This window comes from Natator depressus, chromosome 11, assembly GCF_965152275.1.
Source record: "Natator depressus isolate rNatDep1 chromosome 11, rNatDep2.hap1, whole genome shotgun sequence".
NCBI lineage: Eukaryota > Metazoa > Chordata > Testudines > Cheloniidae > Natator > Natator depressus.
This window is the reverse complement of record NC_134244.1, coordinates 12934926-13145061: the sequence shown is the minus strand read 5'-3', so window position 1 is coordinate 13145061 and position 210136 is coordinate 12934926. Positions and strand designations below refer to the sequence as shown.

General features: G+C 42.6%; 2 protein-coding genes across 3 annotated transcripts; both read left to right on the top strand.

Annotated features, from left to right (window-relative positions):
* Window positions 1-43832: 43832 nt before the first annotated feature.
* Window positions 43833-91132, top strand: ZNF148 (zinc finger protein 148). Of its 2 annotated transcripts, XM_074967181.1 has the most exons (7): window positions 43833-44021; window positions 67987-68332; window positions 69779-69904; window positions 75053-75176; window positions 75917-76000; window positions 82506-82624; window positions 82903-91132. In XM_074967181.1, the coding sequence occupies exons 2-7, from the start codon at window positions 68003-68005 to the stop codon at window positions 84496-84498; spliced, it is 2379 nt and encodes a 792-aa protein (XP_074823282.1). In that variant the 5' UTR covers window positions 43833-44021; window positions 67987-68002; the 3' UTR covers window positions 84499-91132. The 2 variants fall into 2 exon arrangements, with proteins under 2 accessions (XP_074823282.1, XP_074823281.1); XM_074967180.1 differs by lacking the exon at window positions 75917-76000 and having other exon boundaries at window positions 43892-44021.
* A 19961-nt stretch (window positions 91133-111093) lies between these two features.
* Window positions 111094-196228, top strand: SLC12A8 (solute carrier family 12 member 8). Its single transcript, XM_074967182.1, has 13 exons — window positions 111094-111210; window positions 115749-115895; window positions 120379-120570; window positions 125312-125543; window positions 151908-152021; window positions 166146-166233; window positions 168147-168234; window positions 178210-178356; window positions 183393-184080; window positions 185292-185389; window positions 191002-191119; window positions 192711-192771; window positions 196055-196228. The coding sequence occupies exons 1-13, from the start codon at window positions 111094-111096 to the stop codon at window positions 196218-196220; spliced, it is 2256 nt and encodes a 751-aa protein (XP_074823283.1). The 3' UTR covers window positions 196221-196228.
* The last annotated feature ends 13908 nt before the right edge of the window (window positions 196229-210136 follow it).

The window sequence follows — 210136 nt, the reverse complement described above, 5'->3', positions numbered from 1 at the left end:
TTGATAAGTTCCAGAGACGTGAACCCAAGTTTCCTACTTTACCTCTTCCAGCTAATCCCTCCTACCTCTTTTTTAGCGGTCTCTCTCTTGCTTTCTCTCTTATTTGAGTGTCCAGCTGATCTGGCCAAGACAGACTTAACCTTGCAATTCTTTGCTAGGACCAGTTTGGCAAGCAACAAGCAAATTTTGGCACCCTAGTCGGTGATGAAAAATTTGCCTCCATCAGACTAGCCAAAGGAAAATAAGACAATTTAGCCAAATGTTTCCAAGAGCCAACGTAGTCCCAGAATTGGTAACTGGGTTGTGCACTCTGCCTAAGGTCTTCCAGCAACTGAAATGCAACCCAGAAACAAGATGCATTCTATCTTTGGCTGTGCTATTTTCTTCTCCTTTTCCATGTGTTTGGTTTTGTTATTACAGATTTTGATTTTTTATTTCATTCAAAGAGCTCAGACCTACAGTCATGTTTTGGGCTGCAGTCTAGACCAAGGAGAGGTTCTCACCACGTGCTCTAGTCCTGGGTGCCTTAAATGCTCTGCTGCTTTGGCTCATAGCATGATACCAACAGCCAGAAGACAAGAATGCTGTTCCCTGCATGTCTGTGTAGTGTTCAGCAAGCAAATAAAATAGAAATACGCTTTCTAATGACTGACTTAATAAGCTACTGCCTTGGTTCAACGTAGATTTCGTACCAATCTTTTTTTCTTCCCAGCCATGGCTGTTGTTCTCTGTCAGCACCTTCCATAGAATTACGAAGTGCTGGTTTCCCTTGTCTTCCTAGGGAAGATCTTTGCCTAAACTGGGAACTGAATATAGGTGAGAAACTTGAGACTTCAACCCCCCTGGCTGAAGGACTCATCTTTCTCAGCTTGCAAGATTTCTGGCCTGCTGTGTCTATCCAGTGATGGATGCCAATAGGCTTCTTTCTCCTTCGATCTTACCAAACTCACTGTTTAGTCCCCAAATCCAGGATGACCTCATGCTGTTCTTCCCTTTCTGTGGGTTTCCCGACCCCTGCTGATTCGTATGTAAATAGGGCTTCCATTCATTGTTTTGATTCCCCAGTGCTACCTTCTCTCCTGCCTGGGAGAAAACCTGCTTCTTCCTTTGTTTAGTCACAGACTTGAAATCATAATATCTCCTTTAGCTCAAGTAGCAAAAGCTAGTGTATTTGTAGATGACCCACCAAGTTTCTAGTCTCCGCTCCACAAGGGCACATCTGTAATGTAGTATTGGGTCCGTTGTCTACGTTGCAGCTGTCTGACCAAACTGCTCCATCATCAACATCTTCCGGTGCTGTCAGGTGCATGACATCTATCACGGAAATGGGTTACAATGTTTCCTTCTACTTATAAGTTCTCTGATCAGCTCTGTTTTAAAAAATATATATATATATTTTCAATTTGCATCCTTTCTCAATACTTGGGGGAGGTAATTGGGGGTGCATTTCTCCACGGACTCTTTACCATCACTCGGTTTTATTGCTAACTTCAGAGGAAATAGAGCCCTTGACTGTCTCCATATTTGACCATTTTTAAATTGCACAATATGCCCAAACAGCCTGGCCTTGATGAAGTCTCCCTACCATTGTGATGTATTTCTTCTGTTAGGAGTCCTTTTTCATGGCTGGGCATGAAAAATATCAACTCTATTGCCATTGTGTTTCAATGTCTTGCCTTCCATTTGATAGTGTGTGTGTGTGTGTGTGTGTGTGTGTGTGTGTGTGTGTGTGTGGGTCAGAAAAGAGAGAGAGAATTATAAAAGCTTAATTACTACATGATCAGAAAAATCCCTTGGTTTTCCTCTTCACAGTGGTGGTGCAGTGGTCTGAATCTCATCAACCCTGCATTGGTGATGTCCTGAGATAAGAGAAGTCTTCTTAGAAGTGCTATTTGATACCAGACCAGAAGGAAGGAAATATTCATTTTATTGGCGGTGCCCAGGGACCTCGGTCACGGGTCAGGGCCCCATTGTGCTAGGTCCTGCACAAACATAACAAAAACACAATACTACCCCCCAAGCACCCATGAGGTATCGAGCTTCATTTTGACATCTTCTCAGGCTGTTGCATCTTTGCCTCTTTCCAGTCCATCTTAATCAAAGCCATATATTGTATGTTAGATGGTGACCCTTGTCCTTTAGAGCCAAAGAATACTATCTGGGAAGTCTACCATTATCAAGTGCTTTCATGGCTTTTTCTCTACTCCTTCCAGGTCTGAGGTGTTTTTCTTGGACAGGCAGACTAAATTAGCAGTGATATCACTTATGCGGTTGTATTATATGTTTGCATTCCGGTAGTACCCAAAGGTCCCAGTCAAACTGTAAGCACCGTGCAAACACATAGTAAGAAACAGGTGCTGCTTTACAGAGCTTACAAGCTAAATACACCAGACCAACAAAAGGGGACGAGAGGCAGAGAGGTAACAAGATGTGCTCACAGTCACAGAGTAGAGGCAGAGCCAGGAATAGAATCTATGACTTCTAAAATATAGCACATTAACTCCTAATTTAGTGGCTTATTCCTTAGACCACCCTGCCTCGTGATAGTGGAAGGAGTGATTGTCATAAATACTTTAGACACAAGTTGGTTTAAACGTTCATCATAATTAAGGAGAAAAAGGGTCTGGCCTTGGGCTTATGGCACAGGATTGGGAGCAGGGGTTCCAGTTCTAGCTCTGCCACTGACTCCCTGCATGTCTCACCTTCATTAGAAACAACAGGAGATGCCTGCCAGGTGCTGAAGTGACTGATCCCTAGAAAGCTACCCTTAGAATTTTCCAAAACTGAGCATACATGGTGAGCGCTGTGGGCCAGGGCCTGTGTGTCAGTGAGGGGGAGGACAGTGCCTAACATACCAGAATGCAAACAGCAATAGTAGCTGGTTCCAGCTTCATTTACAATTACAGCTGTGTTTGAAGCTGGTGTGGAGATGAGCACAATCTCTTTAAAAGAATTTTGCTCAACGCTGGTAAGATTTGGGGGTGGCAAACTCTAGCAACTGATTAAATGAGAAGCAGAACTGTCAGTCTCAATACTGCATTTTTTTTAAACAGAACCTGCTTGAACCTGGGGTGGGGGGAGAAGCTGCATCTATCTTGATGGGCTTCAGAACTCAGAATAAAGCCCAGAGCCTGAGCATGCAAACGCCCCTATGACTAGTCCCATGGATCCAGCAGGACAACTTGTATGAGTAATTTTATTAAGATAATGTTGAAGTAAAAAGAAAACGGTACAGAGTTTAAGCATACAAGTTTCTGGTTATCAGGGAATAAGGTACAGATTATCAAGGGGTGCGAAATTCGGTTTAGGAACGGGTGGCGTAAGGAATACATAATCTGCAATCTCCCCGATTGAAGGTAAAAGTTTAACGGGTCAAAGTACAGACATTGAGATATGGGGCTATGTTGTCCATATAATGGCTATGTTCAGGTGTGGAGTATAATGAGTGGATACGACGATGGGGATGGATCTACCCTCATTTGGTGGGATTTAATGTTCAGTGAGTTTATGGTTCCAGTTCATATGGTCCAATGGAAAAAATCTCTCAGTCCCTTTCCCATAGTTGATGCACGATGTTGTACCGGCTCACCCCTCCTGGTACTGTCGGTGGCCGGTGATGTGTTCGATGTACTAGCTCACAGACCAGTTACAGGATTCGCCCCATTAATTCAGTGAGCTGCGATGATCATCTTGTTTACTTACAGTAAACGTTTTGACAGACAAATGGGTTTCTTTACATATCCTGGCACATGGTGAAAACAATCACACTCGCTTTAGAAAATAGCTGCATATAAATGAATGTCAATAATCTACTTCTATTTAGCATTCTGGTAAAGTTCACTGTGCACATATGGAATTAATGTAGCAAAAAGAAAAATACAATTTAGCTCGCCCTCTTGTGTCTCTAAGAAGTAATTCAGATTGGGCTAATGTAAACTATACACACCATGGAGACAAATACTGCAGCCATTCACCACTGTCTATAGCAGTCATACAAATATTCAGTTTCCATTCTGATGATGTTCTCTAGAGAGCATTTTAAATATAAAGAAGTACTGTATGTGACTGTAGTAATGAACTCAAAATATCACTGATTAACTCCATTGACTTCAATGTAGTTTTCTGCAAATTAATTGGATGCAGTGTGTTTTAGAATGATTGTATGTAACCCACCAATCTTGGCTCTCTGATGTGTGTGCAGTTTCCACTGACACAGTGGGAGCCCCGCGTATAGCTCTGAGGACAGAATTTATCCCATAGTTTTCATCTAATGCTAATTTCCTTTGGCGAGATTAACAATTGCCTGTGAGATTCATATGTTCTAAAGTCAGAAGGGACCATCATGACCATCTAGTCTGCCCTTCTGCATAACACAGGCCATAGGATATATACAAATTAATTCCTGTTTGAACTACAACATATCTTTTAGAAAGCCATCCAATCTGGATTTAAAAGTTTCTAGTGCTGGAAAATCCACCATACTCCTTGGTAAACTGATCCAATGACTGTTCAAAATGTGCACCTCATTTCAAGTCTGAATTTCTCTAGCTTCAACTTCCAGCCATTTTGTCTGCTAGATTGCAGAGCTTTCTTATCAAATTGCTATGCCACATGTAGATACTTACAGACTGTGATCAGGTCGCCCCTTGCTCTTTCATAAGCTAAACAGGATTGAGCTCCTTCAGTCTCTCATAAGTAAGATTGATCAAAACAGTGGGAAACATTCTCATGTCATTTTTCTGACCCTCTTCAGTTTTTCGACATCCTTCGTCAAGTGTGGACACCAAAACTGAACATAGTATTTCAGTAGAGGTTTCACCAGTGCCAAATACAGGGGTAATCTAACTTCTCTATTCCTGCTTGCTATTCCCCTATTTATGCATCCAAGGATTTATTAGCCTTTTTGGCCAGAGCATCACACAAGGAACTAACATTCAGCATTTTAGCCAGCATGACACCCTAAAGTCTTTTTCAGAGTCACTATTTCCCAGGATAGCGACTCCCATCCTTTTAGTATGGCCTATGTTCATTGCTTCTAGAAGTATGACATTGTTGGTCATATTGCAATGCATATTGTTTGTTTGCTCACACTTTACCATGCAATCCAGAGTACTCTATATCAGTGACCTGTCCTCTTCATCGTTTACTATTCCCCAAATCTTTGTGTCATCTGCAAACTTTCAGTGATGATTTTGTTTTCTTCCAGGTCATCGATAAAATATTAAATAGCGTAGGGCCAAGAGCCAATCCCTGAGGGACCTCATTAGAAACACACCTGCTTGATGATGATTCCCCATTTACAATTACATTTTGAGACCTATCAGTTAACCAGTTTTTAATCCATTGAATGAATGCCAGTGCTGATTTTTGTCTCATTCCAGTTTCTTAATCAAAATGCTGTGTGGTACCTAGTCAAATGCCTTAGAGAAGTCCAAGTATATTACATCAACACTATTAGCTTTTATCAACCAAACTTGTAATCTCAGCAAAAAATATCAAGTTACTTTGAGATCTATTTTCCATAAACCCGTGTCGATTGGCATTAATTATATTGCCCCCTCACCCTTAATTCTTTATTAATCAAGTCCTGTGTCATCCATCCCATTATTTTCCTTAGCATCAATGTCAGGCTGACAGGCCTATAACTATCTGGATCATCCCATTTAACCTTTTAAAATTTTGGCATAACATTAGGTTTCTTCCAGTCCTCTGGATTTTTCCCACTGTTCCAAGATGTATTGAAAATCAACATTAACAATCCAGAGAGCTCATCAGTCAGCTCTTAACTTGCATTCAGGAGGAGTTGTTTTTTAATCTGGAGCTGCTGGTTTAAAAATGTCTGTCTTTATTAGCTACTGTTTAATATCCTCCTGTGTTATTGTTGGGATGGAAAGTATTTCATCCTCATCCTCATGATATGAATACATCATCTACCTTTTACCCAAACACAGAACAGAAATATTTACTAAATGCTTCTGCCTTTTCTGCATTATTGACAATGCTACCATTTCCATCTAGTAATGGACCAATTCCATTGTTAGAATTCCTTTTGTTCTTCGTCTACTTTAAACTCCTTTTTTATTGTCCCTAAATCAGCAGGTCATTGATTTCTCTTTGTGGCCTTTTGCTTCCCTGATCAATTTTCTACAATTCCTAGTTTCTCATTTATATTCATGCTATAAACTTCTCCGTTTTTCCATTTATTATATTTTTAAAGCTGGTTTTACTTTCCCTCGAAGCCAGGTTGTTTTGTGTTTTTGTTTCAACCTATATAACCTTTCTCAATTGTGGATTTTGGGTGCATTTTAATCAAATAATCTTTAAAAGTTCTCAGTTACCATTCACATTTTTCTATTCAGTTTCTCTCATGTGATTTTGGCTCATGATCACTTTCAGCTTCATGAAATTAGCCCTTTTAAAGCACTGTGTAAAAATATCACTGGTTTGGACTCGATTCTGATTACACACAAAAAATGATCATTTGCCACCTAAGCATCCACAAAAATTTTTTTACTTCTGTAATCAATTCCCCTTTCTCTGTGAAGACAAAGTCTAATATAGAATTCTCCTGTGTTGGATGAATCTTCCCACCAGGTTTCAGTTGACTTTGCACTTATAAATTAACAATTCCAATTCCCTTTGTTACCCAGGCTCCTAGCTTTGTTACATAAGAAATTAGAGAATTTTTTTTCACATCCCTTGGTGCCTTAATTCCTTCCGTTCTCAACATCATGATTTAGTTTTAAATAAGTGCTTATTTGTTCCCCTTTTTTCACCCACCCCCTTGTTGTTTGTTTAATGCCTTTCTGACTACACTGGACAGCCAGTCCCCTAGAAGATTGGTTCCCCTTCTTCCGAGAAGGAGGGCATCCTAGCTCTGTCCCCCTCTCCCCACAAGAGGTGGACCAATGTTCCACAAAACCCAAACCCTCTACTTTACACTACTTACTCACCCAACTGTTCATTTCCAGAATCTTCTGCCTTCTGTCTTCCTACACTCATGGGATAGGAAAGCTCTGTTAGAAGATCACTTGGACATTCTTTTTCTTCGGCAACCTTCAGAGTTCCCTGAAGTCATCTCTGTTCTCTGAGGTATCCTGCAAAGCATTGTCATTAGTGCTGACACGCATCCATCACCAGTGGTGCCTGGCCTATTGACTTCAGAACCCTAACCAATCTTGGAATGACATCCTGTATCTTGTCTCCAGGAAGACAGCACACCATCCTATTGTCTCTTGCAGAATGTTCTTTCCATTCTTCTTAGTACAGAATCTGCCAACAAGGATCATCAGTCTTCCTTGGACAGTTGGAGCTCTCTTTGTGTACACACTTCATTTTCTTTTAGGTTGGTTTGAGAAGCCATTAGCAGGTATGTCCCATACAACTCTCCATTCCATTCATCCAGCTTGATCATCAGAGATGTTTTCTGAAGTTTCCAGCCTGAGAACATAACGAATGGCTACATCTAGCTTTGTGCTGTTCTTCCTAGTCCTCTTCTCTCTAGTAGTCACAGCCTGCCCTTCCACTTTTGCTTCCAGCTATGTAGAATGCCACCTGGTCCTCTTGCCTCTGGTGACTATGAACAGCCAAGCTTCCTCTAGTTTCCACTTTTCTGGTTCCTTGGAGACCGGTTCCTTTCTGGACTTTGAAATTGTGATGCTTCCTGGATCTGATTCTCCAAAAACACCTCAGTCTTCCTGGTGCTCCACAGTGTCTGTAATTGTCCTTCCAGACCACAAATCTTTTCTTACAGCACAGCCACCAGTTTGCATGTCATACAGAGAAAGTCCCTTCTGGCTTTGGGCAGGAAAGAAAACATGGTGTGTCCACTGCATTCACAACCACTATTTCATTGCTGGCCATAAAAAAGTATGTAATATTCAGTTTAAGGCACAGAGACTGTAACTGACCAACAGTTACCGAATCATTTTGGTTCATGTAAGAGAAAATTGTCACATGGTTGCATTTTAATTCTTAGTCCACTTATCATAGTGTGAACACAGGGAAAAAAATCAGCAAAAAATAGCAGAAGCCAGGAAACTGCATTCAACAACATCTATTCACTTCTGCCTGCTCTGTTGCTGTTAGTCCCTCCGTTCCACGCACACCAAAGACACGTTGACTCTAACAAAAAAGTTTGTGGCAAAGATGTACATTCTCCCTTCTGAATGAGTGGGAGTCTCTGAAATTTCTGCTTTTAGAAAGCACAAGTCTTACTGCACCTTCCATGGAGCCCAAGTGGTTCCTCGTACTGCAGAAGCAGTCACGAGTAAAGTGAACTCTCATTATATATCACAGGAGATCACTACTTCCTTTTAATTTGCCTGAGTTGCTAAAATTTACCGTAGTAGCGCAGAGCAGTCCAGGAAAACGTCACCTTTTATTTGTTTCCTTTCACCCTACGTGCCTGGCCCTGAAAATCCTAAACCTTCCAGAGCCAAGTGGACAAGTATTGCTGCAGCTTACACATCTGTGACAAACTTGTCCAAGAAGGAATCAGAGCCCATTCAACATGCGCCACAATGACATCCTGGGCAGAAATAGAATCTGCTGCTACAGAGGGAATTTCTAATCCACTTGCTCATCCATTAACTCATTGAGAAAACACTCCAGGCTTAGCCTTCATTCCTCTGTAGAAGCACCCTTCATCAGGAACATTCTCCATAAAGTCCCTTAAAAGTCTCACTATATTAATTATTAGGGAAATCCTTTCCATCTTACATATCTCCTAGTCCCTACTATTTCCTTACTGTTCCCTATGTCCTAAATGTCCCCAGTTCAGGTAAAGATCATGGTCCAGGATGGAACATTTGTTACCTGATTATTTTCTTTCTGGTAGTCCTATTTTACCACCCTGATTCCCCTCGCGCCACCCCAAACAATTCTCTGCATGTATAAAGTCCATCTTTGATCATCTCCACAGGGTCCATATGGGTAGTGAATATGATTTAACAGGCGTTATGGTAACATCCTAATAAGAATTTAGTCTTTCAAAACAGTGCTGGAACTATTCATCCAGAATGAGGGCAGCAGGGGTGTGTGTGACCAAACTTCAGAGCCTCCTGAATGCATCTGAGATGCTTTCAGTATTTACAGGAAGAGAGGTGCAATCCAAATATCCTGGACTGAGCAAGAGGGCAATCCTAAAAGGTAATCCTTAGGTAACACATTTTTTTCACTGACCTGAAAACAAAATGGAAGTCAATGCAGATCACAGAGTACAATGAATCCATACCCAAATCCTCTGGGCATTCTAGTTATAGCAATCGTACCTCTGTGTTGTCTGAGTCTAGAGAGTCTTTATGAGTGCCTTCTCTGCAGATGTTGATCCTGCCCTGTTCTATCTTCTCTACCAATATACTTGTACTGTAAGTGAGGAGCAAAAGCTACATTAATCTGCACTTTTTTGGGAAAAACATTATGATCATATTCTGCCTTTGGATGTTGCACATGGAGCTTCCTTTAAAGTCTTGGGAACTGCTTCTGCATATTACTCCTGAGGGAATTCTGTGCCAAAAAATTAAAAATTCTGCACCCAAAAAAAATTCTGCACACAATATTTTAAAATTCTGCAAATTTTATTTGTCAATAAATAAATGTGGAGGCTCCAGCATGGCAGTGGGGAGCACAAGCCATTGGCTGCACAGAGGTGGGAGATCACCCTGCAGCCCCTGCAGGACACAGATGTGGCAGTGAAGCAGCACCTGGCCCTGACATAGCACAAGAGCCAGGTCTGCCCCAGACCTGCCCCTCCACAGCAGGCGCACCAGGTGTGGGGCAGGTAGGTTCATCCCAGTAGGATCCAAGTGTAGAGGGGCTTGGTGTGGGGTGAGACAGTTCTGTGTGGGGCAATCTGTGTGCAGGCAGTTTGGTGCAGGGGGATCTGGATGCACAGGGGCTCATTGGAGGTTCTGGGTGCAGGGGTAATGGGACTCTGCAGAGGGGTCCAGGTGAAGATGGTTGGGGCTCAGGAGGGGGGGTCTGGGTATGAGGGGATGGTGCTCAGTCGGGGGTCAGGTGTGTGGGGTTCAGCAGGGGTGTCTGGGTGCTGGCGGAGTGGGGCTTGGTGGGATGGGAGTTTGTGTGGAGGGCCCAGTGAGGGGATGCAGGGGGTGAGGCTCAGTGGAGTGGGGGTTTGGGTGTGGGGAGGCTCATTGGGGAGGTTCTGGGTGTGGGCAGGTGAGGCTCAACAGTGGAGTCTGGGTATGGGGGGGTCCAGATGTATGGGTGGCGGATGGGGAGCAGCTCCCCATATAGTGATCCCTCTCCCAGCAGCTGAGGAGCAATGGGGCAGGAAGTGGGTGATGGGGGCAGAGCTTCCTACAGTCAGGGAAGGTTTCTGGTGGTGTGTCTGACCTGGCCACGGCTGCGCCTTGCAGGGGAAGAGGAAGTCCCTTCCTTCCCCATCCCCAGTCCAGCCAGGACTAGCAGCTGGGACCGGTGCAGGGTAAGAGCCACCAGCCAGGGCATCCCCAGCCCCTGCTGTGATTTACCTCTCTGTCAACTGCTCTGGATGCCTGAAACAATGCATCTGCTCTGCTGGGGAGGGGTGCGTGACCACTCTTGCGGCTTCCCTGTCAGAAAGTCATTTTTCTGCAGGGAAGCAAAGAAACCTTCGGGGGATGTGAATTCTGCACACGTGCAGTGGTGCAGAATTCCCCCAGGAGCAGCATATGCAAGGTCAGAACTTGCTTTTAAATGCCTTGTTGAATAATGCACAGAAATAGGTTAATGAAATTGTAAGGGACTGCGGAAGACTCTGTGACGGCCTAGTTAGGTAAGAACGCTTTCTTGTGCAGACGGTTACTATCGGTCAGTGTCGGACATGAGGAACTGGTCGAAACCGGTCGTCAACCGGCCTTGACTGCCTCGTGTGGACCCTTGCCAGTAAAGGAGCACAACCCCTTACATGAGCTGATAATGTTAAGTGTATATTAATGCTTGCTATCCGCCCCTTCGTTGGACTCCGTCCCAGGCATTGCTCCGGTGCGCTGGGCTCTCTGCCTCAGTGACAGCAACGCTTGCAGTCCCCCGTTGCGGGTGTGTCACTTGCCTTCAATAAAGCCGATTATTCGCTGCTTTGCCGCGTTTAAGCCTCGCTTTTTTGGAGCACCCCTGCCAGGCCTCCCAGGCCTAGAACAGAACAGAAATATTTTGGGCTTCCCTGTGTTTTAATTTAACATCTGTGCAGGAAAGGAAAAGGAAAGCAACATATGTGATGTGCTTTTGCACTTTGTATGTTGCTACACCAACCAGTTAATGGTTAGTTTGTAAGGCGAGTTCTTCCCTGGCAGTTCAGAATGGACTGCACTTTGTGCCAATACACTGACTTTCAATTTGGTGGGATGACTTGCGTCTATAATAAACCTCTGACTTCTCAATTGGAAATGGGTCGGCATGTGGGGGAGTGCCCCATGAACATCCACAGCCGGATGCAACATGAGGCCTTGATCCTTCAAATCCTTATTTACCCTAATAATCTGATTGACTTCTAGGGTAGTACAAGTTTGCTGAATCAGGCCTGTAGGGTAATTTCCCTGAAACAATCAAAGGGAAGAGTGGGCCAGGCCTCCCCTTCCCTCCAGGAACATGATAGAGAGCTGCACTTCAGTCAGTTTTGGTTTCTGAACTAAAGGAAAACAGAAATATTAGCAACGCACCAACCTGTGGGGTCACATGCCCTCCCACCAGACTTCTGTGTGTGCTGAGCTTCCCTTGCAGGGCTTGCTCTGCTCAGCCTGCCAGGAGGAAGGGGGGCTTTGTCCTTCTCCCTCTGTTTTCCCCTCGGCCAGTTTCAGCTCACTGACAGCCGGGCCAGATGGAGCCGCCACTCCTGCTGGGTGACTGTGGCTGCTCTGGGTGGCTACCTCTGTGCAACGTGGTGGCTGTTTGCGAGAGCCTGGCTGGGGAGGTGGAGGTAGCCTGCCCCCTCTACTCCCAACCCAGGCCCAGCTGCTGGGGAGAGGGGACGAATGAACTGGAGCCTCCACCCCCGGTACGTTTCCGACTCGCTTGGCCCCTGTCTCTGGCAGCCAGGCCCAGGTGGGGAGTGGGCCACCACTCCCTCCCCAGCCAGGCTCTTTCGCAGGCAGCTGCCACACTGCACAGAGGCAGCCACCTGGGGAGTAGGGTTGCCAGCGCTCCAGGATTGTCCTGGAGTCTCCAGGAATTAAAGATTAACCTTTAATTAAAGATTGTCATGTGATGAAATCTCCAAGAATACGTCCAACTAAAATTGGCAGCCCTGCCAGGGCAGCCACTCTCACCTGGTGTGAGAAACAGCTCTGTCCTGCCCCCTCCACTCCCCGCCTGGAAATATGGTTGGGAGAGGGAGATGCAGCAGGAGAAGGGCAGAACCTCTCCTTGCAGGAAACTTCGGTGGGGAGAGCGCAGCGGACCAAGGCAGGGCGCGGAGTCACGGGGGAAGGCGCTGGGAGCAGATTCCCTCTGCTCAGCCCAAGTTAAGGACATTGCCTGCACCCATCCCGCTGCTGAGGTGTCCACGAGGACACAGGCACTCCGGAGTCCAGGGAGAAACTGTGCTGTTGTGAGCCCTCCGCTCCGCCCCCCCGGCCGGTGGAATTGGCTGCCTTGGCCTAGGGAGGTGGGGCTAGAAGGTTCCTCCCAGAGATGACGTGGAATAAATAGGTCCCCCCCTTACATTTTGCCTCCCCCCCACCCCCCAAATATCAGCAGGTACAAGTCATCTCTGCAGAGGGGCCCTGCAGAAAAAAGTAACAGACTGGTGCTGTTTTACCTTTCACTAATAATCTAGGTAGGGTTAATTGGGTGATGATGTGTGCCCTACCAACCTCCAATACCCCCTCCCCCATACCAGGCTGCTATTAACAGATAGCAGTGGAGCCCTTTGAAAGCCAGCAGCCTGGTCACTTAGAACACCCAGGGCCTGGAAGTAGTTGGACCAGGAGGGACTTTGGTCGTTTGGGTTAGGAAAGGTAGAAGGGATCACTTGCACCTGTAGAGCCTGATGAGCTAATGCCCCCACCAGCTGGATACCTGTGAGAAGAAAGCAAACACTATAAAAAGCTGAGCTAGAAAGAAGGAAAGTGGGTTTCACATGACTGAGGCTATGTTGTGACTTACCTGGAGCACAAAAAGAAATATAGGCACTCAGGGGAGGACCCTGCTGGACTGTGTGTATTGCTTAATTCACAAAGAGGGCTTACCAGCCAGGACTTCTAGGAGATGAAGGAAGAGCTTGTTCCTAAGTGGGGGCTTGTCTGGGATCTACTTGTCAGCCAGAACCAGGAAGGGTTGGTAGGTGGCCTGTGAGAGGCCAAGCTGAACCTGGACGAGATGGAGAAGCTGATGTGGTGGCTGGTAGACCAACAGAAGGAGATGCCGAGGATGTTGCAGGCATTCCAGCAGACTGAGCGACAAGCTCTGCTGGGATGGCAGGTGGAGCAACAGTGGGTGTTTCAGGAATTCATGAAGGAGCAGACCAAGGTACGACAGCAATTACAAAACACGATGAGGCCTGTTGGGGGAATGGAAGTTGAGGAGGGCTAGGACTCTCTAAAAGAGGCCCCGGGGTGATCCCAATGTGTTCCAACTGATTTTTGAAAGAATTGCTACTAGTGAGTGCTGGGATAAAGGGTTATGGGCCCTACAATTAGCCCCTTATTTGGTGGAAGACACCCATGCCACTTACATGACTTTGAGCGAGGAACAGGCCAAGAACTACGATGTGTTAAAAGCTGCTATATTGGACCCTGTTGGCTTGTCAGCTGAAATGTACCTACAGAAGTTTAGGGCAGCTAGGTGGACTTGAAGGGTACGGTCCAGGAGTTTAATGATTGGGCCAACCAATGGTTGAGGCCCAGGGGGCAAGATATCAAAGTGGTCATGAATGCTGTGATATTAGAGTGGCTTATGCAAAGCCTCCCAGATACCACTAAGGTCTAGTGAGGCGACACAAACCAGAGATGATGGAGACAGTAGTAAAATTTGCCGAGGACTGTATGGAAGCAGAATTTCCAAGGAAAGTGGCTTGTCCTACACAAGCAGGGGAAGGGGTGAGATCCCTCAAACAGTAAGGCCTATGACTCAGAGAGACAAGAAGGGGAAAAAAGGCCATTTTGTCCAGTTGGGCTATAACCTGCTACCAGTGCTAGGGAAAAGGCCACATTAAGCTGGACTATGTGTGTATGGAACGAGGACTGGGGGAATATTGTGTCTGGACTGGGAGAGAGTAAAAACAATGACTGTTAAGGTGGGCAGAAGGCCAGAGATGGGAGTTATTGATTCAGTGGCCAATTGCTCATTTTTGCAGAGCAGGCTGGTTAAACTGCAGTGGTTTTGGGAGGGGAACACTCTAGGCATAGAGTGAATACATGGGGAAAAAAACACTTATCCGGTGGCAGTAGTCCTATTAGGGGAACATGGAAGGTTCTTGATGGAACAGGGTTGGGTAGTGGGAACGTGGTCCCATCTTGTCGTCATGGGACTGATTGGAACCCATGAAGGGAAGCCCAGTGGAAGAAACATCAATGGAGGGCAGAAAACAGAGTGAGTATGGTGGAGCATGGTATCCAAAGCCCACAAGGAGGGAGAGAACACTAGACAGAAACTAACAAGCCAAGAAAGTGAAGGCCAGGCAGGAAATACTGGGGCAGAAGAGAAGCTGGAGAAGGGGGTGAAGATGCAGTGGTCACCCATAAAAGAACAACCCAAAAAGAATGGGAGGTGAACCCAACTGCTAGTGGGCCCAGAGGAAGGGAAAGTCCCCAGGGGCTTAAGACCGAAGGGGAGCAGAGGCCATCAGATGGTGTGTTGCTGGCAAGGGAGGATGTCATGGCTTACTCTACAAAGGATAGGATAGATCCATGGCAAAAGGCTGTGGGTTGTCCCTGATGTGATGGCCTGTGGGAGGAAATGGAATTGTGGGGTAGACTCCCCCCCCCCAACTAAAGAGTGCTTATTCTGTGGATGGAGAATAGGAAACCATCAGCGTCCATGGAAAGGAAGACTAAAGGAACTCAGAGGTGATGAGAGATCGCTGCCCCCATAAGGAAAGTAGAGCATGATCAGGGAGAAAACTGATCCCCCAGTGGAAAAGAGGGGGCTGTAGCCAAGCTGGGAAACCTAAAGTGGGGAGGTATGTAACAGGGTGCTATTAGTAGCTATAAACTGAGCCCTTTGGAAACCAGCACCCTGGTCACTTACAGCACCCAGGGCACTATGTGATCTGAGTAGAAGGGACTTAGGTAGTTTGAGTTTGGAAGAGTAGAAGGGATCATTTGCACTTGTACAGAGCCTCATGAGCTAACGAGGTAAATAGCCCACCAGCTGGATAGCTGTGAGAAAAAGCAAACTCAAAAAGGCTGAGCCAGGGAGTAGGAAAGGGGGCATCACATAACTGCTGCTATGTTCTGATGTATCTGGAGCATAAAGAGCAATCAAAGCCATGTGGTGGAGGAGCCCTGCTGGACTGTGTGTGCTGCTTAATTCTTAGAGAGAGCTTACCAGCCAGGGTTTCCCAACTCGGGCCGGCCCATTCCCTGCCTTTGGTGTTCCAGCTCCACCTTCCACTCCACACAAGAGCCACAAACATGGTCATATCACGATGGTGCAGTCTGGCTTTGTGACACCACCTGCCTTTGGTAAGCAGTTTGCTGACACAGACACTGTACCACTTCAGCAACAATAGTATTCCATGTTCTTCCTGGGCTATGGCAATGCATGTTCCAAAAACTGCACAGGGAAAAGCAATTCTAAGTAGCACAAAATAACATCCCTTTTTACATGCTTGTAAAAATAATGGGGCATCCATCCTTCCCGTACTATAACTGACCCTCAACTACTGCTTGAGGATTATAAGCAGGCCACCCTTTCCTATTAGCTTTGTTACGAAAGCCTGTAGTAGGAGCTATGGTGGACAGCACTCATTTTCCCATTTAGCTAATGAGCTGAGGAGGGCCATGATGGAGTTCAAACCAAAGTTCTATGTCTCGGTTGCTTCTTCTGCCAGGACTCTTACTGCTGGTGCCAAAGATTCTTCATAAGGTCTATAGCAGGGGTGGGCAACCTATGGCACACGTGCCAAAGACGGCCCGCGAGCCGATTTTTAATGGCACGCTGCTGCCTGCCAGGTCCCAGCCACTGGCCCCGCTCAGCATGCTGCCGAACCCAGGCCAGGACCCCGGCAGGCAGCAGCGTGCCATTAAAAACCCTGGCCTGCTCTTCTCCACCCCCTCCCGGGCAGGATGAAGAAGCTTGGTTCTGGCAGCTGCTGCTGCAGGGCAGGCAAGCTCCCCGACTCCCCTGCCTCTTCTTCCAACGTGCTGGGTTCCTGCCCCTCCTCCTCTCCCTCCCTGCCACCGATCAGCTGATGGCCCTTGTGAGGAGAGGGAGAAGTGGAGCAGCATGTTCCTGCTCCAGGGAGGAGGCAGAGAAGAGGTGGGGATGGGGCCTTGGGGAAGGGGGGTGAAATCAGGGCATATCCCCTCCAGCTCCCTGCTGTGAGCTGCTCTGAGCAGGGGGATGGGAGCACCCCGACCACCCCAGCCCACACCCCCAGCCCTCTGCCCTGACCCTTATATTCCCCTCACACACACCCAGCCCTCTGCCCTGATCCCTGCACCCTCCTCACACACACCCAGCCTCCTGCCCTGACCCCTGCACCCCCCCACCCATACCCAGCCCCCTCACACCCCATGTCCTGACTCTTGCACCCCCCACATTCCCACCCCCGCCCCCGAGCACCAAACAGGAGCTCCTGCACCCTCCCACATTTCCACCTGCACCCCTCACACCAAATGGGAGCTGCCCAGGTAAGCACTCCATGCCCAAACCTCTTGCCCCAACCCTGAGCCCCCTCCCTCATTCTAGCTCCTGGCCAGACCCTGCACCCCAACCCCCAGCCTGCTTCTTCACCCTCAGCCCTGTGCTCAGTGCACTCTCACCCTCAGCTCAGTGCAGAGAGAGAGGAAGAGAATGGACTAGAACCAGGGAGAAGGTAGGTACCCACTCTATGTGGGCAGGGCCGGGATCCCGGGCCGGGATCCCAGACCGGCAGCGGGCTGAGTGGGGCTGGTAGCTGGAACCCTGGCTGGCAGGAGCTGGCAGACTGAACCTCAGACTGGCAGCGGGCTGAGCCGCTTAGCCCACTGCCAGTCTGGGGTCCCGGCCACCAGCCCCGCTCAGCCTGTTGCCGGTCTGGGGTTCTGGCTGCCAGTCCCTTGCCAGCCAGGGTCCTGGGTGCAGGCCCCCACTCAACCCGCTGCCGGCCCAGGTGAACGGAACCCCAGGCTGCCGGCCTAGGTGAATGAACCCCAGGCTGAATGGGCCAGTGGTGTAAGATCAGCATTTTAATTTAATTTTAAATGAAGCTTCTTAAACATTTTGAAAACCTTGTTTACTTTACATATGACAATAGTTTAGTTATATAATATATAGACTTATAGAGAGAGAGACCTTCTAAAAAACGTTACAATGTATCACTGGCACGTGAAACCTTAAATTAAAGTGAATAAATGAAGACCTGGCACACCACTTCTGAAAGGTTGCCGACCCCTGGTCTATAGAGAAATGGCAGCATGCTGCTCTTTTGCACCCCAAATAGACCATTCCAGTTTAAACACACATTCTCCCACATGAAAGAGAAATGCAAATTAATACTTTAATAGTTGGGTACCTGGATTCCTCCTTTCAAAACACTGGACATTGGCCGTGTCCAAAGTAGGATATTAGACAAGATGGATGATGGTCTCATTTGATATTTCCCGTGCCTTACATAATGCTATCTGATATTTGGTTGCAGCCTTGCAAAATACAGTGGAAAAGATCAGGCCGGAGACTCCTATCCAACCCGCCAGAATACACTAAGTAGTGAATCATACATATTACACAAAGCAACTGCCAATGCGCAAATTCATTTTTTTTCTTATAGGAAAAAATAATCCTGCCACTATCTGTGTAAATTGGCACCTACTTTTAGGTCAGTTATGATGCTGTCGTTTGAACACCACTCTCTATAAACACTGACATACCTAATTCACTGAGCACTGGTTGGGTCTGTTAGCTCTGAACCAATAAATGCACTGTGTTAATAAGATCTCTTGTAAATGATCTCAGGATTTCAAGAAATTTCTATTTAAATAGTTAATGTGTCTTTAAAATAGGTCAGATGATGTACAGTGGCAGTACAGATCAAGTATAGTAATAGAATCTCTTTCCATGCATGATTTTGTCAAAAGGCTGCTGCTAATAGATCTATCTAATCTGGTAGTCAAAAAACAAAACAAACCCCTTATTTGCAAATATTTTAGCTAATATGAGTGCTGGGTGCAGTTCTCTGTGATTCATGGAGTATTATTTGTTGATCTTGAGTATTCAAACAACAGCTAGGCATTTGTGAAAATGTTTGTGGATTTCCCAAAAATTTCACAGTGTTAGCATGAATGATTATTCATGCCATGAACTGCATTGCTCCTTATGTGCTGTTCTCTTGTCTAAAACATTGGTCAAAGAGTCAGGAAGCAGAAACGGTACATTAGGAGTTTGAGGTCACTGAGCACACAACACAGAGAACAGTTGAAGCAAACAGTCTTCAGACAGCTGACTCATGCTCTGAACATCATTCATCCACATAGATTTGTCATTCAAAAATTTTCTCTGAAGAAAATCGGGATTAGCTCATGAATGATTCACTCACGAGAGAGAGAGAGAAACAAAAGGAAAGGGCGTAGGGCTAAGATTTTTTTTTTTTTAAAACTGACCAGTGATTTTGGGTGTCTCAATTTTTGTGGGCCCCAGTTGAGACACTTTTAAAGGGGCCTGACTTTCGAAAAAGTGCTCAACACCCAACTTCAGAAAGTCAGGTGCCTTTTTAGCGGTATCAGTTGGGCCCCAAAATCACTCGCAATGATTATTATTCATAATCACCAGTTCCACCAGCTCTTACCATGCATAAACAATCATGAACATTGTCTGGCTTTGCCATAGTTACTACAGAGTCACCCCTTATATTTCCTGTCCTTGGTATAGGAAGCATTTGCAGTATCTAATCTCTGATTCTGTGATAACTATTGGCAAAAGCTGACTCTTTAATTCAATTTGCTATCATTCAATTATATGCAATGGGGGAGGGTGGGAAGCATGTTAATGTGCTTAAACTTTCTTTTCTCTTTTGGCATTTGACAAATTTCATAGTAAAATGACAACTCTTAGGGATGTACTAAACATTTTCTGAATGGAATATGAGCTAGTAGAAAAGAACTTTCAAAAAGTGGATTTGTTACTATACCATTGTTATCCATACCTGGTGTGACAATATATTTATCCATAACCATCAACATGTAAAAATCACCTGCCTTGCTTGCTGCTTGGGCCACGTACTGTCCTTCTGCAAATCCATTCCCTAGTTTCCCCTCGGCCGCCTCTTTGCTCCCACTCATGCCCATTGGGGCAATCTGCATCCCCAGCGTGGAACAGTATGAACTGCTTTGAACTGAAGGCAGTTTTGTAGTGCACTGTGCCTTTAAGAGATCTAGAAGCAGTGGCTTCCAGGAAATGCAGTTTTGGTTCAGTAGAATTTAAAATAATGCTAATTACTTTTCTGAGTAAGGTTAACTAATGGAGTAGATAGGAGGGGTCCAGACCAGTGTTTAATTTGCAATGAAAAAGAGGTCCTGAGGCTCAAGCAATTTTTTTTACATTCATAACTGATGCAGCAATCCCAGAGGTGCTGGGGCTATGAACTGCCAAGCTTAGAGGTGCTGGGGCTCAGCGTCTACAAGCCCTGGCACACATTAAGCCCTGTCCCGGCCACCAAGTTTAGAAACCTATCCAGACTTCCCCAAAGTTCCGAGTGGACAGATCTGGAATCTTCATTCAGCCTAGCATGGAGCTAGATGTGAAATTGGCTGCAGCTGGTTTGGGGGGATTTGGATCTGTGGTCTTCTTGGGCCCTATCTCAGATAGAAATATGACAAATGTGGTTTGAGCATACATCTTATGAGAAACTGGATCAGCATATTTACAGCTGAGATACTTTTTTCTTTATGCAGCACACTTTTCAGTACCTAATTTCCTAGGCTGTTATGACAAGCTACCATCCCCCAGGTTGTTCTTCTCATTTAATACCAGATAAAACCTAGTCCTGATTTCCTCTCTCAGAGGCCCCTTCCACGGTATTTGCTGAACTCTATCTCTCTTTGATCGCTGTGAAACTCTCCGTACCTTATTCTGATTATTTCTGACAGTCTTGTAGCACAATTAAATAAGCGATGCTGCACCTGAGCATTCCTCATGGCCTGTTGCTTACAGCAGTGACACTGATGTTCTAAATGAGCTACATTAAAACCTGAAATTCAGATGCAATTAGTATAACAATGACAGCCGACACGCTATTGGAGCTGGCTGACGCAAATAATAATTTAAATGCTGAATCAAGCGAGTGTTCCTGGGATGCAGGTTAAGGACAGATGAATTAGACGCCACTGTAGAAAGAGGCTGGAATGCTGTTTACCCACATCTGTTGTTCACTCTGGGCATTTATAGTGTAAAAGGGAAAGGCTAGAGAGATGGTTTCAATTGGTAGCCAATTAGCAATGTGCAAAAGTAAAGTGCTGCAGAGACAAGAGCACTGAATAGTGTTGTGTCCCTGGTTACTGGGAGTCTTGAGATTCAGTAATGAGGTACATAACAATGGGTTGTACAGATCATGTCTATACTGTACAGGGACCCATGCAGCACTGGTTAAACTCCCCAGGTCCTGTCCTAAGATACTCTGTGCTGGGTGTAAAACCTCGGATGGATTGTCCTGGGGCAGACTCTGGCTATTTCAAATCCCAGTCAGGAATCCGGAGGGAATGTCCACAGAGGGTTTCCACTGGCTTGTTAAGAAGGGCCTGTGTCCTTCATGCAAAATGTAACTTGTGGTCTCTGCACCATAAGAAGGAGCAAATATCTGATTGATTTCTGCCACTTTATCAGAACATTGCTTTAAAAAGAGAGACTCAGGTGGGCTCTCCTTTTTACACTCCCTTATGGCATGTGAAGTGATGTGAGTTTCTCATTTCCCCCACTAGCTTCAGAGCATCAAGAGCTTCTGGTGCAAAAACTGCAGAGAGAGATGGAAGGAGTTTAAAGAAAAAGGGAGGATATTTGAGGTTCCCAGCCGGTGGGGGAATGGGAAGGTGTCACAGAGTGGCTAGCCCCTTTAAAAGGGAGAGGGGTCCAGTGTACCTGGACTGATTTCCTGCTGCCCCATGGGCCTGCAGAGAAGGCACTTGGCATTTATAAAGGGGGAGACAGCGACAGGTTGTTAGCAAATACCTGCATAGCTGCATGGAGTAATAAGACTCCTACAGGGCCATGAGTCATCAGGGGGAAGATTGCTCCCTGTGCGCACCTGTCAGCCCAGAGAGGTGAGGGAAAGAACTACGTAGGGAGCTGCAGGCAGGGCTCCTGAGGAGGTGACCATATGTCCGGTTTTGGCTGGGACAGTCCCTTTTTTAGGCTCCGTCCTGGCCGTCCTGACTTTTTTGACAAAACTGGGCATTTGTCAAAAAAGTGGGGTTGGGTGGGACCCCTAGCATGGAGGAACGTGGGGTGGGGCAACACCAGACCAAGTGGCAACGCCATCTCTGCACTGGAGGGCTAGAGAGAGGCTTGGGCTGGCCGGCCAGCCCCACATGAAGCGGTGAGAGGGGCCTTGGGCAGCCCAGTGTGCAAGCTTGTGGCGGGGGGACTTGGACCACCAGCCCCATGGGTGAGTGAGACAGGCTCAGAGGACCAGTCCTGCACATGGGGTGGTGGTGGTGGGGGGGCTAGAGTGGCCCTGCGTATGGGGGCAGCGGTGGGGGGGGGCACTGGCGCCAGCCCCAGAGGGGACCTCAACCTGGCTCCATGCCGGTGGGAGGCAGGGAAGGCTTGTGGCTCAGGCTGGCCCAGGGGTGTCCTGTTTTCCTTTGGGGAAAATATGATCACCCTACTCCTGAGAGCCCAGAAACTCAGACCTTAGAGGCTGGCTGTGCAACCCCTGAACCCAAGGTGAGACTGCAGGTCAAGGAGACTGGGTTTAAGGAATACAGGCCACCCAACGGCTGACAATAAGCTCACTGGTCTGACAAGACACTGAACTGTTTAAATTCTTTAGGTGAGGGACAATCTACAAAGCCCGGACATGGAGAAGCCAAGGTGCACTGGGAAACCAGGAGAATGAAGTAGCTTTTGTTTGAATGCCTCTTTCTCGGATACCAATCTTAAAACACTGAGAATGCACTTAAATCCTGATTGCTGCTTCACAGTGTTTGTGTTTCAGTTTGTTCCTGTATTGAAATGGGTGACTTTTGATGTGCATTGCATGTTTTGGGTATTTTGTGGGCTATTAAGCAGCAATGTCCTTCATAGTGGGGTGACACCTACTGACAATTAAACAGCTTAGTGTTTAATGACCAATATCAATTTTTCTAGATTATGATGTTTCACAAACAGGATGGAATTATTAATCTTTTAGTCACAATATTTATTGAAGGAAAAGGATAAAGAAACCCAGGGGAAAGGATAAATGATTCATCCCAGAAAAAGCTGAAGAGCCGCTCATTCACTCAAATGCACAAACTTTCAGTTGTTGCCATCAGTTGTTTATTTGTTTCAGCGCTACCATTAACTTTGACCATGGTAAAAAAACTTTTTTCTGAGACGTTACTTTCACCATAACCTTGTAACAAAAACAATACTATGAAAACTGCTAAATGAGCGTCTAATCCTACCAGTAGGTCCCACTGAGAATTCAGGATGATCAACTTCTACAGAATTAGCCCGTAACAGCCTATTTTGCTCTCTTCTGCCAGCATTTTCTGGGTACAGCAGGCAATTTAAGGTCAACATTCCTTTTTATTATATTTTTTAAAACTTGATAAACTTAGTTGCAGCTACAATACTAAATCTCATAACTTGTGAAAGTATGTTCTACATCGGGTTCTCAACGTTTTTCTTTCTGAGGCCCCCCCAACATGCTATAAAAACGCCACAGCCCACCTGTGTCACAATAATGGGTTTTCTGCATATAAAAGTCAGGGCCGGTGTTAGGGGGTAGCAAGCAGGGCAATTGCCTGGGGCCTAATGCCATAGGAGCCCCCGCAAAGGTACATTGCTCAGGCTTCGGCTCAGGTGGCAGGGCTCAGGGCCCCAGGCTTCAACCCCATGCGGCAGGGCTTTGGCTTTCTGCCCTGGGCCCCAGTGAGTCTAATGCTGGCCATGCTCGTGGCCCCCTGGGGGTCTTGGACCCCTTGCTTGAGAACCACTGTACATGACTCCATTTCAGTAAGAAACTGGATACACTCACAAATAGGAAGGAAAAAATGTTGTATCCCCCTTCCTTAATTTTTGTCTCTTTAGATTGTAAACCATTTAGGGCAAGGATTGTGCCTCTTTGTTCTTTGTCCCGCACCCAGCACAAGAGGTCCCCCAATCATAGATGGGCCCTTTGGGTGCTACTATAATATAAATATTTACTAGTAATAATAAGAGAAGTGACTAATTAGACTGTAACCACTTTCAATGGTAAATAACATTTTAAATACTCTAGTACACAGAACTATTTGTCTTTAAAAATTACCTTGCTTTTAATGGGTAAGTATTGTTTCAACATTGTATAATTGGGAATAGTTGCTATAATGCAGTGCTTTTAGAATACATTTCTTTGCAATGACAAGAAAAATATTATACCTTTGCATGTCTCATTATTTTTTCTTATCCCATTTTACCCCAACATACATACTCATATTTCTTGAGCTATAAGGATATGAAAAATATATTCTTCAAAGAACAAACTTTGATCCTGTAATATTGATTTTTTTTTTCTTTTTGGCACTGACCATAAGGTACAAAACTGAGTGTCGTGATACCTTTTTAGATAAATGTCTGGCATAATATTACTTTCAAAGATATATTAATATAATTTATATAAGATAAACAATTGTTTTTCTAAGATTAGCACATGCCTTAAATGTGAAAATGGTTTTTTACATATGGAAGAGGAGCTGTTTTACCATCTGTCAGGGTTCCTTCCCCACTCTGAACTCTAGGGTACAGACGTGGGGACCCGCATGAAAGACCCCCTAAGCTTATTCTTACCAACTTAGGTTAAAAACTTCCTCAAGGTACAAACTTCGCCTTGTCCTTGAACCCTATGCTGCCACCACCAAGCGTTTTAAACAAAGAACAGGGAAAGAGACCAGTTGGAGATGTCTTCCCCCCCCAAATATCCACCCAAGCCCTGCACACCCCCTTTCCTGGGGAGGCTTGAGAATAATATCCTAACCAATCTGTTACAACGCCATCAAAGACTCAAACCCCTGGATCTTGGAACAATGGAAAAATCAATCAGGATCTTAAAAGAAGGATTTTATTTAAAAAAAAAAGAAAGGTAAAAATCATCTCTGTAAAATCAGTATGAAAAATACTTTACAGGGTATTCAGATTCAAAACGCAGAGGATCCACCTCTGGGCAAAACCTTAAAGTTACAGAAAACAGGAATAAACCTACCTCTTAACACAGGGAAAATTCATATAAAACAAAAGGTAAACTAATCCGCCTTGCTTGGTTTACCTATACTGGTTGCAATATTGGAGACTTGGATTAGGATGGGCTGGAGAAGATGGCTTTCTGTCTGGCCTCTCTCAGTCCCAAGAGAGAACAACCACGTAAACAAACAGCACAAAACAAACGCCTTCCCTCCCCAAGATTTGAAAGTATCTTGTCCCCTTATTGGTCCTTTGGGTCAGGTGCCAGCCAGGTTAGCTGAGCTTCTTAACCCTTTACAGGTAACAGGATGTTGCCTCTGGCCAGGAGGGATTTTATAGCACTGTATACAGAAAGATGGTTACCCTTCCCTTTATATTTGACACCTTCCTTTCACTTTTGATCCAGTCTATCAACTATTTTTGTATTGTTGTTTTCAGTATTTTTTTGCAGGCTGGGAGAGAACTTTCTCTGAACCTTTTGCTACTTTTTCTAATTGGGGTTCAGGTACCTTTTAGGATTACAAAAGAATTAGTTCAATAAAATACTTTGCCTGCAAAATGGAATGATGGTTCATATTGCTGGCTTTATTAATGTATTCCGCAAAGAAGCAATGCTACATGTTTTAAGGACATCATGGCAGTCAGTCCTTTTTCTGTCTATTTTTTGTCTAGCAATTACTTCCTATAGGAAAATTAGGGTTATTGACAAGTGTGCATAGCTACAGTGCAGAAACCCTTTTTGACAGCTCCCCAATATTGTCAAATATTTTTTGTTTAATGAGGAGTGGGGAGTACATAAGTGGATTGTATTTCAAAACAATACGTTTTTTAAATGGGACTGATCTACATAATATTGCTCAATTTGTGTCCAAGTACAATTATGGTCTCCTATTATCCATTTTAATTAAATACACCAATGAGCTGATCTGCAGTAGTTATGATGGCAAAATTAAAGCTGCCTTAATCTTGATCTAAATATACAATTTTAAAGGGAAGCCAAAGATTTTTTTTTATTGTCTTCCAAACTGCATTATGGTTAGCGAACAGTATTGATTTCAGTCTGTCATGAAGCATTTGATAAGGAATCCAGGATAGTATGGTGTCTTTTTTTGTTTTGTTTTTAAATAAAGCTATTTTTTCCCCATAAAGGCTACAGGAAGTTTGGCCCATCTCCCGAAGCCTGCCTTTCTCTGTTGAATCAGTGGTTCCATATTTTTTTGCATGTAATGTGGAATTTAAACTTCTAGATATTTTATCAGTCTTTGAAATCTGAAAAGGAAACTCTGAGGCTACTTTATATTCCATTCCTTTACAGCTGTCAAGGCCTCAGGCTTGTGAAAATTAAGATAAACTTTTTGTAGCAGTTGGAGGCAACGGGTTTTAGCCAGCACCACATCCCAGGAGCTGTAACACCAATGGATGGAACCTCTGGAGAAGGTGACAGTGGACAAATCCCTTCCTCAGCATCATATTAAAGAAATCATGTCTCAGGCTTGGGCAAGTTCAGGATCAAGTCAGGTCCTTTACTTCAGGGCCTCATGGCAACTTCTATCTCCAGATTACATGGAGGGAAAAAAATCCACTTTTTCATCCCAATCCTGCTTTTCTATCTGCTCCTTCTTTGGTCTCAGATGGAGTCCTCCCCCTACATCCACTGCAGCTCAGGCAGCTTCTCTTAGGCTTGGGCAGGTTCCTCCCCCCATTTACCCTGGTGAAGGATTTTTAGTCCCTTTCTTGTCTTGTTGGGTATGCGCCATATGCTGTCAGCACTCAAACCAAGATCACTTTTCAAGGAAATGCCCTTTTAATCAATAACAAGACACTTTTTAATCACAGCTCACTTTAAATGATCTTAAGCAAAGAACCTTCCTCTGCTTTCTAGCTGGAAGGCATAACTTAGTAAACGATATTTATTGAAAGCTTTTGTTGTTATTGGGCTGGGATCTCCCCAACTCCTCACAGAACTTTTAAAATACTGTTCTAGCCATGTTAATGTGCATGCCCATAGGGTTCAATCGGGTTTTCTAGGCATGCTTAGCATTTGGTAACAGGTTCCCTGGAAGTACCCTGAGCAAGCTTTGTGAACTTGAGCCATCTGACCTAGCTTTAGAAAGGACTTTCAAGGCTGTGTGAACTGGAGATACAAATCATCATAGGCCGAGCTACAAACGAGAAGGCAGGATGTGCCGCCATACCGGATCTCACGTTGGAGAGTAAAGTGATTCATTTTTCTCATGAAGGAGCATAATAGTGTTAGGCCATGGTGATTAGGACTTTACAAGTGTCTCTCTGGATACTCCAGAGCATTTAATCTGAAGTTTGTAGGTGCATTAATCTCAATAGCTCTCACTGGTTAAGAATAGAAGGGAGCCACTAATCAGAGTCAGGGTAGATGAAAGGCAGGCTTTTGATTCATGTGTCATTTTGAAAACCATGGAGAAATAATGAATGCCTCCATACTGTTGCCTGAAAATCATCAATTTTAGCTGGGTCTTCCTTGGAGAAATTAATGGGGTCATCCACAGGAAGAACACACACAGTATATTGTGCCCCTATTTACCAAACTTAAGTCAAGGGAAAAGTTTCTAGCGTGGACACCATTCCAGTTATAAAATAAAGATTTTGACACATTAGCATAAAAAGGTCACATTTTTAATGCTCAGTTGTGTTGCTTCATATGGGGCCAGATTCCTTCCCTGAAATCTTCAATCTGTTGGCAGCTGTTTTGTATTATTGCTCTCTTACAGTTGAAGGCTTCTTAACCCAATTTCTGACAAGCTCTGGCATCTTTCCAATGTATATCTACATAATTGTTTGCTCTTGTTTTAGGATTCCCTTTAAGCACAGGTCTTAAATTTCACAGTCGATATACTGATATGAAATTTATACATAAATACAAGACCTGTGGCAGTGGTTATTCAGTAATAGCTTCTGTAATGGTTTGTTTAACTTGGGATAAGACTTTGTAATGAAGACCTTTGTCCCTATGTTTACAGAGACTCTTTGTGAATGTTTTAGTACAGGCTGGGGATTGTTAGACATTGTTTATTCCTAGATAAACTGCATATTTCCCAAAACAACTGGATATATACACTTGAAAGAATATTAGCACATGTAATTTACTTATGTGATTAGGAAAATATTAACTAGAAGCCTTTTAGAGGGCTTCACAGTAACTTTTCGGGTAAGCATCAATCTTGTTGGATCAGATCACAAAACTTGAGTTAAAAATAGTGACTGAGCCAGTTCTGACCTCCATTCCATTGGGATTGCACAGGTGTAACTGAGGATGAAATTTGGCTTCATGGGTTTACATTTTAAAGTATTTATTTCTCTAAGAAACATTCCTCCTCCCTGTTTCAAAATCTTTTCAATTCTACTTTCCTATTCTTATTTAGGAACACAACTAATTAAAAATTTGCCTTTGAATTGTCTAGTCCTAACATGTTGTTTGGCTTATCAACATATTTGGCAGGTTGTTTTTGAAATATTTGGAATGTGAGTAGCCTGGCAGACAAGAAGTAGCAAAGGAGGGGCAAGAGTTTGAATGTCAGATGTTGACTCTTGCTCGTTGCACTGGCATTAGCATGGAGGCTTGGGCTTTCAATATAACAGGATGCAGTGCATCTCATTCTAGCAACCTGGATAGCTAAAGAATAGCACTGATGGGATGGAATGTCAGCTCAACAGAGGGACCGTGAGGGAGAGGAGTAAAATAGAGGGAAATCATGCAAAACCACGTGGAAAGGTCATAGATTAATGTTAAGGCCTAAAGGGACCATTATGAGCATCTAGTCTGACCTCCTGTATAGCACAGTCCAAAGCACCTCACCTGGTAATCTCTGCATCAAGCTCATAATTTTTATTTGGGCTATCATGTATATTTTTAGAAAGACATTCAATCTTGATTTAAAGACTTGGAGTAATGGAGAATCAACCATGTTCCTAGATAAATTTTTCCAGCAGTTTATTCCCCTTACTGTTAAAAATGTGTGCCTTATTTCTAATCTGAATTTATCTAGTTTCATCTTTCAAACATTAAATTTTATTTTTCTGCTAGATTAGAGAGCCATCTGCTCTCAGAAATCTCTTCCCCACACAGGTACTTTTAGGCCATATTCATGTCACCTCGTAAACCTTCTTTTGGATAAATTTATAGATTGAGTTCCTTAAAATGCTCACTATAAGGTGTGTTTTCCAGAGCTCAAACCAATCTTTTAATTCTTTTCTGAATCTTTTCTGATTTTTCAACACCTTTTGTGAAGTGGACAAACTATTCCAGTAATGGTGTTACTGAAGCCATATATAGAGGTAATACCTTCTTACTCCTAGTTGCCACTCCCCTACTAAAACATCTGAGAATCATGTTCACACTTAGCTACAACATCGTACTAGGAGCTCATGTTCAGGTGCTTATCTATTATTACTCCAAAGATCTTATAAGTATGACCCATAAATGGAACCCCTGTCACTGGAGGTTTTGAAGGACAGGCTAGACAAACACCTGTCAGGGATGGTCTAGGTTTGCTTGGTCCTGTCTCTTGAACTCCCTTCCAGCCTTACATTACTATGATTCTTTGTCTCCAAATGTATGGCCTTGTATCTGGCTGTACTAAAATGCATGTATGACCCTCAGAGTGCCCCAATGCCAGATGGCACACTGTTGTCATGATATATTACGTCACCTTTCGGTTCACTATCATTGGAAAACTAATAACCCACTGATCGTTAATATTCTTGTGTGATGTATGTACAGTTAACCTACAGAGAACTTGCCAGACTCACTGGAAATATGTGACTAAAATGCGTTTAAACAAAGATTAGCAGGGGGACTTGATAAACAGGTTTTCTCCAGACAAAGGAAAGAAGCCAACACTTCAGACCAGGTCTGGCCACATTAAGTGGGCTATTCAGTTGTATTGGAGATTGAAAGAAGAGATCATTTGCATTGTAAAAATCACCAGCTTGGAAGAAACCAGCTTGGAGTCTACCCTTCAGGGCATGGCATCTGCACCCAGAAGGGGAAAGGAACTTTATCTGGGGATCCATTTCAAAGGTTTACTGGACTATAAAGAGAGGGGGAGTGAACTCCTGAGTTAGCCTTCACCCAAGGAGTCAGAGAAACCAAGTGGTTTGAGCTCCGTGTGTTAGGTCCTGGCTAAAACTCTAGCCAGCCAGGCTGGGAGAAAGACTGTGGGGAGAAAAACTTCTTTGAACAAAATACTTTAGTTTGAATTTTAGTCTTAGAAATATGTGTGGTTTTTTTTTTTTTTTACTTTTGTTCATTTGTAACCATGTCTATCCTTATGCCTTAAACCTATGTTCTTTTTGTTAGTAAACTTCTTGTAGTTTTACCATTAGTCAGCTCAGTGCTTTGATTGAAATAGTGTTTGTTAACCGCAGTTAAGATAATAAGCTGCTGTGTGCTTGTCTCATTAAAGGAACAGTGAACTTGGTAAGATTATGTGGGTGATACAGTAAGAGGAGCTGAGCACTGCAGAGAAAGATGTCACTGAGGGACTCAGGAATTAGGGTTCATTAATTGTTACCCGCTAGGCATGGTTTGGACTGGCAGAGTCCAGGAGAGTTTGCTGAGAAGGCAGACAAGATGCCATGTCGGGGAGCTGTCACACAGCTTAGCAGCAGCATAACTCTCACTTGCTGAGGCTGAGGAGTAACACAGTGGCTCACAATAGGGGGAACTACAGCAAATTGTCACAGCATGTCATTCAAATGAGCCCACCTGACCAAGCAATTCATGTTAGCCTGTATGATTGTCTTGTTTCCGTCATTATTTTCTACTTCCCAGATGTTTGTGTCATCTACAGATTTTAATGGTAACGATTATATCTTCTTCCAGATTACTGATAAAGTTATTGAATAGCAATGGGGCAAGAACAAATCCATAAACTAGAAGCACTCCCATTTATGATTTATTGTGATCTATCAATTAACCAGTTTTTAAGTTATTTAATATGGGCTACACTGCTTTTACACTAGAATATAGGAACGTAGGAATTGCCATACTGGATTAGAGCTGAGGTCCATCTAGTTCAGAATCCTGACAGTGACATAACCAGATGTTTCAGAGGAAAGAAGCCTAGAGTAGCCAGATGTGGGATAATTTGTTCCCTGAACACTAATTGTAAGGGACTGGCTTGAATCCTGAAGCACAAAGTTTAGTATCCCTTCCACAATTCGTGGTGTTAATAACTCTGAATATTCTTGATAGTGATATAATTATCCAATCCCTCTTTTACGCTTAAATTACTGGTCTCAATTAGGGCTGTCAAACGATTAAAAAAAATTAATTGTGATTAATCGTGCAATTAAAAAAATAATTGCAGTTAATTGCACGATTAACTGCACTGTTAAAGAATAATAAATACCATTTATTTAAATATTTTTGGATGTTTTCTACATTTTCAAATATATTGATTTCAAATATTTGCATAGTAAAAAACAAAAGAAATAGTATTTTTCAATTCACCTAATACAAATAATATAGCGCAATCGCTTTATCATGTAAGTTGAACTTACAAATGTAGAATTAGGTACAAAAAATAACTGCACTCAAAAATAAAACAATATAAAACTTTAGAGCCTACAAGTCCACTCAGTCCTACTTCTTGTTCAGCCAATTGCTCAAACAAGTTTGTTTACATTTGCAGGAGATAATACTGCCCACTTCTTGTTTACAATGTCACCTGAAAGTGAGAACAGGTATTTGCATGGCACTACTGTAGCTGGCGTTGCAAGATATTTATGTGCCAGATGTGCTAAAGATTCATATGTCCCTTCATGATTTAACCACCCTTCCAGAGTACGTGTCCATGCTGATGACAGGTTCTGGTTGATAATGATCCGAAACAGTGCAGACTGAGGCGCATTCATTTTCATCATCTGAGTCAGATGCCATCAGCAGAAGGTTGATTTTCTTTTTTGGTAATTCGGGTTTTGTAGTTTCTGTATTGGAGTGTTGCTCTTTTAAGACTTCTGAAAGCATGCTCTACACCTCGTCCCTCTCAGATTTTGGAAGGCACTTCAGATTCTTAAACCTTGGGTCAAGTGCTGTAGATATCTTTAGAAATCTTCTTAAAACAAACAAGTGCTGGGTCATCATTTGAGATTGCTATAACATGAAATATATGGCAGAATGTGGGTAAAACAGAGCAGAAGGCATACAATTCTCCCCCAAGGAGATCAGTCACAAATTTAATGAACACTTTTTATTTTTTTTAAAAGAGCATCATCAGCATGGAATAACGTCCTCTGCAATGGTGGCTAAAGCATGAAGTGGCATGTGAATATTTAGCATATCTGGCACGTAAATACCTTGCAACGCTGGCTACAAAAGTGCCATGCAAACACCTGTTCTCACTTTCAGGTGACATTGTGAATAAGAAGCGGGCGGCATTATCTCCTGCAAATGTAAACAAACTTGTTTGTCTTAGCAATTGACTGAACAAGAAGTAGGATTGAGTGGACTTGTAGGCGCTAAACAACTGCATTGTTTTGAGTGCAGTTATTTTTTTGTACATAATTCTATATTTGTAAGTTCAACTTTCATGATAAAGAGATTGCACTACAGTACTTGTATTAGGTGAACTGAAAACAATTTCTTTAACATTTTTACAGTGCAAATATTTGTAATAAAAAAAGTGAAGTGAGTACTGTACACTTTATATTCTGCGTTGTAATTGAAATCAATATATTTGAAAATGTAGAAACATCCAAAAATACTTAATAAATTTCAGTTGGTAATCTATTGTTTAACAGTGCGATTGTGATTGATTTTTTTTTGAGTTAATCTTGTGTTAACTGTGATTAATCAACAGCCCTAATCTCAATGATTCCTGTGGCAATGAGTTCCACTTTTTCACACATTTGAGAATGTGATTAAAATGTTGATTTTTTTTTTAAATCAGTTTTGAATTTCCCACCTTTAATTTCATTGAATGTCCCCTTGTTCTTATTTTATGAGACAGAAAGAACAAATGTACCTGAACTACCTTCGCTGTGCCACTCATCCTATATACTGTTATCCTAACCCCTTTTATTCATCTCCTTTCTTAGATAAACTGTTGTCATCTTTTTAATTTCTCCATCAGTTTTCCATGCCCTTGATCATTCTCATACCACTTCTTTGAACTCACTCTTCTCCCACCCCACCCCGCTGAATAATCTTTTTGAGATGGGGTAACCAGTACTGCCCACAATATTCATTGATTTATATTAAGACATGTAACATTTTTTGTATTATTCCCCAACCTATTCCTTACACACCTTAAACTAATTGTTTGCTTTTTTGACAGCAGCTGCACATTGAGCAAAGGTCTTCATTGAATGGTCTACAGTGATGCCCAGGTCCCTTTCTTCAGATGAGTTAACTTACAACCCTGTATGGTCTAGGAGTAATTTATATTTTTCCTCCAGTGTGCATTATTACTTTATGGACACTGAATTTCATTTGCCATCACATTGCCTCTTCACCTGGTTTGTTTAGGATGTCTCTGACGTTGCTCATAGTCAGAACCAGAGAGGACTAATCTAGGTAACCTTCTCATCTGCATATCTTCCTACCTTATTGTTTAACCCCCTTTTCAAGCTAATTAATAAATATATTAAACTTGGAACCATGTGACTTTCCCTTAACCTTTTGCCATGATGAAAATTGACCATTTAATCTACTTTGCTTTCTGACTCAGTCTTTTAGCTTGTTGACAATGACACACCTTGCCTCTCACCCCAGGACTATTTTAGCTTCTTTACTAGCCTCTTCTGTAGGACCCTGTCAAAGGCCCTTTGGAAGTCCAAATAAATTGAGTCAGTCCTCCTTTATTCACTATGTTGACACAGTCAAAGAATTCTATGAATGAGACACTAGTTTTCCTTGCAGAAACTGCTGAGGAGATCCATCCTGATCTTCCATGTGGTGTTCTGCTTTGAATTATTATTTCAACCAATTTGCCAGAACAGATGTAAAGTTTGCCGGTTTATAATTCCCTGGATCACTCTAGAGCCTTTTTAAATATAGGTACAGCATTTGATACCCCTCCAATCCTCCTGAACAGTGTTTACTAGATTGCCTATTCTTGTTAGCAGCTCAGCGACTTCATACCTAAATTCCTTCAGAACCGTGGGATGTACCATTTAGGGTTGGTGACTTACTGCTTTTTAAATTATCACCCTGCTCCAGTGCCTCCTAACACTTCAATCTTTGAGAGCACCCATCTTTATTACCAGAAAACAGCAGATCTGGGGAAGAAATCTTCCAACATTCTAGATGGTGGAGACTTGATGCAAATCATATAACTCCTCAGCTGCGTCCCCCTCTCTCAGTTGTTCCCTTTAAACCCTAGTGATCCAGCAGACTCACCCATTCTTTTTCAAGTGTCTGTTTCTGAAGAAACTTGAATTTCTTGGCTTGCTTGCTTATTTATTTAACACCTTTATTTGCTCTTTGAAATCTATTTGGGACCTTCTAATTTTCCTCTTACTGCACGTTGCAACATGCTCCCATTTTAATTGGCTTCGCCACAGTCAAATTTCCAAATACCAAAGGTTTGAATAGATTCTCAAAACTTTCCATTTAGCCATATGGGTTCACGCCTTGCCTTCCTGGTTGAGTGGTAGGGAGCTGTGTTCTTATTGAGACGTGTGTTTGGTTGTTTCTTTTTTTTCCCCCTGCCTTGCCGCCTCTAAGGATTTTACTTCAGTAACTTTTAATTTTAGAGCCTTTTTGACTAATTAAAAACCCAATGTAAAAATTAAACCACAAATTCAATTAGGGATGGTGAAATGACAATAAACACTTCAATGGTTTCTCATTTGCTTTTCCTCATTGGGTATTTGTACTGATATTCATTAAACTCTCTCTTATCCTATGTGAAGTATTTGAACTGAAGAGTGGATGGAAGGAGACTTTCCTACTTTTGGTAGCTATCATTTTCTAACTACTGATAATTATCTCTGCAAGGTTTGGCATTCATCCCTCATTCCCATAGGCACTGCTGTAGAGTCATTTCTTTTATTCCTTAAATGCACCCAGCTGTGTCATAAACCCTAGATACAGTTATGATCATCAATGGGGCTCAAAACTGGACCTTTGAAACCAAGACCCCAATTCAGCAAGGCACTTGAGCACGTCTAACTTTGAGCATGTAAACTGCAACTGAACTACTTGGTTGTTTAAAATTAGTCATGTACTTCAGTACTTTGCTGAACTGGGGCCCAAATGCACAAACCTATACCATGTGAGCCAACAACTAACTCCATTATTAGCTGTGTCAAGGATTATCTTTGCCAGGGCCAGTCATATGTCCTAAGCCAATGTATTACATACTCCCCGGAATAAACCCAGAACTAGCTTGTCTAATGAGAGCCATGCTGTCTGTGGTTCATTCAGTTTCAAAGCATTTCCATGTAGAGGTGTAGGTTTGTTAGATACAAACACTTGATGCCAAAACCAACATTTGTAAAAACAATCCATAAGGCAAAAAACCCAATATAATTAAAAATCAGATCAATCTAGTACCACAAATACTATAATCCTTTAATCATAATTTTTTCGCCTTCCTCTGCAGCGTGGGGCATGAGTCATTTGCTGGAGGCTTCTCTGCACCTTGAAGTCTTTAAACCACGATTTGAGGACTTCAATAGCTCAGACATAAGTTAGGGGTTTGCTACAGGAGTTAGTGGGTGAGATTCCGTGGCCTGCATTATGCAGGAGGTCAGACTAGATGATCATAATGGTCCTTTCTGACCTTTAAGTCTAGGATTCTATAATTGTTTGGTTTCTGCATAGACTCACTACAAGATAATAATAGTGTTGTTTGCGTGGTTACCTGTGCATTTCCATACTTTAACATCCAGGTAAAGTGTTTTACCTTTAAATTACTGAGATATACTCAACTTTAATGACACCTTAAATCAGGGGTAATCAATTATCTTTTGTCAAGGTCCAAATTTCTTGTTCAAGGGATAATCAAGGTCCAGACACCAGAGGAAATAAAAAGTAAATAAAAAGACTTCACAGTCTGTTCAAAAGCATCTGACTGTCTGGATTTGCCCCTTGGTCCACCAATTGACTTCCCCCTCCTTAAGTTGGTTTTTGTGTGAGGTTTAGTATGGGTTTAAAATGCTCAGAAAAAATACAATTGTTTATGTAGCATTTCACAGTGTCAAAGATCTATACAAACATTGGCTCTGATCCTGCACATACTTGGTCACACTGAGTTCCGTGGGATTTCTCGTGTGTGTGAAATTAAGTCTGTGTTTGGAAGACTGAGGCTACTAAGCAGGACTTCAGAGGCCACAACAAGCTCATGGAAAAGAGAGGGAGAGAGAAGTTGTATCCCCATTTTATTGACGGGGAAGCACAGAAACAAAAAGGCGAAATAACCTGGTCTTGACACAGAGTGAGTCAGTGGAATGACTCAGAATAGTAGAAATGATGTTGCAGCTAAGAGAGCTACAGCAATCCTTGATATAAGCAGGGCCCGCATGGGAGTATCAAGTAGAAGCAAGGAGGTGGCATTATCTCTGTATCCAGCTTTAGTGAGACCATTCCTAGAATCCTGGGTCCAGTGCTAGCGTCAACACTTCAAAAAAATGTTGAAAAATTGGTAAGAGTTGTGAAAAGAACAAGATTTGCAGTCTGACAAACAGGCCTTACAGCAAGAGATTTAAGAAGTTCAGTTGATTTCAGTTTATCCAGGAGAAGGCTAAGAAGTGACTTGATCATGGCCTATAATTACTTACATGGGGAAGAGATTTTGAGTAGTAGATAACTTTTTTTTTTTTTTCCTCTAGCAGAAAGGGGCATAACAGGCTCCAATGATTGGATGCTGAATCCAGACAATTTTAAACAAGAAATAAGGTACACATTTTTAACAGTGAAGGTAATGAGCCACTCTGACAACTGAACTAGAGAGATGGTGGATTCTTTCTCTAAGTCAAGACTATCTTTCTACAAAATATGCAATAGTTCAAAAAGTTATGGGCTTGATACAGAAATTACCAGGTGAAGTCTTTTCTTGTTATGTAGCTCAGTCTAGACCAGTAGTCTCTAACCTTTTTATGCCCAAGATCACTTTTTGAATTTTAAGGACAACCCAGGATCTATCCCACCCCTTCCCCGAGGCCCTGCCCCACTCACTCCAATCCCCGCCCCCCCCAGTCATTTGCTCTCTCCCACCCTTACTTACTTTTCACCGGGCTGGGGAAGGAGGTTGGGGTTTGGGAGGGGGTAGGGGCTCTGGGCTGAGCCTGGGGCAGGGGTGGAAGAGAGGGTGAGGGGTACAAGCTCTGGGCGGGTGTTTGGGTGCAGGAGGGGGTGTGAGGTGCTGGCTCTGGGAAGGGGCTCAGGGCTGGAGCAGGAATTTGGGGTGCAGGAGGGGGCTCCAGGCTGGGGCAGAGTGTTGGGGTGCAGGGTGTTGGCTCTGGGAGGGGGCTCAGGGCTGGGGTTTGAGGTGCAGGAGGGGATATGGGGTGCTGGCTCCAGGAGGGGTCTCAGGGTTGGGGTGTGGCCTCCCACCAGGTGGCGTTTAGCCTCGCTGCACCACCTATTGAGGTAAGGCAGGCTCCTTGCCTGCCATGGCCCCACACCGCTCCCGGAAGGGGCCAACGTGTCCCTGCGCATTGCTCCTCTCTGCAGGCACCGCACCTAAAGCTTCCATTAGCCACAGTTCCCCGCCCAATGGGAGCTGCTGGGGCGTGCTGGCCGCTTCTGAGAGCGGCATGGGGCCACAGCAGGCAGGGAGTCTGCCTTAGTGATAGGCAGCCCCGCTGCAACCGGAGATCGCGATCGACTGAGAGAGTCCCCAGGATTGACCAGTCAATTGTGATCGATGGGTTGGTGTCCACTGGTCTAGACGATCAGAATGGTTCATGGATTTAAAAAAATTTATGAAGACATGGTTTTTAGCTGGTCTTAAACAATCAATATCCTCCAAAGATCCCAGTTACAATTTTTACGATCGTTCCTGCTTCCTATCCTTGTCATTCACTCTGAGCTTAAAAGGAAAAAGAATAGGCAATTTTAATCACTTTAAAAATAATAGTTACTTACTGTGGTTCATTATAAGCCCCTTGGAAACTTGAAACTGAAATCTGTTTCCTCCCAGAGCGTATGCACGTTAGTTTGCTACTGTTTTAGGGTTGCCCACAGCTGGAGAGCTTCTGATGGTATTCATTTTATTTTTTGGTGTTTTAGATTAAATAGTATTGAATTTTTTACCTAATGAAAACATATAAATATTTCTATGGCCGTAACAAAATATTAGACACATGCAAAACCAACAGTCCAATGCAGTATTTTGGAAAAGGTTTAAAAGGACACATTTGTCCTACTCTGTTTCTTATGCTGGTTTGCAATGTTTAACTCCTTCCATCCAAGTATTTCAAAGTATATAAACATTAACAATTAAGCCTCATAACAGCCCTATGAGTTGTGTAATTAACACCTCTGTGTTAGTTTCCTCATCTTAAAGATGAGGATAAGGCCTAAATTTTCAAGTGTTCACTAGTTACAAGTGCCTCAATTTTGGGGTGCTTAACTTTGTATGCCTCTAGCCCAGGATTCTCAAACTTCATTGCACAGTGACCCCCTTCTGACAAAAAAATTACTACAGGACCCCAGGAGGGGGGACTGAAGCCTGAGCCCATCCAAGCCCTGCAATCCTGGGGGCTTCAGCCCCAGGCAGGGGGGCTGTAACATGAGCCCTGCCACCCAGGGCTGAAGCCTTCGGGCTTGGGCTTTGGCCCCAGCAAGTCTAAGCCAACCCTGGTGGACCCCATTAAAACAGGGCCGTGACCCACTTTGGAGTCCCGACCCACAGTTTGAGAACCGCTGTTCTAGCCTCACTTTCAGAAGAACTGCACCACCTGCAGATCTCACTTCTATATTTTCAGGTGCTGAGCACCTCTGAAAAAGTGCCCCCAAAATGGAGGTACCTGTAGTCAGACGACATTTGAAAATCTGGCCCTAAGTATCTTGTCAAGGTCATAGAGGAAATGTTAGGCAAGAGCCAAGAACAGAACCTGCTGACTCTCAATCCAGTGCTTTAACTACAAGATAATCCTTCCTCAAATTACACTATTAATTGCCAAACACACTTTTGAAAAGCAAGTTCCCACTGATGCATCCTAGGAAAAAGTGTTATGCAGACTCTGCTAGAGGCCTGTAATCCTGAAATGTATTTTAAAGTCAAGTTAAGTGAGGTTCTTTACTCCCTCCTTTAATGAGATTCAAAATTTTTGATAGGTAAAAATGAATAGTTATGAAGTTAATTGCCTTTGAAGGAAAAAAATCAATTTCATAGGTGCAGTTTTTCTTGGTTTCTATAACCCTATTTTTAGAATATCTGGTCTTTCATTTTGTTCAGCAAGCAAGTCAACCACAACTGTTTCTTGTTGTATTTGAACAAAATGCAAAATGACTGCTTGCAAAGTAGTCATACTTTATTAACTCCATCCTTTGTTCTTACAGATCTATTACACAATACAATTTCCAAAAGGTTTGAATAAACCTGTGTGCAAAGAGCCAGCATAATACAATCCTCAAACTATAGCTTAACTTCAGTGATATTTCGTCCTTAGCAATGCATCACAATATAACCACATAGCAAGATCTATGTCCTTCCAAAGAGAAGAGGTCATCTATTGAGGCACCCTATTAACAGGAGTTAAAAATTGCACAAAGCTGATAACACCTGCTGACTTCATTGTGCAGATGCAGCTTGTTAAACTACCAGAATATGGAAGAAAGGCATAAGCCTTGCGGCAGACAGTGAGATCCTGTAGGACACCCTAAGCTTTGGAAGAAAACACCTTCTGCAGTTGTTTGAATTATCCACTTCACAGGATTTGGCTTTATGGGTAAGTATGACCTTGCACAGCATGTGCAGATGTTAGCCCCATCCACAAAAACACTTTAGTGCATTCTTCCCTTTACGCGTGTGCTTAAGTGTTTTGCTAGACAGGGACATTTATTTGGAGCAGAACAGGAACATCACCTGCTCGTGGTCTCTAGATGTTTGACTGCCAGAGGGGGGCAGACAGACAAATCCACACACTGCTCAGGTGTACAAATATCCATATTTGGGGTATGTACATGCTAAAATTCCTCCAACTTGCACATTTTTGAAGATATGGCCCACAGTGCAACCCAAAGTACTGTACAGCAGTAGTCACAAAATTATTAAAAATATACTGAAGAAATTATTCCATAGATTTTTAAAGCCAGAAGAGACCATTATGATTGCCTAGTCTGACTTCCTGCATAACCTAGGCATGGGGTTCTCAACCTTTTTCTTTCCAAGGCCCTCCTCTGGAGGAGGGTACTCAGGGCTCCGGGCCAGGGGGAGGGACCCTTGGGCATAGGCATAGTTTTATTTCTATTGGGGGGTGGGGGTGGGGTAAGGGCTGGCATGGTTCAAGCCAGGAGTCCAGGAAGGGAGCACCACCTTCACGCCCTAACTCACTCAGGCCATCCCACCTGTCTGGGCTGTGGTGGACGCACCAAAAAAATATAACTTGGGGGGGGAACTCAGTTCAAAAAGTTTGAAAACCACTCAAGGTAAAGGGACGGGATAGCTAAGGGCTGTATGCAGGCAGGGGAGTAGCTCAGGGTGCAGGGAGTGGGTAGTTAGGGGCTATGTACAGGCAGCGGGGGGGGGGGGGGGCTCCTAGCTTCAGCTGGGGGTAGGGGCTGGGGCTCCCGGCTTCAGTCCCCTGCTGCATTTATTTTAATGTTAGTAAATATTCATTACAATAGCACTTAAAGTGCCTGTGCCACAGCTGAGCTCCCATGGTGTTCATAAAGACTTGGGCACTAAGGAGTTTACAATGTAAATACACAAAAGATGAAGGATTGGGGAAGGTGGAGCAAAAAATACACAATGGGATCAAAGTGATGCAGAAGTTAGTTTTAATTTTCCCACCAATCTGCATATTCCTCATACAAACTATGATTACCCATGTCCTCCATACTCCGTTTTTCTTAATCATTGCCCCCCAAACCCATTCCCTTGGATGGCACAGAGATAGAAGTCCCAGTCATTAAATAAAAAAAGTAAATCCTCAAACTAGTGAAAAGTTACAGAAAAAACAGCCATCAAAATATTCTCCTGTGTTGGGTGAGATATCCCAACTTTCGCAGCCACTGGAGAAATGCCATATGACATTTCTACTAAAGTCTAGACAGCTTTTGTAATTGGTATTAACTTTCCTTGCTGTGTTCCTTTGTTGTTCAGGATTTGCCTTAAGGAGCAAAGGTGGAAAACACCCTTCTCCCAACAGCAACCTTTAAAGAAAAGTAAAAGCTTAAAATAAGTGTACTTTTAATGACTGTGCATAGTTGAAAGTATGGATGTGGTGGGTTCATATGACTTCAGGTTTGTCCTACTGTGTGATCTCTTCTTTCTCTCTTTTCTCTATTGTATTTTAAATTAATTTTAATAGTTAGACTTGACACCATCTAACAGTGCAGGTAGCTGGCGTACTTGCTGCTGCTGCTACTTCTACAAATCTGCATTTTGGTGCTGCTCTTTACCTGCACCTGGCTTTATTTTGCTCCCCATGCCTTGAACTTCTCCAGGATTCTAGACAGCTGCTCTTGCAATTTTGTAGCACAGAGGCTGCTTGGTACTTCTGCCCTTACACATTTTTGACACCTGGCCCCTGGGCTGTTGCTAATGCAGGCTTCTAGAGGGTCCGTATTTTTTGTCCCTGCAGGATTCCTAAACCAAGAGCTCAGCTGCCCCCAGCGTGTCCAACACCAAGGATCTCATTGCTAATACTCCTACCAATTTCCTGAATTCAAACATTCATTCCTACCAGACTTGTAATGTGCCTCATCTACTTGGTACAGGTTTTTCTATCCTTGAAGGCATCATACACCTAGACTGTGGGAACGTCTGCCTCCTCAGATTTCCTGTATGCAGGATACTCTTTGCTACCTTCCTACCACTGCAGCCTTCCTGGAGACGTGGTGCTCAGAGCTGTGCCTATTCCAACAGGTTTTGTGCACCCCTAATGCTGGGCGGGGTGCTGCTGCTTTTGCGGGTCTACACCATTCAGTTCTTCTGTTCCTGCAACTTCCTCCACATCCAACACCCTCTTATCTGCTCCAGCAGATATCTGACAAGAGATACTCAGTGCTGCCACTCCTGCAGATTTTCAGTACCTCTTGCCCTTGGTGCTGCTGTTCCTGAAGTCAGTACTTCCCATGTATATTTCCTCTGCTTGGAGCCCTGAATACTGCTCCTGAATACTTACCCACACAGCTCCCTTGCACCCAGGACACATACTGATGCTCTTCCTGCAGTTCCGTATCTCATTGTTACTCCTATTGCTTTTATTCACTTAGTGCTTGTGCACCCGTTTACTGCTACTTCTCCAGGTTTCCCAACACACTCACTACACTGTACGCTCCCAACACATTTAACACTGCCACTGCTGTAAATTTCCCTGTACACATAGCAATAGGCACTACTGACCTGGGAGTAGCTCCTGCAGGTTTCCAAAGGGCTAGGCCACACCATTCCTGAAAGCTCCTTGAACATCGTGGCTCTCAGTGCTTTGGGTTATGCCACACCATAGAGCACATGATGCTGTGGCCCCTCACCACATTTTTCCACAACTTGGGGCATCTAGTACTGCAAAGTCCCCTTCATCTCCCTGGAGCCTGGGGTGCCCTGCCCCAATCCCTGATCCTATGCACTCTTGAAGGGCCCCCTTTTGCCCCTCCATACAAGGCCCAATTCCCAACACCCCACACCCACCCTATGCCCCAGTGTGACCAGTTCTCCAGACACCCCCCACCCCAGCCCCTATATGACCAGCTTCCCCACCCCCCTGCTCTGCTCCCTATCCCGCAATGTGACCAGTTCTCCAGACACCCCCCACCCCCTAGTATGACCAGCTCCCCACACTCCCCGCTCTGCTCCCTATCCCGCAATGTGACCAGTTCTCCAGACACCCCCCCAGCCCCTAATATAACCAGCTCCCCACCCCCGCCGCTCTGCTCCCTATCCCGCAATGTGACCAGTTCTCCAGACTCCCCCCCCCAGTTCCTAGTATGACCATCTCCCCACACACCCTGCTCTGCTCCCTATCCCGCAGTGTGACCAGTTCTCCAGACACCCCCCCAGCCCCTAGTACGACCAGCTCCCCACCCCTCTGCTCTGCTCCCTATCCCGCAGTGTGACCAGTTCTCCAGACACCCCCCAGCCCCTAGTATGACCAGCTCCCCACCCCCCCGCTCTGCTCCCTATCCCGCAATGTGACCAGTTCTCCAGCCCCCCCAGCCCCTAGTATGACCAGCTCCCCACCCCCCCGCTCTGCTCCCTATCCCGCAATGTGACCAGTTCTCCAGCCCCCCCAGACCCTAGTATGACCAGCTCCCCACACCCCCCACTCTGCTCCCTATCCCGCAGTGTGACCAGTTCTCCAGACACCCTCCCAGCCCCTAGTATGACCAACTCCCCACCACCCCCTGCTCTGCTCCCTATCCCGCAATGTGACCAGTTCTCCAGCCCCCCCAGCCCCGAGTATGACCAGCTCCCCACCCCCCCGCTCTGCTCCCTATCCCGCAATGTGACCAGTTCTCCAGACACCCCCCCAGCCCCTAGTATGACCAGCTCCCCACCCCCCCGCTCTGCTCCCTATCCCGCAATGTGACCAGTTCTCCAGACTCCCCCCCCAGCCCCTAGTATGACCAGCTCCCCACACCCCCCGCTCTGCTCCCTATCCCGCAATGTGACCAGTTCTCCAGACTCCCCCCCCAGCCCCTAGTATGACCAGCTCCCCACACCCCCCGCTCTGCTCCCTATCCCGCAATGTGACCAGTTCTCCAGACACCCCCCCAGCCCCTAGTATGACCAGCTCCCCACACACCCCGCTCTGCTCCCTATCCCGCAATGTGACCAGTTCTCCAGACACCCCCCCCAGCCCCTAGTATGACCAGCTCCCCACACCCCCCGCTCTGCTCCCTATCCCTCAGTGTGACCAGTTCTCCAGCCCCCCCAGCCCCTAGAGTGACCGGTTCTCCAGGTACCTTCCGCCCTCAGCCCCCAGCGTGACCGGCTCCTCGGCCTCCACGCCCCTACCCGCGGGACTGCCCCAGGCGGCCGGTTCCTCAGGCCCCAGCTCCCTCCATTCCGCCGGCTGCCCGGACTCCGGCCCCGCGCAGTGCCGAGGCTCCCGCGCGCTGCCGCCACTCGCCCCAGCAGGCCGCCGAGGCTCCGCCGCCGGGTACCCCGGGCGGCTCCCAGGGCTCCGGCGCCTGGGCGGCCGCGGGTCCTCCCGGCGGTTTCCCAGCCTGCACCGCGGCGCGGCGGCGCTCTGGCCGGCCTGTCGCTGTCACCGCCAGGAGGAGGCCGACGCTGCTGCGCTCCTCGAGCCGCCGAGCAGGAAGGACCCTTCGCCGCCGCCGAACTTTCCCTCAGGACCCACCATGCCCGGGGCCGCGGCCCGGGGACTCTGAGCGCCGCGCCCGCCTTCCCCTCGCAGCGCCGCGGCCGGTAAGCCCCGGAGCGCGGGGGAGCTGGGTCGGCCCGGCCGTCACGCACAGGGAGGAGGGAGGGAGAGAAGCTGGGCCTCGCCGCTCCCTGTGCGCGGCGCTGCGGGCCAAGCGGCCCGGAGGCTCTGCGGAACCGCGAGCGGGGCGGAGGAGGCCGGAGCCCCCGCGGGGCTGGCGAGGCCGGAGCCTGAGGAGGCGGGGGGAGGAGGAGGAAGCGGGGGGGGGGGGCGAGGAAGCTTCCACCCCCCCCTTTGTTGCTGTGGAGGGTGAATGTGAGGGGAGCTTCCTTCCGCTCCCCCCCTTGATGCGGGCTGCGCTCGGGGCTTTCCCTGCCGGAGTCTGAGTTCGGGGCAGGAGGCGGAGTGAGAGCCGCTGCTCCGCCGCGAGCGGGGCTCGCACTTGGGGGACTGACAGACAAAGACGGAGGCGTGAGATTCGGGGATAGGGAAACAGACAGACCTAGAGACACCCCCACCCCCCACTTTCTGTTGTTCTCGGGAAGGGGAGCTGCTGATTTGGGGATTTAATCCTCAGAAATGCCCCCCCTTTCCCTATAGGCAGCTTTGCGAGTGGTCTCTCTAGTGTCAGGAGCTGCTAATAAGTGCCTGCTTCGAAGTCCTCAGACAAGAGAGAGAAAAAAGGGGTGGGGGAGTTGTGACGGGTATTTAATTGCGATTTAAACTCGCCCCCCAATACCCTTGTCAAACCTTAGTCTGCATTAGCACAATAGTGAGTCTTTTTCTTTTATGGTGCATAGACATGGGCTAGACATCAATGTTGCAAATATAATGCATCTTTAGCTAATATAATGCATGTTTAGCGAACCTTTCCCATTTTCATAAACCTTTTTGAATTCTGTGATTGAGAGGTGCTGTGTAATGATGTAAAGTATTATTGTACATAGAATCCAGTGAGCAAACTTTTAACTTTGTTTCTCAACCCCACCTGGAATATGGCCATGGATCATAAAATAGATGTATGTGGTTCAGAAAAGCTAGAAGTTTAAGATGAGACAGAGAGATGGTGGTTTCACCTCAACACGTTGAAAAAAAGATTATTGGAAAGGCAAACTGCATAAAATGAAAACTTTATTAAAATGAAGGGAATCTTTATTGTTTTGTTTTTAATATGCTAGATTAAGGACGAGCCAAAGTACAAACTTTAACATTACTTTTCAGTCACCAGGAGTATGTACCTGGAACTTAAGCTCTCTGAACACAGTGGATCATCCATGTTCAGATCTACTCCTTTGCTTGTGGGGAACACTGTCCCTACACTTTCCCTCCCTAGGTTTGGAGATCCTTGCCTGAGGAGGTAAAAGAGGTTGAGGAATGGTATCATCCTATCCCACTTCCTGAAGGGAGTCATGTTATACAAGAGGTCAGACTAGAAGATATAATGGTCCCTTCTAGCCTTAAAATGCTTGAATTTACAAAAAAAAAAGTTTATGCCCCTACAGGCTGCATTAACTTTTCTATATTCTCTATCCTGTGGTACTCGTGCATGCTTCCAGGGACAGCTGTCATTGAGGGAAGCCTGGACAGTGCTGGGGGGGGGGCCCACAGCCTATCAGACATAGTCTTTCTGTGTATCTAGTGGAATTTGACTGCTCTGGTTTGGAATCCTGTTGGTTTCACAGCAGGGACAAATGCTGATCTCCCAGGAATGGTTAGAGGAAAACTCTGCAAAATCAGCTTTACTAAGTCAGTCCTCCCTATCATAAAAATCCCTATCATGGGTTTTTATCAAGAAGGATTGCAGAATATTTATGTATTAAAACAAACAAGAAACAGGGACTGTTTAATTATAATAATTGTGTTTTTTTTACTGATTTTCTAAAAGTGTTTTCTTCATAGTTGTATCTTAGCATAGGTGGAAATTCTAAAAAAAAAAGTTATTTTGCCAATATAACTTAAAAACAAAATAGACTAGCCTCCTGTATTTGGCTATACAGTGTAGCATTTACATTTTCTGCCCTCACCCCCTCAGGCAAAAGCCTGGGATAACTAGTGTATAGGTAATATATATTTCTGGCATGGTTCTTGATTGCTTTATTGTCTTGTATTTAATTTTTACCCTATTTCATATTTAAGTCCAGATCCTGCAAACATTTATAAATAAATTAATTTTAATGGAAAGTCTCTAATATAACAGATAATGATGTTGTCAATTTATAAGTATCTAAATATTAGCACTTTATTCTGGGGGAAAATGGCATTCTAAATCTATTGAAGTTGAAAACTGCTGCTTCTAATTTGTGAACTTCTGTGACAACAACATTAGTGGTGTTTTAAGACACCATTATGGACATGCTTTATCCCAGTGAAATATTATGAACTCAAATATAAAAGAACTGAGCTTATATTCCTGACAGCTCATGGACAGGAGTGTGCACCGCAAATTTGGTGATGTAAATTTGGAAATGGTGGAACTAAAGTTTTCAGTTGTGAGTTCAGTCAGTTTAGACTAAGTTTCAGAACCCTAAAAGGAGAGTTTGGGGGATGAAAATGTGATCAGTCACCATATTTTAGTGTTTTTGGAAAATCCTGGACAGGACTGACATTTTGTCTTCTACTGGAGATTAAGTATGTCTATGGTGGCAAGGATCTTTATCGTTTTAGTCCCCTGTGAAGAAGAATATTAAGTGTGCTATTGTTCCATTGTAAATATCTCCAGTGGAAACATTTATATACTTAGGGCACTCAGGAAAGTTAAGATGAATCGGGGTTAAAATGCTTTAACTTAGAGGTATGTCTACACTTCAAGTGCTACAGTAGCACAACTGCAGTGCTGCAGCTATGCTGCTGTAATGTAGACACTTATTATAGTGAGGGAATTGGTTTTTCCATCTCTATAGTAAATGCCCCCCATTCTGAGGCTTTAGCTACATTCATGGAAGAATTCTTCCATTGACCTAGCTGCATTTACAGTCGGGAGTAGGTCGACCTAACTAGGTCACACAGGGTGTGATATTTTTCACAGCCCTTAGTGATGTAGCTAGGTCAACCTAAGTTTTAGGTGTAGACCAGGACTTATGTACATGAACATCACACCTTTAGTTGATTCACCTTAACTTTCCTGGGGGTTTGTCTATATGGTGTGGCAGTGCTCACCAAAAGGGTGTAAATTGTAGAGTGCTCTAATGTGTTGCATGCCAACTGTCCTGTGTAGACCCTGCTGACACATTGTAAAAGGTTCCTAGTGTGTGTTAATGTAGTGCTGTTTCAAATGAGACTGTCAGTGCACGCTAGGTACCTTTTAGAGGTAGAGGTAGAGGTGTCAGCAAGGTGTACGAGGCAGTTAGAATGTAATACGTTAAAGCATTCTACAGTTTGCACCCTTGTAATGCGCACTGCTGCAGTGTGTCGACCAGTTTGAGTGTCCCTTTGTAGAAAAGCACTTAAGCTGTGCATGCTTGGAGTAGCTTGCAGGAATGGGCTCCTAATTCCAGTTTGTTAGAAATACTGTCAGATAGATTAGGCTTAATTTAGTTTTGGTTTTAAAAAATGAAACCTTCCCCCTTAATATTAAGAGAAATGTTTTTTGTGAAATTAAAAAGACATAAATAAATTACAAGTTTTCTCTTTGGGTTTAAACATTATCCTGCAATGTTTGCTGGTTAGCATTGTTCACGAGAACCTGAAAGTGAAACTGACTTGTCTATTTGTATTGTTCAAACTGAGTGAAGGGCTAAAATTAAATCAGCAAATTAAATTATTTCAGTTGAAATCATCTAAATTGTTACGTTTTTCATTTGACTAGGCTTTTTAATGAAAGCTGCCTTCTCAAATCGCCACATAGTGATTGGAGAATAGACTAAGGCCCTTAGCATGCAGTCTGACCTGTGTAGGTGGACGCTTATGCTCAAATGAAGTCCCACCGAAGCTACTGAATCTCCGCATGGATACACTGAAATACAGATAAAGACCCTTGAACAAATAGCAACTCCTCACATACAAATTGCTTGATGTCCCTAAAGAGCAAAAATTTAACTGTTGACAGGACATGGACTGTTAGCAAGGCACAAATCGTTGGATCCAGCTATTAATTCTGGAGTGGGCACTCTTATTAGAGAGTTTTTCACAACATTTATCTTCAGTTACACAGATTCCGTCAGTCACTTTATTTTAGTACTTTTCAGTGAAGTTAAAAACACAATCCCATCTGTTTAGCTCATTAGTACTATATATACATTCTAAACATTAAATTATTTTTAAGGTTTTTTAATCTTCATATCTATATAGCAGTGTTCTTTTATATATTATCAACAATGCTTTAAGCTACAAATGTAATAATTAACATACAGATTGAACATATCTTACTTACTTATAGTACACATTAATATCAAATAACATATACAAAGACTATTACAATAGGATTTGTGATTAAAAATGTTTTCTTGAACAGATTGCATAATGAGATTTTTTTTCATCTGTAGTTAGCAGTTCAAATAATATATCAGAAAAACTTAAAATTATTTTCTCATATTGCTTGGTAAGTGTCTTGATTTTTTTTTTTTTTACTATTTTTTTAAATGTGCAGAAAGAAGATTTACCTTCCTTTGGAAATGCAGTGAGAGGTATATCATGCAGAGTGATAGATCTACATACACATATATTCCTAATGAAATTTTTAATGTGTTGAAACGATTCTAGTAACCCAGTCTACACAATGTCTGGAATTATCTATTAAAAAAAAATCAGATAGTACTTTTGCTCCAAAATTCCTATTTTTTCCAGCATTTATGCTTAGGACATTGTGAGATTTTTCTTATGTTCAGGAATACAGTATAATTAAGTAGCATTTTTTTACTAGTGATGAAATATATTTAGGTTTAAATATGCCTTCAGGTTTGGAAAAATAATGTGGCAAATAGTTGTTTAACTGTATATCCTGTATGTATTGGTCTGATTTTGGAGCTAGTGTTCTGTACTGCTTTTATTGACAGTTTAGTATTACAGTATCTGCGTCTTGTCACAATTTGTACAAAAAACTTTTAAGACAGTGCTGTCTGATTCTTCTTTTATGGCTAGGATGACATTTTTATAAATGCAGAATTAAATAGTCTGATGATAAAATGAAATCTGTGTGGGCAGAAGATCCAACCTGCAAATAGCAGAAGGATATAATTTGTGAGCTGCCTATCAAGTATAAAGTGTCTATATCTCTAGCACTGAAAAATCAAGAAGCATGTAAAATGACTGTAAAACAAAATAATTCCTTGCAATAGCAAGTTATTTTAATAATGCATAAAGTTGTTGTGGTGACTGTATGGATAAACTCTTTAAAGTGGGAGGCTATATCTAATTTTACAACAAAGGACTCCAAGTGAAAGCTGCGTATACATAGGGTAAAAATATACCCATTCTTAAAAATTGCAAAGATTATCTTTGCTCTTGTAATATTCCACAATGGCTGTATTAACTTTTTACTACCGATGTTTCCCAAAATAGAATATAAAAAAATCTGTCAAATGGAACAGTTTACAGCAAAAGTAACATCGTGATTGGATAATGTTACATTACTGAAGGAGGTGGAGTGAAGAAGATTGTTAGCTGGCAGATGTGATATAGTTGTACATTCACTAAATATTTAAGAAAGGGAAGACAAACATTTTTACACTATCTGAATTGCTTCTAAATGGCTGTTTTTCAGAAATGTCAAATACATTTATATTTTTGCAAGCATTGAAGTTGCGGGCGAGAGAGTTCTGGTGTGCTCCAAACAAGTATAACTTGTACCTAGCAATCCTCAATTCCCTTGCTGTCTCTGATCTGTTTCTGCCACCAGAATCATAAGTGGGTTACACGTTGGGTGTTCATTTGCCAGTGCACTGTATGATTGTCCGGTCCGACTCTGACCCATCAGTGTTCTGCTTTTGCCAGTGTCCCTAGACTGCCTCCTCCTCCTTTTCTTTATCCCAAACTCATGGAGATAACTGGCCTAGGGTTTTGTTCATTGAGTACTGCAAATATTCAAAAGTCATAGGGAAAGAGGTGCTGTTACTAAGCTGCTTGGAGAAAGATTGAGATCTGTAGGTTATGTGGGAGAGGCTAGAGCAGCTTTGTGTGCCATTGTGCAGTCTTATGCAAGTTTCACAATGACAGGATGTTAAAATGTATGGATTTTGCTTACAACATACTCATCCTAGGAAAAACTAATATGGAGTGTCATTGAGGCCAAGAATTTAACAAGTTTCAAAGAGGGATTGAATGTTTATATGAGTAACAAGCTACCCAGGTTTCTGATACTCTTTTCGTAAGAGAGAGAGAGAACCTCATGTTTCAGGATTTAAAACAATGTCTAACCATTAGGGATTAGAATGAAACCTTTACAGGGCACATTATGCACAACTATCTACTGCATCTTTCTGAGAAGTGCCTGGTGCTGGCCACTGTTGGGTCTAGGATATTGGACTAGATGGAGCATTGGTCTGATCCTGCATGGCAGTTCCTTTGGAACAATATGTGCTTGTGGTTGCTGTTAAGAAGGATTGGTTTCATAGATCCTACCAAGGACACTAGTGGACTCAAATAGATTTCAGAGTTCTCCAAGAGAAAGTATCCTACAGCCAGTGGCCCTGTCTGTTGGTGGCCTACTATGATATTCTGATTGTCATCTGCTCTTGATCATTGTTATGATGGTTCTTAACACAGGTCACCTTGCTATCTTGAGAGCCTGTGACAAGTGAGATGGATGGCAAAAGTCAAGCTCTTAGGTTGCGTCATTTTTAGCATCGAGCATTTCTAAAGTCACGTGGTAGGTATAGTGAATGTGAAAAAAAGCAATTTTCTTGTCTACCATTATGTCCATAAAATTCCCTGTAAAAGAATTGTTCAAGGTGGTTGGCAGTTTGGTATAGCCTAGCTGACTCATTTTGCAAAGAGAAATCTAATGTTTTTTCTTGTTGTGAAGCGATTATTTATTTCATGGACATGATTTATTAGATTCAGAAGTGATGATTAGTCCCCATTGTAATCAAATGCAGCAAAATCTCTGAATGAATTTGGGCCATTACCACTTGCTTGTATTCTAGAAGTGTGTGAGGAGTTTTGGCCTTCAACATGCATGTGATCTCATTCCACTTTGGTAGAATCCACAGTGTGTGTATTGAGTCAACTTTTGTTTGAGACTGTTAATATCTTAACAATAGAAAGGTAGATTGTCACCTTTCATCTAGGAGAAGATGGTGGTTAGGCCTTGCATAAGAAGCCAAGCCTGCCAGTTTTAGTCCTGTGTGAATCTTCACTGGGGCAGCAGATAGGTTGCAGGGGTGCGTGTGTGGTAGTGATGTTGTTGGTGTGTAGAGGCCATGAAGAAGCTAGGTAATTGTTTTATGGACCTTATGAAAACCACATGGTTTCTCCTTCTTCCATGCAAACTTCATAATCTCCTGTAATGCCTTTAAAATGGGTTGTCTAAATGACCTTTAATTTTTTTTTTAAATTATGTTAATGCTACAGACCACCTATACCAAAATTGAAGTTGAAAGAACTTTTATGGTTGTTTTGGGGGTAAAGTAAGGCTTATGATGGAAAACAAGTCTGAACCTTACTTACGGTGCAGATGCCACCAACCCATAATCAGTATTGTGGTCAAAAGGTCTTATTTTTAGAATTAAAATTTGGTGTAACAGAGTCCCCTGTGGTTCCCACAGATGGTAGGAGAACCTGACCGCACACAGTTATTTTCACTGGGTGGTTCCAGCAGATGCCCTGGTTCCTTACTACTTGCAAGGAAGGGTGGAAGGGCTGTCCTTTGTGAGCCTTCTTAAATCTCTCCAGATGGGGGATCGAAAGAAAAGTCACAAGCCTCAACACATATGAGCGTACCCCCATTCCCAGGGCCCGTCAAAAAGTGAGGTGGGGAAAAGTCCACAGTGCTGCCAACAGTGCAGCACCTGCATAGTGAGTTTTGAGAAATCTCCCTGGCTGGGCTTCTGAGTCAGGCTTAGTCTGTCTGGCTTACCATGGGAGTTTGCTGCACTCTCAGTAAGGTCAGGGTGAAGGTCTCTTGGTTGGGAGTTCCCTCTGTGACTTTAGGAGTCACTCGTGCAGTCTGCTGCTTAGGGCAATTCCCTCCTCATCCCCATAATAGCTGGCTGCCGTTTCCTCCCTTTTAAATGCCTCCTCCCTGTCATACAAGATTGACAGGTCCTTGGGGGGGGGTGGGAGGGGGCTAGCCCGGGCTGCCCCCAGGGCCTATCTGGGACCTTCCTCATCTGTGTGGGGCCTACGTACACCCCAGCAGACTTGGTATTTATATGCAAGTTGATGATTTCTCCAAAGAACTAAATAAATTAAAATGTATTTCTAGCTCAAATCAGTTGACTGACATGAATCTTCAGTGCATTTTATGCAATGTGGTATCATTCAAGGTCTACACTAATTAAACAGCGTTTGCATTCATCATGGGAGAAGCATGCAGGGGGCAGCACTAGGAGCTCAAGTCACCTTATGCAGTGGGAATGATGCACTATGGTGCCTGGAAGGTCTTTTATATTCAGTCTGGCTGAAGCCAGCATTGAAAATTGGAACCTCTGGCCTTCTGATCAGTTGAGTTTCGAACAGCATCACCAAACAGCTCAGGGAAGATTGTATTTAGCAGTTTTACAACTTGAAGAGTTTGAGTTTAACCTAAAAGCAAATTATTTAATCTTAAGAGTGTGGTGAGAGTGTTTTTTGTCTGCATTGTTGGTCTTAGGGAGGATGGCATTCTTTTGGCCAAGTAGCAAATTTTTTGAATTTAGCTCTTGAATTTAGAATTTAAATATAGTTGTTTAACTGTATGTCCTGTATGTATTCGTCTGATTTTGGAGCTAGTGTTCTGTGACTATAGGTGGAAAGATGTCCCAAAATGCCTTTTTTGCAAGACAATCATAACTATTTCTTTCAGACTCTTTGGATAAATGCCTTTTTTGTGACTCCTAGACAGCCTTATTATTTTGTTACTTCTTATTTGTAATCTGGTAGTACAGTGTGCTGGACAATGTCCCCATGCTTACTTATACCCAGCAGCACATCATGCACAGGGAAATAGTCTGTGTCCTGAGAGCTTGGAGTCTGAGAAGACAAGCAGCATACAAAGGTAAGGGAAAGGCATATACAGTTTTTATGAATATTATACACGTTACACTACATATTTTTAAATTAAAGAAATGTATATCAGCTATATCTAACTGCCCAGCAACCTAACCCTTATTAGATGGTCAGCTGTTATATGCGTTGTGGAATTAATATCTGGAATTACTGCATTGCATTCTAGGTAGGCCTTGTACACCATATAGAAGCTATAGCATGTGCCGAATGTGACTGTGGGATATTAGTCAGAGTGCATATATTACACCAGAACATAGGGCTGGTCTACACTATGGGGGGTGGGAGGAAATTGATCTAAGTTATGCAACTTCAGCTACATGAATAACGTAGCTGAAGTCGATGTACTTAGATCTACTTACCGCGGTGTCTTCACTGCAGTGTGTCGACAGGAGATGCTCTCCCGTCGATTCCCCTTGCTCTCCTGTCGATTCCCCTCCCTGTCTCATTGAGGTGGAGTACCGGAGTTAACGCCAGAGTGATCGGCGGTAGATTTATCTCATCTATACTAGACATGATAAATCAACCCCCACTGGATTGATCACTGCCCGTCAATCCGGCCAGTAGTGTAGACAAGCCCGTAGTTTCCTGCCTTTTTTGTGATGTTGGTTGCAGTCACCATCTTACATGCATTCTGGCTTGGTGGTGGAGTCCCCTTGGCTGTTAGTTTTAGGAGGTTTCCAAGTCAGTGCAGATGACAGTTCTGTGAGTTCATGGAACCAGTGTCTTTCATCAGTTTGTCCCTGATAAGTACAGGGAGTACACACACAGATGGAAACATTCTTTGCTTTGTTTTTGGATCAGTCCAAATGTCTGTTCTACTGTATTCTGACACTTAATTAGTGCATACAGGGATCAGGGTACCAGTGCCACTGAGGTCAAGGCTCAGTTTCAGTGGTCCTTCCCCAGAAAAGTGCCTCTTCCAGAGAACTGTTAGAGAGCTCTCCCCTGAATTGCTATTGAGGCATTTCTTCAGTGGGTTAATGGATTAGTATAACTGTGTTTCCCATTGCCATTCATGAAATGGCTCCAAGACACCCTCTCTTTTTGTATCATCCCTTTGGCTTGATTTAATAAAAGGCTTGAGTAATTAAAAAATCAGGGAGAAGACTGAAGTCCTGGTGAAGGCCAACCCACGTGGAGTCTGTGGTGGAGGCCAGTAGGTTTTTCTTTTTCTTAAAGTTCTCTTAGTCTAGACTAGATTGAGGAATTATCTGGCAGAACTAGTTTGCGTTGTTGGTAGTCTGGTGAATACAGTATGCCAGTGACCCATAATGGATTCAGCAGTTGTTTGCTCTAACACTTTTTCCTCATTCTTTAGACAGTAGTTCAATCAGGATAGAAAAGATTGGTTTATGACTGTGGTATCAATATCTAAACTGAACAAGATGTCTATACCCAGTCTGTCTTGGCTGAGTTTCAGACTCCAAGATCGGAATGGTTCTCAGTGGGTTATTCCAGGGGTGGGCAAACTTTTTTTGGCCTGAGGGCCACATCTGGGTGGGGAAATTGCATGCAGGGCCATGAATGTAGGACTGAGGCAGGGGGTTGGGGTGCGGGAGGGAGTGTGGTGTGTGAGAGGGGGTGCGGTGTGCCGGAAGGGGCTCAGGGCAAAGGGTTGGAGCAGAGGAGGGGTGTGGTGCGTACGATGGGGCTCAGGGAAGGGGGTTGGGATGCAAGAGGGGGTGGGGAGTGCGGGAGGGGCTCAGGGCAGGGGTGCAGGGAGGAGTGCAGGAGGAGGCTCAGGGCAGGGATTTGGGGTGCGGGGTGTGCCAGGGGGCTCAGGCAGGGGGTTGGGGTGCAGGAGCGGTACGGGGTGCGGCAGGGGATTCAGGGCAGGGGATTGGGGTGCAGGAGGGTTGCAGGGTGCGGGTTGGGGTGCAGGCAGGGTGGGGCGGGGGCTCAGGGCAGGAGGTTGAGGTGTAGGAAGGGTGCGGCGGGGGTTGGGGTGTGGGGTGCAGGAGCAGTTCGGGGTGTGGGCTCCAGCCTGGCACCGCTTACCTGCTTCCCCGTTCCTTGCCAATGGGAGCTGCCGGGGGCACAGGCAAGGGCAGCGCACGAAACCCTCTGTCCCCTGCAGGAATGTGGTGCCAGCTGCTTCTGGGAGCGGCGCGGAGCCCGCGGCGCCACAGAGGTGGCAATCCTGCTGGCAGATCCGGCCCACGGGCTGTAGTTTGCCAATCCTGGTTTATTCTGACCACAAGTGTCATGTACCTCTCTGGCTGCCAGTGGTTTAGTGATGGGCTTGCGGCTAATAAATGTCAGTGACTCTCTTTAAGTTAACAAGGTCTTGACTGTGCTTAAATGTGTGAAGGTGTGGGCCTTCAGTTTAAAAAAATTCTGTATTCTGGCAGTTTTGCCTGGTTTCTAATTTTTCATGTTTGGGAAAGATTTTTGAGAAAGGCATGACCTGGGCGCTCTGTTCCCACCAGTCTGCGGTTGATTAGCTATTTTATTTCTTTCGGTTTGTGTTCAAACTGTCTTGTAATACAGACATGTTCTGATCAACTTGCTGAATGCTCTAATGATCCTTGCTGATAATGTTAGATACTGATAGCAGCCTTTGATACAGGTGATAGCATGGTGTTGGTGGCCAGGCAGCTAATCCTGATTGTGATGAGCTGAATTGTTCTTCAGTCATTGAGTTCCATAACTGGAAGAGAGATTTCAAAATTTGGTGATAGACATTTTCTCATCATTACTCAACACTCTTCTTTATGGACTGTCGAAAGGTTCTCCGCCCCCTGTTGTTAATTATGCATAAAAAGTCAGAAGGGGTTATCATAATGGAATATTGCCTGAGATACCCATAGTGCTGATACTCATTTCAATGTCACCTTTACTATTCTCTCCTCTTGAGGTTCTTATACATGAGGATCATCACAGTGTCTTAGCACCTTCCAGAAGTGCATTAAACATCATCATTAGTAACTGTCACTTGTGTTTCTCTCTCCAGGGGAGTGTTGTACAGGAATTATTTAATTTCAATATATGTACACTGTACTCTGTGTTTACATTGATACAAGCAAAGTCAAATAACATTTTTTCTTGTGCTTTCAGTGGTAATAGTGAGGTTTATGGTCTCTCTTAGTTACTATGGGAGTTTATTCCACAGTCTTGGATGGGCCCCTGAGATAGCTCTTTCTCCTGTCCATGCAAGCTGCACCTCTGCTGTAGACAACTGCAATTCTGTTGTGCCTGAGGAGTGGAGCTGTCAGCTGTGATCCTCACTCCAGAGATTTAGAGGGGCTCTTCTAGGTATCCTGGGCCCAGGCTGTTGATGGCCTTGAGGATCAGGATTGAGACCATGAATTTTGTATTCTGAGGAAACCAGTGTAAAGATTAGAGGCCAGGGTCCTCACCTGATCTCAGTCTTACCCCCACTTGCTGTTTCTGTCCTCACCTCCCAATCCCAGTGTCCTTGCTCAAACAGTCCCGGTGCAGACAGAAGTCTGTTGAACATGTGCCAACTGAAATTTTTCAGAGGATGATAATTTGGCTAGATTTGGGTAGATTTTCATGGAGTATAAAAACATGCAGGACTAGAACTTGGGACCATGAGGTTCTGGGTTGCTGGCACTTCCTCATTGCAATGGGAAGCTTGGGCTGGATTTCTGCTGGAGGACACTGTAAAGCTAGACACTGCAGGAAGTACCACCCAACAGGGCCTGTGTGGCTGCCCCCCTCAGTCCATTGATTGCTGGTATATAAACTAGGAAGCCATCATGGGGAGCAGCCTGAGTAATAATGCAGACCGCCTCCTTGCTTCTGCTCCAGACCTTGCCTTGCTGTGTACCCTAGTCTCCAGCTTCTGACCCTGGTTCATCTTCAACTCTGCTTTTTTCCTGCCGCCCATAACCTGGTGCCTGACCCTGACTCCCTAGTATCTTGACCTGGCCCGACCCCAACCTGTCTGCAACTTGGTAACTGATCAATGCACACAGGCCACCTGCGGATATGCCCTGACACGGGGGTGGAAAAGGCACATCCCTGATACAAAAGCCATCCCCTGCCAAATTCCAAGTTCCTTCTCCAAAGGATGGGGGCATTAGAGCTTTTCAAAGAAAGGGTCACTAAATTTTTGTAATATGGGCAAAAGAACATGGGCAAATACAATGATGTATTTTTTCTCTGGCCTTGCTCTCAGAAACTGCTGAACTGTTTTGGCTGAAATATTCAAAGCAAACACAAAAACAAAACAAAAACAAAACAAAAGTTCAGCCCATGGCAGACATCTGGCATGGAAAATTTCAACCCAAACAGCTGAAGTTTGGCAAAGATATAAGCAACTGAAAACAGAGAAGTGTCAGGCAACCTTAAATATAGGCAGTGCTACTATCCCACCTATAGTAAGCTAAAGCTAGAGCTAAGACTTCTTAATGTTTGTTTCACAATGTAAGGACACCGATACCATATGTAATCTATTCATTTCAACCGTACAGTAGTAGAAATTCTAATGGGTTTTTGAAATATTGCTTTTATTAATGTTATAGAGAAGCTGATAATATAGTGTCACAAGATTCATGGACCTTTCCATTCCAGAAAGTAAACAAATGTTGCATATTTTATCATCCATGGTTTTTTGAATGGCGAAAGTGTGGTTGCCTCACTGGTTTGTGGTTTTTAACTTGCTTTGTTGCTGGAGTAATATGGAAAGCTTTTTGAGAGTTCTGTTCAGTATTGAATATGTTCTAGATATGTTACAGTATGATTATGATAAATGGTCAACTAATATTGGGTTTAGAAAAAGCAGGAAGTTCTAGACTATGGCCCCAAACCTCTAAAGGTTTTCACACATGCACTATAAATAGTCCCGCTGTGAGGAGTCCCGTTGATTTTAATGGGGGTATTCACAGTGCACAAAATTAAGCATATAGGTACATCTTTGCAGTATCAGGGCCTATATTGGCACAAGTTCAGCAACAGAGTTATTCACAGGGGCATATGCTGGATGATCTGAGTCTTAAGAGGGTTTCAGTCATATGGTACAGTTAGAATTCTCTAATTTTGGGATCTGTAAACTTTTTGTGCGTGTATTGATTTATGTTTGGTAACTTTCTTTGCAATTCAAAACTCAACAGCTATTAATTTATTACCTTGAGTGCTACTTTTCTTAATTTCTGAGGAGGGTTCTGCTGATAGTACTGTTTTATTAATACGAAGGATAAAAATAAAACATGTTAAGCATTTACAATTTTTAAAGCATAATTAGGTCATTTTGTCATCTCTCTTTTTGTTAGTATAAAGAATTGTAGGAATATTTCCATATTTCCTCCTATAAACAAATTCTAATGGTTAAATTTGAGAATTTAAATACAAACCCTCTGCTGTTGTAAATTTTGGCATAGGTAAGGTTCCTACACCAGTCTTACCTTTCCTAGTCACAAGTGTACATACAGTTAGAGTTTGGACTGAGTGGTTCTGGCAAAATAAGAGCACAGACACAAGAATAAGACATGGAATGGCCCATGGAACTGGACTGGAGGCTTTTGTTTGTTTGTTTTTCCTTTGTGAATTTTATTGATTGATTGATTCATTTAAATCCTCCACTTGTCTTTTGTTGTGAGAGTGTGTCTGCTGCTGGTACTTTTTTTTTTAATGAGGCTTCAGCAAAAGTTGCTTGTTAGGGAGGTTTTTGCCAGTTTTTATCAGTTATACCAGTGTAATTATACTGGTATAGTTATACTGCTATAACTTATTCCAAAATAAAAGTAACCTTTTTTGGTTTACCTTAACCCTCTTCAAATTAATGTAAGCCAGGGGTTCTCAAACATCATTGCATCATTATCTTGATTTTGATTTTGGAAAATCCTGAAGAGAGATTTATTAGCATGGCATCTAGTTGATAAAGATTTGATAGAATTTCCATTATACACACTATTTTTACATTTATTCTTGGCTGAAATTTGGAATGCACAGTGAGAGAGAGTTAGTGCCTGAATCTGTTCATAATACGTTATTTAATTAAGTTTCACAGTAGAATTGGCTGATAAATGGTAAATAATTTCCCCCCAGAAAGTTATTTTAAAAAATATATAGATGTTCCATTTTGGAGTGGGATCCTTCCCCCCCTTTTCTCTTCTTTTTTTCTTTTTGCCATTTTGCCTCTGTAAAAGGATGGAGAAGGTGGGGTGGGGGGAGGAAACGAAAATTATGAAAACTCAAAACTTTTTGATGTTCTGTTTGAAACTCAGAAAATTTAGAAATAAATGTTAAAAATATATAAACATTTTCTTCAAAAAAGGGGCCATTTTTAATTTAATTTCTTTTTTTGGACAAAAAATTTCAACCACATCTATTCTACAGTAGGTAGGTAGATTAGATTAAAAAGCAGTGTGAAATTAAACAATGCACGTTTGATATGTGAGAGCAGATAGTCATTTTCCTTCCTCTTTTATTTACGTTGTCAGTTTTTCGAGATACTTCCTCTCTCTTCTCTTTTGCACAAATTGTCTGTTCATTCATTACAATCTCCCAAATTCTCCTAAGCCTGTATTGCACATATTAATTTACATCTAAGATTTCTGAAATGGACCCAATTAGTATCTCAAGTGCATGTTAATTATTTAATAAAATCAACTTTATTTGTACAAGAATAAAAGGAAAAACACATATATACACCCATCCGCAACCAATCAAAGAGCTTGGTCTTGCATTCTACCCTGATGTTAAACAAGCTGATTCTTTCCTCTGGGGTGTCTGTTCTACTCCACTGAGTAGTCACTATCATCCTAATTATCGAGTTAGGTTAGTTCTCATGCAGTCATTTGGACAGCGTACAGGCCACACAATACATCATGCAACTCCATGATTTGCTGTCCACTGAGTCAAATCTGGTGCATTACAGGATAGAATGGCTGTGGGGGACAGGGATCTGTTGACACTGTCCAGCCATTGTGTTTTAGGTCTTCTGGGGGTCTTTTCCATCCTGGTTTCATTGGGTCAAAGTAGAAAATGATTCTTGCAGGGAAGCTGGTAGGCATTTGAAGCAGATGACCATACCAATTTAGAGAGTGTTGGGAGACGGTATGACAAAACACGACCTGTTTAGTTAGAAAATTGATTTCTTCATTAGACTTTAATTCATGCCATTTGATATTTTTTGATCATTTGGACATGCTTCATCTGAATGGTGTCCAACTTTTTTTTAATTTGAAGAGAGAAGCACCACGTTTCCGTCCCATAGGTCAGAATACTGACCACAGAAGCTTTATTTATCCTCAGCTTTGTCTCTGTACTTATCAGGGTGTTTGGTTCATGAAAGACATTCTTAATAAAATGCCCTATTACTGATGAGCTTTTGAAGTGCAGGCTTCAGGTTCTTTCTTGACACTGCTTGTATTATCAACAACATAGACAATGTTGGTGAAATCACTGACAATCCCAGATGGGTGGTTGTCCATATGCTAAAGGCCACAGCATATTCAAAATTGGAAGAATTTTGGCTTTACCCCAATTAATTTTCATGCTGATTTTGGCTGCTGAGTTTTCCAGAGATTTAAGAGCCACAACCAGCTCGTCTGTTGATTTGACAACCAGTGCTATGTTGTTGGCAAAATTGATGTTGGTAAGGTTCTTATCATCAAGGCATATGCCTAACCTGCATTTACTTATTGTCTGGTCAAGCATGTAATCTATGATGGCACTGAAGAATTTAGGGGTAGTAACGTGTCCTTGATGAACACCCAACCTAATTTTGGAAGAAGACAGTTATTTTCCGATTTACAAGAATGAAGCTTGAGGAGTCATCATGTAGAAGACGAAGAGCTTATTAGGGATGCCTGCAAATTTCAAGATCAGCCAAAGCAATTACCCTGTCAAAAGAATCAAACGCCTTGATATCCACAAATGTAATGTGAACGGGGCACTTGAATTCTTGTGCCTTCTGAATAAGCTGTGAAGATTTGCTCCTTTCGTTGTTGAAAAGCCGGGAATGAAACCAGCTTGTTGTGGTCTTGTCTTATTGCTTAAGATATCAGCGGCTTGGGCCAACAAGAGAGAAGCAAAAACTTTCCCCGGGGTGGACAGAAGAATAATGCAACAATAATTACAACAGTCTTGATTGCTGCCTTTATGTTTCCAAAATGGTAGAATATCACTTTTTTGCCAGTCATATAGGACTGACTCTGCTCTCCGGATGATATTGAGCAGTATCTGCAACCATAAGATAATAGCTGGTCCAGAACTTTTTAACAGTTCTGCAGGATTTTCACTAAATCCTTCAGATTCCTTCCACCTTATTTCTCTTAAGCTTCTTTACAACTCTGTATATTTTGTTTATAGTGAACTTGTTAGGGTCATTTTGTGCAGAATGGGTCAACGTGGCAGTGGCTATCAGGTTACATTATCAGGACACATTTCTTTTCTACCCACTGTCAAAATTTGGTGGTATTTGTCCTTTTGTTCTAAATAGGCAAAGGCAACGACATTTTGCTTTCAAGACATTTTCAGTTAAGTACCTTTTACATTCTGAGTGTGGTGGGCTTGAGAGCCCAAGATGCTGCCTGAGCCACAATGTCCACACTGCTAATTTTAGCAAGTCCATTTACTCAAGTGGAAGGCTTGTTCATAGCTGTAATGTAGATATATCCTTAGATCTCCTTAATGCACCAGGAATCTTTGGAAAAACTTACGAGAGGCACACTGAAACTAACTGTTCTGAAGTGCTGTAGTAGGGTTTGTCTGAGTAGCAGTTTTTGAAACAAAGCAACATGATTCAGTGGCTCTAGAAGGGGTTCTCACAACAAAATTTTTGGTGGCCTTAGAGTGTGGTCACCAACTCTGGCTGGTGGCCGCTATGACAATTTTTCTGTAAAACGTAATTAACTTTAGGAAAAACAAATAAATATGCACATATACCTGTCCAAATCGTAATTTATTTATGTAGGGTTTTTTTTGCAGACTCAATAATAATAACAACATGCAGTTGTCTCTGTTCTTTACAGGACCTAACCAGAATAGAAACACAAATAAGGTGCTTTGCATGTTCTTGTCTTTTTTGTTGTTTCTTTTGCTTTTTTGTTTTATGATTTTTGTTTTTTAAATAGAATTGCTAGCTAGTAAGTCTGCTTCTGTGAAAAGTGATATTTGAATGTTAGTTAATCTTACTTTTCACTGCCATTTGTTAATATCACTTTTCTCCGCAGCAGACTTGTTGGCTAGCTGGAAGGCAGTGAAAAGTGGTATTAACAAACATATAAATATCAGTTTTCACAGCAGACTGACTTACTCAGCCCTGGCAAGCCGGGGGACAAATTAAGCCTTGGATGGGGAGGTGGGTAGGGAGGCATTGGGGGCCAGTGGTGATGGGGTGGATGGGTCAGGGACCGGGGAAGGCAGCAGAGGCCAGAGGCGATGAGGGTGGTGGTGACACTGAAGCACAGTGGCACCCCGGGCTGAAGCCGGAAGCCTGAGCCCCACCATCCGCGGGAAGGTAAGAAAGTCACACCGGCTGTCTGCTCCTCCGGCAATGTGGCTCCAGAGGGGCACAGGGCCCAACCCCTACTTGCTGACCCAGGGTAGGAACCAATGCTTTGCTCCCCTCCCCCTCCAAATCATTGCCCAGGCAGCTGTGGCTGCAAGAAAAGCCTCTGGTGGCCGCATGTGAGAAATGCTGTGTTCTGCAAGCAATTGCTGAGCATTGTATCAAAAGAGAAAGAAGCTCTAGGATAGAGCAACTGTTCCGAGGTTTTTTCTCCAGTCCTTCCTTCCTTTTTCTTTCTTTCTTGGTATACATATCTGTGCAGTCTGTCCTGTGGAGCCCCACATTCAAGTGCCTTGCTTGAGGCATTGAGTTTGGGGAATCTCTAACAAGCACAATGAACACCCTAACTCTGCATTTCTTTTAGCTTTGGAGCATTTAAGTTACACCTTTTATGTTACCTTTTTTTAATTGGATCTCTGCCTTTATTGAGGGATTTTTAACTATATTTTCAAAGATGGTGCTAAAAATCTTATTAAATAAAAGTTTTGAATCCCAGGAAAAAGACTGCCGTGTGAATCACAATGTTTTATGGCATGAGGTATACTAATTTACACTAGTATGTGGTGTGTATTATCATGGCTTCTGTCAAGGATAACCTTATTTTGGGGATATCTTCTTTCACAGATGTAGCTTGTTCTAACTTACTGGTTGACCTACTACAGGTCTTGGTTTCAATTAAAATAATATGATTTTGCTTACTTAAGCAACCTGTGCCCTCCTCCCCACCCCCCCAAAAGCATCTTGTGGTCAACTATGCTTGATTTGCCGAGGCAGTTCCAATCAGGACACTTCTCATTTGGACTAGTAGCCTATTTTTATATGTTTTTCTTTACTTTCATATTATTTGGTACTGTTTTTAGATTTTATGTAGACTAGATTGTGTTTCATCAGTTGTAGTGTTATGCTGCAGATTGAGTCCTCATTATTTTTGTATGAATGGCCAGCTATCTAAAAACCTGCTCTTATAATGCACCTGAGGTGACTCAAGATCAGAGCTTGAAAAATGTACCTGATGCCTACTATCCCAAGGACTAAGCCTACTTGTCGGTGTGAAAAGCAGCCACGTAGTCATATCCCTCACAATTTAAAGGAGTAAAACAGCTGACAATATGTTACAAATAAATGCAATATGCTATCAGTGTGTGTCCTCTGCTAGGCAGCTGCTGCACATTACCAATTGTTCCTCTCACATTCTGCTGCTATGTATCAACCAGTCTGCCCCAATTCATTGGTGACAGCAGCAGCAGCAGCAGACTCTTTTGCTGTCTTTCTGAGACCCTTTTCTCATTATTCTCCGTACCTTTCTGCCAGGAAATAGCTTTAAATCCAGGAATTCCTCAATTTGTGCCTGATTTCAGAGCAGTTTGGCAATATTCTGCATCTGGAGCAGTCCCTAGCACTGCTTTCAATTGTGCCTTGAACAGACAGACTGCAGCTGCTGTTTTTCACACTTGAATGCTTGCTTCTTAGCAGCTTGCACTTCCCCATCTCAGCACCTCTCCAGCTGGTTCCTATGAAGGCTGCCGTACAATAAGCTAATACTGCAGTAGGCCTCAACATGCATAGAATCATAGAAATGTAGGGCTGGAAGGGACCTCAAGAAATCATCTAGTCCATCCTCGTGCACTGAGCAGGATTAAATATACCTGGACCAACCCTGACAGGTGTTTGTTCAACCTGTTCTTAAAAACCTCCAAGGATGGGGAGTCTGCAGCCTTCACCAGTAACCTGTTTGAATACTTAATTATCCTCATAGTTAAAGTTTTTGCTATTATCCAACCTAAATCTCCCTTGCTGCAAATTAAGATGGTTACATGGCCTGTTCTGGGTGGAAATGGAAAACAAATGATAACTGTCCGCTTTATAACAACATTTTACATATTTGAAGACTATTATGTCCTCCCTTGGCCTTTTCTTCTCTAGACTAAACGTGCCCAGTGCTTTCAATCTTTCCTCATAGGTCATGTTTTCTAAACCTCTTATCATTTTCGTTGCTCTCGTTTGGAGTCTCTCCAGTTTGTTCATAACTTTTTTGAAGTATGGTGCCCAAAACTGGAAACAGTACTCCAGCTGAGGACTCACCAGTGCCAAATAGAGCAGAACAATTACCTCCCATGTCTTACATGTAACATTCCTGTTACTACATCACAGAATGGCATTTGCCTTGTTGCAAGTCCTCTCCAGGAAACCTTCAGCACCGTTGACGGAGAACTACTACTTCACCCTGCTGCCATGAAACCCCAGTTACCTCCAAAAGAATTCCATGGATTACAGTTTCTCTCCCTGGGATCATTGGTGGCATTCCTGGTGCACTTCGTCCCTTGAAAAGTGTGAAATCTCATTCTTTTCTTTGGTAATATGTGATTCAGACAACTGGAAATACTTTTTAACTTATCTGAGATAACCTAACCCTGCTTTAAACATTGAAGAGTCGGTGTCCCTTCATTTGAAGAGAAATGCCCTGAAGATGATGCATAAGAAAGACTTCAAAGTTGCTTATCTAAGTATCCCTGGAGAAACTAGTCCGTTCTGACTAGATCCCTCCCAAGCACATACTGTCTGATCAGAAAAAAACTAGAGTTTAGCAGGATAAAGTTTTCAAATTGTCCTTAGTGCCTCAGATTGGCTCTTTTCACACTTAGAGAGGTAGTCTGATACAAGTTTTGTTTGATGGCTTCAGGCTGTTCGAAAGAGCCTCAGAAACTTAATAAGATAATGCTCCTTTAGTGTTCTTCCAGAGTCAGTCGATCCAAATTTTGAACTTTGTTTCTACAGACCATTTCAGAACAGATTCAACCAACTGTCCTTTAGCTCTGGGTACTCCACTGGTGCCAGATCACTTCTTCCCAAAGTCCCTGCTAGACTATCCACTATGTATATAAAAGGTTGTAACTGGTCTACTGTAACATGGCAGGATGGCACTAGAAGCAGAAAGTTAAATGAGAAGCTCTCAAAATCCTATCTCTCTAGCAGTATATGAGATCTAGCAAAGCTGAACTGGCAAACAGATTGGCAAAGTTAGAAGGAATTCTCCCCAGGAGATTGGAAATTTAGGACACCTGGATTTACCTGACCCAGATGTGCTTCCTTCCACAAACAGATTTGTTTGCAAATTTTATCAAATAAGAAAGTTCTGAACTTTTACTTTGTTCCAGACTCTTGACAACAGCAAGATTGGACAACTGCTTTCTTCTTCACATGGACTGACCTGCAGAGAGACTTTGCTACCTTCCCCAGCGAAGACAAAGGATTGTTGATCCTCATCACCCCAAACTGCCCCTACAGACTGTGGTTTCTGCATCTCTCAGGAACATTTGTCTCTTTGAATCATTGATATTCACACTTATGGAATCTTGTGTACCGAATCCTTTTAACATGACAGTATTTAACATTTTTGTTGAAATCTAGGAGGATATCTATTCTGGGAAAATACAAAGGGTCTGGAAGCCCTTTTTGTATGGTATTGCTCACTGGAATATTAATTCCATGCAAATGTGTTGGAGTCTCTCTTCTCTAATTTCATCAAAGGCCTTGTTCTTCAGCTACCTCACAGGTTAGGTTGTAGATTTGGGGAGTGTCAGTCTTTACTTTTTCATCTCAAATATATTCCTCCATTTTCATATTTCCACATTTTTAAAGGTTGTTGGTTCCTTTTTACTTTCTTATTCATTTATAAATATCTTTGACCTTTTGTATGCAGAGGCTTGGGTTTCAGTGTCTCCCAAAAAGGAAATGAAGCCACATCATTAAATCTTTTAATGATGTCAGTACCCTACATATTTAGGGTCAAGCTGAATGAATACATCAGTAGTCAATCCATTCTGACTTCCAGCAGTGGAAAGTTTACTGGGACAAGGTCCACTTTACCACGAATATCCAACATGGTTCAGTCTTTTGACTTGGCAGTTGAGCACGTGAACTTGAAAAGGGGGAGGATTATTAGACAATCCTGCAGGTCTCAAAAATCAGCCACCTCTCTGACATATTCAAGGAATTAGAGATTCTTGCTCTTGTGTGATAGGTCAGGCACAGATCCTCTCCTGTCTTGACTAGATTAATGCTGGAGAACGGTAATGTTGGCTGCCTTTTTAATTCTGTTTTAATTTGCTTGAGTGAATCGAATATTCACAAGAATCAGGACTACTAATAGTACTGTCTAGAATCGGGCACGATGCAGATCAGTAATGTGTAATCTTCACCACTCTGTTCTGCCAGTGGGCCACATTCCTAATATCAAATGCTCCTGGGCCCCACTTGGGGCGAGTCTGCCCTTCATGCCAGATTGTGTGATGAGTTTGTGAAATGAACAAATCTTCACTAGAAATTAGGATAAATCCAGAATCCTCCCTATTTTTCTCAGTCACTGCAAGTGTTTTTTGAGACATATTTTCTATTTTCATACTGAAAACTGAAGTTTAAACATTACATGTTGATCTGTTTGTTACAAGTTTGTGGGTGGAGTGTATGCTTTGGGAATAGCAGGATGTTAAATTGGCTGTAGGGCATCACAATGTAATTCTTAGGAGATGATGGAGAGCCCTTCTGTACTGCTGGGTAAGATGGTTTGGCTTCTTTGGCTATTTAATTGAACAGTTAGAACATTAGGGACAGAGCTGACCCAGAGCCTAATTAGCTAAAAAGCCTAACTGAGGTGGAGCTGAGCCTCCCGCACAGCATGCTGAACTACTGCCTATTTCCTACTCTGTTTTTGCACTATTCATGTGGGCAGTGTTAAGCCCATAACACCCTGACTCATGATCTAGTGTCGGAGTGGATGTGGAGGTGATCACCCCGCTGTAAGTATGTTTAACTATTCCTCTTCCTTCTCATGCAACAACAGCAGCAGCAAGAACCAAAAAATTCTCCTTCCTCTCCCTTGTGACGATAAAGCTGTTCTGGCAGCCTGGAGCAGTGGTGACAGGAGAGACAGACAAAGAGAGGGGAGTGGAGAAGAGAGAACACAGTGAAAGGAGGCATCTTCAGGAGAGGGATCAGGCACAAAAATGGGGAGAGGGGATGGGGAAGAGAGGCAGAAAAGAAAAAATGGAAGCAGTTTGCTTCCTTTAAAGGGTAGGGAATGTATTTAAGTTTCTTTTGGCTATCAATTCATATAACTACTGTATCACCCCGTTATATCGGTAGTCAAAAGACAACCACAACTCAACTACAACCTATTTGAAAGTGTGTGTGAGAGAGAGAGAGAGAGAGAGATCTCCTTTAGCTTATTACAACAAAGATGAAGTGTTGAAAGCCCTGGACGGTACTTACAAGAAAGGCATGTGTTGTTGACTCTATTTTGTAAAACTTTTTTTTTTTTTAAATGTCAAGTAAATTTTTAAATAACTTCCCCATTTGTAGATATTCACTTGCTGTCCTTCTCTTTGTAGGGTATTGCACTTAAGCATGAATATTGAAGACAAACTTGGAGGATTATTTCTTAAATGTGGTGGCATAGACCAAATGCAGTCAGCCAGGGCTATGGTAGGGATGGGTGCAGTATCTGACCAATCTTCAGTATCTGGGGAACGGCAAGAGGCAGTGCTTCAAGACCGGACTATGGCACATCAAGAAATTCTTACAACAGATGAAGTGTTACAAGAAAGTGAGCTTCGACAGCAGGAGATGATTTCACATGATGAACTCATGGTCCATGAGGAGACGGTAAAAAATGATGATGAGCTGGAGGCTCAAGATAGACTTCCTCAAGGGCTACAGTATGCAGTCAATGTTCCTGTAAGCATTTTCTTCATGAAATATTGCACACTCATTTAGGAAGCATGGTTTGGTAATGTTGTTGTGTTATGTTAGGAATACGTTAATGAGTTATTTGTATTTTGATTATAAAAATATTTATTAATAATAGATGCTATTTATGAAAATGTCTTTAGCTGCTGACTGGGTGAAATTCATCTCCATTAGAGGGCCGACACAAGGCCCTGTACATCATTTAAGCCAAGGTTCATGAGCTTAAGTGTGGTTTAAAAAGTGTATTACAACCTTTTGTAGGTCATTTGCATTGAGGTGAGTTTCATCCAGCTATATTTCATTTTTATAATCATCTATTTATAAAAAATAGATAATTATATTTTTGTTACTATATGAATTGACTGGTTAACATTAAACACTTAAAAAAATCACACAATAATAAATTTTAAAGAGCAAATATAAACCAGGGTAAGTAATATTATTTAAAGGACCTGCATGATTTATTTGTTTTATGAAAAGCACATTTGGCCATGTGTGGAAATGTTTTTTCTTTTTGCCACCTGAAGCATTTATGTACATGTTTTTAAAGTATATCTCATATAGAAATTTAGCATTTGACAGCTATTGCTTGCATTCATGCTACCGGTCGAACATATGACACTTTGTAGATGCCCATATTATGTCTTCCTTAATATTTAATAGAAAGTGTCTTCCATCCACTACAGGGAGAATATAAATGGCTTCCATTTGAAAAATATGCATTAATACTGTTTTATATTTAACGGTTTGGGTGTTTACTGAAATGTCAGTGATTTAAAAAGACATGTTATAAAGGTGTAAAAAAAAAAGAATAGTCTTTTTTCAATGAGTTTTGTTAAAACAATGTACATTGGGAGGACTTTCCTTTCAACTGCAGATCAGAGATTGTTGGGCAGTTTAGAAAACATTTCAGGAATATTTAAGAATTATGATTTTTAATAAAGTTGACAGATCAAGAAGTATTACTGGGAAAAAGTTCATTCGCTGTACTTTTGGAAGGTTCTTAAAAAGTTTTTTAGCTCAAATATATAGTAAATTCATCCATTTCTGTAAAATCCTGGCATTGACAATACGACAGGCAAAAGTAATATAGGTATGAAACAAATGGAAGAGTGATTTACATGCACATCTGAGAGATTTTGATGTACACTAGGAGTCACAAGGAGACACTACAGATCAGAAGGAAAAGCCTACATTTTTTGGATGAATGAAGAGGTAGAGCAAACTGTAAATCTGTATAGAATTCTTTCCTTTCCTTCCTTTTGAAGATACTGATTACTCCTTTTTTGTTAAATTTCTGAAAGAATGAAACCATGGGACAATTCCTTCAGAAAAAATCTTAGCCTTTATTTCAGCCGTTTGTCATCTGAAAATGAAAAATTGCTCTTTTGTAATGAAAACCTCACCTGAAACTGGCACTTCGTATCTTAACAGATCAGTGTAAAGCAGGAAATTACTTTTACTGATGCCTCTGAACAACAGAAGAGAGACAAAAAACAAATACGAGAGCCAGTAGATTTGCAGAAAAAGAAGAAAAGAAAACAGCGTTCACCAGCAAAGGTAAGACTGATTTTGGAGAAACCAAGCTTGAAAAGAACCTGTAGATTTGCTATGACTTTGACCGATTTCTTTAGAATTCGAAGTAGTTATGTCTGAAGTTGTTTTATTTGTACAGTAAAGATGCAACTTTGGAGTGTTCCAGAGTCCAGAGAAGACTGTGATATAAGGCATTCATAGTGTACTTCTTGGAACTCCTTTTAGAAACATGAACCTTTGATATACTTCAACATCTGTCTCTCCAGACAGTTCCCTTTCCAAATATTTTTTTTAAATTATGAGTCAGTAGTTTTGTGGACAAGTTATAAATCATTGCACTATGTTCATCTAATAATAGTTGTATCTTTCTGTGAGCCTGAGAATTATTGTGTGCCCTTATGCATTGAGAACAGTTTAAAAACAAATCTAAAATGACAGTTCTGAAAATTTTTTAAAAGTTTTCATCCATAAATTTAGTAAAATAACCCGCTGATAGAAAGCATTCCTAAAATTTAAGTGGTTTTTATATATATTCTACTCCTGGGGGAATTCTGCGCTGCTGTACGCATACAGAAATATGTCCCTGCGCAGATTCTCTTCGCTTTTCTGCAGAAAAATGGTTTCTGTGGGGAACCAAAGAGAAACTGCACCAGTGCTCACTCACCCCTCTCCTGCAGGGTCTATTCAGGCAGCCAGGGGAGAGGAAAGTCACTGCGGCACAGCGAGCGGGGGGCGTGTCTGGGGATGCCTTGGCTGCCCAGGGATGTTCGTCCTGGCTGGGCATGGGAGGAAGGAGGAGGATGATGGAGACAGAGTTCTCCCTCCACTGCCCAGAGAAGCCGGCACTGGGTCAGATTAACCCTAGAAACTTCCCCTGGCTGTAGGAAGCTCTGCACTGCGGGCGGAGAGTTGGAGGGAGGGGCTAGGTGCAGGAGGTGAGGCACAGCAGGGCGGATGTCCAGATGCATGGGGGTTGTGTGGACGGGAAGCAGCTCCCCCTACAGTGACCCTCTTCCCCCACTTCCTGGTCCTATCGCTCCTCAGCTACTGTACAGGGTGCTGCTCCCCCTATCTGCCCAACCCCTGTGCATCTGGACCTCCCCGCACCAAAATCCCCCCTGCCAAGCCTCACCCCAGTCTCCCTGTGTATCAGGAGCCCCCTGCACCCAGAACCATCCCCACCAAACCCCCAGAACCCCCATCCTGCTGAGCCTTACCCCCTGCATCGGGAGCTCCTCACAACTGGATCCCCACCCCACTGAGCCCCAACCAGCTGCACTCTGACCGCCACCCCACCAAGACCCACTCCTCCAGCACCCAGACCCCCCCGTTGAGCCCTAACAGCCTTCACCTGGACTCCCCTGCTGAGTCCTATTCCCCCTGCACCCAGAACCCCACAACAAGTCCCTGTGATCCAGATCCTTCCCAGACACCCCACCAAGTTACCCACACCAAATTGTGCCACACAGAACCCTGGTACTCTTGAGGGAATTCTGCGCCAAAAAATGAAAAATTTTAAAATTGTACAAAATTTTATTTGGCAAAATAACACAATAACAACATAATCTCTCAATTTTGGTAATTTATTTCAAAATACTTGTCAGCAAATAATTGAAAATAGTGATTATATTGTGTTATTTTGACAAAATATGCAGAATTTTGCAGAATTTTTAATTTTCTGGCACAGAATTTTTAATTTTTTGCACAGAATTCCCTTAGGAGTAGTATTCTTATTTGTGTTAGAAGTTCTCATGATAACTGTTGTTCTACATTATTTTGAGAATTTGTTTTCCAGATCTACTGTCAAGAGGAATATAGCAATTTTACCCATCTGCCTGTGTCACTGGGTAGCCTGCCCTTTAAATGAGGTGGCGCATAGGGGTCAGCCCACTCTGCCAGATGGCATGGCCTTTTAAGATTTTGAATGGTCCTATACATACATAATATAAGGCCTGTCCTATGAGATATTGATAGAGAAGAAGTGGTTCCAGGAGTAAGTAGTGCTTCCAAGAAAATTCCATCACTGTGTCTTTAAGGGCCGGGAGTCTTGGTGAGAGGGTGCGGCCAGGCTGTCCTGTCATCCAGGCAATTGGGAGTGAGCTGGGAGATGCAGACACCCGTAAATGTTGTCTCCTTCCTCATAGCTGGGCAGACATCAGCAAGAGAAGCCTGGTCTGCTGAGGCTTCTGAGCATGGGGACTAATTAGGGGGGAAAGGGGCCAGCTGAGGGAGAATCTGACTGGGGTCTGACAGTTGTCTAACTTATAGCTAAGCTTCAAGGAGGCAAACTGGGGACTTCTGCGTAAGGGGAGAGAGGGGGGCTGAAAGGTAACCCAGAAGGGACTGTGAACAGGGAGTACCTTTTGTTAATTTTGAGACTTTTGTTTGGACTTGTTACCTGAAGAGGGATTGAATTTAGAGTGATCCAACCAGAGGGCTGAGCCACATGAACCCTAGGAGACACAGAAAATTCTAGGGAGGAGAAACTGAGGCAGGGAGTGCCTGCAGTGCAGAGGTACTGTAGGACAGAATTGCCCTGTAACAGTCAGACCTTAGATTTTCAAAGGGGCACGTTTTTGTTAAGACAAAACCAGGATCAGCTATCCAAATGGGGCCTGCAGCAAGGGTTTGCCCTCTTCTACTAAAACGCAAGCTAATTATTTATTTTATTTGGATTTATGCAACAATTAAAATAAAGCACACAGGTGCTATAGCAGTTAAGTAAAATCACAGTCCCATAAAGAAGACCACACAATAGCATAAAAATAAGTGTATTCAGGAAACAGCCCAGCCAGCAAATACATTAAAGCAGCAAATCTCCCCTGCTCCCTCTACCCCTCCTACCCCCCAGAAAAACCTCCTGAAACAAAACAAGCCTTTTCATTCTCCCAGGGTTACCTATCCCATAACCTCCCCCCCCAATCTTCTTATATAGATGGCTTTTGTGGCATGCCTGAAGGGCTGACAGATTATAAATGTTTCAGATAGAGTTCGGGAGCAAGTTCCAAGCTCTTGGGTCCCTAATAGCAGCACGCCTCTCTCTGTTATAATGAGGGGGATCCAGCTTGAATGCCTCACCCTTTCTCCTCAGAGACCACATCTGTGGGAGTATTGTTTGGTGCAGGAGGTGGGTGTCCCTCTTACAGAAGACTTCATGGGCATTCATGGATATACTTCCTTCCTCTCTCTCCCTGTCTGCTTGCTCCATTCTTTTGAGATGAAGAGGGATTAAAAAAGGTTGAGGGAAATCCTTGAGCAGGGTTTGTATCAATCTTTTATTGGCTCATAAAAATAGGAAGAGCAGGAAGAGCAGAAGGATTGGTATGGCATAATCCCAGCATATTGGTCTTGATTTGCTGCCAATCCAACAGCTGGGTTTTTAAGTGTGGAGGTCACTTAATACATTGAAATATTTTCAGTACTGTTTTTCTTTTATTACTTGTCTACTTGAAAAATCTACAGTTTTTATTCATTTTTTACCCCCATTATTTTTTGGACTACATTTTGGCAAAACTGATTTTCTTCATTTAAGGAGAGCTACAATGCAGTAAATTAAAAAGGAAATGTAAAGGAAAAATGGAGGAATATGAAATCTTTTTTTCTGTTTTCAGCACAGTTATTTTAAAATGTCAGTAATATACATAATACATGTGATGAAATTTCATTGTTTTATAAAATATACTTTTTTATCTGACAGTGTCCGTTTAAGTAGTAGCATATTGTTACAGAACATAATTTTATAAGCATTGGACTTCACAGATCTGTAAGGCCCCTGCAAACATATTAATGTGCTTATTGATAAACATGTGAGCAATCCCATTGGTTTCAAGTGTGTGTGCTTGATCAGAGCCTAAACTGTCTGTGAGGTCTGCTGTATCAGAATGAGCAGGTAAAATTAGAACAATTTTCAAAGTAGGTCCTATAATAAGAGTTAATACTGAGTTTATCCACAATCACAGAGCAATGGAATGGCTCTTTTGCTTGCTCTGTTAAAATATCCTGGCTATTTAGAGTGCCAGCATGCTTTCCTCTTCGGTTTTTATAGTTAGAGAGCTAATCACTATTTTTTTGAGAACTATTACACACTATTATAACACTGTTTTCAGTCACTTAAAACTTTCTGAAAATTTCATTTGTTGGGCTGCCATTTTCCTGCTGGTCTCTTCCCAGTGGTGTTATTTTGGGGCAAGTTTGAGCAAAACTGTACTGAGCTGTATCAAATGTGGGAGAGGTGTGGAAATGAACTTTCCGTAGTATTTAAAAAATTCTTGCAACTTAAAAAAACAATCTACTATGGCATCAAAATTATTGAAAGTAGAAAGCTGAATTTGGCAGGGAGATCTTCTCAAGGGATACACTAAGTGAGGAAGGGCTCTGTAAGATGAACGAGTTAGGAGGGATCCAAGGTGGGTTTTTTTTTGTTTTTTTATCATCTCCACGTTACAGAATATTGGGAGAGTTTGTCTTGTGGCCACTTAGCATACAAAAGTGATATAAAAGCCTGCTAAGTACTGTACCATGACATTATATCAAAGAATTAGAAAGACAGGCTAAGGGACTATAATGGAAAATAACTAAACAATTAAAGAGTCACTGTGATACTTCTGTACTGACATTTTATATGTAACTGGACAGGGGTATAGTTTTATTAGTCCAGTCTTAATTTTAGCTATGATGTGCAGTAGCAGACAGGTTATGTGGTTACTCAGGGATAAGCTTTTATACATCTTGACAATCATACAATCTTGCTTTATTTCCACAAAGATCATACAGCATTCCACTTATCCTTTAAAATATGATCATCCATGGTTCTGTGCCCAAAGATAGTTTGGTTACTTTACCTCCTTTCCAACAGATGGAGAAAGTAAACACTGACATTTAAAGTGACTCCACTCTGAATAGGGAAGCTGTAAGCTGGTTTTCCATCAATTGCTTTTGTCTCCAGCAGCTGGAAATATCTCTTGACAATTGATGATACACAAGTTTGAAACAGGCAATTGTTGCAAATGTAAAACCAAAATCCTATTGGTGTAGATTTATAGAAGTTAGCACTATTTTTACCTGAAATATTTGAATTTTCTGCATTACGAATTCATTTTATATTTTGATTTGTAGTCAATAAAACATCTTTAGTGGGTAGTGTGAGAACAAATTTTACTTTTTTTAAAATAGATCCTTACAATAAATGAGGATGGATCACTTGGTCTGAAAACCCCCAAATCTCATGTTTGTGAGCATTGCAATGCTGCCTTTAGAACCAACTACCATTTACAGAGACATGTCTTCATTCATACAGGTACTGCTTAACTTCACTTGTCTTTTCTCCTATATAAAGATCTGTTTACTCGCAGTAAAAATGTTTTCAGCCCTATGCGAATTTCAGTTCTAAGAGCACAGGTAACTTGGCATCTAAGCTTAGAGATTCCATGCACCAAAGTGTCAAAAGAATACCAGAAAAAATCAACATATGTTCATTAAACTGAGGCAATAACTGTTTACAAGATTTCTTTTCTTTCTTTATCAGAAAGTAATGGGTTGACTTGTAGCCTAAGTGCCAATATTGACCCCTTTGTAATATGTGCTCTAGATGCTTATTTGCCTGATGAGGTATCGCTGGTTCGGAGAAATGAAAAGGTACTTATCATTATAGTAGCTTGCCGGAACCCAAAATGCAGACTTATGCCAGCATCATGATTGATCTTGTTCTTGAAGAAATTACAGCCATTTCGGCTCCAACTCCTCCATGATTGTGTTAATGTGACGCATGGGGAGAATTTTGTAGTCCATATATGAAGTGAGCTGTTGCTCACGAAAGCTTATGCTCAAATAAATTGGTTAGTCTCTAAGGTGCCACAAGTACTCCTTTTCTTTTTGAAGTCCATATAGTTAGTAGGGATAAATTGTTTGGTATTAGACTATTTTGGAATCTGCTCAGATGCTGGTTTCTTATAGATAACTATTTTATTCCTCAAAGTAATCATCAGAAACAACAGTTTGTAGTTATTAACTTATGGATGTGGAATTATATTGTTCAAGGTGAAAAACCATTTCAGTGCAGTCAATGCGACATGCGTTTCATACAGAAGTACCTGCTACAGAGACATGAGAAGATTCATACTGGTGAGTATAGTGCCTTGAGTATCTTTATTGGGGTGCTTAGAGAACTGTTTCCCAAATCAGGTCAGGTTTCCAATAATAAGTGTGCAGCTTAATATCCTGTTGGAGTTTGTTTTGATTTTAACATATATGGTACAAAACATTTAGAAGTGGTTTTAGTTCTGTGCTTTCGCATTGCTTCTCTTTTCTTTGGCTGCAAAGTGAGTGTCAACGGTAGTGAGCAAATGTGGGAATTAAGTATTCTTCTTAAAATAGTCCCACAGTGGCAAATCATAAAGTTTAACAACCCATGATTTTTTCAGTCTTCTCTTTTGTCATATAAAACTGACTTTTTCACTGGGGTCTTCATAGCTTAGAAGATTTCTTATTTCCTATTGAAGTAAAGGAAAACTAACAGGACTGTAATGGCCAAAATGCCTAACCCTCAAGGTATTAGTATCAGCATTACTTTTCATTCTATTTTAAAAGTTTTAATGCAGAATTATTTTAATATATTTTGTGTGTGTGTGTGTGTGTGTGTGTATGTATATGTGTATATATATATATATAGTCAAATAAGGCCCAAATTTTAAAACAAATGAGAGTTAGCTTATGTGTATTTGTTTATTTTTGTCTTATTGCAATGTTCAAAATCACATTCTCTAACAGGTTTGGCTTTATTGGGTTTTTGGCATTTTGGTGCATGGCCTTTCAATCCCTCTGTAAATATTTTGTGATATGGTCCTTTTGGACTGGATGCCAATTTCTCAGCCTCTTTTACAGAAAAGCAGAGCTGGTGAATGTGTACAGTGTTTCCTGGCTGTAGCATTTAAATGGATATGAATGCTACTAATGTGAAGGTGTGTGTATGAAAGTTGAGAAAGTTAAAAACTCTGCAAAATGAATTTTTGAGCAGTGTACAGGGAGTTACATGCACAAGTACCCTGTTGTTAATGGGATTTCTGTGTCTTATGATGCCATGAATCCAGACTTAGTAGGTTTCCTTTGGCCAGTCAGCCACAGAAGAGTCCCACGTTCTTTTTCTGCCAGTGGTTTTGTTCTATTCCTAATTTGTCCTCTGGCTCTGAATTGGTGAACTTCACTCTGGAGAAACTGCTGCCTTCACTCTGTGTAGATATTAATCTTGTCAAGAATGGATCACACCTTAAAAAAAAAAAAAGAAAAAGAAAGCAGCAAAGGGTTTAAATGTTGTCACTTTTTGCAGAATCATTTTTTCTGCAGATTATTCCCTGTACATGGCTTTGAAAATGAGACTGGACAATGTATCCAATTAGCAGCTAGGTACAAGCATTATGTAAATGTCATTAGTACAGTATTTTTGAAATTCAACATTTCCAGCCCTAGAGAGAAGGCTGTTATGTTGCTTTTAGAGTTGGTTTGTTTGTTTATGCCAACTCTTGCATAGGTGTGTTAGTCTTTTGTGTATAAGAGTAAAAAACTGCAGTCTTAACAAATTAACCTTACTGTTTCCTGAACTGTTGGAAAAATATTTTCCCCCTCTCCTCAGCCTCCTACTGACTTAGCATAGTTTGGTAATTTTCTCTTGGAACTGGAATAGAGGATTTGGTTTAAACCCTGGTGTTTTCCAGATGACAGTTAAATGAGTGTTTAGGACAATCTCCACTGGGGTAATTCTCTGCTTTACTGAGCATGCAGTCAGTAGGGGCTGCCTTAAGATCTTAATAAGTCCCAGTGAGCTGTGATTATTATGTTTATATGGCTTATTTGAAAAAAAGAAAATAACTTTTTTGGTTGTCTTAAAAAGTTTTCTAAAGCTCATTTAGTAAATAAACAGAAACTGTAGTGATAAAACCTATGGGCCTGTGTTTATACGGGAGGTCAGACTAGATGATCACAGTGGTCCTTTCTGGCTTTATAATCTGTGGATTTTGGTGTCCTGCCTCAGTTATAGTTTGGCTCCTTACTGTCTACACACCTAAAAATCCTTCTTTATTTTAATTTAGATATGGTATTCTTCACCACTGGTCCTAAATTGTTGTCTAGTATTGCAGTATGCTGTTCAACAGTTGCATACTGGGATCTTCCAAATAATTTACATTTTAAGATTGCCTTCTATGGCTAGAAGGTGAATACTGTCTCCATGATTTTATTCTGGGAGAAAAAAAGTCTTTTCCTTGGACTTCAACTTCAGTATTGCCATAGATTCTTTTTGTCTGTAGAGGGTGAGAATCCATGGGAAGTGTTTCTGCCTAACTCTCCCTTTCTCCTAAACAGTTTTCTGTTTTCTGCACCAGCTTCCTACCTCTGCATTCTTGCCTCACATCCTGGTTCTTTAATCCAGCTCACTTTACATTTTGAGTACAAAAAAATTTAAAAAATAGATAAAACAGTCTTGGGACTAACAAGACATCAGCCAAACATAATTGCTCAATCACTCTGTTTTTATGTTGCTTGCCTTTTCTACTCTTTTGTCTAAATTTTGTGTTTAGATTGTAAGTTCTTCCCAGGCGTTTGCTTGCATAACTGTTAAGCGTCCTGTTCACTACACTTTGTAGCTGCACTTTGTAAATACATTTTAGAATTAATATTAACAGACTTCCAGTACAGACGTGTCCAAAACATCTGAGGTGATTTTTCCCTTATATGACTTAGATCAGTAACCTGCATAATATATTGTACATTCCATTTAAGTTATTCCTTTCCTTCTATATGCAGTCTTTTCCCACTCATTAACCCAGTTAAGGAAAATGTATCCTCAACTCTTTCCCTAGTTTAAGAGAAGAAGATTGTGTCCTAATGATCTTATCAAGTCACATAATGTGTCCTGGTTCAAAAGTTGGATAGAATTTTACAAAAAAAGTCTACCTTCAGTTTTCAGCTCTGTAAAATGGTTTACAGTAGGCATCAGATCATCTTAAGAATAGAAGATGAATTTTCTGATACATTTTTAATACTTTTCTAAGATACTCATCCTTACAGAGATTTAAACCAGAGTTAACTGTGGTATTAACTTCACAGACTCACCTTCACAAGGCATTTCTTAATTTTATCTGGAAGAACATTATGCCACTCTGCTGAGTAATATCTTCCGAGATGTAGCAGCTCATTTGGGAACAGTTTCCTCAAATCAAGATTCCTCCTCTTCCCAGTCAAAATCTAGACAGAAATAATGTTTAGATTTGAAGGCATACTTAGTGTATACTCGCAAAGGCCCCAAATTCTCTCTTATGATCTGACCCATTCTCACTTTTCAAATGGTGTAAAGGGGACAGATAACTGGGAGAGTAACCTACCAGCATATTTCCCCATCTCACCCCACCGAGGGCCTACCCAGTTAGAGTAAAGCAGTGTAAGGGCTCTACAACAGTCCATTTATGCAGCCCCAGGGACATGCTTGGGGGTGAGAGGTGTGTGAACAGAGCACTATGCTCTAGCCTTTACGGGCTGGCAGAATGACTTCTACAGGGATGTTAAAGCTAAAATAAGTTTGAGCTTTCTCTAGTGCTGTTCCCATTTGGTCTGGGGAGGCCCAAAATGTGGGAGGCAAAGCCACCTTTGTCCCAACCCCAGAGTTAGGTTTTAAAGGGGGATTTAAATGACAGTAAGGGGGGCATTTGGTAGACAAGAAGCAGGAAGTTGTTCCAAAAGTTGGGACAATGTGATAGCACAAAATTGGGAATGGTAGGAAACAGGAAAAGGAAACAGCAAGGAAAGAGGATTGAAAGCAGGATAGGGAATGATAGGAGTGATATGGAGTATAAAACTAGAGCAGAAATGTAGATGGGACAGAATTTTTAGGGCTTTGAAGGTAATGGTGAAGTTCTTGAACTTGATTCAAGAAGCAGGTAGACGGTTAGGCAAAAATACAACACTACGGTAAAAGTGGTATAAACACCTAGATAAATAAGTGTGAAAGTACTGATCTGATTACAGTGAAAGTGGAGAGAGAACTTTCATAATGGCTAAACTGAGTAGACTGGAGTTGGAGAGGTACAAAGCTAGAAGGCCAGAGAGGAGAAATGTATGATATTCAATACAAGAGATGAACATATTATGAGCAAGTGGGTAGTGAAGTAAACCAGATTTTGGTGATAGTATTAAAAAGGAAGAAGTAACAAACGTTATCAAGAGACTAGATGTGGAAGGAGGAGAGAGAACTCAAAGACGATACTGAGGTTGTGAGCCTGGGGAGAGGGAGACAGGGAAGGAGCAGCAAAGAGCGTTCAGGATGGAAGATAAGTTCAGTTTTTGAGAGAATAAATTTGAGATGGCAGCAGGCCATCCAAGAGGAGGTATCTGAGAAGCACTGGAGATGCAAGACTCAGTAGCTGGCGTTGGAAGCTATCTGCATAAAGGTGAGAGATGAAACCGTGGTAGCTGATGGGGTCACCAAGAGAGACAATATATAGATGATCTAAAAAGGTCTTTTCTTTTCTAGTTTCTATGAATCAGATTTCCAATACAGATTTACTGTAGGTCTGTCTAATTATATCACAGAATAATAATGATACTCAGATAATTAAAATGTAAGCTTCAATAGTAGGCTATTTACAGTAGATGGAGAATCTGTTCACTACATGGATATTGGAAGGAAGGTTACATAGAATGTATACAGTGTTTATTTTTTTAATTTTGCATCATCCATTTGGAGTTCTAAGTAATAATGAAGGAAAACTGCAGTACTATAAATGTTAGTGTCTTATATGAGGCTTTAGCCATGCTACCCTTATTTACATTAGTACTGGGATGTGGTTAAATTCCTCTATATTGAGTGGAAAATATACCTCTGAGTATCAAATTCATAACTTAGTAATAATGAGAACAGATAACACAGTATCACATAACCTCAGATGGAAAGGGTGGAACAATCTAAACCTTACTTCTAGAAACAAAGGAAGGATGCCGGTATTGTCTGCAATAAAAAACATTGCGTTGTTTCCAGGACCAAAACCATGTTGGCAGATGCTGTCAGCAGAATCCCTGTTTTCTATCTCATTAAATCACAAGATTGCATAATAAATATTCAGAAAAAAGAACCATCAGTCACATCAACAATAAATAAGTTTGACATTGGAGAACAAAAAGATAACCAGATAATGCAGAGATTTAGATATGGTTATTGAGAAGTGGTAGGACTGGGATATATTATTTATGTCTAGATACTGTAATTCCTATTTCCTGAAGAGATTTAGATCTATACAGAATCCACTCTGTATTATAATACCCTATTGGCCAAGATGATACTGGTTTAATTTATTTTTTTAATTTAATTTTGCCCCAGTCTCTCTCCATTATGAAAGATGGAACTTTTTCCCCTGGACAAATACCAGGATCTCAGTAATTTTTTCTTCTTAAGAAACTAGTTTATATGGGAATATGTGTAATTAATTCATTCATTCATAAAGACTAATGTGCCTTAGCTTTGCAGATTGTTTTGCAGTTATTAAAAAGACAAGATTTCTGCCTTTATTCTACAGTCTTGAAGCCTTAATATTACATCTATAATGCAAGAGATGTCCTGCTCTTCAGGTGAATTCCATTGAATAACAGTGAGTTCCTGTAAAAGAGAGACACTCTGCAAGACAGGTAGATTGTTTTTAGGCTTCATCAGACAAAGGACAAAAGTTAAAACAAAGAGAGATAATCTGAGTAACTTTATAATGTGAATGGATGTTTATACGTTTTGTTTATTTTTAATTAAGAACAAATTAGGTGAGAGGTATAGATAGCACAGGAGTGGAAATAGCATTCAGAATATGTTGTCTGAACAAATGAATAATATGACAAAGGGAAAGACTTCCATTTCCATTTGCCAGAATGAATTTAACTACAGAGATTTGCTGTTTTTAATTTAATTACCAAAAGAAAAGGTCAAGTGAACATGCCTTTTGCTTATTATTGGAAATATTCTAGAAATCAAACCAAAATTCTTAAATTATTTAGGGCCATTATTTCAGCTTTTCATACAGATATGGAGGTAAAGAAGAGGGAGAACTATAGAAAATAACACAGATATTTTAAACTTTTTTTAACCACTGACATCTTGAAAACTTGAATTTCTTTTTTAGAAAATAGTGTCAAATGGTGCAAGAAAAGTGAAAGAATTTAGGCCTTGTCATCAGTACAGTCTTCTCATTGTCCTAAATCTGTATTTTTGGCAACAATTCATCTTGAAAAATATTTTTCTATCCTATGCAATCTTAAGTAACACTTCGGATTTACAGTACATATCTGCACCTAGGGAACAGAGATGGCAATAGAAACTGGTTACTTAAAATTTCCCCTTTTTTAATTAGAATTTCTTGGTATATAATTCCCTTTTTTGCTTTCCTTCATGGTATTCTTGATATATTAGTGAATACAGGGAAAATTGAGACTTATATGAATGAACACAGATTGCTTTTTCAACAGGAGCATACTAAATCCTCTTCTCCATTACTTCCAGTAGAGGCTAGTAATATTTGCCAAGGTTATCATGTGGAATAACCCTTTGTTTTTCTGTTTTTATTTTGTTTAAACTATATTTTAATATAATGACTGTTTTTAGGTGAAAAACCATTTCGCTGTGATGAATGTGGTATGAGGTTCATACAGAAGTATCATATGGAAAGGCACAAGAGAACTCATAGTGGAGAGAAGCCTTACCAGTGTGAATATTGTTTGCAGGTAAGATGGTTAATTGAAATAATTCACATTATTTTAAAAACTGAAATAACAAACCTGATTCTAAAGTAATACACACAAGAATTTCCCTAGATTTTGAAGTCTGACAAGCCTACAAATTGATGTAAAAAAATTATACTAATGCAAACTGAATGCATGTTGTAGAGCAGCCTTCAGTTGAAGTGGCTGAACTGTGTGTGAATTAATGAGTAAATTACTTACAATCAAAGTTGGCTTTTCTTATTTATATATTTTTCTCTAACTTAAAATATCCTCTGCAGTACTTTTCCAGGACTGACCGTGTGCTGAAACATAAACGTATGTGCCATGAGAGCCGTGATAAGAAACCTAATAGAAGTGCCACCAAAGTTGGCCTTTTGACATCTGAGGAAGATCCTGGCTTCTCTACACCGATGAAAGATAGCTCCTTGCCAAAGAAGAAAAGGCAGAAAACAGAGAAAGCAAAGTCTGTGGACAAGGAAATTGGAGATAAATCAGAACAGAAGAAGGATAAAAATGACTTCTTGCCCTTGTATTCTGCCAGTGCTAAAGTAAAGGATGAATATATGGTGGCAGAATATGCTGTTGAGATGCCACATTCTTCTGTCAGTGGGTCACACTTAGAAGATGCAAATTCTGGAGAAATACACCCACCTAAACTGGTTCTCAAAAAAGTTAATAGTAAGAGAAGTCTAAAACAGCCACTTGAGCAAAGTCAGACCATTTCACCTTTATCTACATATGAAGAGAACAAGGTTTCAAAGTATGCCTTTGATCTTGTGGATAAACAAGGTTTATTGGACGCAGATGGTAATGCTGACATTGACCAAGTTGATACTTTACAGGAAGGACCCAGTAAACCTGTACACAGCAGCACTAATTATGATGATGCAATGCAGTTTTTAAAGAAAAAGAGGTATCTGCAAGCGGCTAGTAATAATAGTAGAGAATATGCCCTGAATGTAGGTACTATAGCATCTCAACCTTCAGTAACACAGGCAGCCGTAGCAAGTGTCATTGATGAAAGTACCACAGCATCCATATTAGATTCACAGGCACTGAATGTGGAAATTAAAAGTAACCATGACAAAAATGTCATTCCAGATGAGGTGCTTCAAACCCTACTAGATCATTATTCCCACAAGGCTAATGGACAACATGAAATATCTTTCAATGTGACGGATACTGAGGTGACCTCCAGTATATCAATCAATTCTTCTGAAGTATCTGAGGTCACCCAGTCTGAAACTGTTGGAACAAGCTCTCAAGCTTCCTCATCAGATAAAGCCAGTATGTTACAAGAATATTCAAAGTTTCTACAACAAGCGTTGGATAGAACTAGCCAAAATGATGCCTATTTGAACAACCCAAGCCTTAATTTTGTGACTGATAACCAGACTCTTACAAGCCAGCCAGCATTCTCTTCCATAGACAAACAGGTCTATGCTTCTATACCTGTCAATAGCTTTCGATCGGGAATGAACTCTCCATTAAGAACAACTCCAGACAAGTCTCATTTTGGACTAATGGTTGCTGATTCCCAGCACTCTTTTCCCTTTTCAGGTGATGAGGCAAATCATTCTTCCTCCTCCTCTACACAGGACTTCTTGGATCAAGTGACTTCTCAGAAGAAGGCAGAGGCACAGCCTGTCCATCAGGCTTATCAAATGAGCTCCTTTGAGCAGCCCTTCAGAGCTCAATACCATGGAGCAAGAGCTGGAATATCACCTCAGTTTAGCACTGCCAACGGACAGGTGAACCTGCGAGGGCCAGGGACAAGTGCTGAATTCCCTGAATTTCCCTTGGTGAATGTAAATGATAATAGAGCTGGGATGACTTCTTCACCGGATGCCACAACGGGCCAGACTTTTGGCTAAAAAAAATCTTTGTAAATAATATTGGCACTTTAGAACAGATCTGTCAAGGGTGTTACTCAGTATAAGATGGAGTGCTGTACAGCTTTTAAGAATGTTGTGTTATAACAAAAGTAAGCTGATATAGCAAGATCAGTAACTTCATTTTTGGTTAGTCACCAATCATTGAACTGCCTTACATGTTGTCTCCCCTATAAAAGGCAGTTTATTACTCACTTGTTCGAGACCAGAAAATTGCTCTTTTACATACACTTAAATTTAAAACAAAACAAAAAACCTAAGGTAAGGTTTCCTCCCATAATAGTTTCCTATTTGGTTTCATTGTACATTCTTGGGAGAACAGTAATTGTCATGTTGTTGTCATTTTCTAAGCTTGTCAGTGTAGTCATTGCTCTTCAGCAGGGAATCTAAATATACTAAACAGAATAAACTAAAAGTTTAAATGTCAAGAGATTATGGCTAAACCACAGTGGTGTATTCTATAGAAATACCTTTTCTTCCCTCTCTCTTAAAATGAAGTATATGCCATATGCCCTTTATTTTTGCTTTGCATTACACTGAGCTGTGTTTTGGAGGAAAGAAGTAATAATAAATTCTTATAGACTAACTCCATTATTTAAAAGTTTAATTAATTTAAAATACTTTAAAAACTTTTTTAGCAAAATACATGTCTGCTAATGCATTTACTTCAGTCCTGAAGTGTGTTGCATATTTCTCTGTACAGTTGAACCTAGACATAACTTTTTATGATTCTTTCAGATGCAGATATCAAGATTTTGAAGTTTTAGTTAAAATACTCTGTAGATTACATTCCCGATTACATAAAGCTTACACAAATTGTGTATTCTGAGATTTTAAAGCTTAATTGTACTTTACCCTGCATATTCACAGTGATTAACAAAGAGCACTTAGATTCTATTTGATATTTTTTGATTTCTCAAAGAATAAAAACTATTTTAGATTTTTAGGTCTGATATGGCTGCATCATTATCATATGATACAACACTGATTATTATTTTTTAATATAAAATGAGATTGGAATTTCTTAGCTTCTGTAAAAACTGGTTTAATTCTCTCTGTCTAGAACTTTGACAATTCAGATAATTAAAAATACTAAAGCATCCCAGTAAGCTGGAGAAGTGGGCCTTCTAATTGCATATCTTTTTAGCGATTTCTTAATGAACAATGTTCATTACAATTTTACAAACCAAAACTGTTGACTAATGCTAGTGAACAGAATTTTTTTTCAGTATAGATGAATGATCAGAAGCTTTTGTTGCATTTCACAGTATAAATAAACTGCAAACTTTATCTCTGTACCATGAATATGTTTTCTTAATAGTACTTTGGCTTGAAGTATACAGTAAGGTACGATAAATAGTTCTGTGTGCATTTTTAAGGTGGTGAGATTGGAGTAACATAAATGTGTTGTGTAGTTTAACAATTTTAAAATTTTGAACTTCATGTTCATTCTTTTGCACCTTTCCCTAGAGGGTACATGGTCAGGTAGTTTAAGGCAGTTTAAACCTAACATTGTAGGTTGATTAACCATTAAGTGGGGATACAGATAAGGATGCATACATCCCTTTACAGAGCTGTCACTGGCTGACATCTCTCAAATGAAACCATCAGCTTGGAGAGGAGGTTGAGCCCCATCGTGCAGAAGAACACCCTCCCCAGCCAGCAGACTCGAGTGGGAGAGCGCAACTTACCCATTCCCAAAATAGTAACCACATTTTATTGTTTTGCATCATTGTAGCTGCAGTAACTCCGTTGGGCCCATTTTAGGAAGAAAGTTCATCTGGAATCCATAGACTGCACCTCAAGTGGCCAGGGAGATCGTTTACATGAGCTTCCTGCATAACTCATTTGTATACAGTGAGACCAGGTTCTTATTGCCCTGTGATGGCCTTAACTATTCTTAGGATTTGTTGGCCCAATGTGCAGCTGTTTTATGATGCTGCAAGAGGTTATATTCCCTACCACTTTCTTACAGTAACAGGTCTGAAGATTTGGCCCTGAGTTAAGTAGAAAAATAAACATCCAGGGAGAAAAGTGAAATCATTGTACAATATTAGTGACACATAAGGAAACATCTTTAAAAGAATATTTTTAACCTGATTGTGTCCCTTGAATTTTTTCTACATTATTGTTTGAGTCTCCTGTCCTACTTGCATAGACATACACATGTGTATGGCACCTAACTCACAACAAGAAACAGCCTGTCATGAAGGAGTTACCTCATTTCCATTAAATATTACTTCCATCTCATCCTAGCTTTCACTGTCCCCATAGATCTACATCGGCATCTTTGGTTTAATATCCTACCATTGCAAATATATGACCATTTATTTACCATTGTTTTAAGAAAGTTCCCTTGGGGCTAGATTATTACAGCATTTAGTTGGACACACAGGAAATAAGAGGGAGTAAGGCCTACTAGGCCCTTGCCAGATTGATGACTGGCTATGTTGAAGAGGGCAGGAGCTACTCTGCTGATACTCTGTTGTGAGAAGGGGGGGACCTTGGCTCCACTCTCTGCACACTAGCCAGAATAGTTAACTTTGTGCATAGTGGTGAGTACGGTGTTTCACACAAAGGGTGAAATAACTTGCTTCTCCCCAGAGGAGGAATTGTGGTTCTCTGAGTCACAATTCGTTCTCTGGTGTGTTCCTGGGGTATTACAGCTGTGCTCTGTGACGTAGGGCAAGATGTAAAGTCCCCACTCTATCCCATGGTGATTATTTTGTAGATCTACTTTATACATATAGTTAGAGGGCGTGCTAATAGTTAATCCGTGGAAATTTAGGCCTTTTCTACCTGGAGAAATTTACCAGCAGAATTCTTACAATATGATTTTGTTGCTATACCGGTATTGTTCTGCCAGTAAATTTCCCTCTTTAGATAAGCCTGTATTTTTTAACAATTTCATCAATTAAAAAAATATTTTTCCCTTCAACATGTTTTATTGTTTACATCCTAACACACACTCACATGCTTCCCCCCTTTTGATCTGACGGATGTTTATTCTCATCTGTGCCCCCTATGTATTTGAGGGAACTAAAAATGAAAATGACTTTTTATTCACTACATTGTTCATTTACCACCATTATTAAGTTAGCACACTTTTGGGAATAGCATTTACATCCCAGCAAGCCAACAATAGAAGCTCTTACATTATTTTAGAGGTTGTGAAAGGTGTGGATGTGTGTGTGTGTAAGGTGTGGGATCTTTTATGGCTGTTTTTTTCTGTGACAGAATCAGGATAAATGAAAAATATATATTTAGAAAATTGAGGGCATTTACTCCCAGACTATAATAATTTTAAATAGATAGTATTTTGGGCCTCAATTACTAGGCAGAATCCCTTTTAGCACTAGTCCTTTGTTATGTTTTACCACAATTATAACTACTAATGAAGGAATTGATTTGCAAAGGTATATTAGTAAGCATCTACATTTTCTTGTACTGGTATGAGAGTGAGTTAATCATAAATGACAAAGTTTGAAGAGGAGGATAGCATTGTGTACTACTATACACTGGTCTTATAAACAGTAATATGAAGAATTTAAATCAGGCTTTAAGATGAATTTTTTCATGGCCCTGTGTGTCTCCTGGTGTTGCCTATGGGAAAATTATGGTGCAAGAAGAAAATACAACAACCCGTAAAATACTCATTGTGGTTTAACATTTTTATTACTTTTTATATTTATATTGTAGGTTGTCAATGTTTTGAGAAAGGGCGCAGTTCAGTGATAAAGGGGAAATACAATAAAATCTTTCTAATTCACTGATTGCTAATCAAAGCACCCCCTAATTCTTACACATACAATCTGCTTTCTCCCCACTCTGCAAAGTATTAATAGTAAAGTACTGTAGTGAGGTCTCACTTTAATGACTGTTACTTCAACCAAGTATACTACAGAACATTTATTAGAATACTCTGAAGTAGTATAATGAAAACTAACTGCAGTTGTCGCAATAAATGAACGAAGTACATTTTGTGATGTGATATCCTTGCCTTTGTTTGCTTGCTTACTTGCTACTTCTCAAAATTCAGTCATTTGTAATGGTTTTCCAAGTCATTACTGCGCATTAATGGGATACTACTGTGGCTTTTTTCAAAAATGTTTGATTTTCCCTCTGAAAAATCTGGATTAAACAATATATTCCATGCTTGTTTTGAATATTTTTAAGTTTTCATCATGTGCAGCAAAAATTTGAAAATGACCCAAATAATCTATTCTGAATTTTGCAGTATTGCATTATTCTGTGTATGTAAATTTGCAAACTGAATTTTCTTGTTAGATTTTTTTTTTTAATTCATTACAAATTGCAGGGAAATTCCTAATATTCCTGGGAATACATTTGGAAACTTTAGCAGGGAGACATATGCTTGTGCTATGGTACTTGAGTTGGTACCAATACACATGTGGACTTTCAAATTATGTGGTTAATACTGAGGCAAAATAATAATTGTATGCTTTATTAGTGTTAAAAGTTCTACTAAATGGAAGCCTTGTAATTTTGAAAGTTCATTCATTTTATGTTGGTGCATGTTTATGTTAAGCATGTAACACATTAAACTAGAATTCACTTTTGCAAAGAACATGTACTAAGAAAGTATTACTGTTAATGAAAAACACCTTTTAAGTTTAAATTTGAACTTTTGTTCAGTTTTAAATTGCTTTAAGTCAGGGAAATAAATTTTATAGTTGCTTTTGTTATACTCTGCATATAAAAACCTTATGTTTCCTTTTAAAAACTATTTCTTTTCTTAGGATACACAAATTGAGGCGAGCAAACATTTGTAAGATTTGTTTCTTGCTTTCCTTAATCCAATGGATGGAAAGCTAAAATTGTGTAAACAACATTATTTTATTTTTTTATGCAATATCTTGCTGTAAATATGATTTATCAAATAAGGATGTACCTATGATCGAATCTTTGATTCTGCACAGTTAGAGTTTATATATAAATATAAATGTGTCTTGACAATCAAGGACTTATGTCAGTCTTCCTTTATGATGATTATTATTGTTCTGCATTCCATTTGTTTGAATTGAGTACCAATGTGGAAATCTGTATTGTCTGTAAAGTATGTAATGTTTTTATAGCTTGTTTTAAAAAAAAAAAAAAACCCACAAAAAATGCTGTAAATATATACAAACTAATCACAGTACTGCTTTATGTTAGAAGGCATATGATGTTGTACTGTATGTAAGCAATAATACATGACAGTGCTAACTTTACAAGTAGCATAAGGATAGTTCCAAAAATAGTTTTGGAGTTAATAGCCTTGTTTGAGTTAATCAATATTCTTAATCATTTTTTATAAACAAATTCAACTGTCCTCCTGTTGGAGTATTTAACATTGTTTACACAGCACAATTTCAGTCACAGAGGAGACAGTCTTTAGATTTATGACTTCATCTGTACACGCTTTCAGTAAAAAATGAATGGCTTTACTTCACTTCTGCGAGATGAGGAAGACTGCAAAAGTTTAGTTTTAAAGGAATAGAGATACGTTTCTGCTTCTGTGCTGATTCCTGACAATTCTTGTACTTTAATTCAGAGTCCTTAAGTCCTGAAACTGACCTGATGTGACTTGGGGCTCCAATATAAAGGAATAGTTCTCTTCATAATTCATATACAGCTAAATAGTGAATCTACAAGTTGTATGCTCATTTTATGTGCTAATCTTTTAAGTGTGAGCTATCCTCAACTGATGAGATGGGTTTATTCAGTTATTAAGGTGTCAAACTTACTTTAGTTTGAACTGACTAGGTATTGGATGGTAGAGTGTGGCATAGCTATTTGGACACAGTCATCCCTGCTTTAGAAAAAACACAGATTTATAAATGTAAATGACCTACATTTTATAAGAGAAATGTTTTTAAATGCTAGTCAGTTGTATAATATGTGCTTTGAAGGATTTGCTAGTCCACTTCCGTCACTTTTAGTACACTGGTATCTTTTATATGTAATGTATGCTTTTTATTATTGTAGCAAAACGTTTCAGTAGAAGGAATTTTGCAACAGTATGGAGGGAATTTTCATTGTCAGAAATGAATTATACTGGATTTTGTCTGTGTACTCTTGTCTTTATTTTAATGCTGCCTGGAAGAGAACTTCGTATCCAAATAAAACAGGTGACCTTTTATTTCAAGGGCATACTATGTAGTGCTAAATTGAGTCTGGAAATATGATGATTTTGAATTTGAATATATATATATATAGTGGAACACTGTTACAGTGCATTTTCTGATACAGTGTTATTTTCCTGAAGTCCATATGCCTTCTTTGTATTTCAACTAATAAAAAAAGACCAACACCCTATAGTTAAGTTTTTGGCAGGATAATAGGTTTATTTCAGTGGTAATACAATATTCTTTTAACCTACACCATCAGCTCCGTCCATTTTATTGTCTGTGTAAAAAAAAAAAAACAAAAAAAAAACCTCAAATTCCATCTGTAAAAAAATTGTACATAAGTAATAGATGGTTTTATATAAACCTGAAAAGTATGAATTTGTAAATTCCTTATGTTTCTGATAGAAATTAGGAGATGAGTCTTAGTTCCTGTGAGATCAGGGATTTCATGACAAAGGTGGGGGGTGTGTGTGTGTGTGTGCGCGCGAGAGAGAGAGGGAGAGAGAGTTGTCAAACAAAAAAGTATAAAAGGGTTATTTCATTTCAAAGCAGTCTCTAAGCATTTAAATTTAATAATCCATTCAGAAAGGTGAAAAATATTTTGCAGGGAAGTTATTTAACCAGAATTGTTTAGTTCTTAGTGTTTGATCTTGCTCCCATTCAAGTTAATGGGAGCTTTGTTTACTTGAGTGGGAATTTAAAAAAAGAAATGTGCATTGTGTTGCTCTAAAATCAAAAGAATAAAACGACTTGGTTAGCAGGTTTGGCCAAATGAATTTTTTGATTAACAATACAGTTTAAAAGATCGTTTTTCTGCCTTTATTTCTCTTCTAAAAACAATTTTTAAAATACTTTGGCAGTTGCTATTCCTATTCATTTGACTGTAATTGTAAATTAAATTTTGCTTGACAAAATATGGCATGAACGATTGGATTGTTGTGCCTGTATAATTCAGTGGAAGATGGTTTTTATGCATAGTCATAGTGAATGATATTGTATTCTTAGAATTGATTTATTCATTAAGTGGCTTAATGGGTTTCATTGCTTCTGACATTACTGTTTTCTTATGGTTAACTTAGCCATTTTGGGTTTATAATACCCTTTTATGTATTGTGATACTAAAGGAAATTACGTTATTTGCTTTAATTTTTAATTAATCTATTAGTTTGATAATTTATATTTGCAAATGATGCATTTTAAATGTGGTCACTGGCTGTTTGAAAAATAAAAATATAGAATACTGTTTTATGAATTAAACTGTTTAGCGGTATTTTTCATGTTAGTTTATTTAAGACAAAATCTGATCTCTTAACATGGCAGACAAAGGCATGTAGAAATATATCAAGTATGCCAGAAATGATGTGGATAATTTTAACAAATAAGTCAAATATTTAAATATTTGATTATGGGGTACAGCACATTTTCATAGGGCTTGTTTCCTGTTTTTTCCCCTCCTATAGATGTAAAACATTATTACCACACTTGCTACTAATTTTAATTGAGAAATTTTGAGTTGATTGCATTACTGAGGAGTAGGATAGCAAAAGATAAGTGAGACAGATTTTTATGTACACTGGAGGCCATAGTGTAAATGAGAATTACGTCTTAGTACGTTTAACTGTATATGTCAGAAATGTAAATTTTAATAAGTTTTGAATATATTGCATAAAAAATGCACAGTGTGTGTAATATATAATTTAATAGAGCATATTCTTCCTGCATTGAAGCAGAATCCATCAGAAGAATTGCAAATCCTAGCATAGTGCATTTATAAGGAAGAATAAATCTTGTGATCAAAAATAAAAGCGAGCCCTAGTGCTAATCTCTAGTCACTTTGCATATTTTTAGTGTCATTATTTTACTGAAATGTTTTTAGTATTGATGATTTTGGTATATAATTATAAGACCATTTCCAGTAACAAAATCATTTTGAGAAATGTATAGATCTGCTGATTGGAAATCTGTTTGACTTTGCATAAGAAGTAGACTTGATATCTTTACATATACTGTGATATAGCTAACACACAAAGTCATGTAAACTCTGAGTTAAAGCTAGTATGACTCTCCTTACTCCACTCCTTTTTAGTCTCCGTACTGCTATGCACATTGCTTTCAGTCAGTGCACCATTACATGGTTGCGCAAGCAACGAGAAACATGCATCCAATAAATATGGGTTGAGTACACTATACATATAAATATGGTGCATCACTTCTGTTGTGATTGTACTGAAATGTACACCTATAGCATTGTAAAGAAAACAATGTATAAAGAACCACACAAGATATGTAAACATGATTGCAGTCATAATTTTAAAAATGTGTAAAACAAATCTTAGATTATGGGCGTACTTTGAAATATGACTGAGAAAGTTGCACCTCCTTATTCAGCAGATCTGTTTTCTGTATTCTGTTATTTTCTTACTTTAGTGATGCTTATTTTTAGTTATTTATTGGAAACAAGGCAACATTTAAATCTGAACTTGATAGCCTAAGACTGTTGGCTTTCGTGCTTTAAATGTAACATTGTGAAATAGTGTAGATCTGTGATCTTGAAAATAGGGACATTTGTCAATAATTTGATGTAATATATATATTTATCTACCCCAGTTTTCTTTTATAAGTAGTAATTGTTGCAAACCAAGTTGGAATACAAATATCCCCTAATTGTTCACTGAGCCAATATTATTGCAAAGAGAATAACACATTAAGCTATCTTTAATATTTGCTATGGTTATACAGAGAAGTGTAATCATCTTGCTCTTAATATGACTTCCTTAACAGCCTGACCTGTCAGAATTGGTGCTCCATGTGTTTAGAGGGATACAATCCCTGTTCCTTTAACTTGGAATTTTCCTTTTACTTCATGTGATAAACCATGCTGAAGCTCTACTCCAGTGATCTATTCACATAAGTGGAGGCTGGTTATTACGAGAGTCTGGAAAAGACTTAGTACTGATCTCATCCATCACCCTTACTAAGCCAGTGGATGATTGTTTCCTACAGTAACTGGTGCGATGTTTTGTCTAATCTGTTTCTCAAGACATGGAGTTAAACAAGTGCAAGTCTTTCATTGGGAACCAAATATTTTTGAGAGGGACTGAAAATGGAACAGGTATGTGTTTTCCTTTCAGAAGTTGGTGAAGCCAGCAACACTGGAATGGTCTTTCAAGTAAGTGGCCTCTTCCTGTACGCCTCTTTTCTATTCCACTGCAGGGCTCTCCTTCAAGTTTACATGCTCTATCACAGCATCCAACCCATGCTTTAAATTATTAAACCTGTCAGATGTATGCAGATGTGTCCACTTCTGTTGATCATTTGCAGGAATTAAATATGATGGTTTGGTAAAATGTCACCTGGTAAATCCAATCTTGAAAATTCTACTCATCCACTTGCCTAGATTTTTTCACAGGCAAGTAAAACATAATACTTTTAAATTATAATTGTGGTAAAGACTAGATGAGTGTAGGTTTTGTCCCTGGGTAGGTAAGTTTTCATGATAGTTTTGCAAAGGTGTTAATCCTGTTCTGTTCCTTTAGCTTTACAAAGGAGGTCAGTTTTACTATTCCACTTTATAGATTGGGAAACCAAGACACAGGAAGGGATGTGACTTGCCCAAGATAACCCAACAGGCCAGTGGTTGAGCCGGGAATAGAACCAGGTCTCCCAAATTGCAGAGGACTGTGGGTGGTTGGGACTGCTTTTGGGGTCATTATGAAGGTTTGGGCACTTGGTTAATTAAAAAAATCCACAACCATATTGTATATGTTCCTCAGCTGCAGCTGTATACCAGAATCATTGTATTCTGGAACTGCATTAACTCATTTTCTGAGCTGCTTGTTCAGGGAAGTTTGAAAGATACAAGTCTAGGTAGGGAGTTGTGTGCTAAAGCCAGAGAGCCCTTTTGTCACAAGTTTAATATGGGCAGGTCAGGGATACTTGTTATTACGGAGATAGGAAAGTTGTCCAAGTTCTTGTCATTATTGAGTGGTTGGTGGTTTCAAAAGGACTTCTTCAGGAGGCAGGTTAGAATTATGACTACAGGGAGAGGAGCTGGACCCTTCATTTACTCTATCTAGGTTTGGGCCAGGAGGAAGGAAGCTTGTTGGTGTGGTGACAGGGAGTGCTCTGGAAGCTCTGGGCCTTGAGCAGTCGTATACTGTGAGCTAACCCTGTATTCCTTCCCTACAGTGATGTTTAGAACGGATAGACTCTTTCAGCCTATGTCAAAGGTGGTTATGTCACTTTCTCTGGTACAAGAAAAGGCAGGCGAAAGTTTAGACTGCTCAGGGTGTGATTGCCTCAAATTTGAGGGCGGTTGTTTCTTTTTGAATACAATGCTAAGGGTAGTGTGGAACAGGCAGAGTGGTTTTTCCTCTGTTAGAGCCTTTCCAAGCAATTTGATTTCTTTAAAAAAACAAACATGTTGTAGTTCATTTGTGTATCTAACTTCCAACCAAGTGGTACCTTGCCCATCATTGTTATCTGAGTGCCTTGAAGCCTTACATGAACAAGAGCAGCTCTGTGGAATACCTGAGTAACACACTTGATGGTAGCTAATAATTGACATTTAAAAAAGAATAATTGATGCTTAAGCTGCCTTTCACTGTAGGAAAGGATGTTAGAACATTTTCCCAGTGAACATTTATCAGTGCTAATTTTCTGACACTAGATTGTCTTCCTCATAATTTAGCAGTGCAACCTACACTCACACCAGCCTATTAACTCTCACATGCACACGCACACCAGCCTATGATTTCTCTCTCTCTCACACACAGACACACTCCCCCCCTCCCCCCCGCCTCTTAACTTATTGTACACAAGTGTTGGATGGTTGGGGTAATGGTATTTGTAAGTTCATACTCTACTTTGCTGAAGGACTTAATTCCTCCTCCTAAAGGTCATTCACTAATAATTTCTATTTCCTACATTTTCTTTGCAACCTATCCCACTCCAAATCTGTCTGTCACAGGTGTAGCCATCGGTGGACCATCGCCCACCCAGCTCGCACGCAGGCCCTCCCAAATACAAGCCTGTGTGAATGCAGAAGCTGAGGTCCTTGTGATTACGGATCAGAAACTCCTGGCTGAAGAGTGGGTGGTTCTTGGCCTGTCTGCAGAACGCCATGGCTGGGAGGGAGCAGAGTGGAACAGCCTAGTCAGTCCCACTGCTGCCTCCGCTCAGCACCTCAAGCTTCTTCCGGCTCTGCAGGGCTTTGATGAGAGCCAGGCCCCGCAAGCATGCTGATTAGCACCCCTCCCTCCCCAGCTTAACCTGTACCTGCCTGTGGGACTGCAGGGTTCGTTCCTCTCCACTGAGCAGCTCAGCACCCAGCATCCCTGCTCTCAGATCCCTTCTCTGCACTATCTACACCACTCCCCTATAATCATGCGCCCTGGTATTCAAATATAATATGCAATAATCCACAGTAATATGCAGTATCAATGATTTGCTGTAACACCAGAGCTTTCGTCATTGCCCATGCGCCATAATTTGGGTCCCACCCAAATTTCCACTCCAAGCTACTGATCTATGTAGGTGTCAGCAGCCATGCACTTTCTGAAAAAGACTGATTCTTTCCCCCTGTTGTATGCGCTCAGCAGAAGTTTTGTGGGTGTATTGCAAGGCAGCTTTTGCCCTGTGTTCTGAATCCCAGCATCACCAAACCATAACTGTTCCTTTTTTCTGGCTTGACTAGCATTTTCCCAGCTGGAGTTCATTTTGTTGGCCAGTGCTTCTGTGCATCACATACACAAGAGCCAAAGTATGATACTGTAACAGTTATCATACAAAGAAAAGGAGGACTTGTGGCACCTTGGAGACCAACAAATTTATTTGAGCATAAGCTTTCGTGAGCTACAGCTCACGTCATCGGATGCACACACTACTACCCACTGATTAGCAAAGCAGTTTGGCTGTGGTTCTGCAAGCATACGCATGTCTCTGGTATCTTACAATATCTTCTATGCCAGTACAGCTCTCTTACTGGTCTGTAAACATGTGTATTCATGACCGTAGCCACAAGTTACATTTCTATCTGCTGACACAGTTCATTACACCAATATTATATTTTAGCCAGTGCCTTCTTTCAGAACAGATAATATTCCCTAGGCTGCATAACCTTATAAACTGTTATTTGAGAGAGGTAAGCTGGCACAGGTACAGAAGTACAAGCTGTGACACTGAACACGTTAGCTTTCACAGTTGCCTCTATATGATTTTTTCTCATGGTCAGATCTGATTATTAGTGCCACTTCACAAAGGCAGAAATACAGGGACTTTGCTGTTGTTAAATCAAAAGCACCAGGCTAGTTCAAATTAAACTTCCATCACATGTGGTTCATTCTCTCTCTCATCCTCTCTCCAGGGCAAGAATTGTGTGTGTAGTGGAGTGTTTTCTTTTGAGGTTGTTTTTAAAATATGCACATTGCTGTGTGTGTTAGAGAAGACTGGTCAAAGGGCTTTGCATGTGGTGCAGAAGGTGAACCTTGTGATGGTCCTTATTAATATGCCTGTAAGTAAGAATCTTTTTCACATTTTCCTCCACTTATAGTGCTCCCAGTCTCTGTTTAGTTAAATGATGATCACTCAAGTTGGTAGCCATTTTAAATATGGCTCACTTCCTTCTTGCTGACTAACCTGTCTGCTACTATCTTTTGCACCTCAGGAATCTGCTTTCTGCTGTCTGATCTGCTACACTTCTTGGCCCCCAGAATTTGTTCTCGGCCTGCTTGCTTGCTCTCGTTGTAGATCATCTTTTTATCACTTCATCGACTCTGCCCATTAGTTTGTCTCCACATTCCAATCCTCTGAGCAGTTTCAAATGGCTGGCATAGTATGATTTTATGGAGAAAGTAGATATTTCTATTTTAAAGTCTAAGAGGAACAATATTCAGTCCTGCTAGGGTTGGCATCTCATAACCTTGAAATGGGAGTTCTGTATTATTGGAAAGGGGAGATTCCTGGCTTTCCATAGGGACCCTGAAACCACTCAAGATATCAAACTTCAAGTTCATATTGTTCTTATGTATAACAAAGATATTTTAGGACATTTTTAGAAATGTTTTAATGTATTAATTATATTTCCCCCCACCCAGCTGAACGAAGGAGCTTCGCTTTACAGGTTGGAGAGAGAGAGAATTTATTTATACCACACCACACCACACCACATATTTCCTATATGTAATTTTAGAGCGTGTTCTGTAGTATATTGCTTACCACTTCTCATTTTCACTGTTCTCTCAAAAATATTTAAATACATTTGGGAATGATTTATTGAGTAGACTTACAAAAATAACTGTGGCATATCAGTCTGGACCCTTTTACTAAAGGGCTAAGCATTGCTAAAGGTAAATGAAATTTAACACTTATCAGAAACACATATGGTTGCACTTAAATGCTAGGGTGGGATTTTCAAAAATACCCAGTGTTAACCTAACTGCTCCCAGTGAAGATGATGGTAGAACTCCCATTGACTTAAGTGGGAGCATATTTAGGTCATTTTTTAACGCTTTTGAAAACCTATCCTTAACTTCTTGCTCAAAGTACAATTGTGCACACAAACCTTCCTCCCCATCCACACTGAATCCTAATGCAAATCACTAAAATCAGCTGTCTTAATTTTTCTAGTTTAGATCAATTTTACATCACAAAATTAAATGGTGATTTGCACTGGTGTAAGTGAAACCTGGAGGGTGGGATAGCTCAGTGGTTTGAGCACTGGCTAAACCCAGGGTTGTGAGTTCAATCCTTGAGGGGGCCATTTAGGGATCTGGGGCAAAAAATAAAAATAAAAAAAATTGGGGATTGGTCCTGCTTTGAGCAGGGGGTTGGACTAGATGATCTCCTGAGGTCCCTTCCAACTCTGATATTCTATGATTAGAGAATCTGTTTTCTTCTAGTTGTAATGAACACATAGGTCTTTGAAGGGAGGATGGTGGAAGGGTGGGCAGGTGAAAGGAGAGATCTTTAGAGATTTACATCCTCAGGACGTGGGTTTTTAAAAGTCAATGATGTTTTTCATACATAGATATTTATTGTTCTAGACAGCAGGTCTGAGTTAGACCTCCCTATCCTTCAGGGCGCAGCTTTCTACCCACCACATTTGAGTTTGTGCTCCACCTAATTGCACCATTCTGACCCCAGTTCACTTCCTGTCTCTGAGAGAACAATTTTAGGGTGTTTACATGGGGAAGTTATTTTCAAAATAAGGTAGGGTGCAACTTTAAAATGCTTTAGCTATTCCAGGATATTTCCCCAACTGAAGTAGCCAACACGTTATTCAGTGACAGAATCATCCCTTCCTCCTTCAAACACTCAATAGTCTGACCAACACTAAAGAAACCCACCCTGGATACATTGGTTCTAGCCAATTACTGCCCAGTGTGAAACCTCCCATTCCTGAGCAAGCTCACAGAGAAGGTAAGCAAAGGCCAACTACAAGATCACCTAATTTAAGATAATATTCTAGACCCAGCACAATCTAGGTTCAGGCCAGGACATGGAGCTGAAACTGCTTTTGTGTAATTGCTGGATGAACTCCTCCAGTTAATGGATAAAGGGCAGACATCCATTCAAATCCTCCTGGACCTCTCTGCAGCATTTGGCATTATTTACCATGAGATAATGCTGCCTCACCTGAAAGAGTGGCAGGAGTCCAGGGTAATGTGTCGTGAAGGAACACACTCAACAAACAATAAGGGAAAACTGCCCTCCCCCACTTACCCCCTGATTTGTGGAGTCCCACAAGGATCAATTCTCCAGTCCTCTTCAACATTTACATGCAACCACTAGGTGAACTGGTCGGACAACATGGAGTGAAGGATCAACAATATGCAGATAACACACAGCTCTACCTATTCTTCACCATGTACGACCATACCATTAACAAGATGGCCCAGGGCCTGGATGAGATCAGCTCATGGATAATGAGCCACTGGTTGAAGCAAAACCCGAGCAAGACAAAGGAAATGCTGGTGGGCAGATTAAAGAGAAAGGAAGAAGAAAAGAGTGGCTAGTCCTACAACAATATGGGAAGAGACAATGGAGACAGCCAGGAGGATAGAGGATTATTTGCAGAAGACTACAAGTGAGAACAGAAGACAAGAAGATTGCAGCCAGAAAGAACAGAAGGAAGGAAGGCTGAATAATTGCACCAGCACCAGGAAGAGACAGGTCTACGTGACTGGGGACTCCCTACTAAGAACAGCAGACAGGTCTGTCACCAGAGCTGATCTGCAGAACAGAAGGGTGTGCTGTCTGCTGAGAGCTAAGATACAGGATGTGGACCTGAGACTGAAAAGGATCTACTGGGAGCAAGAAAGAGTCCATTGATTTTTCCTTCACATGGGAATAAATGATACTGAGAGGTTCTTGCTATCAAGCCAGACTAATCCAGGCTAGAGAAGCCACTTAAAGAAGTAAGGAGGCTCAGATGATCTTCAGTGGGATTCTATCTGTCCCTAGAGGAGGAAAGGGAAGGCAAGACAAGAGTATGATGATCAATAGATGGTCCAGGAGGTGGTACTACAAGGAGGGCTTTGGAATGGTTAACCACTGGGAGGCATTCATGGACAGAGTATTGTTTTCTCGGAATGGACTCCACCTGAGTAGGGAGGAAAATAGACTTCTGGGTTGGTGATTGGCACAGCTAATTAAAAGAGCTTTAAACTAGCATTGTGGGGGAGACAGTTGGACAGTAATCTCCTCACCTGATTCTAATATTGAGCAGGAGGAAAATCAAGCAAAAGAGATAGCAATGGGAAAAGGAACAACAGAAGGTAGGAGAATGGACAACAAGAGGAAAAATAATACCAATATCACTGACTGTAATAGTCAGGTAGGCAATACTAGCAGTAAAATGACTTTACCTAATTAGGAGGTATTGCAAATAGGAAGGAGGATTAGAGTATCATACAAGAAGATTTGGATGACCTAGAAAACGGGGGTAATAGAAACGGAATGAAATTTAATAGTGCAAGGTCATGCACTTAGGGGCTAACAACAAGAATTTTTGCTATAAACTGGGGATGTATAAGGTGGAAGTGACAGAGGAGAAGAAAGACCTGGGTTTATTGGTTGATCACAGGATGAGTATGAATAGCCAATGTGATGCAAGCCATAAAAAGGCTAATGGAATCCTAGGATGCATCAAGAACTGGAGTACTTGTGGCACCTTAGAGACTAACCAATTTATTTGAGCATAAGCTTTCATGAGCTACAGCTCACTTCATCGGATGCATGCAGTTGAAAATACAGTAGGGGGATTTTATACACAGAGAACATGAAACAATGGGTGTTACCATACACACTGTAACGAGAGTGATCAGGTAAGGTGAGCTATTACCAGCAGGAGAGAAAAAAAACCTTTTGTAGTGATAATCAAGTTGGGCCATTTCCAGCAGTTGACAAGATCGTGTGAGAAACGGGGGGGGAGGGGGAGGGGGGCGAGAATAGTTTTACTTTGTGTAATTACACGCTCTTGTCAACTGCTGGAAATGGCCCACCTTGATTATCACTACAAAAGGTTTTTTTTCTCTCCTGCTGGTAATAGCTCACCTTACCTGATCACTCTTGTTACAGTGTGTATGGTAACACCCATTGTTTCATGTTCTCTGTGTATATAAAACCCCCCTACTGTATTTTCCACTGCATGCATCCGATGAAGTGAGCTGTAGCTCACGAAAGCTTATGTTCAAATAAATGTGTTAGTCTTTAAGGTGCCACAAGGACTCCTGTTCTTTCTGGGGATACAGACTAACACGGCTGCTACTCTGAAACCTGTTAGGATGCATCAAGTGATGCATTTCCAGTAGAGATAGGGAAGTGTTACTACCATTATACAAGCACTGGTGAGACCTCATCTGCACTACTGTGTGCAATTCTAGTCTCCCATGTTTAAGAAAGATTAATTCAAACTGGAATAGGTGCAGCGAAAGAACTACTAGGATGGTTAGAGAAATAGAGAACCTACCTTATGAGAGGAGACTTAAGGAGCTTGGCTTATTTAGCTTAACAAAAGGAAGGATGTGGACAGAGATGATTGCTCTCTATAAATACATCAGAAGGATAAACACCACAGAGGGAAAGGAGTTATTTAAGTTAAGGGCCAATGTTTGCACAAGTACAAATGGGTATAAACTGGTCATCAATAAGTTTAGGCTTGAAATTACATGAAGGGTTCTAATCATCAAAGGAGTGAAGTTCTGGAACAGCCTTCTAAGGTGAGTAGTGGGGGCAAAAAACCTAATTTGTTTTAAGACTGAGCTTGATAAGTTTATGATGGAGATGTTATGATGAAATTGCCTACAATGGCATATGGCTGATCTGCAACTGCTATTAGGAAATATCTCCAACAACTGGAGGTGGAACACTGGACGGAGAGGGCCCTGAGTTCCTGCAGAGAATTCTTTCCCAGGTGTCTGGCTGGCGGATCTTGCCCACCTGCCCAGGGTCTAACTGATTGCCATATTTGGGGTTTGGAAGGAATTTCCCCCCGGTCAAATTGGCAGAGACTCCTTAGGTTTTTTCCTTCTTCCTCTGCAGTGTGGGGTATAGGTCACATGCTGGTTTGAACTAGAGTAAATGGTGGATTCTCTGTAACTTGAAGACTTTAAATGAAGATTTGGGGACATCAGTAACTCAGCCTGAGGATAGGGGTCTATTACAGGGATGACTGAGTGAGGTTCTGTGGCCTGCAACATGCAGGAGGTCAGATTAGACCATCGCGAGAGTCCCTTATGTCCGTAATGTCTCTGAGTCTGTGTTTGCAGTGACGGTTCAGTCTCCTTTGATTAAATATACCCACCTACAATTGGATTCCTCACTGATGTTAAGCTCTCACATAGCAGCATCCATGAGTAATACTTTAACATCTCTGGTTGGCTAGAAGACTCTGTCCCATCCTGGCAGATGAAGACCTGGCCTCAGTTATTCATACCTTCGTTACTTGTCTGGACTATAGCAATGCAATATACGTGGGGACAAAAACTTCAGCGCTTAGGAAACTCCACCTAATCCAGAACTCTGCAGAGTGCCCCCTCCGCAGCACATGCTTTTGCCAACGCATCAGATTTGTCCTCTGCTCTCTGCACTAGCTTCTCATAGAATTTCAACGCAAGTTCAAAGTCTCAGTCCCAGTCTTCAAGGACCTCGGGGGCAGGATTTCTTAAAGTTTGCATAAAGGTGTGAGATGAAGATCCTGGGCAACAACTATGTGCCTCTGGCCCAACGTAACTCTCTACAGAAAGGTTAAAGCTCGTCTCTGGGGAGACAGAACTTTCTCTGGTGTTGATCTGAGACTGTGGCATGAAGCCTTAGGAACTGAGGACCATATCAAACTTCACCATCTTCTGCTCCAAGTGCAAGGCAAATTTATTTGACCTTGCCTTCTCCAGCATAAATACATAACAACAAATTCTAAACCCCTACCAAAATACGGCATTCCACAGCGTACACTTGTCCCCCAGGGGAGAGGATGAGAGAACAGACTACAGAAGTGTAGTCACATTGCTTAATGCACCACGGGAAGGTGCTCAGATACTGATGATGGGCAGGACCTCAGAACCTGTATAGGACAGAAGAGAATTCCAGAATAAGAGTGCCTTAATCTGATAAAGTGAGCTGTAGCTCACGAAAGCTTATGCTCAAATAAATGTGTTAGTCTCTAAGGTGCCACAAGTACTCCTTTTATTTTTTAAATCTGCTTTGCAAATTTCCAGCGTCGACAACCCCTTAGTGTGCCACATCGGGAGCTATTTAGGAAGAGCTATTATGAAATGCCCTTGCGTAGATAAGCCCTTATGCACACACCCAAGTTCAGCCTGATGGAGCACAGTGGGCATAATTTATGCCCACTGTGCTCCATCAGGCTGAATTTGGGTGTGTGAGAATTTCTTTTCACAAAGTGCTAGGACTTTCAAATAAATCGAAAGCCTCCATTATGAATAAGAAATAAGGAAATGATGATCGGTTTCATGTTTTCCGTGAAACACAGGATGCTGCTGCCTAGCATCCTTATTTGACTGTTTATGTGCCTCATTGTCCTCTGCCCTTAAGGGGAAAAAATCATGTTCCCTGAGTGTCAATAAAGAATAAACGAACAGGCTTGCCAAGCAGGATGTTGTGCCTATTATCTCAGATAATGGGACTCATTCTCTGTTTGCATATATAACCTGTCGCATTCCCTCCCTTCTGACTGCAACAGACAAAATTGTACAAGGCTCCTGTTACGTGTGCTGCTCCCTTTGGATGCAACCAACAAGCGTTGTCTCTTACTAGGACTAGTAGAAAATATACTGCAGGACACAATGCTGCACAAACAGGGTTAGGGAGGGGCCAAATACCAAACAGGCCTCATCCACCTCCAGACTCCACACACTATGGGTGAAATTGTGGCCCTCCTGAGGTTAGTGGGAGTTTTCCCATTCACTGCAATGGGGCTAGGATTTGCCCCCTAGGGATCTAATTCTGCTCTCAGCTCTGAATCAAACACCCTTGTAATGGAGTTACTCTGGATTTACTGGTGTGAGTGAGAGCTGGAGTATTTACAGTCTAGGAATGCCAATATCAGCACTAAGAAAGACAAAGCCTTAGCCTTTGCTCCCCTAAGTCAGGGCAGAGAGCCTGCTGACCTCAGGAAGTGGTGGCAGGATCAGGGCCGTAATTGGTAGCTAGAGGTAGGTTAGCTGGATGTGTGTAAGTCTAAATCAATAATAAGGGCCATCCAGCTGTTGGGGTTGCCGCCCATCCTGCTTTCCGGAGGCAAGTGAGCTCTTTGGGGAAGCCCTGTTGTCTGTGTCCCCTTGAGGCTGCCTAGCACAGCACGGGAGCAACAACCAGCCCCATGCTGGGGAAGGGGGTGCTGGCCTTTAGCTGTGGTCGGGGGCATGGAGGGTGACTGCGGCTGGATGGCGAGAGGAGGCTCTAGGGCTGCGCTCTCCGGCTCCTGTGCAAAGGAGCAGGGAGTGTCCCTGCCTGGGGAGAGGCCACCCCCACGTCCCGCCGCCGCAGCCCCAGCAGGGCCAGGCCCACGTGGCACTGAGTGCCCGGCCCAGGAGAGCGCGGCAGGGCAGTGCTGGCTGGAGGCTCGCCTCCCCCGTCCCGGATCGCAGCAGAACGCACGGCCCGGCCCGGCCGGGGCTGTCTGAGGGGAGGCACAGCCCCACCCCAGGGTAAGGCGAGCCTGGGGGAGGGGACGCCCCCAGCCAGAGTCAGGGGGAGCGGGGAGTGAACCCTGCCCCAGCCAGGGGGCCCAGGTGAGCAGAGCCAGCAGCTGCTGCGCGGGGGTATGTGAGCCCAGGGCCGGATAACGGGCTGGTGGTGGGGCGGGGCGAGTGGGCTGGACCCCAGGCGCGGAGCGAGCACCGGGGGGTTGCTGCTTCCAGGGCAAACAACTTCTGGTTTCTTTTCACTCACCCCGTAAACGGGCTGCCCGGAAACTGCCGCTGACTGAGCAGAGAACCAGGGGCCCGGCTGCTGCTCCCTGCCCCCCTCCGAGGGCAAAGCGGGGGGGGGGGCAAGAGTGACAGGCAGGAGAGGAAAGGGAGACTCAGGTGCAGGATCTTCACAAGCAGATCAAGGCGGGGGCAGGGCGCTGCAGGTGCCTCCCGGATCCAGGAAACTCCGGCTCCCAGCTTGAAGGTGGGCAGGGCTCGCCCTCCTTCCTGGTCCCTTCTAGGACTCGTCAGCTCAGAAGTTCCAGCTCAACCTGCCCGGCACGGCTCGGATGGCTGGGAGGGGTCTGGGGATGAAATGACCGGCGAGCCGAGCTTCGGAGAACGTGCACTTAAGGGCCCCCGAGCAGGCTTGTGAGCTGTGCAAGGTGATGTTTGTGGCTGGTGAAGCTACTTTCTTCAAAGACAGGTTTCAGAGTCTGTATTCGCAAAGAGAAAAGGAGGACTTGTGGCACCTTAGAGACTAACCAATTTATCTGAGCATAAGCTTTCATTTCCACTGAATGCATCCGATGAAGTGAGCTGAAGCTCAGGAAAGCTTATGCTCAAATAAATTGGTTAGTCTCTAAGGGGCCACAAGTCCTCCTTTTCTTTCTTCAAAGAGGCTACCGAGATCTAGTCTGTATGCTTGTAAATCTTGGAAGGAATAGCTGTCCCGTCTGTGAGCTTCCCTGGACATCTCTTTTTTATGATTAAAAAACAATACAAAGAACAGTTAATGATAAGAGGTGGGTGGCTGTATTTTCTGTAGGTTGTCAAAGAGGTGAGAGCTCTCTCATCAAGAATGTTTTGGTTCATTTCAGTGTTTTATTTATACCGTAATATTCATGACAGTAGTGCCTAAGGGCAGATGAGACCAGGACCCTGTTGTGCTGGCCTCTGTATAAACAGAGTGAGAGACAGGCCCTTACAGTCTAAATCAGTGGTTCTGAAACCTTTGTACTGGTGACCCCTTTCACATAACAAGCCTCTGAGTGCAACCCCCCATTATATATTAAAAACACTATTTTATATATTTAACACCATTATAAATGCTGGGGGCAAAGCGGGGTTTGGGTGGAGGCTGGCAGCTCATGACCCCCCCATGTAATAACCTCGCAACCCCCTGAGTAGTCCCGACCCCCAGTTTGAGAACCCCTGGTATAAATAGACAGGACAGACAGGGTGTCAGAGAAAGAGAGAGGACATACAGCCAGAGTGAACAATGCAATGGTGGCAAATGTCATTTACTTCTGTGATTTATTTTATTATATAAATCCTTCCAGTGGGGTTTGTTCTTGTTTTGTCATTATAGGTGGTCATTTACAGCATAAGTGTAACAGTGTTTAGTTACCTAAGGTGGTGGGGACTTATAAACAACTTTAAATAGAAGTAAGACAGGTCAGGCTGCAAAATTGATATACTACAAGAGTGAGTAAAGGTTTGTCCTTAATATGTAATACTCTGTTACTATTGTTTTCCAAATATAGAAGAGCAACAAAATTAGCTTGGATATTACATTACCTGGAGAACATTGTTGTATTTGTATATAATCAAACGTTCCTGAGTGTGCTATTTAAGTTTATTGTGCTGACTGCCATTTGATTTATCTTTAATTCATTTTTCCTTGGTGTCCCCAAAATTAAGTGTTTTTAAAAACTTGACCATGATGAGGGTTTAGGGGATTTATTGAAAACAAAGTACTCTAGGCTGTTGGGTCCTGTCACAAAACAAGCCTTGAAAGTAACTCCTGTAACAGGAAGGGAGCCCCTTCAGAGGTCATTAGACCACACACAATTGCGGTTGGAAATGTATTAACCTCTTTTCTTTAAAATCAGCCATCTGTTGAGTAGCTTAGAGTAGTGATTTTGGCTGAGAAGCTTCTTTAATGTGAATATTAATGAAATAGTCTTACTTTGAAAAGGTAAAAAGAAAAGGAGGACTTGTGGCACCTTAGAGACTAACACATTTATTTGAGCATAAGCTTTCGTGAGTAGCTCACGAAAGCTTATGCTCAAATAAATGTGTTAGTCTCTAAGGTGCCACAGTCCTCCTTTTCTTTTTGCGGATACAGACTAACACGGCTGCTACTCTGAAACCTTTGAAAAGGTACAAAGGCAGTTTGAGTTGCAGAATGCACACTAAAGCCTGTAATTTTCATCTTCCAGAATAAGCCTTTATAATTAAATATGAAAGTATCTCCACTTCCAAATTACTTGTCACCATAAAAGCAAACAAAAAATCAATCCTACATAATTATTTTTCCTTAAAACTGCAATGGACATATTTCCCCAAAAGCTCTTGTTTTGCTCTTAGCCATGAAAGCCATGGGGAAACAGATACATGGTCATTGGTTACATTTCACTGATTTATTTAGTGCTGGGGAAGTGACTATCAATCAAGATTTGAATTAGGCCCTAATTTTATATTTGGGGAAAGGAATTATTATTCTAGCTGACTAATTTTTGAATGGTGTATGTAGCATAACATGCTTCAGCCATGGTGTGGCAAATGCTAGCTAGAACCGGGGTCACCCAATGAAATTAATAGGCAGCAGGTTTAAAAGAAACAAAAAGAAGTATTTCTTCACACAGTGTGCAGTCAACCTGTGGAACTCATTGCCAGAGGATGTTGTGAAGGTCAAAACTATAACTAGATTCAAAAAAGAATTAGATCTATTGTCCAAGAATTTATCAATCAGTGGCTATTAGTTAAAATGGTCAGGGATGCAGCCCCATGCTCTGGGTGTCTCAAAGCCTCTGGCTGCCAGATACTGAGACCAAATGACAGGAGATGGGTCACTTGATGATTGTCCTATTCATTCTCTTTGAAGCATCTGGCATTGGCCACTGCTGGAAGACAGGATACTGGGGTAGATAGACCATTGGTCTGAACCAGTATTGCCATTCTTATGTTCTAACCTAGATGGATATTTTGTGGTGGTATTATTGAGCTAGGTACCTATATACACACACATAACAAGAAGAAGGTCCCTGCCCCAAAGACTACAATCTCAGACCCTGATCTCACAAAGAAGTGTGTTTATTTATCTTACATACTGTAAGAAATTCTGTCGACTTCAATGGGATGACTCACATTGTACAAAGTTAAGTGTGTGTAAGTCTTTGCAGAATCAGAGCAAAATATTTATTTTCCTTTCATTTACGTATCTTGCACAGCGTCCTACATAAAACAGTATCCCAAATTGCTTTGCAATGCTAAATAAATTCAAATATTTGTGATTTATGTATGTGTACAAATCATTGTAGAATTAAGTTATAGGAAAGGGAGAAAAATTAGAGAGGCTGTTCAATACAGCAGTAGCTGCAGAGGAGAAAGCACTCAGACCAACAGGGGTGAGACTGTGTGCAGGGAGAGAGAGAAGTTAGTAATAGACAAGCAGAGGGATTGGGGAGTAGAAAAGAGAGCAGGGATTTGCAGAGACCAGAGTGACTAGAAGAAGGAAGCAAGTCTGTTGGAGGATTTAAAAAGTAGGAGGGCAAAATATCCTGGCAAGGTTGCACCCCAGTCCTGAAACCTATAGCACAGTTCACCTGCAAGTGATAAATTTCATGACTGGGGCCTTACTATGTAAAAGATCTTTACATTTGCCTGTGGAAGATATGGTAGATGAATGATTACTTCTTGATATTCCAAACTTGCTGAAAATGTACTCTTGCAAATGTACTTTTGCTGCTAGGAACGCTTTACCTATGTGTGTCCAACAAGCGCATGGGTCTTAGAAATGAACACCGTAAAATGAACAAGGACAGCGATGCTCATTTTTACTTCCAGGTGTATCTTCCATAAATTAAATGAATTTTGGTGATCACAATGGAACCTTTACTAAATAAAATCTCTTCCCATTAAAGAGCAGTCTGATGCCTTGTGGAACGCTTTGAAAAATATTTTGTCTAAAAGCCTGCATGTCCTGTATTTTCCTCCCTCCAGTTTCATCATTGGGGCTATTTGCATAAAAACACAATCTTTGTAACTTAAGGGTTCATCTGCTCCTGCTGCTGCTTCCCTGCTTGAAGCCCCAACCGCCCTAAAACAGCAGCTGATTGTGATATTGTCAAGGATTTTTTTTTTCTTTCTTTTTTGCTTCAAAGCAGGGAATGAGCAGCAGGGAATCCATGAACTCTTAACTGCTTCACTGCTGCTTAAGAGGACAAATGCACAGGGTAAAGAAACACCTCCTGTGCTGTCCAATGTACCAGGCACAGCAGAAATGCTACAAAGGAGGATCATCAGTGCGACTACTGGGGAACACAGACGTTGTTTCTATACTAGGGTGCTCACAATGTTATGTTTTAAGGCAAAGGCAGACTTAGAAAGGAAGGCTGGTTAAGGAAGGATGGTCTTGTGGGTAAGGCCCTTGTGGGGCCGGGACATGAGCGATCTGGATTTAAGTCCCAGCTTGCCTCCCGATGTTGTGTGTGACCTTGGGCAATTCCCTTAACTCTCTCTCTCTCTCACTGTTCCTGCAAGCTGAGGACAATAATCTTCCTTTCTCTGTTTAGACTGTATGTTCCTGGGGACAGAAACTGTCTCTCCCTATGTGTTTGTACAGCGCCTAGCGCAGTGGATTGCCTATCTCAGTTGGGGTCTCTAGGCACTACTCAAATACAAATAAGTAAACATGGATTTTATAATGATGATTGATTCTTTGTGTGTGTATTTGTTAAGTCCTGTTACCATGAAGTGTAATTAATAGTGATGTTAGAAACCCAAAGGAACAAAAAAGTTCCCATTGTCAAATTTAATAACTATCAGAATATACGCTAAACATCATCGTTCAGTCCTTATGCTGTTGTTAAGTCCTTTGCCCCAGCTGAGATTGGTCTCTCTAAATACATCAGGGGATAAACACTGGGGAAAGGGAAGAGCTATCTAAGATAAAGGACAATGTTGCACAAGAACGAATGGGTATAAACTGATCATGAATAAATTTAGGTTGGAAATTAGATTTCTAAGCATCAGAGGAGTGAGGTTCTGGAATAGTTTGCCAATTGAAGTAGTGTGGGTAAGAAAACTAAGTAGTTTTAAGATGGAGCTTGATATGTTTCTGAATGGGATTATATGACAGGGTTGCCTGTGATAGCCAGGGACTGGACTCGATGACCCAGGTAGTCCCTTCCCATCCTCTGCTCCTAACTCTCATCTGTTAGTGCACACTTCTGTTTTGATTGTAAGCTGTTTGGGGCAGGGACCTGTCAAGCTATCTGTTCTGTGACACGCCTGGCATACCTTGCCTTGAGGTATGGTACAAATCATAGGCGCCAACTTCCCCTCTTTCCCCTGGGTGCTCGACCCCTGCTCTTTCCCTGGCCCCGCCCCCACTCAACCCCTTCCATGAGGCCCCGCCCCTGCCCCACTCCTTCCCACCCCTGTCCCTCCACCATTACAACTCCTTCCCCAAAGTTCCTGCCCCAACTCTGCCCCCTGCCTGCCCCTATTCCAACTCCTTCCCCAAATCCCTGCCCTGGCCCTGCCTCTTCCCCGCCTCCTCCCCTGAGCGCACCGCATCCCTGCTTCTCCCCCCTCCCTCCTGGAGCGTGCTGATGCTGCCAAACAACTGTTTGGCAGCGGCCGGGCGGGTAGTGCTGGGAGGTAGGCGGAGGAGCAGGGAGGTGGCGTGGAGGGTGAGGGGAGCTTGGCTGCCAGTGGGTCCACTAATTTTTCCACAAGGTCAGGACTTTGTTTTCTTGTCTTCATACTAAACATGGTCTATCAAGATGCCTTATTAGAGGCAGCTCCTATATTTCACGTGCTGATGTCGTTATAAGGGTATGGTTTGAAAGGATGGTGCTGCTTAAATGGCAGATTTGGGCTTCTTTGTCTTCTGCAGAATTAGAAAATTACAGTAGGTTGGTCTTTCTTTTTCTTCCCCATCCCTTCTGACTAGGAGTAACAAAACCATGAATCCTCGTCTGTGGAGATCCCAGTCTTACAGGAATTTGTCTGGGGAGAATAGCTGACCACCTACTCTGCCCCCCAGACTTGTGATTGGCATTATGACTGCACGTTGGATATACAGCTCTAACATAAAAGATAAAATGTTTGTGCATAGCGCCGCTGGCCTGAGAAGTGACACGCATGTGCAAGAGCTGTTCCACGAGGAAGCACAACAGGTATGTTGAAAAGGCCCCTTCTCCCCAAGCCACTGATCTCTTGTGTTCCATCTTCAGCCCCTTGTGACATCATCGTGAACTGGCAGGTGAACAGACTGACATAACAAATATCTGCAATTAATCAGGTTATGTCAAAATCACATGTGTTCCAGTAAGAAAGGTTTTCATTCCTTCTTAGGCCTTGAACATGATGGATACCTTATTACGCTAGTGAGATCCATCAGAGTTGCATGATGGTCACCCTTTCTCAAGGTCTTACGTTTCCTCCAGTCAAAATTAGCCTTTGCAGGGTCTGGTCCAAGGAAGCTCTATGAGACTCCTTGGATGAACATCTTGTCTGGATGCAAGGAAGGGCCTGTCTTTTCAAGAGAGCGGTATAGGGTATAGTCACCTTCCCCAAACTCTAACTCTTGGCTTTGTCCGCTATGAGATTCTAGTCATGCTGGTACCAAAAGGGGATGGTTTTGTGTTTTTTGTTTTAAAAAGCTGAAGGAATGGACCGGGGCCCTACTCCCTGCCTCTGAGACCATGCAGCAGAGCCATTGCAAACTTCTGCTTGGAGCACAACTGTGTGTGGTGAATGGTTCACGGTACAGCACAGAGCCCTTCCTTGAGGAATCTGTCTCAGACAGCTCTTTCCAAGGGCAGCTCTGGTAACATTTGGAAAATTGCTGCTGTCTGGTTGCCTGTAGGCCATTTTTTAAAAAGATTCTACCACCACCCATGATGGTCCATAATTTGAAGGAGGTTGAACTGAGTCTCGTTGAAACAGCTTGGACAACTGAGGTAGCTGAGTGAGAATTTGGCTAGGATACAGGGGTTAACTAAGTGCCTTGATGATTGCATGTTGTCGAGACTTTAGTTTTGCATCTCATCTGAAAGACCGCATCTCTAATGATGTAGGAACCCTTGCCATCATACGGGGGGCCTGGTTCTGTAACCATGTCAGAGAGAACAGCACCACTTACCGAATCACCAACAAATAGCAATAACAGAATCATTAGTAAAATCTTTTAAATGTTGTTTATTTCCCATTCCTGTAAAAAAATAAAAAATAAAATAAAAAATAAAAAAAATAAAATAAAATAAAAATAAAAAAATCCAAATAAATTTGCTCACTTGATGGCTTTCCTATGTAGGACCCAGTTACTCTGTACCCTAGAATGTTGTGTATTGTACTTGACAGTGGGTTAAAGCATTTTACACACCTGAAACTGTTAAAAATGAACATTTTAGTGTTAAAGTTATTCTGTTACCTGCAGTTCAGCATGAGTCTATATCATGGAGCTCATAGTGGTTATGCTGTATATGCCTGAAGATACAGCATGCCAGGAAGCAAACCCATGCTTAATACCAGTCTTCCATTATGACTGTATTGGCCTTGGCTGAGGTTTCCAAAACCTAATGTTAGGCTTCTAAGTGCACATTTAGGCGCCTAAATAAGTGCCCTTTTTTGTCAAGAGTGCTAACCAGCCAGTAACATTCACTTAAATAACAGCCTAAGCTAGGTATCTGCTTACAGTAACGACAAAAAACAAGTTTGTACTGTTAGCTCTGCAGGGCCAACGCAGAGAGAGTAGTTTCCCTACCATTGTGGGGGCCTTGAGCACTGGTGCATCCTATCCCTCCTATTCTCTGCCGATGGCACATAATAGTCTAGTCTCCTGTGGGCTGTAATACTTCGGTCTAATTTTGGTTGTTGGGTTTAGTGTGCGGGTGCTGTGGTATACAGGAGGTCAGACTAGATGATCTGGTGGTCCCCTCTGGCCTTAAACTCTATGACTGTGAGTGAGCTGGATTCTTTTTCTTCTTGTGAAGCTTCAGCAGAATTGCTTACTAAGTTCCCACCACTTACGAGTATGCAAATCCAGCGAAAATGTTGGGGCTGCATAGGTGTCACCGAAGGGTTAATTTGGCTTGTGGAACCTTTAGTACTGGTGCTGAACCATGAGAAAGAAAGACCCCACCTTGTCTTTCAGAAACCCAGGCTGAGTTTGCAGGGCTGGCAGTTAGAAAAAACATCTTTGAACTTGTAAACAGGAAACATTTGATAGTCACTGGGAGAAAATAATCATGGAACCCTCTGATGCCTTTTCTATAGAGGCACTTTTCAGAGGAGAGACACACTTAACTATGCAGAAGCTGAATCAGCATCACTCCATATTCTGCCCAGGCATTACATTCCTTCCCCACCCACCCTCCAGGTCCTCACCATGTGAACTGCATATGCTGTAGCAGAAGTGTTCCAAGGTGGTGGACATGTCCTTTGCTGAAGCAGGATGTGTCAACCCAGAGCACGTCCCAGCCTTTAGTCATGAGCACATAAGAATGGCCAAACTGCGGCACAACGATGGTCCATCTAGCCCACTGTCCTGTCTTCCAGGGGTGGCTGGTGCCAGATGCTTCAGATGGAATGAACAGAACAGGGCAGTTATTGCGTGATCCATCCCCTGTCGTTCACTCCCAGCTTCTAGCAGTTGGAGAGTTAGGGACACCAAGAGCATGGAGTTGCAGCCCTGACTATCTTGGCTAATAGCCATTGATGGACCTATCCTCCGTGAACTTATCTAATTCTTTTTTTGAACCCAGTTATACTTCTGGCCTTCATAAAGTGCCCTGGCAATGAGTTCCACAGGTTGACTGTGCGTTGTGTGAAGAAATACTTCCTTTTGTTTGTTTTAAACCTGCAGCCTATTAATTTCATTGGTGACCCCTGGATCTTGTGTTATGTGAAAAGGTAAATAACACTTCCTTATTCACTTTGTCCACACCAGTCATGATTTTATAGCCCTCTATCATATCCCCTCTTAATCGTCTCTTTTCTAAAATGGGCACACCTAGTCTTTTTAATCTGTCCTCGTATGGAGGCTGCTCCATACGCCTTATCACTTTTGTTGCCCTTCTCTGTACTTTTTTCCAATGCTAATGTGTATTTTTGAGATGGGGCAGCACTGCATGTAGAATTCAAGGTATTGGTGTACAAGGAATTTATATAGTGGCATTATTTTCTGTTGTTCAGATGTTTTCAGAGAACTGCCCACAATGACCTCTTTAGTGGTAACAGCTAATTTTGACCCCATCATTTTGTATGTATAGTTGGGATTGTTTTCCAATATGCATTACTTTGCTCTTATCAATGCTGAATTTCATCAGCCATTTGTTCCCCAGTCACCCAGTTTTGTGAGATCCGTTTGTAACTTCACAGTCTGCTTTGGACTCAACTATCTTGAGAATTTTGTATCATCTGAAAACCTTGCCACCTCCCCGTTTTATGCCCTTTTTCAGAATATTTATGAATATGTTGAACAGCGCTGGTCCCAGTACAGATCCTTGAGTGACCCTGCTATTTCCACTCTCCACTGTGAAAACTGACCATTTATTCCTACCCTTTGTTTCCTGCCTTTTACCCAGCTACTGATCCATGAGAGGACCTTCCCTCTTATCCCATGACTCCATACTTTGCCTAAGAGCCTTTGGTGAGGACTTTGTCTAAGGCTTTCTGAAAGTCCAAGTGCACTGTATGCACTGGATCACCATTCTTCAGGTGTGTGTTGAAATCCTCAGAGTATTCTAATAGATCAGTGAGGCACGATTTCCCTTTACGTGGTCGTGGTCCTGTGCCTGTGTTGAGTCTTCCCCAACATATCATGTTCATCTGTGTATCTGATAATTCTGTTCTTTGCTATAGTTTCAACCAATTTGCCTGAAGTTAGGCTTACTGGCTTGCAGTTGCCAGTATCTCCTCTGGAGCCTTTTAAAAAAAATTGGCATCACATTATCTGCCAGTCTTCTGGTATAGAGACTAATTTAAGCATTAGTTTACATACCACAGTGAGTAGCTCTGCAATTTCATACTTGAATTCCTTTGGAATTCTTGAGCCTATGCCATCTGGTCCTGGTGACTTATTACTATTTAATCTATCAATTTGTTCTGAAACCGCCTCTATTGACACCTCAGTCTGGGGTAGTTCCTCAGATTTGTCACCTAAAAAGAACAGCTGAGGGGTGGGAACCTGAGGAGAGCCCAAGTACACTCCACCATGACTCCATTAATGGGGAACCTGCTGATTTGGCATCTCCTGTAATGTATCTTTTTGTGCCTGATAAAAAACTGACTGTATAGCTTTTACATCTAGCGTCCTGTGCTAGATCGATTGAGATGTTGTGGCCCTGCCTTCTGTACAGTAGAGACTGTTTTTTTTATGCTTCAGTGTGGTGTTACTTGTTTGACTGAGTTCTATGTGACAGAGAAAGCAGATTAAGAACCTAATAGTGGTGCTTTCTGCATCCACGTTGTGGAGCCTGCAATAGTTTCATGGCATTGCTGGGGTCTGTGGACCCTCGTGGTCCTGTCCCACCTCTCAGGGTTTCCTCTTTCCGTTGATATACTGCTCTTTGTGGGTCATGTCAGGTAAAGGGCCGCTGTAGTAGCCATGCACAGAGCACCCTGTTATAGGAGTCTTGGCAGGCCACTGTGCTACTTCTGCAGTCAGCCAGATGACAGCATGGAGGTAACTGAAGGTTTTACTTTTCTCTAGGTATCACAAACACAGACCAAACCCTGGTGGAAGATACAGCTATTCGTCTGGGAGCCAGTGCTCTTTGGAACCTGGGATGGCGTCTTTACCTCTTGCATGATCAACATTTTTGGAGTGGTTCTTTTTCTGAGGACTGGCTGGCTAGTGGTGAGTGAAGGACAAACTGGGTAACATTACGGGTTAAGTGGTAGGTTATTCTCTCCCCCACCACAATTACGTTTGATTTTGTGCTTCGTGAATCAGTTAAAGCTCTTGGTTTTTCTTCTTGCTCTTCTGAAAATGTAAATGACTGTGTCTAAAAATACATCGCGGCTGGGGCCGTTTTCTCTGTAATGTGCTGTTCTGCAAATGCCAATCAAACCTGACAATTTATAGGGAAGTCCATGTGTAATGGTGTATCCAAATATAACTTTCCAGGTAAAATGTATTGCCATGGTTACACATCCTCCACTGTCCTCCTCCAAGCAGCACTGAAACAATCGTATTTCTAACATGGCAGTTTTAAATGGAGATCCTGCTGTTCCAAATAAAAGGCCCTGGATTGTGCAACGTTCTCCTTGATATCCAGGAGAGTCCCGTGCTTGGCTCAAGGGTAGTGTATATCCCAGTGTCGTGGCTTTAAGAGTAGCCTGATACTGCAGCTCAGGATCCAGCCTGGCTCAGAAAATTGTGCTGGTCCCTGCAGCTTCCATGTAGGAAAACCAAAGCTTCCTGAGGGACTGTTGGAGCTGAAGCCTGGACTTAATGTCATGAGCCCAGCTGTTCTTAAAGGTCCAAGAAGAAACTTTTAACATCTAGCATTTGATATAGTTCCTTTCTTCTGAAAGGGTAGGGATCTGTGTGTTTTTACAGGGAGAGAAATTCAGGGCCAGGTTCTGACTCTCCCATGGCACCAGGGTATATTTGGAACAATATCAACGAAGATACGCAGTCTGAGAGGTGACTCAGGCCCATAATAAGGAGATATCGATGAATCCTGTTGCCACTACTGGGAGGAAATGAAGCAGCTGTTCAAAGGCACATAGCATTACTTCACAAGGGTTTATAGCAGGAAGTGTAGATATGACCGTATCCAATTGAATCTGCAGGGGAAACGTTGAACCCATGCACGTTGAACCCAGTCCTGCCAGGTTCTGAGTGCCTTCAGTTCCCTTGCATAACTACTTTAACTCACTTCCTGATTATATAATCTAAATTTGGCATATTGGTTCAACGGGTGCTGAGGTTCCCAGCCCTGGCTAGGCCCAGTGTAGTTCCCACATTGGCAGTTGGGAACAATACTCTTGTGAGAATTGCCCTGGGGTCTACAAAGACCAAAAGGGTCCAGGCCTTCATTCAAGACTGTATGTCCAGAAACCCCCTCTCCCCTAGTTCCACGTAAGGGATTAGTTCATTACTGACTCAGAAAGTTGAGTGCCACCCACTGAATCACCAATGTAACTTCCTTCAGCTGCCATGATTTTCCTTGGAGGTCTCTCCACGAATCATCCAGGCCCAATCCTTGCCTCATGAAATCTGATAGTCCATTGGCAGCACAGGTGTGACATCATCAGAAAGATCCTCATTCCCAATTGGATTACCCAGGGCCCTGTACTGATACTCATTAGCCAGACATAATAGGTGAGTTTTTTCATCATTTACTTCCCTTTCCCACGTTAATTTCAACTGAGATGTCAGAAAGGTTTCCATAAGCCCTTCATCAACACTGTCATATTCCCTCCACCCCTCACTTTGCTATTTAATAGAAAGTTACTGGTGGCACAGTCAATAAATAAAGTAAAACATCAAATAGAGGATTTTTAAAAGGGAAATGGGGAGTGATTGAAAATAACGGTATTAGGTCTTAAAGTTAATGAGGCTTCACACAAGCACAGGGGTTCGCTTGCATGGATCTGATTGCAAGATTGGGGCTTTAGATTGTAAAATTTTCAAGACAGCAGGGGTCACGTCTTCATATACTGTGCTGGCCCAGCACCCAGTACAGAGACACCCTGATCCTTACTGCAGATCTTTGGGCCCACATTGAAGTATTAGATAATAATGCTAATGATACACTGGGCCTTTTACTCTCAACTGTAGCATGTTCTGTCACACATGTGTAAAGAAGCTTCAGTGTTCCAGTTTTCTCTCCCGCTCTGCATTCTACTCTTATCCCTGGGCGTGGCGTTCCTTCCCATGAAGCACTGCAAGAATGAATTCTGGTTTTTAGGGTCTGTGTTATTGACTGTTTCTTCTGTAGATCCAAATGGACTGTCCATTACCGCAAGCACTGGGCAAGAACTACCATCCCTCCTCCTACCAATTAAAAAAAAAAAACTGTTGAAAGTATTTCAATGTGTTTTTTAAAAAATGCAAGTTTTCTGTACTGTCTTAACTTGACTGTACATAATTGAGGCAAAGAAACAATTGTTCCTTTTTCTAAAAACAAAACAAAACTAAATTATAAGGGTTCATGTGATGTAGACCCAGCTAGCAGCTGCATTCATTATGAGCCCTGGCTTCATTTTCCACTGATCCAATAAAATCAACATCTAAAACAGCAGGATATTGAATCAAAATAGGATTTCACAATGATAGCAACATCCTGGATACATTTCTCTTTAAAAAAAGAAAAAAAACAAACCACCACCAACAAAAAGATCTGGGACTTAGACCAGCACAAAATAGAAGCAGCAGCCGTCTGTTGCTGATAAGAAACAAAATGGTGCCAGAGGCCAGCGTGTCCTCAGATACAAGAGCCACTGAAATGGAGAGAGGCAGTTGGCAGCCAGCAGTGGAGAGAAATTATGCAAAACCTTACTGTAGTAATGGGGCACTGCTGGGGGGGAGGGACGGGTAGGGAGAGGTTCCCAATCCTCTTTGCATTGGCATTGGGTCCTGGATGAGTTTTCAGGGGAAGTGACGGAGATTCAGAGATCAGCGAGTTACACTAGTTGGGGAAGTTCAGCAGGAACATAAAGAGACACTCTTGACCCTGGAAAAGAGATTTCTGCAGCATGAAGAACAAGCATAAGACGGTGAGAACAGGGATCACAGGAGAAGCATTTGATGCCGGGACTCCCTGAAGGCACTGAACAGTCTCTAATTCTATTTCACTTTTGGAATCCTGACTTGAATAGAATAGCCCACCAAACGTGCCACGCTTCAAACTGAAGGCACACAAGGTATGCTGTCCCTTAAAGCTGTAGATGGTGGGAGGCCCTGGGCTATGTGTGGCCTAGTTCCATGGCTGTCAAGGCACACAAGCTGACTTACCTGCTGCAGTCACCAAAGGCTCCATGGCACATGGTGGCAAGAGCATTACATGTTTCTGGGAAGAATTGGGTTTCCTTGTAAGCCTGTGGGCCGAAGGGTTCTGGGATTCTAACACAGATGACCTACTCGCCCATTTGCCATCTCATAACACAGCTACAGTGGTTGGATACATGGAAAAGGGATTTCAGGTAGGTCTGTTAATGCAGCTTAGAGCTGGGAATGAGAGGACGAGCCAGCGCCATATGCCAGGACAGCTGTTTGTGGACCTCTGCTCTAGATCAGGAAGTGAAAAGTCACAGGTTGCACAAATCCGCTTGTGATGCCACCAGAAGGCGAGCCAATTTCCATGTTGCAGGCCACTGAACAGGACTGCTTGAGAGCAGGACTGTCCCAAGCATCTGTGGAAAGGTGGAGGAGCACATGGGTGTGGACTGAGATATTGCATCACACGAGACAGTGTATAGTCCAGATAACAACCAGCAAGCAATTACTTATAATGTGTTTATTTTTCCTCTTGTATATTCAGTCTTTCCTTCGGTTTTTGTAGTTCATTGATTTGGGTGTTCGCAATGTAGTAGCTCTCAGTGGCTTAGATTTTCAGAAGCATTTGATCTCAATCAGAGCTGCTGGGTTCCGAGCCCTTTTGAAAATCCGATCATTTAGGGGCCTAAGAAACGAGCTGTTTGAAAATCCAGACTTTTATTTCCGGACCTGTTGGGTGCTAAGGTTTTTTGTTTTGTGTTTATCTGACCCAGTATTTGTAACAATCAAAATATTTCTTCCCCCCTACCCTCTTTTTTCCTTGTGGTAGATTATTCATGGTTACAAGGCAGTTGTAACTGTGAAACTTTAGTTGAATAGTGATCTGCCCTTGATAACACCCTGGTGTGTTAAATCTCAGGTCGAGGGATCAGTGGGATAACATGATGCACTCAGGAATTTATACGAAGTAGGGCTCATTTGGAGAGACCCTCACTCACTTGTTGATAAGGGTAGAATTGCCTAGAAAGAACCAGTGGGGATAAATATTATTATTTATTATTATTATTATTTGTACTATGGTGGATCTAGGAACCCTAGTTATGGATTAAGAGCCCATTGTGCTAGGCACTGCACATACACACAACAAAAGGACGGCCCTTAAACCTCAAAGACCTGAACATGTTTCAAGAATTTTACAATTAACATACATTTCTGTGGTTGCTCAATTTACAGGTGAGAAGTGTGTGTTTTATTTAATCTGAATATAAAATAACCTACAATGAATTGACACAATGTGTTATAGTTAACTGGAATCTCAGAAGGTGATGGGTTTTTTTTCCCACTCTGAATAATTTTCCTTATGTTCTTCAGTGTCTTTGTTTCTCCATTACAGGGAAACACTGGCATTTTAATGGGCATGTTTCTGGTGTCCTTTGTTGTCGTGGTTGCCCTGGTAACTGTCTTATCTGGAATCGGGGTTTGTGAGCGGTGCAGCATCGGAAGTGGAGGAGTCTATTCCATGATTTCTACTGTCCTCGGTGGTCAAGTTGGAGGGACCATTGGCTTCCTTTATATTTTTGGTCAGGTAAAAATGATTGTTACTGCAAGCACGCCTTTAGTCCTTTTCTTCCAGGCTCTAAAGTAAATGAGATGATCCCACTAAGAAGGAGGGTGGCATGGAAAAGCAGAGTTGTAGGCATATAATTTCATTCCTCTCAGTACGATCAGGCTTGTTGTCACTCATCGACAGCAATACATTGAAGAGTACAGACAAGTCCTGTCGTGTTTGAACAGGGGAAATGCTAATGAGGAGGCTAATGATTTCCTCCCCATGTATGGAGCCATCTCTGACATAGTCTGAAATCTCTCTGCTGTCCTGAGGCGCTGGTCATGGGAACAATGACCAAACCAGAAAGAATGAAACACAAAAAATGCCATAGCTAACACGTCTCGTCTACAAGCAAGGGAATATTTAAACTCAAGAGGAAAAAGCCTATGTGGCCAAGTGGACAATACAAACTCTACAGATCAGCTGTGGGGTTATACATTTGCCCATAGTGGACTAAATGTTTCCTTACGAGGGTGGAGGCGTAGGAGCAGCACTTGGGGAAAAGAGGTGAGGTGGTTTGGAGACAAAATAGTGTCTGAGCCATTAAGGAAGCGGAGAGGAGCCAGAGCCCGTGTGGAGGAGGCGCTGACTGGGGAGGAGCTTAGGGGTAGTTGATTTTGTGCAGTTTTTCAGCTCTTTGTTTTCAGAGAAACCCTAATGTGCCACTGAAGCGGTGGATTGAAATTAAAGGCTTAAGAAACACAAACAACTATCCCTACTAATAGAAAAGTGATTATTAATGCCCATAGCAATTGGAAAAAAAGAAGAGGTATTAGAAATACCAGAAAAGGTTGCGCACAAGAATTGGTCATTTAAATGCATTAGCTTGCAGCTGTCTTTAAAATCCTGGCCAATTCGAAAAGTCGACATAAAATACAAATTCAATAGTTATAAGACAGGGCATGCACAAAAGTCACACGTGTAAGAAAAAGACTTCCCCCAGCCTTTTGCACTGTAATTCTCCCAATCTCCCCCCTGCCTGGGAAAGCAACTGAGCTGTGCAGCATGTCCTGAGGTCATAGAATCTGGGCTCTGGCAGACCAAGAATTTACCTAGACAAACGTTTTATGTGGGGTTTGGAGAGATGGGGAACTGGCAACTGTTTAGCAGCGCTGTATTTTATCCCAGAGGTTTTCAAACTGGGGTACGCATACTCCTAGGGCTACACGAGCTGTCATCAGGGAGTACGCCAGAAAATTCATGTAATGATGGACAATACTTTTTATGTAGTTAGACTTGGCAATCTAATCAATGTTTGATCTCCTTTCAATTAAAACTACAGCCACCGTGAGACTCAGAACCATTTTCAAATGGTGGGGCATGCCCCCCAAAGGGGGGCACAGAGGAACTTTGGGGGGGTGAATGGCAAAGAGCTGGGCCCTCCTTGGAGTTACAATTTTTGGTTGCGCCCCCTCCACCCCAGACAGGCTGGGTGGCCTGCTGAGGTGATTCAGGGGGTGGAGGTGGTGCTCCCGCCCCGAGCTCCACCGCATGCCATTGCCCTTGTCCACAAAAATCATTCCTCTGCCTCACAGTTCAGTGACTTCTAGAAGCTTTTGCTAAATGGAAGACAGAAATCTTGGCGGGGGGAGGTCACTGACCCCACATCCGCCCTTCTCCCATGCGTCACTTCTGTCTATCTCAGATGGGAGTATGCGGTAGACTCCATTATTTGGAAAGAGATACACAGCCTAAAAAGTTTGAAAACCATGTTCTGTCCCAAAGCTGGTGTATTTTTTTCATACTCTCCTCCTCAGTTAGATATAGACCACTTGTTTCTATGGCCCAGCATCCATCTGAAGCTCACATGAGGGGCTATCTGTGTTCCAAACAAGGAGTTGGGTAGCGAAAACCATAACCTCTGTCCTGGTTATTTGAGCTAGAAGTACTTGTGCAAGGAAGGATTGTCAGGCTCCAGCTCTAAAATAGTTGTGTTTAAAAGCAGAGATACAAGTGGCTCTTATGTCAAGAACTGTGGACGTTTAAACCCAATTACACCGTTCAATAAGCTGAATATATGGTTTTCAAAAACCTCATAAGAGGTTAGTTTTCCACTGAAATCTGCATTTCTGATTTCAGGATGGATAGTTCAAAACCATTTAAAAATTCCCATTTCCATGGTGCATTTATGAAGAAATTGGCTCCACCGTAGAAATCACAGCAATATCTTTATGTGCGTAGAAATATTTCATTCTTCTGGTGAAGGTAGGGTTTATCGAAGGAAAGACAGGCTGTTGCTTCAAGGACACTTACAGTGTGGAGACTAGCAGTGGCTCCTTCTTTCTCTCCACTCTCTGAAGTATCCTTTGAAGTCTACATACTGTTTCCTCTTACTTGGCCTTGTTACGAAAGTAGGAGGATCCTACTTAACTCCTTCCAAAAACTGGTGTTAATCAGTTGAAAAGAACCCTGAAATCCTAAGTTGCAGTGCTTCCTGCAAACAGCTACATGGCATTTCTCTGTGCTTTCAGGATTCTTTCTCGTATTAGGCTTTTCAGGCTAATGCATTTTGTTTGGAGTCAGGTTCTACTTTTCTCTTCAAGTTTCAAATGCAATCTTTTGTGACTATCCCATCACGACACTAGACGTCCTTTCAGAAACTGTATTTTTAGAAGTTCTCTGTATTAAACGTGCATATTGAAGGCAAAGTTTTCAAAATTAAGCATGTGCAATTACATGGATGCATTGAGAGCACCCATTGTCTGCCTGGAAATACCCGTCCTTGAATGCACAGATGCTAAATTGGTGGAAATCAGTATTGTTCCACATATAGCAGTGCTGATTTACCCCAGCAGAGGATCTGATCCATGGACTGTTAATCACTGGTTTGTAAGGGCTTGATTTGACTCTTGCTGAAGTCAATAGAAGTCTTTTGTTTGACTTTCCTGGGATTTGGATTGTGCTGTTTGTGACTAACTGACCAGATTGTCCTGGGACCACTGGGTCTAAAAGCATGAGCCTGTACTGCTTGAACTAAAAGACAAGGACCATTAGTCAGGAGATAGTGGTTGACTCAAACCTGTATACATGGCCTGAACATTAGAAGGGGACAAAGACCCATGCTGTGTCAACATAGGTTGCACGCTCACCCTGGCTGAGGAAGTTCATCCTAAACTTCAGAAGTCCACAGCAGTTCAAATACCCATATGGGCCACCAATTTGTAATGCCTGCATGTGCACACATTGGTTTTTTGAACCCATATGTTTGGTGCACACTGATGTTCACATGTAACTGCCCATGCCTGACTTTAGAAATGTGACCCTTGGTATGAGCTGCACATTGAAAAGGATTGCTGCTGAAATGTCAGATATAATAGGAAGGTGAGAAGTTTTAGTTTAGAGAGTCATGCAGTGAATAAAAGTCCTCTCTCTTCCTCCACCCCCTCCTTCTTCTTTAAATCCAGTAGTGCCATTTTGGTTTGGGCAGGGAAAGGATTGCTTGGGTTTGTACTTTCTCTTTGGCATGAATTGTGGCCTTAACCGGCACACACTTCCCTGAGCTTTGGAATGCCATTCCTGCAGACGCACACACATCCAGTGAAGAACACAAGTCCTTCTCTGCCTCAAGAAAAATAAACGGCTCTCCCCAGAGCTCATGGAACATGAGTTGCACAATACATGCTTATCAGAAGTGCAGGCTATGTTCCAGTAAAGAGACAGGGAACCGGTGGAACAGCAAACTTTAAATCCAAACTAAATACTGAGTTAAAAACCTTGAAAACAATAAAGCGGGAAACAATCAGTCATTCTCCAAGCAGGTGCTCTACAGAAAGAAAGGAAAACAAGAAATTACAGAGATGTGCTCTTATTTTGCGCCTTGGTTGGGCACACATATTTTCTTTCACTTCAGAGAAATGCACAGTTCAGTAGATGCACAGTGTCTCTGGGGTGTCAGTATGACAAATTCATCCTGACCTCACCATTGCTTTGTGTATTCATTGAGTTTTATTCTGTTGTTTTAAAAAAGGGTGCATTTTAGAGTTGGTAAAAGGCAGTAGATTAACAGTGTCAGAGCCTTAAATCCCCTATTTACCCACGGAACAGGTCCAAACTTTCTCTCACTATCCTGCCAACATACCTCATTTTTGTGTTTCATCTCCATGTGAATGTTTGGCCCAGGGAATCCTCAGCCTCTCTGCTAAAGTTATGCTAAGGCTGTGGGTGGGTCATTGGCTGTGGGCATCAAACCCAGGACAAGGAGCCTCTATTGCCTGAGCTAAAAGCCCAGCTCTGTTACTGAAGGCTGGAGCAATCTCTGTGTGTGGCCTAGCCACCGCTCGAGGGGGACAGAACGCCACCCTGAGTGGATGGGGGATTACACTAACAAGGGTGCAAATTGTGATGTGGTGCCTGTCCTGCAGGCATTCGACTGAGATCACCAAACGCCTCTCGCATCCACCGTGGTGCAGCCGTCAGATGGTAACCTTCAGTCAATACCATCCTGGGCTGGCTGAAACTAAAGGGTGAAAGGTTTCAGAGTAGCAGCCGTGTTAGTCTGTATCCGTAAAAAGAAAAGGAGTACTTGTGGCACCTTAGAGACGAACAAATTTATTTGAGCTTAAGCTTTTGTGAGCTACAGCTAACTGCATCAGATGCAAGGGTGAAAGGCTCTGTATCTTGTCACCAACCCTCTGAGCCATCCAACCTCCTCCTGTTCAGGCATCTTGGCCAGTCCTTGCGCTGGGGGTGGGGGTGTTTATGTTTAAATGTCATTCAGTGTGTTGCAGGTGCTATGTACATCACCGGGTTTGCAGAATCCATCTCCAACTTACTGGGTTTCAGCAGCACTTGGGCAGTTAGAGGCATTTCACTGGCAGTCTTACTAGGTCTGCTTGGAATTAACCTGGCTGGTGTTAAATGGATAATCCGGCTCCAGCTGTTACTGCTCTTCCTGCTGGCTGTTTCTACGCTGGACTTTGTCATTGGATCGTTCACGCACCTAGATCCAGGTAAAACTTCATGAATGCTTCACATTTACAGTTGTAACAGTATTTAACGTGTGTGAAATTTTGTTTTCCCCTTAATTTATGATTTTGTGAATTTAAAATCCGGACAAAAATATGGACCAAAACTTCCAGAGGTGGATCCCTAAAGTTAGGCACCTAACCAGAGCCCCTATTCTGCAACCACATAGGGCATCTCTACAGTACAGCCTGAAGTCGACCCATGTTAGGTCAACTTACAGCCACCGTGGTAATTACTGCAGTGGCTGATGTCCACACAATCCTCCTTCTGTTGGAAGTGCGTATCCTCACCAGGAGTGCTTCCACCTACTGAAGAGGGACAATGTGGGGGGGAAGCTGAGACCCCTCCCCGCCAGGAGCCCAGCTGCTCCCCCACAGCTCCCTGCTCCCAGCCAATGTAAGGAACGCAGTGTCTACACAGCCACTGTGTCACCCTAACTACACCAACATAAGCCCTATGGCTGTCGTGGAGTTGGGGTTATGATGTTGGTGTAATAAGGCACTTACATCGGCAGGACGAGGCTATAGTTTGTACATTGACATAATTAGGTTGACATAAGCTGCAGCCTGAGACAGAGGTAGACCAGGCCTAAGATACATCCCTAAACACAAGTACCAATGTTTGCAGGAATGGGACCATAGGTGCCTAACTTTGGTGCCTAAATTTAGGTACCTACTTTAAAAAGTATTGCCTATAATCTTTTATTGAGTGCTTAGTTTCTGAAAGCTTTCTAACAATAGAAAATTGCCTGCACAGACAGAGCTGCTATGTCCAATGAACCAATTTTTAAAAGATTTGTGTCTGTAAAGATTGAGGATAACAAATTTACATTAAGTGTTTCTTATCAGTTTGATGCCTGTAATGTCCTTTAAAAAATAAAACCGTCAACCTATAATGAATTGCATGACAGCGCATCAAACAGTTTAGACAGTATGGGCAATATTGTCTCATTTTTTCCCCTTGTGCTGACCACCCCCCAATGTGTGTGTCTATATCCACCTTCTGTCTCTTGTCTTAGATTGTAAATTCTCTGAGGGCAGAGAATATCTTTTTGTTCTGTGTTTGATTCTACAGCACCTAGCACAAGGGGTTCTTAATCCATGACTGAGGCTCCAACGGGCTACCATAAAACAAATAATAAATAAGTGTCACCAGGAAAATATTCTACTTATAATGTGAAAACCCTATACGTATTTGGAGAATAATTTTGAAAATTTTGTTTCGGTTCTTTTTAGATGTGCCCTTTGTTGTTGTAATCAGCAGTTGCTCTTGGAACTGGATGAAATATTAGCAAGACTATCCAAAATGCATGAAATTTGAAAACTTTTGACACTTCATTGTGACTTCAATATCAGTCCTCTTTTTTTGTAGCTTTTTACACTGAAATGTACCACGTTTAGTAAAAATTGGTCTTATGTTCAAGCAAATATTGATCCGTTTAAAAGCAAAGAAATTTTCAGGATGACAGGTGGCCTGGTTAAGGAGGGGAATATTTTCTGGGATAAGGAAAGTCTCTTAAGGCTGATTGTGGTCCAGGGTTGGAGACAGACATAGCTGCACTTAATAATAACCCCACAGTATGGAGTAATGTTAACCATGTGATTTTCTCTAAGCCAGGAGTCATAGAAGCATATTGCATAATTTGATGGATTGCAATGAAAGGAGTGCAGGAATGCTTAAGTGACACTGACCACAAAAAAAGTGCAATTATCCAAATAAACAGAAGGTGTCACTTTATCTTTGATTTCCCTCCATTCCCAAATGCACCACAGTGTTCTCTCTCTCTCTTTTTTTTAATAAATGCACAAAGTCCATTTTTTATTGTCCTTAATTTAGATTTCAACATTAAAAAAAAACTGCTGGAACAGGGATGGGAAGATGTCACCTTGTAAATATTCATAGCCCAGCTGGTTTGAGAGAATTTCACATCTAGATATTTTGAGTTTGCAACGCTGATAGCAAGCATTGTTCTGATGTCACAGGCACAGGACTTAGACCTGAGCGCGAGCATTTTAGGATTCTTTGGAGGAAGCAAACTCTGGGAAAACAATGTTTTATTTCATCATAGTAAGTGTTGCAAAATTAAACCTGCTTTATCACTCAGCTGATGCTTGGAAAGAAAAGTAAATTGAGGCGTGCTGTGCTAGGTACAGAAAATTAAGTTAGTGTGCTTTATAACTAAAGAAAACATGAGGTGGATTCCAGAGTTGTTCACTGTTCAATTAACTTGTCTTGAGTACAGGGGAACTGGGCCTAAAACTAGCCATCCTTTTTTAATAAAGAGGAAAAAATAGGTACAATGTAAGAGAGAGAGAGAGAGAGAGACTATGGGTAGGCCTACACTGCAAAAAAAGACCCATGGTAGCAAGTCTCGGAGCTCAGGTCAACTGACTCGGGCTCATGCTATAGGGTTAAAAATAGCAATGTATGTTATAAGAAGAAAAAAGAAAAGGAGTACTTGTGGCACCTTAGAGACTAACCAGTTTATTTGAGCAAGAGCTTTCGTGAGCTACAGCTCACTTCATCGGATGCATAGCATATCGTGGAAACTGCAGAACACACAGAGACCATGAAACAAAACTTCCTTCCACCCCACTGTCCAGCAGCAGGACAGTGGGGTGGGAGGAAGTTTTGTTTCATGGTCTCAGTGTGTTCTGCAGTTTCCACGATATGCTATGCATCCGATGAAGTGAGCTGTAGCTCACGAAAGCTCATGCTCAAATAAACTGGTTAGTCTCTAAGGTGCCACAAGTACTCCTTTTCTTTTTTCTTTTTACGAATACAGACTAACACGGCTGTTACTCTGAAACCTGTCAATGTATGTTATGTCTACATTGCAGTTAGAGACCCGAGGCTGGCCCGGGCCAGGTGACTTGGACTAAGGGGCTTGGGCTAAGCCGTGGTTAATTGTGGTGTAGATGTTTAGGCTCGGGTGGAGCGTGGGCTCTAGGACCCCGTGAAGTGGGAGAGCCCCAGTGCTTGGTCTGCAGGCTAAGCCGCAACGTCTACACCACAATTAAACAGCCCCTTAGCCTGAGCCCTGCGAGCCCATGTCAGCTGGCATGGGCCAGCTGCAGGTGTCTAATTGCAGTATAGACATACCCAGAGATGCTCAGGCTGGAGCTCAAGCTCTGAGACCCATCCTCTCGCTGGGTTTCAGAGCCTGAGCTCCTGCCCAAGCCCCAATGTCTACACTGCTATTTTTAGCCCTGTAGCACAAGCCTGAGACAGTTAACCTGGGCTCTGATACTTGCCGACACTGATCTTTTTTTTGAAGTGTAGATGTACTTTATAGCAGGAGGATGAATATGGAACTGGAAGGAGAGAATGAAAGGAGGAATATAAGAAATAGAGAGAGAGAGAGAGAAAACATGCCCAACTTTACAGCTGGAACTTTTTATTCCTTTATTAGTTTTCCTTACGTGAATTTATCTGATAGAAAAGAGAGAGGAGAAAGGAAGGGAGGTGGATGGGAGGTACCCAGTTTAGCAGTATGGAATCTACAGTGTATCTGTGGCCTACTCGAGGAGAGGAAAATTTTCAGGGTGAAGGAAAGTCTTTTAAGGCTGATTGTGGCTCAGGGTTGGGAGATGGGGGGCCCAGCTCTTCATTCCAAACTCCCTCTCCCCTCCAAGTGTGCAGACTGTATCTACCATCCAACTTCTGGCTTAATGCTTGTTTTGAGAAGTCTTCATTTGTTTGATTTACAAACAACTATATATGAGAGACTTTTTTTTTTTTTAGTTGCCTGAAAAGTGTATTTAGAGGGAAGTCCTGCACTACCCCCGAAGGCCTCTGAGTGGTATCTCAGCCCAGATTGTAAGCACTAGGGCTTTGGAAAGAATAGCCCGCTCTGTCTGGATTTCCAGCACTTCCTTTAAAGTGGCCTAGATAAATTAGCCTTGATTGTATCGGTTTACATGAAGCCTTTCCTACAAGGCAACATCTAATGATTTACAGATTATAAATACAAATATTGATAAACCCAGCTGATCTTTTTCACACATTCTGTTGATTAATAAATGATTTTGTAACTGCAAATAGAAGGACCCCGTTCAGCTGGGCAATCGCTATGCAAGAAATCAAATTAATACTGCCTGGCTTTGAGGGAAGGGAAGTGTGTGGTGGTTTAAAGACAAATAAATTGTCCTTGGCAATGGGCAGAATACCAGTCTCAAGAACTACTTCTGCCCTTGATCAGTGTTTTACAGTCTTCATCTTCTTGATCTTTATGTTACATCTTCAATATTTGTATATAATCAGCTTTAGATCTGTTGCGGCTGGCTGCTAACTTTGGTCACATGAGGATAGTGTGAGTATGTAACAGGCCAGTAACCTAGGTACCGAGGGCAAGAGAGAGGCACTGTGAGACACAGTGGTCTAGGGGATGAGCATGGATTGGGAGTCAGGTTGTTCTGGATTTTAATCCTGACTCTGATGCTTATTACCTTTATGACGTATGGCAAGTCACTCAGCCTGTGTGGGCCACAGTTTGCCCACCTGCAAAATGGGGATGGTGGTACTTTTGATGTTTCTCCATCTCATAGGCTTGCTAAAGGGACTAGTTATTGTCTGCACAGCACTTTGGAAATATGGAAGTGCTATATATTTTTTTCTTTGGATTTTTAATAGTCTACATGAATGCCCATCCAATAATAAGAGATGCCCTGGACACACATTTAAAAATATATTATTATTATTAGGGCTGTCAAGTGATTTAAAAAAATCAATTACGATTAATCACATGATTAATCACACTGTTAAACAATAATAGAATACCATTTATTTAAATATTTTTGGATGTTTTCTACATTTTCAAATATATTGATTTCAATTACAACACAGAATACAAAGTGTACAGTGCTCACTTAATATTTATTTTTGATTACAAGTATTTGCACTGTAAAAAAACAAGAGAAATAGTATTTTGCAATTCAGCTAATACAAGTAGTGTAATTTCTTTATCAGGAAAGTTGAACTTACGAATGTAGAATTATGTACAAAATAAACTGCATTCAAAAATAGAACAATGGAAAATTTTAGAGCCTGCAGTCCACTCAGTACTACTACTTGTTCAGCCAATCGCTCAGACAAAAACGTTTGTTTACATTTTCAGGAGATAATGCTGCCCGCTTCTTGTTTACAATGTCACCTGAACGTGAGAACAGGTGTTCTCATGGCACTGTTGTAGCTGGCGTCGCGAGATATTTACGTGCCAGATGTGCTAAAGATTCATGTGTCCCTTCATGCTTCCACTGCCATTCCGGGGCATATACATCCATGCTGATGACGGGTTCTACTCGATAACAATCCAAAGCAGTGTGGACTGATACATGTTCATTTTCATTATCTGAGTCAGATGCCACCTGCAGAAGGTTGATTTTCTTTTTTGGTGGTTTGGGTTCTGCAGTTTCCGCATTGGCGTGTTGCTCTTTCAAGACTTCTGAAAGCATGCTCCGCGCCACACCCCATCCCGATCAGATTTTGGAAGGCACTTGAGATTCTTAAATCTTGGGTCGAGTGCTGTAGCTATCTTTCGAAATCTCACATTGGTATCTTTTTTGCGTTTTGTCAAATCTGCAGTGAAAGTGTTCGTAAAATGAACCACATGTGCTGGGTCATCATCTGAGACTGCTATAACGTGAAATATATGGCAGAATGTGGGTAAAACAGAGCAGGGGACATACAATCCTCCCCCAAGGAGTTCAGTCATAAATTTAATTATTTTATTTTTTTTAATGAGCGTCATCAGCATGGAAGCATGTCCTCTGAAATGGTGGCCGAATGTTCAAGGGGCAAACGAATGTTCAGCATATCTGTCATGTAAATACCTTGCAATGCTGGACAGAAAAGTAGGAGTGTTGCCAGCAGCTCGAGGGAAGTGATTATTCCCCTCTATTTGGCACTGGTGAGGCCACATCTGGAGTCTTGCATCCAGTTTTGGGGCCCCCAAAACTGAAAGGAAGTGGACAAATTGGAGAGAGTCCAGCGGAGGGCAACGAAAATGATCAGGGGGCTGGGGCACATGACTTATGAGGCGAGGCTGAGGGAGCTGGGCTTATTTAGTCTGCAGAAGAGAAGAGTGAGGGCAGATTTGATAGCAGCCTTCAACTACCTGAAGGGGAGTTCCAAAGAGGATGGAGCTCGGCTGTTCTCAGTGGTGCTAGATGACAGAACAAGGAGTAATGGCCTCAAGTTGCAGTGGGAGACGTATAGGTTGGAAATTAGGAAAAACTATTTCACTAGGAGGGTGGTAAAGCACTGGAATGGGCTACCTAGGAAAGTGGTGGAATCTCCATCCTTAGAGGTTTTTAAGGCCCAGCTTGCCAAAGCCCTGGCTGGGATGATTGAGTTGGGGTTGGTCCAGCTTTGAGCATGGGGTTGGACTAGATGACCTCCTGAGGTCTCTTCCAACCCTAATCGTCTATGATTCTAAGAAGAGGGCAGCAAATGTAAACAAACTTGTTTGTCTGAGCAACTGGCTGAACAAGAAGGAGGACTGAGTGGACTTGTAGGCACAAAGTTTTACATTGTTCTGTTTTTGGACACTTTTTGATTTCACTTACAACACAGAATACAATCTATATGAAAATGAAGAAAAACATCCAAAATATTTAATACAGTTCAATTGGTATTCTATGGTTTAACAGTGCGATTAAAACTGCGATTAATCACGATTAGTTTTTTTGAGTTAATCCTGTGAGCGAACTGTGATTAATGGACAGCCCTAATTATTATTATTTATTATTATTATTGTTATTTATTGTCAACCTCACCAATAGTTCATCTGATGCCCCGGCCATGTTTCTTTGTATCTTTATGTAGGAAAAATAGGCATAAGTCCTAAGCAATACTTAAACTCGTGTCTTTATTTGGTTCTGCTTGGACAGAGTCCCCTGGCTCTTCCTCCCGCACCCTAAACTCATCCCCAGACACACATACACAATCAGGATATTGTCCAAAAACTCACTCCTTTCCTGTGGTTTGCCCTTATTTTTAGACTTCTGGGGCAGGACTGTACTTGTAGAATAGGGGTTTTCTCAGCTGGACTTCCTTTCTCTGTTTCTCTAGCTTACTCTTCCTTAGAGAATCTCTCAGGCTTTTATAGCCCTGAGCTGGAGCTGAAGAAACCTCATCTGGTCTGGTTGCCAGAGTGAGTCAGCAAATAGCCCTGCCCATCCCCACAGTGCTACAGTCTGACCCCTGCTCACAATGATGTGAACTGCAACCCAAGAACAGTTAACCATTCATTACTTCACCTTATCAGGGTAAGAAATGTAGGCAGAGAATTATCACAGTGGGTTAGCATAATGACTTAGCCCACAGGTTACTAAGTAGGGAGATGTTGCAGACCCCACTGAGGATAGTAATACCAGGTAATCAGTAATGCTGCAAGATCCTGGGGGTGACAGTGGGCAGCAAATTAAAGATGAGATGTAATGTGAGATGGCAGAAAGTGTCTCTGTGTATTTCAGATGTCGCTGAAAGAGCACTAACAACCAGGACCGAGAGAAATAATGCAGTGAAGGAGAACCAGTAAGAATATCAACTGACCTGTGTCAAGCTCCTTACCTAGATATGAATGACTGGGAAGATAATGGTGGGAGGTATATGAGTTTTCCTATGCAACTGAGTCCAGTGCTCTGCGGAGTATGGCTAGCGATGTCACTCTTCCATTTTCTCTGGTAGCTACAGGGCTTTCTATAGCTGCTCCATGGTACAGTCACCAGAGCCTCAATCTCCAGACGTGACTAGAACTTTCTGAAAATCAGGCCCCTTTAAGGCATCTCAGGTTGGGCACCCAAAATACTAGTTATTTCTGAAAATTTGGATCCCATGGTCCTTGTATGAACATCTGCTTCAATGAAATATGGGGCTTGCTTAAAGTGGAGAGCCTTATTGTGCTAGGGAATGAAAAATAGCCATAGTGTCTTGCTAGCTGGACACTGTATTATTTTTACTGAGTCCAATATACACGCCTCAGCACCAGAAAGTCCTGATGCCCTTTGACCCCCTAAAAAGGACTTGTGTTTGTTACAGTATTATTATTTTTGTCTGCACTGAACACCATTTTCTTTTTTGTCTTTATGCCTTTGTATTTGAATATTTACTTCTCTGGGATCATACATTTCAATATTCATCTCTATTTGCTACCCACAAAAAATAAACGATAAAGATAGAAGACTACTGCAGTATACGTGATCACTTCTTCAGAACAATATGCAAAGCCTTTTGGCCTTTATGCATAGAACATTAGAGTCATGGAAAAAGAAGATAAGGCCGCTGTTAATGCCCTACTTTTATTTTCCTAGCCTATCTCTAGTAATTTTTGTGGAGGGTTACTCCCAAATACTCCCTTCAAATAGGCGCCTGTTTTCCTGTTTTGGCAATTGCTTTCAGGTATTCTGTGAAAACAGAACTACTGAGGGAGTAAATAAAAAGGGTTGGAGTGTGTGGGCGAGGTGTTGGAGGAGAGATCTGGTGTTAATTCTGTCATGCTTTGTTCCTTTTTTGAGATGAAAAGAATTGCAGTTTACCTAGAAATGGTTGTTGCTTTGCAATTTTTGAATGTCTAATGCTCATTTAAAAGAAAATGCGTTCTCTTTGTTCTTGTGTTCTCTTTGGCTGTGACTGCAAATTATATCGTTAAACCCAGCGTGGGCTAGCAGTGTGACCTTCAGACTGGGAGTTGGTTCTGCCCCCAACTTTGGTGTGTGACCTTGAGCAAGTCACTTAACCTCTCTGTGGATAGGACCCTACAGTGCTAGGGTGGACCAAGGCCTGTGGCTTTTCCCCATCTGTAAAATGAGGTTTCACTTCATAAGAGATGCTGTGAGACATTATGGCAGGGTTGAAAGTGCTTTTAGGGGTGCAGCTGAGGTGCTACATAAACACAATATATTCTCCTATTGTTATTTCCAAATGTATTACTGTTAGGATAATTCTTTTTAGAGTTATTCTTCAGATAAACCACATCCCTGGTGTCACATCCCTTTGTTTTCGTATTTTGAAACTAGCTTTGCAAAACGCGGAAAAAACGTTTGTTCTCCCTTTTCTTCGAAGGGTGTATTCTTTGAAGGCTTTTTATCCCCTGGGCTTCCTGTAACAGGACAGGGAAAAGTGACATTTGTTAGTCAGCGCTGCAGCTGGCTAGCTATAAGAGGAGGGGAGCCTCTCGTGAGCCCTTTCACAGAGAGGGAACCTACCACCATTAAATCAAGATCTCTGTTGTATAAACATTCCATCGTAAAGATCCTTAAAATGGTGTCTCAGGGGCTTTGGTGGACAGTTTTTTTTTTGTTTTTTTTTGAAGAAATTCAATCACAAAAATAAATAAAAAATCAAAGAATAAAATAACCCTTTTTCTCTGCATGGAGTTTTTTTTTTGGGGGGGGTGCAAGGGGCGTGCCCCATTTTGAAAGAGAGGTACAGGAAGGATGTGTGTGTCAGATGATGATGTGCAGCTAATCCCACAGGCTTTATCCAGCCTGATTGCTGACTTCCTGGCTTGAAACACATCTGGAAATTGGCATCAAATTCTAAGTAGAAATCACTGAAGAAGCGGCAACAGAAAATCCCACTTTGCTACTGAACAAGGTAGACACAATGGTGAATAAAGCAGGAGACTGCTAATGTGATCTTTATTTATTAAAATACATGCGGTTGCTTTACCCAGGTTTTTCCAATTATAGCACATTGAATCGGCGTGACATCACTTTTGACCATAGGCCAGTCTATTCAACAGTCTGGCGAAGAAATTTATTAACTGGTTACCTGCCAATTATCTGGGGTAGGAACTGAGGTATAGATGTGTTTTAAAAAGTGATAACATTGTTAAGATTCTTGTTTAGATACTGACAGGAAGGCTAAACAGGTCTGTATAGTCTCTAAGTATTTAAAGAGAGATTTTTTTAAAAAAATTGATCTATAACTTTTTTGGGAGGCTGGGGTTATCACACTTGGACCCTCCCACTCCTATGTACGTTTGGAGCCTGTGTCTGTCTCTGCTCATTTTCCAGCCTCCAATGTACACCCACTGCTCTGATTGTATTAAGCAACACTCAGTGTTTTGTGTGATGGTGTCTGTAGGGTGACACACAGACAGAAATTTATTACAACAAGCTGCCCTTTATGGACCCAATCCTGTGAGCATTCAAGCACCTCCTGCAAGGTGCTGTGTGCCATCATTTCCCACTGATGACGTTCATCGATTCTGAGTGCAGAAGGGATCTTTTGTGATTATCGAATCTGTCTGAGAGGTGAAGGGACATGCCCAGGGTCACACAGCAGGTCAGTGGCAGGGCTGGGAATAGAATTTAAGATTTCTGATTCTGACTCCAGTGCTTTATCTGCTGGACTGTGCTGCTTTTGAGGTCCTTAGTGGGATCACGGATCAGTGCTGTTGGTGAGTGACTTTCTTTTGACTTGGATTTCTCCCTTTAAAAATACCAAAAGGCCATGTTTAGGAGTAGCTACTCAGAGATGGGTGAAGTCCAGACCACACGGAAGTCCCTAGGGGTCTTGCCACTGACATCTGTGGGGCCAGGATTTCACCTACAATATCTGTTTAGGCAAACTAAGGTGAGAGAAACGAAATAAAAACACCCAAACATCTGTGCAAAAGACTGTTATTAGTAATTAAATATTGATATTACAGTAGAACCCAGACGCAAAGTGAGCCGCCCCCTATCTGTTCGTTCTATTATCACGCTTAGCTATCAGCTCCTGCCTTCGCTCTGCCAGTGGTGCCAACCTTGATGGGCCACCTGTCCCCTGGTCCTCAAAAACCTCAGCACTTTCTCCAGGGCCATCTCCCAAGTCTGGAAAAAGTTCTCCATTGAAGTTCCTAAGGGAGCCATCATATTCTCCATTTAAACCCTCACGTAAAACCTGCTTTTGCCAGCCCTTCATAGATTTTTGAGGCCGGAGGGGACCATCAGATCATCTGCTTGGACACAAGCCATATAATTTCTTCCAGTCAGGCCTGTAGTGAGCCCCAAACCTGTGTTTGGCTAAAGCATGTCTTTCAGAAAGGCATCCGGTCTTGATCTGAAGACTTCAAGAGGTGGAGAATCCACCACTTCCTGTGGAAGTGTTTTCCAATGCTTCGTCATCGTCACTGTTATATATATATGCCTGTAAATCACTCCTCCCTGGCTTTGGTTAGACAAGTAGCAAGCTGTGACTTCTGCTCTTCTCCTCAGCTCTGCTTTCTTGTCACCTCATCCTTCAAATCCGTTCACCCGATTTGTCTGTTTCATCTATCTGTTGTGTCCTGCCTGACATGTATGTTGGGAGCTCCCTGGGCAGGGACAGTCTTCTTTGTTGTTTGTACAGTACCTTGCACAATGGGGCCCTGATCCTTGATTGGGGGTTGTGGGTCCTACCATACTCCAAATAGATGGTGACAACAATGGGAGGTGGAGAGATGCTACAAGCAAGTATATACAGTTGTTGCAGTGATTTATATACATGTACACATTTGATTTTTTTAAAACTACATATAATCAAACTAAATGTCTACTTTTTCCAGCTGCCCCTGCATCTGGCTGTCAGGGTCTGACTGACTTCTCATGGGCTTGTGGCAGGCTTGTGTTTTGAGGAAGGAGAGGGTAATGGCCTAATGGATTAGTTCATGCAGGGAATTCCATGCATAGGGGCAGCAGGGAAGGGAGCACAGCCCATGTCTCATCACTAATCCTCTTGATTATCCCGGGCATGTCTTCACTGCAGAGTTAACCTGGACTCTTACTCAGGTTTTAGCCCAAAGCCCACTACTGTCTGCACACAAAAACCTGTGGCCTGTGTTTGGAGGTTCTTTAAGCCCAGGCTAGCTAACCCAGCTCGGCGTTGGGGGTAGTGTTTGGCTCCGTTTTAACTGGAGCTAGAACCCACCCACTTTGCGATGAGGATGCAGCCTAAATCGCTCAGGTGCTGGTAGCCCTCCAGTGACTTCCCACAGGCCAGAAAAGTTCTCCCACAAGTTACTGGGAAAGAATCCTAGAGAATCTCAGCACAAAGAACCATGGGTTATGCTCTCAGACACACATGGACGAGCGCAGAAACAGTGGGGACACAGTAACACGGGTATAGCATTGCATTGCAGGGGGACACCAGGGCCAGGCTAATGGGTATCCTCTGGAGTTTATACATTGAAAAGAGAGGGCGATAATTTGGATGCCTGCATGAGTGTGTCCTCTCATAGTCGGACGTATCCCTGGTTAATGGCACCTTTGTTTGCAACTTCTAATGTCTGAAGGTTCATGTGAACAAAGCTGTGAGTGGAACAGTGTCCTGAGGAGAGGTTTGTTGGGTCTGGGCTCAATCATGAGCCAGTCGGTGTGCCCTTTCTGTGGGAACGGGGACACAGAAGGCACCCCTATACTTCTGAGCAGGGGCTACCTGCTTTCAGCTCACAGCACAGCGGGGGTAACTGGTGGGTAGTGGGTAAGCAGGGAGTGGGCAGAATCTTGACTTCATGCCCTCCAGCGCATGTCTGAGCCAGTACATTTGGGAAGTAAGTTATGCCAGGACAAAGGGCTGGCACAAGTTACGTCCCTGGTGGGAGAAGGTAACAAGGGACCAAATTATGAGACTCTGAGTCACAATTCAGTCCCTGCTGCAGTCTTGTGGCGGCACCACTATGCACTCACTGTTCTTTGCTTAGGGGAAGAGGGAAGGACTCCTACTGTGTGTTTGTACACAGTGCCTGCCGCAATGCAGCCCTGCGCTTGGGCTGGTGCTCTACGTTCCACTGTGACACAAATGATTAATAACAGTGCTAGCAGAGGTGAGTTTGTGGCTGGCTCCCAGGAGTGGCTGTTGGTGATGGTACCAAGCTTTTTTCCTGGTGTTCTCCTTTGTGCTGTTACCTAGTTAATTTTGACAGGAACTTCTGTCGTCACCCTATTGCACATAGAGGTGGGACTTGCACTTCCACTCAGACACCTCAGTTAGAGCCTTAGAAGGAGCCAAGAGCATTGAATCAGCTAACAATAGCTGTCGTACGAAGAGGATATTTAAATTTAGAAAAACAGGAATTTGCTTTGCTTTCTTTATTCTTTCTCTCTGCTTTTGGCCATGGGATGGGAGTTGGTGGATAAAGTGGGCGGGAAAAATATGCCTGTAAGTTCCATTCACTGTTCTCTGCCTGTGGCCTCTTTCATCCCAGTTATCAAGTTGCACTTCTTTTTCCCCTTAAGTCCTGTTTTTCATTTTAATCAGTCTTTATCCTCTTCGCTCATTTAATGCTTTCCCAGGTGGGCAGTCCAACCATTGGGTTTGCAGAAATTGCATCTCTGTCCATATTCTTCTCTCTTCTCTCTGTTGGTTTTTTTTGGGTCTGTTTTTCCAATTTCTCTGAGTGCTCCATTTTTCACGTTCTTTTACTTCCTACTGGATTGAATCCAACGGAGCTACACACATAAGTACAGACTGCAGGATCAACCAAACTAGGCCCTGATTCAGCAATTTATTTCATGTGGGCAGAACCCCATTGAAATCAGTGGGGCTCTGCATGGCCCTGCAAATACACACCAAGTAACAGAATCAAGGCCCTAAACTTTAAAAAGTGTCCATGTATTTCTGGGGGAAAAAACCAGTATCTGGTGATTTTCCGTTCCTTCATAAATATATAGCATGTACTACATGTGTGACCTTGGCCTTGTCACTTCGCCTCTCTCTCTCTCTCCCTTCCCCATCTCTGAACTGGGGATGGTAATGCTTTACCTGCCTTATAAAGTGCTGTGGGGCCAATGGATGGAAAGCCCTATGTTAAGTGATAACTATTATTAGTATATATCAAACCAGTCTTTGTATGGAGATGCTAACGATAGCTAGTCACCATGGAAATAACATTGGCAGCATCTGCCAATTCAACTTAGAACTTCTTGTCTCTGTCAGCACTACTTGTGCTATAGTGTTGGATATAATTTTGCCTTGTGCTTTTTTGATAAATCCTGCTAGAGTTCCCCTTTCCCCCCGTCTCTCTTTATAGCTGCAGTATATTTAGTACTAGAAGCCAAACAAGGTTAAGTAGTTCAAGGGAAATGTTTACTGTCCCATAATCTCTACTTTCCTCCTCTTCATTATGTTTAAATGGGGCAATTAAATAAAACCAAAATCACTTTGTCTTTTTTGTCTACTAATGATTGTTTTTAAATTAATGAGATCTTTTCTGTCGCATGATTCTATTCCTTCAGTGTTTCATCCTAGTGGTCACTCCACTGTTTTGTGGCCCAGCCCTGCCTAAGTACATTAATTTATTTTCTTTATGAAAATAATTTCCAAATATTAAATTATTTCTCCAGCTGCCTCTCTTTTTTAATTTGATTTCCTGTCGTACCATCAGCAATGGATCGAAATCTGTGCATGGGGCATTTGGTTCCTATCTGCAATGTGGAAAATATAATATAATGATAATTATAACGAATAATAAATCCATACAGTTACTAAACCAATTACTAATTAGAGTAATAATTACAAATGACCAGTTAGAATATCAATTGAGCCAACCAAGTACTAATTACCAAACCAGTTAGAATACCAATTACCAGTTAGAATACAAAGTACCAATTATAGTACTATTTTACCAATTACAGTACCAATTACCAATTTATAAAATATACACAAACAATATACAATACAATAAAAAAAATAATAGTTTAAATGGCTCAACTATTCCAGTGTGAGGTCACAATATAATATAATGTCACGACATGACAAAAATGACATGATTATATTATAAACGATAATGTAATATAACCTAGAAGTTGAGTTAATAAAGTCAAAACATAATTTTTTGAGCTTATGTAAATGAAATGTCATTTTGATGTTTCCAAAATTAAATTTCAGAATTTTGTTCTGCAGGAAATTTCAGAATTTCAGTTTTTGGTTCTGATTCAAAGCAATTTTTGTTGTTGAAATTTCAGATTTTCCCCTGGACTGGGAATTCGAGGTTCCAACCACCTCTATTAACTACATCGACAGGGATGTTGTGAAGCTTGTTTCATTACAGTCCAGGTAGTGCTCAGATAGCGTGGTGAGGAGTATAGTATTTGATCTGCGTTTCTCTCCACCTGCATTCTAATCTCCTACCTTGTCTCTTTACTTCCCAAACCCCAGTGTTCTTCAAGAAGTCAAGACAGGATGAGAACATACAGGTATCAGTACGTTAGTGACCATGGTTAGTATTTCAGTATAAGCTTCCACTACTCTCAAAGCATCTGCTTAGAGAAGGGCGCATAGAGATCAGAATTACCACAGAGCTCACCAGAGCTAATACATGCGTAAGGTGATAATATAGACTCTTGGCTTTCAAAACCGCGGAGCACCCTGCACCTTCCATTGACTTCCATTTGTTCAGTGGGAGAGGCAGAGAATGCAGCATTTTGAAAATCAGGTCCCTTATTTCGGAAATTGAATAGGAAATTTGGAGCCTAACTTTTTAATGTTTTTTTTTTCTTTTTTAAGTCTTGGCTAGAACCTTTTCAGCAGAAGGTCTGAGTAGTGTAATAGTTTATTGAAATGAAGACTACTGATTGATATCTCACTAGGGAAACCCAAGAAGTAAACAAGCTGAGAGGGAAGATCTGGTCCAGTATAAATGGCTTTAGGTGGCTGCAGTGAGTTCAGTCAATTTACTGGTGGAGTTTGATGGCTAAAGAATCTGAGTCCCACCTGTCCTAATCATCATGGTCTTCAAGAAAAACAAATGATGGGGACTTTGCCACAGCCAAGATGAACTTGCCAAACTCCCTGAGGTGCGTGGTGGTTGGTACAATGGGAGACAATCCTAATGCTTGGTTTTGTTACTCATACAAGAGACAGATATTCAATGAGTTCCTGTTTTTACCCAAGGCTCGTGCTCACCCAGACAACCCCCGGAGGATACTTCTATCCTAGACATCCTTGTATGCTGAATTACTGAAAGCCCTGGAGTGAACAAGTCCTCCGCTCCAGCCAGGTCTCGGTAATATACATCAGAACCACTGCACTGTCCAATATAAAATCCCTTTTAAAGGTCTTACTACTGGACAGCAAATAGCAATGAGATTTTAACCTGCTTTTATTTTGACTAATGTTAAGTTATTTCTTCATCCAGTAAACAGTTCTTCATACTGTAAATATTAATGTATTATCCTTGGAGGGAATATAATATGAAGAGATAGAGTGACTTTGTGGTTACAGCGAGAGGCCTGAGTTCCCTGCTCGGTAATTAATCCACCAGGTGAGCTTTGGTGAGTCACTCAACCTCTTATTAGCTCAGTTTCCCCATCTATTGAATGGTGATAATACCACCTACCTCAGAAGGGTGCTGTGGGTCTTATTTAAATGTTGATGAAGCATTTAGAGATCCTTTGGGGACATGCTGTAGAAATGCACGCAAAATCTAAAGTGTTACCGTGTATTGAAACCTGCATTGAACTGCAAAGATGCAGCATTCTGTTTGTTTAAACTTTGCAAAGAGTGTTCTGTTTAGTCATCATAAAACATGCACAGTGAGTGTTTTCCCCTTAAAGCGCTGACGGTCTCTGCACTTGTTAACTTGTTCATTGTACACACAAATATTTGTATATTTATTGGGGGCTGACTCATCCTCCTGCTACAATTTCACTGGCTGCAGTTAGAGCAATCCCAGTCTCCTGCATGTGCATAGTATGGCTTGACTGAAGTGTGACCTAAATACCACATTTTCCTCCTTGTTGACATTGGCAGTGGCCAGAACGACAGGTGCAGTAAATTTCCAACCTTTGGCAGCTTTCGGGAGAGGGTTAATTCTGGGATCCCTCACAGCCAATAGCTGACAGGAAGTTGTATTGTGTGTTGACTTTAAACAGGAGGTTTGGGAGATCAGTTCAGAATCAGAAAACAGTAACTTGGAAGGAACAAACAGTCAATGCTTCAGAAGGGTGGTGATTTCCTTTTGGGTAAACACGTCATTAATCTAAGGGAGCACATTCTTTTCCATCAAAAGATAAGGAGTCCAAATTGCCTTTCTCAGGGCTTGGTCTTTTTAGATTGTTTTAACTGTTGGCTTTTTCTGCTTCAATTACAGACTTTATATAATCTTTCGTTTTGGGTTTGCCCTGCTTATTATGGGTGTAGGAAAAAATCTCAGACCAGGATTCTTTTTCTTTCTTTCAAAACTATTCAGTGATTTCCCCCCCTCCAATTTTTTTTTTACAAGAAAAATGGTGATGCAGAGTTGTTTTATGGGTTTTTTTGGTTTTTTTGGATTGCTTATAAGTGTGCTGTGTTTGAGCATGAAGTAAATTGTTTGTCCTACTTTATAACCCACCTGGAAACCCGGTTTCTAATAAACACTGTCAGCTTCTTCTTCTATCATTAGTATACTTTGAATAGGAAAAAATAGCAATCAGATCCTTTCTTCATTGTTTCTGATTTCATCTTGCAGCGTTCGAGATACCTATCCTAGAACGTCTTTCACGTTGGCCAGTGGGGTATTGTGAGGGCCCGTTGCGAGACTCAGGCCTTAGCATGGGTAAAGGGAGACATCATGAGCGCATTCGACTCTGGAAGTCAATGGGGTTCTGTGTGGATGTGACAATCCACTTGCAGCAGTGGGACCTAAAATTGCATTTCATCAGGATCTGCAGAGTATTCCCACATGTCCTCAACCATAATTAGTTTTAATAAGAACACAGACAAATTATGCTAAAATAACTATTTTAACGACTAGTGTGAGTTGAACTGAGATTTGCACTCTTGCCCTAATGCTATGACAGCTTTGAGATGTAGGCAGTTATTCGTGGGGCAACCAAGCTTCACCAGACTCTGTTTCACTTACAACCTAAAGCTAGGATTTGAACCCAGAACTCCAGAGATGAGTGGCAAATGGACTAACCCAATCCACCAGCTGGTTCACTGTAACACTGTGTGCTTAGCCTTTTGTGTAGTGTCTAGAATTGCAGTGCATGTGCTTGTATGAACTAATACGGCTATGTTCCATTCAGTGATCTGATAGCGTGCATGAACTAACACTTCCAAACTTTCTTTGTGTTTATGTTTATGAAGTTGTTTTGGGGTTAATGGACTGCAAAGCAGGAGCCTAAATTAGTGCTAGTAATGGGTTGACTCACAAAAGGTGTTAACGTATTGTTTTGGGTAAAGCTTCTGGTAGTTCGGATCCAAATGTGTCCAGCGCTGTTTGGTTTGGAATTTCACATGTTCAGGCTTCTTAGTAAGATTTTTGGATCCATGTTCAGTGGCTGGAGGCCTGGAATGCAGCGGCAAGTTGTATGCTGAACGTGGCAGGGCGCGAAGCTGGTTGCAACCAACCAACAGCGGCTACTGCACACTCTGGGGAGGGCGAAATGCACTATGAACTCTCTTTCAACCCTGCAGGTCCCATCATGGCATGGTCCAAGGGAAAGCAGTGGCAGGCAGCAGCTGGGAATTATGTTACCCTCACTCAGCTAGCATATGCCACACCTACTGCTGTCTGTGTGGAGGGGCTGCCAAGTTTTAGTGGATCTGGCCCCAGCGTAGTAGTTTTAATCCACCAGTGCCTGTCAGAAAATATGATTTAAAGCAGAGTTTCTTGTATTTCTAGAGCAAATCAGGAAGTGCAGGGATGTCTGCTCAACTCTTTGAAAAATGTTAAAACTTGTTTGAATCTCAGTTCTGGTTTGGCAAAGATTTTGTTTGTGCTTCATCCAGTCTGGCTTACCTGGCAACTCATCTTTCCCTTTTGAATTGTTCTGTTTTACAACTCAGCAATAGCTGAACGCATCTTCTCCTGTAACATTTGGGGGCTTGAGGGGGAAAAAAAAAAGTCCGCTTGTGCTTATGCCTTTTATACCAAGTTTCGGGCCACAGTGAATTGTTACAATGAAGTTATCTCTGAATGTAGGATTAATAGAAACTCTGACACTTAACTCCTTTCAGCTCTGCCTCTCTCTCTGCTCTTCTTTCTTCTGACTCCCTCCCACTTCCTGTCCTCCTCCCAATCCTCCCTCCTAAACTCTGTTTCTGTATTCGTCTCTCATCTTTGTTCCCTCATTCAGAGATCTCCCTCCATGTCCTGCCTGTAACAGGTTGGCAGCATTTGCTGAAACACCCCACACAGATATTTCACAGGTGTTGCTGGGAAAAGGGTTACATAGGTTCTCCTAACTTTCTGAGATAGGTGTTAGTCCACCTGGATATAAGGGAGGCCGAAGTGACTCCCTCATGAGAGAGGATCTAGGGTGCGGGCTAAGTAGTGACAAGGCGAGAGCCTGAGGAGCCGCCCACCCTGGGGAGGTTTGAGCTGGACTTTATCTTACTGTTAATTTCACTGTAAACAAAGCCCAATCATAGAAAGGTGTCTGTGTGTGGTGGTGGGGGTGGGGGGAGTATGGGTTGTCTTTGACTCTGCAGTGTGAAGACTTTGTTTTTTGGAGAAGGTTGGGAAAGGCACTTACAGTATCATTCATTTTCCTCCTTGGATCCCACACATCTTCACCACGGCCTTTTGATCACGATAACTCACTAGAGATCTATACCATTTCAAGTGACCTTCACAGTTGGCTGACCTTTTACTGTTGTGTCTGATTTAGATTAGCAGGGACAGTGTCTTCCCCTGTGTTTGTGGATGTCAAAGGCAATTATAACTGAATAATAATCTTAACTAAAGTAGCGCGAATGGCACCTGCACTGGGTCGTGCCTCAGTGAAGCTTGCGAAACTATCATAATAACCAGTGGATCTCATCTTGGCTGTCATCTGCATAAGAACTAAATCCAGTTGTTTATGTAAATTGGAAGGCGGGGACAAAATGTTAGCAAGCAATTGTGCCATGATCTCCATTGTGATTTGTAGCATGAAACCCTACAAGCAAATGAATTACAGAAACCATTTACAGATTTCAGAAATCCATTTGCATGCAAGTTGTTTTTCTTCTAAGGTTTAACCCTGGATGGGAGATCGTCCACGTGGATGTTTGGAAACTAATCTCTAGCACTGTGTTAGAAAATCACTGTGAGTAACACTGGGCACAATTAAGAGAATAGTCTTGACTTTTTCTTGGTGGAGAAAAATGTTGCTCTTCTGTTATGGGCTATGGGTATAATTTTTTAGTGAGTTTACCGCTGGTATGAGCTGAATGAACTGAAGTCCTATATGTATTCACCCCACAGGTGGTGGTGGTGCGAGCTTCTCCATACATACCTCAGCTCTGACGTAGAAGGGTCAGTACCAGGAAAGAGAGGGTAGTTGACTGTCCATACTCAAGTCAGTGTTTTGCCCCTCTGGTGAGGTTTTCAGTAGGATACTGTACTTGTACTGGTTTTATGCTTGGGATACTTGTCCTCTGGAAACTAGACCAGACCAAATTAATTTCATATAGCTCATCCAACATAGGAACAATCTCTGGGTACCACCAGCCTGACTGGGCTAGTACGGATGATTTTGTGGTGAAAGGACGTAACACCACAACTAGAGCTGGGTGAATTTTTTTTGGATGAATTGGTTTTTTTCCCCCTGAAAAATTCAGTTTTGGTCAACTAAAACTATTTGAAAATTTCATATGAATTTGCCTAATAGTTTTGACTAGTTTTTTTGAGGGGGGAGGGCGGCCTTAGATACCATTTACATAATGCAGGGATGAGCGTCCACCTTATAACTTTTAACCCAGTGGTTAGGGCACTCACCTGGGATGTGGGAGACCCATGTTCAATCCCCCCCCTCTTCTGATGAAGAGAAGAAATGTGAATGTGGTTCTTTTATGGTGTAGGAGAGAGTTCTAATCACTGGGCTATGCGATATTCTGGTATGGGTCTGACTCAGTCTCTCCTGTTGAAGCTCTTCCACTGTGAATAAAATACTTGAATAGTTAATGGACCAGAGAGTGTGAGTACGAGCAGACATGACTGTATAGCCTGATGGTTAGGCACTCACCAGGCAGATGAGACCCATATCCCTGTTCCAAAAAACATTTAATTATTTATACACAGTGCAGAAGACATTGAGAGAGACCCGCACCATAATATCCCATAGCCCAATGGCTAGGCACTCCCCAAAATGCTGTTTCATGAAGACTGAGGACTTTGCAGGTGTTTTGGCCATGGGGATGGAGAGGAACAGGGTCGACTTTGGTGAGGAAACAGACAGGATTTAGTGATTGAAGAAGGAGAGAAATAGAGAAGAGGAGATAATTACGCTAGCGTTGTACGGTTGTGCTGTGGCTCCCCTAACCCCACATCTTACCCTCCAGAATCCTGAAAATTCTAGGGTCAGCCCCAGGAAACATCCTGCAAGAAAAACCTTGCAGACTGTTTCAATGAGAAAAATCCAAGTCAGGTACCAAATTGTGGTATTTGGAATGGAAAAGTGGTGGTTTATTTTTTTTTTTAAATCTCACTTGTCTTCCAAGCCTTTAGCATCCACCTTTATGCGTAAAACTCTAACCACAAGTACAGTGTAGTAAGTGACGATCATTTGGGGGAATGTTCTTTAAAGTAGTTTTCACTTGTGCATGATTTAGTTCCATGCTCAATCCTGCCTCCCTGCCAGGGTTTGCTTAACTTTAAGCTTTTGAGTAGGCTTTTTGAATCTGCCAAAACTTGACTAATTTGTAATGAGCTCCAGGTTGCATGAAACTTGGCAGGGCAGATATCCTTTATGTAGTTGCATAATAGGCTGACCCCAAATAACCACTGCTTGCTGGCAGGGTCTCCAAATCAATCATTTTCCAAGTTCTTAAAGTGCTAGGCGGAAACCTCAGGCTCTGCACACGGCCAGCCCACTAAGGTGTGTCCTGTGTTCTCGAGCTCCACATCTCAAAGCTGACTCGAGTATTTTTCTCTTCTTCAAACTGAAAAAACTCAACTGTTAAAATTGGCCAAAGGTGAGGAGAAACAAAGCTTCCAACATCAGCATTTAGATCTCAGTGAAGAAGCTTCTCTTCGCCTTCAGTGAGTGAAGCTTTAAGAGTTACGGATGCTTTCTGTTTCCTTCTGTAATATACCACACAACGTGGGTGAGGGATCTGAGTACAGTGTGAGCTAAATCCTGTGGCTTCTCTGTTCTCCTAGGGATCCAACCAACCCCTTCTCTAGGCATGACTTTTTCTCAAAATCTTCTCACCAGGAGCCAGATTTCAGAGTAACAGCCGTGTTAGTCTTGAAGCTGAAAGCAAGTTAGCTCTCAGCCTTTATTTGGACTGTAGCTGACATCCTTTGGTTTGTATACAGTGTCTGTGATTGTGGCTGATACCATAATAGCAGTGGGTAAAATGGTTAACACCCCCTTCAAGATCCATGAGCGAGGGCACACAATGATCCACAAGGACATAAAATAAGACCCAGCGCCTTTCTCTCTTTCAGATTTGAGGGTGAGGATGATGCTGGTCAGGGATAAACTTCCTCAATAGGCATTTTGTATTCATCTGCCAAGGCAAATGGAAGAACAAACAAATAGTACAATTGTTATACAGCACACCCACAGTGCACAAGAAACTTCACAAAACAAATACAGGGACCGGGTCTTGCAATCCAAGATTAGGTGTGTTGCAGCAAGTGACCGTAAATAATAAAAAGGGGGAAGACTGGATGCAACAAGGGGAAGAAGTACAAGGATCACTAACAGTTCTGTGCATTTATAAACAAACTAGATGCAGGTGGCTGGCCTATTGCCAGTGCGGCTCCCAGTGGTCAAAGTTTGGGCTCCTCTTGCATAAAGCCAACCGACAGACCATGCCATTTACTTTTTAAGCAAGAATCCCTACAAAAAGAAATCCATCTCTTGTATTGTATTTTCATAGAAAGGAGGGTTCCCAGCAAATGCTTTTGGTTGTGCTCCAGAGTACTTAGTGCTCTTCTTTGACTACCTGCTTGGGATAGGAGAGACACTCTGCCCAAAATAATTGTTCAGTTGAAAAAACAATTTTCCATCAACCAACAGTTTTGACAGAATATTTTCGGCCAGTCTTACTGCAATCCTAACTTGGGCAAAACTTCCATTTAAGTCAACCTATCATGTACTTGAAAACCGTTATGTCTCCCCTCAGTCTTCTTATCTCCAGACTAAGATTTAAGTATAGACATACCATGAGTCTCTTTGTGCCTGAGGCTTGGTCTACATTAGTAACTTTGGTCAGTATAACTACATTGCTCAGGATTGTGGAAAATCTGTGAGAAGCTGTCATAAATCTAAAGGGAAGGGTAAACACCTTTAAATTCCTCCTGGCCAGAGGAAAAACCCTTTCACCTGTAAAGGGTTGAGAAGTGAAGACAACCTCACTGGCACCTGACCAAAATGACCAATGAGGAGACAAGATACTTTCAAAGCTGGGGGCGGGGGGACAAAGGGTCTCTCTCTGTCTGTCTGTGTGTTGCCTTTGCCGGGACCAGAGCAAGAATGCAGGTCAGAACTCCTGTAAAGGGTTAATAAGCAATCTTGTTAGATATGCGTTAGATTCTGTTTTGTTTAAATGGCTGATAAAATAAGTTGTGCTGAATGGAATGTATATTCCTGTTTTTGTGTCTTTTTGTAACTTAAGGTTTTGCCTAGAGGGATTCTCTATGTTTTGAATCTGATTACCCAGTAAGGTATTTACCATCCTGATTTTACAGAGGTGATTCTTTTACTTTTTCTTCCATTAAAATTCTTCTTTTAAGAACCTGATTGCTTTTTCGTTGTTCTTAAGATCCAAGGGTTTGGGTCTGTGTTCACCTGTACAAATTGGTGAGGATTTTTATCAAGCCTTCCCCAGGAAAGGGGGTGCAAGGTTTGAGAGGATTTTTTGGGGGGAAAGACATTTCCAAGCGGGCTCTTTCCCTGTTATATATTTGTTAGACGCTTGATGGTGGCAGCAATAAAGTCCAGGGGCAAAAGGTAAAATAGTTTGTACCTTGGGGAAGTTTTAACCTAAGCTGCTAAAAATAAGCTTAGGGGGTTTTTCATGCAGGTCCCCACATCTGTACCCTAGAGTTCAGAGTGGGGAAGGAACCTTGACAGAAGCAGTTATACCAACCTAACTCCCGGTATAGACAGTGCTATGTTGACGGGAGAAAAATTGTTGTCCTATCCTCAGAGGTTAAGGAGAAGAAGCAATGGGCTTAAATTGCAGCAAGGGAGGTTTAGGTTGGACATTAGGAAAAGCTTCCTAACTGTCAAGGTAGTTAAGCACTGGAACAAATTGCCTACAGAGGTTGTGGAATCTCCGTCATTGAGGTTTTTAAGAACAGGTTAGACAAACGCCTGTCAGGAATGATCTAGTTATTACTTAGTCCTGCCATGAGTGCAGGAGATTGGACTAGTTGACCTACTTAGGTCCCTTCGAGTCCTACACTTCTAAGATTCTGTGATTAAAAAAATATAGTAGCAAGACATTTCCTTGTGCTTTTTGTCAGTGAGTATCTGAGGATTCAGTAGGAGCTTTTGATTAGCCATATGAATTTTCTGTGATGGTTTCAAAGCCCTGTTGTTCTCTGTGGTTTTAGAAGTAAAATTTGTAGATGTTTTAAGCAGAGCTCTCTTTCATCAAAAGAGTCATTTACGTTCCCTTTGAGATAAAGGACAGCTGTGATAAAGTCTACACTCAGTCACCTTTTCTCTTCACGTGAAACACTGGTCATTGCACTGAATGCTCATTCCACTGGACTGTTAGTTCCTCATAAACACAGGGAATATTCTCATTGGTATAATAATATGCCGTGGACAAACATTTTGTAGTTATTAAAGGAAATGTTTTGATTAATGAAATGGAAAACCAGTACAGTTCAAGTCTCCTGAAAGAAGTTCCTGCCACACTGGGACACCATATGAAAAACCAGGACTGTCCCAGTCAACTGAGACAATATGATCACTTTATCTATAGAGTCTGTTGTATGCATCATTTACTTCTTACCAAATTTCCATGATCCGAGCCATTTTTACTCTGACCATCCCATGACCTTTCCTTGAGCTGTCAGGCTCAAATATGTCTGGCAAATTCAGATGGTTTAATTTTCAGTATCCAAGTCTGTAGTGTGTGGGTGGGTGGTGGAGGGGGAACACATTTCTTAGATACTTTGAGATTATTGTTTATACAGTGCTGATCTCTCACCAGTTGCCTTTTTCCATACTTCATAACACTTTTCCTTTTTTAAATCAAAATTCATGTGTGATCTGGAAAAACTTAGCATGAGGTGGGTGTGGGGAAGCATGAAATCTCCAGCAACAGCAGAAGGTACGCAGTTATTGGCATTTGTTTTTCATTATGATACATGTTTACACACCAGTTTAAACATCTGCTGAAGATCTGGGAAGGAGTTTTGCTGGTCGTAGTGCACAGCCATGTGTTTAGCTATATTTTTGAAACCATAAGACTGCAACAGAATAACAATGTACATGGGGATGATAAGAATAAAACTTGACGTGGGAGTCTCTGGCTGCAATATAGGGCCTTATTGTTTTCAATATGTGTCTGAGTCTAACCTACAGGAGAGGACCGAATCCACAGTACATCAAGTTTATCTCAGCTGTGAGTTTATTGATAACATGTGCTAAAGATACATTGTATGTATTGATTGATGGAGCAACTCTCACAGTCAATGTTTGTGAATGCTGACTTAGGGCTTCTTTACACAGGGAAATTGACAGGCAGATCTATAGTGCGAAAATTATACTACAGTGGTATAACTCCCATGTGGACAAGATTCTGGAATAAAAGTGACTTTATTTCAGTATAATAACTCTGCTTTAGAAGTGGAGAGTTTTATACCGGCATAGCTATAGTGGGATCATTATACTGCTATAGTTCTGCCAGTCAGTTTCTCCATACAGACAAGCCCTTATTGGCAGATATTGTGAGCCTTGTCCTCAGCTGGCTTAAATCCACGCAGCTCCATGGATTTCAATAGTGCTGTGAAGATTTACACCAGCTGATGCTCTGACCATGCCTATTTTAGTTGTATTTAGCTATAGTTTCTCCAGAAATTTAAAATAGGACTGACCATATTTTCCTGAATTCATATTAGTTATTACAAATTTAGGGCTTAAGCCAATTGGTGTGGTCACATGTGTTTGGAAAACAGACCTTCCCCAATGGCGGGGGAGGGAGAGAAAGAGTATGTCTACACAGCAACTACTAGTCGCCCACAGCTGGCCCGTGCTAGCTGACCCCTGGGGGTCAGGCTGAGGGGCTGTTTCATTGCTATGTAGACAGCCTGAGCCCAGAAGGCTACACAGCCCTGCAGCGTGAGCCCGAGTCGGCTAGCATGGGCCAGCCACGGGCTTTTCTTTGCTGTGTAGATATACCCTGTGTGTGTGAGAGAGAGAGAGAGAGTGTAAATAAGGGTTTCCATCTATCAGATTCCAAATCCATTTTCTCACAGTTTACATTTAAACCCCTTGTGTTTGCAGAACATGGCTTTGTTGGATATTCGAAAGAACTTATGTTTAACAACACGCTACCAGACTACAGTACGGGGGAGTCTTTCTTCACCGTTTTTGGAGTGTTTTTCCCAGCTGCTACAGGTACTATACATTTTATTACCTGATGCTTTATTACCGAAACTGCATTATAGAGGCGAGCACACGTAAGCAATGTGAATTAGTCTTAGCACCTTTTCAGGGTAGCAACGCATGCAGCTCTCCTGGTTATCAGAGTTGGCCATGCCAGCCTGCCTCAGTGAGTGCATGGTGGATCAGTGATTCTGGGATGCCTCACATTCTGTACAGCCTCGTTGCACTCTTTAATTTAATCTTCTTTTTCTTGGTGGTCAGAAATTCCACGTTGTTTTTAATCTATTGGTGCTGAGCTGTAATTGGTGTTACCTTCTAATTTTCATGCCTTTTCCCCCCAATAGACACTGACTCTTGCCTTAACTCCTTGATACAGGGAGCTGGGATTTCTTTGACTGCAGTCCACTGTTATCTATGAAACCTGTGCTGACTGCCAGACTAGAGGGTTAGGCATTGGTTTAGGTCAGTGTTTTTAGGCCACAGTATTAACCTACCGTATCACATTTGATAGTGCTTACCTATAATGGTGATGAAAAAGATTTATTTCCTAAATTTTGGGTAATAATTCTTAAATGCTTCTCCTAAAGTAGATGGGCATTCCTATTTCATTTTAGATGGGGCAACTAATGCACAGGTACGTTTTGCCTAAGATCACACAACAAATCCGTGGTAAAGTTGGGAACAAAACCCGTTTGTGCTGACTCCCAGCCCTTTACTCAATGCACTAGCCCACAGTTCTCCTCTCTCCCTAATTATAGATTTTGTTTTGCATTAGCCTCTCAGCATAGCTACTGAGAGACTCTCGCTAATGATTGCTGCTGTGGTGGCATGTGTAAGGTGAAGGCTGGTGACGTGGTAGGTGTAGTACCACTGCTTATCATTCCAGCTGACACATTTGTTAAAAGTAATTGTGGGTTTGGTTTTATTTCTCTTTCCCTAAATTAACAAAAAGGCCATAAAAAATGAATCTGGCAATGCCAAGTGGGAATGAAATCACCATCAATTCGAGTTAGAATACCTCTTGTTGATGCTGTTTTTATGCTATAAAAAGTACCGATTGTAAGCAGTTTCCATAGTGATGAATCCTTGGATTATAGAATGAATTTTCAGAGGATTACCTCTAAGCAACTAGCCGAAAGTCATTAGCAGAGTTGCTGCAATACAGGGAGACATATTATATGGTTTCATAAAACAGATGAAATAAATGAGTGTTCCAGTAGCATAAATACTTGTTTTGTTAGAAATCTACCTCATTTGCTTTGGAAGAGCAAGTGTTCCCGTTACTTCCCTTTTGTCCCAAAATATTCGTTCACCCAGTTGGATCACCAGGGCTACGTGAACTTACTGCAAAGACCGACTGAAGAAGCTTTCTTTCAATGGCTTGTGTGGCCTTTTACAGAAGGGAATTGCTTCCCGTTTCCTTGAACACTCCTGTAGTTCTGTTCTGATTATGCTGATTATAAAGGGAGTATTTGTCAGAGCGGGGACAGAGGGGGTGGTGATGTGTCAGGCCTAGCAGACTGTCAGACCACATTCAGCACTCAGAAAGGCTTGGTCTCTGAGCGTCTCATTTCATGCATTTTGTTGAGTAGTGGGAATAGTTTCCCTTTTGTTCACTCTCTATGGAAGGACTGAAGCACTTTAAAGGCTTCTGAATCCTCTATCATTGTGTTGCCTGCACAACCTATGGGCTCGATCCTGCAGTGTTGGGAGCTCCCTTTACTTCCGTTCACTTCCACGGTGGTTGAGTGTGCTCAGTACCTTAATGGAGACTGGGCCATTGTGAAAGTGCTTGAGTTATTTCTTATTTGCCTTTCACTGAACTCCCTTATTCTAAGTCCAAACGGGTTGGGCAGTGATTTGGCAGGCGGCTTCTCGTGTGTGCCCAGTGAGAGTTTGTTTTCCTTTACTGCTATCTTGTCAGCGTGGCTAGTGGCACCATGTGCTCCCTCCTGGGAGAATCGCTGTTCTGAGTCCAGCCTCAAGGTAGTGGTTGATGGTATTGTTTTTCCTTTCTCCCTTACCTGTGACTACTGGCTATGAGGAAGCTGCCATGTCATCCCCATGTCTGGAGTGCCGCTGCTCCTACCCAGCTGAATAGGGAAAAAAGGAGTGCGCTAAAACCTCAGAGTTACGAACACCAGAGTTACGAACTGACTGGTCAACCACACCCCTCATTTGGAACTGGAAGTACGCAATCAGGCAGCAGAGCCACCCCCCGGCCCCCAAAAGCAAATACTGTACAGTACAGTACTGTGTTAAATGTCAACTACTAAAAAATAGAAAGGGAAAGTTTAACAAAAGATTTGACAAGGTAAGAAAACCATTCCTGTGCGTGGTTCATTTAAACAAAGATGGTTGAAAGCAGCATTTTTCTTCAACATGGTGAAGTTGCGAAGCTGTATTAAGGGTGGCAAAATACCTTGTTCACCTCAGCAGGCTCAGTCCTTTTTAGCCTTGGAGACTCCTCTCCTCAGTCAGCCCCTTGTGCTTGTTTTCCTTCCCTTCTGGGGAGGGAGTGCAGCCTCCCTACTGGGAAGGTTTGGTGTCTTGCTGCAAACAGCCTACTGGCAGCTTCCCTGCTCCTCTCCCTCCCTCACTCTCTCCCTCCTACCACACAAGGGAGGGTTTAAAAAGGTCTCAAGTAGTTGGAGTCAGCTGAACCTAACTGGTTCCCTAGCAACTCCTTTTCCAGCTGAACCTTATTGCCCCTTGGTTCTCTCTCTTCAGTGGATAGGGAGGGGCCTTTTAACCCCTGGGACTAATTACTACCGCCCCCGTCCCCCCCCCCCCCCCCGTAGCTGTTTGTGCTGGGTTTACCACATACGGCCTCTCTCTCCCCCGCCCCGCTCAACACTGCGGGGTTGGGCTACTTGGGTCTGCAAACAGTGCACTCTCGACAGGCCATCCGCTTTGCCATGTTGGATTCCAGACCTATGTTGTACTCTGAAGTGGAAGGGTTGAAATGACAGGAACCATCTCGTCACTCTGGCATTTTTGTTTCTTTATTTTGGTGCATCCACTGCAGAGGGGCATGGTCCGTGACAAGGGTAAACCTCCGTCCCACTAGATAGTAGCGGAGGCTTTCTACGGCCCATTTTACCGCCAGCCATTCTTTTTTGACAACGTCGTATTTCCGTTCCCTAGGCAGGAGCTTCCTACTGAGGAAGAGGATGGGGTGTTCGTCATCCCCGACCATTTGTGAAAGTACCGCCCTCAACCCTCCATCAGAGGCATCGGTTTGTAGGATAAACTCCTTCCCCCCAGTCTGGGGCCACGAGTATGGGGTCAGTGCAGAGGGCCGTCCGTAGATCTGAAAAAGCCTCTTCAGCCGCGGTCGTCCATCTTACTATGTCTGGGCCCCGAGCTTTCGTCAGGTCCGTTAATGGGCATGCCCTGGTGGCAAAGTGGGGAATGGACCGTCTAGAGTACCCCACTAGTCCCAGGAATGCTCTGACCTGTTTTTTTCGGAGTGGTCGGGGCCACTTCTGTATAGCTTCTAAATTGTTGAGTTGGGGCCTCCCCACGCCCCTCCCCACCCGAGATATTTGGCTTCAGCTAGCCAGAGCGAACATTTGGAGGGGTTTGCCGTCAGCCCCGCCTTCCTCAGGGTATCCAGCACTGCCTCCACCTTCTCCAAGTGTGTCCCCCAGGTGCGGCTATATATGATAACGTCGTCGAGGTAGGCTACCACGTACTTGCCATGTGGTCGCAACAGTTTGTCCATGAGCCTTTGGAAAGTAGCGGGCACCCTATGCAACCCAAGGGGGAGGACGGTGTACTGATATAGTCCCTCTGGAGTAGCAAAGGCCGTCTTCTCTTTGTCAGCCTTGGCCAGGGGGATCTGCCAATAGCCCTTGGTCAGGTCAAGGGTAGACATAAACCGTGCTTTTCCCAATCTGTTAATTAGCTCATCTATCTGGGGTATAGGGTATGCATCAAACTGGGACACCTCATTCAACTTTCGGAAGTCGTTGCAGAACCTCAGGCTGCCATCCGGCTTAGGCACTAAAACCACTGGGCTTGACCATTGGCTATGAGAGTCTTCAATGACTCCTAAGGCCAGCATTTTCCTGACCTCTGTCCTGATCTCCTCTCTTTTGGCCTCCGGGATCCGGTATGGCTTGACGTTCACCTTCACTCCAGGCTCTGTGAGGATGTGATGGTGAACCTCAGTAGTCCTGCCTGGCTTTTCTGAGAACACATCCTGGTTGCGTTTAATCAGGCTGATCACTTCAGATCGTTGCTCTGGAGTCAACTCGAGGGATATTCGCACTTGGTCGGGCTGGTCGGTTTTAGGGGATGGTGCCCCTAGCGCAACCACATGCGCTTCTCTATCCTGCCATGGTTTCAGCAGGTTTATATGGTAGATCTGCTCCAGCTTCCGGCGACACGGCTGTCGGACCTTATAGTCGACTTCTCCTGTGGCTTCTATTATCTCATATGGCCCCTGCCACCTGGCCAGGAGCTTGCTTTCTGCCGTGGATATAAGCACCATTACCCGGTCTCCCACCTGGAACTTCCGGGTCGTTGCTTGGCGATTGTAGTATGTCTGTTGGGCCCGTTGGGCCTTCTCCAGGTGTTCGCGCACAAGCGGGGTGACTTGAGCTATCCTGTCTTTCATTTGCAACTCATGTTCAATGACATTTCTCCCGAGGTTCGGCTGTTCTTCCCAGCCCTCTTTGGTCATGTCCAATATGCCCCTGGCGTGGCAACCATATAATAGCTCGAATGGGGAGAATCCAGTGGAAGCTTGGGGAACCTCCCATACAGCAAACAGCAAGTAAGGCAGCAGGGAGTCCCAGTCTTTCCCATCGCGACTAACCACTTTCCGTAGCATGTTCTTCAATGTTCTATTGAAGCATTTGATAAGACCATCGGTCTCGGGATGATAGACTGATGTCCTGAGGGTCCGTATATGGAGCATTGTACGTAGGTCTTTCATTAACTTAGACCGAAAGGGGGTCCCTTGGTCCATCAGGATCTCTTTAGGTATCCCTACTCTGGAAAAAATCCGGACTAATTCTTTGGCTATGGTCTTGGACATAGTGTTCCGTACGGGTACGACCTCAGTTTATCGGGTGGCATAATCTAGTACTACCAAAATGTACTGATGACCCCGGGCTGACTTCTCCAATGGCCCTACTAGGTCCATAGCTATTCGCTCGAATGGGATTTCAATAATTGGTAGAGGTACCAAGGGGCTCTTAGGTGTGGTCAGCCCATATATCTGACATTCCAGACAGGAGGTACAATATCACTGGACCACCGCATAAATGCCGGGCCAAAAAAACCTCTGCAGAATCTGATTAAGGGTCTTATCTACCCCTAGATGGCCCCCGAACAGATGGCTGTGGGCCAGATCCATCACGCCCCTCTGATGCTTCTGTGGGACCAAGAGTTGTTCTATGACTTGCTCTTGGACCTGGACTACTCTGTATAGTAGATCACCCTTAATCACATAATATGGCCCTGGGCCCTTAACTCTCCCCTCCACAGGGACCCCATTTACCTCGTCTACTTCTTTACGAATATTGCTGTATATTGGATAATTGGCCTGATTCTGACCAAAATTCCCGAGTGAGGTCCCCATTTGTCCAAACTCAGGGGGATCTTCCTCTGTCTCCCCCTCGGGGAAAACCCCTGGGGAACTAGGTCTGGCGATTGGGTCATTGATCACCTGCCCCGCCCCGCTGTCTGTTGAGCCACCTCTTTCCCCTACAAGCGTAGATTTCTGGTACTGGATCAAGATCCTCATTCCCCTCCTTTTATCCGCCCTCCGTTCCCTCCGAGTCTTCTGGGGCTTTCCCAGCAGGGAGAACAAATCCTGGCCAAATTCATGGAAGGCTGGGGGTGGGGGGTGGTTATCTATCTGGGCCACCCCCTGGATCCCGAGTTCATTATTTTCTTCCACCTTCTCCCCAGGGAGTAGGCTATCAAATCCCAGGAAGTCTCGTCCGATAAGGACTGGGTAGGGGAGTTTCGGAACTACTCCCACCGTCACCTTAGTGGGGTTTCTGAGAACTTCTATTTTTATGGGGATGGTTGGGTGGTAACTGACATCCCCATGCACACAGGATATTCCTGAGCATTTGGCCCGGGATAGTTGGTCCTGCCTGACCAGCTTTCCCGAGACCAGCGTGATTGCACTTCCCGAGTCTACTAACACGGTGGTCTCTATACCATTCATCTTAATGGGTCTAGTGTATCTATGAAGGACCATCGCAATCCCTACTAGACCCTACTTAGTCTAGTAAGAAATAATAATACTTATTAGATCACATGGTCCCCCTATATCTCTCAGTTCGCATTGCATGGGCTCTTCTGGATTTGGGCATTAGGCAGTGATATGCCCCTATTTGCCACATGCATAACATCGGTACCCTGCTCGCGGCAGCCCCCGATTTTTCAGGCTACTGGGCATTCTCCTCCGAGCCTTTCTCCCCCAATCCTCAGGTCTTTCCGGGACCTCTGGCTGCTCTTCCGCCTCCTTCCTCCCCTTCATAGTCTGGCCTGTTGCTAGGGCAAACCGGTGCCTCGGTGCAGAGACTTGTCTCCGATTCTGGCGCTTCCTTTCCCGGTGGTCCGAGAAAGTTCTTGGGCTGCTAGGTGTTTCTCTATGAGGGCAACTAGTTCATCATAGGAGGAGGGATCGTTTTGGCGGACCCACCCCCGTATGTCCGGCAGCAACCCTGTCATGTACCTATCCAACACGAGGATTTCCACTATCTTCTTCAGCCCCTGGGTCTCGGGGCGGAGCCACTTCCAGGCGAGGTGGATTAAATCAAATAGTTGGGACCTTGGCGGTTTGCTGTCCCGGTATTTCCACTCGTGGAAGCGCTGGGCCCGTATGGCTGGCGTCACACCTGATCTTGCCAGGATTTCCACCTTCAGCTGGGAGTAATCCATAGCTGTCTCTGTGGTCATGTCAAAATAGGCCTTCTGGAACTCCCCACACAGAAATGGAGCCAGGATACCTGCCCATTGGTCTTGGGGCCAGGCCTTCCACAATGCTGTCCTATTGAAGGCGAGGAGATATGCCTCTATATCATCGTCCGTAGTCATCTTCTGTAAATAGTTGCTTGCCCTCAGCAGCCAGGCCCCCTGGGCCCATGCGTCAGCGTGGTCAGGGCTTTTAACTGGTTCACTACTTCATTCCGGGTGGCTCGATCTTGGGCCGCCTGGTTCATCAGTAATTGGTTCATCTCTTGTTGGACGCGTACTGACTCTTGCTGGGCAGCCATCTGTACCCTGGTAGCCTCTAGTTGGGCTGCAGTGGCCTGTATCAACGCCTTCACTACATCCTCCATTTTTTGGGGGGTGATTTACCCTGCCCTGAGATGGCTTGCCACAGAGCCTTACTCACTCACCAAATCCCACTGGTTACACCAAGTGTGGCAAAATACCTTGTTCGCCTCAGCAGGCTCAGTCCTTTTTAGCCTTGGAGACTCAGGTTTGGGCAAGACAAATCCTCATAGGTGGCACAGGTCCTGCTATTCCTCTCCTCAGTCAGTCCCTTGTGCATGTTTTCCTTCCCTTCTGGGGAGGGAGTGCGGCCTCACTACTGGGAAGGTTTGGTGTCTTGCTGCAAACAGCCTACTGGCAGCTTCCCTGCTCCTCTCCCTCCCTCACTCTCTCCCTCCTACCACCCAGGGGAGGGTTTAAAAAGGTCTCAAGTAGTTGGAGTCAGCTGAACCTAATTGGTTCCCTAGCAGCCCCTTTTCCAGCTGAACCTTATTGCCCCTTGGTTATCTCTCCTCAGTGGATAGGGAGGGTCCTTTTAACCCCCTGGGACTAATTACTACCCTCCCCCCCCTTGTAGCTGTTTGTTCTGGGTTTACCGTATAAGTCAATGTTCAGTTGTAAACTTTTGAAAGAACCACCGTACCGTTTTGTTCAGAGTTACGAACAACCTCCATTCCTGAGATGTTCATAACTCTGAGGTTCTACTGTATTTATGACAAAGCTGCAAAGAAAATTAGCCTTCGTGTTATTAAATGGTTCTTCATCGCTGCTGGTTCTTGGCAGCTGGGAAAGCCAAAGCTAATAGACAGAACTTATTTAAAGCTCCAGCAGTTTATTATTTCATTGGTTAGCAGTTGTAATACCAGTAATAATACTCAAGAGTCTCTTAAAATACAGCTTTTTGCGATGTACAGTATAATTAATTGGGTTGCTACGCACGACTTCCCTCGTTTTGGTTAGTCAGTTATTCGGAGGGTTTAAACAATTCCCTGGCAGTAGCAATGTGCCAGTGGTGATTGTGTGATCTTACTCCCATTCCTGTTTGTATTAGAGCAGTGCATAGAGGCCCCATCCAGGTACCAGTGTGTTAGGTGCAGTACGTACAGAAGAATTTGCCCGGAAGAACTTTAGACAAGAAAAGAGATGGGAGTAAGGAAGTATGGGGAATTGAGGCCTTGTCTACATTTAAAATGCTGGACCGGCACAGCTACACCCATGCAGCTGAGCCACTGTAGCTCCTCAGTGAAGTTAGGTCAGTATAACTGCATTGCACAGGGGTGTGGATTTTCCACAACCCTGAGTGACGTAGTTATACGGACATAAGTTGCTAATGTAGACCAAGCCTCAGGCACACCCAGGCTCCTGGTGTGTCTATACTTAAAGCACTACAGCACTGCAACTGCACCACTGTAGTGCCTCAGTGTAGACCAGAGGGGGGAAAACTACAGCCCGTGGGCCATATCCGGCCTGCAGGACCCTTCCCTCTGGCCCCCGAGCTCCTGCCAGGGAGCGGGGTCAGGACAGGCTTGCGGAGGAGCCAGTCCAACTCCCCGGCAGCGCGGTGTGCTGGGCGGAGGCTAGCTCCTGGCCCCTCCCATTCTGCTCCCCTTCCTCCCTGCCTCCCTCGCAGTCACAGTTCCCCCAGTGCCTGGGCAGTGTGGCTGCAGCTCCAGCCAGGCGGCATGGCTATAGCGCCGCCAGACCTGGTGCTCCAGGGTGGTGCGGTCAGGGGACAGGGAGCAGGGGGAGTTCTGGTGGGGGGCTGGATCAGGGAGGGTTGCGGGGGGCAGCCAAGGGGCTTGGGCCCTGCTGCCGGGCACAGGGGCAGAGCAAGCCAGGGCCCCCCTCCACCCCATCATGCTTGGCCCCTGTCCCCAGCAGCTAAGCCCAGACAGGGAGCGAGCCCTGCCCGACTGCCAGGGAGAGCAGGCAAACGAGCAGGGGAAACGCACAGGGAAAGGACTGAGCTCCCCTTTCCCCCATCCCACAGGTAACGTGGAGCGGGGAGAGCAGGGAGGGTTGGATAGAGGTGGGGGTCCCAGGGGTGGTCAGGGGGTGGGGAGCAGGGAAGATTGGTTAGGGGTGGGGGTCCCGGAGGGATGATCAGGGGGCAGAGAGCAGGGGTGTTTGGATAGGATGCCACTTGTAGAGTCAGACCAGTTGAACTGGCAGGAGAGAGTTTTTGAGACGATGACTCTTTAATAATAGAAGTGAAATAATCTTGGAACTAGAAGGTTCTGCCACGTGGTGGGGGGCAGTCTATCAGAGTGCAAAGGGTGCTAGTCCTCAGCTTCTAACTTCTAGAGGATTTTGTGATGGGTGATACAGACCCCTCTCTCTCCTGAATGAACCCTCTCTCTGCTGGAAATGGAGGGATTTACATCTGTGAGTGAAGAGGAACTTCATAGGAAGACACCATGAGAGTTCAAGTTCAGATTCAGCAATTAATAGTGGTTAAGGTACACTTTGTGGAGGAGAAGCGGTTTGTGGAGTTCTGTATGTTGGGGACTTAGTGGGGATTGGATATTGGAACTGTCCCGGAGCGAGACAATTGTCATAGGGCAGTGGTTTTCAACCTGTGGTGGCACTACATCTAAGGGGTCTTGGAAAGGTTGTTGTTACCATAGAACAGAGGTTTTCAGTCTATGGTCCATGGACCGCTGGGGGTCCGCAGACTATGTCTAAGATTTTCAATGGGGGTCTGCACTCCATTTGAAATTTTGTAGCAGTCTGCAAGTGAAAAAAGGGTGAAAACCACTGTCATAGTATAGAAGTAGAGGATTTGAGTAATGGAAAGTTCTTTCCAAACACCAGCCTTTAATAAATCAGTTATTAATACTAGAAAGCCACAGACGTGAATTAACATTAGAGACTGGATATGTATCATTTAAGTGATATTTAGGAAACTCTGTTGCTCTGTGTAATGATAAGTGAGGCTCCAATTATGTGTGAGTCCCTGTGTATCCTACCACCTGTGAGCGAACACTTTTCACAGAGCAGTCACTCCATATCTGACCTCCCAGTCCTCATCCTCAATCGAAACCTGCGCAACACTTTCAGAAGATGAACCTGAGAGCTTAAATCCATAAGTTCATAGACACTAAAAATCATGGTCTTAATAAAGACACTAGATTTATGGCTTATCACAACAACCTGTAACCAACTAATCTGTATTTTTTGTCCTTTGACTGCAGCGGTATTAATTGGCCACCTCACCTTGAATTGTTTCTTAGATTATGTGTTAACTACTTATGATAAACAATGTATTCCAAATTGTATTTGGGTGTGACATTCACAGTACCTTTCCCAGAACTGAGGAAGAGCTCTGTGTAGCTACAAAGCTTGTCTCTTTCACTAACAGAAGTTGGTCCAATAAAAAATATTACCTCACCCACCTTGTCTCTTTGTATCCTCTCAGAGGATCTCTAAGTAGCTCTTCAGGTATATCCTTAACTCTGTTACCAGATGGCACAGCTTCCTCCCCCACATGTAGTAAGGGCACACTCTACAAGATACAAGCGGCCTCAGTAGCATCACTTCAAGAGGTCCCCTGCTTGACATTTTCAGGGCAATGAGGCATTATGCCATGGTCCAAGAGTCCTCCACTGATGCATCCTTTGGGCAGAAGTTCTACAAGCAGCTATACCACCTGCATCCTCGCACCCTTCTTCTCTCTAAGGATGGCTTGTCAGTCACCCACAGTGGAATACACATAAGGACCAGCACTCAAAGAAGAAAGGAAAGTTAAAGTTACTTACCTTGTTGTAACTGGAGTTCTTCAAGAGGCATGGTCCCTATCTGTGTTTCACTACCCACTCTGCTTCCGATCTTGGCATGATTTGTGGTGGAGAAGGAACTGAAGAAGCGGTCGATCCGCCCCTTATGCCCTCTGTGCAGAGCGGGAGGGGAGTAGGGACACAGGTGTGAACCAATGGACACTGCTTGCAAAAATTCTCCAATCTCAGGCACAGGAAGCACATGTGTACCCACAATGGAATACAGACGGGGACCATACATCTCAAAGAACTCCAGTGACAACAAAGTAAGTAACTTACCTCTTGAGGTCATTTTAGTGTGAAATATCTTTGCACTGAAACTGAATTCTGGAATAAACTGCATCTGGTGTTTCAAAGTGACAGCAAATAGATTTAGAAGTCTTGGGCTAAATAATCTGCAAACTGGCACAGCTCCACTAAGGCTGTGGAGTGGTGCCAATGTACATGAGCAAAGAATTTGGCCCCTTATAAAAATGAACACTTATCTGGTATTTTCTATTCCCCATCTCCAGAAGGAATGAAGGAGACGAGGAATGGAAAGGGCCCTTGCTCTCTACCTTGATTTATAATGTAATGTACTAGAAAATGTAAAAATCTTGGTTTTATGACAGTGATATATGATAAATCATAGGTGGTTAAGTTATAAACTGGAGGTGGTGTAGCTGTTGATTGTCTCTGACCTATGATGTAGGTAGTACCCTTCTGCAAAAGTTTTCATGTGTCCATCCCATGGATAATTCCCAGAATAGGATTACATTGGGCGTAGTTGTGATGTACAGGCTGTCTCGATACTCCCTTGGTTTCCTGGCTGAATTGACCACGTTTTTATCCTGCCTTGCCCAGCAGCCTTGCCGTTATCTGCTTTGTGAGATAGTGGGTCTGTGTGGAAAATCGAGGCTGCTATCGGATTGAAACAGAGACATGGGTAATTCTCTCTGAGAACAATCTGCAGATAAGATTGTTCAAATTTGGAGGGGGATGAATGATTCCATGGGGGCTGATCTATGTCTGGAGGAGAGAAATGTCCCAGCTTCTCAAGCTGATTTTTTGGACAGTTTTTCTTGTTGAGAGCTAGAATTTTTGAGAGCACTCCACCCTTCTGCTTTCAAATCAGACCCATTCTTTCTTGTATTTAACAGGGAAGGAGCACTTTATTATTAAGGGTAAGCAGGTTGCTGCTTCATTGAAAAGAGTTGGACCTGCTACTCAGGAAAGCACTTCTTGATGCTAATCTTCTCCAGCTATCACCCTGTCTGTAACATGTCCTTTGTGGACAAGGTGATTGAGAATAAAACAGCAAGACACCACCTGTGACTCCTGAACTTCCTTGGTCCTCTTCAGTAAGATCTGAGGCCTCTGTGTCGTATAGAGGAGGCTGTATTGGCCTCTGTGGTTGATGATGCCCACATTAACTCTTGTACACTATCTAATCTATCTATCATACTTATGTGGCCCCATTGCTGTACTATCAGAGTGGCTCAAAGTCCTTAGCGTACTTATCCCCATACACCATTGTGAAGTAAGGAAGTATTATTGTCCCCATTTCACAGACGGGAAACTAATGCTGCACAGGAATGATGAAGTCACAGTTTGGGTGGTGAATAAGTGACGACAGGCTCCAATTCAGCAAGTCGGTGCCATTTTAAGGCGCTCCCATGAAGTGATTGGCCCTTGTGTGGCATTTCATCCTGAGCCAAAGGCTAGACAGGAGCAATTCATCTTGGCAAAAACCCCACAACAAAGGCAACTAGTCATTGCCATGCCAGCAGACTACAGTCTGCAAGGGACACCTTCCAAACACTTTGCATGGTAATGAGTTGAATATCACTGAGGAGGAAGGAAGTTCAGTGGTTAGGGTGCTATCCTGGAACTGACTCAGGGTCAATTTCCTGCTCTGCCACGGACTTCCTGTGCAATCTTGGGCAAGTCATTTGACCACTCAGTTTCCCATCTGTGAAATGGGGATAATAATATTTCCTTACTTCACGGTGGTGTATGGGGATAAGTACGCTAATTGTGCACTGAAGAATAGTAGTAGTGCACAACCAATAGTACACTACTAATAGTGCACTAATTGTCCAAATTCTCATCATGTTTTTAAAGTAACATGGCAACTTTTCTCTTTACCAGTATCTGAATACTCCTAGGAAGTGTGAAAAAGCTATTTTGACCAGGAAGGATAGTATTGTGCTTATGGCACTGAACCGAGACTCAGGCACTGTGGCCCAGTTACTTAATCCCTTTGTGCCTCCATTTGCCAAGCTGCAGACTGGGGGATAATTCTCCCTTTCTTCTATCCTTTTGTCTGTCATGTCTATTTAGATTGTAAACTTTGTGGGGTAGAGTCTGTCCCGTACTATGTATTTCTATGTGTCTGTTGCCTCGGGATCCCAGCTGGGGCCTCTAGGAACTACTGGCATATAAATAATTACAACAGTTTAGTTAGATTGTCCTCAGTTCTACCATGTGCTTTCTGTGTGACTTCGGGCTTAACACTTAACCTCTCAGAGCTTCAGTTTCCCTATCTGCAAGCTAGAGATAATGCCTATCTCACCAGGGTGTCATGAGCTTTAACTGACATCTGCAAAGTAGATTCCTGGATGGGAGATGCCATATGCCTGCACAGTATTATTATTCTCTATCTGTTAAATGTGTGTGGCATCGTTGGTAGACACAGACAGTAGAAGCCATTTTATAATAAAGATTGTCTCTCCTGGATGTAAGAACCTATCATCTCTCTGGGTCTAACTGCATGTGTCGGAGCTGGGTAATACGGCCTGTTGACTGGACACTGGGATGAATGGCAGCACTTTTCTATTGACAATTGAACAACGCTGTTTCCCGTGATGTTTGTATTAAGATAAGACGTTTTTGTTTAAATTCATGCTTTTTTTCTCATGTCATTGTCCAGTCTGAACAAAGGGTCCTTTGTGGGCATGTTTTTGGTAGCTTGTTACCATTGGATACAGGGTTGAATGGCTACTTACTTACAAAGCTACGGCTATGGGGCAAATAGTGTTTGCATCAGCGACGTGACAAAGTATAGCTACAGTTCTGACACGATCGATAAATGATCTAATTCCAAATTATGTTTATCTTTGTCTACAAAATGCAGGTGTGATGGCTGGGTTTAATATGAGTGGAGATCTCCAGAAGCCTGTGGCCAGCATCCCACTCGGGTCTCTGGCAGCTATCGGCATTTCGTAAGTCGCTTGAAAGAGAGTGAAAAGAATTTACTTTCTGTTTAGAGTGTGCCCTGGATGTGACCAATCTATTTCGTATTCCAGTCAACCTTTTATTACTCACCCATCTGGAAAATTAAAGTCTGGCTCTTGTTCAAATTATCATCTATTACCCCCTCCTACTCTGGATGGTTTTAGTGAAGAGATTCATTAATGCGGATATAATCAATTCTTCTCCACCCCTCAGGCCCACTTCCTAATACAGAATGTGTATTAACTCTAGAATTGTCAAATTGGACTACTCTGGAGTAGATTTCAAAATTGTTGGATTTAGGGTTTTTTAAGAAAAGAAAAATTACAAGCCTTCTAAAGAAACAGGCTGAGTCGTTTATTTATATTAGCTCACGTGTTGCAGCTAAATTTCTCAAGTACTTTTTTATGAAGAATGACTTAGGGTTTATCCTCACAGCAGCTGGGAGGGTGCTTCCCAGTGCTGGTAGACAGTCGCACTAGCTTTGCTCAAGCTAACGCGCTGGAAACAGCAGTGTGGCCATGGCGGGATGGGAGGCGGATCAGGCTAGCTACCTGTGTGCACACCTCGGAGGCCAGGTGGGCTAGTCTAACTGTGTCCACACTGAAATATTTAGTGCACTAGTTCAAGCTGAGCTCGCGCCTCTGTGTATCCGAGCTGGAAAGCACACTCCAGCTGCTGTGTAGACATAGCATCAGATGAAAGGAGCCCTTCTGGTGGCAAACCCATAGTGAATGTGACACTGTGTTCTTTGTATGTCATTTCTCATCCTGATCAGTTTTTGCATGGTAATGTGACCGGGTTTTTTTTTTTTTATGCAGTGTGTGTGATGGTAATATTTCCTCTCTCAGCCATAAAGGGTAACGTTTTATCGGTGGGATGATTTTGAAGGCTTGTAATTGCCTGGTACACAGTCTTGGGGATTAACCTTGCATGAAGCGTGGAAGGTCATTCCCGAGGCTTAAAAAAGAACATTGGAGTCATTTGGGCCCCAGGCATTTTACACACCGTTCTGGGCAGGCTAAATTCCAGCTGCCCCATGCACGTGGCAGTGGGTTGCTCTGCTGTCCCTTGGGACAGAGAGGCAGATTGTGTCACTGAGATTTGTTACCTGGCAAAGTGTACACCCTGAGGAGAACCAGTGCTGTTACTCTGGCTGGTGCATTGTGGGGGATGGAGCCTAGGGTCCCTCAATTCCCTGCCCTGCCCCAACAATTCCCAGCTGCTTGTGCATGGTGGGATGTAGTGATTTGTGGAAGGCTACATCTCTGTCTGTGCGGCCTACCCTCAGACAGATGCAGGAAGGACAAGGTAAAAGGGAGGCAATCACATTTAATATAATATGCCGCAGACTTGGCATGCCCACTTGCAGGCATTTAGGAAAAGGTGAGTTTTAAGTAGGGATTGAAGGAAGATGTCCATTTAATTGACTCATTTCCCTATTTCAGACATTTCTCAACTAGTAGTTCTCTCTGAGGCCATTTTTCACATACAATAGAACCTCAGAGTTACAAATACCAGAGTTATGAACTGACCAATCAACCACACCCCTCATTTGGAACCAGAAGTACATAGTCAGGCAGCAGTAGAGACCAAAAAAAAAAAAATACAGTACAATACTGTGATAAACATAAACTACTTAAAAAAATAAAGGGAAAGCAGCATATAGCAGTTGCTGCTTATCACTTTACACTTTTGCCTTTGCATGTAGGTAATGCTACTATGCTACTCCCTAAATTTTAGAACAGGGAATACAAGTATTGCAGTAATGTCAATTATTTGTGAAGCTTTTAAATGGTGGTCACTGTAAGTAGCTGAATTTCTTCAGGCCTTCATAATAGTAAAAATGCCCAATGAACTCATTGTTTTGGGAACAAATGGTGTCTCTCTCTGTTGTTTGCAGGTGGTTTCTATATATAGTCTTTGTTTTCTTGCTGGGAGCCATTTGTACCCGGGAGTCGCTCCGCTATGACTTTATGATAGCAGAAAAGGTAATTAGTTAAATTTAAAATAACTCAATCCATTGTAGAAAACGGTGGTTTCCAGTCTACAGGGGCATTATTTTAAGCTGGGATTTTCCAGAGCCTAAGGGAAAAGCAGTGGGATTTGGTGCCTTAGGCTCCTTTGAAAATCCCAACCCAAGATTCCTGGGTAAAATTGATTTGAATAGCTTGCATTCTCCAACATGACCTGTAATGCTGGATCTTGGAATAATTCCACAGCAATAACTTTAATAGCTAAAATATGCTAATGTTGCCTAATGATAAACACTGTACATTATTCCGTATAGCCCTTTTCATCAGTGGAAGCTTAGGTCTAATTGAAATCTCCAAAGAATCACACTGCTTATCTTTACTAAGTCAAGCAAGGCTTACATTTTCATATCCACTCTAGTGTAATTGCAATGTAAGTAATGGGATTATTAAATCCTAGGCATTCCACATTGGCATATACCTACAAAGCTGGTTTGTAGTGTCATAGTCAATGAACCTTATCACTGAGGCCCTACGAAAAGACAAGAAAAGATTTCAGTGTATTTCATTGCTCGCTTACATTAAGTGGAAGTAAAATGTTATATGGCTAATTTTCAATTATCCCCCATTATCCAAAATTATATGCTCACTGCAATTTGACAGAATTTCTTTGATTAAATTAGTTTGGCATGCTTTATTTTTATTTAATTCTTAATTCTTCTAACAGAGTTTAAGCTATAATTTCTATTTGAAATGCATGCTTTCTTTTTCCCTCTGAATGCAGCCCTAGATTTTGTCCTGTTTCCAAGATAAGAAAAAATAGTTTAGATTTACACTGAAATATGATTGTATGTGGGGTATCACAGACTCGCAAGTCGTGCCCACTCTTGGCCCCATACGGTCCCTGGGTGGAACCCCCTTTAGTGTGACAGCCCTTCTTGGAGATCCACTCTCTCTCTGGGGTTAAGCCCCTCCACCTCCTGGAACCGCACCTCTCTGAGCCTTAGCACCTCTCTTGCTGTGGGCGTCCTCAGGGAGTCCACTTGCTCTGGACCCCTGGAGCCTCCACTCCCAGAAGGAATAATGCAACCCTGTTCTCCAGACCGGACCGACTCTCAGCCAGCATAAAACAGGAGGGTTTATTGAGCGTCTGAACCCAGCATAGGAAACGCTCAGGGCCCTCAGGCCTGGCCTCCCTCAGCACAGTACATCTAGGTCTCTCCTGCATCCGGGTGGGCTCTGCCTGCTCTCTCTCCCCAGTCCCGAGACCCTGTGCTTCCCAGCTGGGCATCTGATATCATCTGCCTCGAAGCCCCGCCTCTGTCCATTGTCTTCTATCCAGGTAAACAGGGTTGCCTGGGCTTCCTCTCCTCTCAGCCATCCGTTGTTCCCAACTGGCTGGTCAGGTCACCAGGGTCCTCTCTCCACAGCCCATTGCCCTCCCACTGGGCCAGAACCGGCTGTGACTCCTAAGCTGGCCTCCCGGTCCCCAGGCCACCAGTCGCTGGGGTATCCATTCTCCAGGCCATTGGCTGGGGTCCCAAGTTCCATCGCTGGTCGTCTGTAACAACAAACTCCCTCTCCCATCTCCTCGTTAAACCAGTAACACGCAGGGAAACTGAGTCCCACCCCCTCTGCATGCAAACCATTGAAAAAAACAAGAAAAAAACAAGAAAATCCCCCACTTCATCACACAGGGCTTATATCACTTATAGCTAAGGCAGAAATCATCACTGTTTCTGGGAGAAAAGTGGAACAATTCTACGCTAGCCATTTTAATTCAGTGTCTTTGTTATATAAATGTTGATAGTCCTTTATTACCATAGCGCCCATGAGCCTCAGTCATGGACCATTGTGCTAGGGGTTATACAAACAGAACAAAAAAGATGGTCCTTACGCCCCCAAAAGCTTACAGTCTTAGTATAAGAATAGAGACAACAATTAGATGTAGACACACTGATGGGGAAATACAAAGAAACAGTGAGACAAACTTTAGTGAGACTCCCAGTGCACCCTAGTAATGTATTCTTTTAGATGATAAAAGTACTGTACATACCTGGTACTTTTAATGAATAAGTAGAAGAGAAAAGATTTGTAAAATTAGGTTAGCTTCAGTACCCCATAACAAACAAGCAGAATAGCTTATTTTCCTTCCTTGACAGGGTAACTGGTTTGGCAGATAGGGGAATGCAGTGGACATAATATACCTGGACTTCAGTAAGGCTTTTGGTGCAGTCCAACATGACATTCTGATGAGTAAGCTGGACAAATGCAGGCTTGGTGGAACTACCATTAAGTGGATAAATAATTGGTTAAACCATCGCAAACAAAAAGTAACTATTAATGGAATGATGTCAGATTGGAGGGAGGTCTCAAGTGGGGTTCCACAGGGATCTTTCCTGGGTCCGGTGTTATTTAACATCTTTATTAATGACCTGGATGTACGAATAGAGAGCATAATGATCAAATTTGCAGATAATACAAAGCTGGGAGGGGTGCTGCAAACACTTTGGAGGGCAGAGTTAAAATTCAAAGGGATTCTGATGAATTAGAGAACTGGGCTATAGACGACAAAATGAAATTCAACAGAGACAAATGTAAGGTGCTACGCTTAGGGAAGTAAAACCAAATGCACAGGCACAGAATGGGGGAAAACTGGCATGGCAGCAGCACTCTTGAGAAGGATCTGGGAGTTGTGGTGGATCACAACCTCAACATGAGTCAGCAATGTGATGCTGTTGCAAACCAAACAAATGTTATTTCGGGTTGCATTAACAGAGGCATAGCATGCAAGTCACAGGAGGTGATAGGACCGCTCTACTCAGGGGTGGTTAGGCCTCAGCTGGAGTACTGTGTCCAGTTTTATTCACCAATGTACCGAAAGGATGTAGAGAAACTGGAAAGAATCCAGAGGCGAACAACAAAGATGATCAAAGGGATGGAATGCAAGCCATCTGAGCACAGGCTAAAGGAACTGGGTATGTTTAGTTTGGAAAAGAGGAGATTAATGGGGGATATGATAATGATCTTCAGATACTTGAAAGGCTGCCATAAAAAAGATGGAGAAATGTTGTTCTTTTTTGCCACAAAGGGCAGGACAAGAGGCAATGGGTTCAAACTACAGCATAGCAGATTTAGATTAAATCTCATGAAAAACTTCCTAACTGTAGGAACAGTAGGACAAAGGAGCAAACTGCCTAGGGAGGTCATGGAAGCTGCTTCACTGGAGGACTGGAGATTTTCCAAAGGAGGCTGGATAGCCATCTGTCTTGGATGGTTTAGACACAAAAAATCCTGCATCCTGGCAGGGGGTTAGGCTAGATCAGCAGTTCTCAACCGTTTTTTTTCAGAGCCCCCCCCCCCCCCCCAACATGCTATACAAATTCCACGTCCCACATGTACCACAACACCTATATTTCTGCATATCCAGTAGATTAAAAGCTAGGATTGGCATAGGGCATGGCAGGCAGGCAGGCAGGGCAACTGCTCGGGGCCCCATGCCATAGGGAGTCCTACAAAGGTAAGTTGCTTCAGTCCCGGGCAGTGGGGCTCGGGCTTCGGCTTTCTGCTGTGGACCCCGGTGAGGCTAACACTGGCCCTGCTCTCTGGATTATTGTGGCAGACCCCCTGAAATCTGCTCCTGACTCTGTAGGGTGCCCCAGATCCCCAGTTGAGAACCACTGGACTCGATGACCCTTGCGGTCCCTTCTAACCCTATGTTTCTATGATGCTATGGAATCTTCTGGAAAGAGAGTCTTACGCCTTTGTTATATATCATACAAACACAAGAAAAAACAAATACAATTTTCTTTTCCCCTTGTTCAGTATGAATGGTGATGCAATAAATGTAGAAAATATGGCTTCTTATTAGAATTATTATAAGCACATTTGTATTTTATTGGCCTTGTTTGAGAGGAGAAAACATTACACATCAAAACCTGTGCAAACTTTCCGTTTCTGTCAGTCGTGGTTAAAGAAACATTTGGCTGCTTGTCTTCCTTTGAATGTATTTTTGTGAACCTACAAAATAGGGACACAAAGTAATTTCACTTCAAAGGAGATCTAATAGGCTAGGGCTGCCAATTTCTTGTGAAGTATTTGTACTTTCAAAACTTTTTAAAAATTAATTAATTAATTAATTAATTTTACTTTTGACAAACTCAGTGAAAAGACATTTCCCCCTTAAGCCCTGAGTGGAATGTCAAGTAGCACATTTAAATGCAAGTGTTTTTGGTGACTAAAATGATAGTCAAAGCCTGACACAATCAAGTGTTTCTTTCAAGTATTTTTTTAAAAATAGGACCAATAGCATTGTGTTTTCGTATTGATTAGCATTCTGAAATCCAAAGGGGCTCTTCTGTTCTCTAATGTAAATTTCTGTTCATTGATTTGTTTCTCGTATTTTTCATCCATCCATTCACAACACACTTTGTTTTCCTGGAGCCAAATTAGTTCATTAGGGTGTATGTTTTGGGGGGAAGGGGTAGCCTGGAGGGGGAAAATGGGTTGGTTTGAGGGTTTTCAAAACACAGCATGAATTTATATGCTGTCTCCAAGCAGAATGAATTTTATATCTTTTCATCCAACCTCCTTTACAATGCAGGCTGCTTTCATAAATAAGAAGAAAGGCCAATGTATCTTGAGCTTTCTTAGAAAATGTACATTTATTAACCACTACTAGTCAAGCACACACCAGCTGGGCATGTACAACCTCAGGAACACAAATAAGCAGGGAATAACCTTTTAAGTGAACAGGATGAGATATGTGTTTGTTTAGAAATTTTTGCCTGTGAGAGGAAGGATGGTCCAGTGGTTAGGGTGCTGCTCAGGGGACCTGGGTTCAGTTCTCTGCCCGGCCACACACTTCCTGTGTGACTTTGGGCAAGCTGTTTGGGCCCAGGTTTCTAGATATATTTAGGCATTGCTGCCCTCTTCATTGCAATGTCTAACTGATGTAGGAGCCTAAATTTCATTTTCAAAAGTGATTTAGGAGATTGAATCGCATCCACTGAGGATTTTGGCTCCCAAGTACTTAAATCCCTTTTGAAAACGGTATATAGGATCCTAAATTAGTTAGGCACTGCAATGCTGAGTGCAGCAATGTCAAAATACCTTTCGAAATCTGGGCCGTAGAGTCTTTGTTCCCCAGTTCCCCATTTGCAAAATGAGAGAATAGCGCTTCCGTTCCTCACAGGATAAATACATTACAGGTTGTGAGGTGCTGTGGGAATGGGGGCCATATTAATACCTTAGATAGATAGAGAAACTCTAGGTTCACAACTTCGGAGACAAATATTATGGGGAAATGGACTGCAATATCTGCTACCTGCTGGTACATCCCAAGCTACACAGGTAGACTCAGATATGGCCTGCCACCATTTTGGAAGTAATCACTCAGCTCAACTAACTCTGTGCCAGTGGCTTTCAACCTTTTACCTCTGGAAACCTCAAAAGAAAAAATAAATATCCCTGGCTCCTTACTGCCACCCACCCAGTCCTGCAAAGGATTGTGGGATTGGGCTCTTGGTCAAAAAATATGGCTGCTTTTAGGTCTCGGGAGGGGCTCACCGGATTGTTGCTGAAGCCTGGGTGGCAAAGCCACTGCTGGGTGTGGAGCTTCTCACTTCCCCAGCCCTCATGCTGTTCGGCTCTGGGGGGGCACCAGAAAAGGCTGTGGAACTGGCTGTGCTGCATCTTGAAGGGCCGTTTCCCTATGGCTAGGGCCCTACCAAATTCACAGCTGTGAAAAACGCATCACAGACCATGACATCTGGTCTCCCCTACCCCGAAATCTGGGGTTTTTTGGTGTGCTTTTACCCTATACTATACAGATTTCACGGGGAGACCAGCGTTTCTCAAATTGGGGGTCCGGACCCAAAAGGGAGTAGCAGGTGGATCACAAGGTTATTTTAGGGGGGTTACGATATTCCCACCCTTACTTCTGCGCTGCCTTCAGAGCTGGGCTGCTGGAGAGCGGCGGCTATTGCAGCGCCCTGCCAGCAGCAGCACAGAAGTAAGGGTGGCAATACCATCCCATGCCACCTTTACTTCTGCGCTGCTGCCTTCAGATTGCTACCTACGGCTGAGTACGGTGCATAGGGGAGCATGGCTGAGGAGCTGCAGCAGGATTGGGTGGGCAGCAGCGGGTGGTGGGATTGGTTTGTTCCTTCACACCCCTGCCCTAGCTGCTCCCATGTCCAAGCGTCTGGGATTTGCCAGTGATTCTTTTCTTGAAACCCATCAGTCGCCCCTTCATGACGCACTTCTGGGTCGGGCCCCACTGGTTGAGGATGTCCTGCTCTGCGTTATGTCAGGGCCCCAGGCCAGGATTCTTGGTGCAGTGGAGACTCCCTAGTGGAATGCTTTAGACCTTACTCCTGCATCTGTCTTTCAAAACGAACTGGCCTACCCCACCCCCCACACCCATTCAAAAGCCAGCCTTAAGCAATTGCAAGACATTTGGGACACCATGGTAGGCCTCAGCAACTTGCAGCATGATTTCTCTCCACCACCACCAGGAGAGAAATGCAGGCTGCGGCTACTTCAGCTACCATGGGGCCCTCATACAATTCAGACCCTTTCCTTGTGTCAGTTCACAGCCCCATGTTTCTTTCCACCCCTCAGCAGCTTGGGGCTCTACAGATCATGAGGGTTACTCTGAAATGCCCCTTATTTCAGTGTGAGAAGGTGGGCTGCCTGTTTTCCACCATTTTGATTAAAGCAAGTATGTTGAAAATGGAGCATGTCGCTCCTTTAGCGGAGGGATATGAAGAGTGGAATAGCCGAGTATTCAGAATAGGCTGGGAGAGGAAGGAGAAGGCATGACAGTTAATCTCTAGGTAAGGAGCAGTAGCCATATATTATGCAAAAGTCCATTTCACAGCAGGAAAGATGGCAGCTGCAAGGTGGGGAGGCATGGGGAGAAAATAGCCCCTATCCAAAATACTGGGTGGAGGGAAAGAGACTGTTATCCAGCTTTTTGGAGCTCTTTGTCTTGCATGACTGGATCTTGTGCGGACACGGCTAGAATATGGCATGAGCCCTGTTTATCAAGCTTTCATAGCTGAAGCACTGCTGATAATATCTCCTGTTCTGCCAGCTGGTAACTGTTGTGTGCTTGTTGTGGTGGATTTATTTGTGCAGAAAGCTGCATGTGAACTTGTATGTGTGTAAGGTGGATCCACGTGCTAGAAATGCTGACACATTTGCCATGAAATTTTTTTCCCTGTTCCATGAAGTAGCAAAAGTAGAAGCCAGGACGCTGACTAGGAATGACAGCCTGTGGCAAGTCTTGTCAGACAAGTCTGGCTGCATGTGGTGGCCAGGGAGACGCAATAACCTTCTAGACAACTCTGCAGATTCATGTGTCAGTGCATGGTGGGAGTTGCTCAGTCAGTCTGGGAGGCAGGGAGTCTCATACTTAATAAGAAGCCCACATTCATTTCCATTTCTACAGAAAACTAACTGCCTTTACACTGGCCAAAACCTCTCACTGCACCAGCATTTCCCTGCATTCCCCTGTGTATCCAGAAGCAACTCCTCAACAGGGCAATCCCAGGCCTAGCATAATTGTGATAATCGGGCATCCTGCGGACTTTAGCATTCAGAGCTGCCCACAGCTCAGGATGATCCACGTGGTCAGCAAATACATTCTTTAGATTTTAAAAAAAGTTTTGCCTCTATCCTTTAACTTGTAGCAGTGACCATCTGACCTTTTATCCATTAGCTGCAAGCTTGTCTGATCAGTCCGCTCTAACTCCTCCAGTTAGTCATAGTCACTTATCACAGGCCACAAACTGTTGGCTTTTCTCCATGGACCATGGGATGGTTTTGGAATTCCTCAAAGGAATCTCATTAATTTCGGCCCTGGCTTCTCTTTGGAGCGCCCACCCCAAGGACAGTTTACTCTTCTTTACATGATGGAATGTCTCTAGAGTTCAAATACCATAGGGATGGGTTCAGTATAAGAACTAGACATAGGCAGAGCAACATCAGCCTTTCAGCAGATACGAAGCCTGTTCTTCAGCCTGTAAGGAAGGGTTCTCTCTTGTCCTCACTGTTACTTGAGAGGTCTAAGACTCAGCATCCTATTCCTATCCAGTTGAGGAGAGAACTGTAGCTCCATTGTCTTGTGTAACATCTCTGATCAGGTCCTCCAAAGATTTTGCCAAGGTCCTATAACAAAGACAAGGAAGAGAGGACCTCATTGATATTCCTGATATTTCATGTATTAAAAAAATGTAGGAAAGTATTTTGGAAAGAAATTTGAAAGCCATCTTTATACATCACAGAGAAGCAGGAAAAGATTTCCTTCGCTTTGCTGTTGATCTTGAGGGTTTGATAAACCCTTAACTTATATTGAAAATACTGGCAACAGCCTCTCTGTTTTCTTCCTGAGAGAAACTAGAATCCAGATCTTCCAGTTCCCTGTCCCTTGTGCTAACCTCAAATGAATCTGTTCTCTTTTTGTCTGTGTTTCTGGACAACCATAACTTGTTCTTTCTTCCAAGGATCAATACCGGCACAATTAATGTGGATGTTAAGGGAAATACCATGTAATTAAATTATACAATTGGTTAGAATTTGGGGGGCCCATTCACATCTTGGATGGAAGCAAGGTGAACACAGGATGCTGCAAGAAGTTATGATGGGGGTTCGGTAGGTGTTATACTTCCGTGTTAAAAGCTACTGAAACAATCCATGTTCCACCCTAGTCTTACCGGCAATTGTGTAGCCGGAGGCACCTTCTTTCAGATGAGGTGATTACCTGATCAGATTTCAATTTGTGCATCTACATTCTGCTGACCTATCGTCCCTTTGAAATTTCAGTTGGCTACAATATTTTTCACTTCCTGTTCTGAATGGTATAATGTTGCTGTGTGCTGTCAAACAGCAGCCTTGCTCCAGCCCAGCAGTGAAGAGCAGAGGAAGGATGCTGGTGTGGTTAAAGCACAGGACAGGAGATTTGGGTTCCATTCCTTGTTTTGCCACAGAGTTTACCTATGAATTGGGACAAGGCACTTTATCTCTCTGTGCCTCAGTTCCCCATCTGTAAAACAGGGATATTACTCCTTTCTCCCATGCTTTGCTGTCTTGTCTATGTAGATCGTAAACTCTTTAGGTCAGGGACTCTTACTATGTGTGTGTATTGCACCTGCCAGATTGGCACCTTCCATCATACAAAATATTAGTAATAAAAGGTGACTGCCCTTAAGTGATGAGTCTGTATAAAAGTTTTGTAAAGTTTAAATATTGGTTTGGGATACAATAGAACCAAAGGTTATTAAATACAAAAATAGGAATAAAGCAGTCTACTTAGCACTATTGCTTTAAGGATTTTTAAGTTTTATGTTCATTTAACTTAAGGAAATTCCTTACACATTTAAGACAGGAAAATAAGGTCGTCACATTATATCCTTTGGAACATGTTTTTGAAATCCCATTTATTTAAATGGCAACTTTGATTTGATTGCACTGTGTATATCTTCCCCTCCCCTGCTACTCCTCCACTATTGGTATTCCCTTATGGGACACAGGGGTTTGTCTTCCTGTTTTGGATGGTTTAGAGCCTTGTGTAGCTCTTCCTGTATGATGCTCTCTGTATATAAGTGTGCACTCCTGAAATAAACTCCCTTCAAACTCACTTCCAGTTGCTTAAATGGAATCAGATGTCTGCTTCCTTGATGCATTTTCTCCAAGTGGCACATATTTCTGGACGTGAGCTTATCGAGTGGTTTCCAGTTGGTACAGAATGGTCAACACTGAACTGCTTTCATGGGATAATTTTATTGTATTACTAGTTCACACTCACAGTACAGAGCAGGTTAAGTTGCTACTTTCACACGGCTCCTTCTGTTAAATTTTTGCCAAAGTCTTTAGCATTTACAAAGAAAATTAATTGATTTTAATTTGGAAAAATCTGTGTTTAAAGACAATTAAGTGTTTTTTAAAAAAAAATCTGATAAATATTTGTTTTCTCTTTGCATTTTCCAGGTGTCCTTGGTGGGTTTCTTGTTTTTATTAGGATTGTACATTTCCTCCTTAGCTTCCTGCATGGGAGGTTTGTATGGAGCACCCCGAATCCTTCAGTGCATTGCCCAGGAAAAAGTGATACCTACCCTGGCCTTTCTTGGACATGGGGTTAGTAATCAGTGATGATGTAGAATTAGCTGTGGGTTCTATAAAAAACAAATGTTGATGGTGCATGGAAACAATGAATCTGCTGTCAATAGATTGTCATGGCTGATGTACAGTAATTAAATACCAGGAGAGGAGGGGGTCATGGTTTTTCCCCACTAGGGATCAGCAGGTGGAAACAGCATTCAAATATTTGCTTTGTAAAGAAACACAGTTATGGGAGAAGTCTCTCTGTCTGAGTCCAGGTCCTCCTCCTCTTCCCATTTGATTACTGTAAACTCCTCTTCTAATCTCTGCTCTCACCAGCACTCATATTGCCCCCTCTGTCGTCCATGCAAAACACAGCCACTAAGTTCCTCTTCCCTGCCTGTCGCTCTGTTTACGTTGTCTGCTCTTTGAACCCCCTCCATTGACGCCCCCTCCTTCATGGCAGGAAGTTCAAGCTTCTTGTCCTTGCCTTCAAGGTCCCATATAACTGCCCCTTCTTACTTATCTGCTTTTGTCTTTCATTGTATGCCCCCCCCATCTCGGTTCCACCATAGATGTCTTCCTCAGTACCCCAGGGCACTTCTCCCACATCAGTCTCTTCCAGACAGAACCCTACTCATGGAAAACCCTTCGTGAGTTGGTCTGCAAGGCCTCTATCCTCTCTTTATTCAAGTCCCTCCATAGGACCCACTTCTTTTATGATGCCCACAATAAATTAGCCAGTTAATATAAAAATGACTGGCTAATTTATGTCTTAATATATTAACCTGCCACCACCACCTTTACTACTTCAAGCTGCCATGTAGATGTCACTCACGTTCTTGAGTCCCAGTCGAGTCAATGGGGCGTAAGCGTATTCTTATGTGCTTTGCTGAATCAGAGCCTGTATACTCTGTCCTTCCTCCTTAACCCTTCCCTGCTATCTTTTCGTCTCCCTTGATTTCATCATGTTTGAAACTAGGCCCAGTTCTGCTAGTGGCAGATTCAAGGCCTTAGTATGTAAGCACCAGAAGGCAGGGATCACTTCTTATTTATATTGTGGGGTGCCTAACTCATTTTGGACTCTGTAAACCTAATGAATGATAAAAGGATAAATGGATACATTTTAAAGGTCAGTTTTGGGGACTACAAATCTTAAATGCTCTTTTAAACTAAGCTTTGGTTTGAATACTACTAAGGCTTGTTTCTGTCACCATTACTCATGTATATAGCCTTGTACACCTGAGTAGTCCCGTTTACTTCAACTGGGCTCACATGAATAAGGGTTGCAGGATTGGGCCATAAATTCAAACCAAATCCTTCTTTTCTGACTCTGTTTTTTTCTAACTAGGGAAAAAAAACCTGCCTCTCTCAAAGCAACCCTGTAATAGCAAACCAGTCTGGACAAATTTCAAGAGAGCAATTTTTCACGTGTGCAAGATCTTGTAAATAAAGTGAGGAAAAATTACTTTAAAATAAGTTTTTAATATTTTAAGTGTTCTGTAAGTGTATCCATTTTGTGTACACTGTTTCTTGAATATTCCTGTGGTTCTTAAAATAAAAGTAATCATAATTAAAAAAAAAACATCAAAGCATTGAAAGTAGTTAAGTGGCTTCTGTGGAAAGAGCCAGATTCTGCACTCAACTATTGTGGTGTCATTCATTGACTTTGACGCAATGGTGGCAAAGTTGATTCTAACATGGCATAGCACTGGCATAGTTAGCTTCTGTTTTTTCATAATATTTCCTAATATGAACTCCTTTGTCCTGGCAAGGTACCAGAACAGGAAGTGCTTTGAAAAGAGGTTAGGAATTAAGGGAAAATCTCCTTCCTCCCTGCCTGTATCTGCTACCTTGAGAATTGACTGTTGATTTGGTTCGCGGGCCGGTTAATAAAGTGGATTGCCCGTAACAATGCATTCTGCATTGGTTTTTTTATACAGTGGTTTAAACATGTTTGTAGTCATCGGAATCCTAGTTAATATGAAGGAGTGGAACGTTGTTTTCTGTGTTGTTAACCTTAGGCCAAAGGCATCCTAAGACTGTACCATCTGTTCCCTGTCTCAATAAGTGTCTCTAATACTTAAGATGCTTTCTGAGAACACTGTTGTGCCTGAGACACATTTCTCATATTGTTGGAAAATCTGTAAGGTGCAGGATGTATTACCCTTTCTATTAATAAATGAGTGTGGAGGAAATGGAAATAGTATCCCTTTGAGCTCTGCGTTTATTAAAGAAGCACATACAGTAGAGGAAAATATAGGATGAAAAATATTTCAAGGTGGCATATTTTGTGATACTGTTGGTATAACAGGACTGTACGTTCCAGACGCTATTGGAGTTACCTTTGTATGGTCAGTACTATGGTTTATATGGAAGCTGGTGAAAGTCTTAGTATTTTATATTTGAAAAGCATTTATTTTAATTTATTTCTTGTTTATCCAATCAGAGTTGAAAGATTGTATGAAAGGGACAGTCATGATTTAAATGTCTTGCTTGTGGCACTAATAACCCCTTAAGGAGGGAGATTGTCCAAGGCACAAATGTCATTTAGGCAGCTGGCTCCTATTGGGATTAGGCACCTAGGTACTCCTAATGGGAGTTAGGCACCAAGCTGCTATTTGAAAATGTTCCCTTGGGTTGCTAAAGCCGCGAGAGGCTTAGACATCTAATTTCCTTTTCACCATTTATGCTGCTTCTTTCATTTGTGCATTTCATTCAGCGTGGGCGGTGACATTAGTCCGCATGGTCAAATAACTAGCCACCTTCCCAAACAGACTGTCGTGTTTCCAATACTGTAGGTCAGTGGGCCTCAAACTTTTTTACTGGCAACCCCTTTCACACAGCAAGCTTCTGAGTGTGACCCCCCCAAATAAATTAAACACACTTTTAAATATATTTAACACTACTGTAAATGCTGGAGGCAAGCAGGGTTTGGGGTGGAAGTTGACAGCTCGCGACCCCCCCCCCACCATGTAGTAACCTCACGACCCCCTGAGGGGGTCCCGACCACCAGTTTGAGAACTCCTGCTGTAGGTGAATGTTTAAATGCCTCCAAAAATCTTTTTACTTTAATTTTTTTAAAAACCATAACATTTCAGTTCGTAATTGAAGGTAAATTAGAGCCAGAATAGTCCTATTAAGTCATCTAATCCATCCCTCAGTTCAGGATTATTCTTGACAGTGTCTCATCCAATCCAGTTTTAAATGTCTCAAGTAATGGTCTTCCACCACTTCTGTAGGGAGACTATTCCACAACCTAATAAATCTAGGCCATGATCCTGTAAAATATTGCTTCTTCCCATGCAGAGTCCTATGTTGCACTTTAGAATTTTGTCTTATACTCAGGATAAGTTTCCCTTTTCTTAATGTCATCGTCCCATTCTGCCTATTTATACCAGTCTAATAATAATCCTTCTCCAGCATTGATATTTGCTCCTCACTGATGGTTACAAACTTCTATCATGGTGCCTTCTTGCCCTTAGAGTTTCCTACCCCAGGTGATGCTTTAGGCAATAATGTAAGTGTTTGGGTAGAGAAAGGCAAACTCCTCAAGAAGAGTCTATTAGGTGCTGTAGGTTTACATCAGAGCCTCCAAGCTAATTAGTGTGGTTCTGCTTAGTAAAGTCGCGTTGTGACTGTGTCTCGCTGATTTCCAGATCACATTTACACATAAAAAGCGAAATCTTTGTTTCTTTTAACTGCCAGCCCCACAAACTCATTCTAAGCTCGAAGGGCTTGTCTTCACTGCGGAGCTAGCACTGAATATAATTTGATCTCTGAGAGTGGTGATGTGATTCTGACTGGTCGGTGTGGACAAGGACAAGACGTGTTCAGCATTGTGTCTGCTAGTCATAGGTAAACCCTGATCCCAGTAGGATTTGCCCACGGCTTGTCCTGGTCTGTGCTGGTCCGTCAGCTAACTCAGCTGTTGAAAATTATATTTAAGCACGAATTTCCCAGGAAAAACAAGGTCTGAGAGTGGAGCGGGGTTCTTTATGTCTCACACACCATTGCCTGGAAGAGAGGTTTTGCCATCAGATTGTGCCCTCATTGGCATCCCGTGAGCCTTGCGTGACTTTGCACAGGCATCTCAGAAGTGTAGAAACACTGAGTGACTCGTCCAGGGTGACCGAAGGGCATGTTAGACCTGGAGTTAAAGTTCAGGAGCTGCCAACTCCCAGTCCTTTATTTCAGCTTGACGCACTTCATTCTGTGCCTCCTTTCCATCCTCCCGCTACCTCCACCCTGTCCCAAAGTAAAAGACTAAACAATACTTCTCGTGATAGTCTGCCTTCCTGACCCTCGCCTGGCATCATTTGTTGCTCTTCCTGACACACACCCTTTAACATCCTTGACTGCTTAACCTCTCATCTGCTCCTTTCCTCTTGGCCTTAGGGCAGTTGGTCCTTCTTTATAAAAAGAGGAGTAATGCTAAATGCCGAATCTGGTAATACCGGGGCTGTAGGTTAGCCTCATTTGAAGGCCAGGCCAGCAGCTCCTCATGTAAAATGGCACCTCTCCTCTGCCCCGCTGCCTTGCTTGGCTTAGCTGCCAGTTGAAACCGTTTTCATAAACTCCTTTCCAGTATCTGTATATGTCAAGCCTTTTGTTTGGCAACAGTGTATGTTCTTGCATGGATCTGAAATTAAAAATGCATGATTAACGATCATTAGCAATTTTCCTCTCCAAAGCACCATCTAAACAATATAATAATCCTCCCAATGCTCTGTGAGTTTGAGCATTGCTTTATTACCCTACTTAATGGATGGGAAACCTGAGATGCTGAGTGAAGTTAAGTGACCTTCCCAAGGCCCCACAGCAAGTTAGTGGCAGAAGTCAGATTTGTACTCGGTAGTTCCTGGCTCCTGGTCCCTCACTTAATCCTCTAGACTCTAATGCTTCTGTTCATATATGTATATATGTTCCCTTATTTCATGACCAGTCCATCAAAATATTGCCTAGGCATTGATAGTCCTCTATCAGTGTGAACAGAGAGGATAGTCTTCACTTTGGGGTTGGTGGGGAATGCAAATATATATTTAAATATGTTTGTTTGGTTTACAAAATAGAAAGGGCGTAACAAGACCCCAGTGGCTGCGATTTGCTTAACGAGTCTCATCACCATGGCATTCGTCTTCGTTGGCCAAGTGAACATCCTTGCTCCTATAGTCACCATAAACTTCATGCTGACGTACATTGCTGTGGACTACTCCTATTTCTCAGTCTCTATGAGTTATATGCTACAGCAGAAACCCAAAAGGACACAGAGGGAGAAGTCTAGGGCTGTCAACTCTTCCCAGCCTTTAACCTTTGAGAAAACTTCCCGTTATGGATCAGATGGAATAATTCAAAGCAGATCAGATGGCACCTTGCTGGAATTCACAAAAGACATGGACCAGCTTTTTAAGCCTCTTAATAAAGATCCAGAGACTTGTAAAGAGAACGAAGAGAGAGACAAGAATTTAAACCAAAAGGCCAAACAGCGAAAGATAAAGAAGCCAGCCAAGCAAACATTACAAGACAGCTTTCTCTTGGATCTCGATCACAATATTGCCCCTGCTCCTTACTGTTGCACCAAAACATCAGAGCCTGATGATAAAAGTCTGCAGAGTTTTACTGAACAGAGTCATCAGAGTGAAAGAAAGCTGTGTTTATCATCAGCTGTGGACACTGAGCAAAAACGTGACCATGAGCTAATGGAATATGGAGAACAGCTTTTTAATGAGCTGCAGAATCCTCCCAATCAGAAAGCGGAAGGTAAAGATTACAAGAGCCGAGATAGACATCTGGGTTTTCATGGGGGGATGCTTAATAATCTCTGTCCTGCTGGCACTTTGCTGTAGGCAGGCTAGAGACTAGTTTTATATGATGCTGTCATTCTGTGATTCATGGCAATAATATCTTTCTTTTAATAGGTGAGGGTAGAGTTCATCATAATGAGTCACAGGAGAGGTTCCAATCTAATTTGCCTGTGGAAGACTAATTGCTGGAAAACAGGCAAAATTATGTGGGAATGTTCACTGTATACAGCATGCTGCTTATTATTCTGCAAATGCATTCTTAATGCTGTACATTAAAAGATTTCTGAGCATACTATGGCATTTGTTTTCATCTTGATATTGGGGGGTGGAGGTTTGTGAGTTTAAAGCCCTGTTCTTCAAATGAAATTGTACCCATGCTGTGCAAGGAGACCATGAGTAATTCGTCACATCATCATCACTACATCTAAGAATCTGAATTAATTTATATTGTAGATCTGGATGCTTAATGCTTTGAATTTGTAGAGTTTTTCATCTGAGAATCTTAGGGCTTGTCTATGCAAACATTTAGTTCACAGCAAGCTGGAGTGTGAATCTAGCCCACACTAGGCTGTTAGGGACTAACTGTACGTGTGGGCCCTACTCACATGCATTAACAGTTTTTTCATGTGATCTAGTCCTATTTCGAAGAACACTAGATCAGTGCTCACTAATGAACTGTTACTGCGCATCAGCAGGTTCCCTGGGGACAGTTAGTATGGGCAGGCTAGTGCAGGGTACAGTCACACCCCTGCTCGCAAGCTAATTTTTCGTGTAGACGAGCCCTTAGTGTTCTACAAGCATTGATTAATTAAGCTTCACAAACCCCGGTGAGGTTTTATTATTATATCCTCCATAGGAGGAAAGTGAGGCACAAAGTGGGAATGACTTGCCCAAGGTCATACAAAGAATCCATAGCAGATCTGGGAATAGAACCCCAGACTCCCTGTCTCCGGCTCTAAATGCTAGACAACCCTGCCTCTCTACAACCAGCGCTAAACCTGGTTAAGCCTTGTCATGCAAGTTGGAAGTCTTGTTTTCATGTAACTTGATGTAGATTGGGGACAAAGACCCTAACCAAGGGGTAACCTGGCAGCTTCCTAGGATGCGGCTCTACTTCATCACCTGTGTTGGTTTTGTAATGCTTCAGTTTTCTTTTTCTTTCTATAGATACAAATGTAAAGCAACAAAATCAAGAACTAGAAATTCAGAGAATGCCAGTTTCCTTCTACTCCAGACTCTGCAATCACTGGGTTTCCCTTGTTGGTGTAAGTCACTTTCTTTTACTTTGAGCATCGCTTTAGGATGGTAGAAAAGTAAAAATAAACAAATCACAATCAATGCAGTAAAATATATTGGCATATTGGTAAGGGGGTTTTCATTTCCAGTATCCCAAGTCATTATGTGGTTGGTTAATCATAAAGCTCAGATACACAGTGCTGAATGAAAAGCTTTAGTGCTTAGCTTTTGACACGGTCTCCCACAGTATTCTTGTCAGCAAGTTAAAGAAGTATGGGCTGGATGGATGCACTACAAGGTGGGTACAAAGTTGGCTAGATTGTCGGGCTCAACGGGTAGTGATCAATGGCTCCATATCTAGTTGGCAGCCGGTATCTAGCGGAGTGCCCCAAGGGTCGGTCCTGGGGACGGTTTTGTTCAATATCTTCATTAATGATCTGGAGGATGGTGTGGATTGCACCCTCAGCAAGTTTGCGGATGACACTAAACTGGGAGGAGTGGTAGATACGCTGGAGGGTAGGGATAGGATACAGAGGGACCTAGACAAATTGGAGGATTGGGCCAAAAGAAATCTGAGGAGGTTCAACAAGGACAAGTGCAGAGTCCTGCACTTAGGACGGAAGAATCCAATGCACCGCTACAGACTAGGGACCGAATGGTGAGGCAGCAGTTCTGCAGAGAAGGACCTAGGGGTGACAGTGGATGAGAAGCTGGATATGAGTCGACAGTGTGCCCTTGTTGCCAAGAAGGTCAATGGCATTTTGGGCTGTATAAGTAGGGGCATAGCCAGCAGATCGAGAGATGTGATCGTTCCCCTCTATTCGACATTGGTGAGGCCTCATCTGGAGTACTGTGTCTAGTTTTGGGCCCCACACTACAAGAAGGATGTGGAAAAATTGGAGAGAGTCCAGCGAAGGGCAGCAAAAATGATTAGGGGACTGGAACACATGAGTTATGAGGAGAGGCTGAGGGAACTGGGATTGTTTAGTCTACGGAAGAGAAGAATGAGGGGGGATTTGATAGCTGCTTTTAACTACCTGAAAGGTGGATCCAAAGAGGATGGATCTAGACTATTCTCAGTGGTAGAAGAGGACAGAACAAGGAGTAATGGTCTCAAGTTGCAGTGGGGGAGGTTTAGGTTGGATATTAGGAAAAACTTTTTCACTAGGAGGGTGGTGAAACACTGGAATGCGTTATCTAGGGAGGTGGTGGAATCCCCTTCCTTAGAAGTTTAAGGTCAGGCTTGACAAAGCCCTGGCTGGGATGATTTAGTTGGGATTGGTCCTGCTCTGGGCAGGGGACTGGACTAGATGGCCTCCAGAGGTCCCTTCCAACTCTGTTATTCTGTGATTCTATGATTAGCTGTGACTTTGCCATGAGCCCTGTGTATGTGGCAGTGCATTGTTTGGCTGCTGCAGGTATAGCCCAGGAAGGAGGTTATGACTCAAAGTCGCAGTCTGCCTCCCAATCCCGAACCTCCTCAATGCCTTGGGGTCAAGTACCCTGCATCTGCACTCTACCTGGTGCAGTTGTGCTGCCCTGTGCATTGAGAGGGGGGCGCAGAGCCAAGGCTCTATCCATTCTCGTTCCGCCCAATCACTGCCCACCTGGGCCAGTGGGAAAGGGCTTAGTGACTCTGCAGAGGATGCTTTCACCTACCACAAAATGCAAATAGTGGGCGTATTCTGTCTTATTCCCTTCCATGTGTGAGCAGGCCAGGCCAGGATCTCACTAAAAGTCAACATGGGACAGAAATGGTTGATCTTATTTAAATAGGGTGGGAACGCCATAATTTTAGAGGATCAAACCTAGGATCTGACTTCCTGCTTCCAATCCATATTTAGGAAGAAAGGGGTGCATTCTGCTCTCAGTCTTGCTGATGTAAATCCAGAGTTACTCTGGATTTAGGTGGTGTAACCCAGAGTAGAATGTGGCCCATAGTAGTTAGAAGCTCTAAGGAGCAAGGCGAAATGTAGGCTGATGGCAAAATAAGCAAAACAAGACTATGAACGAGACAGTGTAAAATCAGCTTGAAACGCACCATTGGGAGCCCAGGCTGTGATGTGCGAATGAGATGAACATGGCTGTGATATCTTGCACCAATGATTAACTTCCCTGCTGCATTCTGAGCCAACTGCACTTTTCTCGAAGTGGTTTCTGAGAGACCGGCGGTGGTGAAGTTACAGGAATCAGTCAGCAAGACCTGGCTGGTCACAGTGGCTGGGTGTGCACATTTCTATGGGTCCTTTTCGTAAATGGCAGAAGAATGCTCTCCTTGCTACTTTTTCTCTCAAATTTCTGGCAACAGGCTGAGGAATCCATGTGCTGCCTATGTCACATGCATCCACTTGCCTTCCTGCCATTGAGGGTGCTATTCAGTCCAGGGGTGCCTCTGGACGCTTCGCTACCCGTAAAGTTCAGCCCTACAGAAAGTGATATCGGGCTATATGATGGTGTATATCATAGTGATACCTAATGCGAACAAAAATTGTGGAACGTTTATTAAACCTCATGCTTCAGGACTTAACCCAATCTCTAGCTATTACAGATCAGGGTGAAACCTTCATGGGGAGGCACATTACCCCACATCTGCCTATGGTGAGGTTCCTATCCTTCCTTTGAAGCATCTGGTGCTGGCCACTGTCAGAGACAGGATACTGGGCTTCGGGTCTGATCCAGTCTGGCAATGTATTATGGTATAAAGCTTTTAGAAGCACTAACGTTGGATGATCAGCATAGTTTACTCAGGGCTTTGCCACTCAGAAGTGAAGTGTCTAATCCAGACTTGTGCTGCTAGAATCTGAATACCACGTGCATTCTGTATGTGCCACCTATGTATCAGAAAACTATTTTAGGAATGTTGCATTTTGATTGGGACTACCTTTTAGCCTTCCACCTGTAAAACCTAGGTGCCTTACTTAGAAGGAATCCCACTGTACAGGGCTCACTGCACATAATCAGAATATCTGACAATGACCAAAAATAGCTTTCCTATACATAAAAATGTCAATATTCAAAGGCCAGTACCTCAGGGCCTTTTCAGACCAGAAAGAACATGACTAGGAATCTCCCCCTTATCAATGGTGTGAAGCTCCCCTTTCTAGCCATGCAGTGTAGTCAGATGTCAGCTTAGAAGCCATGCCATTTTTATGTATCAAGGAACCGTTACTGCATAGAATTTTGCTTTTCCCAGATCTGGGGCAAGAGTAATTTTGGAGGGAATTCCCACCGTTGGGGAAGGAGGAGGAAACATTTCTCTTTAAAAAATCGCAGGTGTCTGAAGTAGCTGAGGGATTTGGAAAATTGAAATGAGTCTTGGGGAGATGGATTGGAGCAGGTGGCAGGAAAAGTGGTCAGAAGTACATGATAAATGAAAGCGGCAAAGAGTCCTGTGGCACCTTATAGACTAACAGACGTATTGGAGCATGCATCTGAAGAAGTGGGTATTCACCCACGAAAGCTTATGCTCCAATACGTTTGTTAGTCTATAAGGTGCCACAGGACTCTTTGCCACTTTTACAGATCCAGACTAACACGGCTACCCCTTCGATACATGATAAATGAATTTATCACATGGCTTTGCACTTTATCACGTGGATATTGTCTCCACATACGTGATTTCATGTATATGTATAGTGAGTACAGTTAAACAACATACAGCACACCTATTAAATTACCCACTATCTTTAGCTTGGCTTTGGCAACCACATTTCAACCACATTGCTCAGTAGCTCATCTTCACCAAATGCTAAATGCTAGAGAAAGGCCCTGCTGGACTGTGATGAGATGGGTGGGATGCATGCTCGGTGTCTTTTCTTGAGTGGATAAAATCTTCTAAGCAGTTGCAAGCTAACGCCTGCATTTTGGATCAGTAAATAGCATGGTTCCCAAACACTGAGCTCCTATACCACGACTGCAGTTAACACCTCCCATAAGCATGGGGAATTCTTACATTTGTGTAAAGAGGTGATTCTGACATTGTCATTAAAGCAGACTTGGCTTCTGTGGAATGATTTGGATTGGAAAGAGATCATGGTGGATAACTAGGGCTGCGGTAGGTACACAGTGATTTAAAAGACTTGATATGGAAGCTTAATAATATATGTGCACATCTATAAATATACTTGTTGACCCCTTGCCTCTGTCTGCCCCACTCCCCTGCCTGCTCAGCTCTGGCAGTAATGCCAGCCTAGACTTGCTTAACTGTTTCTCCTACAAGTATCTCCATGCTTTCCCGCAGACCTGGAACATGCTTCCTGAGCTGGCACCACTCTGACCCCCATTCAGACACCTCCTGACAACTCATGTTTACCCTGACACCTATGAGACTCTATGGATGGTGTGCCTGAGGATAACACAGGAATACTTTGTATGGATACATTTTTCAGAAGTGCCTATGTCCCTTTCTGAAAGAGGTCTAGGCCCATACCCTCAAAGGTACCTAATTGAAATCAATGGGAGTTAGGACCTTAATGCCTTTCAGGATCTGGGCTTTAGTCACTTAGGCACAATGGGACTCAGGCTCCTAAGTCACTTTTGAAAACGAAACTTAGATGCTTTTGAAATTATACCCTGTATTTTTAAATCTGTAATACAGAGTTTGATAATACAAAGCGGTCACCTTGACCACTTTACTTCTAGGTTGATCCCCTTCTTGTTTCCCTTCTCCTATCTATTTTATCTTTCTATTTTCTTCTGTGTGAGCTCTTTGGGGCAGGAGCCATACCTCCTGTTATACTGGCACAACTCCTTGCACATTGTCGGTGCTACAGGAAGCAAATAAGGAAATAGTAATAATGATGATTATGTTGTAAGGCAGCTGCATCATAGATCTCTCTCATCATTATAGTAATGACCTTTGGGCGAAATTCTGCTGCATGTTGACAGGTGGCAAATCTCAACCCGTCTATATGATGGGTGAAAAACTTGGAAAATGTTCATCCAAATTTGCGAAAAACAAGCAAAAAGTCACAAAGGAATCACCTTTATGGCCTGATCTGAAGCCCATTGAAATTCTGCTGACTTTGATGGGCCTAGTGTATTTCCATTGTGTTTGGGTTGGGAGCCACAGAGAAGTCTGTCTTTGCGGCCTGTATATCACCCAGCTGATCTGTGGCAGCTCTCTCCCCACCCCTATACAGAGGAGAGCTAGGCCAGAGGACCAGTAGGGTATGGCCAGGGGATCTATGACTATCCAGAGCTACTGGTTAAAACTCCAGAGGAGGCACTGGGGGTGCAGAATGTAGGTTTTCGGTAGAATATAAAATGTGGGTGGTTTGGTGCACAGGGTTTGGCAAGGCTGGTGAAGGTGAAGTTTCTGATGTTCAAATGACACCTTGAAAGCTCCAGTACTGTCATACTCAATAAAAATACTAGATTGTCCATAGGTACAGGCCGCTTTTTATTTGGCTTCATCATTGGCATTGGCCTATTTTCATCCTGAAGAATAAACTCCTGCCCTGGGCAACCGCGCTGTGTAGCTGGTAATACTCCCCCAGGGGCCAGAGTATTGCCAGGTCTTGCACAAGATCAGAAAAGTGGCAGAAAACATCCTCTGGAATTTGCAGGAAATATTTGTTAGTGTAACAGGGAAAGACAATCGTGCACTGTGTAGTAATCCTGAACACTGCATTTTCAACAGGCAATCGGATCGCTTGTAATCATGTTTGTCATTCAGTGGATCTACACTCTCATTAATTTGAGTGTAGCAATTATTCTGTATTTCTACATTGGCCAAATGAGTCCTGGACTACCCCCCGGTGAGTATTTTTAATCTTCTGTGGCATTAAATCATCTTAAAAACCTATTACATTTTAATTGGAGTTAATTTGAAATTAAGGCATTTTCATTTAACATGTGAGTTACACATTACAAATGGCAGATTTTGATTCCTTGCTAGTTTATAGCAAAATTTGCTAATTGAGTCTTTAAACATAGTTATATATTTGTTTCTGGCTACAATTAGCATTACCAGATTAATTTTTGTTTCTGATGAGTTTAACCATCTTGTTTAAAAGTTAATAAGCTGTTTTGCTATGCTGTAAAATAAATTAGAATGAGCAATTACTATAAGTAAAAGCACTGATGTTAAGAGTTAGTAGGAATTGCAGATATTAAATGTATTACATCAATGGCTAATCTATAAATACACTTTAATAAACCTAATTAGTCAATATAAATCCACCTGAGAAAACTGCTGTGAAAATTGGAATTACGATAAGTATCTCATTAAATTTCAGTGTTTGTAATGGCAAAACAAGAAGGCCTTTTGATTCTGAATTAAACAGGTTGAATATGTGAGGAACATAATCTGAGCAAATACTCTTAAGCAAAAGGGCATTGAAAAGGTCTATGCATGTGATTGGCTTATACTGTACAGGTTCAAAATTAAATACTAAATCAAGTTCAGAAAGCAAAGCTACCGTAGCCTGTACAGTATAAGCCAATCACATGCAGAGACCTTTGCAATGCCCTTTTGCTTAAGAGTAAGTCAATGAGTTCCTAAATCACTCACATGCTTTTGAAAATATCCTCTTTTGATAATTTAGACTTGAGGTTGCTAGATTGGAGATCCCATGAACGCAAATTGTAAGAAATATAGAAATAAGCAGTTAAGTTGTTGAATATCCCATCTACCCTCTACACATCAGTTCCCCATTTTTCAGCCTCAGTTTATCTCCGATATGGAATATTGGGGCAGAGTTAAGGTTGTTAGGAGAACCTTAATGCTATCTTTCCATATTTTCCAACATATTATTTGAAAGATTTACCTTAACTTAAAACGTCCTAGCTTTTCAGTCTTTGTTTTTTATACAGTTTGAACATGCTTTTGAGTTTTCTCCCCCTTAAATTATCACTACATTTTGTCACAATCGATACCAGTAGAGGAGGCAATGTTGCCTAGTGGCTAGAACACTAGCCTGGCACTCAGGAGCCCTGGGTTCTATACCCAACTTTGCCCAGGTGATCTCAGGCAAGTCACTTTACTTCTCTGTGTCTATTTTCCCCATCTGTAAATGGGGATAGTGATACACACTCCTTTGTAAAGTGCTTTGAGATCTACTGGTGAAAATATAGGGTATATTATTATTGCAGTTTAATAAAGCTTACGTCTAGGAATAATCAATGGTTCTCTCTTCAGGTTACATTCTTGAGAATCTTTAAAAAGCTTTCGTGTATGGGAAAAAATGAGACACATTCTCACAGTTATTAAACCTGTAACCTTTTGTGTAAGTAGGGCTAATAACAATATGCACATTTGTTTGAGATTTTATTCCAAGTCTAGATCATGTAAAGCTATTATGAGAGAATTAGCAGCATAGTGACTTTTCATGTGTTTTCCCTTTGCAGGGGCAGCAGCTAACTTCAGTTTTCTCAGCTGGATTAAGTTAGGTTTGGTCAGCTCATGCAGGTTGGTACTAATCACTTGGCGGTGACCTAAGTAATGCTCACACTTAACAATAAACAATTGAAATTGTGCATAAATGTGGCAGTGTTGCAGAATTGTTACACACCTCTTTTGGTGCATTGGAGTTCCTTGATATAACTGATATCATCTTGTATTTAGAGTGCTGATATGGCTAGAGAAAGTGACTACGTAAAACTATTTACTACTTAAATCAATAGACCTGCCCCCTTCTTATATTCAGAGTTGCATATGCCTACTTTACTGGCAAAAATAAATATTTACTCCTATTTACATGAAAATGCACTTTAGGGAACCTTTAGTGCACTTCAGCAGAGGCTGCACAGACCAATTAATGTGCACCACCTGAGTGCTCTTTAGAAATCAGAATGCCATAGAGTGAATCACCCCACTGTGTAGAAAAGCCCTGTATGTGCTAGATAGCAATATTCTAACCCAGTATTCGGATGGGAATGCTAGCGAGGATCCTGGCTAGTGTCAATTCCTGGAGGAAAGCAGAGGTCGGGTTCCAGGTTCCACACAGCTTGCTATTCAGAATAGATGATGATGACTGTTTCTTGTTGTATTTTAGTATAACACCATTGGTGCGCATGGTGTTTTTTAGATATTATTTATTTATTTTATTACCTAAAGACCTCAAGCAAGACCGGGGCCGCATTGTGCTAAGTATCTGTGCACAGCGATCAACACCTCCTGTCTCAAAATGTTTACAGTCTAAATCGACAAAGGGTGGGAGGGAAACGGAAGTGAAGTGACTTGCCAAGATTCCCCAGCAGGTCAGTGGCAGAGCAAGGAATAGAGCCCAGACATCCTGACTCCTAGCCCAGTGGCCTCTCCACTAGACAATCTGCCTTCCCCTATATAAAAGAAGACAAGGGACCTGCCTTGAAGTCTTTTTTCAAAGGTGCCAGTCCTGCAAACCCATAATCGTGCATATAACTTTACTCCTGTGGGCACTGGGACTATTCCCAGGAATAAAGTTTCATACCTTCATTAGTGTTAGCAGGATCAGAACCTGAGTTAGATAAAATACAGGCAAAGGAGGAAGAATTAAGCTTTCTACGTGTCTTATTCGGTCCAGGGGTTTCTCCCTTTCTTTTTTCACATTGTTCGTTTGTATTCCGATGTGAGTGAAAGAGAAGAGTTATGAGGTGAAGCATGAGAACAGGATGGATGGATGGGTTAGTGCTAAACGGCTAGTCAGAATTACTCATTGCATAGTGAGTCAAACCCAGCACGAGGATCTGTATCCTGTACACTGTGTCCATCCAGTTCCCCATAGGTGTATATGCACATTCATTATTTGCTTTGTATACACACATTGCACATGTAGAGAAAGATTCTCCTTTCCTGACACCTCTGCATATTTTTTATTCCCACTTCAAATCTCTGTGGACCATTCCATACCCAACACCCGCTGAAGTTTAGTACGCAACAGAGAGCTGCAGTGCAGCAGAGAAGGAATGCACCCTGTGGGCGTAAAAAGAGAGATGTTCCTTCCCCCTGTAATGAGCCAGTTCCACATCTTTGGGTAGATGTGTCACTATTACCAGAGGTTCTTAGACTGCAGCTTGGCAGCATGATAGAGTCCTTGGTGCCTTTTGTCAGTAGTATCGATCGGTCGAGACACAGCTAGGAAGGATTGAGTGTAAGGCTGGCAGCAGTCCAAGTTAGAAGTTGATCTTGTTTATCTCTTGTCACAAGATGAAATCTCTCTAATTTAGACAGCTGGTAGGGTAGCCTTATAATAATGCCTGCAGTCAATTCCCAGAGGAGCTTTCTTTTTCTTTTCTTTTTCTTTTTTTAAAGCACACCCCTGAAGCTGTGTTATATACAGGATATCACACACAAATAAATTGTGGGTGGTTTGGCTTCAGATTTATTTTTACAAGTTGCAAAGCAAGGTGGGAAAGGACATTTTAACGAGACTGAGGGCCCAATCTTGGAAGATGTTGAATGAATTTAAAGGCAGCTGCAGGCTCTTTGCACCTCTGAAAATCAGGCTACTTATTCAGATATTATATATGGATGGAACAGTGTTGCCAACTTTCACAATTGTATTGTGAGTCATGTGAATTTTGATGTGTTTCTCAAACCCCAGCTCCTGGAATCAAGAGATGCCATGAAAATCTCAGCTTTCATTTTAAAAAATAAATAAGTAAGTTTCTAGACCTCATGGTTGCAGAGAAAAGCTTGAAATCATGAAGCGTGTGCATCCTAAGGAGTCAGAAACCAGAGGCAACAATAAAGAACCCACCATTTATTAAAAATCTCAAGACTTTTAAGCCAATCTCATGCTTTTTTTGGTCCTGATTCATGATTTTTGAATGCTTGAGGTTGACAATACTGAGTTGCCTAAATTTAGACACCTAGGTTTGAAAAAGTTCTCTTGAATACAGTAGATTATATTCTGTAGACAGAGAGATCACTAAAAATCTTACTGTAGAATAAAGTTACATTGACTGACCTTTACCGTTATGAGTAGGATGACTAGAAGTAAATACTTCTCACTTGTCTGCAACCACGTTGCCTGTAAACTTACGAAAAGGGTTGGTAAGATATATGGTTATCCTTTTTACTTGTTAGCAGCCACAAAGTGCAACTGTGATTGAAACAAATTCTGCCTCACTTTATGTGGCTGAAGAGCTTTGGAGCAACTGGACAGCAACCAAGGAGAGGAGGGATATTTATTAAGAAAATCTTTATAAACAATCGATTTCAGAGTGGTAGCCATGTTAGTCTGTATCAGCAAAAAACAACGAGGAGTCCTTGTGGCACCTTAGAGACTAACAAATTTATTTGGGCATAAGCTTTCGTGGGCTAAAACCCACTTCATCAGAAGCATGGAGCCCACTTCCACCTTAATTGAATTGGCTTGTTAGCACTGACCCCCCACTTGGTAAGGCAACTCCCATCTTTTCAGATGCTGTGTATTTATACCTCTCTACTATATTTTCCACTCCATGCATCTGATGAAGTGGGGTTTAGCCCACGAAAGCTTATGCCCAAATAAATTTGTTAGTCTCTAAGGTGCCACAAGGACTCCTCGTTGTTTTTGTGAGCAATGTTACTATTTTTTTCTAGTAAAGGAAAATGTTCTCTGAGTTCTGCAACTCACATAGCCACCAAGAAAGGTTTTTAGTATCTTTTTTCTAAGTCTTCGTGCATCAGAGATTTGATTTGTTTTGTTTACATAGTTCAAAGCACAGCTGCTGATAGATTGGGAAACAATGGGACATCTGAAGGTTGTGTGTTTGTCTGTTTTCAGGACAAGGCCATCCCCAGAGGAGCAGATTGTTGTTACACCGTCCTTTGCAACAGTTGGCATGGAGACCACTCAGCTCACCGAAGAGAATGCAGATTTTGCCTCTCGAGACCGCTACCACCATTCCTCTGTTATCAGAAGAGAAGAGTTTGTCAATCAGTTTCAGTAAAAAAGGAAAAAAAAGGATCCGGTGGTTCACTCCAGCAGCCACTTAACACTAATCACTGCTGTGGCACCTGGTAACACTACTTGAACAATGTGACTATATTTTTTAATGCTTCCACTGTTTGGGGTTGTGTCTTTTTATTTTATTTTTTTACAAAGGACAAGTTTGCAATTTTAACTAGGATTCCATATCCTAGCCAGTTGAGAAAAACAAATTAAAGGACTAAAGTGATCAGTAACTGAGGACAATAGCATTAGAAATCTAAAGAATTCAAATACTGTACACACTAAATATTACGAAAACTAGAAACACTTGAAGAATGCAATTTGAAACGTCCACGGACTGAATATGGAGGCAGTGTGATCTTTTGGTTAGAGCAGCAAGCTGAGACCTAAGACTCCTGGGTTCTGTTCTCAGTCCTGCCACTGATTCGGTGCAAACTTAGTCTAGTCACTTTACCTCTTTATGCCCCAGTTTTCCTGTCTGTAAAATAATATTTTTCTACCTCACAGGGGTGATGTGTGTTTTAAATAATTGGTGCTCATAAAGTGCTTTAAGGCATTTAGAGGATAGGCCGAAATGGTGAAGGCAAGAGAATTATGAAGTGTGTTCAAAATTGGAATCAAATCCATTCACTTAAATTTATGAACTCTTCTGTATCGTCATACTGTGAAATTATGTTTTATCAGCACTAAAGAGCTGTTTTCAACATCACCACAGAAATGAGGATTGGGAGAAGCTGAATCTTGAAACATAGGTGATAATCTGGGACCCTCTTCCTGAAGGTATACAGTGTTTCCAAATATGACATGTCCCAGTTAAAATAATAATTTATATAAATGATTAAAAAGTACCTTTTAGGATATACGTGGACACATCCTTACTTCAGTCAGAAGAAGAAATGTATTACTTCTGCTTAGTCCTTCAGGTAGGAAGCAATGCAGGCAAAGCTCCTGCAGAGGTCTGAAATGAAGGAGCAGGCCTCAGGAGTATGTAGTAAAATAGTAGTGAGCACTGCAAAATAAGTCTGGGCATTTAAAATGTACAAAAAAAGGGAGTGATCATTAATTTCCTTTAATCTTTGAGTCTTTCAATTTTTTATTTCTTGTTCAGTGAGATAATAACCAGTTCTCTGCATCTGCTACAGAAAAAGCTCTGTGAATTCCTGCTAGCTTTGGGACCAATGCTACTAGAAGGGGCTGAAGGCCCTTGACTCCCACTGAACTCGATGGGAGCTGAAGGCATTCAGCAGCACCTCACAGGGTCAGCCCATTTGAGCGCTGTTTCTACCATGTGATATTTTCCTCCAGGTGGAAGGAAATCAGCTTTTCCAATAAAATCATGAATAAAGTTATTCTGGGTTGCTACTGAAAGTTTGCTCCACGTTTTAATTTTCTGCTTTGGTCACAATTCAGCATTACTTAAATGATCGCCCTTGTGAAAATTAATGGGACGCTGTCAAATTAACTCAGCCTGAAGGTTGACCCACCCCAAGCTGTTTCATGTTAGAGACATTCATTTCAGGATTCCTTAGTTACGTTCCTTTTAAAAGAACAAACAAATAAACAAAAAAAAAACCAGATAGAAATACATAGAGATGGTCCTGAGCTGTGTTCTAATCTAAATTTGATCTTCCCCAAATATCAAGAAGAGTTGGATTTGATGTTCTGGTTTTGCTCTGTACTCTAGATAAAAAAGTTTGGATGTTGATCCATACTTCCCTTGAATTCAGTGAGATTCTGAGTCCGTGCACATCCACCTCTTAAACTAAAGCCTAATGTTTTTCCTAATGTAGGACCAAATCCTATACCCACAGATCTCAATGTGAGTCTTGCCATTGACTTAAATGGGTGCAGGGTTGGATCTGTAAATGGACTTGTGGTGGTACATGATGCTCAGAGATCGTGAGCTTGTATAGGTGTATCTGTGAAGACACTTCAGGTGCTTTTTTCCTGATACCTTGCCTGTGAAAAGATCAGTTCAAAGCAGAAACCTACTAGCAGAATCCTGCAGTAAGGGGCAATTTTGATTAAACGTTAAGGTCAAATTAACCATAGTATGACCTTGTAAACTGTATTTAATGTAGTTCTGCAATCTGCGGCCTTTTCTTCGTGCTGATTTGGGTCCTCAAACAACCTGGAGCATGCTGTATTTGTTCCTTTTACAGTATGATACATAGCCATAGTTATATAATAAGGGACACAGGCTGCAAAATTTCATAGCACTTAAGACTTAGCAGCATCTAAATATGCTGCTGCTCATCCCATCTCAGGATGCTCAGTCAGCCCCCCATTTTTCTGAAATAAGGTGTTTAAATAAGAGAAAAGCAGATAGCACAGCACGGTATGAGAGATGGTTAGAAAGTCTTTGTTTTACATTTTCTTTCTTAGGTCCTAAACAGTTTAATGCCCTCTTTGGTATCAGAGACAGCAAACAGAAGCAAAATATCTAAGGGGAAAAATGTCCCTTTACTACCCATATCTTGTTTGGGAAATGTGTTAGTTAAAACCAGATGACTGGTTTTGGTGTGGAATGTTTAAATATCAGCCACCACAGTTTGTTCAGTTATCCGTCAGACGTAACAATGTGAATGGCCGGAAATACAAACAATAGTTTCAAGCTTTGTGCAATGAGGTTTTGACTGTGCACCATTCATATTGTTTTATCAGTGTCAGTGTGTCAGAAAAACCAGAACAAACACCGAAACATGCTTTACCTCTCTCAATCGCTCTCACTCCATCTTAATGTTCTCTGACACAACTTTGTGCCGCTTGCCCTGTAACAATACTGTCAGTTATACTGGGCTTTAATGTGGGAAATTCAGTCCTGTGCAGAGGCCTACCACAAGGCCGTAAGCGCCACTTAAGGACTATTGTGGGGGCTCTGAAAGTGGACTTCAGCACTGCACAGGGTTTTGTTAGCCTTCTGCACAACAGTGAATTTCACCCTAATATGATTAGACAAATGCATCAGGATTGGCATGTCCATAGTTTTGCTCTGGCAGTAATATGGCGTTGCTGTTGCAACGTTACTTCCCTCAGGAAGGATGGCACTTGTTGCAGCATTAGATGGAGTATGAACTGAAATACATGGTTTCTTGTACTTGTGCGCCAGTGAAATAATCCATCTCTCTTACAAATGGGCACAATAATAGGCTGTCACAGCAACATGAGTGTAAGACGTCACACGCACACCCCGGGCGTGCACTGAACACGGGAGATCACATTACAGAGACAGTCTATTTTAACCATGTATCGTCTGGTTAAAGGGATCGGCTGCTCCCGCTCTTGGAAGGTTTAAATATTAATCTTTAATAATTGCCTCCATGACTGAAGAAGAGCTTTTTATCATTGCTGAATAGAGTTCAGAATAGCTCTGATTGTGCAGAGAGAGTTATCTGAGTGAGTACAGAGGGGGCTGAAAGATGGTAGCTCTCCATGGCATTGTCTCCTTGGTCCAGATCCACGACGGGACTTGGGCACATAAACCCCAGACTTAAGCACTTCAGTCCCAGTTACCCCATTGAAAACCAGTCTGAGCAGAATGAAAAGGAGGACTTGTGGCACCTTAGAGACTAACACATTTATTTGAGCATAAGCTTTCGTGAGCTACAGCTCACTTCATCGGATGTAGCTCATGAAAGCTTATGCTCAAATAAATTTGTTAGTCTCTAAGGTGCCACAAGTCCTCCTTTTCTTTTTGCGAATACAGACTAACACGGCTGCTACTCTGAAATCTGAGCAGAATGAGGCCCATTGCATAATGAAATATGTTCTAGATCAACAACATGCTCAAAGAACCAGCTGTGTTTCGGGACAAGATTGAGGTGCACTGGCAGAGCTGCTCCAGGGGCAGCTCTAGGTAATGTTCTCAATCTCTCTCTTTCACGAGCAGCAAATGACAGAAGGAAGAAGCAAAAACTCTTGACATGAACTGAGCAATGCTACAAGTTAACAAAACGAATGTCCGTAAGATTAGCTTGTGACTTATGCTCCTCTTCCTAAAACATCTTGATTCCTCTGACGTTACAGAAACCTTCATGAGCATGAAATATTTTTTTTCTTGCCCTTTTCGGGAAGGAAGAGTGTGGGTGGGAATTCGCTACTATTCCCCACCCTACAGCAACCTATCACCAGGTTAGTAACTTCCCTTGAGCAGAGTAACTCTAGACTCTGTGGATTGCAAGAAGATATAATTTATCTTAAGATCAGTTCAGAGAATAGCTCTGAGAGGTATCTGTGCTCGCTACTCCCAGGCAAGTACCCTTTGGTTACTATCACTAAGAAAATTTCCTGCTATTTCTGCTTCAAAGTCTCCCTGGACCCTCATATACTTTAGCTATCATCAGTAACTATTTTGCTTTGACTCCACAGATTTATTGATAACAAGCTTTTTTTTTTTTTTTTTTTTTTTTAGAAGAAAGCTGTGAAATAAACATGATTTGTAAAAGGTCATTCAACCTAGGAAATAATTATTTAAATAAATGTACAGATCTCAAGAAGAATTTTGGTTTATTGTTAATACTATAACATAAACTGGGGGGATTGTGGTTGGGTATGTTTTCTACACTGCTCTTTCCAATGTGATTATCCTGCTAGCAAAACAGGCCCAAAGTGTTGTGAAGCAGCCATTTAAATGTATAACTATTTATTTGTGTTACAGTAGTATTTAGAGCCCCCAACTGAGACTCGGACTCCATTGTGGTAGGTGCTACACAACCATGTAGCAAGAGACAATCCCTGCTCTGAAATGCTTGCAATATACATAGTCAAGAGCAATAGCAGGCAGGAGCAGTATAATAGCTCGGGAACTGAAATACTATGAGAATAAGGGGCTAGGGGCCTATGGCCTGCAATGTGCAGGAGGCCAAACTAGATGATCATGATGGTCCCTTCTGGCCTTAAAGTCTATGAGATCCTTAGCTGGTATAAATTGTCATAGCTCCGTTGAAGTCAGTGGGCTTGGCCTTGTGTCATTTGTGCCAGGTCACACGGGGAGTCTCATGGCCAGGCCCGGAACAGAACCAAGATCTATAGCTCCCAGTCCAGTGTTACAACTATCCTTTATCTCACCTCATGGGTATCTCGCGGACCGTCCTGACTTTCGGTATATGTTTTAGTTGCATGACCAGGCTAAGGAGAGAGACAGCTGCCATTTTCAGATCTGCAGCTTAGATGATAGTAATAGGAGTGATATGGGAAACTAGATAGAGAACAACCAACCACAATACATTATATTGAAGAAAAGTTGATCCTGTAGATTATGTTGCTCATGATATTATATGAGCTACTGGGACCTCGGCCAGTCTGTTACCAACAAGACAGTGTGTTTTACCAACCCACTGGAATTTCAGACTTGGAAATTGGCTTGGTTTCCTGAACTTAAAGGTGCAGCATTATATTTAAATCTCCAAGGAAAGACAATCAGGTTAGCTGAATTACAAGTAGTGGCCCCAGAATTATAATTAAAGTTAGTGAGAGTCTGAGATTCCTTGCATCTCTGGGCCCCTCTGTGTTCAGTCAAGATATGGCTTTAGCTGTACAGAGACTAGTTTCAGAGTAGCAGCCGTGGTAGTCTGTATCCGCAAAAAGAAAAGGAGGACTTGGGGCACCTTAGAGACTAACACATTTATTTGAGCATAAGCTTTTGTGAGCTACAGCTCACTTCAAGCTTATGCTCAAATAAATTGGTTAGTCTCTCAGGTGCCACAAGAGACAACTAGTGCTCTGATCTCGCTTAGATAAGGGGGTTACCTGGGTTGGAGGCACAGAGAAAAGAAAAGTGTTACTGGCGACTCAGGATTTGGTAGAACCTTTAAAAATAGCCGCCTAATTGTTTCGCTTCTATTCCCGAAATAACAGTGGCATGTTATTGGGACCTAGATTTGGAGGTCTAGATTTGGGACCTAATGTTTTAGATGTGAATCACAGTGTGATCCAGGGCTAGTAAAGAGTCTTCATGACCAAATGTTCCAGTGGAGTTGAGGATGTGGTTGCTAATTGTTGGCCTAGGAGCTGCATGGCTCAAAATTGGGACTACCTGCATGGATAACATTGGGATTTGTTGGGCCTCCAAACAAAAAATCTTGCCCCCCCCAAAAGCAATGAGGTGCATTGGTTCATTGAACGCATGGACCCAAAAGCACTGGGACTATCCCTTCAGTTCTGCTGTGAGCACGTTGAGTTGGGACTTGCATGCCTTCTGGTGTGCTGATGCTGGCCGAGTTTTATGGCTGGGCTGTGAATTATCTCCATCTCTGGTCCTGATGTTGAGAAGATGAAGGGTGAGCGAAAGTAATCAGGCCAGGAGTTGCTGAGACTACAGCAAAGCCCTGAGCAGACACTTACCTTATTTGAGCAGTGGAGCACCTGCCCTGAAAAGGACCGTCTAGTATTAGAAAACCCAGTCACTTTCACTTCAACTCCTGTGCAGTTTTTAAAGTGCACTTATGCTTAGGAAACAACTACAGCAATATGGCAGCTGCTTACTCCACAGAGCTGCTCCCCTCGGAGGGCAAGGCAGTCACCATTCAATTTAGTTGCAAGTGGAAGGTCTTAGTAGGTGCATGTAAGGGTAAGCCTATTGGACCGAGCACCCTGTGTACCTATTCTCTCACATGTGTGCAGGGTGAAAAGGGCTGAGCTTGGGCGGAGAACGGGGATATCTAATGAGTCATGGGCTTAAATGTGATCCTCAGCGCGCTAATGAGGCACCGCCTTCTCCTCCATCCTTGACCTCTCTCCGGATGCTAGGCAGGAGTTACATTAGTGGCAGTGCAGCTGCAGGCTCTGTTTCCTCTGGCTTTTATAACCTGCTCAATCCTTTTACCTTTATGCTTGTGCATGCAGCCCTTGGTGCCTGCCCTGTATTCCAAGTCACAGCTGATGACTTTATTAAAAATAATGAGTTTTTACTACTTTATATGTCTATTGGCACTGCCGAACCAGCATAGCTAAATCAGAGAGTGCGCTGGAGTCTACTCTGGCTTGTGCATCACCAGGATTAGTTAAGGGCTGATTTAAATGGCTACTCTGGATTGATACAGATGTACATGAAAGCAAAATTTGGAACTAATTTTCAGCTGCAGAATTTTGCTCCAGGATCTGGAAAGGATGCTGCTCGACTCTTGCATCCCAAGAGGGCTGACTAAGTTAGGAGGAGGAAAAAAAACACTTGCAAACTAAGCAAGGTTAATCTGGAGACTCTGTGCCTGATCCAAAGCCCATGGAACTCAATGGGAGCCTTTCCATGGACTTTGGATCAGGGTCCCAGAGAGGCATTAAGTACGGAACCCTCCAAAGCAAATCTTTTCTTGCTTTCTTGACTTTTTTTGGTCAGAACAGCAGCTGCATTTCTGGAGTGACTGTGGCATTATCTGTTGAATCCACTATCGCTTCAGGATAAGGGAACCTCCCTACATCGCCACATTATTTATAGTTTTATTGTTGACCATTTCCAACCTTGTGTTTGCTGTCACACAAGCGCCTATCTGCAGTGCTGTGCAGGCTCTCTGCAAGGAACTGGGTTCCTGTTATTGCTGGAGCACACAGCTGCTTCTGGGTGGGAGTCCAGTTCACTGTCATGAAAACAGAGTCGGCTGGGGGGAGGGAGAGGGAGATTTCTTCCAGAAACTTTGGGATATGACTTCTAATATTTGGAATTTGCATCGGTTGTGCGAAAGCGGATGGTTTCCACTGCAAATGGAAGTGACTCTGTATTGTATATACAGCTAGAGAGAGCACTTTGAAAAATGAAATTGCAAAGAAATGCACCTGTAACTTTATTGGATCCAAATGTTTCTCATAAGCCTTGGCAAGAGCTTCTTTTATATTTTAACTGTGCTGCTGTGCAGGCTTTCTGGTCAGCTCTGAGAGGGCTAGAAGTCACTGGGACTATCCAAACTAAAGCTGGCTGAATACTATTTTAAAAAATGTTCCAAAATTCAAATGGCGCTTTGTGGACTCATTGGATTTGACTATGTTCACGGCCCTATATTGATTTATTGCCTGTAGTACCATAGCACCTAGGAAGCCCAGTCATGGAGCAGGCCACTATTATGCCAGGCGCTGTCGTCGTCTTCTTTCGTATGGCTGGTGTAGAGCAGGAACTACAATTTCACCTGAAGTTGATCAAGTCAAATTGGCTACACCAAGAGTAGCAGAATTGATTGCAGTGATGCCTCCTTCATATCTATAAATTGGGCAGTGGATGGTGATGTGTTCGATGGTCTGTCGTGGGGAACCACACACGCATGCCGGGGAGTCCTTGATTTTCCATTTGTGCATTAGATGTCTGCATCTACCATGGTTGGTTCGGATTTGGTTCAGAGTTGACCAAGATGACAGTGGAAGGTCAAACACAGGAACCTTTTGTGTGAGATCTGGCACATGGTGCTTATTTTTAAAGTCTTGTTTAGCCCAATCTGCTTTTCAAGCCTCCTTCTGATCGTAGCTTGATTGCATGAGGCTAAACGAATTTTCCCAGAAAAGCTTGCGGGATTTAAGACATTGCGGGGGGTGTTAAGGTCTTGGTGGATAGGAAGACATTGGTTTTCCTGGATTCGCTGAGCTTCATGGAATGTTGCAGCAGTTCGGCTTATCGGCAGGGGAGCGATGTTAGAACAGGTAGCCATGGTGTTGGAGTTGACTTAAGGGTTTTCATAATGCACCGCATCATTGTATTCAGCTGGGTATCCACAAGTCGTGTGTGGCTGCATCTGCTCCATACCAGTGCACAATAGTCAGCTACTGAAACATAGAATCATAGAAGATTAGGGTTGGAAGAGACCTCAGGAGGTCATCTAGTCCAAGTGTTATTGCAGATGTTCGCAACACTGATGCCAATGCACTCCAGGATGTACCTGCTAGTTTCTGGATTATGTTGGCTCTTGTTTTTATCTTTGCAGCTTCCTTCTCAAGATGATCATAGAAGATGAGGGTGTAGTTGAATTTCACTCCAAGATATTTTGGAGTGGACTTGCGTTGCACATTTTTACCATAGAAAGCTACTTTCAGTGTGTTTTTGGCACTCCTGTTATCAAGATGAAATGTGCTTACTATTGTTTGTCCAGGGTTTGGTTGAGCCTCCATTTCCAAGTATGATTCCATAGTTTGGAGGTCCTCAGTTAATGCTTCTTGATTACAATATTTGCACTGTAAAAAAGATAAACAAAAGAAATAGTATTTTTCAATTAGCTTCATACAAGTATTATAGTGCAAACTCTTTATTGTGAAAGTGCAACTTACAAATGTAGAATTATTTCCCCCCCACATAACTGCACTCAAAAACCAAACAAGTCCACTCAGTCCTACTTCTTGTTCAGCCAATCCCTAAGACAGACAAGTTTGTTTACATTTCCAGAAGATAATGCTGCCCGCTTCTTATTTACAATGTCACCTGAAAGTGAGAACAGGCCAGCAGTGCAAGTAGGGCGGTCCAGTCTGGTCCGCCGTACCAGCAAGATATTAATAGCTGGTACAGCATACCGGAAAGACACAGGAGGAGCAGAACATGGTGCTGCCCAGCTCCTCCTCCAGTGCAGCTGTACCGCCCCCAGCCCTTCCACATAGGGTCTCCTCCATCTGTACAGCAGCCCTGCCAGAGGACAGGGATGGTGGCAGTACAGCCATGCTGGAGGAGCTGCTGGCGTGGGGCCGACTGGTGGCCCCATGTTCTGCTCCTTTCCCTGCTGCGGTTCCCGGGAGAGCCCTGTGGTTCAGCTCTCTCCCGGGAACCGCAGTGGGAAAAGGGACAGAACCCCAGGTGCCCCTTCCCTTCCACAGAGCTGCATCTCCTCTGGCTCTGTTTGTACAGAAGCAGCCCCACCAGAGGACAGGGCTGGGGGTGGGGTGGGGTCATGTGGAGGGTCACGTGAGGAGGTCACGTGTCCCCTCCCTTAGCTTCTGCCGCCCCCCCCCCCGGGTACCAGTAAGAAATGGATTCCACTTGCACCACTGGAACACGCGTTCTCATGGCACTGTTGTAGCTAGTGTTGCAGATATTTATGTGCCAGATGTGCTAAACATCTGCATGCCCCTTCGTGCTTTGACTTGTAGATTGCACTTTTTTATAATCATTATTACAGTGCAAATACTTGTAATCAAAAATAATATGAAGTGAGCACTGTACACTTTGTATTCTGTGTTTTAACTGAACTCAGTCTATTTGAAAATGTAGAAAAACATCCAAAAATATTTATAATAAATTTAAATTGGTATTCTGTTATTGTTTAACAGTGTGATTAAAACTGTGATTAATCACGCCTATTTTTTTAATCTTGCGATGAATTGCAATTATTTTTTTAAATTGTTTGACAGCCCTATTTTTAAATATTGAATAGATGCAATGAGTTGCTTCCAAACACGCTACAGACTAGGCGTTATTTGCAAACAATCATTCAGCCAAAATGTTCCAATACCAAATATATTTGAGTCAACTGTGATCCATTTGTGGACACTTTCCAAACTAAAAAAAGATGTGCTGAAGTAAATTATTTGCTCAATTATGAATTATTCACCCACTTGTAATCTTAATACCTTTTATAACAAACATCAAACTAGGTGAAGTTCACCAAGTTTTTTAATTTATTATCAGCACAAAACTTGTCTAAGGTTTGTAAATATTATCCGAGGTTTGGACAAATCTGGGCTGGATTTCAAGTGAACTGCAAGAATTTTGTGATACTGGATAGAAATCACATGAACCCCTAGGGAGAAGTCCTAGCTAATATAATAGAAAATAACCTATAGGTTTCATTCTTACTAAATCCTGTAAGAGTTCTACATCAGAGGAACTCTCTCTGAGTTTTTAATGGTTTCAGCTTGAAACTATGCAAAACATGGTAGTTTCAACTGGGAGTTTTCAGGTTAGGACCAGAAAATTCAAAGTGAATACAATGTGCAGAACAAACTAAGCTCTTCCTCTCTGCAAGCAGGGTGAGGTGTGGGATTCAATTAACCAGCAGATGAGAACCATTTTTCATACAACTATATTAGACAAACAGAGAGAGAGATGGAGGACTTGTGGCACCTTAGAGACTAACAAATTTATTTGAGCATAAGCTTTCGTGAGCTACAGCTCACTTCATCAGATGTTTTTAGATCACAGCCTGTTTCAGGAAGGTAATTGGGTAATATTTTGTGTCAGGATAAACATGGGCAAATCTGACACGTGGTACTATTTCTTGCACTTAAATTTTTTATCGATGCTGTGGTCCTAAGAGAAGGAAACAGCCTGCTGGCCTTTATATCACTTTTGCATTACAGAGCACATTATTTGTATGCATTAGTGAAGGATGCAGTTCTGTAGTACTAATGTAGGGGTGCTCAACCTTCACCGAGTTCAGATCCACAGGGCCAAGGTGCAGGATGCTGATGGCCCCCACTTATCTTTCGTGAAACTGATCTGATAGCAGCCATGCTTTTTTCTCTTAATACTGAAACTACAGGTCCCAGCATGCAACACTTCATCTAGATCTGAGGGGTCATTTCCTACCTTGACCAATGTTGATGTTTGTAAAGTGATTTGAAATCCTTAGTTATGTAGTGCTAGAGAGGAACGAAGGATTATCGTGATTTAACTATTGGCAACCGCAAGCATTCAAAAATCACAAGTCAGGCCCCCAAAATAATGAGTGCAGCTTAAAAATAATGAGATTTAAAATAAAAAAATTGGGGGATTCTTTTTATTTGCCTTCTAGTTTTGAACCTTCAAACTACACTCAGATCAATCTTTTCTCTGCAGCCATTAAGGCTAGAAACTTACTTTTTAAAAAATGAAAGCTGACATTCTCATGTATTCACATGACTCCAGGAGTTGAAGCTTAAAGAAAAATGCAAAATATTGTAAGGCTCACAATAAAATTGCAAGAGTTAGCAGCACTGCCATTTTCGTTGGAAATCTCTTTGAAGGGTGAATATTACACACATGTAAAACAGTGAAGTGGAGAGGGTTAAAAAAAGAACACGAAGAAAAGAAACAATAGTTTTAAACTTTCACACACAAAAATCCCAAACCCCCAACGAGTTGGGCAGTTGTAGTGGAAAAGCTTTAAACTGGGGAAGTGTGAATATGGGTATTTTCATTTCAAGAGCCTGCTAATACAGTACCAGCAGTGACTGTAAATATGGCTGAGAGAGGGCATGTTTTTCCTATGTCACATACTTGTTAAATGTATTCGTTCTTGTTAATGTGCTTTTATGTTCCAGTTAGCCACAGCTCAGCTCTGCACACCGACGGCTAATTATTACATTGTGGGCTGTAAAAGGCAAATCCAAGCACTACTCCCCAGGCAACAGCCTGGGACTTGAGGTGCTATGGTTACATCGTATGAAACGGTATGGGACCTACACCTCCTATTATTGTTTTTCACCATCTATATTAAGCTTAACCAGGATGCCACTAGGTCAAGGACAATGTGGTACCCTTAATTCAACATTCCTGGTGTTTTGCTGCACGCTTAACTTCGAGTGTGTGTAAATTATATATATATATTTCTCTCTATAGATGGCTTTGTGATCACTTCTCTTGTATACCTACACTCCTGGAAACTTTTGAGTAGGGATTTATCCAACCCCCCCTGGCTCTAGAATTCTGGAAAGGTTCAGATCCTCATTTGAAGCTTGAGCTCATCTCTGGTTTTAATTAATATTTCTTTTTAGCTCTCATTTGTCTGATTGTAAAGTTATGTCACTGACAAATAACGGTGGTCCATCTAAGCAATATGTATAGTGGAAGAGTGAGATACTTAATACTGACACAGTATAATTCACAGTTATTCTCCCGGAATGTGTATTTTGTACTCATGTGTTTCTGATCTTGTTCTCAATGTGCGGGTTGAGCAAAACAGTCAGAATAATGTATTGAGATTTTTAGGCAAGCGTTTGATATTGTGCCTCCTGCCCGTAGGATTTACAATTTCAGAGAGTACAATTATGGCAGGGAACAATGAAATGGATTAGAAATGGGGGGAGTGTTCGCTGGTGTGTTAGAGCAGTTGACTCAGTGTAATGACACTGGGGCCAAGTTCAGCTCTAGAGTAAGCTTGGTGCTCACTTTATGTCTGGGCTATATTCTGTCCCCAGCTATCTGACCATGGGCATATCAAACTTCATCTCTGTACCTCGCTATCCCCATCTCTAAAATTGGAGTTGGCTACCTCACAGGATGTAGTGAGACCTAATGTTTGTTCTTTATAGAGACTTTCATTCCAGCAACTAAAAGCAGTTTACAAAGAATCATAATTATTAGGGGCAGGAAACAAAGTGGCAGTTAAGCATTTTGTGCAAAACCAGAAAATTCAGTGTGTGTAAATAGGATGGGTACTTGAAAGGCTAATATTAATACTTTCATAGTCCATTCAAAAATTTTTAAAGTACTTTACAAATTTTAACTAAGCCTTAGTATAGCCCTGTGAGGTACCTTAGCTAAGTATGAATAGCTTCCTTTTACCTCACTTTGATTGTTTAAACAAGTTATCCAATAAAGAATGAATGGGAAAACAGTTGAGAATTAGCTGAGAAATAAATTGATGTCCCATTTCAGCTCTTGCATTAGTAATTACCCTCCTGCTTTGTAATCATTTAGTTGCTTGGTGCCTAGTTCACTCATGTCAAATTTGTCATGAATTAGGGTCTTTTATGTACAATGTGAGATTTGTAGTTGAGATTTGTTTGCTTCGGTTTCTTAATACTTTAAAAATTGTCTCTATTGAATCGGTTCCTGGATTTTAACAAGAGGAAACCAAAAGCTGTTGTGAGCAGAGTGGAGAAAAGGGTCATAGTTGGATGCCCTAGGGTTCTACGTTTTGCATTGGTTTAATTTCAATATATTTATCAGAGAAGTTCAGTGAAGTTATTTTTGATTATGGTGAATTGCGAAGTTGCTTTGGTAAGTCTGTCAAAAGCACAGAGGCATATGAG

What these genes read in the sequence shown, in the direction of transcription:
- SLC12A8 (XM_074967182.1), top strand. Translation starts at nt 111,094, where the DNA reads ATGACTGCACGTTGGATATACAGCTCTAACATAAAAGATAAAATGTTT. An exon ending in TCCACGAGGAAGCACAACAG is followed by an intron (nt 111,211 to 115,748) that starts GTATGTTGAAAA and finishes ACTTTTCTCTAG; the next exon opens with GTATCACAAACACAGACCAA. An exon ending in GGTTTGGTCAGCTCATGCAG is followed by an intron (nt 192,772 to 196,054) that starts GTTGGTACTAAT and finishes GTCTGTTTTCAG; the next exon opens with GACAAGGCCATCCCCAGAGG.
- ZNF148 (XM_074967181.1), top strand. Translation starts at nt 68,003, where the DNA reads ATGAATATTGAAGACAAACTTGGAGGATTATTTCTTAAATGTGGTGGC. An exon ending in ACATGTCTTCATTCATACAG is followed by an intron (nt 75,177 to 75,916) that starts GTACTGCTTAAC and finishes ATATTGTTCAAG; the next exon opens with GTGAAAAACCATTTCAGTGC. An exon ending in ACATGAGAAGATTCATACTG is followed by an intron (nt 76,001 to 82,505) that starts GTGAGTATAGTG and finishes GACTGTTTTTAG; the next exon opens with GTGAAAAACCATTTCGCTGT.